At 39.9% G+C, this 204,490-nt stretch overlaps 14 protein-coding genes across 23 annotated transcripts; 6 read left to right on the plus strand and 8 right to left on the minus strand.

Moving 5' to 3' along the window:
* Positions 1-9,397: 9,397 nt before the first annotated feature.
* On the minus strand, positions 9,398-19,321 carry cyp4v2a (cytochrome P450, family 4, subfamily V, member 2a). Of its 4 annotated transcripts, XM_079653492.1 has the most exons (13): positions 19,106-19,132; positions 18,866-18,978; positions 18,330-18,415; positions 14,774-14,878; positions 13,706-13,790; positions 12,856-13,046; positions 12,711-12,780; positions 12,481-12,607; positions 12,208-12,381; positions 11,632-11,734; positions 10,879-11,013; positions 10,534-10,713; positions 9,398-10,414 (listed from the first exon to the last, which is right to left on the minus strand). In XM_079653492.1, exons 3-13 carry the CDS (start codon positions 18,400-18,402, stop codon positions 10,245-10,247), a joined length of 1,413 nt encoding a protein of 470 aa, XP_079509618.1. In that variant the 5' UTR covers positions 18,403-18,415; positions 18,866-18,978; positions 19,106-19,132; the 3' UTR covers positions 9,398-10,244. The 4 variants fall into 4 exon arrangements, with proteins under 4 accessions (XP_079509618.1, XP_079509619.1, XP_079509616.1 ...); XM_079653493.1 differs by lacking the exon at positions 14,774-14,878 and having other exon boundaries at positions 19,106-19,125; XM_079653490.1 differs by lacking the exons at positions 13,706-13,790; positions 14,774-14,878 and having other exon boundaries at positions 19,106-19,321.
* Positions 19,322-19,851: 530 nt separating this feature from the next.
* LOC307021604 (uncharacterized protein) lies at positions 19,852-24,623 on the minus strand. The gene is made up of 2 exons (XM_079653855.1): positions 21,573-24,623; positions 19,852-21,452 (listed from the first exon to the last, which is right to left on the minus strand). The coding sequence occupies exons 1-2, from the start codon at positions 21,789-21,791 to the stop codon at positions 21,219-21,221; spliced, it is 453 nt and encodes a 150-aa protein (XP_079509981.1). The 5' UTR covers positions 21,792-24,623; the 3' UTR covers positions 19,852-21,218.
* A 144-nt stretch (positions 24,624-24,767) lies between these two features.
* Positions 24,768-30,970, minus strand: LOC307021333 (cytochrome P450 4V2-like). The gene is made up of 11 exons (XM_079653355.1): positions 30,726-30,970; positions 30,486-30,598; positions 29,321-29,406; positions 27,767-27,957; positions 27,622-27,691; positions 27,392-27,518; positions 27,125-27,298; positions 26,755-26,857; positions 25,958-26,092; positions 25,496-25,675; positions 24,768-25,371 (listed from the first exon to the last, which is right to left on the minus strand). The coding sequence occupies exons 1-11, from the start codon at positions 30,916-30,918 to the stop codon at positions 25,202-25,204; spliced, it is 1,542 nt and encodes a 513-aa protein (XP_079509481.1). The 5' UTR covers positions 30,919-30,970; the 3' UTR covers positions 24,768-25,201.
* Positions 30,971-34,135: 3,165 nt separating this feature from the next.
* On the minus strand, positions 34,136-40,521 carry tlr3 (toll-like receptor 3). Of its 3 annotated transcripts, none has more exons than XM_079642733.1 (6): positions 40,366-40,521; positions 39,613-39,746; positions 37,908-38,372; positions 37,493-37,687; positions 35,491-37,337; positions 34,136-35,299 (listed from the first exon to the last, which is right to left on the minus strand). In XM_079642733.1, exons 2-6 carry the CDS (start codon positions 39,628-39,630, stop codon positions 35,068-35,070), a joined length of 2,757 nt encoding a protein of 918 aa, XP_079498859.1. In that variant the 5' UTR covers positions 39,631-39,746; positions 40,366-40,521; the 3' UTR covers positions 34,136-35,067. The 3 variants fall into 3 exon arrangements, with proteins under 3 accessions (XP_079498859.1, XP_079498860.1, XP_079498861.1); XM_079642734.1 differs by lacking the exon at positions 40,366-40,521 and adding an exon at positions 40,045-40,245; XM_079642735.1 differs by lacking the exon at positions 39,613-39,746 and having other exon boundaries at positions 40,366-40,509.
* Positions 40,522-54,050: 13,529 nt separating this feature from the next.
* On the plus strand, positions 54,051-102,416 carry sorbs2a (sorbin and SH3 domain containing 2a). Of its 5 annotated transcripts, XM_079675839.1 has the most exons (28): positions 54,051-54,590; positions 70,560-70,615; positions 71,734-71,814; positions 74,453-74,479; positions 74,584-74,708; positions 76,207-76,620; positions 78,002-78,122; positions 78,647-78,822; positions 80,894-80,960; positions 81,826-81,876; positions 82,017-82,230; positions 82,471-82,585; positions 85,344-85,415; positions 87,134-87,190; positions 87,926-87,975; positions 88,896-89,071; positions 89,435-91,216; positions 92,199-92,278; positions 92,514-92,560; positions 92,921-93,035; positions 93,162-93,290; positions 93,886-94,080; positions 94,432-95,442; positions 96,828-97,460; positions 98,076-98,156; positions 99,319-99,356; positions 99,628-99,734; positions 100,196-102,416. In XM_079675839.1, the coding sequence occupies exons 2-28, from the start codon at positions 70,606-70,608 to the stop codon at positions 100,255-100,257; spliced, it is 6,036 nt and encodes a 2,011-aa protein (XP_079531965.1). In that variant the 5' UTR covers positions 54,051-54,590; positions 70,560-70,605; the 3' UTR covers positions 100,258-102,416. The 5 variants fall into 5 exon arrangements, with proteins under 5 accessions (XP_079531965.1, XP_079531966.1, XP_079531967.1 ...); XM_079675842.1 differs by lacking the exon at positions 89,435-91,216 and having other exon boundaries at positions 54,055-54,590; positions 92,463-92,560; XM_079675843.1 differs by lacking the exon at positions 89,435-91,216 and having other exon boundaries at positions 54,056-54,590.
* On the plus strand, positions 74,735-76,153 carry LOC307035972 (uncharacterized protein). Its single transcript, XM_079675883.1, has one exon. The coding sequence runs from the start codon at positions 74,942-74,944 to the stop codon at positions 75,602-75,604; it is 663 nt and encodes a 220-aa protein (XP_079532009.1). The 5' UTR covers positions 74,735-74,941; the 3' UTR covers positions 75,605-76,153.
* Positions 102,417-104,960: 2,544 nt separating the features above from the next.
* LOC307030450 (PDZ and LIM domain protein 3-like) lies at positions 104,961-115,335 on the plus strand. Its single transcript, XM_079666899.1, has 7 exons — positions 104,961-105,127; positions 109,587-109,738; positions 110,502-110,586; positions 110,700-110,887; positions 113,064-113,191; positions 113,976-114,087; positions 114,859-115,335. Exons 1-7 carry the CDS (start codon positions 105,035-105,037, stop codon positions 115,046-115,048), a joined length of 948 nt encoding a protein of 315 aa, XP_079523025.1. The 5' UTR covers positions 104,961-105,034; the 3' UTR covers positions 115,049-115,335.
* Positions 115,336-118,974: 3,639 nt separating this feature from the next.
* Positions 118,975-123,356, minus strand: npy2r (neuropeptide Y receptor Y2). The gene is made up of 2 exons (XM_079643663.1): positions 123,127-123,356; positions 118,975-121,827 (listed from the first exon to the last, which is right to left on the minus strand). The coding sequence occupies exon 2, from the start codon at positions 121,801-121,803 to the stop codon at positions 120,709-120,711; it is 1,095 nt and encodes a 364-aa protein (XP_079499789.1). The 5' UTR covers positions 121,804-121,827; positions 123,127-123,356; the 3' UTR covers positions 118,975-120,708.
* Positions 123,357-128,269: 4,913 nt separating this feature from the next.
* On the minus strand, positions 128,270-129,805 carry LOC307028128 (lecithin retinol acyltransferase; the record flags this gene model as incomplete). The annotated part of the gene is made up of 2 exons (XM_079662921.1): positions 129,318-129,805; positions 128,270-128,425 (listed from the first exon to the last, which is right to left on the minus strand). Exons 1-2 carry the CDS (start codon positions 129,801-129,803, stop codon positions 128,270-128,272), a joined length of 642 nt encoding a protein of 213 aa, XP_079519047.1. The 5' UTR covers positions 129,804-129,805.
* Positions 129,806-131,551: 1,746 nt separating this feature from the next.
* lrata (lecithin retinol acyltransferase a) lies at positions 131,552-133,117 on the minus strand (the record flags this gene model as incomplete). Its single annotated transcript, XM_079643778.1, is given in 3 exon segments — positions 131,552-132,132; positions 132,583-132,894; positions 132,896-133,117. Coding segments are annotated over 3 exon segments (687 nt in total). The 3' UTR covers positions 131,552-131,979.
* A 4,515-nt stretch (positions 133,118-137,632) lies between these two features.
* Positions 137,633-142,109, plus strand: fgg (fibrinogen gamma chain). Its single transcript, XM_079654304.1, has 9 exons — positions 137,633-137,749; positions 137,830-137,877; positions 137,996-138,182; positions 138,301-138,385; positions 139,573-139,703; positions 140,033-140,166; positions 140,689-140,873; positions 141,030-141,307; positions 141,478-142,109. The coding sequence occupies exons 1-9, from the start codon at positions 137,687-137,689 to the stop codon at positions 141,660-141,662; spliced, it is 1,296 nt and encodes a 431-aa protein (XP_079510430.1). The 5' UTR covers positions 137,633-137,686; the 3' UTR covers positions 141,663-142,109.
* A 2,470-nt stretch (positions 142,110-144,579) lies between these two features.
* plrg1 (pleiotropic regulator 1) lies at positions 144,580-150,267 on the plus strand. Its single transcript, XM_079659617.1, has 14 exons — positions 144,580-144,737; positions 144,961-145,067; positions 145,947-146,083; positions 146,201-146,254; positions 146,364-146,457; positions 146,611-146,701; positions 146,812-146,907; positions 147,025-147,117; positions 147,752-148,003; positions 148,611-148,713; positions 148,811-148,919; positions 149,134-149,273; positions 149,403-149,596; positions 149,688-150,267. Exons 1-14 carry the CDS (start codon positions 144,729-144,731, stop codon positions 149,745-149,747), a joined length of 1,539 nt encoding a protein of 512 aa, XP_079515743.1. The 5' UTR covers positions 144,580-144,728; the 3' UTR covers positions 149,748-150,267.
* On the minus strand, positions 149,898-152,791 carry LOC307045630 (uncharacterized protein; the record flags this gene model as incomplete). The annotated part of the gene is made up of 5 exons (XM_079691411.1): positions 152,549-152,791; positions 152,261-152,461; positions 150,734-150,939; positions 150,296-150,433; positions 149,898-150,106 (listed from the first exon to the last, which is right to left on the minus strand). The coding sequence occupies exons 1-5, from the start codon at positions 152,683-152,685 to the stop codon at positions 149,898-149,900; spliced, it is 891 nt and encodes a 296-aa protein (XP_079547537.1). The 5' UTR covers positions 152,686-152,791.
* A 1,905-nt stretch (positions 152,792-154,696) lies between these two features.
* Positions 154,697-187,345, plus strand: dchs2 (dachsous cadherin-related 2). Its single transcript, XM_079681554.1, has 20 exons — positions 154,697-156,974; positions 159,905-160,096; positions 160,243-160,474; positions 161,736-161,972; positions 163,743-164,768; positions 165,609-165,796; positions 166,174-166,273; positions 166,360-166,529; positions 167,477-168,317; positions 169,148-169,387; positions 171,158-171,292; positions 175,923-176,132; positions 176,293-177,153; positions 177,242-177,355; positions 179,515-179,726; positions 179,840-179,991; positions 180,576-180,706; positions 180,805-181,091; positions 182,132-182,273; positions 183,805-187,345. Exons 1-20 carry the CDS (start codon positions 155,244-155,246, stop codon positions 186,405-186,407), a joined length of 9,804 nt encoding a protein of 3,267 aa, XP_079537680.1. The 5' UTR covers positions 154,697-155,243; the 3' UTR covers positions 186,408-187,345.
* Positions 187,346-204,490: the final 17,145 nt, after the last annotated feature.

Here is a 204,490-nt window from a genome sequence, read left to right on the forward strand (position 1 = left end):
TGTAACGTGTGCAGTTTTTACTTACCCAATTTATCCTTTCAAATTCAGGCAAGGAAAAACTGAGTGGATTAAACAACTTAAAATGAATATAATTTAAATATAGAGTTGTTTGTGATCATACAATGGCCAAGAACATTTTCAAGGTCCAGCACATACTGTGAATACTGTAAATAAGCTCAACAGCAAAAGAGCCAGAGGACAAGAAGTCTAATAAGGCAGCAGTCTTTCTAATTCAATCTTTTGATTAAAGACAAACAAATAGCTTGGCAGAGAAACCAAGTTGGTGGTTAGAAGGACCCTTTAGCTGGTGTTGTAATACCCATCTTTGGAGACAGTCTTGGACAAAAACGTGTTGGAGGATAGATGAGTGGAGTTTTGATTTTATTCATCCCTAAAGTCTTCTTATATGGAGTGGACAAGGATTCAATCCTTAATCCTGCGTGTCTGTCGGACACACTGCTCTCTACTTTTGAGAAATGTTGGATGCAATGCTAGCCATAATGTATGCAGTTCATGTCTTTCTTTCCCTCTTTTATTTGCCCCATGGGGTTTGTAGAGAAGCCTGTCATGGAGAGTCTGATATGGAGCAGATTTTGAGAAGCATGTACCCTTCTCTTTCTCTGCTTCTTCCACTACAGTAAGGAGAACCCAGAGGTAACTTCTCAGATTTCTCTTTGAACTGTATGTGTCCTGTTCTGTATTCATCTGCATGGTCAGTTTGTCTGATAGCTAAATTGACTGGCACCGGCTGAAATAAAGTCATCCACCAGAAAGAGCAGCCTACAGGGCCCTGCATCACCGTTCTCCATTGTAAGGAGGATCTTAAGGACACTGCAACATTTCCTCCATTGGAATGACAGACAAGAGGGAATTGCAATCAAATGTTCTCAGTTGGAAAGGCACCCTAGAGGGTCTTGTACCAGATCGTGTCCATTTAAAGGACACCCTTTAGTGCCTTAAACCAAACTGTCTCTAATGACAGAACACCATAGGGCCCTGCATTACATTTGCTCCATTGGATGAGCCCTGCACCAAATTGTATCCCCTGAAAGAGCACCCTGCATCCCATCTTCTCCATTGGACTGACACTGTCAATTGTATCCAATGACAGAACACCAGAGGGCTCTGCCCTAAATGTTGTCCATTCCCTTCAAGCAAATATTTCCTTTCACCCTGCATCAAATACAATTTTCACCCTGCATCATGTGTTCCACATTAAAAGAAGAACAAAGCAACCTAAATAACCACTGTGCGCTAGGCTGGTGGTTCATTCCTTGCTCCTCCTGTCTACATGTCAAAGCGTAAACAGTTAACTGAGAGCCTTAACTTTGCACCTAACCCTCAACAGTCTTATGTTGTGTTCAAGTCAAGGTAATGGACTTTCGATTTTCTTATAATTAAATCATGTAGTGTTAACTGAAACTTAATAAGAAGCATGTCCAAAAAACTCATGTTCTTCATGAGAGATGTTACCTGCCGTGGTTAGTTTGTGGGTTAGACTCCCCCCTCTCCACCTGATTGTCTCCCTCCAGATAGAATATAGAATCGGAGGGATGAAACCCTCTTTAATTGGTCACACATGCAGAGCACACAGCACACACAGTGAAATTTGTTCTCTGCATTTAACCCTAGTACCAGGAGTCTAGTAGGAGCAGTGGGCAGCTATTGCACAGCGCCCGGGGAGCAATGGGAGGGGGGGGGGGGGGGTTGTCCAGTGCCTTGCTCAAGGGCACCACGGCAGGGCCCAGGAGGTGAACTGGGACCTCTCCAAGTAGCAGTCCACACTCCATATTTAGGTCTGTTCAGGGACTTGAACCGGCGACCCTACGGCTCACAGTCCAAGCCCCTACTGACTGAGCCACTGCCAAACAGATGCAACCTGTCTCTCAGGTGCTCCCAATCCCCAATCAAACCCTGTATAAAGGATTGAGGAGCTGTTGCACCCCTCTCTTCCCTTCCCCTCTGGGCAGCATGTGAAGTGTGTTGTCTCTGTGTGAGACCTGTTAGTCTGTGTAGTGTTAGAAGATGTGCTACATTGTTTCTTTTTACATGGTTCTTGTTATCACTTTCTTTTGTAAGAAAGTTGTTTTCTTTTGTCTTCAGTTTGTTTTGTAACTTGGCTAATGAGCCAAGTTACCCCTTATTTTGGATTAATTAAACAATATATTTTAAGTTTGCAAATTGCCTGATTATTTTATATATTTTTTATTTCCCTTTCACCCTAGACTATTAGGGACCGTAACAGAAATTATTGTGGAAAGATTGTTATGGAGTCAAGGTAAAAGAGGGTCTAGCCGCTGATGCATTGAAGTGTGGGTGGTTTTTAATTCTTGCCCCACTGTAGTGAAATTGGAGCCATGACCTACATTTCAAACAATTTAGCTGTGAGATTAAGTATATGTGTACTTCAAAGGAGAGGAAAAATCTGTGGCCTTGAGCCATGCGCACATGTCCACCTCAAAGTTTGTGGCTAACTCTCAGATGTTTCTATTGGAACAGTAAAGATAGCCGATGTGGTTATTTTGACCCCAAAAAATCCTATAATTTCTCTGGCTGCTATATCTTCAGCAATAGTTCAGATTGTCTGGTTTGTGTGATCCTTGCCTCGCACTCATGTTCATTTTCAATTTGTCCTTCCTTCAGACTTCTGCTCCCCTGCTTACCTCATTTGTTTTCCCCTCCATCTAATCTCAGACACTTCCTGTTCGACTGTTTGTCTTCCTCTTTCCCCTTCGCTTTCTCCATCAACATCTACCTGCGTCCATCCATATTGGACAACACCATCCTGAATTGGGTTTGATCTCTAAGCAGCATTTATTTGATGTGAAACAGACTGAATTGAGGTTGGCAGATAGAGGAGAGCGAAAGAGATGGGTGGTGACACTGAGTGCTGTGTGTGTGTGTGTGTGTGTGTGTGTGTGTGTGTGTGTGTGTGTGTGTGTGTGTGTGTGTGTGTGTGTGTGTGTGTGTGTGTGTGTGTGTGTGTGTGTGTGTGTGTGTGTGTGTGTGTGTGTGTGTGTGTGTGTGTGTGTGTGTGTGTGTGTGTGTGTGTGTGTGTGTGTGTGTGTGTGTGTGGCTTGGGGAGTAATGTATTGAGGATACAAAAAAGATAACTATACTATACTTTCCTTACAGTTACATTCAAATCAAACGTAATCAGATTGCTGTTACATTTCTTTTTAAATTGGGAATAATAAGAAGGATTACATTGTTACTAAAAACAATGAATTAAAAGAGCTTATTTAGTTTCTTGTGTAATAAACTGATTGTATTTTTTCTTTCAAGCTGTACTGTTCTTTGGGTTGATACCATAAATTTGAATCTGTAAACGTACTTCCTGAATTTGCTTTCTAGTTTTACTTTCATTCGTTCATTTCTTCTTCTTTTTTTATTCAGTAGGTGAACCAATATTGTAAAAATGTAGTGCTTGTGAGCTGAACTGAATGTATAAAACTCAAATGCATAATTTTCTGTTATTTCAGTTTTTTAATCAAATATTATATAGATTATAGAGGACAAATTTTCCCAGAAGTAAACAGTTTCATTGAATTTCTTATTCATAATTGGTCACTTAAAATAAAATGTTCTCTTTTTTATTATTTTATACATATTTTTATGACCGAATAGTGCTGCTAGTAAAAACGTGGATTATGAAACTGGAGTTGTTTTTTCAACTAATCCCATTGAAATACCAAAGACGAGATTTACTACTTACTGTCTTTCTCAATTTATACCCAGGCTGTCACACTTAACAATAAGACAAATAGGTTCATTGATGGGCTTTTGATACACAGACACTATTAAAAGTGTAATTAGTAACGTTTAAATAATGTTGAACTTGCAGGTCATTCCTTTAGTTAGAATAGTGAAAGTGAGGATCTACATTATTGTAGGGCAAGGGCTACTTCTGTACAGCTTTATACTAAACTTGAGAAACATCCAGCGAGTCATTTAAGGTTTGCAATTTCAAGGCAACATGAGCTTGTAAAGATAGTGTGCAGCTATTTGCAAATGACAGCCAGTTGGTTTTGCTTTTGGATTACAGTTCCCTCGTGGTGAAATTGAACTTGTCATATTTAAATCAGAATCTAGAAGAGTTTATAATTGTACATGATAAGGGGATGAGAGGATTGAATTAAACGTATTGGACGCAAGCCAAAGTCCCAGCCAAATTCCCAGACTGGACATCTGGTAATTAACTTTTTTAAGGGACTTTGCACGTTATCGTGTCTCATTCAAGTGTCAGAACACAGATAATCTGAGACCCACAGGCTCTAAACTGTACACATGCTGAGTACAGCTGTCACTCATCATGAAACCACTGGGCATTAAGAAAAGAGATACATTTTGCTGTTTGTGCTGTTCTCACTCTCCCTTTACTCACTGACTGACACACACACACACGCACACACACACAGACACAATGTACAGAACACAGGAACTCATGGATGTCCTTCCACTGCACACGCTTATGTAAGCATACACTGCTGCCTCTCTCTGGACATCAATTTGAACTACACATTATTTAAAAGCAGGCCAGTTTAACTAAGGTCATTTTGTAAATTACTGATACTTGCTCTCTTGTATGTGAGGCTCTATTGTGTCCTTAAAGCAGGTTTATTCCTCTTTTCGTGGAGTCACAATAATTCAAACTCTAATTAACAAAGTCTCACGTGTGGAAGTGAAATAGGAAATGTATCATCATTTGCCGCCTTGAAGTGGTTTAATTCCATCACATCACAATGCCCAAGGACGTATGGGTCTCTGAGAGAAGTCAGATTGAAATCTTTCATGTTGTTTTAAGGATCACAACACAGAACATTTTCAACAAAAGAGCAACAGTATTGAATTTGTGGGACAAACTGTAAAGGCAGAAAGTCATCCTTGTCAAATCAAGCATTGTCTGCAGAACTTAAATACAGGACGCCATAGTATATTAATCCATACAAATATTGATTTTTAGATAGCAGATGTTTTACACTCATTGTTCTGAAATATGACAAAACAAATGAAAACCATGCACTGATACATATATTTTTCAACAAATAACAAAAGGATTATGGAAAAACAAAACTAATTTAACAAAGTTTTGTAAAAAATCGAGGTAGCTTAGACTAATGGAAGGCCCTCTTGGGGTGTTGTGTTGAAACTGCCCAGTACAAAAAGGCGGATCACTTATAAACTGTTTCACATACCATGGCTGAACTTGTGAAACACCTCTCTTACTGTAGATAGTTCTCTGCAATGTGAATTCACCCTTTGCCTCTATTTATTAATCATTCATTGACCCCATGGATAATCTTGTGTCCCCAAATGTGCTGACCAGGGCTTTATTGCTTCATAGATTACTTGTTTTGGAATCCAAAACTGCGCAAACGTCTGCAAACATTTATTTTATCTTCTCCCAGTGTCACATGTCCAGCTATCTAATACCTTGCATGTTAAACAACAATGTTCTGGAATTGGTATTCTCTCTTTCTTGTGTAAATTATACTGCTGTAAAAATGTAGCTTCCTTACTGTTGCTGCAAGTAACTGAAATGTTGAGAAATATGACTTTGCTGCAATGCAAAGTAAAATATAACTGCCAGGCAGGGGAGAGTTGAGGGACCTTTGGCAGACCAATAAGGTTAGTCTGTCGCAACCTCATCTTCATCCATTTTTTGTTTTGTTGCGCTCACAAAAAATGGCTTGGCCTGTGAACGGGAGTCATATTCACACAGTACTACAACAAAATATCTGCACTAAAGTTTGTGGATATCCACACACTTTAAAGGTCCCCTATTATACTGTTTTTCATCAATATATAATATTATAGGTCTCAGATATATACAAAATATGTCTCTGAAGTGTTTGGCTCGAAATACCAAACAGATACGATACAATATTACTTTATTTGTCCTATTCACTGTTCAGAACATGGTTTGGGTCACAGATGATGTTGTTGGACAGCCTCACTAGGTTGTTATGATAGGCTGAGTCATAGAGTCTCTGACAGGGTTGACCAACAATCTTTGAGCAGATTTTTAACAGGTGGAGCAGTTTTGATTTTAAAGCTGCTGACAAACATTTGTACCAGGTAATATTGCAGTAGGCTACTGCAGAATGGACATGATCACAGATGTAAAGAACAACAGAAGAATTTCTCTGCTCGCTCCAAAAGACCTAAGACGGCGGAGAAAATAAATTATTTGTTTTGTCCTTTTGCACAGATATTCAATGTGATCCTTCCATGACAGCAGATGGTCAATCATTACACCCAAGTATTTGTATGAAACTCCCTGCTTGATTTCATCTGTATGGATGACAATGGGGACTTTATGGGAGTCAGATTGTGAGCCAAAAATGATTTCCTCAGTTTTCTTGCTGTTGATCTCGAGAGCATTGCTATCAGTCCACTCGACCACCTGATTCACAGCCTGTTGGTGCAGCTCAGGGTCGTCTGTGATCATTGTAACATCCAATAATCTCCTCTGTTTAAGCCCTGTTTCAAAAGTGCTGATTCTGGGTCCGTTACTTTAGAACAGGGGTCGGCAACCTTTTCGATATGAAGTGCCATTTTAAAAAAAATTGTTATCAGCGTGCCAACAATCGAGAATCATCAACGGGGGGGGGGGCGGTTGAGGAGCTTGACGCTCGTCAACTATCAGCAGGAGGGCGGGGGAGCCTCGCTGCGGGGAGGCAGTGTGTGGACCTGTCAGCGCAACTTACATGATGCCGAATTTAACAAACACATTTAAATATTTTTGTTTAAACGGCATAATAATAAGGACGATCGTCCGTTCTGTGATTCTCCAGAGCACACATGTTATGATATTAGGAGTCAGAGTTAGATGAGATCGCTGTCCCTTTAAGAGAGAGAGAGGGGTGTGGCTTGTGCATGTGTGTTTGTGTGGATGGCAGAGCGACAGTGAGGGAACGTGTGTATGTTTCTGGAAGTGAAACGAGGAAGCAGAAAAACAGAGGTCTGTGATGTATTTTGTGAAACAGAAGAACAGCTAAATAAATGCAACGGCCTCCCAAGAAGAGCTCGCCTCTCTCCAGTCATTTAAGCTTAAGTGGGTTTTTGAACCTGAAGCTTGTTTCTTCTGCCCTCCTCTACTACGGTCTGGGAGCCGACTGGAAAGTTCAACACACAGATGGCCAGTCCGCCCCTTTGTAGCATATCATTTCGATAAGAGATGAGCAGATCGCCACTGGGCTTTCAACTAAAGACACAGCCACACAAAAACTGCGGCATTTGTACAGCTCCTTATGGGTACTGTACTGCTGCAATTTGTGAAGTGCTTTCCTCCCTGGTGAAACGATCAGCACTGCACCACAGAGGAAAGCGGCAGAAAGTCACCTGGAGTTAAAGAGAGCGGGCTGCGTTGCGTGCATGGCTTCCTTCTGCAGGTAACGGGGAGACGCGCTCTGGCGGCGGTCTCGTTCAGGATCCGAAAATACAATTTAAATATTTTTGCAAACTTATTCCACTTATTCCTATTGTGCCACTGGTTACGGTGCCGCGTGCCAATGCTGGCACCATACTTGCCAACGTTGAGACCACAGAAATCGGGAGCATTTCAAAATGTTAGATTAACATTAACATGCTTATTGTAGTTCTAAGTGCAATGCCTTGCGGCCTGTAGCACCATCCTTGATGGAGCATATGTGTGGCATCTAAAAACAGGGATGATAGCTCATATATGAGACTTCAAAGGTCTTTTATTTTGAAACTCTACATCAGAATGTCCTGATTTTTTCTGAGTGACTATATGGGATGTCCTGCTATCACCCTGAAGTGAAATGAGTCTTTGATACTGGACAGTTTTTGTTTTATTCTCATCTAAACACAGAGGGATAATTTGTTTTGACTCTACCGTAATGCATAGGATATTCACGCACCACAATATCACGTGCGGGCTGGCTTGACTAGGTTTTTTCCCGAGTGGAGGCTGGCTTGACCGCAGTCAGTCAGAGAGTAGAGTAGTTGTCGATTCTTGTTCTGTTTTCTGTGACTATCTGCCTCACCCTCTCAGACTTTCAGTTGCACGCTACTAAAGAGACGTGTTACCATGGAAACCAAAAGATGGTGTAGCTGTATTAAAGTCTGAGTGGAAACAGTCCTGAGTAAATCTGATTTTGTCAGAAATCGGAAGAAATGCGAAAGAAATATGACCCCGGGAGGAAACCGGGAGAGGGCAATGAAATCGGGAGTCTCCCGCGAAAATCGTGAGGGTTGACAAGTATGGCTGGCACGCGTGCCAGGGGTTGCCGACCCCTGCTTTAGAAACTAAAGTAATAGATCCAGAATCATTGGGAGTGGCACTTTTTCATCTAAAGTTTAGATGAAAATAAGGAGCCACTCCCCACGCCCCTCTGTGAGATATTTGATTAGAAAGAACACAATGGTGCTCTAGGAGGAGATTCAGGTGATAAGGTGGGGGGGGGGGGGGGGGGGTTACCTAGTGGTTATTGGCTAATGGTTACACAAGCCAAAAAATCGTTATGACATCATAAAGTGGCCAATATCTGATCAGCTCACAAACAGGTTTTTAAATAAATGGATCAGGTCAAAAAGCGAGCTAATCTTTTTTCCTCAAACTTTTAGAATCTCTTTACACCGAGGAGACACATGTTTATAAAAGACATGAACAAGTGGATTTTGCATCATAGGTCCCCTTTAATTTACATTCATTCTTTGAATATTTTCCACCAAGTAAATAAATGCTTTATAGTTTGAAACGTATCCACTTAGCACATTCATGATGTCCTAAAATCCTCATACTGTGGCCACTGAATCTGGTCTGAATTTCCTTTATTTTAGCCATTTATTAGATAATCTTAGCCTCATTTAGAGCGGAGGAGCCTCAGCTCCATCCAGCCATTGATTTGAGTGCTCAATAATTCAAATAATAGTAGGGTAGAGCCGGCAATGAATCACCAGTCATGTTGTTTTGGTGTTAGGCAATGATCCTTGCAGGCATGCCAGCTAAATCACCTTGTGACGTTATGGATGGGGTCATTTGCAATTGTGCCATGCTTTGATTACACGGTGTGACGATGGATCCTTCTGACCTCAATGTGATTTTGAAAAGTTTAGCTCACAAACTCTGAATGGATCCTCCAAGACTTCCACACACCAGGTTGATTGGACATAGGGAGTTTTACTTAAACAGTACTGAAAAGCTTTTTGACAATGTTCAGAGTTAAATGTGAGTATTTGTGTTCAGGGATGGTCTGATGGAAAATGTGCCTTCCAGTTACATCGTGGAATATGTTTACCAATTAGAAAATGGGTATAATGTCGTCATATGACATGTGCTGTAACCACGTGGCATCCAACACACTCCCCAAGTCACACAAACAGTCTTTCTCAGTCGGAATAACACAAGAAAACAAGACAGAGACCGATAAAGGGTCGAGGATTTATCAAACTTAAATAGGACATTTATTTCGGTGTTACACAATGAACATTATACAGCTAGGGGTTTGATAATCAACATTATGCAAAAGATCCTGCACGAATGAAAGGCTTGAATTTGTTATGATGTTTGTACATGAAATGAATATGTAAAGTGTTTCTTATTAAGCCCGGCCCTGCATCTCTCTGAGTTAGAAGCTTCAGGATTGTATTACCAGCTGTGCCGTATAATAAAGTCTCTTTCTACAGAGACTTTCTGCTTAAGATGTTTTATCACAAAATAAAAAATCATGAGCATTTCAATATTTGTACGTTCCCTAGATTTGCAGGTATTAACAGGAGGTATAGCAGAAACTAATGATACCAATATTCCTTTTCTTTTAAAGCAAACAACCTAGAAAAATGGATGGCAGTGACTAAAACCAGCGAGGAAGCACCGTTATCCCATCATAACATTTGCTTCGAAGCTACATTTGTTAAAGAAAGTTTTATTAACATAAGTTCCAAAATACTGGCATTGCTTAGCTCTTCATAGCAATATAATACTTACAATTAAATTACATATTTTTACCGGTTTTCTTTTACATTCTTGGTTGTGGTTGTTGTTGAGTTAGAGTTGTGCATTATGTAGCTTATTCAAGGAAAGAAAACAATCAACAGTCTTCATTTATCGTCAAGAAGCTTAGTTTTTTGTAATTATGAAGACTATAATGATGAGAAGGTTGTAAAATCCAAACACCAAGATCACAACTCCACCTGACCACTCTAAGAGCATTTAAATAAATAAATAAATAAAAATCCATAAAATTCTCAATAGCTTCTGTCAACCTGAGCAGGTGCTAGTTTGATAAAATTCTCTTTTCCAGTTGAATAATGATGCCCTTCTCTGGTCGCAGGATGAGCTCTCCTAATGGCCGTAGATCTTCACGTTTCTGACAAGCTTCAACACTAAAGTTACGCAGGATGGCTGCCAAGACCACCTTTTCCTCCATGAGAGCGAAACGCTGACCTGAGGGGGATTACAGACAAACACGTGGTTACTCTCCAGAGAATCTCTGAGGAAAATCTGGGAAATATGATTGACGGATCTGATCAACTATAGACAATCAAACCTTTCCCGTTTCTTACCGATACAGTTGCGGAGTCCAGCGGAGAAGGGGATGTACGCATACGGAGGCCGTCCCACTGCATTCTCAGGCAGGAAGCGCTCAGGCCTGAACTCCTCGGGCTCAGGGAAGTAGCGCCGGTCACGGTGGAGAGCGTAGGTCAAAACGATGGCATTTGCACCTTTGGGCACCTTGAAACCATCTACAGGTATAAATAAACTTAGTTACTGTTATAAAATGGTGGTTTTTATTTTTGTACAATAAATGTAATCTCACAAAGAATGATATGTTTCAGGTGAAAATGACAGAGGAATTATTATCTTATTAAAAAAAGAATGTGATGTTTTAATAGAGTGTGGTCACTCACTGATATGGCAGTCTTCACCAATGTTGCGGGCAAAGAAAGGCACAGAGGGAAACAGTCGCAGGGCCTCCTTGATCACACACTCCAGGTATTTGAGCTTCTTCAGGTCCTCCATGTTAGCAGGCCGGTTAGATGTACCTTTGTCCAATAAACAAAAACAGTGTTAAAGTCAGAACACCGTACAGATAATACGAAACAGAGTGTAAATGAGGTCAGACTGCTAACGTTTTGTACTTTCTACTTCTATATCCTTGACATATATTCTACTTCTATGGTAGATAAGAGTGTGATAGTACTACATTGTTTAAGTGACCCACGCCATTGATATGTTGCTTTTAATTAGGAGTTCAAAAGTCACTGCTTTACTGCCTACATTTCAATAGATAGACTATACATCTAATTCAAGAAATCTGCAGTTAGTTAATGTAAATAATCATTTAAATAGGCCTATTACAACAAAATACAGTAACAAAATAAAGAACATCAACCTGGTGTTAGCTTAGCATCTGTTACTTCAACAAAGCCATCCAGCTTGCGTCATGGAAAAATGCTTTGAGGCCATCGTAAATCCACAAAGGAGTGAAAATAATTCAATTCTTCTTTGTGTTTTTAGGCAAATATTTTCACAGCTAATATCTCTGTATAAGCCCCATTAGACTTGTAACAGATACATCTGAGTCAAAAGGCCTTTGGGAAGGAAAACAAATGATGTCATGAAAGAGGGAAGGTGTGGTATTTGGGGAGAGGGCATGTTACCGAACACCTCCTGGAGCTCTTGTTGAACTCGGCTGTGCGCCTCGGGGTGGGCACCCAGCAGATGCACGACCCAGTTCATGGAGGCTGCTGTAGTGTCATGGCCCTGCAGAAAAAGGGGAGTTGAATACACATTTAATAGAAAATACTTGGGTTAATAGATTTTGTTAGGACCACTTGGGGACAGAGAAAAAAGCTTGAAAATGAGCCATAAAATAATTAAGTTATTATAGTGAATGTGTTGTTGTACACATTCAACAGACACAGAGAAGCGTTAGCAGTGCTTTGCTGTTTTGGTTTTCGAACAATCCAGGCAAGTCTAATATAGTTTCATGACATTTTTTTTAACTAACCAAATACAAGTAACACAAAGTTCAAACATTAACACAATACATGATAAAGACAGTCAATCATGATTTGATATGATAAAGATTGATAGTTTCTTTTAGGGTATGACAGTGTGTTGTGGAAGTGTATCATATGCTCATGTATGCCAAACTGTGACCAGAGGAATGTGCATTTATGTCGGGGAGAAATACATAAATAAATAATCTTAGTTGTATATTTGTATCCACTAACCTCAAACATAAAGGTGTCCACTTCCTCCTGAATTTCCTGATTGTTCATCCTGTTGCCATCTTCATCGGTGGTCATCAAGAGCATGTCCAGAAATGCTCGTCTTCTCTTTGTTCCATTGTCAGAGTCGTTATCTGATTCAATATGGGACATTTTTTCAGATCTTTCATGTATCACCTGAGAGGAAATGAGGGTCAAGGTTAAGGCTGAATGCTTTATATTGATTCCACACATTCTCCACATTTAGATTTTCAAACCACAGGCTTCATTACTCACTTTGTTTGTAAAGGAGTGCAGGACTTTGAGTGTCCTGTCATGCTCCCGTCCGTCACCAAAGTAATTGTACACAAAGTTAGGCCAAAACCAAGGTGTCCTCTGTCTGCGGCTGATAATGTCACTCATCCTAAAGACAAAAAGTTAGGATGGAGGCAAAATATTCATAATAATCATACAATTTGACCCAATAACTCTATTATTGTCTGTGTTGTGATGACAAAATTACTCACTTGTACACACTCTTAACATATTCTGAGTCAGAATTACTCTGGGCGTGAATCTTCTTTCCCATTGCGGTTTCTGAAAAAGAAATGTTGGATATTTGTTGGACATCTTTCTTATTGTCCTAGTCACATTCACTTCAAATATACTCACCACATATAATGTCCAGGGCACACAGGGTAATGTGATTAAAGCAGTTAAATGGACCCTTCCCCGCCTGCTTCTCCAGCTTCTCCACCAGGATCTCCGCCTGCTCGTTCATCACTTCCAAGAACTCTATCAGGATGGAGAAGTGGAAGGTGGGGGTCAACATCTTCCGCCGCTGACGCCACTTAGGGCCAGTGCTGACCAAAAGAAGAAGACAACAAGGAGAGTTAAAGGGTTTGGAAGAACAAAATCTTATTTACATATCTTTATATGCATTTTATATTCTCCACACATTTGTTATTTATTTCAATATATATGCTATACATTTGTTGTACTTATCAATACATTTATTATGCCACTGACTCCTTCCATATCTCCACACCTATCTTATCTGCTCTAATTATAACATTTATTTGACTTTTGAGACCTTGTGTTACAAGCCTAAACCTGGACTTTAAAATACACTAACATAAAATTGGCTGTGGATATTCATAATAACAAAAGAATAAAGTATGTTTGGAGTGACCCTCTGGACTTTTCCTTGGTATTTCCGTTGGAACACATACTATTGTTCCCCAGGCGGTGATCCTTTTACTCCACCTTCAGGTTAAATTAATAATTTATTACAAATAATCCATTTCAATTAACCACATTAATAATGGTAATCCCTTGAACGTTATCAATCCTCACCCCAAAACCTAAATTTGGATGTTAAATATCCATAAATCAAGTGAACAAATGACTATCCAATTTACTTTTTAAAGATTTATAATTCTCTACCACCACCTTCTGGCTGAGAGTATATAAACAATGTTTTTCTTTTTAAAATGTAAACACCCTGCAACTAATAACCTACTTATGTCTAATGCAGGGATGGGCAACTTGGGTGGTGGTGGGGGCCACGTCATGTATGTACTGGCAACCAGAGGGCCGCAGATTCCCTTGGAACACACACAAATTCCATGTATTGTATGTAATTATTAACAAATATACTAAGTCTGACATCTTCATTGACATGTTTCAATCTTTTAGGGAACATCCTCTAATAAGCTCACTAAACAAATATCAGTTCACAGAAATGTTATTTAATTTTTACAAGTGGCATGTTTGTATTGAACAGGTTATTTAAGTGGAATAAAAACAATGTAAACTATTGGAAAGCACGGGAAATACGTGTGCATTAAGATTAAACATTAACATGACATAAACATGAAGTCATGAACACTAACCCAGACATTAGTTGTCTAACTTGAACCTAACACACTTGTAGCCTGTCTGCTGACGCACAATAAGGGGAGTGTCTCCCCCTCCCTCCCACTGAAATTATGAATGAAAGGCCTATAGTAATCACAGCAGCGACGTGCAGTCAGGGGAGGCAGAGCCTCACCTGTCATACTCCAATGTAACGACAAAAAAACTAAAGAAAAGTTTCCAGTTTAAGTGGGGTAAGGTGAGGCAGAGATGAGATCTGCCTCTCCTCAGATGCGTCACCCCACAGAAACTGGCTTGAGGCGAGCACTAAGTGCATGCCTGTTCCCATCTCACTCTAGGTCACAAAAGTAATGTTTGTAGATCCCCTTATTACATGTATCCTCGTCATCTATTGTCTCTAAATAATTTATTTCACGTATATAATATTTAGGCTCGCTGGTCTAATCATACAACAGCAATGAAAAAGCACCAGGGGAGGCAGCCATAACCTCTGCCGCACTGCAGGGGGCGCACGTGGGCCCAAAGGTTCTTGTTGCTACTGTTATTCTACGACACGGTAGAGACAAACAACAAACTAGACTTCTGAAACTAGAGGAAAATAAGGAGGACTTTTACAAAAAAGTAATAGAGATTTTTGTCCAGGAGGATAGGCAAATGGACTTCATCTTCAAGTCAAGGTAAGACCACAATTGTATTGAAAATGGGATCTTACTTACGGCCCTTACACGGCGGCTTGAGTTGCCGCTTGGCGGTGGGCGGGTCTTGAGCTTGGGGAGTTTACGTGAACGCGACCAACAACCAATCACATGAATCTTTCCTGTCAATTGCATAAAAGGTTTTACATGTCACACTTTATGATGAACATTTATGACATTAATGTCTATGGTGCTATTTTACGCAACATTCCATGCTGGATAAATACTGTCTATGTCTGCTAGCTGTCAATTCAAACGAAGTAAACTGGATATAAACTCCCCAAACAGGCAAAAACCTACCAGTTTCACCCACTGTCTCTGCCACCTCCCTCCATGCCTGGCTCCTCCGGTTTGCATCCCGGTAGGTGAACAGGGACTGATCATAAAGCACCGGTTGATTCCCTACCGCTACGATTATTTTCTCCTCCATTTTTTGGCATATGAGGAAATGAACTGTCTGGCTCTCCCAGCATACACACGGTTTGATTGGCTAGCGCTGGTACTGGCAGATTTGCATTGGCGGAATTTGATTGGCTGACGCCTCCCTCGAGGCTTCAAAAGTAGAACATTGAGATTCATGTGATTGGTTGTTGGTCGAGTTTCAGCCCACCCCCCCGCCGGCAAGCGACAACGCACGCCGCCGTGTGTAGGGGCCGTAAGAGAGAACAATCCAATATGAAACTACATTCTTGGGTATCCTTTTGTTGAACGGTCTGTTTAAAATTAATCGAAACATCAGACTAAAAAAGCTTTTGAAAATAACAGAATATTTTGATTAAGGTCAAAATATAATATTTACAAATCTAACTCTGAAAGAGTCAGTGCCTCACCAGCTATGAACCTCACCGCACATCACTGAATCATAAGGCACTTTCACACCGGAGTACTTTTCCCAGTATAGTTCCGATATAGTTCAGAAAATGTGCATTCACACCAAAAAAATCCGGAACTAGAACTTAGTTCATGAGAACCTTTCCACCCCCTTTTCATGGGGGAAAAAGGTTCCCATTTATTATTGGTTGGGCGGATTGCAAACCACCACCATTATTAGCATTAGCCCAGCGCAGCAACGGAGAGAGACTAACTTATGGCAACACAAAAAAAAACATGGGAGCGGTGGAGTGATGAGGAGGTGTCAGCGTTCAGATTAACTAAGTCCTCATGAACTAAGTACGGCGAAGTACTTGGTGTGAAAGCGCCTATTGGTCGCATTCACACCTAATAGACCGTTTTCAGTTGTGCACCAGACGACAGTTTGTTACATTAGGCGCTTTCACACCAAGTACTTTGCCGTACTTAGTTACCAGTACTTAGTTAATCAGAAGTTCTTATGAACTAAAGAGCAGATCGCGTTCACACCGGAATAAGTCCCTGAGGGAGGATTAGCCAAATGAAGACGTTGAAGTCACTTCTTCTTCTGCTTTGGGTTTACTGGCAGGCCGCAAACAACTTCACGGCGTATACTGCCACCTAAAGTCCCCGGCCGGAAGTCCCCGGAGTTGGGGACTGGCTTCAGTAGAAGCTGCTGGGACTCCCAGCAGCTTCTACTGACGCCTTCCAAGTAAATCGCCAGAACGTTGGTGCGCTGGGCTAATGCTAAAAATGCTAATGCGAGAAAATACAATGGCGGCTTCACAAAACTTTTCCGAGTTTCACAGGGCGTGGTTTGCAATCCGCCCAGCCAATCAGAAATGGGAACCTTTTTCTCCCATGAAAGTACCGGCTCTCAGGGACTGAAAAGGGAGTGAAAAGGTTCTCATGAACTAAGTTCTAATTCCGGATTTGTTTGGTGTGAACGCAACATTTCAAGAACTATCGGAACTATACTGGGAAAAGTACAGTGATATATCATATGGTCATTATATCACAGCTAAAGGGCGTTGTTCGGCCCGACGCGAAGCAATATGAAAGAAAAATACACACTCCAATTTAAATAGTTTTTATTAGAAAATAATGATGTTCAAAATAAAATTGTCCCTTCTTTGCCTTCTGCGCTAAACATAGTGCGAGGTGGTAGCTATGCAACAACACTAACAGCTAGCGAACATATTAAGGCCCTGACACACAAGGCCGAAATCGGCCGTTTTCGTTAGTCGGATGACGAAGCGTGCCCTGTCGCCCAAACTAAATTTGGTGTGTCCCGCACCGTCGGCCGTGACACGCCTTATTTAGCCTTTCATGGCCGACGCACGGCCAATTCAACATGTTGAATCGGCCGTGCGTCGGCCACAGGCAGTTGGACAAAGAAATCACTCTGATTGGCTGTTCAGCTAGCGAATCAGTGCATAAGAAGCGAAATGGTTGCTTGAGAATGTCTTCCACAAGCAACACTCCAATGGCTGATAGCTCCAGTACCGCACAAAATATGTTTTCGATGGACGAGAGTGAAAATGGAACGCACACGCTATTTGTTGTTTGTTTATATCACGTAGTCTGTTCCTCTTCTCTGTCTTCCGGTTGTTGCCTGTTTTTAATGACGAATACACACTACCGCCGCCTGCTGGTAAGGAGAGTTATTGCCACTCACGCATGCGCAGTTCGTACGTACTCGGCTGAAGTCTTTGCGGTGTGTTCCAGTGCGACACATGGCCAAGACGCAGGAGAACACGCCGACGCAACAGTCGGCGTTGGCATCGGCGAGTTCTCTGGTGACTGCTTGGTGTGTTAGGGCCTTTAGACAGACAGCGTTGATCGATTATTTGGCTATTTATTTACATTAATTTGTATGTTGCCGTTTATTGTGCACCCACTGAAAAACTGTCCAGCATCATTAGAATGGCTTACGAGGTTACTTGTACTAGGCTGAGGTTGTACTAGGCTGTTGCTTGGCGTGGCGAGAATATTGCTCCACTTTCTCCGGTGAGTTGCTCTACCTGCTCTTCACGTAGCTCTGCATGTCGTCGTTTAGATGCTTTTTTTTCTGAAGATAGGCACTGCTCAATCCCCTGACTCCTCCATAGGAAGGCCACCCCGGAGGTCGAAGTTAACATTAAATGTTTCCATCTTAAGCTTTGTTAGTTAGTTAGTTAGTTAGTTAGTTAGTTAGTTAGTTTCGTAATGTAACAGTTGTAACGGTTGTAGCTTTTTCTCAGACGCAGAGGGATACTGACTTGTGAAAAGTAACTACAATTCTACCCGTGATATATGCTCATTATATCAAGGCTAAGAACCAATCAGATTGCTTGATTTGACTTATCCGTTTTATAAAAAACATTATAACACATATAATGAGAGACGTTCTGCAGTAAGGAGGGGCGACAGGTGGCTATTACTTTTAATTACTAACTACTAATTACTTCATTCCATTTTTGTTGTTTTTACTCCACTACATTTTACACCCTTAGTTACTGGTTACTTTGAACATTTAGATTAATAATACAAAATATAAATCGACACATGTTATATATTACACCGTAATATTATAGGTTAAGCTATATAAAACAATAAAAAATAAACCCCCCTTTACCATGTTCAACAGTGAAGTGGTGAACACATTTATGCACAAACGATTTTAATAAAGTGATTGGTAAATATTTGTTGCTTAAAATGTGAATTAAGTAAATAATATGATACCTAGTAAGAAGTCCAGTTCCAAGCCAAGGGTGAAGGAAGGTGTATACATAGGATTTCTCCATATGAACCGCATTGGTCAGAACAGTCTACAAGCAACAAGTGCAAAAAAAACAAACGTAAGAAAGAATAACCAATTAAACAGAAATGTTGTTATTCAATAGCTGCAGATGTGAGCAGTTGCAGTCATGTAGCAGTAGCAGTGGCTGCAGTGTGTACAAGTGCAATGACATTCAAAAGACCATGTTGTCGGGAGTGCAAGGTTAAGGTCTACTCAGGTTGATTTGCTGAAATGAGTTTCAACACAGCATGCTTCTGCCTCCTTTAATGAGTGTCAAATTAATGAAAGTGCCTCAATATATTTTACAAACACTTTGACTATAATTGCTTTACACAGAATGTGCATAAAAAAAAGATATACATGTTTTACTCTTCAACTACTGAGACTACATATTCAGAAGAAAATACATGTGGACATTCACAGATACACCCACTGACTGCATATTTGGTATGCAATGTAGAGTTGTCAGTCACTGTACCTCAACATTCTCAGCATGAAACAAAATCACACATGGAAGTGTTCCAATCCAGATTTTAAATAGCGGTGCATCACTGAACTCACGGACAAAATCCTGAATTTGACCAAAGAAATCTGAAAAAAATCAATATAATTACACACTTACAGTAATTATACAGCATCAAGCAAACACAAACTTTTTCAGTCAAGTCTTTTGTATCACATGCAGCATCCTGTAGCAGAATGTTGATTTTTGTCTTACCTCCTGGATTGTTTTTGAACATTAGTGCATTTCCAATGATCGGATATGTTCCTTCCAACTCTGGAATAGGCTTCATTGTGAACCATTTGTGCAGGTAACCGCTGAGCAGCCTGTAGGTGATGTAAGTCAGACTCGCAATGACAAAGCTGGTTCCAAATAAAGCAATAGAGTAACTACCGAGTAACACTGCCATCGTGTCTGCTGTGTCTGTGTTTGTGTGTGTTCAAATAGCTGGAGGGCTGAACACCTGTGCCTTTGCTGCGGACATGTGACATGTGTTTGCTCCTCCTTTTCACTGCAGCCCGCCCACTGGCAAATAACTGGGTTAGGATGAGCCCAGTATGTATTCTCATTTATGGCTGTTATTATTTAATGCCCTAAAAGGAAAAAGGAGATGCATAACATGGGAGATAGTAGGGAGATACATTAGAGTATTAAATGTGGAGGGGAATACATGATGATGAGTTGAATATGTTGACACATAATATATGATCAAGATGTTAATTATTTACTTGTTGGTATCAGACTGGCCCCTGACCAAGGCCTTTGTCCTATTTATCTTTCTCCTTTTCATTGTGAATACCTTAATGTAACATCCAATCTCATTGGTTAATAAATGATATCCTTACCTTTGTGATATTTATAATTAAAACCCTTTTATAGAATTATTGTAAATAATAATGGGACAAAACAACACCTACAGTAATACCAACATAATTCACTAATACCAAAAATAGTTCACTGAACACAAGGCAAGGCAAGTTTATTAATATAGCACCTTTCAACACAAGGCAATTCAAAGTGCTTTACAAAAATGAAAGACATTAAGAAAATGGCATTTAAAAACAGTCATTAAAAAGCAAAGATAACAAATTAAACATTAAAAGACAAAATACATGAATAAAAGTTTACAGTGCAGTTTAAGATATAGTTCAATTAAAAGCAGCGGCAAAAAGAAAAGTCTTCAGTCTGGACTTAAAAGTATTCAGAGTTGCAGCGGACCTGCAGGTTTTTGGTAGTTTGTTCCAGATATTTGGAGCAACTACTAGAAACCTACACAGGTATACAACAATATTTAGACTAACACAGTGACTATGTTAAAAAAAACTATAACTACAAATAAATTAAATCAAAAATAAATAAATAAAAGGTATGTAATGAGCTGACAGACGCAGGCCATAATAATAATAATAACTTTTCTTTTCTTTTACTTTAAATTCCTTTAAAAGGCCAGTACTATAATACCTGGGGTTTCACCAGGGTTTATAGTTTGAAAGCAAATCTGTTCAATAGCGAGAACAGATTTTGTTTTGGTCCGACCAGTCATTCCGGTTTTGCAGCGTAATGTAGTCTGTTGTTGCTGCTGAATCAGCATCTCTGTGACACCGTGTCTCAACTGAGATTGCACATGAGGAAACTGAGGTCATGTCATTTGTATTTATCATGATTTAAAAGTTATGCAACCTTGCATGAGTTCACATTCTGGAATACAAACATACACATACAGTAGTGAATATCTTACAGCTGATCTCAGTATCTTTATAAAAATCAGCTTTAATGAGCTCTAATTGTGCCACAGAGTGAATAGAGCCTGACACGCCCCTGGAAGTTAGGCAGCTTTTAGGAAACAGAAAACAAATACGAGTGACTTAACTTTACAAGAAAAATAAGTTTCTAAACATTTTTACTAGATTAAACAGTAACAGACAGTACATGGTCAGATCATTAGTTGTGTTTTAACCCTGTAAAGCCCAAATATATTATTATATATACTCTGGAGTAGAAATGAAAGAGTTTTCAATTTCTTTACATTTTGGTAAGTTATAAGGGAAATGTTTTAATATTGCAACGTTGCCCTTAGGTGGGAGCATAATTTCTTTTTTCTACTCACATAGTCTGACTAAATATATTGAACAACTAAGGGTTGATTTGCAGGATTGATTGTTTACTTAGCGCTATATCATAACATGAATAATAATCACACATCAGTCATATTTGTTTATGAATAGTAATTTATTAAATATTAATACAATGGTCGTCCCAATAACAGTTTCTGTCGTCGGATAAGCACAGACGGACGTCACACTTGGTGCATTGTGTGTTTGTGTACCCTTTACTGCAGTGTCTGCAGCGTCCTCTTTGTGTTCACTGGAAAATGTGCCATTAGGTCCATGCGTACATCCAGTGGAGGTTTTGATCTCTTGGATAGGGTCCTGTGACTCCCATCACCTGAGGATGGTCTCTTCTGAGCGTTCAACGGGCTCCTTGATGTCACTGTCAGTGCTTGGCTCACGTTGCCTGACGATGGTCGTCCTCTCTTGGGTGTTTTCAGAGGAGTTGTGTTCACCTGATTAGAACAGAATCAATCAAGATACGTGTCAAAAATACATTAGGATACAAGACAAAAATATTACAGTGAAATATAAAAAGATATTACAAACGGCAAATAGCAGAAATGCATTCTTACCAGGATGAGAGACGATGCTAGATCTGCCTGAAACGGTCTCCAATTCAGGATCTCCTGCTTTGGCATCCTTAGAGCTTTGCACTCCCGCTTGTAGAGGAGCCAGGCATTGATCACAGCAAGGATGATGGTGTGCCAGAAGATGTTAACGTACCAGCGTCGGGACTTCATGGGGAACTTGTATTTGGCCGTAAACGAGTCCAACAAATCCACACCTCCCATGCACTTGTTGTAAGTACCCACAATGTAAGGCCTCTCAACTTCTACATAGATTTTGTTGGCTTTATCCCAGCGTTGAATTTTCTGCACAAGGTCTAGTCCAGCAAAGGATGACACAAGGCATATCAGTGTCACTGTCCTCTGATTCCATCTCAAACTAATTTTCTCCTTTTTGGATGGCAGCAATCACATCCTGCACACTGAATCGAGGACCTCTCTTTGCTGTTGGCATTCTGAAATGGAAAAAGTAATTAATAAATATGTATCAATAATACATATGCTTATTATATTGTAATAGATTACCTGAAGGAATAGATAGGGTGGTGGAACAAGTGTTCATTCGGTCTGGCTTAGCCTGTTATCATACTAAAAGGAATGCATGCACCACCCCCTTCCAGGTGTCCCAATGCAACAAGTATCTGAATCCTATTTACATTGTACACTTGAGTCACATGGCTTAGCCTATTGTCATAATAAAAGGAATACCTACACCCATACATGCAGGTTAACCAATGCAACAAGTCACACAATCCCGTCTATTATCATAATAAAAGGAATACCTACACCCACACATGCTGTCACAGTCTGCTCCCTCACTCACATATTTTCTGCATTTCTCAGTCACCTTAGTCACCTGGTAGTCACACCCTGTTTCTCTCACACTCTGTTACACCCATCAGCTCTAGTACTATATCACACCCTTCACTTTCACATCAGTGCCAGATCGTACTTTGCAGCATGCTAGTCTTTCCTGCATTACCTCCCAGATTGCTCTCCCGGTTTCGACCTTGCCTTATCCCTGACCAGCCTGCTTCGCCTGTTTCCCGATCCTGCCTGTACCTGGACTATTCTGTCTCGCCTGTTTCCCGACCCTGCCTGTACCTGGACTATTCTGCCTCGCCTGCTCCCTGACCCTGCCTGTACCTGCATCTCCCGTCTTGCCTACTCCTGGAACCCTCGCCTGTCATCGACCAGCCCTTTGCCTACTGTTTGCCGGTTTGTCTTATACCAGAACTGTTCAGTTGAAACAATTTGTAATAAAGCTGGTTACCGACTTTCCCTGGTCTCCCGTGTGTTGCATTTTGGTTCTCAGCTCGTTCGTGACACATGCAGATAAACCAGTTCAACAAGTCACACAATGCTGTCTGGCTAATGATAACAGGCTAATTATCATACTAAAAGGGATACATCCAAGTGTCCCAACACATTTCAGAAAGAAATGTTTCTGCCAGAACCAGAGAAGGGTTAAATGTATTTTTGTAACAAATTAACTGATAAGATACAAGTAGAGTTTAAAATATTGCTTTAGGGCTGAACGATATATCGTGTCATGGCGATAACCGCGATATGCGCATGCGCGATATTCTCATCGCAGGGATGTGCGATTTTATTAATTTTTTTTATTAATATATCTTTTTTTTTTTTCTTTTTTTTTAGGACGGGCGATATTAAGTAGGTAAATTTACTCAAAAACGTCATGTTATAATTATTTTGCTGCTTGCTACAAAAGGAAAAGTTGTTCGGCTCTCATGTCAGGGGTACTTGAGTGAGTGACATGCAGGCTTTGCATGCACAGCAAACCACCAATCACAATCATTCTTGATCAGATCACAGCAGGCCCCGCCCCGCTAGTTTGCAGACCATCAAAACACCGGTAAAAAATTAGCGAGGCAAAGGAGGACAATACCGGTGAGAATTAAGATTTACTTCCAAAAAGAAAAGCAACATCTGCCATCTGGAACTATTTTGGATACAAAAAGGTTCTTCTCTTCTTCATTCACAGATTAACCCCCTTAATTAAGGATAAGCAACATGCATTATCATGACATGTTAGATCATGACTTAAGGTATGATGAGTCAACCAGTTAAGATCCAGACGTCCATGACTAAAATCCTTCATCCCGTTAAATATAATTTAAAAAAAATGCAATATATATCGCAGGGGAAAAAAATATCGCAATGTCAGTTTTTTTCAATATCGTGCAGCCCTAGTAGAGATATAATTTCACATACTTTTATCAGAAATAATGTAATAATTTATTCAATTCTGGTGTTAATTCAACATCTTAACAGAGGACACATTAAGAACTTAAATATAGTGAATTATCAAAGACATTATATTTCTATTTGTGTTTTATTTCCATATGTGAACATATAAGAAGGGATGCACATGCTATTTTGACTCCCACACTGACCCAGGTATGTAATATTGCAACAAAGACATAAGCTGCTCAAAATCAAATTTGATGAACGCATTCCGCAATAACTGAATATGTACATGTTCTAGACATTGTAATAATCCCAACAAATTTTTTTTTAAGCATTTTACTTACTTGAATCTGACAAATCCAGTTCAATAAAACAAAGAGATGTTGCTCGTTTGAAGATTCGGAAGTTGTGTGAGTGTATGGCCAGAGGGCTGGACCTATAAACACATTTAATACCCAACAGCATTGTGAGGCTGAACAAAAGGACCTTTTGACTATGTAAATGTAATATTTAAAAAAACAAAAAACATTTACTGACTTTTTTAGGATAGCTTAAAGTAATGTTGTACAATTACAACTGGGTTAAGCAAAGAAAAATGTTTCGTTTCTTACTATAACCACTAGATAGCATGATGACACTATATTAAAGCTGACCACAAAGAGGCGATTTATTCCTTGCTTTTATGGAAAATTACGGGGATTTCCTATCAATGCAATAATGACTTATCAATATGATTACTTCATAAAAGTAGACATAAAATCGTTTTTCTACCTAATTGATGCTTTCAAAAGCCACTTCCTGCCATAAATAAATATCAAAACTGAAATAGTTCAAATAAAGTTTTTTTTTTTTTAAAGCATTTATTGGACTTGAGCCAACCTTTTAGCAAACATTTTCTTTAGATGACAAAAAGTAAATTTCTTAATAGAATGGGTACACAAATGTAACTGTTAAGCTGGTTGGCAGTGACAAAAACCAGGGACACCATCATCAAAATGTATTTCAAAAGCTACATTTATTAAAGAAAGTTTTATTAACCTTTAACAATAGTTCCAAAATACTGGCATTGCTTAGCTCTTCGTAGCAATATAATACTTACAATTAAATTACATCTTTTTAAAGGGATTTTTTTTCTACATTCTTGATTGTTGTTGTTGTTGTTGAGTTTGAGTTGTGCATTATGTAGCTAATTCAAGGAAAGAAAACAATATGTCTTAAATTATTGTCATAAAGATTAGTTTTTTGTAATTATGAAGACAATGGTGAGAATATTGTAAAATCCAAACTCCAAGATCACAACTCTACCTGATGCTCAAAGACCATTTAAAAAAAAAAGAAAGAATCCACCCCCTTGAGAGCGGTGTAAATAAAGATCACAAAGGTCAATGTATTTAGTGCATATCTTCTGTCAACCTGAGCAGGTGCTAGTTTGATAAAATTCTCTTTTCCAGTTTAATAATGATGCCCTTCTCTGGTCGCAGGATGAGCTCTCCTAATGGCCGTAGATCTTCACGTTTCTGACAAGCTTCAATACTAAAGTTACGCAGGATGGCTGCCAAGACCACCTTTTCCTCCATGAGAGCGAAACGCTGACCTGAGGGGGATTAAAGACAAACACAATCCGTGGTTACTCTCCAGAGAATCTCTGAGGAAAATCTGGAAAACATGCTTGACGGATCTGATCAACTATAGACAATCAAACCTTTCCCGTTTCTTACCGATACAGTTGCGGAGTCCAGCGGAGAAGGGGATGTACGCATACGGAGGCCGTCCCACTGCATTCTCAGGCAGGAAGCGCTCAGGCCTGAACTCCTCGGGCTCAGGGAAGTAGCGCGGGTCACGGTGGAGAGCGTAGGTCACAACGATGGCATTTGCGCCTTTGGGCACCTTGAAACCATCTACAGGTATAAATAAACTGAGTTACTGTTATACAACGGTGGGTCTTATTGTTCTACTTTGGCCATCATCCCTAAGGATTTAGATAACTTTGTAATCATATTTTGTATTGAGGAATAGGTAAAAGGTGAAATTGCTACAAATGAGTCCAAAGTTCAGTAACAAAGGTCAAACAACATCATATAATAAATGTAATCTCACAAATAAATAATGTTTCAGGTGAAAGACTGGCCTACCCTGGCTTCTTATCTAATACATAATTTGATTGAAGTGTGATCACTCACTGATATGGCAGTCTTCACCAATGTTGCGGGCAAAGAAAGGCACAGAGGGAAACAGTCGCAGGGCCTCCTTGATCACACACTCCAGGTATTTGAGCTTCTTCAGGTCCTCCATGTTAGCAGGCCGGTTAGATGTACCTTTGTCCAATAAACAAAAACAGTGTTCAAGTCAGAACGCAGTACATAAACCTCACAGGGTGTAAATGAGGTCAGACTGCTAACGTTTTGCACTTTCTCCTACTTCTATATCCTTGACATATATTCTACTTCTATGGTAGATAAGAGTGTGATAGTACCACATTGTTTAAGTGACACACACCATTGATATGTTGCTTTTAATTAGGAGTTCAAAAGTCACTGCTTTACTGCCTACATTTCTATAGATGACCTGACCTTTTATCTAATTTGACAATTATTAAGGGAACAAATTGATTATATAGAAATCTGCAGTTAGGTCATGTAAATAATAATTTAACATTGACATTTGTTTTTTTTAAATAGGCCTATAACAACAAAATACAGAACATCAACCTGGTGTTAGCTTAGCATCTGTTACTTCAACAGAGCCATCCAGCTTACGTCATGGAAAAATGCTTTGAGGCCATCGTAAATCCACAAAGGAGGGAAAATAATTCAATTCTTCTTTGTGTTTTTAGGCAAATATTTTCACAGCTAATATCTCTGTATAAGCCCCATTAGACTTGTAACAGATACATCTGAGTCAAAAGGCCTTTGGGAAGGAAAACAAATGATGTCATGATAGTGGGAAGGTTTTGGTATTTGGGGAGAGGGCATGTTACCGAACACCTCCTGGAGCTCTTGTTGAACTCGGCTGTGCGCCTCGGGGTGGGCACCCAGCAGATGCACGACCCAGTTCATGGAGGCTGCTGTAGTGTCATGGCCCTGCAGAAAAAGGGGAGTTGAATACACATTTAATAGAAAATACTTACGACTGTGAGGCTGGGTTAATAGATTTTGTTAGGACCACTTGGGGACACAGAAAAAAGCTTGAAAATGAGCCATAAAAGAATAAAGTTATTATAGTGAATGTGTTGTTGTACACATTCAACAGACACAGAGAAGCGTTAGGAATGTGCATGTATGTCGAGGAGAAATAAATACATACATACATACGTACATATTCTTAGTTGTATATTTTTAACCACCAACCTCAAACATAAAGGTGTCCACTTCCTCCTGAATTTCCTGATTGTTCATCCTGTTGCCATCTTCATCGGTGGTCATCAAGAGCATGTCCAGAAATGCTCGTCTTCTCTTTGTCTCATTGTCAGAGTCGTTATCTGATTCAATATGGGACATTTTTTCAGATCTTTCATGTATCACCTGAGAGGAAATGAGGGTTAAGGCTGAATGCTTTATATTGATTCCACACATTCTCCACATTTAGATTTTCAAACCACAGGCTTCATTACTCACTTTGTTTGTAAAGGAGTGCAGGACTTTGAGTGTCCTGTCATGCTCCCGTCCGTCACCAAAGTAATTGTACACAAAGTTAGGCCAAAACCAAGGTGTCCTCTGTCTGCGGCTGATAATGTCACTCATCCTAAAGACAAAAAGTTAGGATGGAGGCAAAATATTCATAATAATCATACAATTTGACCCAATAACTCTATTATTGTCTGTGTTGTGATGACAAAATTACTCACTTGTACACACTCTTAACATATTCTGAGTCAGAATTACTCTGGGCGTGAATCTTCTCTCCCATTGCGGTTTCTGAAAAAGAAATGTTGGACATTTGTTGGACATCTTTCTTATTGTCCTAGTCACATTCACTTCAAATATACTCACCACATATAATGTCCAGGGCACACAGGGTAATGTGATTAAAGCAGTTAAATGGACCCTTCCCCGCCTGCTTCTCCAGCTTCTCCACCAGGATCTCCGCCTGCTCGTTCATCACTTCCAAGAACTCTGTCAGGATGGAGAAGTGGAAGGTGGGGGTCAACATCTTCCGCCGCTGACGCCACTTAGGGCCAGTGCTGACCAAAAGAAGAAGACAACAAGGAGAGTTAAAGGGTTTGGAAGAACAACATCCTATTTAAATATCCTTATATAAATCTTACGTCAAGGTACAGGATGAAACCAAATGACAGAAGTGGCAATGATGAACTTTTGGTTAAGATTTTCCCTTTGACATTTTAGAACATTTAGGGAGTTAGTTATCGACGGCTCCTCTATTCTCAACACATTTGTTGTTGTTTGTTATTTTAGCATCTGCTACATACCATTCTTTTACTCATCAATACATTTATTGCACCGCTGACTCCTTCCATATCTCCAAACCTCATCTTATGTGCTCTACATATACCATTCATTAGACTTTAGAGACCTTGTGTTACAAGCCTTAGCCTAAATAGAATTGGTTGTGGACCTGATAACAACAGAATAAACTTGGAGTGAACCTCTGGCCTTTTTTCCTGGTATTTCCACTGGAACACACACTATTGTTCCCCGGGCGGTGATCCTTTTATTTCAAACACCACCTTCAGTTTAAATTAATAATTGATTACAAATAATCCATGTAAATGAACCACATTAATAGTGGTAATCCCTTAAACGTTATCAACCCTCACCCCAAACGTCCACAAATTACTATGCAATTCACTTTTTGAAACATTCATAATTCTCTACCACCACCTTCTGGCTGATATAAACAATGTTTTTTTTATTTCAATGTAAATACACTGCAACTAAGTACCTTCTTAGACTTAGTCAGTGGTGTAATGTAACAAAATACATTTACTGTACTTAAGTAATACATTTAGGTACTTGAAGTTTACTTAAGGATGTTTACATTATGCTAGTTTGAACTGTTACTTTATTACATTTGAGGGAAATGTTGAACTTTTTACTCCACTACATTTATTTTACATATTTAGTTACTAGTTGCTTTGCAAATGTAAGTTATTAATACAAGACATACATCCACACATATTATATTATACTATTATAGGTTAAACAGTAGTGTATAAAATAATTCCAACAAACCCAACATTTGCCATGTTCAACAGTGAAGTGGTGAACAAATGAATGCACCAATAATTGTAATAAAAAAAATAAAAAAAGATATCTGGTGCTTTAAATGTTACTTTAATAAAGAATCTGACTACTTCTTCTACCTCTGGACTCACTCTATAGTATGCATCTGGGACTCATGGTCCTATTATGTTATGGTTGAGATGATATTTTTGTTGTCTTTGTTGTTGTTTAAAGCCAGCCAGAGTTTTCTTTATGCTAGGACTTTGTTTTTCTTTTTACGTATTAAAGCCAGATGTGTGCTATTTTATGATCATCATCACAACAGTATTTTAATATCAAGCAGAAGGAGCCAGAGAATGATACCTAGTAAGAAGTCCAGTTCCAAGCCAAGGGTGAAGGAAGGTGTATGCATAGGATTTCTCCATATGAACCGCATTGGTCAGAACGGTCTACAAGCAACAAGTGCAAAACAAAATGTAAACGTAAGAAAGAATAACCAATGAAACAGCAATGTTGTTATTCAAAAGCTGCAGATGTAATAGATATAAGTCATGGTTGATGACCTTCCGGGTCTGTCCAGCAGAGGGCGCGTGTTGCTTGCCGCGGGTGCATAATACATAAGACTTGAAGCAAGCTAACATCGTCTCTGTTTCCTTTGTCTTATATTTTCCCCATATTAGGTGAGTTCATCCGTGAGAAACGTTATATATGTAGACTGACTGTGTATAATATTAATGTGAATAGTGATAGTTGTTAGAGGTATTTTTGGAGGGTTTCTCTAGGTTCTGTAATTGTTGTAGCTGTGTATGCTAGCTTTGCGAGCGCCGTTAGCTATGCTAGCGCAGCTAGCTATGATAGTGTAGTTTAGCTCCAAGAAGGGGAGTTTGGGTGTTAATTTGGATATGTATGTTTGTACTGTGCATTTAAAAAGTGACATCTTGTGTGTTAAATTGGATGTATGTTTGCAGTACGCGCATTGTTAGTGGTTGTTTTATATCAAGAATCCATGTTCTGTATTATACAGCGTGCTATGTGTACCATGTTGTTGGCGGGCATAATACATAAGACTTGAAGCAAGCTAACATCGTCTCTGTTTCCTTTGTCTTATATTTTCCCCATATTAGGGGCATAACACAGACGTGCACAGTTGCAATCATGTAGCAGTGGCTGCAGTGTGTGAAAGTGCAATGACATTCAAAAGATCATGTTATCATAGGGAGTGAGAGGTTAAGGTCTATTCAGGGTGATTTGCTGGATTGAGTTTCAACGTAGCATGCTTCTGCTTCATTTAATGAGTGTATAATGAACGAAAGTGCTTCAATATGTGGGTGTTTTGCTAATATATTTGTTGTGAACACTTTGAGTATAATTGATTTACAAAGAATGTGCATAAAAAAAAAGACACACAGTTTTACTCTTATTCAACTACTGAGACTACATATTCAGAAGAAATTACATGTGGACATTCACAGATACACCCACTGACTGCATACTTGGTGTTTAAATGTAGAGTTGTCAGTCACTGTACCTCAACATTCTCAGCATGAAACAAAATCACACATGGAAGTGTTCCAATCCAGATTTTAAATAGCGGTGCATCCCTGAACTCACGGATAAAATCCTGAATTTGACCAAAGAAATCTGAAAAAAATCAATATAATTACACACTTACAGTAATTATACAGCATCAAGCAAACACTAACTTTTTCAGTCAAGTCTTTTGTATCATATGCAGCCTCCTGTAGCAGAATATTGATTTTTGTCTTACCTCCTGGATTGTTTTTGAACATTAGTGCATTTCCAATGATCGGATATGTTCCTTCCAACTCTGGAATAGGCTTCATTGTGAACCATGTTTGCAGGTAACCACTGAGCAGCCTGTAGGTGATGTAAGTCAGAGTAGCAATGACAAAGCTGGTTCCAAATAAAGCAATAGTGTAAGTACCGAGTAACACTGCCATCGTGTCTGCTGTGTCTGTGTTTGTGTGTGTTCAAATAGCTGGAGGGCTGAACACTTGTGCCTTTGCTGCGGACATGTGACATGTGTTTGCCCCTCCTTTTCTCTGCAGCCCGTCCACTGGCAGATAATAACTTAGCTAAGCCCAGTATGTATTCTCATTTGGCTGTTATTATGTAATGCCCTAAAAGGAAAAAGGAGATGCATAACATGGGAGATAGTAGGGAGATACATTAGAGCAGGCCTATTCAACTGGCGGCCCAGAACCAACTCCCGAGTGGCCCAGCCTCCCGTAGCCAAATTCCTACAATAGTACAGACGATGAACGCAACACTCCGCGTTGCATATAAACCACCAAACCACAACGCAGCACGTTTTTTGAAAGTGCATCTAGTGGTGCTAGTAACGGTGGTCCTATGATAGCAACTCTAAAACATGTCCCTCTCAACTCTGAAGCGTAAACAGAGACAAAACGGTAATTGATCTTGTGGAGCAGATCGGATACTGCATTTTCCGACGCTCCCTAAACACATCACATCTCCGGCACAAATCAAGGATGTGATGACAGATTTCATTGCGAGGTTGAAAGAGAACTTTGCCGGTCGATTGGATGGACTTGCTCTGCCCACAGACGTGATGATGGGCTTTGCCAGAGACCCCTTCACTGTTGCAATAGAGGGGGGCGTATCAACCGGAGCAAAGGAAGTGGTCCCCTGCATCGACAAGGGGAAATATACACTGGAGCTTATTGACATGCAGCGCACTAACGGGCCAGCGAAGTTTTGGAGTGATGTCAAAAAACAGCAGTTCCCTAACGTTCAGAAAGTAGCGATCTGTGTGCTCAGTATGTTTGGATCAACATACACATGTGAATCAAGCTTTTCACACATGAACTCAATCAAAAGTAGCACTCGCTGCTCCCTGACTGACAGCACTATTCACCAATGTCTTAGGATTGCATTGACATCCTATGAGCCAAAAATCACTGCTCTTGTTCAAAACAAAAAATGTCCCTTCTCCCATTGAGAAAGTCAGCGATGACAAATCACAAATGAGGTGATAGTAAGCACCTAGTTTACTATAGTAGACGTGTAGTGTAGTATTCATTCATATAGTTACCCGTATCCCTTGTTATGGGTTTGTGCACTGAAGGGTTTGACAGTTCTTTCTGTATTCATTTTAGTGCACTTTGTAATGTGTCTGGGTCAAATGTGACCAAAACGTATGTTTTTTTTGGTTGTTACTTGAAAAGTGAAAAAATATTGCTACAGTACTACCTCTTTGTGTTGCATTGGAGCTCTTTAGCTGTTTTTTTTGTATGTGAGGACATTTATTAAGACTGCTATTATTGTATTCAGTAAATGCACTTTGTGATGTGCCTGGTTCAAAAAGAATAACCTGAATATTTGACTTCTAAAGCAAACAAATGTAATGCTACAACTGTGCACTTTTTTTTCAGATTCTGTTCAATTAATGCTAATTTGTTGTGTTTTTATGCACTTTTTGACCTACCTTTGTTAGATGAACAATGAATAAAAATTGCATGTTTTTCATCGCAGTAATATGTGTTGGTTTAAAATGTGTCACTACCCGCTTTTTACAGGCTGCTGAATGTCTGGCCCAGCTGAATTTTGTAGTTATAAAATCTGGCCCAACTGAATGTGTAGTTGAATAGCCCTGCATTAGAGTATTAAATGTGGAGGGGAATACATGATGATGAGTTGAATATGTTGACACATAATATATGATCAAGATGTTAATTATTTACTTGTTGGTATCAGACTGGCCCCTGACCAAGGCCTTTGTCCTATTTATTTTCTCGTTGTCATTGTGAATACTTTGATGTCACGTCCAACTTGATTGGTTCATAAATACCACTCTTATTTTTGTGATATTTATAATTAAAACCATTTGTATAGAATTATTGTGAATAATAAGGAGACAAAACAACACCTAATACCAACATAATTCACTAATACCAAAAATATTTACACTAACACAGTGAATACAACTTTAACTAAAAAATAAATTAAATACAAAATAGACAAATAAAAGGTGTGCAATGAGCTGACAGTCGCAGGCCATAATAATAATAACCTTTTTTTTTTTTTTACTTTAAAGGGGACCTATTGTTCCAAAACAAATCCAAGTTTTCAGGTCTTTTATATATAAACATGCGTCCCGTCTGTGTAAAGAGATTCTGAAAGTTTCAGGAAAAAACATATTCACTCACTTTTTGTCCTGATCCATTTATATAAAAACCTGTCTGAAAATGTCCTGATCAGATTTTGGCCACTTTATGATGTCACAAAGATTTTTTTGTCTTGTGTAACCATTAGCCAATCACCAACGAAGGTAACACCGACCTACCTTTTCACCTGAATCTCCTAGACCACCATTGTGTTCTTTTTAACCAAATATCTCTCAGAGGGGCGTGGGGAGGGGCTCCTTATTTTCATCTAAAGTAACAGACAGAGAATCAGCACTTTTGAAACAGGGCTGAAACAGAGGGGTTTATGGGATGCTACAATGGGTAATCTGTTTGGTGTTTCCAGCCAAACACTTCAGAGACAGGTTTTTTATATATCTGAGACCTATAATATATTGATGAAAAACAGTATAATAGGGGACCTTTAAATGTCTTTAAAAGGCCAGTACTACTGTATAATATCCGAGGGTTCACCAGGGTTTATAAGTTGAAAGCATATCTGTTCCATAGCGAGGACCAAGGCCACTGAGACCATCAAAACCAATTAATATATTTTTAAAAGATTCTGAAGCATTGTCAGCGTCGAGGTTTTAAAATTGGTCTAATGTGCTCTCTTTGTGGTCATGATGATACTGAGGTCATATCAAAAATACTAAATTACTGTAATTTGTTGTTAAGAAGAAGATTGACCTTTATTGATTCAGTTGAAATTCAGCTTCCACTCTGTTTTATACACAGAGGTATATACTGTGCACACACGCACATGGAGAGTCAGCCAGTCGGTCCGGGGCCAGTTGGGGGTTTGGCGCCTTGCTCAATGGCACCTCAGCAGGGCCCAGGAGGTGAACTGGCACCTCTCCAGCTACCAGTCATGTGGTTATATTTTTGGTCTGACCGATCATTTCCGGTTTTGCGGTGTAATGTAGGTTGTTGTTGCTGTTGAATCAGCATCTCTGTGACACTGTGTCTCAACAGAGATTGAACATTAGTGCTCTTGAAAGCATGAGGAAACTGAAGTCATGTGACATTTATTTATCAAGATTTAAAAGTTAAGCAACCTTGCATGAGTTCACATTCTGGAATACAAACATACACGTACAGAAGTGAATATCTTACAGCTGATGTCAGTATCTTTATAAAAAATCAGCTTTAATAATCTCAAATTGTGCTTCCGAATAAATTGAGTCCTGACACGCCCCTGAAAATGAGTCAGCTTTAAGCTTTTAGGAAACAGAAAACAAATACGAGTGACTTAACTTTACAAGAAAACCAGTTTCAAACCAAATTGTTACAAGATTAAACAGTAACAGACAGTACATGGTCAGATCTACTATAACCACTAGATAGCATGATGACACTATATTAAAGCTGACCACAAAGAGGCGATTTATTCCTTGCTTTTATGGAAAATTACGGGGATTTTCCATCAATGCAATAATGAATTATCAATATGATTACTTCATAAAGGTAGACATAAAATCGTTTTTCTACCTAATTGACGCTTTCAAAAGCTACTTCCTGCCATTAATATCAAAACTGAAATAATTCAAATAAAGGTTATTTTTTTAAGCATTTATTGGACTTGAGCCAACCTTTGAGCAAACACTTTATAAATGGAAAAGTTAATGAAAACAACATGGAATAGTATTGCCTTTTCTATTTTAGATGGCAAGCAGGACATTTCTTAAAAGAATGGGTAAACAAATGTAACTGTTAAGCTAAAGCTTTTTTAAAACAACATTATGGCGATCACACAGAACACCACTTTTCACTTAAACCATTTGAATAATTGTTGTTAATGTAAAGCTGCAGTGCAATGAAAATATATATACATTTAAGTGTATATACAAGGGGGCAAATTCAGATTGCAATTCATAATCACTGAACAAATACTAGGAACTAATATTCAAGATGGAATTTCCCATTCCTCCCAATGAAATATATTCAGTCCATCAATCGATTAGTCATGCCAAGTGCCATCAGGAGCTTCTGATGAAAGGCCGGCACTCTCTCCTTGTGGACAGGCCAATCCAAAATGCAGCATGGACGCAACATGCCCCTGCGGAGGTAGAGTGATCGGGATAACTTGTAGTCGTGAACATCCTGCAGGAAGACCAGAATCACAGAGTCCCTGTTGGCTTCAATGTCCCGGTGAATTGCATGTTGGGCGATAAATCTGGATAAGGAAAAGAAAATGGTAAAAGAGACACAAATCTGTGAGAACTAATTTTATCAATATGTAACATAAATACCTACAGTATGAAACCCATACCAAATAAACTACACATCACACATTTCCTAATGGCATATTTTAGATTTTGCTTGATTCTGTATAAGTCTAAATCCAGCAGTGTATGTTTGATTTACCTTGTACACCAGGGGTCTCTGAGAAGGGTTTCAGTGACGACAAACAAGATTTTTCTGGACTTTTTCATATTATCCAAGATTGAGGCAGGCTGTGACATACCAGGCAGTGAATCTCGGTCCTCCAAACAAAACTTGCACGTGTCATTTTCTAAAGGGGAAAGTCTCCTCTCCACCCAGCTGCTGTCTTGCTCTGCATGTATGACGTAAGCATCATACTTAAATTCCCGGCCCTCTGCAACGTGGGCATCGCTAAATCCTAATGTGCAATTGATCAATATGTTCCAATAAAACTGAATCCTCCAGCCTTGGTACCGCACCACAAATGCAGTAACCATCAGCATGACGACAGCAGTGCTGCTCAGTATGTATAGGGTCTGAAATGGAGTCATGTCTTTGCAAGAAAGGGGGTCAAACTCCATGATGGAGCGGTTAAAGTAAGCTAGTGGAGTGTTGCACAGATACTGGTCCCTGAGACCCGGCACATGGGTCCTATTTGTTCCATTTAACCATGTCACAAACCACAGCATGGTCTCACAGGTACAGTCAAACGGATTTTTGTCCATGACAAGCAGGCTGAGGTTGGCCAGAGGAGTTTTGAACACTTCTGGTCTCACAGCTGTGATCAGATTCTTCTGTAAATTTAAAACCCGCAGTGAGTCCAGATCATCAAAAATGGTGTCCTTAAGACGATTAAAAAGGTTGGAGGACAGGTTGAGGTTACGGAGGTTACCCAACCCTCTTAGAGCCTCTGCTGGTATCTCATCGAGCCCGTTACTATCCATCTGAAGAGTTACCAACCTGGGTGTGTGTTTAAGGAACAACACTGGCCCACCAAGGTTGGCACTCTTCCACAAACGGGCTATGTTATTGTGCTGGAGCTTCAGCACTTTCAGGTTTGCAAGCCCCTTCAACATATCTTCTCTGATATTAGCAATGTTGTTGTTGCTGAGGTCCAGGAAAGTGAGGTTGGTCAGGGGGCTGAATGGAGAGGGATCCAGGTTCACAGCTTCGGCCTTAAGACTTTTTCTCAAAGTCAGGACTCTAAGCTTGGGCACGTTAACAAAAGACGTGGACTTTAGATTGACTGTCTGCTGGTTATTCGACATGTAAATCTCTTCAACTTGATCCAAGCCTTCAAACTCCTTCCCAGTTAGAGTTTGCTTGATAAAGTTGTAATCTAGGAGAAGCATGGTGAGGTTTCTCAAGACAGAGAAGCTTTGAGGATCAATCTGTGCAATAGCTGTTCCGGTGAGATTTAGCCTTCTGAGAGGCGACCCCGCCAGTGAGACTAAGGTCTTGTTGTTGATGTTTCTGAGCGAGCTATAGCTACTCCAGCTCATATCGAGTTCTTTAAGACTTGTCAAGCCTGTAAATGTGTGCTCTGTGATTTCTTGAGCTGCTGTTCTCTGTAATATCAAACTCTCCAGGGCACTTAAGGGTTGGAAGGAGAAATTTCCAATAGTTGGGTTGTTTTTTTTCACTAAAGCTTTTGTCATTTGGAGTTTTTTCAAACTTTTGAGGCCCTGAAATGTGTTCTTGTTTAGTTGCTTAATCTTGTTGTCAGACAAAACAAGTGTCTGAAGCCTGGACAGCCATACAAATGAGCCGTTTTCAATGTTAACCATTTCATTATGGGACATATCCAAATAGGTTAGATTTGTTTTCTGTAGCGCTTTAAAGGTTGCGTTTGTGAGTTTTGCCATCTTCATCTTCCGGAGATACAGGGCCTTAATAGTGGTCGCTGACAACTCTGAGCAGAGTTCAGAAAAACCCAGTGTGTCCATATTGCTTCCATCCATGATTAAAGTATGTAGGCCTGAAATGGGTTTAAAGCTGCCAGGCTCCAACTGCAACACAACAAAACAAAGATATCTTGTAGTGAGACAAAAAAAGGGAAACAAAACAGACAACTGAAAGCATGGCTCTCCATTAACTACTTTCTAACGCTGGTTCCACTTTTCACAACAATATTTCCTTTCCTATTTCTAGGTAAGTTTCTTACCGTTTTTAGAGGCACACATGACATGTTGAGGACAAGTAGAGAGGATGAATTGTTAAGAAATAAAAAGTCGTCTTTCTTCAGAGTGGTCAAGTCATTTAAAGCCAGATTGAGGCTCACGAGGTTGGGCAGCTGAATCTGAGTGCCGAGCTTGGCTGTCTGCAGTTTGTTTAAGGACACATCAAGGACTTGAAGTCTCTATGAATGACGAAAGGAGAAAAAAAATTTTTTTTTGTTATTTAATTAAATATTTAAGAGGCATTTCAAAATATTGTAGTGAAATAATGAGGCAGAAAAATAACTATTCACTTATTTTACTCATTTTTGTCACCATTATCGCACCCATATAGCTCATGAACCTTACAATAAACGTATCTCCAGCTATTTTTGATCCAACTCATCCGTGTGGCATCTGTACCTGTAGTGCAGAGAAGGGCTCTCCTTGTAGCTTTAGCTTATTACCAGCCATAATCAACCATGTTAGATTGGCGCAATGATTCATGTCCTCCTTCTTCAGCACATGCACTTGATTGTGTCCCATGTTCAGTGTCTGCAGCAGAGGCAGTGTCTGGCACAGTCCCGGGTCCAGCTTGGTGAGACTGTTGTGACTGACACTGAGATGGCAGAGAGCCGGGTATGGGGATAGAGACTTAGGGGTGATGCTTTTTAATCTGTTGTGAGACAAATCTAGGCTGATGATGTTGCTGGGAAGGTTTTGAGGGACCTCACTGAGGCTGAGGTGGCTGCAGTCAGCTATACTGTCATGCACATGGCAGGAAGTCTTGCTCGGCAAAGCTACGCAATTGTGCGGTCCCGGCATCAAGCAGCATATGATGATCATCGTCGGGAGAAGGCAATTTAGGGCATTCATCGTGTCAAAAACCTTTAAAAAAAGAGAAAGAAAATCAATCTGTGTAATCCTAAATCTACGTACTTTTTGCTTGTTTGGCAAATTGTAGGAAGCACAAGCACAATAACACTAGTATTGTATTAACTAATATGTAAATATGGCAAGTATGTTAACAAACAGCTACCTGTGCACAGATCCGCAAGATAAAGAGAAACATTAGGAAATATTTGGAGTTGTGTTTCTGACAAAGTACAATATTTACTCCTCCTTTAGCTCTGTCTTGACTAACTCGTAAGACAAATATCAGCCTCAACCTGTTAAGATTGTTTTACCTTCCCTTCTCTAAATAGTATTTTAAGAAATATTTCTTGAGGGTTTTCACAATTAAATCAATGCAATTTAATTTGTAATCAAATTTCAAAGTTCAATTTATACAATTCATAAAAATCATAATACAAACTTTCCTTTTAAAATGCATAATACTGATCATATTGATTCCAGAGTTGATGATTGTTGAAATTGAACATACATTAAACCAATTGGTATCATATCATTTTAGTTGATAAGTCAATATACTTATTTTTTTACAAATCATCCAGTGTTTCGGTAGTGACCACAGTATTTTGCTCTCAATGTTGTATCATATTCCCTCAAATGTATAGCTTAATCTTAACTCATAACATGCCTTGTGTTGAAGTGTGAATGTTTTAAGCTACTGACCCAGAATCAGCACTTTAACAGGCTGAAATAGAGGGGAATGAGGCTAGAATGGGTGATCTGTTTGGTATTTTGAGCAAAACACTTCATAGACATGTTTTTTATATATCTGAGATCAGGGTTGGGGACAGCTACTTCCCAATAGAAAGTACCCCATAAATGATGTTTTTGTATATTAAGCTTATCACTAAATAATGTAATGCTTTATGTTTAAGTAGACCATAACATATTCTTAGTAAATATCTGTGTCTGAATACTTAATTGTTTTGTTAAATAGTTTTTTGTTGTGGGACCGCACTTTGTAGTAATTCGGTAGAATGCCCCATGTGTTTTAGTGAGGAAAATAGTTATATTTCTCACAAATATAATATCTAATACATTTCAAAAGCTGCCTACAGAAATCTCTTTTACACAGGCATAGGCTATAGTAAGTATAAGGCTACTTTTACGGTAGGCATATGGGTATTACTAGGAATCATAACATGATAGTGTCACATTGACACAATAAACACTATTGTGTAGCTAACGTTTTGCATATAAAAGTTGCAGTTCTTACCGGATTTTGCCTTGCCATTTTATATTTTGAATCTAGACTTCATGGATTTGAAACCGAAGGCATTCACTTCCAGAACAACATCTGCTCCTCAGCAGCACAGCAAAGAGTCTAAGTAGAGGTTTATGAAGCACACACTGCAAAGCAAGAACATACGGAAGTGAGACATTTGAAACTCGGGTTTCACTTCCCCAGCATTGTCTCCAGGTCCACGAGAGAATTGAACTGTTCCATGCAAGAGTATAAACAGACGTCTAGGGAACTTTGAGTTAAATTCTTACGAACTTCCTACAAACAGAGAGCAAACCTACAGTATGATCAAGTTCCTAAGATTGCGTGTCGCGCATGGAAGACGCATGTCTCGAGCCAGCTGTAATGTTTTTGAAAGGCGTGGTGAAGACAGTGTTTGAAAATACCTACATGTACAAAACATACCGTAATGTAGGCTATGAGGGATTTAAAGTTGACGCCAGCTATTTATGGAGTTTGGCATTGTATTGGTGAGTAGCCCAATAGAACAATATCAGCGTCAGCCGTGAAATTATCCGAAAATGATCTACTAAAAATGAGCTTCAGATGTGTTGTCACATAAATAGGTCAGCCGATTCGGTTAGTGCTCCACTAATTCGTGATGATGCACACCGTAAACAACGCATTTATACCGTTGATTTAATTGCGAGTGAAGTACAAGACATTTGGAGGAGCGAAACTTGCAGCAAGTTTGCCCTGTAAGTAAGAAATTGATAACATGCTTACCTATTGACTCCTCCCAGCTAACTCTGTGCTCTCTTATGAGTTATGTTCAGTTGTTTGAGTCATAGTTCAGGAGAAATATATTCTGGAAACTGATCATGACTGTACTCTTCTGACTTCTGGCTATTTGTGGGGGAAAAACAGGTTGGCCCAGTCTGAAATGCAAGGCACAACAGTTCTTGGCATAAGGCATAATGTGAAAGTTGACACCTTGATAAGCTATCCAAAACTTGATAATAAAAAACACAAACTCCAGTGGATCCATTTAAACATTATATATTTTTGAATTGAGTAGAATAAGTCAACACGAAATAGCTACCTTATTCAGGATCAGAAAGGATCAATTCTAGTATCACTTGATTTGTGTACTCCATAGTTCAACTATAATGCACACACCTTTTATAGTCTAGTAGGAAAGGTGATTCAAATAAAGTGCGACCAATAAATGTGTGTTTCTGTTTTAAGAACAGTTGCTGCCTAAAAAAATAAGGGTGGCATTGAGTGATTCTCTGTGGCATGTGGTTCCCTAAAATACACACTGCACCAGTCCAGATGCAGAACTAAGAAAACCCGAGAGAAGAAAGCCTCTGTCTCTGCCCTGGTCAGTAGATCTGCATAGGGGTACACACGTATATTAGTTTGCCTTACATGCATACAAGAAACAATATTTTACTGTATGTTTTCATTTAACTTTCACCGATTCATTGTTTCCCACAAATTGCAATAGTGCCTGCAGAAAGAATGCATCAAATCCATAACTTAAATTAAAATAGACTAAAATACAGGAGGGGGGGCTGAAAATATGCCTATAAAAAGTAAAGCATATTCAAAAATATGCTTTATATACAAAGGGTAGATTTGCTGAGCTTGAATATATACTTATTCATTTAAACACAACACACAACCATGCATTCATACACAAGCATGAGAGCTTCACAGCCTCAACACACCCCTTCATTGACCCATATGTGCCTCTACTAAGGACACTTTAAAGGTTATAGCGCAGTGATAAAATCCATTAACTCTCCTTTGGTCCAGATGTTAGGTCCAGAAAACAGGAATATGATAATAAATATAATAATGTAATTTTTTTTTTCATATTTGTATTATGTTGCATAACTTTAAATCCTACTTTAAATGTCCTCATTCAACCCACAAGAGAAGTGAAACTTAAGTGAGGTAAACTGGTCAAAAAAATAACTGGGTACGTTTTTTCAAGAACCACTAGAGGGCAGTACAAATACTGTTTTTGAGCCAGTTACCATCACAGCAACAGTCCATTTAGGCCCCAGTTTAGTTCTTTCATTTATTTGAGGTGTGGATTTTTGTATTACTAAAGCCTTTTCGTCTACTTTATTTATAATTGCTCAAAGAAGTATGAGCACTTAAGAACACAATGACTGAGACAATTGTGAGAGGATCAACACAGGATCTGTGGGTTAATAAAACAAAAAACTAAACATTTATATCATACTAGGACAGATGGTAACGATGTGACTGGAAACACAGGGAGAAACTGTTCTTTGTTTTCTTTCACCCTTCCTCTGGTGACATCAAGCTATTTTGGCAGAAGATGCCACCTGCAAAACTATGAAAAACATACATCCTGAGTCTACAATACATTTAGGCCATTTTGCTTTTTTGCTAAATAAACCCGAGCCATGAATGACAGTTCATCGCTTATCTGTAAGATTGTATTATTATTTGTTTGTTTAAAATGATAAGTTTATAAAATAATATAAATGCATTTCCCCCAGTAGGCTATATACAATGGAAGTTAATGATGTGAAAATAATATGTTGAACAGTATATATATATCACAACAGTTCGAGGCTACAAGTAAGTGCATTATTGAGACAGTCCAAACACCAATAAATCAGACGATAACCAAATGGCCAAACCCATTTTGAAAGGTCAGCAGACATTTAAAAGCAGAAGTGACCTGCATGTTAAATGAGTCATAAATTGGAAGCGGAGTTAATCAACCTACACACTCTGCAATATCAAATTCAAAAGCAATTAACTCCTTGTAATTGACGGGGACGTGATGTGCCATTTCATCCATTATAGTCAGTTATGTCTGTTCAAGTGTATTTCACTCCAACGGGAAAGACTTTAACATCCTGGTGACAGCTCAGTCACTGAACATATTTTCACTGGAATATCATGTCATTTTAAATCTTCAATCATATCATACAACCGAGACACTTGAACCAGATTGGTCAATTAGCTTTCACACAACAGATCGCTTGTCTCACCATTCCAAAGTATAGTATTAATTCCAAACCAACACTGACACGGGTCAAAGCCGTACTGTGTCAAAGTGCTGCTGAAATTAATGATTTATTTCACTTAAGTCCACAATGAATGGATACAAGCCTGTTTGTTTTTACACAGTACCATGTGAACACCCATTTTTAGCCTGCCAAATGTTACATTTGTCTCAGTGGACTTCACAGTTTGTACAGAATATCAGTATGACAATACGACACCCTCTGTCCTTAGACCCTCACATCGTACAAGGAAAAACTTCCGGAGAAAACCCACAGTTTAAAGGGGAACATGGGAGAAACCTCAGGGAGAGCAACAGAGGAGGGATCCCTCTCCCAGGACGGACAGACGTGTGTAAATTGAAAAGATAATACATTTACAACATAGGTAGTCCAAATGTTTGGAAATGCATGTGTGTATAATAGGAAGATGAATCCACGAGGATATCCATCCAGGACTTATGATCCAGGACCACAGCCATGACTCAAGATCCAGGGCTCGCGATCCAGGACACAGGACCGCAGGATCATCCATGACTCCGGAACCCGGCGTATATAGACACCGAAAAGAAAGACATTTGGGGAAGCTGGGTTAATCGGAACATGAGAGTACACAGGTATAGACAGAGAGAAGGAAGAAGTAAGATGTCCCCCGACAAACTAAGCCTATATCAGCAAAACTAGGAGCTGAATCTAATCAGCCCTAACTATAAGCTTTATCAAAAAGGAAGGTCTTAAGCGCACTCTTAAAAACGGATAGGGTGTCTGCCGCCCGAACACAAACTGGAAGCTGATTCCACAAATGTGGAGCTTGATAAGAAAAGGCTCTGGCTCCCATTGTACTTTTAGAGACTCTAGGAACAACCAACAACCCTGCATTCTTGGAACACAATGCCCTAGTAGGACAATAGGGTATAATGAGTTCTTTAAGGTAAGATGGCGCCTGCCCATTAAGGGCTTTGTAGGCGAGAAGAAGAATTTTAAATTCTATCCTGTGTTCTATAGGGAGCCAGTGTAAGGCAGCCAGAACAGGAGTAATGTGGTCCCTTTTCCTAACTCTGGTTAGTACACGAGCTGCAGCATTTTGAATCAGCTGAAGCGACTTGACTGACTTCTTGGTACACCCTGATAATAAAGTGTTACAATAATCCAGCCTTGAAGTCTTCTCTTGTCCTCCATAGTATTTTGCGCTTGATCCTTTCCTCAGATTAATAGAGTAGGTCCTTCCTGGGATAGACCTCAGGCCACCTGATTGGTTTAGCCCAGTGCTAAGCCGAGGCAGTTTACAGGGCTTTGTGCCAATGGCTGGATTAGAAGACCTGTTCAAAGTGGAGAGAGCTATCATGGTCAGCTCTGTGGTGGTGGTCAAGTTAGGGATATGATAAATAAACAAGAGACAGGGGTTTTCTGTGGCTATAAAACAAACAGATTGCACGAGGCTCATGGAGACAGAAAGGGCCGTGATGAGAGCCAGAGCAAATGTTGCAGCAGGGAGTTGTTTCAGCTCGATTGTGCTTTAATATCAATCATAAATTGCACCGTCAACCGCTCAGGCGAGGAAGGAGGAAAACCCTGTCATGAAACCTGATGGGAATTAGATGCACATCCGAGTCTCAAAGGAGAAACAACTCAGCACTGGAATGTGTGAGCAGAAACACCTTCACTGTACTGTGCTGTGGACTAAATGAAAGGCAATGCTGTACATGTGTCACTTAGCCTGAGAGTGGCTAGTGCATGTCATGCGTACGTGTGATTGAATCCACTCACGCAAGAGGGATAACTGGAGGGGGGCAGCAGCTCCATCAATGGAAGTGTGTGTGCCACATTCTTCATCTTACCGGCTCGGGTAAATCTCCTCTCCCTCATTTGCAGGCTGATTCTCTGGAGTGTTGGATTGCCTCTAAACCAAAGGTGAGTTTGCCCTCATAGCTTTACATGGTGGATTCAAACCTTTGTTATGCAATCCTGTACATTTCCTCACTCAGTAAAATCGTTATCGACATGTTCAAATCCTCACCACATACTACAAATAATCACTTTGTGCAATCCTATATCTGTGTGTTTACCCCATAAACCTAATGAAGTGGCTAATGCAGTTAATTGCAGTCTCACAGCAGTGCATTGCAATTGTCTGAGGAAATGGGAATCTACTGTATCTGTGCAGTTTATCAAGAGAAAGATTTCCGTAAAAAAGCCGTTGTCATTTAAGTCTGTTTTGCTTGACTTATTTTGCACTGATGTGAAAAGGGGGATACATGCGCTGACAGAGGGAGAGATTTTAGATGTGGAACAAGGAAAGGATAATGGACATACATGAACGCCGCGGGCAGAAGCAGCAGTAAGGTTGTAGCATGTTGTCTCTGCCCTCTGCAGAAAAAAAGACACTGCAGTATATCTCCCCCTCCCCATTTCGCTGACCAATGATGTTTGGAGGTCAGGGGCACAGCTCTTCTACTGGTGTCAGCCACTGACACACAGCTTGTTCAATAACACTGTGGTTATAACACCTCAGAGGAAGGGAGGGGTGTATAGTTAAAAAGCAATGCATGTGCATTTAAATTTCACTACCATGCTGGAGAGAATACAGAACACAACATGGATGATGGATGAATAATTCTGATGTTGTCCTTTATCACAAACATTACATAAATGGCTCCATTATGTTCCACACTGCATATGAGATTACAGTTGTGTTAGACACACATTAAATGTCATGTTACTCTGTACAGATGTAGCCTCTACAGATAGTGGGATTTTCTATTCCTGCTTGTGATCAATGAAACCCACATGACAGCATAAAGACAACTTACTACGCTGGTGTAAATGATAGGATTACTTCACTTCATTGAAAATATACTCCGTCAGCAGCAACTGTTGTGCAATTATTGACACAATCATTGTATTTTCTTCTTTTATTTGAGCATTAGCTGATGGTATGTGCTCCTCATCACTGGCTAGTGCTCACTAAGTGCTGACTCAGGTCTCTTCTCACTAAAAGTGGTCCCCAGGGGAGACAGGATATCAATACTGAACTGGAATCAGCAGCATGGATCTACTACTGTGCTGTTAACTCTCTGCAGTGCGGCTCTGTAAAATGCAAGGAAAGATAATTCAGTGTAGTGAAATATGACAGATTCATGAAAACCTTTTTAGGGCTTTTACTTTTTGAAACTGTCGAATTGTCAACACCGGTTTAGCCCAAAGAGAAGCAAAAACATTCCTTTTTTTATTAAACAATTATAATCTTCTTTTAGTCTACAGTATAATCTGTAGACTAGTCTAATAAGGCCTACTGTACATTACTTACAGGGACCATATCTTTTAAACTGCATGAACTGATTTTCTGACCACTTGGGAGCAGTAGAAACAAGCTGTTAACATTAACTTTGTATTATCCTGTACAGTTGACATGGCTGAATTGTTAGATAACAGAATATTCACACATCCACAAAAAACACAGAAACATTTCTTGGCTCTCAGCAAATGTAAGTCCAGTGTTAATAAATAAAAAAGCCCTCATTACATTTTTCTTCTCTGTTCACCCCCCTTTGGCTAAATACGCAAATATTTCTCTGGGTCATGTGGTCAAAACTGATTTAGCGATTTAGGTCTCGTTTGATGTTGCAGAGCAGCGCTGTTACCAAAGAAGGAAGAGGGAAATTCATGGGTCACATTCCTCATCCTAAAACAAATCTCAACCTTTAACAGATTACTTTGCCTCAAAGACAGCAGGACACATTTCTACTTTTACATTATTCTCATTTCCTGTTTGAGCTGAAGCTGTGAGCCAACATAGACTACTGGAACTGAGAAGTGAAAGGCCTGTGTTAACTTGAACTTTAACACTCTTGAAAATAAAACATTAAAGTGTTTATTTCACCATTTCTTACCTCAACTTTTTCTGTTTTCTAAATACAAATATCTTGTCGTCGTTGCTGTTTGTACCCTCTTAGAGAGACCGAGAGGATTGAGACAGGATGTGTGTTTACTTTGTGTGAACTGATTATGTGTGCATCACCCTTTGCACCATTTTGTATCAGTGCGATTGCGTGGTGGTTAGTCTGGATTAATCCTCCTGTTGCCTCATAATGGATGTCCCTGATCTGTCAATGTAGGTCTGGTAGGATTATTTGAACCATTACTTAATTACAAGCCAGAGAAGAAGCTAAAAATCCATCAAGAGGATTACCTGCTATAACGATAAAAAAAAGACATAATTCTGATGTTTTTCATTTTTTTTAAATAAATACTTTCCCCTAACAGGCTCATTCCTGTATCAAGGGGATGATGGAAAGAGCTGTGATGCTGTTAATTCTGCCAGCTCTGTATAAGCAACCCCAGCTGGTTTCTCTACCCCTGATAACATCCAATAATTACTCAGCAAGTGAATATGGGTGTGGGCAGAGAGCAAAAACACATCAATATATATCCAGTTGTTGATTACAAACCTTTTGTTGAAATTAAGATTATTGGTGATAAATTGTGTTTAATAGTGAATCGTGATTAAAGATCATGAGTTTTAGCTTTTACTGTATATTCAATATCATCATATTATTATGTAGCCTACCACAAACACCACATTTGTAAGAAATGTTTGAACAGATGAATTGGTATTGCTTCCATGATGCCCTCTACTGGCAGGCTTTAGAATATCTTGAAACTCCAATGGCGAAACGTGATATATCCCAAAAAGTTGCCAAATAAAGACGAGGGTGCTAACATCTGAGAATCTCAAGTGAGACGTGGAACAGGCTGTCCGAAACTGTCAGGACTTTATATACCGTCTGTGCACTCTCCAAGATAAAAAAAACAAACATCTTATTGTTGTGTTTTAAGTGTGTTTTTTCAATAATTTTTTTTTAAATGTATTTTTACCTGTAAAGTGTCTTCGAGTTTCTTGAAAAGCGTTTTATAAATTAGTTGTATATTATTATCTGGAACACAATGATCACCATGTTAAACGAGGGCCTGTTGAAGCTACCTAGAGTATGAAAAAACATCTCCCCCTACGGTTGGTCAAATCTGAACTATTGCAGCTGTTTAAAGGGGTGTCTATATTGCATAAGGTTCAGGTATTTTGTAAACTGGTGAAACATTATATAGTCCAAATTACATTTAGCTCCTGCTTAATGATGCCTTTTTACATTGATGTTGGTTATGGAATATAAAATCAGGTGAAGTTTGTGGGATATTTGATGCTTTTCATGAAGCAGATTCAATTAAGGAACTTCTGGTTTTGTTAAGTATAAAGTTTGTAGTACCGTTACACAGAAGTGCTCCTTTGCTATTCATGTATTCACACCGTTAACGTTTTCTAAACACACAGTGTGATTTTTATTTTAAATGAGCAGGATATTTTCTTAAACAAATAGTAAGACATATATATAGATAATAGGAGAGAGGTTGAGACTCTGCTTTGTTCATCGCGATTTTTTGAATATACTATCGAGACTCCAGGTTTACAAAATAAATGCCTCATATCCGACAATGTGTGTATTTTCTCGCAAAACACCTAATAGTGTGAAAAGTTCAAAGAGAGGTTCAAGTGACACATTCTGAGCCAGCTGGCAGATCGAGTGGACAGGCTCTCTTGAAGATGCTCTTACCCTCTGCCACGTCACTTTTCATTATTCTCGATATTTTTTTCTGTATGCACTCTTATTTCAATACCCCCATTGTTTTATTTTTTTAAACAATATATATTTTGTCGTTTCTATGTTGGTTGAGTCTCATCTTCATTCCTGATCTTCCAGTGAGCATTCTGGCAGAGTTCACATCAGCCTCCAGATATGAAACATTTCATCAGCCACAACACTGCTTATCAATCCACTCAGCAGCAGTGGCAGCACAGGAGAGGCCTGGCTTACCAACATCAGTGAAGGTTATTGAGGTGAATGAAGTGCCAGAGTAATATTAGAAATGTGTTCCAAAGAGAGTGTATATCAGTAATGTGTTTAGAAGACACACGTGGGAAACATGAAGAGGAATGTTGTATAACGTGCGTAAGCCGCTCTGCCTTCGCTCCATGCCCCGATAAGGAAACACGAGAGGTGCATGAGGTTATGAACTCCAAGAGTCAGATTAGATGTTTCAATATTAGGGGGGGTTAGTAACACATCATACCGTATGTAGTGGTATCACAATGATCCCCGTACAGCAATTATTATAATTTTTAGACATGAAGATGTGAGTACTCAAACGTAAAGCATAATGGAAACGAGTGTAGAGCCATGATAGAATCTCTGTGATGAAGGCCCATTGGTGCTATACATGACAATGCTAATTTGCTGATGATTAGCATGTATGGTATTTACCATGGTCATCAACTTAGTTTAGTCTATTAGCAAGCTAACAATTGTTTTCAGCACTGAACACAAAGAAGGACACAGGGTTTGGTCCTGATGATTGTTAGCTAGTCGAAGCAACTGAAGCTCTGTAGGTAAACTGGGTCATCCTCTAGTCACAAGGATGGCGGTTCGATTTAATAGGTACAGTACAGCTCTACCTGGGGGAAACCTTCATCTTCTGCGACCCACTAATGTCTCTGCCAAACGTAATGAGTTATCCTATAATTGTTTAGATATGTCAATATTCATCTATAATCTCCTGGGGATTTTTCAAAAGCACATGCAGATCGTTGTAGGGATTACATCTTTAATATGTTCAATTATACTCATCTAATCAAACAGACTATTTGAAGTTAGAAAAGGGGTCTATTTTATAATTGCCATTGGCATGTCAGAGTCATCGGGTCTAAACACATTTGCTGCTTGTGATTTAGAAATTAAGTTTTATCACCTAAACTTCGCACTTCAGGAAATTGCACGAGTGAGACATCGTCAGAGAAATTAGCACTCTGGTCGCCTAAAAGCATCCTGTCCTGCTGTTGTAATTACAGTGTTAGACTCATTATACAACTACAGCCTCTGTTGGTGTGAGCTGCCTCCGAATGTTCAACAGCTGCTGACTCCTCATCTGACGGTAGAGAAAACAGCAAGGCATGCCTTTTACGGTGCTATGCAGATGTGCAGAACATTAAATATTGTAACTCATTATGAAGTAACTGACATTGTCAGCTTGGAACAATGAAAGAGTGTCATTAAAATGAAGAAAATTAGTTTATCAGGTTTATAGTATGGTATGTTTCAGTTTAAAGTGGTATTAGGTTGGCAATGTTATTGAATAATGACTTCAGGAAAACATGTTGTTTGCAAATGTTTAGCTTCATTTATACATTTTTGGCATCTTGAGAGCATTCACTTATTTTCTATCAGCACATAAACAGGAATTTGTAAAACAGGGATATGAATCTCTGCATATATCTATCTTCATTTAAAAATATTCATTAAAGTAATTGTCACACAGTATGCCAATGAGGTAATCACATGTGAATAGGTAAACAGGAGGGTTTTCGCTTGTATAAATCTTACTTCTCTATATTGCATCTCTGCTTCTTCCTCCATTGTGTCTTTTTTAAATTCTTTTAGCCTTCATCTTATCTCTTCCATCCTTGCCTCTCCTCTGTCAGCTTCCCCCAACATACAGTATTTCATCACAATGGAGTGCTGTTTCTTGTGTTAAAAAGTGAGTGGCACAGGCATTTTCACCGGGTCTCTGTGTGATTGAGAGAGCATAGTATGAAGGCAGGAGCCGGGGTGCGTGTTATTCTTTTATTTTCGGCGGTTGAATTATGGTCTCATTTGTTCATTTTATTCTAGGTGGAAATGTACCTTTAGACCAGTCAAAGAAGATTTATTTTTGATAGACGTCTGACTACCAGTAATTTACGCACTACAAAAAAGGACATTTAATAATATATTAATATTCAATATTAATATATATTATTACAAAATGATCCTAAAACCATAAACAGAAGGTAAAGGGTCAACATGCACTTCAGTAACAACGTTAAACAGGGAGATGATGCAGGACTCTACATCAGCCGCCATTATATCTCTCACAGATTTGATAAGGCATTTCACCTGGTCAGCTCTTAGACATCAAGGCAAGTCTGGATTATAAGTGAAAGTGGCATGATGTCATTGCCAGACATTGTCCTCATGCACTCATAAGCCATCCACTCATTCAGCACCACTGTACCAATTTAACATTGGCCAGAAGAATGAACCTCAGTATCAGCTGTTCCAAATGTGGATCTCTTTGGAAAGCTTCAGTGGAAAGATGTGAGCGAGTGCCACTGCTCAGATAAAAGAGTTATTCTCTCACAAGATCCATGTGCGAGCCTGCTCTCCTCCTTTATTGCAGACTATTTTAAGAGAGGCAGTAGTTTATGTTAGAACTTGGATATTAGATGATTGAATAATTGTAGACAGGATTAGGATTGGTAGCTGAGGCTATAAAAGCATAACACATGCTGATGTCACACTCATTGAGACAAGGTTCATGTTGCCATCCTAAAAGAGAAATACTATTATGGGAAATAAATATTTGGATTTGGATGGCATTCTGGCTCTGGTCCAGATGCTTTGTGTTGATTGTAATGTAGTAGTTTTTCGACCTTGGCTGGCTTCAGCGTATTCTGTATCCAACGTCAGCTTTTGGATGGCACTCACGTCAACACTAACTTCACTTGATGGTTGTTGCACACTGGTGGCACCTCTTCTACCAATGCTTAAATGTTTGACTCTCAGAGGTGGCTGGTAAATAATTCCTTTGACTATTTTTAGTGACATGCCGAGCTATGACTTGGTGACTTTTATACTGTAGTGACACCATGAAGGAAACAATTCGTTTTTTGTGAAATGTCTCAAAGCAAGCTATTACGCAGATGACTTTGAGAGGTGTATTGATTGAAATATAAGCTCTGTTCCTCGTGTGAGATGGATGTCTGAGGAACGTTGCTGAAACACCTCCTATGTAGACATGCCATTAGCATGTTCTGTAATGTGTTGTAAAGTCCTATAACACCAATGGACTACTGCATACCTGACATAATGTAAAGTCATCATCATGCTTGGCCATGACAGAATGGATTGCAAAGAGTATGTTTGTGGATAACATACCACTTATAAAAAGGCACCAACTTTGCAACAGAGGATTCAGTAAGGGCTGTCTATACTGCAGATAAGAGCTGGTGATAAAGATCTAACAAATGCATGCCTGTCTTCACACACACACACACACACACACACACACACACACACACACACACACACACACACACACACACACACACACACACACACACACACACACACACACACACACACACACACACACGGCACACTCACAGATGTGTGGTCTAGTTGACACTTTAGAAAGGTCAGATATCAATAACAGTCTAAATGTGTAAACCTTTAATGTTGACAGAAGAAAGGGCTGCATGTGTGAACAACAAAATAACACTGCAGCTTTAAAAGGGGGGATTAGTTATTTGTTTTCTGTCCAACTTAAGACATCCTAATTAACCCCAGTTAGAAGTTCCCTCATGTAGAAGCATCAGTCAGTAAAACATGGCCGTAATATTCATGTTCTACTATAAACCACGGACCTAATAAGAGGGAAGACTTACATTTCATATAAACATAACATTTGGAAATCTATTGATTAAAACCTTGGTAAAATGTTTGTATCAAACAAATGTTTTCATCAATTTAATTACCTTCTTGGTTTCATCCTTACGTTTTACGTTGAGCTCTGCAAGTTGCTTCCGTTTAGCTGATGATATGAGCTAGCTTTGCAAAATATAGTGCTAAATGTGTATAGCCCATGTTTTTCTGCCATGGTCACAGGATACCCAGCATTGACTCTAAAGGGCTACCATCCAGTCTGTAAATAATTGAACAGCTTAGTGTGTGAGTGAGAGAGGCAGATAGACAGACATAGAGGGGGAGAATTCCTAGTTAAGCCATCAAAAATCGAGACACGGTCTAGTTGCTTTGCTTAATGAAGACAGTGTTAAAACATATACCATTTTGTTACAGGGATACACATTAGGTGTTTAAGACCGTACATTAACATTTCCGTTTTAATTTAAACGCTGTGTGTCGAAACCAACACCATGCCAGTGCTGATGTAAATCCACACCTATCAGAGTTAAGGACGTTACAGGCTTTCACTTTCACATAATGATGTTCCCTGTAACTGAAAATTCAACACTTGCAGTGTTACCAAGGAAGCATTTTCTGTGTAGATGCACCACAATGTTGGGTAGAAGCTACCTACAGACTACATTTTCCCAAATACCTGCCGTCACATAGTTGTAGGCTACCGATATTTGTAACCATTGTTATCATGTTCTGTTATGTAATACCAAAACCTCAACATATTTTAGAGATCCCTGCAAAAACCTACAAGGAAGTGAATAACAAAGAGTAGGCCTATCTACACAAAATATCTTCAATAGCCTATAGGCCTACATAATATTAAGTAGCTAGTTTACATATCCTTGGTTAACCTAAATCCTTTATGCTTCAGAAAATCCCAATACCTACTTAGTGTTAGCTTGCACATTTACAGTAGCCTATATTATGAAGATAAGGAAAATGTATGTGCTTAAATGGCCCATTAGGTTTTACTTTTCGGAATCAAGAATTAGTAACGCTATCTTAAACACAAGTTAGGCCTATCTCAAAATGTCCAGTATTTCTACAAGGTTATCAAGCTGTAATTTACTTGTCACTTATTTATAGCTCAACGTTTGCCTTCAAACAGTTTGATGACAACATGGTATGCTGCCAGTTTTTATTCCCCTCGTGGGTCTGTGTGGATCACTCTCTAATCCTCACTGTATTATTATCATGTTCTGGCCATTAACACACAGCATGTAGCCTACGACCATAAAGGCTGTGCAGCAGATAGAGGGTAGAGTGGCATTTTCCTGTCAGCAGTGCGCAGTGGTATAAAGTAATTACGTACATTTACTCAAGTTCTGTACTTGAGTACAATTTTGAGAGACGTGTACTTTACTTGAGTATTTGAATGTTTTGCTACGTTGTACTTCTACCCCATTACAATCCAGAGGTACTCGTAATACTACATTTATTTAATAGCTTTAGTTACTTTTCAAATGTTGATTAATGATTTGAATTATATTCAACACACAAAATAAGATAGTAGAGTAAATTCACCAGCTACCTGCAGTAGTAATTTAAAAAAATTGTCAAATTTGCATAATACTTTTAGTTCTGATACTTTAACTTTAAGTACACATTGATGCTAATACTTTTGTGTTTTTAATAACGTATACCTACACACAGTATAATATCTGAGTGCTTTTTCCACCACTGGCAGTGAGGGAGCTGCAAACACAAGCACGCACGCACGCACGCACACACACACACACACACACACACACACACACACACACACACACACACATACACACACACACACACACACACACACGGTAGGCCTGTGTCCTCTATGAGCACTGATTGAACTGCGGGCGTTTCTATGGCTACATGAAGACCCAATGAGAAGCTCGCGGTAGACTGTTGCTGAATGAAAATAACAGAGGCCATTTTGCGCACGAAGCCACGGCATCATTCAATAATAATACAAGCAGAAACAGAAGGCAGGTTCAGTCCATTTCTGGGGCAGGAGCGAGTGCTTTAAAGCAGTGCAGGACCGCGGTGCGCCTGGCGCTTGTAGTAAAAAAACAAGACATGCGGTAACTTCTGCCATCGCCGCTACGTTGCCTCTTCCTTGGAGGTTTGAGTCGTAAAACGTGGAGACAGAGCGACCTCTTCACCGCATTGCTATCCGAGCCCCGGTGACCCCCGAGAGGAGAGGGAGTTGCCTTCAGTGACCAACACCCGCAACATCCATGCGCGTCGAAAAACAGGTGTACGGTTTCATCACAAGGACACACCGCACTAGCTCCCGCTGTAGCTCGCTGTGTTTGAGTGTGTGTACTTGAGTCATTACTCATGGAAGAAACTGCTTATCTGACGATATGTTGCGGATTTAGTCGAGTGAAGCAGCTGTCGTTTTAAGGTAGGTCCACACCATATCAGCAGTGTTGTTATCGGGCTAATATATCTCCCTCCTCGCCGCTTTGAGCAGCTGCGGATACTACCAGAGTTTTGTATGATGTTTGAGGGGATATATGTACTATTATTTATTTATTTATTTATTTATTATATATTATTTTTGAGCGTTACAAGCTACAATGAAAATATAGATGTAATGGTTGAGACCCGGGTAAATGAATCAGCTCATCCGGGATGCGGTGTGGTCGCCTCTGTTTCCAGTATACTGCATACCAGTGGATTACTCTTTCCAGTGCATTAAATGTAAATGCGGTGAAGCATGGGAGGATGTTAAATACTCAAGCTTTAAGCTTTAATCTTTAGAAACATTGTTTAACTGTAGTAGCAACACAGCCAGCATGAGACTTGCATGCTGCTTTGTAGCCATAAGCATGAAGTGAGATGCCATGTTTAACCTACATCCCAAATGCTTAAGGATAATCCCTATTGTTTGCTTGCACTTGTAGGCTACAGTGCAGTCCAGTATTGTATGTGGTGTACCGAATACAATCATTATTCAGTAATCCTAACTCGGTTTATATGCAGGTTTATCTTTACAATTTTGTACTAATTGGAAAAAAAATGATTGAAATTATGCCCTGCAGAGTTATATACTTAAACTAACCCACCAATATGCTTGTTGCATTCACTTTTTTGAGAGGGCTTGGATGAAAACCAACTCTGACTCCAGACCTCCCGTGCATTTTCTATCATTTTAGATGACTTGCTGTGTTGTCATATCTTTTCCTAGATCTGACAGAAAGCAGTAAGGAATATTCCTCCCCTGTGTTTCTCTGCGGCCTATTAACTGATATAAAGGGATGATGTAATGAGGAAAGAAAAAATGGCCAGCAGCACTGGATGGTATCTGTGAGTCCCATTTGAATGCTGCGTGAACATGATGCACAAAGTGTAACACTATCATACCGGGAACCTCATACCACTCCCAGTGAGGCCCACCTTGTGTGCGTGTGTGTGTGTTTTACTGGATGATATATTTGATGTAGTATTTGATGTATTTCTATGACTGCATACTTGTGTCTGGGGCAAGGTGCAATATGATGAGCAACAGTTGGCTGTTATCTGTCTCATGAGGGACCAATAAAAAATAATAAACTGCCTCTCATGGAGGCTTAAATATACACACTTAAAGGCCGTCCAAAGTGTTGTGACTTGATTGATGGCCAATGATCCACAATAGCTCTGTTAGCGTTAACTCGGTTGCACCTGCCAGTTTAGTGTGTGTGTGTGTGTGTGTGTGTGTGTGTGTGTGTGTGTGTGTGTGTGTGTGTGTGTGTGTGTGTGTGTGTGTGTGTGTGTGTGTGTGTGTGTGTGTGTGTGTGTGTGTGTGTGTGTGTGTGTGTGTGTGTGTGTGTGTGTGTGTGTGTGTGTGTGTGTGTGTGTGTGTGTGTGTGTGTGTGTGTGTGTGTGTGTGTGTGTGTGTGTGTGTGTGTGTGTGTGTGTGTGTGTGTGTGTGTGTGTGTGTGTGTGTGTGTGTGTGTGTGTGTGTATCAGGGACTATGAGACTGATACATTTTCACTTGAAAGTACATGATGTAACAGGGGGTTACACTCATACTTCACTCTATTCCTCCCCTATCTCTCTAAATCTCACACAATCATTTTGATATTCCTTTGCCAGTGTATTTCCTTGTTCTGGTGCCCTCTCTTTTTGTGTCTTCCCTGCCCTTCTCTCTGCCCTTCTTCAGAGGCTGATGTCATGGCTCAAGTGGTGTGAGAAAAGCTTGCCTAATTATTAGTCTTACTGATAATAAGGGCTGCCTGCAGGACATGCTAGTTCCCTGAGCTGTCTCAATGACTTGAGTCATTGATTTGATAATGGTGAAGACTTCCACCTAAGCTGCTCTGCTAGTTTCTTTTTTTTTTAAATATATTAACTTGTTGAGATTGATGGATATGTTCAGCTTAAGCCAATGTATAAGGTATGTCCCACTATTAAAGAAGCTGATAACATCACATGGTGGAGAAGATAAGCACTTCCCAAATGTTCTTTTTTTAAATGTATATTTATCTATAATCAGGTGCTGCTTCTGTCGACATTTTATATTAGCAAGAAACATGAACACATGGGGAAACACATCATGTGCCATACAATGTGTCCTGATTGTCACTGTGAAACACTGTGATTATCTGATGTGGGGAAAACATATGTTTTAAGTGACAAAGACCGAAGAAGAGGGTACTGACGAAAGTGCATATTATCATAATCAAGTAAAGGGCTCATTCTGTTTTGTGCGCTGTTATTTAAAATGTGTCTTCATAAGAAAAATATTTCTACCAAGATCTCCTAACTTGGATCTAATGGAATATGCAATGAATATATCAAACAACCGTTTTTAACACTCATTTCTTACTATTGTGATATCTTACAACTTAAATGTATAATAATCCAAATTAACTAACTTTTAACATCCAGTGAATTTAATAGTAAGAACAAACACAAGTTTAAAAAAGTCTGTAAGCAGTCGAGGATTGAGCAATGCTTTAAAATAATTAGCAACTCAACACAGAGGTATTAGGGAGTCTATCCTGTTACCAGGAGGTGTTTGAAGACAACCTAGACCACACAGGTAGGTCAGATATAAACAAAAGCAGTCTGTTGATCTTTAAGTGATGTTTGCTGCCTGGAGCTTGTAGATAATGATTAATGGGGGAAAAAAAAACTGATTTTTAAAAAGTTAATCAGAGTTAATCATTTCTGTTCATTATAAACAAAACTACTGTTGTACCATTTTAAATATATAATGAGATAAAGTAACATGTGTCAATGAGTTTTGATAGTTTCCTTGAGAACTAATAACAGTATGAATTGTATAAAGTGCTCTGAAAAGATTGAGATTCTCGTCGTATGTAGCTTGTATTTCTCTGCATTTTGTGCTGTTCCAAATAAGCAAAATGCTGATATCGTCTCTGCTGAACAATATATTTGTCGAGATATTTTCCTTTTTTGATCTGCTCCCAGGTTTAAGTGTTTTCCAGTAAGTGAAACTTACCAATGTGTACAAGAACAGCTCTTCTGCTTTTTATATCCTGCCACTTACTTAACTGGGAATGGCAGGGCCTTGCTGAAGCTGATAATGAATTAGGTGTTGAAACTGTACGGGCGAAACCATGTCGACGCGGCCACTGTAGTCCGGAGTGGCTCATAGGTCAAAGTGTCAGTCAGTGTATTTGAGTGTGAGAGTGTGTCAGTCGCTATAAAAATAGTTTGCGCTGGTACTTTAATGAGATCATTCCTAAGCTGTTGCCGTGTCATGTTGGTTTTAATTGTTTTTATAGGCCTCAATTATTTCCTTTACATGTGAAACCTGATGGGAGATGTTAGTCAAAGTCGCATAGTTTTCATGCATGAGGGATGTGACTCAGAACTGTCAAATCAGATCCATCAAACGTCAGAAACCATTGGGGATGTACGGTCAGATGCTGCTCGAGTGCTTGTCTGTCATCTCTTGTATAGTCTCATGTGGCTTAAAGGATAACATCTGTAGTAAATAGATAATAGCTATAATAGCGACATAAACTCAGGGGCTTCAGCCTTTTCAAATTGTATTGGTCTCCTGATACTTCCCTGATTCTGGTTATGTCATTAGCACTTGTCAGTTGTCAGCTTTTTAACATACCTCTATAATCCTTGGCACATGATCAGAGAGTTCTGGGGGGGCAGCTGCTTTTTGATCATGTCTGCTGACACATCAATCACTGCAGTAGGCTGCAGATACACCAACATGTGTAGGGTGGGCGGTTGGTGGGGATTTGTAATTTGTCACTTTATCATTGGCACAAAGACAGCGGACACAGATTGTGTTCATCCTTGAAATATCAACCTAAGGCATCCATGTTTGATTAAAGAATGTGGCAATGTATTTTGACCCAGCGTGTTCATGAGTTTACGGTTATACCAATTATAAATGTATAGGCTAGAGTACCGGCTTAGTAAATGGCCCAGCTAATCTCATAGTTTTTTTATACTGTTGCAAATGTGGCTGCCTCTTTAAGATGCAGACTGAAACAAGGTATTGATTATGTCATTTTCACAGCTGTTGACTAAGGAGGATGTTGTCCTTACATTGAAATTAGAAAGGAGGAACTCATCATGTGGCAATATCAGCAAATCTTATAGTCAGACCTAGAATCACAGTTGTTTGTCTCGAAAAAATGTAGTTCCGACTCTAGTCTTATCAGCATAAGTGTTACTTATGAAGCCATGTTACCATACGTTAATGGGTTTCCTTTGTAGAGGATGCTGAACTCTACCTGAACCCTACTACAAAGTTGTTTATTAACGCTGATTTGTGTGCCTGTTATGTTGACTGTCAAGTATAGGTGTGAAGCGAAGAAGTGGAAGCAATCCAAATAGTGAGTTGCACAGTAGCTGCCTGCTTGGTTTTAGGTATCCAGGCTCTAAATGTGAGATGCTAATAGCAGTAGTTACATCACCATTCTGAGAATAGCAGGGAGTCTGGGGTCTAGAGGTGCCTCCGACTGACCTCTCTGCTGTGTATATTCAGCCTGTGTGTGTGTATGTGTGTGGTCATTCCCAAATATAAACTCCCATATGGATTGCACAGCAGTAAGATTATTAATGACACAGGTGAGTGGACACATAATTAGTCCGTTTATATTTACAGCCCGATGTGCCACCAACTGCTCATGGTTTATTAGGGATAAAAAGAGAAAGAGTCAGTGTGTCTGCTCCTGTGTGTGTGTGTGCATGTATATTTGCACATTCACGAGTGACAGTGAAAGAAAATCTCATGTGAGAACAATTTGACATTCCTGTCAGTTTCCGTGTGGAGTACACCACTTGACATAGCCCCACACTGACGACATTGGCTGCTGTGTGACATTAAAGCCCTGCAGGAGAGATGGGCGTGTGGAGGCTCTCTAATACCCCTCCCTGTCTTCTCACTCCCATCCTAACCCCAGCTCACTTCACCATCCATACCATCAAGGTGTATATACATGATGCATTTTCAACCATTGATGTACAACGTGTGTGTGATAGCATTGGTGTTTATACTGAATCTGTGTGTATGTACGGTTTGTCTTTGTGTTCTTATGTGCGTGCATACTGTGGTATGCAAACGTGTGCGTGTGGTAAAATAGAGATAGTCAACCCTGTCACTTAGCCCCCACCCATCTACACTGGGGGGGTAACTTTCCAGTCTCATAGACGAGCATGCCTGAGTCTGAAAATAGCCGTATCTGATCACTGCTTCACCCAAACAGGGAACTCTCTTCCCCGTCACTCCCACTCTTTGGCTCTCTAACTTTCTCCTCGTTCTGTTGTCTCTGTGCTTCCCAGGCATCAAACGGGGTAAGAGCTGGGAATACAGCTTGACCCGGGAGGAGAGACTTATCCTGAGTGGAGGGTAGAAGACGAAATAATATATCAGAGTACAAGAAGAGACAGAGGGAGGAAAAGCACTTTGGCTCACTTCTCACCTATACCTGACTCTTCTTAGCAAGTCTCCAGTCTTTTGGTTTTATGACGGTAAGAGTTACATTTCCTCTGCTTGATGGACTGTTGCACCTGTACTCTGCTGGTTGAGAGGTCACTTTTGTAGGGTTATGTCACAAAACATACTCTGACCAAAGGGTTTTTATTTCATTGTTAAACAATGTGACTGTGCATTTTTATGCCAAGACACAGCTTTTCTTAATTTCAAGTGTTTTAGCTAGATGTTTAGCTAATTAAATATGTTAGTTTAATTTATATACATTTGTGCTTGAAAACTATTTAATGTCATGTTTCTGTACGCAGAAACTGATAATTTAGTGCTGTATACTCCTTCGTTTCTATGGTTATGTTATGAACGCATTGACTCTTTAAAGGGAATGCAAATTAAAGAGATCTGAATAGATTTTATAACCCATATGCCAAAAGAGAATTGTATATCTGTTCTGCCAGAACCCCAAAATTATAGACCCAGAGAACAACTTTTGTCTTTTGTGACAGTGGACAGGGGAAATGGTGTCAAATAAAACCATGGTTGTGACCACGGTTACCTCAGAAATAGCAACAGCAAATTTAGATTAGAGGACGGTGGATTGCAAAGTTTTATAGCCTACATCAACCCGGGAAGATGTTTTAGGCTTCAGGACAAGAACAAATGTTTATGAGAGTACAAGGTAAAATTAAATTACCCTGTTAAATGTCATCCTATAATTTCATATTTCGATCTACTTAATTTGGAGAAAAGTTTCCGTTCACCTTTTTACCTTCCCAGAATTTGGCCCGGTATCTCATTTTCTTCCCTCTGTCCCTTGTACATACTTCCATCTCTTGTTACACTCGTTTTCATGGTCTCTTCTTTCCCTCTCAACAAAAGCCATGCTCCAATCCCTCCATTAGACCGGTCTCAGAGGTGTTGTGGAATGCCACCTTGACCCCTTGGGTACACAGTAAGGGGTGGTTCCCAGCCTTGGTTCCTAGCACGGGTTCTTTTGGTTCCCTTTTTACCCTACCTGACACACAGGGAGGCACTTAGTCGGTTCCCTGTAAACATCACAGAGAGCACAATTTTTATCATGTAAATGTGACATTATAAAATAAATGTGATAAGTTCTAGTGCCGCTGAAACTAAATGTATGCGAGAAAAACATTTTGATTTTACAGTGCCACAATATTATGTACATAAATAACTTTATTGCTTGACTCAACCTGGGTTGTAGGTCTTAGAAGTAGTTACTCTGTAGAGACCAAATGGAGACAGAATTTGACATTTATTTATTTATTGGACTATGGTCCATAATCTTTTGAAGTATTTGTTTTCTACAGATCAGGGAGCTTACACAGGCTGTACATAATAAGTACTATTGTTTCTCTTCAGTGTCCTGATATCTTAAATTCCCTTGGTACTGTCATTCTGTTTGGCCCTTCTTATCTTCATCCCTTCCTGATACTGGATATCTGTTTACAACCTGATGTATAAAATGACAAAGACATGCAAAGGTTTCCTTAACAGAAAAACTGCAAACACAAAGCTCTTGAATTTCAGTTCTGAATTGAATTTTTATTTCTTGTCTGAAATTTAAAATACTTTCATAGATGCTTTGGTATTTATACAAATATGTGAGAATATGTTGTTGCTTAAACGTACTGGCACTAGCATTGCTTCCTAAAACGTTGAAGCTCTTACAGAGGAATGTGGCATTTGCTCCTTATTGCAGTGTTCTTTAATGGCCATCCAGTGAAAGAGGCATTACAGAAGCCAATTCAATGATTGAAAAGTCTCATTGTTGGGACTTGATCTGTCATCTCTCTGACAAACTTCTTGTTGTCTATCCAGTTGAAGTGGCAAAATGTACCATCGCTCCTGAACCACCTGTTCAATTGTAGGAGTTGAACACGTAAAATGAGTATGTTTCCTCGTGCCATAAACCAGAATACATAAAGATTCCTCAGATGGTTATTCACGGTGATCTGGACCACCTTGGAGGGTAAAGGGTCCTGCCTAATGGCAGTAAATATAGCACTCCTGCTAATCAAGTTCCTCTTATCTTCATGCTCGACACTTAATACTGGTACCTGGGGAATCCAGACTATGTATGGGGAATGTAATCTTAGCCACGGCTGATTGCCATTCTCCTTTAGTGCACCCCTTGGGTCAAATAACAGACTATTTTCAAATGTTTGTTTATTATTTCCATCAGAATTTGTAAATTGTTATAAAATAATGCCATAAGTATATGGCCGCTGTTATTTTCTTGCTGAGGTGGAATGATCCTTAAGGTTTCTTTGCTGTTATGCTGTATTTTGCACAGAACTAATTTTCACACTATAATTATTAATATAAAGCCGCTTTTACCTCCCTCATTTTCTGGATAGCAATGTTTACTATCCCAGTGTCTGGAAAGGTTTATTTCTGCAACTCCAGAATGTCTCGTCTCCATTAGTCTTACAAAACATCAAGCAAGCATTTAAATGACCAGATAGTGGCACATTCAGTCAACATCTAAGGCCACGCATATGTAACAGATTGGATTAATTTCATATAATAATTATTCTGACTTATTGAAGTATCCAGTCATGCTAGAATTGCTTGGACTCTAGGGCAGTTACTGTAAATTGATATTTGTCGTAAAAATATGTTTAAAGGTATGAACCTGATTTGGAAAATGTAAAAGCCCACATGGTCAGTTTCATCTTCAGCGTTTATGCTCTGTTTTTATGACCTGTCAGTGGTACTCTTCAGTAGGTCCTCTACCCACTTGCACTAGGTGGTAGTTTCTGAATCAACCTATCATTGATTCCTGCTATTAAGAAGGGGAATTGCTTATAAAAATCATCGACACAAAGTATTTTAGGAAATTATGATTTGTGTTGCTTGCTTTTATATTACCTGAGTACTATTTTGTGAGCATGAGAAAGTCTAACATGCAGTGGTCTAGATGTCTGCAGTTGGGAACGTTACAGTTTAAATATCACGTCTTAAACCGAAAGTGTTTGAGATTCCGAGGTGACCCACAGCCGGTCTCCCTTCACTCAAACATTTGAAAAAGCTGAAGCCATAACTGAGGCCATAACTATAACGCTAAGTCAAAATGTCCAGTCAGGAAAAGATCAAGCTTCATCTTTGAGATTGCTTTGGCAGTTGGCACCATATACACCACAGTTGACGCTCCATTTGCTGATCCTATAATTTCATTGTAACCCTTCCTATATTAACTTGTTCATGTGATTGTCTCAGTGCTTAATTTAAGTTTCTGTAGTGTTCTTATCACTAGCCTTCTTTTGGTATAAAGCACGACATGTACAAGTCTTGCAGAGAAGGAGATAAAACATTGGCAGCTCTCGAGGTGTTATTTACTACGAAGCTGTGCCCGAAGACGGCTTCAGTCAGACAGCTTACATAAAACACATGCTAAAGTTGACTCCTTCCTGATTCAGCGCTGCGTTTGCTTCTTCAAACTAATTTATTTTGGTAATTTCTCATCCTCTGCAATCCATATCTGTTTTTTATTTGCCATGTTCTTGTCAATTGTATCTCTTTTTTGTATCCCTCTCTTCCTATCATGAACATCGGAGCAGTATAAAGTAAATGCATCTTTAGCTGTATAGAAATGGTAAGATAACAAACCCCCCAAATGGTCACATCCAGTTCTTTCTTCCTCCTCCACAGCCCGGCTCACAGTCCCGGGGCTTGTGTTGCATAATTGCATTAGTGCTCTCAGGCCGATGGCTCTGCTCGTTAGAGGGGTTGTGATGCAATGTGCTGAACACACGGGCCTCTGTTGTTGCAGTGAGTGGGCACGCAGGGTCAGCATATTGACCTCTCCTATCCATTCATACGGCCAGAGGGGGGGTGTGCTAATGAGAGGCAAGGTTGAACAAACAAGGCTGATAACAGAGACTTTGTTAGACGTGGTTGTTGTTCGACTAGTGGCAGTAATGTGGTGGTAAAACAGTTACATGGAGCAGATCAAATCTTTTTGAATACTATGACTCAGCTTTTTGATTTAACGATTAGTTCTTAGCTCAGCCCTATAATATGGATTTTTGGAGTACTTGTATTTCTAACTGGCTTGAAACTGTTTCCTAAACTGCTCAGTGCTCAGAGTAGTGGCTGATCTGAATAGAATACTGGCCATTATGTTAAAAACAACTATGTCACCTTGGAAGTTTGCTGAAACAATTTCAACTCAAGCATTAGAATGCTAACTTTAACTTCTTAACATTATGTAAAACATGTCCAAAACAATTATCAAAAGTCTTTCAATTTAGTGGACAGTTTTGGCAACCAGGGTATAAGCAGGATAATAATTCTGATGTGTGCAGTACAGCATTTTTACACTTCAGCTAAGAGGTTCCCTCAGCAAAGATTTGATGCAAATCTCTGTGTTCTTCTTTATTAGACCTTTATGTGGACAACAAAGTAATGTCCGATTTAAAGATGTTGACTTACCGACTTCTCTAGGGTATGATATGGTGTGACTTTTAGGATGAGTCTTAAACAAAGCATACAGAAGTATATTGTTCAATGATCCTCCAGTGCCTAGCTTGGACACAATATCAATCTTGACTCTATTGGAAGTTACTACAGCCTTGAAAAGAACAGCCTCATTATTTATTATCCTAATGTTTCCTCCAGATGAATAGGTCCACTGTACCACATAGCTACGCTCCAGTAGGTTGGTTGGCTGTTGAGCCAATATTGTTTTATATTCTTGTCCGAAAAGGCGGTTTGGGAATGGGACACAACCAGTGACACGTTGTGTTTGCAGTGGCTGATGTAACACTGTACTGCTACAGCAATTTTTTGAGCATTTAGTAGCTTCAATTTACACATTATTAGCATCAAGACTGTAAGTGATGGTTTGTAATCCATACTTAAAATGAAGAAGAGCGAGAATGTATTGTACCTTTTTAGTTCACTGTTGAAATTAGAACACCTAAACCCACAGTATTACAGTCATCCTTCTATTGTATTGTGATATTACACCATTTCATTTTTTTTTTACATTTTTCACTTGTTTGGCTGATGTGCATAATGAATACTCTAATACTAGAAGTACTTGTAAATGTCCACTTTGTGTATTCACTTATAGGTCTACTCGTTGTTTCCCAAGCCTTTTTCTTTTTTTTTTGTACCGCAACCCTTCATTTTCACCACAAAAATGCACCACTTAAACCACTTGGATCAAGTTCAGTAATTAAGGAATGAAGCATTCTAAAGACTTCCTCTTTCGGAGGGGTCACTCTCCCTGTCAGTCGGGTTTCTGGCTCACCATGTTTCCACTGAGATTTATGTCGGATCCCCAGGGACATGCTGTTGCCTAGTTTAAAAGGGATTTGTTCTCTCTGATCTCCCTGACTCACTTATTGAATATTTCTTGTTAATAACAGAGTAATGCAGTCCCTTTTAAGATTTCTGCCGTAATGTGGTATTTTTTTCTTATCAAGCTTTCAACGGCTGATAATCCTTGGTATAGAACAGCTAAACATAAAATAGCTATCTGATGACTTTTCTGTTGGGTCTTTAAATAGATTTGCTAAGGAGCTTAATCTGCTGACATCCTGTGAGTATGTCTCAGTCTGAGTGACCACTTCAGGGTCAGGACCCTTGAAGCCATAGTTGGCTTATCTCCAATGATTGTTCACTCTCTCCTGCCGCCCTCACGCGCGTGACACATGCGCACACACTGGAGAAGAAATGTAAATCTGAAAGTAAATTAAATGAAATCGACACATGGGATTTAAAAAAAACGAAATGGCTGCAAGCAAACTCATATTTTTTAGTTTTGAGTTCAATCCTTTTGGAGTTTATTTGATTATTTATACAATCATTGATATATGTTTCTATATATTCATTTGTAAGTAATTATTTCCTTCCTTATTTAGTGTTTGGAGTCCATTTTCCGAATAAATGCACCCTTTTAAAAGTAATAATCTCTGTATCGAGTAAGATGTGCAAGTGATCAAGTGAACAACAAATAGACTTGTAAGTCCTTGTTGTTTAACATCCCCCATGTCCAGTAAGCACAAGACTGAAAAAGATGTTATGTTTCCAATTTAAAAATGTTCTCATCGAAGGATGTTGACACATTTGTTTTTAGACACTTGTTTTGTCTCTGCCTCGGCAAACTGCCACTGACTAATGGCATCCCGGCCAGGGCTCTTTGTGGACAATGTTTTTATGTGCTTCCATTACCCTGTCTGGGTTAAATATTTCTTCATGTTATCATGTTTTTTCAGGACATTTCTTAAAATACAAGGGCCCAGCCAAATGACCTTCCTTTTGTTCATAGGGCATAATGGTTCGTGATATTTGAAGCTATGCTTTAACCTAGTTCTAGTGGCATTGATTAAGTGCTGCTTTGTCATGTAAGTGCTGTCAACACAAACATTTTATGAGCGACTAATTACTCGTGGAAATTCCCATATACTCACTGCAACTTTGTCAGTAACACGTGATTTCTGTCTACAAGAGTCCTTTAGAGGTCAACAATATTAACTTCTCCAGTTTGGAAAATGTTCATGTTGTCAAGGGGAGGATGCCAATATATAAAATGTCTGTAGCTGAGTTTAAAATCAATGGTAATGTTCCCCTAATAAAAAAGAACGAAGCACATGCTTACAACCTATTGTTGTTAAAACAGTGTCAGGCTCAAACCCTCTCAGATAAACTGAATAGGTCCCAGTAGGTCACTTAACAGACTAATGAGACTTGATGGGCTTGTGGTGTTGGACGTCACTGCCTTCTGTGGCTTAAAGCTCTGACTTGGGTAGTTGCAGTCCCACAGCTATTGCACTCAGTAATTATACACAGACAAGTCTTCAGAGTGGCCTACCAATGCCTAAATTACAGCTGGTGGATAAACCGCTGCAAAGTCAAAAAATTAAATTACTTGAAAGAATCATAAAACACCAAAAGCCTTCTGCCAGCAACACAAGAGCAAGAACTGAAAACAACTCTTTGGAAATGAAGGTTTGTTATTCAATAATTCAGCTCATTATCTTTCATGTGTTGAACATACAGTACAACTAAATGTAGAGGACAGTTCTGGGGATGGATTGATCATTATTAGAAATGGTAGAATAACAAGTGTTTGATGTATTTCCACTACTTGTAAGCACTACATTAAGCACTATATCTTAGAGAAGCACTCCCTAATGGAAACGTTTGGTGTATACTTACCAATACGCATGCCTATGATCTATCACCGGCTTTAAAGAGTGCTGCTCTTTTTATGATTAAAAGCTTAAACAGGCCTGAGCAGATAGTGAGAGTTTCTGGGAGGTGTAGAGCCTGGCGGGGTTTCTTCAAGTGTCCAGCCATAACATTACACCACGGCCACAGCTGCTGTGTCGCCGCCGATCTGTCCCCAAGAAACATGATCCTGTTTATAATCTGACCATCATTTGGACGGCGACTGCCGGTGACGCCAGACCCATGATTTACTCCAGTGCATCTGTGTGTATGTGTGTTTTTCAGAGATAGATTTACGAGGGTGTACTGTATGAGGGCGAGGGTTAGGTCTTCAGGGGGCTGAAAGTATCCCACGGTGCACGGCTTGTACCACAAGTCATACTATTTCCTCCTCACAGTCACCATTGTGAACTCTGTAGAAGTAAATAATATAGTTTACTTACAGTTGGATATGTTTATTATTGACATGTTCCTGTAAGAGGATGATGTACAATACTTACAAGTGACACCTGTTTTTGAAGAGCTCTTGCAAAGATGTAGTGTTATGTGTTTAAACTGCAGGAAATGATCCCACCTCAATATATCTAGGAAACACTTTCTAGAAGTAATACATTTGTAATGCTCATGTCACTGCTTTGGCAAAACAAAAAGCTGCAGATACAAATACAAAGTACACAACATGAACATACAACGTACAGAACAATCTTGAGACGGGTTACTTGGCATGTTTTGTTTTGTTTCGTCTTTAAAGTATCTTGAGATAAATAGAAGACGCTCAGGACATTTTATGCTTATCCATTCTAATGCTAATGAGTCATGATAAACTACAGCTCTAAACCGTTGCTATGTGTTGGTCATGTGGAAATGCAAAGCTGCAACATAAGCTTTTTGATACTGTTATGTCATTATAATGTATAAATGTGTTCTTAGCATCACAACGTTGTTAAAGTGAGAATATGTATTCTGAGTCATCATCAAAAACACCAACTGGATGCCTGTACATTTTTGTGTGTGGTCAAATACATGGTATGCCATTCATCCAGTGCCACTCACCACAAGAGCCAACTGCTCAGTTAGTTTACACATTCATGGCAGAATAAGACTGCATACCTTTTCCAAAATAAGCCCCTCTCAGTGATTGCCACAATTATCCGGACTTTACTTGTCAATGTGCAATGAGGCCAAGAGTTGCCTCGGTTGCATTTTCATAAGCAGATCTGTAAAAGGATTCAACGTGAATTCACGACCAAAATCTAACTTGAACTGAACTTTCATAATTTGACACTGCCTTTATGTCTATGGTAATGCCTACTCACTGACTTGTTATACTGCAGTGGGACATATTCTGTACAGATTTAGTCACTCGGCTGAAGAAGGCACCGCCAAACTATCTGTACATTTAACCCTCCTCTGCTAAACAAAGTTACTGAAAGACAAGGTATTGAAAAGAGCCTTCCCAATTGACATGGGTGTGCTGCCTGTACTTGCACGTAATTGGGTATTTGCTCTGATTTATGGTAACTGAACATATGGTTATACAGTGCTGTCAACTGAAAGATTAACAGAAGAAAATTCCATGGAAATATCGTATGACCAAATATGGCTCCCCTACCAGGATTAATATCACTTTAAATCACTGATAAGCACATTTTCAAACTGTATGTGTTAAAAACCGTATGTTTGAGAGTCGATAAAGAGTTCCAACAGCTAGTTCACATCACTTCCCAAAACTTCACAAAAATATCTGCGTGTGTGAAACAAGGTTAGCTGTGTGTATGTTATAGTTATTTTTATACCAGACTTGCATGATCCCTGCTGCAGCCACTGAAGGCTGTCTCTTGTAGTATCTCTCATACTTTTTAAATCCTGTGATGACACACGTTTGCATGCGTTTATGCTGCGATGCAACAGTCAGTGTTGCGCCTTTGGCTTCTGATGTGTGCCCTATTCACATCAATCATGATACCTATTGCAACAGTTCCTAGAAAAGGTCTTCATATAGCAAGAGGCATGCGTTACATATGGTCACAGTTAAGTAAACATTGTATTGTGTATCATTTGAGTTATTTTCATCTGGGTGCATTTGCTACAGTCATTATGTCCCTCAGCTGTAAGACGTTATGTTCCCACATCGAGATTCCATGGATTTAGGCGTTGGTATAAACATATTTTCAAAATGACATGCAGTATGTGTTGAATTGATTTGAAAATGTATTTAAAAGACTGTTTGACGGATCATTCAAAGCTGCACCTAAACGCAAATACTTGAATTGCATTTCTGTTCTGAAAAAAGACATCGGTTTATTAAAAAAACGAAATACTGGCACTGAGAGATAGTCTTTTCATTGTGGGCAAAATCTAATGTTTTCAGCTTCTTCTTTTTTGGCTGGAAATTCATTAAGGCAGTTAACGATTCAATTAATTCCCTTTTTGTCAATGTGCATGCCCAGGAAGTCCACAATTTAGCCTTCAGCCCAGGTTTTTTGCAGAATGGGAATTAAATGTGTGAAAGTAGGCCGAGCTGACTTGCAGTTAACAGCAGCTTGTCAGCACACAGCATTTCTGCCCTAAACATCATTTGTCTCCCCAGACTTCCCCTGCACAGAGATGTTGGCTCTTTAAGTACTGTGATTTGATCAAAGTCCTCCTAATGATCTAGTGGGCAGTAGGAAACTGCAAGAATTTAAAAATAAATGCTTATATTTCGAGATTGGAGACAAAGAGTTAAAGGTGGGGTTGGTAGGTAAGTTTGAGAAACCGGCTCGAGATACACTTTTTGTTATATTCCATGGAATGCTCTTAACATCCCGATAGCAATAAATATCTGAAGTGCTTTGACAAAAAATCCATAACAAAATTCATCTGTGGAAGCTGTAGTACTGTAAAAAGCTCGACCAATCATTTTAGCCGGCCCAGCTAAAATGATTGGATTGCCTACCTGCCTGTCAGCCTTCCATCTGTGCACAAACTTATCTCGTGCCCTCATTGGTCATGTGCGCGTTCGTGTGTGTTGGAGGAGGAATGAAAGTAAGGAAGGAAGTGGCAGATTTTTTCCGGCTGTGTATTTTCAAATTCTAGCGCACTCGAGCTGGTTTCTCCAAAATTACCTACCCCACCTTTAACACAGAGAATTACATAGATTTTTTTTATAATCCAAAACACCTACTTATTTCTTGTAGCAGTCACAAGATGATCGTTTTTTTAAAACAAATTACTGGACATTTATTGTTTGTCTGAAATACTTTGTTTTTGTTTTACAGGAAAGTGTGTCCCCCTGCAGTAGACCAGTAAGAAGTCCTCTTCAATATGAATACAGGTATTAATGTATACATGTACACAAATGCTCACACACTGGATGAGATTGTTGGGGAATCATCCAGTCCATGTCCATTATTACTGTTTTCCTAAGCTGAATATTTATGTTTTTTATTTTTGCAATGGATTTAGTTTTTTCCTGATTACAAATGAACTGAACATCAAACTATTGTTGACATTTCACACTCAACAATAGAGACCACATTGCTATTTTAAACGCTGCTATGTCTGTAGTGTTGCTCTACCCCAGGCATGCATCTATAAACCTAACCCTGACCCTGTTTCACCACATCACTGATTATCCATATATTTGGCTTGGTTTATTGTGACTGAAAGCATCAAGAAGAATAGTAACCCTGTTTGCTTTTAATAACCACAGTGACGTAATTCTCCCTCAATATGTTCCCAAAGCTTTGTCCTAAACTTGGCAGTCATCCCGAGCTAAAGTGTGAATTACAGCCGGAGAATCAATGTAGAGTAATCCGTCTTTGAGGCTTCTCCACACACACCACAGTGGATGCCTGACTCACCGTAGTGATATTTACAATATAGAGGACGGCCCATGAATAGCTTTGTTGAGGAAAGCATTAAAACTACCACAGTTAGACAGTTTGACACACATTTTTTAAACCAAGTGTATTGTCCGATATTTAAAATTGTACAGAACTGACCTAAACATTTGCTCCTGAAGTCAAGCTTTTAACAGACTTCAACATTTTCTGTGTTAGTATATAAAATGTATGGAAGCACCAACTGAATGTTTTTAAAAGAGTATCAAAGTTATTTTACCAACGTTGAGTTGATCGAGGTCTTTCCAAAGTGTGTCACCAGGGCAGCAAACAGAGATTTAAAAAATGTTTTAGCCAGATCGATACTTTCTCCTCGAAATGCAAATCACCCCCAATTAAAAAGTTTAAACTAATCCAATACAATCATATTTTGCTCTTGTGCTATACACCAGCTTCAACACATATCCTGAGCTCATTCAGTAAAAACCGGGCTCTTTAAGTGCATGTGCCTTGGCTCTGTTTTTATTTACGCATTTGTGTTTTTATCTGCATGTGCATGTGTGCTGCTGCTTCTGCCGCCATCATCACCTGCCTGGCTGTGATTTCTCAGATAGCGGAGGATGCTCTCGCAAAAACTCGCACATGCTCTCTCCCATGAAGAGGGTCCAGAGCTCTCCAAATCTAGGCTCAGGTACTAACACTCACAAACACATGACAGATTAACAGATGATGGAAAAAGTGATATAGATAGCTAAAATACAGGCCGATTCAGCTATTGACTGGCCTTATCCCTTGAAGCATGAGGTAAGTCTTTAAACAGTGGCTTGTTTTTCAATATCATGTTTGGGCTTCACCAAACTGACATGGCTTGAGCATATTTGAAATGTTTCCATGCTTCCTCATTATGCGTCAGCAATGTTTGGACTGTGTGACTCCCTTTTTGTTTCTTATCAGCTCTTTGTTGAAGTGTTTTGTTTAGTCTCCGGTCTTGGGCCTGTTTTTGCTTCCTTAATCAGTCATAATGTATTGTGATCTTGCTTTTGATAGCTCATATAAGTCATGATCTCCCGCTGCTCCATGCCAGTGTCATGTTCTTATATGTTGTATGTCAGGGACTACGGATGGAAATGAGCTCAAAGCTAAAATCCGGCATATTTACATTTGAAGCATTATTTGTCAAAAGTGTTCATTAATGTGCATTTTCCCTATTCGAATAAACGATTCAATAAAAATAAATAAATCTCCTCCTCTTTATGGGTAGATGACTTTAAACTCATGACTTATACGTCCTGAACAGGGTTTCACTTTCATGCAAGCAAACGTACATTGTATTTGGTGTATGTATACAATGTTTGCCTTTTAGTTTTTTACACATTATTCAAGGTTATACAGGCCAAGTTAAGATGTTTAACTGAAGAGCATTTCACATAGCCAGGGTAGGAGGAACTGATTCTAAAACATATTTTCAGCTTCCTTAAGACGTAGCTGGTCGTCCCAAGCTGCCTATTCCTTTCCTCTGCTGAAAGAGCAAAGTTAGTGCCTGGTGCTTGTCAGCATCAAAGTAAACGGCTGCACCCATGTCGGAAATATTGCACTGTCAGCTTCCTTTCAAGAATAATAGGGCACTGTCTGAAAACTGATGAGCTGTTGTGAGATACAGAAGCATGGAAGGACTGACCAAACTCCCACTCAGATGGCAATAGGATCCTGTGTGTAGCCACTACAGCATTAATGTGTAGGAGACATGCTTCTGATGGACACCATTGCTGTTTAGCATACTGTTAAACTTAGAGTCTTTAGTCCAAAAGTATTCCAGCTCTGGTCCTGAGAAAAACAGAGAGTATCCTCCTAGCCAAGTGGAATCAATTGACAGAGAAATATTTGCACAACTATAAAGTGGCGAGTGCAAACATTGTATCACCCAAAGACCCTCAATAGCCACTTATGGGAATATGCCAGGATGAAATTATCCTTAAAATTCTTCTGGCTCCATGCGTAGGGGTCATTCCGCTGTGTGGATTTTAATCTTTATGTTCAATAATGGGGCTCACATTAGTGTGCTCTGGAGGATTTGTCTTTTATTAGTCTGGGGAGCATATCAAGTCCTGATGTGCATGCAATGCCTTAAGCACTCTCCTCATCCTCTTTTTAATGTACACAGTCTATTTTTATTTCTGTATTGGGGCCAGATACTGATGGAACATGTGTAGACCCCTGCACATAAAGAGCAACCTTCTGAAAAAAGCCTACTCAAACAAATAGTGTATGTATTAGGGCTGCACGATATTGAAAAAAAATGACATTGCGATATTTTTTCTCCTGCGATATATATTGCGGTTTTTTTAACTATATTTAACCGGATGCAGGATTTTAGTCACGGACGTCTGGATCTTAACTGGTTGACTCATCATACCTTAAGTCATGATCTAACATGTCATGATAATGCATGTTGCTTACCCTCAAATAAGAGGGTTAATCTGTGAATGAAGAAGAGAAGAACCTTTTTGGATCCAAAATAGTTCCAGATGGCAGATGTTGCTTTTCTTTTTGGAAGTAAATCTTAATTCTCGCCGATATTGTCCTCCTATGCCTCGCTCATTTTTTACCGGTGTGTTGATGGTCTGCAAACTAGCGGGGCGGGGCCTGCTGTGATCTGATCAAGAATGATTGTGATTGGTGGTTTGCTGTGCATGAAGAGCCTGCATGTCACTCACTCAAGTACCCCTGACATGAGAGCCGCGCAAGTTTTCCTTTTGAAGCAAGCAGCAAAATAATTGTAACTTGACGTGTTTGAGTAAATGTACCTACTTAATATCGCACGTCCTAAAAAAAAAAAATGAAAGAATTTTTTTTTTTTTATAAAATCCCACGTCCCTGCAATGTGAATATCGCGCATTCGCATATCGCGGTTATCGCCATGACACAATATATCGTTCAGCCCTAGTATGTATTTAATGGATAGTTTTAACGCTGTGAGGGTTCTGATTTTACAAATCTGTAATGTCTGTGGCCTGTGAATTCCTTTATTGTCACTATCCGTCTTGAGATTATGATGGAAAAGCTGAAGATGAAATGGTGTATCTCATCAGAATGAGTCATGTAATCCTTCAAAAAGATGTGTACTCTTTTACCTCTTCTATTTGTTTACTTTCAGATCTCTGTTTTCTCACTTAGCCCTAACATAAAGTCTCTCTTTCTCATACTAAACATTCCCAACCATTGTGAGATCATGACTACTTTAGTAGAAGACCTATGCAGTATATTTTGACATTTGTTGACCGCACATCCAATCATGTCACTTATTGTTGCTGTGTCTTCTCTATCCCCAGAGAGTGAGTGTCACTTGTCAGACTTGGGTAAGTTGCTGTTCTTTTGTAGTGAATGTGATGCTTTTTTGAGAAATACCAGAATTGCTAATCAATGCAGTTTGTCATGGTAATATTATTAATGTTATCTCCAGATTCTTGGCGTTCCCGAAGTGTAACAGATGGCCTTAAGAATGGAGACACCAGCAACTCGTCTCTAGCTGCCAAAGGCTTCCGCAGTGTCAGACCCAACCTGCAGGACAAAAAGTCTCCAACACAGGTAAAAGGTCTCACACATCACACAGACAGATGTTAGCATTTCTGTTTGTAACATCTTTTAAAGCTTTTTAAATCAAAACCGTGGTCTGTGACCCCACAAACTAACGTAATTATGGATAATTTACACTGAGATTTATGTGGAATATGGAAAATCATTTGTATCAAGCTTTGCATTGATGATTTTTCTCTGTTGTTGTTTGAACTTACATTGGCTGCTGTTTGTAATAGGTCAATATGGATAATGATAATGATCACGTTCCATTGCCTCCCCCAAGAAAAGAGAGTTTACACTTCTCCCCCACTGGTACTAATCCGCCAGACTATCGCTCCGCTGTTGCCCTGCCTGATGACTTCAGCACTGGAATGCTTACATTTAAGCACAATGAGAAAGCAGCTTTAAAAGAGTCCTTCACTATTAATACCACATCCTCTTATTCTTACTCGGAGACCAATGCAAACTCAGTCCAAAAGTCAAAACAGTCCACTGTAGCACATGAGGTTACGAATGGTAGTGCATCTGTCACCACTAACACCCAGTCCCAGGAGCGTAAGGTGTCTTCCCTCAGAATAACCCCTATCACCTTCGCTGACCCCCCAGCTCACCTCAACTCTCACCTTGACCCCCAACCTAAAACCCAGCCCACAGGTTCCCCTCCACCTACTTCCCCACCACCTAAAACAGATCCTACCCTAACACCAGCAGCATCGCTCTCTCTCCACACCGACTCTGAGGATCTGAAGCATCCGGAGCCTCCAAACAGCACAGCAGAGCCCAGGGTCCCAGATCAAGCCCCAAATCAAACCCTGAGTCCATCTCCATCCCAGGTGGAGATAACGAAGAGTCCTCCTGCCGTTCCACCAAGACCTTCTCCGGCAGAACTGTTGGTACATAACTGACTATATAGTGTAACAACAAAACAAAAGAGTCTGCTTTAAGGCCAATATAATACAAAACCGCCAGTTTACTTTGGCCAGGAGGGGTTGAATTAAGAGGCTAAAAATTAAAATAAGTGTGGTTTTTCTTTTGTTCTGAAGCATACAAACACTAGGAAGTATGACAGTGTTGCTCATAGTGTTTGGCCTTACATAGACAACAAGAAATGCAGGAGTTTATATCCTCTTCATATAATGCTTATGTGTGATGCTGTTTATTTTGTTAGTATTGGTGCTGCCATCCAAACATCCAAAATAATTGTGGATCTACACATGTGTGATAACCAACTGTTTTAATTATGTTGTACCCCTGTTGCTTTCTGTTTACTGTATTTAATGCCCTTCACAGAGATTGAACTAACCGCCTATCACAGCATTAACCATGTTTCAGGAGATGCAGCTGCAGCTTCATGACAGTGTGGTTTCACTGCAGCATATCGCCTTCTGTTAGGCTCACGTGTTTCTTCCACACGTCCTCTGTGACAGCGTGGTTAATGAGTGATGTCACTAAGCCCTTCTCCTCCTTTCCTCTTTTTCCAAACAACTCCCTCTCCCTCCAACACCAGGGGCCTCCCTCCCCTGACCCCACAGCCCGGCACTCCCCCTTTCGCTGCCGCAGCTCAGAGTCACTGGACTACCTGCCAGGCCTAATGCCCAAGGCTCTGTCACCCAGCCCGTATGTTGCTAGTGGAGCGGGTGCAGCCAGCAGGCCGAGCCTCCCATTGGTCAGCGGTATGATCGGCGGGGGCTGCGCGTCGCCCTCGGCTTCCCCCTTGACAGTGTCAGCTCTCAGCCACTACTCGTCGTCCACGGCGGGCCTGCTGGACGAGCTGCAGATCTGTAGCCTGGACTCCCCCGGTGCCTCCCCCACGCCATCGCCCACGCTCAGCCTTGTCTCCACCTACACATCCACTGTTGGCCCTGATGATGTGCTAACAGCCTTTGTGGCCTCCACTGCTGCAACAGACGCTGTTACTAATGTAATTATTCTTACAAGTCACTGCTGTAACACACATTATTAACAGAAACAAAACGTTTCCTCCTCCCCTCACACAATTCGATGGCTGAACCAATCTTTCAGGAATTGTGCTTTTACTACCGGTTTTTGCCTTTCACTAACCTTCGTCTACAGCCTAATGCTCCCCTATAATGTTCATGTGTCTGCACTTAGGACAACTCTATATATGTGCTTGTCTATGTTTCTCTTCGTTGTGCCTTTTTGTTTTTAAATCTGATGCAATTATTCTGTCACTTAAGGCCAGTTCAAATCAAAAATTCAATATGAGATAAAAACATTTTTAATAGAGGTAATAGCTGGGTGAAGTTGGAAGATTTGGCTGTTGATTTAATTATGGAAGGTGCAAGATGACTGTAGTTAAATGTATTACATTTGAATTTCCATGTGAGTAGATGTAAAGGACCGTTCACAGAATGGTAAATCTTTGAAATACACTTCGTATTGACACTGAATAACCATGTAGACATACTGCTTGCATTATTTACTCCAAGCCTTGTGCATTAAAGGGAGACACATCTAGAAATATGTTTCTGTACACCAGATGCTGTTCCCAACCTTTACTCCACTCACAGATGGGCTAACTGGCTTGGTTGCTTCTACATCCAAGAAAACATAAATGTAGAACAACACCAACACTTAACAGAACTTGAGATTCAATCATTGATTCAGAAATACGTTACTAGTTATAATGGGAAAATTCATACTCTTGGTTTAAAATTGTTTTTTTGTCACCGTTTTTGAGAGTGATCATGATTCTTTGATTTTAGCACACTGGCCTTAAAATTAATAACGCTTTAATTGTTTCCTTTTCTCAGATGAAATCAAATGTTCCTGTGTTCAATGGGAGAGCATTTTTCAGAAAAGCTTCCCATTGTGTCCATTGTCTTTTACTAATTTAAAATGAAATGAATTTGAATCTGAAAGACTTGTCTGCTTATCGCCACCTTTTTAATCCCTTCTGTCTGTTTTGAAGTGAAGTGATTCAAAGGTGCCCCTTTCCCTCACTGTCACTAACTAACTGTTCCTTCATTGTACAGTCTCTTCAGATTCAGAAATTCCTGAATCCTACCAGTCCTAATATCTGTCTACATATACACTGATTTCCATAATAGGCTCCTCTACCCCTTTTTAATGTTAAGATTTATAACAATTTGATGAAATAATGGATTTATAAAACTAACATTCTATTGTTTTGCAATTTATTCTTCTATATTTTCACTCATTATCGAATCTTGGACGTCAGAACAGCAACATTTCACACTATGAACGGAAATGTGTACATTTTGCTGCCATGTGTGATTGATAGTGACTATCTCTGTTTCTGGCTTGTGGATCACTCCTAGGGCCAGGTCCTCTCTTATGCAATGAATGGAAGTGCTCCTCGGAGGCCCGTGTCTCCTCCCTCTTATCCCCCTCCCCCCACCTCCTTCCACACTGGGCTCCAGAGACAGAGCAGGAGTTCAGGTGAGTCACAGTTCGACAGTATGACATGCAAAAATCATCAACATGCATGAGAAGGGGAGTCATTATGCTTTTTAATTTGAAATGAGTACCTGCTGCTTTCCCTTAGAACAATTACATACACAGACACTCTTACATGCAGCATATAAAAGCCTTACACAAATATTAAACCTGCTCTGAATAGTTGAAGTGCTTAGAATTTCAAGAATGTGTAAATCTTTTAAGGACCTTATAATTAATCTTAAGGTTAATCTATCTGTTAAAAGCCTAATCTATCTGTTAAAAGCCTAAGATAAGACCCCTGTACACCTGTTAGGAGAAGACAGAACCATTCAGTTGTGGGGGACAGATCAAATTAAACAAAGAAATACATGTTTTTAGTACTATTTAATCTCGAGGCATACAAAAGAGCAGTTAATATCAGAATACTTCAGTGTTTGCTTGTGTTCGTGCCCTTTCTTGGCTAATTCACTTACTATGTAGCTACAACTTACACTGTGTCTTCTCTTTACTCTCCTCCTATCCAGAGGGCAGCGAGTCATTTCACTGGGAGTCTGTGGTGCTGGGCCACACCAGTGTCAGCAGCATGGTGCCCATCGCCCGCTTCACAGAAGAGGAGAAAAAGGTGTCCGTTATTAAAGCCCCTCATTATGAAGGCATCGGCCCTGTGGACGACTCTGGCATCCCTATCGCCATCCGCACGGTGAGGTCAAACACTTGCAGGGATAAGCACATTAGTGTGCAGTAGAATGACTCCGTTAGGTACTGTAGTATTTTTGAGCTATTTCCCCTGACTTGAATCTTGATATGCGATCAGGCTCACCAGAGTTCAATACCTTCAGCTGTCAGCATATTTTCCCCCAATATAAAAAGCCCTTTCTCTCTCCTCACCATCTCTGAGAGTCTCTCTTCTTCCCTCCGTGATATAATGTTGAGCTCAGACGAGGTCTTTGCTTAAGCACCGCAGGGTCCTTGCTGCTTACTTGTCAAAGTGTCTGTCTGTGTGTTATCTTTGTTCAGGCTTTTCCTGTATTAACACTTCACTTAGTTATCCATTTTTTGAAGAGCATGCATTTAAAGGCCGACATGTTCAACTACAGAATGAGTGAGCCAGAGAAAGTAACAGGAAGAATGAGAGAAAGCCAATAAAGTGAAGTGAAAAGGTGAAGAGAAAAAAAAAGCTGAAAAGAAGAAAAACAGATGCTTCTTGTTGTGAGCAGACCAACATTTTTGCAGGCACTTTATCCGGTAGCCATGGAGAGTGAAGTGGTAATTGGGCCGTCTGTTGGCCGTGCCAGTGCTACATGCTCAGTCACACACACTCCTTCACTGTGGAGCCAACCTGCCTCGTCTCTGACCAGAGTCCAGGCGCTGGGTTTAGTGCCACTGAATAAAGGGAGGATTAAGTCTCTCTGCCATTTGATAGCTCTTTTTTGAAGTTGCTTTTAGATCTATCCTGTATGCACAAAGACACACATACCACGGGTTCCCCCGGATTTTACAGCCCGGAGCTCCCACTTTGGTTTTGTAGCAACATGGCCTCTGTATCTTCTATTTGAAACCAAACCTGCTCACATTGATTTCTGAGAATAGGCACAATCGCCTTAACATTAACAAAAATGGAGTTTACCAAATTCCTGTTGGCACTGTCATATTGTTTTGGGTTTTATTGGCTGTGTTTAGATTTTCTGGTAATTGTCTGTGAGTAGGTTTAAAAGCTGAAGTACCCACTCAACACATTATGATGAAAAACCTTTCATTTAGTTGGAAAATGATAAAAATTACTCACGACAACTCACAGTGAGACAGAAGTTAGAGTCTTTATGTTCTCTAATGTGAGATATTTCTAAGCAAGGATTTGTAGACGAAGTTATATCTACAAGAGAGATTGAAAAAAAATCCCAAAGGTTTGATTTGATTGCTCCAAAATAGGCCTGGTCTACAAAATATGAAACGATATGGAGCTGCACAGAACTGTTTGCCTCTAGCTACTCCCACCACGTCTGCACCTTATCAGGAGAAGTTGGACGCCAACCACATTCTTTACAAATGTTATTTTCCAAACACACATCCTACTATTTAACATTCTGCTAGCTAACACAACTTACATGCTCATAGTCAAGTGTGGTTTTATATATTATGCTTAAACTCCCAGCTACAACTGTAATTGAAATTAGTTTTATGTCTAGAGTTCAAGCTGATTTATCACACGTTTTTTAAAATCTTTTACCGGAATAGAATAGGAAAGGATTTTGATTTAAAAAATACCTCAAATGGAAAATCCTTGTGATGAATATGCAATTAACCCAAGAACATAGAATTGCAACTAGGGAAAGCTATTTTTCATTCCACTGTCATTTATCTGTAATGGATTGGATGTGAGTGTGAGAATCATGCTGTTCATTGTTTCTTATTAGCTGTAAAATAATTCAATGAAATATCTTACTCAGACAAATTAAGAGCACATACCTTGTAATTAATTAAACAGCCAGATATAAATGAGTTTTTACAAGGTTATTTATTGTTCATAAGTACAAAGGAGATGTTATCATCCTGAAATCGTATGGAAAGTGTCTCGAAGGATAAATCTTAAGAAATGGATTCATGTCTCAGCATACGTTCAATTCTCTGGGAGTGAAATATGGTTCTCTAAAAAGGCTGAGTGTGATTTTCTATACTCGATAAGTTCTCCGTCCCATAAAACAGTTGCAACCTTTCTAACTTCAGCCATCGTCGCGTCTCATCAATCTTTATGATTATTTCTCTCTCCGCAGACGGTGGATAGGCCGAAGGATTGGTACAAAACTATGTTCAAACAGATCCACAAGGTTCACAAAGCAGGTAAGAAATGTCTCATTATTGATGTGATTCCAACATCAGCCAAGCATGCATGATGGGTATACGCGCGTGTGTGTATATTTGTGTGTCTGTCGATTCTTGTTAAGCCAAAAGACCCAGAGCAGCTCCGAGCCAGAACTCATTAGATGAGAGCAAGAATGTCTGGAGAGGAGGAGGAGGAGGAGGAGGAGGAGGAGGAGGAGGAGGAGGATTTGAGAGAAACCTCTAATAGACACAGAGCTATCCTGGGAAATCTGTTGTAATTTGATGGGCTCGACCGTATCACACAGTCAGTTCAAAGCTTGTTTGTTCTAATCTTCTCATGCTTCTTCTGCCGCAGCACACACACAATGTGTCATTATGGCCTACAAAAACATACACAGGCCTTTGATTATCTTGCAGTGTTACCATGACTTTGTTTATTCACATATTCTCAGTTCATGTATTTAGCAATATTACATTCCCAGCAATGTCTTATCTTTTCAGAAACCCCCTGTGGACTTAGAAGTCTGGGAAAAACAGCCACTAATACTCATAGTTATATAAAGATATGGTTCAAGCTACTGATTCTGTTGGGTGTAATGACCTTTCGCAAATCAAAAATAAAAAGCCATACTGGATTAAAATAAAATGGTGTTGGTGTCGTCCTAAGCTTGTGGATAAACAGAGGGAAAGTTTTTTTTGCTGCTTGGGGGATTTTGATAATGCTCTCCCCTGTGAGAAATGTTCACTATTGGAAATGACTTTGCAACTGACTGTATTCAAGCTGACTAAAAGTGGTGTTCTCCCAGGAGAGGAAGCAACACACTGGACTGTAAAGTGTGTTTGTGCTTGTATCCCAATAAATCATTCTTCTTTTGTTCTACAGATGATGACTATTCTGACACGTACAATGCAACATACGCTGTCATAAACAATGGTGAGAAAAGCCTTGCATATAATTTAAAGTAGTGTCTCATTCAATAAATCCTTCCTACTGTACCGAACACATCTCCTTTCTGGCTGGGTTTACCTCTTTGCTTCACCTTTTCATTATCTCCTCCGTCCTTTCTTTAACAGATGACTACAGCCTGTCGTCCGGCACCACCATGGCCCACCCCGCTCCCCGAACACACACGTACAGGCCCCTCGCCAAAAGCCCCTCGGACAATGGAGGGCATCTGGGTCCTCGGGAGCCCTCGCCATCCCCTGTACCCCCCCCACCTCCATCCATGCCATCCCTCCTCCAACTGAGGGCCAGAGACAGTGACCGTGAGAGAGACTCGCCCGACACGTAAGAGGAGCTTTTTCTCTACTACTTCATTTATTACATTTGTTATTATCTAAGCAATTTAAATCTCCTCTTTTCATGTACATGAATTAATAAATTAAATGGATTAACTATGTTTATGCAATAGTTATATTTATTTTAGACAGTTTAAACTAAAACATTTGTGATCAACTATATTGGTAAATGATTAAATAACTTTTTGTCTGTTTTCTAATAAACACTTTTCTGTTTTTCTTGCACCAGGAATCAGTGGGGTCCTCCCGACAGGAAAGTGGATACTCGAAAGTATCGTGCAGAGCCTAAGAGTATTTTTGAATACGAGCCTGGGAAGTCCTCCATTATGGATCATGAAAGACCAGTGAGTATATTTTATAATGTCATTTTCTGTGATTGGTAAAGAATATTACTTTTTGTCAAGTTTAATCCACCTAAAAGTTGGTTACTGCTTCCCTTCATGTGTGATTAACCTGTGAGGCCTTTAGGAGCCAATCTGCAAACAGCTCAGGCTTTAATATTTCAATGTTCAGTAGATGTGAATCTTGCTAACCCAGCTGGCTTCAAATTAGCGTTTGGGATTATATTCATATCATTTTTACATTGAAGTGATTTCTGTATTTTGTTATGCTTATACTTGTTCAGTAAAAGATTATTCATGTTGCTGATCTTCTTTACCTGGAGCTAATTAGAGGGTGAATTTATACTGATGTAAACAACTAAACATTAAGCAACATGATGTCAAAGAAACACTGCAGAGATGGTGCTACAGCCTTAAAAACTGGATAGTCAAATACCAAAAATAAGCACATGTACCTTTCTTCCTAATGTGTTTCTATATAATGGGCTTTTTCATGGACTTCTTTCAGTCAGACACAGTGTGGGCGGTAGAAAGCGAAGGTTTTCAGCGCTGCTGCCCCCCTAATGACTGTACTGGCTGTTCACTCTGTGTGGGGTGAATGACAAGGCAGACAGCAGAGATAATTACTGTGTAGAGGAAGGGCAAAAATAATTGGAAGCAGGTATCTGACATAAAGAACAGGCTAATGGAGAATGCATTATAGATGCGGGGTCTGTTATGTAGCAAAAGGAAAAGGTATTTGTGAAGGTTTTGTAGATGTTTAATGTAATGACGGCAGAGAGCTCTCTCAGGGCAATAATACACGAGTCAGTTCTGGATAAGGCAATCAAGGGTGAAGCTATAAAGAGTAGAAGAGAACCCACGCTGGCTTATATGTTGTCTGAGACTTCTTATATGTATGTGAAGAAGCTTTTTCTCAATTTTCCAGGTTAGAAAAAGGCTGCCGATAACATTATGTTTGGCTGTGAAGGGTCTATTTGGTTTCCAGTCATGAAACATAGCAAACAAAAATGTTTTTCCGACACTCTCTTTGTTTAGTTTCTCTGTGTGTCTTCACAATTGGCGGTCTCTGCTCGAGGCTCTCACTTTTTTACAGGGTGAATCATTCGTCTCAAAGCTGAATTCTCTTTTTAGAAACGGGATGTAACACAACAACACTTACGAAACGTCTCCTGGCAGTGTTTCATTTGGCCTGATATCTCCATTTCCACTTCCATGTGGGAATAGGGTTAGAAAAGAGCAGACGGAGTAGTAAACCAATACATCATCTCTACAGTTAGAATAACAGTAAACTAAATAAACCTCTTGAATGTAGTGCAAGCAGAAGTGTGTAACATAAAGAAAGCTGTTGGAGTTGAATGATTCAGGAAAGAGTAAATGATTACATGTCTACACAGCAGTCACATTATTTAAGCTTACCTGTCTAATTTAGTGGCATGTAAATACCTACATCACATGTGACGTCTTTTATTGCAGGCTGGTTTGATATGAAAATATATCTCTCTGTGGTACAAAGGAAGTGTTTGGCACTATAATCTATCATGTAACATCAGCAGAGATAAACATCTGCTTCCTAAAGTCCATTTGTCCATCATGCATGCAAAATAGTGGAGGATCAGTGCCGCCAACAACACTCACACGTTATCAGTATGAGATAAACCAGCGTTAGACGGCAGCTGTTGAGCCTCAATATGAAAGATGCCTTTCAATCCTTAACCCTAAATGACATCGTTTTAAATCTGCCATTCAAAGAGTCATTATTTAAACATGAAGGGGTCACATGGGTTCATTGGGCTGTTTCTTTGTATTATTACATATCAAAAACTAGCACTTTATATAAAACATTACAAGGAATTAAAAGAGGAATATAAAAGAAACAAAAGGTGTGAAAAAGGCATAAAGATAGGATTTAAAAAGAGTAATATAATAAATAGGGTAATCATTTACTTTTTTATAATTCATGGTGTGCATGTTTATCAATATTATTACACAACGATTAAAAACACATCGTCAGTATGTTAACTTTGATCAGGTATTTCAGGTGTTAAAGTGCCTAACACATGGATCAGTTTAATGGCTGACTGACACCATACTGTTCCCACCAATTTAGAGATGAAAGTTACTGTACCCTATGGGAATGACCCCTCGTGTCTTCTCCAAACACTTGCAATATGTTCCCCTTTCTCTTCTTCTAGAGTTCTTCTTCTAATCTATATAATTACTACCTCTGATGAGAATTTGGCCTTGCCTTGACATACGGTAGTGAGTATTCCATCCACTGCACGAAGGTGTGGATAAAGAGGCTGGATGTTAAATATGTAATGCTCAAAGTAACACGGTTTCCATTATCTGTCACCTGAGCAAAGGCTTGAAATGAAGCAGTGATAATGTGATTATGTCATGGGATTGACAGCCCTGATTGCTTGTATGCAAATGAAACGAATGTCTTTATTATATGACACTAGTCTAAACTGCCTAAGGAACCGTTTGGATTCCCTAGCATTTTGGAATTACTGTCAAGTAGTGAAGCGAAACCTTTTCTGCCGGATCTGTCAGGAGTGAATTGTGTTTTGCATCACTGCATTCTTCCCCATGAGCCAGTCTACATCTTCATCCTGTGCCCATCTCCCTGTGCCACCTACGCTAATTCCTAACCATGAGGTCCATGTCTTTCTCTCTCTCTCTCTATGTGACTTCTTTCCACACTATCCTTCCTGTCTTTCTTCTCCCTCCTCTCTCTGTCCCTGTCATGCTCTCCCAGAACTATGATGACATAGATTTAGAGAACGAGCCTTGGTATAAGTTCTTTTCCGAGCTGGAGTTTGGGCGGCCGGTAAGTCAGGGCCGTAGCTACTCCCGCAACCCTGCCATAGGCAAATACCCACTTTCTCCACTCCACCCATGTTTTTTGTTTTGTCTACAGGTAGAATGGGTGGAGCTAGTTGTTTGGGCATGTGGTACTTGTTGGGTGCTGTGACCCCCCTCCCCCCACCCTTGTGACAGGCTGTGTTATGTCTCTGCGTTGCTGGGTTTTTTGGTCTGGTGGCTAGCAGGCACTGAAGTGTTCACACACACACACACACACACACACACACATACACACACACACACACACACACAAACACACCTGGCAAATTATTTCCAGTCCTGTGTTGCTAGGAAGGAAAATAGGTCAAAAATGTGTGCTCCATATCCTTTAGATGACCTGACTTATTGCTGATTGAACTGCACAGAACAGTCAGTCAATCTGTCTATCATAGCATTGATATATGCAAAACATCATTTTTCTAATGATAAACATTAGGATTTTTCTACATATGTCAATCATCTTTTTCTATTCAGCCCATTTATTCATTTCTGCTAGTAGTTCTGTTTATCTTCACTTTTGCTGGAGCAACGCTCTGCATATCTACAAGCTAAATGCTGTAGTGCCCTCTTCTGGATGTAGCTAGCAATAACAACTAGTGGCTCAGGGCAGGCATTGCCTCTAACCACAGATCTGGGATCAAATCACCCCAACCTGACTGATTTACAAAGTGTCATGCCTCTATCCATGCCAGAGCATGACATCAGGTGATGGTTTTTTGGGCTTATTCGAAATGTTCAGCTAAAAATGTCACATCTGGAGCTAGCATGACTCTACAGTCATGTTGGAGCGTGTGTTGACATGTTTAACCTGCAATCATTTCACTGTTTCACACCACTGAATAAGCCCTTAGAGTTTAAATGGCTTCTCTACATGCACTTGCTGGTCCAGCTGGGACCGAATCTCACTGTATGTTTAGTGTTTGAGTTTTTATTTCGTTGACATGTCACAAGAAGTTTTGATGGACTGAGTTTATATGCGCTATTAAACCTGCACTAAATCACAGCATTAGAAATAAACACAACACTGCAGCTTGAGCTTCACTTGGCTTTCTGCTTTACAGCTTGCTCTCACACTGCATGTGTGTTTGGAACGTGGGCACATTTGTTTGCGTGTTTGTGTTATAGAAGTTGATGTAGTAGGCCTTATTTATTTTAGCATAAACATACTGTTGTCGTTATGTTGCTATTTTGAGATAAGCAAAGGAATAAAGCATCAATAGAGGATTTTATAATCTGTGTGTGTGTGTGTGTGTGTGTGTGTGTGTGTGTGTGTGTGTGTGTGTGTGTGTGTGTGTGTGTGTGTGTGTGTGTGTGTGTGTGTGTGTGTGTGTGTGTGTGTGTGTGTGTGTGTGTGTGTGTGTGTGTGTGTGTGTGTGTGTGTGTGTGTGTGTGTGTGTGTGTGTGTGTGTGTGTGTGTGTGTGTGTGTGTGTGTGTGTGTGTGTGTGTGTGTGTGTGTGTGTGTGTGTGTGTGTGTGTGTGTGTGTGTGTGTGTGTGTGTGTGTGTGTGTGTGTGTGTAGTCCTTATTACTCAGATTCTCTAACAGGTGTCACTCTCTCCACATGTTTCTCGTTAATTGGTTTCTCCCCATGATGCCACACCTGCTTCTCCTCCTTCACCTCATTTTCACCTTCTTCCTATTCATCCTCCTCCTCCTCCTCACTGCTGCTGCTTGTGGCTCAAGCCTCCTAAAAAAAGGCTGGATTATAATCCAGACATCTCCGCTCGCCAACGCATTGAGGTAATCTCACATTCATGAGTATTCTAGTAGTGTTGTAAATCTCACAATTTATAATAAATCAGAGAAATCTAAGTCATTATATTTTGTTGAAGACAATTAAGTATTGGTTAAACGTGTATAATTTAATTAATCAACAATTCAGTTTCAAGCAGAATATGAGTATATTGTTGCTTTGTAAAGAATGTTGAACATATAGCTTTGAAGCTACTTGTATGGAAATCTATCTGCTAACATCGTATTCCTTGGCAGCCTTAATGAAGCTCTAGATTCTTTTTTTTCTTTCTTTTTTTTTTACCTCAAAACATCATTCACTTGAAATCTTTTTTGATGTTTTTGTAATGGCATGTGATAGTCCTCAGAGAGACCATTGCCGTTTAAGAGAACCGACTATTCTTTACCACTAGACCCATTCCACCTGATCCATGCCAGATTTTGCAGGACATCATTTGCCCCCTGAGCTCAGCTCATAACATCCTTTGCTGTATTACCTATGCCATTCTCCTTCAGAGCAGCCCAAGAGGAGGCAGAATTGTATCTTCACCTCTTACACCGGTAGGCCTCTTTTTGCTCAGGTGTGCCATGTGGAACCAGCTTCCATCGCACCTTATGCTAGGGGAGAGTTTTAAGTGTGGCACAGCATCAACCGCATGCAGGCTGTGCATTGTGAGGTGTTCTGCCTCGAGTCTTTGTTCCTGCGGACCTCACTATTCTCTTTTGTTGTCTGCCCTATTTCAGACATCCCTGCATATTCCTCCTGCTGACAAGGCTCCAGAGAGACCTGCGAGGTAACCTCTGTTTCTTTTATTTTCCTCTGCATCACCCCTTCCCCCTCCCCCATCCTCTCTACAGGACCGGTCCTTGTTGTGATACAGCAAGGAATCAAAACTGCTCTTTCTTGCTATGACTCTGGTGCATGTAGCCTCTCCGTCTGCTATTTATGATGATTTTGCAAGGATTAGTGTTACTCTTTATTTGTGTTTGCCACTGAAGCAGGGCAATTAGCATATCCCTTTCACAATGTGAGCCAGATTAAATTAACCCAGCAAACCTATTGATTCCGTCCTTCACCTCTTATCCTTCCCTCAACCCCCCCTCGTCCCTCCCTTCGTCCTATTCCCTTTCACCAATGGCCTGCTTATTCAGTCGCATTTTCCTTGGTGAATAGGAAGGGCATAAATGGGATGAGATGAATAGACCATGTAATTCATGTCAGTGGCATTGGGTGTGTTTGTTCTGAACATAAAACCCATTGGGTTTTAAGACATTTTGAATAGCGGAAGTCATTCCTTAAGAAAATGTAGATTTTTTTTTTCCAGTGGTCTGTTTTCCTTTTATCTATCCTTGCAGAGGACAGCATAGAAGTGAGGTAGAGAGAGAAAGGAGGGGGTGGGGGGCTGACATGCAACAAAGGTCCCAAGGCAGGAATCAAAACCGGAACGCTGCAGTTAGATGGCATGTGCTTCTCAGCTTAATAGGCACACAATGTTAGTGAACCTTTTAAGTGGGATGACCTTCGCTATATATTTCGGTATAAATTCCTAAAATGTATCGGCTTAGAAGCTTGCTATTACTCATGTATTGTTATATGTTGGTCCATAAGTGGTTTGAGTATACTGACTATATATAAATTTTCCTCCTGCAAACGGCGTAAAGCACTGTAAAGAGATTTGAAAGTAGTTTTCATTGATGTCTGACTGTGTTGCAGTGCTGCCAGCGACTACAGGAAGAGAAGGAAGTCTGAGCCGTCCAGTTCCCAAGTGAATGCCCAGTCTCACGACAGAGCTGTGACTTCCCCTAAACCAGTGGATGCCTACAGACCGAGCAGCAGCCTAAAGAAGCCTGTGGTTCGTTCCTCACCAGCCTCACCTGCCAGAGCCAAAGGTACATACATTTAAACGCAAACATTTCAATTTCACTTGATTGTTTTTTCTTTATGAATCTGTATTTTCCCTTCTCTTCCCCGGACGAAAATATGTGTACTAACCATGTTGCCAATAAATCAAAGTACTTTTTGTCCTCGTGTTTTTTTGCTTTACAACGTCTGTCTGGTGTCCTCATAAGTTTCCTTGATAAGTATTGGTTGAAGTCAGAAGCAAACAACCTCAAATCATCTTTTCCTCATTTCTTTCCTAGTTCTTCTCCCTCTCCCCAGCTCTTCAATCTTTTTTTGCTGGGTATTATTGCTAAAAATACTTTCCTCCTTCTTCTCTTTCACAATGCTGCTCTCTGTTGGACATCTGAAAGGTGGGGACGCATGCAACATGTATCCCAAAAGTTTGACCTCCCCAGGTCCTTATCAACCAAACTTTCTTCCCCCTGTCCCCTCTGACCCTGACGCTGAGGATGCCAGCCAGGAAGGCAGCACCTCCTCTAAGCAGTCTGTCTTTTGTAAGAACAGTTGGGAGACAAAATGCGAGGATACTGAGACTTGCAGCAGTGCTGACGAGGTCCCGCCCATCCCTGGCAAGATTAAGTCACGTAGCTGTGACGACCTACTCAACGATGGGCATTCTGGCGGTGGGCGAGCCACCCGCTCAGAAAGTGCTGGGTCACTGGTTTGTGATGGGAATCCCTCAGGTTCCACTGGATCCATCTCCACTCACTCATTGCCTCGCCTCCATCGGCGCCGGGCACACGATTCACCGGGCTTTCTCAAGCTCTATCGTAAGATGCACCATATCGACCGCACTCAGCTCATCCCATCTGAAGTCATCCGCTCAGTCCGTGCTCGCATCCTGGAACTAGAGAGCCAACCTCACCTTCATCTCCATCGCCTCTCTCCGTTGACCCCCACCTGGGGCATGGAGGTGCAACCCGATACGGTGCCAAGTCACATTTCTACATTTGAGAGCCTTATTCAGAAGTCCAAATCCATGCCCAACTTGGACGGTGAGTTGCCTTCTGGCACTACCACGCCAGGTGGCTCGTCTTCTCGAGCCAGCAGTGGTGGCGGTGGTACACCTAGTTTTCCTAAACGCCGTTTTTCCATAGAATCTTTACTCGAGGAAGACAACAACGGCAATGGTGGAACAGTACCTCACAGCATGGACCACCTGCATCGACCCCGCAGCCCCCCTGAGGGCCAGCCTCGTATTGGGCCAGAGCCCGGCCGTGGGCGGTCCTTTCCTGCTCCTCCTGTTCCCAAAGGCCCACAAGCCAACCCAGACTACTCTGACAGTGAACAGGACGCTATTGCGTCAGACCTCAGTGACTTCATTCAAGTGGAGGGCTCCTCATTCTGCAGTGAAAGTGACTTTGACCACTGCTCACTAACCTCTTCTGAGAGCTTGTACGGCTCTTCTAACCTTCACCACCACCACCTCCGTCATCACCACCACCATCACCAGCCTGGACACCAGAGTCTAGGCCAGAGCCAGGGCTACCAACACCGCCACCTCATCAGCTCCTGCAAAGGCCGCTGTCCGGCCTCTTACACCCGTTTCACAACAATGCTGAAACATGAGAGAGAACGAGCGCGCCAGGAGCACCAGAGACCTTCACAGCCGAGCCGCAGCAGCCATTCCCAAATCCGGAGTGCACAGTCCCAGCAAGCGATGTCCAAGCTGGCCTTCCTGGTCAGCCCAGTGCCTTTCCGCAGGAAAAAGGGCTCACCACCTACCTCTAGAAGAAGCAGTGGTGGCGATCGAGGTAGCAGAACCAAGTCCAAACAGGACATTTATGAAGCACTGGATGCAGCCTTGAGAGACATATATGAGCACATCCAAGCAGAGAGAGGCCACAGAGGAAACAGAGCACCTGATGACAGCATCCTGAGGAGAATACTGTCAGAACTCCTGCCAAATGTGCCTGAACGAAGCTCTTCATTGCGGGGGAGGAGGGGCTGTTGGCAGGGGGGTCAGTCCTCTACATCTTTGTACCCAGATGGGAGCCCCACTGGGTCCTCCTCACAAAGAGGGGATCCCTCCACACCGCGGCTACAGTCACCAATCAATGCCTGTTACGACGCCTCAAACAATAATGAGTATGAAGAGGAGCAGGGCAATGGAAATGGTCTCAGTTATTCAGGTGCAGATTTTACACATTTAACAAATGTTTGCACGTGTACACTTTGTCATTTAGCCAGTTATCTCTGCATGTTTTTTATTTGCACAAACATATTTATATATGAATATATATACAGTATGTACCAAATATGCATCCCCATACATTTACCTCAATGTCACTGTAAGTATTGCATGGGCTTGTTGCCCTATTTCATTCATTGGTCAGTTTATAAATCCGGTACTTTTCTTTTCTTTTCTTTCTTTATGTCATTCAGTAAGACCTGAATGCTGTGAATTCTCAAAGTAAACCCAGTGTTCAAAAAATATTGTTTTCTGTTTTAAGGAAATGTCTGTGAAACCAAACACTTCCCCGCTGATGAAAGTTCTGCATCTCAAATGGAAGCATGAAGTATATAAATATTTGAATGACCGTAGCTAATGCAGAGAACAACATGTAATGTAGGAACAATTGGAATTAACTCTTGAAGGGTACTAACATGTCTGAAAGAAAGAGACATTTAGAGCATCAGATCTGTAAATAAAAGCAGTATAGCTTCTTAAATTTGATATACTTATTGTTTGAGAATTAACAGCATATTACTCTGGTTGGAATAAGTTATTATTTCTCTGTTTATAATGTTATTATTTTTTTCTTTTTACAATTTGTCTTTTTTGCAGTTTATTTATGGTTTGTCTGATTATCCAACAATCGTTCTTTCCTTTAAACCATTTGGTTATATGTTTATGTTTGTAAATGGTCTTTTTTGGCCTGTTTTCTCATGTGTTTCAGCTATTTTCGATGCATGAGTCATATTCCGGGTTGTTTCCAAATAACTGGAAATAAAACACCTTTTGACCCTAAACTTTCATCCCTCATTCACCTGTAGGAATGGCGTCGTCATCATCCTTTGCCACAGCACTTTTTTGTATTATGAAAATGTGACATAATTATCGTTAGTATGGTTACTCCCATGACCTTTCTCACATGTGTTTGCTAATCACAGACCAGGATGTATCCAGGTGTTATTCTACCATGGATGGACGCCACACACCCCAGAGTAGAAGACCTACTCCTGATAGAGAGGTACAACATTGTACTCATAACACTAACGTTCACTTCATTAAGAGAATCGATTAATACAAATAAGTATTGCATTTTTTGTCTTAAGGATCACAATGCCACACATTTTGATGATTCTCACAGAGATTGTAAAGCAGTTTTTTATGTTTTGCTTGCCTGCTTTCTTTCTCTCACTTTCATCTCCTAGGTCTCCCATAAACAGATGACACAACTTATTCTGTTCTCTCTCCTTCATCAGAAACAGCCTGCAAGAGCCATTTATGATTTTAAGGCACAAACAGCTAAGTGAGTACAGGAAATGCACAGTGCACGCGCAAAGGGAGCCAAGCTTTTAAGCATGAACGCCTAACTGCATACCAACACATCTCGAGACATTGCATTCAATGTTAGGATTTGAGATTGCTGTGTAAGATGTTTTGCTTTTTAAGAACACATCTTACCACCAGACTTGGATGGCTTTAACTAATTCATCTTATGCTTTAAATATATGCATGAATAAAACTAATTTGGGCTGCATTTGATTTTCTTCCATCGTGCTTCACTGGCTAACGTTTTGTGACGGGTGTTTCTTTGCTGGTTGAAGTTGTGAGTTTGTGTCTTCTCACACCTCTGTGTTGGCACTTTGATGACATGAATGTGTTGCAGGGAGCTGACATTTAAGAAGGGCGATGCAGTGAACATCATCCGACAGATTGACAACAACTGGTATGAAGGAGAGCACCGCGGTCGGGTTGGGATATTACCCATATCATATGTAGAAGTAAGTCTGCAACTATTAAACAGAACACCTGTATAACTGACTACAGGTGCATCATCTTGTGTCTTATATGTCATTTGTCTCGATGGTTTGTCTTTTCTTTTCACACTATTGTCCACGCATAAACAGAAGATGCCATCCTCAGAGAAGCAGCAGCCGATCCGTCCTCCTCCACCAGCACACGTCAGAGAGATCGGAGAGGCAATAGCTCGCTACAACTTTAATGCTGATACTAACGTGGAGATGTCTCTCAGAAAGGTGGCCTGTTTATTGTTTATTAGAAGCTGCACCAATGTAACAGGGCTTGTTATAATCAATAGTAATGATTGGAAACCTTGCATTTTTTTTTTTTAAACAATACTTTTTTGAGTTCATCATCCGGTGGTAGTGATTGTTTAAAATTTAAGAAAGATACACATTTTTCAAATAAAACAGCATGAAGTCAATAATCCAGATTAATTCACTCCGTTTCCGCTACTGTTTTAACTCAAATGCATTTTTATGCGATAGCAATATGCAATTTAAAATGGTTCCAACCAACACCAAGCATTATATTTGTGTACTGCACAGAAAACTAATAGCTATTGCTAATTGTCACTATTGCTCGTCCCTAGTTGTGATTTTTTTAATTTGCAGGGTAGTTAACATCTATTGCTTTTGAAAGAGGCTCTGGGGCTATAATGGAGATATGTTAAAGTGCACAATTTATATAAATTATGTCTGTTATATTGTTATAATAAATGATACATTGATAAATAGCAATACATGTGATTAACAGAAGTCCTACAAGGTGGCGCTAAACCTTTGAGTTGTGGTTAAACATCACATTTTTATTTTGTGTGTGTGTGTGTAGGGTGAGAGAGTAATTGTGATAAGGCAGGTGGACGGGAACTGGTACGAGGGGAGGATCCCAGACACAACCAAACAGGGCATCTTTCCTGTGTCGTATGTTAACATCATCAAGCGCTCCCCGTCCAAGAGCTCCGCCCACCACATAGACCCACATGGTTACCCTGGCAACAGGACACCCAGCTCTACACCTACCAAGGTAGGAGAAACACTACAACAAGGTGACAACAAGATGGTCAACACCTATACAATAGTTACAAAATTCAAAAACATCAATTTGTTCTTTATTTACTGGTTAGAATATAGCATTTACAGCTACTTTATACAGTAATGAGTTGGTTTATTTAAAATGTGCATATCTTTAACAGTGTTGGTTACTTTCCAACATAACAATTGTCGCCAAAAGAAATCCCAATATATTTAAAGAAATGGGTAAAAACATCCTCTGCATAGAGGAGTATGTAGAGCTCTAAACACACACCACACACTGCACTCTGTTACAGTGTTTGGAATTACATTGTTCCTTCTTTTTCACTTCACCTTCATGAAGCCTTTCTACCATCTACCTCCACCCCCCACTCCTCGTGACCTCCCCTCCCCTCACCCCCCGTTGAGAAGGCCTGACCTGCAAACTATCACCGAAGAGTGGCTGGCCCTCACACTGGAGCCTTCTGCCTCCTCTCCATCTCGCTCCGTCACTACCACCCCCACACCGCCCACACCCCCACCGCTCCCCTCTGACCTGACTCCTTTCCATAAGGCTCAGGATTTGATGGCACCATCACCTGCACAACCACAGAGAGGCTTCGCCCTGCCGCCCCCGAGGTCTTCCTTAAATTCTCCTTTCAGAGACGGGAGACTTAGTTTAGGTCACAGCTCACCAACCCTGCCTTTCTCCCCACCGCCTCCTCCTCTTCCTCCGCCTCCTCCTCCTCCTCCTCCTCCTCCCCTTCCTTGTTCCTCATTTTCACCTCCACTGCCTCAGCCTTCAGTGCGATACAACAGTGGCAAAGGAATAGCTCGACGATCACAAGTCTCTAAGCCAGAGGTGTTTTCCTGCACAGTGCCAGAACCAATAAAGTCACCAACTGTGGAAGTGAACAAAAGCAGCATAATGGCTGAACTGCAAGTGAAAGACCCTTACGACGACCTTTTGTCTATGATTATGGATGATTCTACCATTGCAGAAGTTCCTGACTTTTCAAGATTGTCTCCGATAGATTTCCCACTAACCTCGCTAACCAATGAAACCCAGGGCAGATGTAAATCTAAAGCAGAAGAATTCGATCAGCCAAAAGTAAAACCACGAGCACTATCTCCATCCAGCGACCTGATAGGCAGCGATAGGTTAGACGAGCAGCTTCACAAGCCTCTGACTATGGAATCACTTCCCATGGCTTGGGGGGAGCAGTCAGAAACTCTGATTGAACAACGATGCGAATCTGAAAGCCCACCATCGATGACAGGAATGGGATTTGAGTTGTTCATTGAGGAAGAGGATGAAGATATAGAGGATAAGGAGGAGGACATTAAAGGTTTTAATGAGAGACTTGGCCCACAGGTAGAGCATGGTGTGAGCTGCTTCTGTTGAGTTTGGAATTACTACAGGGCCCTGGAAGAGAGATGGAGGACATTTTTTAAATCTTAAAAGAAATAGATCTAGTTTTGCATTGTCTTGTAAATATCTATCGCAGGGGTAAATCTACTTGTGTCCTATAGCCATTTTGGTATCCTTAATGCAGTAACCGACCATCAATATGTTCAAGATCAACAAAAAAGCATCTAGCAATATCCATAGTGGCAGTTATTTTATGATTTATAATGGAAACTGAGGAAGTTTACCTGTTGTATTATATCTTCATCCAAAGAAGTTGATGTGACTTTGCACAATGTGAATTTATATAGTAAAAAAAAAACTAGTGAGAATTTATAGCATTATAATAGAAAGTGTACATCACTTAAAGTATCATGGACTTTCCTAGAAAACGTTTTGACATGACATTAAAATAATCCAATTATTAAAGTGGACCTATCATGCTATATTTGAATAATATAGTGTAGGACCATACCTATATAAGGCATATTTATACTTTTTATTTTTCAAAATACCAAACAGATCATGCATTTTAGCCATTCCTCATTTCGCTCAATTTAACACTGTCTTTGCATGGGCTGATTCTGTGAGAACAGCACCATCTACAGGCCTGGCATATGTACTACAGCGTCTCCAGCGCTTTCCAACGGCAATGTCCGTGGCTGTCTCCTCCTGATTGGTGGAGTTGGCCCAATAGCCTTAGGGCAACTTCTGTGACGTCATAGAAGTGTTCAAATCTGGATCAGTCTGTATCAGATCCGTTGCCGCCCCTTTTTTAGACATTTGGGTATGGAGGAAAATAGAGAGGGTTGTGTTTTCTGACACTTGGTGAGTTCCCTGGAACACCGGGGACACATATTCATGTATCAAAGACGTACAAAAGTGCATTTTGCATGATAGGTCACCTTTCAAATATCATGGACTTTCCTAGAAAACGTTTTGACATGACATTAAAATAATCAAATTATTAAATAAGCTGCTTCAGTTTCAGAATCAGAAACAGGTTTATTACCAAGTAGGTTTACACGTACGAGGAATCTGAAAAATAAGAATTAAAAACACAGGTAAGTAAAAATAGTAATAATTAAAAATATAGGAAAATATAACAGTACTTTGCAATGAAATGGAATAGAAGGAATAAAATATGGAATACAAATCAGCAGTCCCGGTTCAACGTCATATGTCCATGGTTTATTTGGAAAAATGTCTATTACTGGAGTTTTATTACAATTTTATATAATATCTATATATAATATTTTCCTCCATTTCTCTTCCGGGCTCAGTAGTAATTCTCAGGATTTATCTTCTGTGATTCAGCTTCAGTATTCATGTGTATGTCATTACCTCCATAGGCTGAAGTCTCTCCTTCCACTCCGACATGGCTTCCTCACCCCGGCCTCCCCTCACCCTTAATACAACCAGCTCCGACCTCCTTACCTCCCCCTCCCCCTTCTGCTTTGTCTTTTACTCCTTGTGCATCTCCTTCATTAACTCCTGCTTCTTCTTCTTCTTGTTCTTCTACCCCTTCATCTTCTACTTTTTCTACTTCTTCTTTTACTTCATTTACAACCTCGCCTTTCACTTTTTCTTTATCTTCTACTTTTATTCATTTATCGTCTTCTACTTCTTCGTGTACTCCTTCGTCCTCTGTGTCCCGGTCACAACAGCAGGATGGTAACACCGTCCCTCCATCTCCCCCTGTCTCCCCTCGGCCCCCATCCCTTCCTCGCCTTATGACATCGCCAGTACCCTCAGTATCTCCATCTCCGCCTGTCTCACCTCCTCCCTCCCGCTCCTCTCACCCCTCTCCAAACGTTTCCTCACAGCACCCCGTCCCTCACCCCTCAAGCTCTCCCTGTCCGTCCCATCCCGTCACATCCTGCCCCGACACAGAGTCACCTGTTCCCACTCCCTTTAAACCAGCCTCTCCCCCCCTCACCACTCCACGCTCTCCCCACCCAGGACGTATGTCTCCTATGGTAAAGGTAACGCTGGAATGTCAAGATGGTGGCCTTGATTTAGATCTCGTTTGTGGTGCAAAGGACTATGGGAAGAACTCTTCTGATAATACTATATCTAACATTTAAGTTGTTGATGTTAATGAAGATGGTTGTGGTTGAAGTGAGCAGTCAACTAATCAATGGACTGCAAATAATGGACATACTTAAAATCTGATTCATCGTTTATTGTGGGGAAAATGCTTTAACAATTTGCTGTTTTATATCATTTTAAATTGAACCACTCTAGGTTAGTGTTACAAAAATACAATCTGGTAAATTGTGATTGTGCATTTTCCTAACTAGACAATCAATCATGGAGAATATGTTGCAGCTGAAACTACTTTGCAGTTTGTACACTAACACTGTGTCATGTTAGTGCTATGGTGATGATTCATGGACAGCAGACTACGTGCTCGTGTTGGTTGTTCTGTTGTGTGCTCAGGAGGATTGTAGTTGGCTTCGGCATGTCGATGGATGATGTTTCACAGCATGGCGTTAGCCTCTGTGCGTGTGTGTTCAGCTCATAGTGAAGGCTGCTCAGTCCTTTTACTGTTGAAGGTTATCGGTGTGATGCCTCTGGTCTTTCTGCCTGTTAAGCAGGACGCAGTTCTTGGTGGTAAACCTCCTCGTAGCCCCATCTTGTCCCGGAGGTCCTATCTGTCCTCCATTAGAGGTCGAAGGGTAGGGGGGCATGTCTTCATTCAACCATGATCTTACTGTTCTCATTTGCAGGAAGGAAATCGTTGTATTTCTGACCGATCACCTCATGTATTAAAACGTACATTAAAGGTCCCATGTCATGCTTTTCCGGTTATTACCCGTCCCCTTCTGTGTTATGAAGGTTTTTATGCATGTAAACGGTGTGCAGAGTCAAAACCCTTAAAGTACACCCTGTAGCGAGTAAAACTCTAACACAGAAAATACCTCCCCAAAACGCCTCGTTGGAGATACGTCACTCTCCATTGATTCTTCCGGGTACCGCATGAAGTCATGCGTTACCCGGAACCAAATGGACAAATCCGTGGAGCTGTTACGTTACGTCCGCGGAGCCGTTACGTTAAGCCCCCGCTGATTGGTCCAAATTGACCAATCCACGGACTTCCTCACACACACACTCAGTGCAGGCAGCTCTGCTGATCTCTCCTCCCTGGCTGCAGGCTGATAACAGACAGTTGGGATCGCGGCGAAATTCTCTCTGCAGACCCATTCTCACAGCGTTTATCAACCTTTTTCTTACTCAATATCAAACCACAATTATTGTTTTTACTTCGGCTGTGACTTTGTGTGTGCTCAGGGTGAGTGTGGCTGTGTTTCGATGTGTATCCCTAAACAAGGAAACCACACCCCCACGGAGCTCAGGGCGATTCACAACGTCCCGACCAATCAGAGCACACTGTGCTCACAGGGAGGGTGGGGGCTGGAGCTATTGGAGCTACAACGAGCCGTTAAAGGCAGAGAGTGAAATTCAGTGAATACACGTAGTTTACAGAGATGCTGGATGAGAAACCAAAGTGATTTTGGAAAATTGCACAATATAAATCTATTCTAGTAGACCTCAACAATGGAATTATGATCAGTGGAAATGGCCATGATATGGGACCTTTAAAGTATGCTGTTTTTTACAGTCTAAATTGAGATATTGATTTATGTTTGATGTGAGTGCTCGATTGGTTTGTCTATTCAGGGGTTTTTTCAAAGGATTTGATAACACCTAAATGATATCTTATTTATTATAATCAACAGCATTACAGACCAGTATCTCAGTTTATCCTCTCAGCCGAACAAGAACTTTACCATTGCCAAATGTTGACTTCCTGTCTGTCTCTTTCTGTCTTTCTCACAGCGATTAGTACAGGATGCACTGCATGGTGGAGGAGACCCGTAAGTTATCATTCTTATTACACCACTTATTTGCTGTTACCCAAACTAAAATGATGTTTTAATCTTTACTGAAGGCTTAGCAAGTTATACAATATGTGCACAGTATAGTTGTAATTCAAAAAATGTGTTGAACCCTTTAATCAGGTCAAGGTTAGACAGTCAGATAGAGAAAACACTGGATAATATTACGCATAGCAGGGAAAATAACCTTACTGTTAAGTATCTGCAGCATATGGTGGGTGTCATTTCACTGTTCCTTTTTAAAACGCAGGTACCAGGCCGTGTACAACTACATGCCTCGCAACGAGGATGAGCTGGAGCTGAAGGAGGGGGACGTTGTAGACGTGATGGAGAAATGTGATGATGGCTGGTTTGTTGGTAAGAGGAGTGTTGTTGTTATTTTGATTGTAATTTACATATTTACTTATTATAGTTATACATGTTGTATGCGTGTTTCTTGCTGCCTATATTGCATGTTTTTTGTTGTTTTTCAGCTTGTGGTTCTTTACTGAATACTTAAGAAAATGCTAAATTATAAATGAAGGCTCTACCTCAATAGTTTTTGCATCAAAATCAAGTAGGCATGATACCAAATACACATTGTAAATATCAACCAAAGGAGGATAGCAATGTGATGCCACCACCTATTTATATATTTAACATGACTGTTGGGGAAAGTCAATCCTGCGCAGCTGAGCGAGCTGATTCGTTAAGGATATCCTTTGCTCACTAAAGAGGTTTTCATGTGATTCAGTTTCCCTCCAGACTGCAGAGAGCTGAATTGATGCTAGTGACAGCTACTGCCAGACTTCTCATTGTATTGCTCTTTGTTTGTAAAGGGACCTCGCGAAGGACCAAGTTGTTTGGAACCTTCCCAGGAAACTACGTGAAGCAGCTATAATGATGATTCCAGACTCCGCCCCTGGCTCCGCCCCTTCCTGTGACACTTCAGCGCCCTCAGCACAGCACCCGCAGGACACCACCTCCCAACACCGGCCCCTCCGAGGCCCGTTGCACATTTATGTGTTTGCGTGTACGCGTGGCTCGTCAGCTGCACACAGACAGAACATTTAGCTCTAACTAGCCATGTTTAATGGAAAACTTCTATAAAATAATTTTTTTTTTTTTTTATCTTATCTTTTTTTTATCCTTATTTTTCTATGATGGAGAACCCAAACTTTTTGCTCCAGTCAGTGACCTTTAACTTTTGATGGAAAGATATCGAAGGAACTTTGCAAACAGTCATTGAAAGAAAACGGCACCGCGTGATGCTTCTGTAAGATCACCACACACCACCTTTTTTAATTTTTCTGCAGTATGTCAAACCCAAAAACACTCGTTACATTTCACTTCAGTGTTAATTTACAAATACTCCCAAAGACATTCAGTGCATTGTGTTGTATAAACAGTATTCCGTCGACAGGTCTGTTGTATACGAACTGTGTTGAAGGGATTGCAGCCAGTGTTTCAGGTAAAAGGATGTTACTCTCCACACTGACATGTGGAAAAGTGTGCATGTTAGGCATCGCCCAATGTAATGATTGGTTGATAAGAATTTAGGAATATGAAAGACTATCAATTATCAATATTAAGCAATCATTTCAAAATCTGCAAAAATATCATTGGCTCTGTTGCACATGCTGTCTAAACCTAATACATTAGATTAAAAGTATAACATTAGGAAACACGAAAAATATTTTCAACATCTTCACACTAGGATTAATGCACTTTAAGGTCATTTTAACACCATGTTGCGTTTGTTTTATCTAAAGTTTCACTTCAGAATTCCCACACTACACTTTAATATGTGTATTGGGCCTCGGGCTGGATGGTTTTGAAAAGTGTATGCAAAAAGGTTACCAACGTTTTAGGTATTATATTTATTAGAGGGTAATTGTTGGTCAAAATGTGTATTAACACAATTTTAGAAAGGATGGGACAACATGATTTTCTAACAATTGTCAACAGCAGGAAAGCCTCATTTGAAGGCTTGGTATTTTCTTGTAAGGCATCTGCCAGGATAGGTGCTGAGTTACAAGTAACACAAAAGTTCATGGGCTATGATCATGCCAGGTGTAATGATGTTTTTATGTTGAATTATTTAAGTCAGATGAAGGATGAGATGGCATTTTATCAAAGACTTCAGTCATGTTACTGCAGTTTTGTTTTTTAACCCTGTTGTAAGAGTGAATGAGTCACTGTACTTATTTAATATATCGGAGGTTTCGATCTTAGCTGGTCATGCTCAGTGAATATGTTTATTCTCATGTTACGTTTCGCATATAGGATGGACACTGACAACAAAACAATTTGTTAAAGCACCTTAAAATATTATTTTATTTTATCATTCATTGTCCTTCACGTCACCCCCTGTCATCCACTGTTTCAGCTGGTGTGAGAACACTGTGTGTGTGTGTGTGTGTGTGTGTGTGTGTCTGTGGTATTTTTGTAAGCCTTTTGTATGAGAGCTGTAAAATGGCCAACATCCACTTGCTTTATAAAGTCAGCTTTTTTCTCACCCACCATCATATTTGGTTTCTTCTTCTTCTTCTTTCTTCACATTATTCATCAGTGGTGCTAATTTACGATTTGTATTATTGTAGCTTGGCATGTAGGCCTTTTTCTCTCCAGTTATTTGTTGCGGCAGTGATGTAAACTGAAGTTACTGTAGTTAGTGAGCAGAGTTGGGGATTGCTGCCTTACGTCCAACTCACTAATTTAATAGCCATGTATACGTAAACCTCTTCCCATGATGCAAAGAATTCATTTATGCATATGTAGTCTAGAAAACATCAGGAAGTGTGCACAGAATGAAACTACAGTGTTGAAACATACAGTAAACCTCTAGTCTGCTTCGATGCAACACAGGATCACATTTGGACTAAAGACATGAATTTGAAAATGTTTATACATGTAATGAAATTGTCAATCTGATATGTTGTTCATGTTAATATCAAATACAATGCACACTCTTGGACCTAAGTATTTCTACAATATCTTAGCATATGTTGGATCGTTTTTTGGGGCTGTATTGCTAATAAAATCCAGCTGGTAGATGAACACTTTCCAATGATCTTTTCCGTTCAGCTTGACAGTAAAGACAACTTTGTTTTTGTTGATGACTGAAAAGAAAATCTCATTACTGATGGTTAAAGGTATGTTGCAGAGTTTTTCACCACTTTTTTTTAATTCTAATCACAGAGGTGAGGGGGTGAATGTCTATATCCTCTTTCTTCACGCAATTCCAACTATGGACAATTGGTGGTGGTGATCAGTAGGTGGCAGCAATGTGCCAATTAAAGGAAAGAAACATTGAGAGAAAAGCTTTCAAACATACAATTTTGGTGGGAAATTTTGAGTATAAAACCATGAAAATACATTTAAAACTCTACAGGGTATACAGGTTATCTTTATACAAATAATGCTTGCAGAGCTCCCGTGCTGTAAAGGCTGGTGATGCATTTGTTTATTATTGTCAACAAATTGGATGAAAAGACCAAGCAGTAATTGGCCCATCAATATGAATTCAACACTCTGTCTTGTAGCTCAATCTTTCCTTATGAAACAGCTAAGTGAAAACATTTTTATTTTTTCAAGTGTTACAAATGTTCTAAACTGCTGACTTAGTAGTTTTTAGCAGGGGTAGTGGTCAATGTGTTGGGGGCTATTTTGAGCTATGAATTAATACACTAGGCATCCAGTAAGCACTTACTGTATGGCAGCAGGAGTGCAAGTGACAAAAAAGGAAAATAAAGTGCCCATATTTATATTAATGAAGGAACATGTTACCCAGTCAAACAGTGTGGCTAATTAATGTGTTTGTGGAAAAGAATGTATGTCCATGGTCATTGTTGGTTAGATTTTTTTGTTAAAGGTGGGGTAGGTCATTTTAGAGAAACCAAAGAAACCAGCTCGAGTGCGCTAGAATTTGAAAATACACAACCGGATGAAATCTGCCACTTCCTTACAGAGCCCCTCCTCCAACACACACGAACGCGCACATGACCAATGAGATCACAAGATAAGTTTGTGCACAGATGGAAGGCTGACAGGCAGGTAGGCCATCCAGTTATTTTAGCTGGGCCGGCTAAAATGATTGGTCGTGCTTTTTACAGCGCTAGAGCTTCCACAGATGATATTTTTTATGTATTTATTGTCAAAGCATTTAATATATTCATTTTTATCGGCATGTTAAGAGCATTCCATGGAATATAACAAAAATCACCAGACGTGTCCTTTAACTTTCAGTGATAGACGTATTCCAGGTTGTTTCAGTACACCGTGACATCATTGTTGGGTGTGGTTATAGGTGCAACACAATTAAAAACTTTAACCCAATGGGAAATTAAAGTATACACATAATCTTTAAGAAGCATTCTTTTTACGCACTATAATGTGTTCATTAAAGTAAAGTTTAAGGTACAGGTTTATGTATGTGTTTGAACCTAAATTAACCTTTACAACCTAAAATCTGAAAAATATTTTAAATTATTTTTACCAAAAAATAAAACAGTAGGCTACATAGGTGAATTTGTATCTCTTTAATGGTTTTTGCATTTAAAGCATACACAAAGGGACAGTACATATTGCTTATAGGCCCTGTAGGATATGATATAATGCTACATGTGTTCGCTGCAGTCATGAATTACAGTACTGGAAGAGAGATTGTATGAACAATCTACTACACCAAGATGAACGTTGTGCTTTGAATCTTCATCTTCCAAACTGTTACTGGCAAACATTTCCATGATGGAAAAAAATCTGAGCAAAAGTCTATCAGTGCTGACAGTTTAATAAGCTTCACTCACAGTTTGTTCTCTCTTAGCCAAAAACAGTCTTGGGTGTTTTTATAATTTTGGATGTAATGCAGATATTACAGGCATGCTGAGGAAAATGAAAAAATATCCTCAACTGGCTGGAATAAAACACTGTGATAATAAACAAAGAGCACAGTGAATAAAGAGTTTGAAGGCTAGAGGAAAGCTTTTGAGAGATGAAAAAATAATTAGCCGACAAAACATACTCAGTTTCTGGTAAAAACACAGAAAAGTAGAGACGATGTGTTGAAACTGGATTGTTGACAAGCTCAGGGGTGAGAGTCCTGGGTCCCATCCAGATCAATAGTGGCTGGAATGTGCCTGCGGGACCTCCAGGGCCTCAGAGAGGAGCTGCGCCTCCAGACCAAATAAGGACAGGAGCAGAAAGACCCGTCAACCAGAGCGAGAGGAGGCAAGCCAGGCTGAAAGCTGCCCAGGGATGAGAAGCCATGAAGGGGGGGGGGGGGCTGGTTAACATCCTCGCTCTGATTACAAGTGTCCATGTAGGTACTTGCACACTGTCAGACAAAACTGGATTTGTTCAGGACAATTGAAGCTGTGGTAATAAAAAGTCAAAAGATAGTTTTCTATTAAGAAAGAGAAGTTGTCTGAGAGAAACTAAGAAAAAGTGCTTAACAGATATTGGAAAACTGGCGAGCAAGTGCTGCTAGAACAGTCTGGGAGCCAGTTTACAAAATCTGACCAATGACTTCACTCCTGGGGTGGGGTCTGTCCATTCTCCTCCCCTTGCACCCACCCACATGGGTCAAAATCTCCATCACTTTGATATTCCTTCCCTCTTTAACTTTGTATCCTGCAGTGTGCTGTTGTTATCTAACAGCGGGGAGACATTAAAGGGTCATGCCACTCAATGTCGTGCTGAACGGTCCAGCCCCCTGGGGGTTTCGCCTGACCGGAGGAAAGGACTTCAACCAGCCCCTGACCATCTCCAGGGTGAGTGACGCATAGGATGTCTTTATTATAACAACAGAAGAAGAAGAAGAAAAATAAGGTTTTAAAAAGTTTGGTTGATCATTTGAAAAGTCTACTGTTAGGTTTTTCAACTAAATGTATAAATTAAATGTAAATGTATAAATGTATAAATTATCATATATATATTTCAATGTGCTTTAATCCATTGGTCCAGTCTAGAGCGGTCAGTGTTGTGTTTGAGTCAATGTTTTCAGGAGGGTTCGTTCGACAAAGGGTCTGGAATAGTTTGGGGCTTGCACCTGTGCCACAGTAAATGCAACAGGCTTAGATACAAATAGCAGCTTACATTATACTCTGACATATGCATGCACACACACACACACACACACACACACACACACACACACACACACACACACACACACCGCACACACACACACACACACACACACACTTTCAAGCTGGAGAATTTGGGAGAGTGTGTGTTAATACATTCTGACCAATACAAATTAATAATCCTGCAGATATAGAATCCACTTCATATGTTTTGAAAGAACTTGATTTCCTCCACAGTGGACACACACAGAATAACGCACTTATCAGTGATCGAAGAAGGGGAGCTCAGTCTCACTGTAAAGGCATCAATACTACAGTATAACACTGCAGCTGTTCAAATGCTAGTAAACAACGTCACCACGCAGCATCACACAGCTTGTCATTATTGTAGACTGACAGCGCAGGCAGGGTTTGGAGATGATGTGTTAAACTAAACATAACCATTATTCACTGGAACAAAACTCACTGTAACCAAATGACAAACCCAATGATTTATGAGAAATATGCTTGAATGAACACAAACTGTTTTGCAGTTCTTGGCTGCTATTTCAGAATGGGGAATTATAGAATTCATCTTCATCTTTTAATGAAAATTATGATTTCCTGAAGCTAGTATGGTATTTCCTGTTTATAAAAAGTTCTAACAAACAACTGAATCACATGAACAAACGAACGTCTACTGAGTTAAACACATTCATTCTCCATTTGTTTGTGAGAGTTGGACGACAAGATCATTATCACTCTCATGTACTTACTGTGAACACGTTGTTGGGGCTAGCAGATGGTTAGCCTAGTTTAGCAAGATGAGAAGACTAGCCTGGTTGTGCTAATGTAACAAAATCCCTTCTCTAGCACCTCTAGAGCTCACTTAATTACACTAACTAACTAAAGTGAAGACAATAGAGGGAGTTAATAAAGAATAAGGAAAAAGAGTCAGCACAAAGATATATATAATATACTGAGTATGAACAGTGTTGTCTTAATTAGCGGATTGTGTACTGTAGCCTATGTCCCACAGGATCAGATGTGAGGAGACCCTGTAATCCCCTCTCTCCGGATTATGTGTGTCTATATTTAGGGGAAGACCTCAGAACCACTGACTATAAGCAAAGTTAGGTCACTGGCTCTGTCCAATAACCCCACACACCTGTTGTGTTAGCGGACATTGTGGTGAGAGAAGGGATGGATGGGAAAAGAGAGGGGGAGGATTCTGGGAAGTTTAACACAAAGGTCAATGTGTTAAGATGTACTCGTTAGGGGGAAGTTTATAAAAGAAAGTGAATAGCTCTTATATACCCCTTGAAAACATCTTACCAACTATGTATGTTTACCATCTATAAGAACATTTTGACAATTGTGTTTTTTTTAATTGTGCTACAGTAAACTCTCAGCCTTTATTTAACACAAGTGTCTCACTTCACTGCCATTTTTGGTCAGGAACATCTTCCTCTTTCGTCTGTGTTGCCAGCTGGTCAGGGAAAGTAAACACGAGTGATGATAATCATGTTTTTTGTTCAGCAGACAGCGGCCTTAAAGGGGCATGATGCCAAATGTACACATCAAGATCAGTTTACTTGATCTTCATGTCCTGGGAAGTACTTCTGAGCCTGTGCAAACTTGTCTTCTGTGGCTCTTGAGGAACATTTTCATGTCGTCAGGGTTTTTAACTTGAGCTTAGAAACAGTAAGACTGCTTTTAAACATTTCCCAGTTAGGTAAAGAGTCTTTTCAAATTGAGTTGCATTATGGGAGGCATGATGAACATTGTTGGAGCTTGACATGGACTCAGTGTTATCAGTCTGTTGCAAGTTTCCTAACTTTAATCTCTTTACTAACTATTTTAGTTTGCCATTTAGGAGGAGCGCAACAAGCTGTTCTTAGCAAATTGTTGTCTATCAACAGACCCATTAAATATGGAGAACCATTAGCATTCATTGATGTCCCTCGTGGCAGTCAACAAATGTGAGTCCAATCTTCTTTTAGCTGTTTGTTTTGAGTCTCTTTAGCAGCTGAATGCTAACACATATTCACCAGCTAGTTGCTAAACTTCTCTGGCTGAGAGTCGGGTGATAATTCTTTGTTGGTTTTTCACTAAGAGCGTCCTCTTTTAAATTGACACTTAGTCATTTGATCTGTCGTTGGTAAGTGTAGCTTCAGGTATAATAGGATGAACTAACATTGGATTCTGCCGGATTGGATTCCCCAGTGCTGTACTTGTTGGAAAGCTTTATCTTTCCTTTTGATAGTATGTACATAAATACAGTGTATTACACAAAACTATTAATAAGATTAAGTATTCAACGAATGAAGTCCCGGGAGCAACATAGCAATTGAGTGTTTGGCTTTATGTTGTTCCCTTGTTCACTTTTGGGGATGTTCATACAAGAGGGAAGAATAGTAGATAAAAGGATGTCAGGAAAAAAGAGCCAGAATGGAAAAAGAAATCGGTGGCTATAACTTAAACAAAGACAAATGTTTGATATGAAAACTGAGCTGCACGGACACGAAAGAATCCAATAAAAAGCATAGTTGTGCACAGGTTCATGTATCAGACCTCAGAGCAGTAAAACATACAGTTGGACAGCAGCACTGCAACAAATGCTGCACTCTAAATTACTGCTCCCTCTTTGGCAGCATGAGACATCCCCTCAGCGCTTTCATCCACAGTTATTTATAGGCGGATGACCTAATTCAAGTTTCAATATAACGTCCCAGCGAGTTTCCTATGCCCAGTAATGCAATATGGATGAGCATAGGTCACGGCCCGTGTAGTGTACAAGTGGGAATGCTCGGCTGGGTTTGAAGCTGCCTCCTTAGATATTTTTTCCGTGACCCTGATGCCTCTCCGGGAGATCTTATTCATCTTGATCACTTCCTGGCCAGCAGAATACATATTCCATCTGGATGCTGTCACTTATTGGGAAGCAGCGCAGCGTTTACTTTATCTCCTTTACAAGGGACGGGCAGTTTACATGCATGCATACCAACCAGGGCAATCTGCAGCTCAGAGATTAGTTAGTGCATGTGGTGAAGAATATGGAGATTTAGGTCATGGAAGGTATGAATCGTCTCTGTTATGAGTTGAATAGTTTGGCTTCTTAGGGTCTGTGTGTTGTGTTTCACACAAGTATTTAGGCTAGGTGAAACTCTGAAAGAAGGAAAATAAAATAATTTAAAGCTGTGATCCCAGCAGGGGAACAAGAAGAAGGGGCCTTGCAGTTGAGTTGTTTATTGAGAGATGAAGTGCTAGTGATGGAGAACAGACCTAAACTTTTCACCAGGCTGCCTCACCTGGACTGCTGGAATAGGATTTAGAGTGAAATACCTTTTGGTTTTCTGGCTGACCGAGTAAAAACACATTGCTGTGGGATTTATTATCATTTTGACAAGTTATAAGAAATCTTTCTTTTATTCATTTGTATACCTGCAGTACAGAACCATTTATACTTTGACAAAGAAAAAACGGAAAGGGAGAGTAATTACATTTGTTTAAACCACAGCTAAACACATGTTCGGGTATTTTCTGGTAACCAACAGAAGTTTCACAATACCTAAATAAATGCTGCAAAGTTACAGCAATGTTTGTGTTTGGAGTAACCCAGCAACATCTCAGCCTCAATGGGAATACCAAGACACCTTATTGCTATTTGTAATTATTAAAATCGTAAGATATAAACCTTATGAGATGTTTTGTTAACTAAAAAAATGCATGCCAGTTTCAAACAAACAGGCAATCACCTATAATGTCTTTCGATAAGGTGGAGGCATGGGTCGTACATATAGCCTAAAAAAATACGAATTAAAACATATATATACATAAATATATAGTACAAAGCATACAGTTTGAAAAACTAAACTATTTATTTATTTTCCTTTACTAATATAATTAATAATATTTCTGACGTTTTATTTCTCACAACCCCATCAATTACAGATGTCAGGTGTATTTTAGCAAGGCTTTTATGTTTGTGGTTGAAACTCTAATTTCACTATTTCTAAAATGTTTGTGCATTAATGTTTGGGTTTATGAGTGGATTTACTTTTGAAGTTATTAAACTGATCAAGAGAACGGGATTTAGTTAGCAAAATAATCAAAACAAAGTGTCTTTCTTCCAGTTTTTATTCCTTCGTCTACTCACTTCTAGATCACTCCCGGCAGTAAGGCGGCCATAGCCAACTTGTGCGCCGGTGATGTCATCTCGTCCATCGAGGGAGTCCCGTCCGCAGACATGCTGCACTGTGAGGCGCAGAACAAGATCAAAGAGTCCTCCCATCAGCTCAGTCTCACTGTTGAAAGGTTACACGCAGAGACGAAATGCATGCTCATAAACAGATGGCAGACACATTACAGGCAACACCTGCCCAGTATAATGAAATGTAATACATTAGCCGTGCCATAATTTCTGCATTTGTGAAGCTGATATTATTACATTTTGCATCAGACAGCTGTTGATTGAACCCTAAATTAAGTTTTACGGCTGCTGTGGTAGTTTTGTATTGGATTACATATTATACTGCTGTTGTTTTTACTGTGGCCAGTTTGTACATATTCATAATATACCACTGATACTGTATAGCACTGGTTCCCAACCCTTTTGACATGTATCCCCTTAAAACTAAGTAGTTTCTATTTGCGCTAGTCTACTGTTCATTTTTTTACCTTGTTGTTACCTATTTTGATGTATATACGTTTTGGAGCTTTAAGAGGCAAACATAAGACTTAAAGAAATAAATAACAATGTGTGCTTGTTTTCAAATCACAACCCCTAGTTTTCTGTTTTGATCCCATCGTGTGCGTGCCTGATCTTTATATGTACAGTTAGTGAAAAAATGTGAATTCTCCACTGATTGGGACTAACAGGAAATGAACAAGATGTGTGCCGATGTCGGTCATACTGCTGTTATAGAAAACTTGTGTTTTGGTTTCTTGAGCTTTTCCTACACCATCTGAATTTAGTCTCCAGGTTTGATCGCACACACTCACAAAAGACTCTTTCAACAGTCAGTTCATCGGTCATGTGAGGGTCACTTTCTGACCAGGGTCTGTTTTAAACTTCCAGGAATGAATCAAGACTGTGGTCACCACGTGTTGTGGAGGACGGTCAAGCTCATCCATATAAAATGAACTTGGAAGCGGAGAAACAGGTTTGAAAGATAGTTTTAAAAGGATTTCACAAGATGATATTAGCCATTTCGCTTCACATCCTTAGCCTCCTTATTGACTTGAAAGTAACCTTGCACTCTATTCCTCCATACAGGAATTTAAACCTATTGGCGTTGCTCACAACCGGAAAGCTCAGCCGTTTGTGGCGGCAGCGAACATCGATGACACGCATCAGGTGGTCAGCTCGGCCTACAACACCCCCATCGGCCTCTACTCCTCAGGCAACATCGCGGATGCCATGGAGGGTCAGATCCGTGGACTGGCTATACCAAAGCCTACAAGGTGATCATTTTAGACTTGCCCTAACAAACCATCATTTGTCATCATCCTAGCTTCTTGCATTGCTCACATGTCAAATATTTTTAGTTTAGCATGACACAGTATTTGATATTTGGGCTTCAAGAAAATATTAATTTGTTATAATTGATTTGTTTTCCAGTCATCGATTTGGCATCTTTTATTAATAAAGGAGTAACTAATAATTTCACCTTATTTAAAATAATTTGGGACAAAATGGTGCTCCTCCTTCTTCTGCACCTAATGGCATTATGCAAGATTCAATTGCGCTCCAATCAATATGTCAAAGTAGACGGCAATGATCAAATATTAATTAAGATCACTGTAACAACAGCATAAAGGTTAGCTTTGATGACAAAATATGAGCCAAGTTAAAAATATTTTATCAACTAACTAATTGTTTTTCTAATCGTCAACAAAAAGGACTTGTTGGAATATGAGATCTTGTATTTTGATTGGACCTTCTTAAAAAAGGAAAACAGTAATAAATAAATAACTTATACTCTGGCAAAATGTTTATCCCAAACAACGTTGATGATCTAAACACAGCAGGGTCAATTTCCATCCATCTTGTTGTCTGGTATGTAATGATCATTACAGCCTCCCGGGGATACTGATAAAAATTCATTTAGCTCCTTTCATGAATCCCTTCTGCTTCTTCTCCACTGTAATTTGATTATTTTGCTGTTGTAACATTTACTAAAGTCTGCTTTCCCTTTACAATACTCTCCTGAATCACCCAGTCACTCCGTTTGTTTGACGATATCAGTGGAGAGGTTTAATTCAGCCACAGATGTGCTACAGTACGTTAGCGTTCAGCCTTCCCCTCATATGGATTTCATTAGGCTACCTGATGTATGGGGTGTCACACTGAGGATAAATGACCGCAGCCTACAGGAATGAATCCGTCCATGGAGTAACCACAAACTCTGAATAAGTCATTAATCACATCAAACCTAAGTCATGTCAGCGTATGGAACATAGACCGGCTCTTCATCACTTCTGGGCTACTTTACATGGAAAAGTAGAGATGTATTTCCATGTAATGTATTCATAACGACTACTACCAGCCGACTAGAGAGAATGATTATGGTAGAACATGATTATGGAGAGATTATATAACAGTATGAAAAAGAGCATGTTGTCCATTCAGCATGCTGAAGCTAAAATCTTCCTTTTTACTCAATGTGTTCCAGATCATGAGTTCTCTTTCTCGTCTCACATTTAGCACCTTACTCATTTTTCTCCTTTTAAGGTTGACTCATGTTGTAGCTCTGTAATCTACAGCTGGTTCCTCTCACCAGGTCTCCCTCTACACAAGGTTATGAAACCTCAGAGCAATGCGTTATTTCTGTATAAATCACATCAGCTTAGGGTGGTCCGGAGAAATAAGTATTGTACTTTACAAAAGTTGTTTGGCCTCCTATAGAAAAAAGCAGCGCTGTGTACTTAAATACATTTACTAAAGTACATGAGTATTTCAAATGTAATATTACTCTCAGAGGAGTAAAGCTTTCTGAGTAAAAAGTTGTACATTTACTCTAATTACTAGTTATTTTTATTATATTTAAGGTCAGTTTTTTTCTGAAATAATTACATTTATAGAGACAGTTCTTATAAGACAGCGATGCAAACATATGATTATCTTATACAAAAGGGTGCATTGCTGTAACTTAAATTAACCTACAGTGCATTGCTGTAACTTAAATTAACAAACAGTATATAAAAGATTTAGATACACATCAATGCTGCAGTATTATTGAGCCGGAAACAATACTTGGAAAGAAATACTTACTTTTACTCAACCAAGATTTAAATGCGGGGCTTTTATGCATTGTGGAGTATTTAGTGTGATATTAGTATATGTTCTTAATTAAAGGATTGTGTGTGTGTGTGTGTGTGTGTGTGTGTGTGTGTGTGTGTGTGTGTGTGTGTGTGTGTGTGTGTGTGTGTGTGTGTGTGTGTGTGTGTGTGTGTGTGTGTGTGTGTGTGTGTGTGTGTGTGTGTGTGTGTGTGTGTGTGTGTGTGTGTGTGTGTGTGTGTGTGTGTGTGTGTGTGTGTGTGTGTGTGTGTGTGTGTGTGTGTGTGTGTGTGTGTGTGTGTGTGTGTGTGTGTGTGTGTGTGTGTGTGTGTGTGTGTGTGTGTGTTGCTCCTCGCTCAGCCCCAGGACTTTAACCAGTATCGAGGATTCTGACGTGTACCAGATGTTGCAGAAAGACCAGGAGGAGCCCCAGGAGCCTCGGCAGTCCGGCTCCTTCAAAGCCCTGCAGGACTTTATAGACAGTGATGGTGAGCTCTGGTTCTTTACAACACCATTACCTCCATAACACACAGGAACTAAAAGATTACTGGTACAGAGAAATATTTGTTTGTTCAATAAAAGCCGAACAGATGCAACGCCAAACAGTACAAACACATAGATGTATTAAATTATTATTTTAAAATCAGAGTAATGGTGTTTTGTATAAACATTTGTCTTTCTGTGATCTTCTCTAACTGATTTGAAGTTAGTAATGTTTGATTAATGTATTTGTTGTTATTGTAATACTCATTTTGGTCACAAGAGGCTGAAGTGCTCCACTACCTTTGGTTCTGAATAGGACTAAGAGCATTCAAGTTATGTAACGTTACTTTCATTTAACACGACACATTTCTACACACACCAGATTTTTCAAATGTACCTTTCAGGGCTTACGTACTGTTGAATAATTGGCACTAATGCAATCATATATTCATTTGATATTTTTTGTTTGTTTTAGAAATACAATTGTTTCCATATTGAATAAATAACTCTTCAACCAACTCCTATGTTAAAGCTGAACAATTAATCCAGTCAATTCTAATCATTGGTCTACAATAAACGTAGATACATTAGTTTATTTTCTAACATATAGCCCCTTTATGAATCACTGGTCTCATAACATACACAATATGTATGTATAATGCCACCTATGTGTTCCCCTTATTCAAGTACATCATTAGCACTCTCTCTAGTGTTTTGTTTGTACAGTATTTATGTGCTACGGTATTGTATGTAAGTGCAGGGTTGTTTTTCTCTCTCTCTTGTGGACAGGCACTCGTCCCATTGTGACCAGGACAGTGAAAGCCCCCTCAACCAAACCCACTACACCCACAGGAAACCTGCAGAAACTGCCCGTCTGCGACAAGTGTGGGAATGGGATTGTGTGAGTAAAAATAGAAAAAACTCATCTGTGATTCACATTCAGACGCGCCATGAATCATTACAAAGGGTGGAGAACAGTACAGAAAACAATGCAGTCCACAACAACAACACCATTAACTGTAGCTTCTATAGAAAAGTATTTCGCATTTGTCTGAACATAATAAGCTAAGCATTGCTGTATGAGCACTATGAAATGAATGCACAAAAAACAAACCTATATCTGAGACAGAAAAATCTACATCACATGTCATTATACAATATACCGTATTTATGTTTTACTGTGCTATTACGTTTTTATTTAAATAGTTTGAAGGGTTTAGTATGTTTGACTAATACATGGTAAGTTACCATATGTTTATTTTCTTGAGACTTGAGGTGTTTTAAACCAGTTTATTTTAATGCTAAATAAAACGGTTGAAATTAAGAGCTTCAGAAAACTGTATTTTAATAGACGGTTTAGTCTCTCTTCGTCGGTGTGTTTTTCTTTACCCCTTTAACACCACTATGTGTTGAATTTCTTCTTTTTTTTACCAAGGCATTGTTTAAATTGTTGTGTTATTTAGGTTTATTATTAGATTTAGGTTTATTTCAGTTAAAAAACAATGAGACTATTGCTTTTTAAATTGGTGTATTTGTTGCTTTCATGTCATTGACCCCCAGTTGGGATCCATTAGGGAGGGTTTCTTTTTATAGCATGCCATATATTTACTTCACGTTTACTACTACACTATTCCTTGCTTTTGACATATCCATTTCTGTCTTTTATGCGAAGCGGGACGGTGGTGAAGGCACGGGACAAATATCGTCACCCTGGTTGCTTTGTGTGCTCCGACTGTGACGTCAACCTCAAACAGAAGGGCTATTTCTTCGTGGAGGGGGAGCTGTACTGTGAGACTCACGCTCGCTCCAGGATGAGACCACCAGAGGGACACGACCTCATCACAACCTTCCCCTCTGCATAGATCCACAACAAACCCCTGTAAAGACAGACACTCCTGTGTCCTGCATCTGTCCGTTGTGTTTATCTGCACTTGTTATCTGATATTGTCTGTGTGCAATAATATTTCACATATACAATATACTGTATACATTACGTTCACTTTACTTTCTGACGTAATAGTATTATGTTTTTTTCTGTGTAGGAATGTTTCACTGGGGATGGTTGAACAGCCTGGTTGTTTAATGCTCAGTAGCAGTGACTACAGACACACATTGATTTCTTTCTAATAAAGATTTCTACTCATACTGAGTCATAGATCTGTATGCAAAGTCTTTGGATGAAAAGCACCACCTGTAGGAATTATAGCATTTCTGAAAAGTTAAGCCAAAGCCATTGTTTCTAATGGCCGACAGGGGCGAGTCACTGGTTGCAAAAAGAAGTCAGATCCATTAGATCCTATAGAAGTCTATGAATAAAATGCAACAACTAATCTTAACAATATAAAGCATAGTTACTGTTGGTTTAGCTTGTTAACATGCTTGCTTATCAGCACTAAAATCAATCTAAAGGTCATGGGATGACCAATGCACCTAAGTACACTGTGTCCTCTCACAGTGTAGACTTTACACTGAATAAGAAGTGGATGTAGTCCCGGTGACGTCACCAATTGGTTTGTAGACTATGGGTCTGAAGGTTATCGGTTTTGAGTGTTGTTGTTTTAAAGAGAACAGAATACAAACTGTGTTAGAGTTACAGGGACACTTGAGTACACGGAGCCAATGTTGATGTCAGCTGTTAACATTTTTCTTTTAGAATCACTTGAAATTAAAAATTAACTTAAGGCGACCACAGCTGCTGTCTATGTAACTATTCATGTTTTTTAAAACGTTTGAGGTCTGCGGGGGAAGAGTTAAATCATATATTTTGGATAAAAGATTATGTTTTTGATAGTGCTTTCAAACACAAAAAGACACAGTCTAATCAACCCAAAAAGCTAAGTCAGTTACCTTCGGCAGATATGATTTAAAACCACACAGGGGGGATGCCTTTATGTGGTTGGTTTAGAGTTGAACTGTTTTTGAGGACGCTGTGGGAGTGTACCATTTTTGATTGACCCTAAATTGTGTGGTGACCTCACGTTGATCCAAGCAGAGCTGTGTGCATTCTCAGGTATAATTTGCCATAACAACTGAAAACACCTTTGTGGGTGTGCAGTACTTTAATGACTCAACTCCAACCGATTAGTGCTATATCGTATACCTCCTGGGTTTCAGGCGGCGGAAGTGAGGTAATCGTGGATGAGAAGCGAAAAGTCGGAAACTTTTGCAGCAACTGACAGCACATCTGGAAATAAAATTAGACACATTTCATTTAATTTTGCATGGGCTCTTCGCGACTCTGGACTCCTGCAGGAATCCGGAGGACAGTGAACCGGAGTGAGAGGGAGCACACTCGTAAAAAATCTCCACCCTTTTTTTAAATAAACCTCGTACTGTGTGTGTCACTGTAATCCGAAATCAAACTCACTCAGTGACTTTCTGAGTGTTAAATCCCATCTGTGCTTTTCTTCTTGTGAGATGTCATTTTTTTGTATTATTAAATACTAGTAATAGCCTGCTGTCCTCCAAAGTTATGAATTCTCAAAATATTATATTTATGGTATTTTTGTGTTGGCAGGTTACGTCTGCCTAAAACCCAGGAGGTATACGATCTAGCAGTAACCAACTCCAACCTGGCATGTCAACGTATTATTAATTAATGTATTCAGATATTTTTAGAACTAAGTAATGAACTGACTCATGACTGTCTGAAGGACACTAAACCACTGAACTAAAAAAGTGCCATCATTAGAGTTGATCCCCACCAGGTGTGTCTGTCTTGCTCCCAGACTCCCCTACAGTCAAAATGGAGTTGAAGATAATGAAAACTGGGATTTAAACTAAATTAGATCATGACATTTCTGGAATGGAATTGTTTTGCAGATGCTCCATTTCAAAATGAGACCAACGTTTTTACGCCACGACAAAGACAGAAGGTGGCCTTCAACAGAATACAAAACGTAAGGCTTGCTTTTACTCGGGTCGATTGAATGGAAATTTCCATTAAAGCAGTTGTTGATACATTTTGGCCCCTATCAATGATGGTATAAAATAGTCACGGAAATGTTCCTTAATTGTGATTCATTACAAAATAGTGTATGCTAGAGTATGCAAGACACACACACAGGAATCATTCCCTGTGACAGGCTTTCTCCAGGATGTGCTTCAGGATGGGAACCGTTGCATTTGTTACCTTACAGTTTGTTAAAAAAAACTGCATTCAGTGGCACAACAAACCAGACATAGAGTAATTTAACCTGGCTTATTGGTATCAGTCCAGAAGGAAAACCTATTAAAAATACATTTGTAGTTTCCTTTAATAAAATCCAGCCCTTTATTACTACTACTACTTCGGAAATGCGGGAACACATCTGGAAACATCTGGTATTTGTGATTAATCTGTGAACCCTGTTCTTCATCATTGTCATTTTTTTTTTTTTTTAAGGAAATATTAGTTCTGGCCAGCAGCCACCCTGTGACATGCAGCTTCCTGATTACTTTGAGCATTGCTGTAAGGCAGATTGGCAGATGATGATGTCCCAAAGGTCCTTAAGAAATGTCAGGGAACTTGTTAGGAACAAGAAACAGACAAAAAGGGAATATAAGGTTGATGTTATACAGCTCCACATTAGCAACAACAGTGGAGATATAGATTCCTACATTTCTTCTGTTTGACTTGCTTCAACAGCGTAAACTCAAACGTGAATTTTGCAGTGAAGTGTTTTGTTCATTCTTGAATTACATTTTGGCTTGATTACCTTTTTAAGAGAAGATATTTCATTGAAGTGAGGAAGGAAGTTGAGATTCATATGTCACTTGTGAGAATATTCCTGCCTCTGCTACAGACAGTTACACTAGGGTTTTTATGCCGAAGCACACCAAGCCGATGATCTCTCCAATTACAGTGGTGGACTGTAGTAGGATGTATACACAAATACAAGTTTATCGTTTAATAATATTGTTAAGGCTAAACAGCATATTCATTTGGCTTATTCAGTTTCCTGCTCAGACTGTGTGTTGAGAGATGTGGCTCCTGCTGGGGTAAGACCATGTTGAGACAGCGGGGGGAGCTCAAGTATCATTATTATTTAGCAGTCAACAAAGTACCAAGGATATAGACATGTCTAACTGTTTCTGCTCCTGAGCACAGTATAGGGCTGCACATAATTATTGTTTTAGTTATAGATTAAGTCATTTCAGTGAGTTTTTTATTTTATAAAATATATCACAAATTACTAGGGCCCAAAGTTATGTCTTAAAATCCTTTTTTGAAAGGTCTCTCTTGTGCGCCTCACACAAAGAGGATTATCCTCTTTTCTTTTTCTCTATCTTTAGTTTCCTGCTTCATGCAATGTATCTTCGATTCTCAACAGCTAAATTATATGACACAGATGGCTTTTTCCATTAAGTAAGTGGTGACAAACCCACTGTAGTGTGTACTACCTGCTTCACCAGTCTGATGTAGTGGTAAAGAGTTTAAGTTAAAGACAGAGGTATTTGGTTTGTTGCTGGACCCAAACCACAGCTGCAACACAACCAAAAAATAGTCCTAACATTATTCAGGTTTTAAAAAATCTACTTGAAATAATTTGTAATACTCTATGTCTGCTGTGTGTGTAGGTAGGTAACTGTTGCTTGTTATCTTTTATCATTCTTATTTTCAAAACTACAGCTTTATAGTGACTTATTTCATCCGTCCAGCAATCCAAAAACATACATGTTACAATGACAGTCACAAAGTTAAAATGATTCAATACATAAACTTTAAACATGTGCATCTTCTAACTACCTACATTTTCCAGACGTATGTACCCTTATAGATATTATGCATTACCAACATTCCTAACAATAACTGTAGCAGCCATTAACCAATGTGCTTTAAGTGAATATGCTGTCACACTAGCTCTCTTCTTCACCAGCTCCACTTCATTATTTAACAATAGAAATCCACTTCATGTACAAAATCAATACTCTGACCATTAATCAAATACAAATACATATGGATGGAAAACCAAGGCATGACAGACATGAATAGTTGCTTAAGTGCTTTCTCTTTTGAAAGCCACAAGACAAGATCCTCAGCTAACGAGGATAAATTGAATTTGTTTTAAAGCTATTGTTCATTTAACTTGATTAATTGTCTTCCTCCTGAGCGCCAATGTTGTGACAGCAGCAGCTGCTCAATAACAGCAGACGGTCAAATAAACAATTATTGATTACATGCTGAATACACCATGAATAGCTGACTAAAAATTGACATGCAGAGCTAATACCTCGGTCCCTGGGCTCCTCACGTACGCACAAAGTAAATCAGTAAAGACCTGGTCAACAGGAAGGGCTCTTCAAAAGCTGAGCACCGGTGTAATTACTACCTAAGCAAATAGTGGTAATTACGATGCTTGCTGCAAACAATGACAAGTTGGGGATGGAGAAGGAACTCCCCTCTTCTCTCTAATTAGAAAACCTATTTCAGTTTCCTGCACAACCCATAATGCAAACCTCTGGATTCCTTTGCGACTGTAGCTCAGACCCCATAACAAAGACCCCGATAAACAGCGAGGCTGAAACGAAGTCAAACGTAGATTATTAGCGATACAGAATGAGCTTCACATGCTCCTTTCTCCATTTCACATGTGCCCACAAATTCACATGTATTAGATATGTATTTGTCCATTTATTTGTCAGTAAATCAATTGCAGTATACTGTAATTTATCACATTGCTTGACTGCTGACAGCTGACAATATATTATCATAATTTTGTCAAACTAGGCTGACACAATGGGACATAATGGCATTTCCATATAGCTCTATGTATGACTGAATACAATATGTTGATCTTCTTACTCCTTGGCTTAATCATTGAAATTAGGGATTTGATGTATCTTTTTTAGATAGATGCAGTTTTTTCAGATTGTGAACAGTTGAACATTTTAGTTACATGGCGTTCCATTAGGCAATCAGGTTTCTTCAGCATTTTATACACGTAAATATTTCAATGTATCTACAACAGCTCCATTCATACTCAGTTTTCCAGCAAGTTGTTTTTTAAAGCAGCAACAAAGTGAGTATGAAAACATAGAACTGCATTCTTGTTGTTATGTATACATCCCAACAACTAAAATCTAGATATGTTTTCTAATAAAATGTATACTACTTGTTGTCAGGAAGTTAAATGATACCACTGGTGGCAACAATATCATAATGACATATTCAAGTACTTTAGGGCAGCTGAACTACTTATCACATTTTCTACTGAGCAAGACCTTATGTAGAGATGTACGCTGATGATGACATAAGAAGGAAATATACTGAGGTTTTATAATTTTTGTGAAAGTTAATATCGTAGGTTGCAGTTGATAGGTCCTGGTTCAAGCTTCAAGGGTCCCAATATAAATGGACTCTCTTAATCATTTAACAAAACTGGATATTTTTTACAATTCAAGCAATATTCTTAAATTTCATTTAATATATTTAACCTTTCAATACAAATTCTCAAGCTTCATTCTAAATTCTCAAGTTTAATTTTCACATTTCCAGCAATGATTGTCAATGAAGACCCTTAGGCGGGTTATACTGTGTTACTTAGAGATTTGTGGATTTGCAATCTGTATAGACCCTGTCTTCATTTTTGTTTGTCTGTTTGCCTTCGGAGCGTCTCGACCTTGAATTGAAGGGATGGAAACACTTGCACACTGAGAAAAAGGCCGCCCTGTAGTTGTTGTTCATCCAACCGTACAGGATGGGATTGACACACGTTGAGCACATTGCCATGATATGGAAAACAGTGAAAAGGAGCTTAAAGTCCTTCATATACAACACAGTGCTGTCGATGTCGACCGCCAACTGGAAGGCATGGAAAGGCAACCAGCTGACGGCGAAGACCACCACCATGGTCAGCAGCATCTTCGTAGTCTTCTTCGTGCGCTGATGACGAATATTTCTACCAACATAAGTCAGCTTATTCCAGATGCGGATGTAGGCAACACAGTTGATGGCCAGAGGTAAACCGTATTGAATCAGAAGTTCAGCTATGGTGTAGATGCTCCCGTTCATGCTGCTTCCTGGCCACTTCTCTGTGCACACCTGAATAGACTCGTCCGGCGAAAGGTCGAACGTCCCGTACTCCCTGAAGATGGCGAGCGGGCTGGCCAACAGGGCGCTGACGGCCCACGAGATGGCAATGACCAGAGCGCACATGTCTTTGGACATCTTGGTCTCCGTGTGGTGGACGATGCTCCTGTGGCGGTCCAGGGCAATGACGTTCATAGTGATGGTGGACACGTGCACAGCCAGGCCTTGAGCACACGGCAGCATGAAGCACAACACCTGACCAAACTTCCACTCGCCATACAGAGTATTGACGAGGGTGAAGGGCAAACACAGCGTGTTCACCAGCAAGTCTGCCACAGCTAAGTTCACAATAAAGAAATTGGTAACAGTCTGTAGATTTTTAAACATATAGACAACATATATCACTAAAGAGTTTCCAATTACTCCAAATACTATGATTATGCTGTATGCCAGGATGAGAACAACTTGAACCCCAACCAGCTGTGTGCTGTCGTCCAGCTGTAAAATGTTCTCATCATTTATTGCGCTGGTATTTGAGCAGCAGTTGTAAGATGTAAGTTGTGATTCATCCACTTGAGTTGTGTTGAACTGATACGCTGTATCCATGGCAACCAGTCCCCATAAGTCACTCTGTGAAAATAGAGATCACTTTAAGCGATGGGCGTACATGTTGTGACAAAGAACATTTGTTTACAGGCAACAATCTGGCTAAATATCTTCAAGATTTCTTCAAAAACAATAAGAACATGAAGAAAAAAAGAGATGGTTCTTTTCTTTTGGCATACATTTATAAATAATAAATGTAATAATGATGTATTCTTCCAACAAACCACAACGGCACTGTGACTGTATTATTTGCATTATTTCTAGATTTTAAAATTAGTTCTAATTAAGAGGGCACAGATGCCAAGTAAATATATCCAACCTGCATTACAGAGGAAGATCAACTATGATTTATGATGGTAAAATCCCATGTGAATACATCTTGTAAGACGAACAGAAGAATAGGAAAGAATAAATGAAAATAAAGTGTTATTGTCGTTGTACAGCTAAAACTAGGAGGTCTACTCCTGAGCAGTGCAAAATAAATTAGAAAAAATTATAGGAAATCTTGATGACTGTAAATGTAATTAGCTTGATAAGTCTTGATGAACAAAAATACAAAAAACCACGAGCCACTGTGCATTCCACCATGCTATCAGAGATGAGATGAAATGGGTGTAATACAATATTATTTATGTTTTTAGCACTATTTAACACATTCCACATCCCTAATGTAGGACAGCACATTTTTTATTTGTTAATTTAACAAGTCTCATTAAGTGCATCCTGGAGCTGTTTTACAGACAGAGGAAAATACAACACATGTCACACGAATCGCTGTAATAAGGGCACATTGATCCATAATACAAATAACAATTTAACATTCATAAGCTTATTCTGTCAGTCACACCTAACACTACAAAGTGATATCTGATGAGTTCATATATGTGTGTTTGCAGGCTTTGCATCGATTGACTTCTAATATCATAGGGCTGACACCCATTGTTGTAATAAGAGATTTCCAATAAAAAGATGAACCATATAGTATACATAACAGTATTCTCCTTGAATACACAATTATGCTGTGAATATTTTTTAAATATATCTATTTTATGTATCGTATACAAGTGAAGATAGGTGAAAACCAGCTGCTGGACTGGAAATCTAAAATTAGTATCTATTAACCAAATTAACCTACTCGTGCTATGGACTGTAGCCTTGTTATTCCACTGGTGTGTTATGTATCCATTACGCAAATAAAGTGGCTTGTTAGGTCAAAATTCCCTTGGCACTGAGTTTCATGACAGTTTGTGATTATTTATAAAGAAATTACAAAATTGTCCAGATCGAAAGATCAAATGCAATATCACCAAGAGTTTAACTCACCTTTATCTCTCTGATTAAAATCTTCAGATTACTCTCATTGTTTCTGCATCCAGTTAAGTTGAGTGAAAGCTTTTGGCATGCTTCTTCTCGGTCTTGTGGAATCCAAAAAAAAGAAAGAAATGAAGCACTCAAACAACGAAGGATTGTTATTCTTCTTCAAGGAGGAACAACGCGCTGAACAGCAAAGTGCGCAAAATGTGCCAGTGCGCACTGCAGCCCTCGGGCATTGTGTGCGCATTACATGCAATGCAAGACTGAGAGACAGACAGATGAGGCGGATCGAGTCACAGAGAGGAAACTCGTCCTGCCCTGACCAACATCCTCAACCCGAGAGATGATGTCTCTTTGCCGCACAATATGTCGTTTAAATGCACTTTATTCGGGAAACGGTTTAATAGCGTGTGTCCGCCTGTCAGTGCCAAATGAAGACGGATAAAGCTATTTTACATAGTTCATCTGTGTTCATCTCTCAGTTATTAACCTGGGTGTGCCTCTAGAGAGCAATCCTTCACGCAAAAGTAACACGAATTTGACCATCATTTCCATTCATAAGGAAGAAAAAACACGATAAAAACTGTTGAAAATATATCTTAGCTTAAGTGCCAGCAACCAATGGAAACGAGAGTCTGGCCTGACTTAATATGATTGCAGACCAAGGTCATACCAAGTGACCAATAACAAGTCAAAAGATCAGAAGATGACACAACAGAACTTCAGAAGTAAAATCCTCTATATTAGTAAATTGAGACTGGAAGCAGCACACTAAATAATCAACCTCATCTCACCAGAATGCGTGACTCCACCTCGACTCCTGAACACCGCATCGCATTTTTTTAAACATCTGGCGTCACAGAAATCTTCTGTTACTGTCCTTTCTTCTTAGAGGAAGAACAGAAACACGTAACTCTGGATGTTTTTTAATGTTAGAGGTGCAATAAACGACACAGCTGCTTTTTGGCATGTTAAAACTATTATTTTCTGCATCGCTCATGAGAGTAACAGCTGGTGAACTTACAGCCTCATAACGAACGTAACGTGGGAGAAAATACGTTTCTAGCTAAACGTAATTGAGAATGCAGTTTAGTTCTGTGGGAACGTAATTTTTAGGAGACAGTGTTGCCATAATACATTCTGACGAAAGACATTTTTTTTATTATGAATACAAATAAAATAAAAGAAGCCTCCCGTGAGTTACTACAAGCTATAAAGTAGATTTTAAAAACGTTTTATAGAATAAAAGCTCACTGCTGGACGTTGTAGAAATGCGTGTGTGCACCACGACAAAGGAGCCTAATTTACTTTACATTGGGGTTGTTTGCGTGGTGCAGACACGTAAATGTAGCAAAGTTCGTGACTCCACCACGCAATGCGGTGTTAAGGAGTCGTGGTGGAGTCACGCATTTCTCGAACAGGGCTGGAATAGAGGGATATTATATAAGTCTAAAAATCTAAAATGCATGATCTGTTTGTATTTTGAGAAAAACACATCATAGACATGTTTGACATCTGAGACCCATAGGCCTAAAAATAGCAATGATAGGTGCACTTTAATATTATTGCTATTCTTTTTCAGTGTACACTGAACAAACTGAAACATTGGCTTTAATTCAATGTATTATGTCAACAAATTTCACGCAACTTTATTAGTTAAGTTGAAAGCAGTAATGTTAAGTTGAACCTAATATTCTGTATTTAAACTTAATATTATTGCTTTTAACTAATCTAATACAGTTATGTGAAATCTTTTGACATAACGTCAACGTTTGAGTTTTTTCAGTGTAGGCTTTCAGTGGTGTGGAAACCATTTCACAGTTTAAATGTTTGGTCTGTAATATCCCGCAAGGCTGTGTCATGGGTGAAAAAACTGTTGAAAATAATGAATTCAAAATGTACTTCAGCTTAACTAGCAAACCCAAAGCAATATATTTTAATAACAACAATAATTATCATGGTTAAGAGTGCATTAGTGGCTTCAGTGCCCTGTAATGGCTCCTTGCTGTATGAATGGATGGACCGTAGCCATGTTTATGCTTCGAGCAAGTCTTACTTCTCCTCCTAGAGGCAGACTGCATTTGTGCTCTCAATATAGATGCATCCTTCTCTATTTTTACAGAAAGTTGATCTCTAAAGAAGCCATGTGATCCATGTTTGATGTAATTATTGGAAGCTAAATTAAGGAGGCCCTTGACACCATGTCGGAATAAAGATATGAAAATCAAATTTCCCTCAGTGAATCCAGGCTAAAAGCTGAAAGCCGTCAATGTTAGAGGAGACAAAACTCGGTTACTCTTCAATCTCAGCGGGGACTCTGCACCTGCACACCGCTTAATAGAACTCGGGGGCTTGAGCCCATTACATCGGCCTCTCTTGAATCAATACATAGTGCTTCTCAGCAGGATATGTGCCTAAGTGTAATGGAAAATCAATTATCCATCATTAGCACTGGTCTTTTACCTGTGCTGTTTGACATCAGCGACTTTATACAACTTACTATCCTGAAGTTCCAGCAGCTGTGTGTACATACAAAGTTTGACAGAAAAAGTCCTGATGTTCATTTGATTAATCTGAGTTTAGGTTGAGAACTTGTTAAAAACCAAATGCATGTGAATAGGTAAGAATAGTAGCACACAATAATAATCTCACCTATATTTTAGGTTGACATGGATACGGCTTAGTTACTGAAGTGTGAAACTTCAATCAAACTTAATTCGGGTAATTACAGGTGATCGTGTATGGGGGAGAATGATGTACGTCCTGATCACAGGACGTACATCATTGATTTTTGCCTTTGGCCGCATTTCCTTTATCTTGAAACATTAGCAAAGTTTTGCACCATCTATCACAGCTAGGATGATATAAAAATAGGCTACAGTTTGCACCCTACAGTGCCTTTAGAGATGCATCTGGTGGAGCAGCATGACTTCCCGCAAAGCCTCGTTAGTCAGCAGAGAGAAGAGTGATTTTGAAATCCTTCATTAGAAACCAGTTTGCAGTAGCCTATCTCCTCCGTGGATCTGACACCCCACGTCTCTGTTCTCCATATGCCTGCTCACAAAACGTTGGTGTGCGCTCGCTCAGAGTCGTTAAAGATGTTGGAATGATTTGGCTTGTGATCTTGGAGACAGGGCTATATCGTATGCCATCTATTTTTATTTAGGTTTTCAAATTAAGCTATGAATTTCTGTCATTATATCCCTATGGTTCATGGACTGTTCTTATATAGCGCTTCATCCAGTCTTTATTTTTTATTATTAAGTAATTCATAGTGTTGTTAAATTGCTGGTTGAGAAGCCAACTAGTACATTAGTTTGCCTTTTTTTCTGTGCGGAAAGACAGAGAACAAACTTTTTTGACCTTCAAGGTTCAAGCTTTTTATTTTGTCATACAAACATAGCTACAGTGTAGTTATGACGATGAAAATCTTAGGTCACAGGCTCCTTATAGTCTTATTGCAGTATTTCACTACCTCACTTTCAAATGTTGTTTAGTAGGCCTAAGTGTAAACACCAACAAATATGCATGAGTATGAATCTGAGTATTTTGTTGGATTACAACATGTTGTAACTTTGGGAAACAATCATATCAATCTTTTTCCATTAAGTTCATTTGGAGATAATTACATAGATGTTTGTATATTGAGCGAGATAAGAAGGTGTAAGGTGGACTGTTGCACAAAGTTTTTCTGTACGTTTTAAATATTTGATCACCCAAATGTAAAATATAGAAATAAAGCTTTTATATAAATGACATTGGACTTGGTTTCCCATACCAATTTCAGTTTTTTAAATAATTAAACTATCATAAAGGATCTAGCCAAGCGTACATTTTTCAACCGTTCAGTTTGATGTCTGTTTTATCGACTTACATTAACTTAATAGCTTTGAAGGCACACACAGATCCCAAACCATTAAACTCTTATAAATATTCATTTATTTTTTATAAATATAAACTCCTTGATTGCCACTTAGTGTGTCCTGTTGGCAGTCACTTGAAATGTAATCCCTTTATCAGCAGCAAGATTATTGATTTACAACACTAATCCTCTTATTCTTGAAATAATTTATCTTCTAGAAATGATAAAACATTTGTGCTGACCGTTAAGTATCTCCTGTTATCTGTAAACAGGGCTATTTGGCTTGCTGGCTTTGAAATCTCAGTGGAAATACTAAAAGAAAGTTTCCCAATGTTGCCATGACGAAAGAAAGTTATTCTCCGCAGTAATTAACTAAATATTTACCTGTAATTTAACTGTTTATGGCGTTTTTTTTCCCAGCCCTGTATCCAGTTGTATAGTCTGTTCTCTTGTGCTTTCATTTTTTTTAAACTGCTGTGTGTAAATGGGCACAATCCAGGAACTTTAGTAGCAATAATAGTAAAGATAAACTTTATTTATCCAGTACTTCTTTTTAAAGCATGCAGTTACAAAGTGCTTAACATCTTAGAGCTGTGACTAATACATTTCAACACTGCAGTAAGACACATAAAACCAGAGAAATACAAAAATATAATGGAATAAAATGTACACTGATGGCAGCAGAGAAGATAATATAAAAACATTTGTACAATCATGAAAAGCAGAGAAAGTAGAAATACATGCTAAAGACCAACACATATGACATTTATCATTGCAATATATTGAAAATACATTAAGAAGAAACATATTGCACTTTGTCCAAGTAAACCTTTTAGCGAGAGCATGAAATATGTTTAGTATCACAATTTAAAAAAATTAATTACAACATTCCTAGCAACTCTTCCATCTGCAGACACCATCATGTTCCCATAGGTCACTCTTTCCTTTCCAGATTACTGTTGATTTTTATCTTAGTCTTCCGGAATTATGAGTCAACGTCAAACTATAATCTACGAGCTGCTACTGTCGATTAAGATAAATGCTGAACACCGGAGCCTGGTGAACATTAGTGATGAATAATGTACACATTTAGACATCTAACACAAAAGGTTCGGTCAACTATCAAAGACAAATACAACAAATAAGGTAAAAAGTAGAATTCTGACATTTCTATTAAAGTTACAACTTTTTTTTCCCAAAGTCTTTTCAGCTCAACAGCAGGACTTCATTTCAGCTCCCACCAGTGCGCTGCATTAGTCTTTCTCATGAGGGCCGTCTCACCAGATAACGTCAGGCTGCCATCCAAATGGTGAAGGAGACGAGCAGCGTGGGTAAAACCGTGAGCAGCGTCACACAGCCCAGATACAGCGGGACTGCTACACCACACAATGCAGTCAGATAGGAGCTCTTCCTGCTGCAAACAATCTTCCGTACTGCTGTGCAGAACTACAAGAAACAGTGTGAGAATTAGTGATCTGAAGCTAAGTACATCTCAAATTAGCTTGGCAGTACATGTCATTTAGGCACAAAGTAACACTAGATGGAGCTACTCTCCTCGTGAATAAGTCAAGTATATTTTTACTTCAGTGGACAGAGGGAAACAACTTTGCTGTTGAAATATCCTCATGTTAGTAAGTGTGTTTCAGCTTATATTGTTTTTCACAGGAAAACAACTGACATGCACATGCAGTTAACTTTAAACCTTTAGCTTTTGCATGTGACCTTTCTCATACAACAATCTCAGGGTGCAAACACAGTAATACTTTTAAAGAAGTCAGATTACTGGATGGTAGGTTAAGAAGCGAAATCATTTCTTAAAAGAATAATGGAAAGAAGTTGTTCAACAATGACAAATAGTCAGAATGTTTTCTCATCTATTTAGTAGAAGACAGTTTGTAAACCATACTTCATAGAATATTCCAATAATATCAGGTGGAAGGAGATTCCTCACTAATGCTGATCCAATTTAAAAGAGGGGAACACACTTTACAGTCCTATTCAAAAATCGATTTTTGAATACAATACATTCAGCAGTCTGACTTGGAGGGAAAACAATGGCTGTCTTACAAAGTTACTAACTAGCTTCATGTCCTTCCACTGTAGCTCAGGGGAGAAGGTTTGTCAAAGGAAAACAACTTGGAAACTGGAAAATATCTACTTATGAGAAACAGTTTTCCTGTTAAAGCCTCTTATTGGCTTTGGTTCAAATGAAGCATTTTTCCTAGCCTGTGGAATGTGGGTTTCGTTAGAAAGGCATATAGTTTTTACAGCTAATATGGAAATAATCGTTAAATCTGATCTTTTAATCGTTCTACTGACAGGTGCCCAGAGACTGTACCTGGTATGTCTGGTAGCTGATGGACATGCCGTATCTGCAGTACATGACGTAGTGTTCACAGTTGTACCACAGTAGGCTGTAGTTGACCTTGCCCAGGAGTTTCTCTGCCCTTCTCACTATCTCGTCCCCGTCCAAAGGAGGCTGGCTGCACACCTTGTCCATGTGGTTGACCAGGATCTCCGAACCGTACGCAAAGTCAGCCAAGGAGTCCACTCTGACGCTGGCAACCTTAGCGATGACTCCCAACACCAAGCGGTTATTTGATACAATCGTTGAAATTGCAGATGTATTCTTGGTAAACACAGGAAGGATGTCCGGGATGAGATGAGCCACACGATTGTCACCCAAGTAGATACCAAAATGTGTAAATAATGTCCTGGGGACTTCCAGTAAATCACCACGCTTGTAACGGGACGAATCATTTTTAGATTCCTCCTCCTTTTGGGAGGCTACGTAGAAAATGTTGAGTAGTTGGTAAAGAAACATGATGGCAGTGTGTGGTAAAGAGCTCGAACCCCGTTTTTATTTTAGAGGGAATTGGGAGGGGCTAGAGCGGTTAATAGGATTTAGATATTGGTCAATGTCTCAGTAAGATGTGGACAGAAATAAAGGAGCTTTCTCTAATCACTTCGCTGTGTGGTTGGATTTTGAAACTCAGGCCTTGTTGTATTAAGGTCAGGGGTCCTCATTAAGGAGGCTGAATAGGCAACAAGTTAGATCTTTATTTTGAAGGTTACTGAGATTGAGAAATCCAACCAAAAAATAGCAACCATTGTTTCGTCGACTAGACATCCCTTATCATTTGTTTCATCGTTATTCAGCACTTTTTAGACATTTAGAAAACATATATAATAATATAGTTATAGAAATAGTAGTGATATATAGGATTTAAATTAAAAAATAAACTTAATATAAAACAAAATATTTAGTAAAATACAAAGGTATAGGTGCTGTATTAGCATTACTTTTGATGTGTTTATTGTAACTTTTTGCAGCACATCTACACTCTACATTTACACATAAACTATGTTATTGTTTCAGCAATCTTTGAACCCATTGACCATAATTGCAACTTGAGGTGTGAGACTGGAGATGGAGTTAAAGATGACTAGTACGACTGGATTGTTTTCCACACAAAATTGTTAACAATATTTAACCAAAGACTTCTCAACTGTGATTGATCAATACTATTGTTAGGTCAGACATTCAGCAAATAAACGCAGAATCTATTTATATGGACTTCTGTTTTAACTTTTAAAAAAAAGTACACTGAACCAAAATATAAATGCAACACTTTTGTTTTTGCTCCCATTTTTCATGAGATGAACTCAAAGATCTAAAACATTTTCTATATAAACAAAATAACCATTTCTCTGAAATATTGTTCACAAATCTGAAAAAATCTGTGATAGTGAGCACTTCTCCTTTGCCGAGATAATCCATCCCACCTCACAGGTGTGGCATATCAAGATACTGATTAGACAGCATGATTATTGCACAGGTGTGCCTTAGGCTGGCCGCAATAAAAGGCCACTCTGAAACGTGCATTTTTGCTTTATTGGGGGGGTCTGGGGGGGTCCGAAAACCAATCAGTATCTGGTGTGAGGATTAGGGTTAGGGTTAGGGTAATATTGTGAATCGAGTGGCCTGTGTTCGTCATCCATAACATACGCCTGCCAATACCATAACCCCACCACCACCATGGGCCACTCGATTCACAACATTACCCTAACCCTAACCCTAACCCTAATCCTAACCCTCACACCAGATACTGACTGGTTTTCGGACCCCACCAGACCCCCCCAATAAAGCAAAAATGCACGTTTCAGAGTGGCCTTTTGTTGTGGCCAGCCTAAGGCACACCTGTGCAATAATCATGCTGTCTAATCAGCATCTTGATATGCCACACCTGTGAGGTGGGATGGATTATCTCGGCAAAGGAGAAGTGCTCACTATCACAGATCTTTTCAGATTTGTGAACAACATTTGAGAGAAATGGTTATTTTGTGTATGTAGAAAATGTTTTAGATCTTTGAGTTCATCTCATGAAAAATGGGAGCAAAAACAAAAGTGTTGCATTTATATTTTTGTTCAGTGTATGATGGCTTTGCTCTCACTGGCATTGTGTTCTGAGATAGGCTGCGTCCACTCACTCAAGTAGAACAAATAAATAGTTTATTAAAATGTTTTCATATTTACAACATTTAATTATATTACGTTCATTGCAAGAGAATTCCAACCACATACAATACATTTAGATATTGTTGTAGTCAATGTACCACTGTATATTATTTGTGTGCACTCTAATACAGTTATGTGTAAGCTGTTGACAAAATACACTTAAAGTCAACGTGTGTGTTGACTGCAATGTTAGCAAAAGTGAATCACTATCTGTATTCTTTTATAAATATATTTTTCCCAACACTTTTATGAGAGGACCAATGTAAGTCACATAGGAGACTATTGTTTGCATGTAGGTACAAAAACAAAACATTAAACATTGTCTACTCAAAGGTCATGACGTGTATAGTTTTAACTCCATAACACAGGAGGGCACGGTCCTGAGGAGGTTTCAGGTCACTCCTTGCCAAGTAGAAGCTAGAAGTAGATGTAAAAGCAATTAGAAGTTTGATTGTTTGCAGGTTCCTTCTGCTGCACTTCTTCAACCAGCCATCCACAGAGTTAAGGAAATGAGGATTGTGGGTAATGTTGTTGATGGTGCCATGCCATAGCAGATAATGGACACAATTCCCAGAAGGCCTGTGACAGCCACGCTGCGCTGGTCTCTGATGATTGATTTCAAGCATTCGCTGAACTATAACAAAATAAATACAGTTAATTATTTAATGTTGTTTATAAACGATTTTGAATTGCATTGTATGCCCTACAGAACCTTTCTGATAGCCTGATACCTGGAAAAAAAACATAGTTACTGTGAACAGTTGTGAAGGTTAATTCGGAAAGGATGCCAACTTCTCAAATCTGGGCAGCCACGTGGCATTGAAGTGCAAGAGGCTCGATCTATCATTCCAAGTATACTCAGTGTTGGTTTGTTTGAATAATCTGATTTGGCTATTTGGGAACGTGCGCAAGTACAAGATGAACTGTGAATAGAGACAGCTTCTCCTAACACCAGAAAAAAATACGTTTTTAAAGTATAATATACATGGCATAATTTGAATGACCAATAACCAAAAGAACACTTAACATAGACATTTAATTCTGCACCCATTGTCAGAAAAGCGTTGAGGACTATTATACCAACCTTATCTGTTTGCAGGCTGACTGCACATCCATATCTGCAATCGGTCACAAAGTGTTCACAGTTATAACACAGCAGACTGTAGGGAGTGGTTCCGATGTGTTTTTCAGCTCTCTTAGCGACATCTTCATTGGCCAATGCTTGTTCCTTCATGAATTTATCCATGGGGTTAACCAGTATGTTGGAGCCATATGCAAAGTCCTCCAAAGTGTCAACGCGCACCGTGGCGCATCTGTAGATGACGCCAAAGGTCAGTCTCGTGTTTGTAATGACAGAACCAATGAACTTCCGGTCGAGTGTGAGCACAGGTAGGATAATCGGGGATCAGGTGAGCCACTTTATTGTCCCCTAAATAAATGCCAAAGTGGGTGAAAAGTGTTCTGGGGATCTCCAGCAGGTCTCCCCTCCGGAGGGGTTGCGGGGGAGTGCGCTGCGTGTGACCTTTCCGGTCCTCACCGTCCGACCAGCTGGACCCAAACAGTTTGAAGTTAAAGAGAAGATAGAACTTCTCCAACAGAAAGGTAAACAGCTGCAGCATTGCGACGGTTTTGGGGGATAGTACCCTCAAGTGCTTTAGGGAAACGAGCTTTTAATCCTTTCTGTCGCGAGGAGGAGAGAAAGTTCAGAGGATATCCCGAGGGACACGATTGGTCCTTCTGCACGTGCAACCAAAGGGCAAATAATAATAATAATATTGTGTGAAAATAACATTTATTAAGTATTCAAATGGGCAATTGCATCAATAAGATTCATTGATAAATGTAAGTTATTCAAACTGAAATCACCTGTGTTCTAATACTCTAATTAAAAGATAAGTCATGCATACCACTAGTGTAGTTATGCATAATGTTCCCCTAGCAGTAGGCTACACTATATCCCTCTACAAATTTAATGGAGTAATTTAGTGCAAACACTGAAGTGCAAATACATCATAAGTATAAGTACAGTGAGCATTCATGGTTGTCAATTTAATAACGGCCTCCTTTTGAATTGTGCACCTTCTTAGTTCCTTTTGGTGATTAGACCACAGCTATGAGAAACTAATTGGGCTATAAAGCTGATTGACCTCCAGACAATGAAGTGCGGAGGACTTAGTTGACTCACAATGGCGAGTCTGTTCTGTCCCATCCATAATCGGGATCAGTGTTGGAAAAAATCAGGCTCTTCTCAAAGGAACGGTACGACAAGATAAAACATTCTTTGACCAGATAACCTTAATCCTGTATAGGCTTCAGTTACACATCCATCAGAAAATATAACTGCAAGACCAAATTAACCCACTCCAAACTAGTTGTAAGGAAATCAAACATGGAATGCAAAGCAGAGAAAAATAAATCTTAGCTTACATTAAGAGTAACATCAGTTTCTTCATTTGAAAACTTGAGAAATACATTAGTGGTGGAAAACAAAGTGTCAACTTGGCTGCATGTTTTTCCTGCTGATCTACGTTCAGCTCAGTCGACTTACCGCCTCTAACCACAGGTTCGACCCTGGTGGCATTACAACAAAACTTTGCCCTCTGAGGGAGATTTACGGTCAAATTACTCCAGACTCTTGATACATGGGGGACCCTAACAAGGCTCTTTAAGTTTAATTCCTCGTCAGACCTCTTGTGAAATACGCTAACATTGTTCTTCAGGCCTTAAACTTAAGTTGATTACTGGAGTATATCCTCCGGTTTCTTCAAAAACAATGATTCAGCAATAAACGAATAACTCTGAATTGCATCTCTGTTGCTTTGCATTCTGATTCAGTACGCCCAAAGTGACAATGTGACCTGGCATCATTGTCTGATTGCATCGATGTTAAACAGCTGAAGCCACGTCTCAACATCCTGGACACGATATTCGGAGAGAGTGTCCATGTCTTCATGGCACTTTGAGAAGAAAGAAACTCTTTCCTTCTGTTTTTTTCTTCACAAAGAGGCCAGTTCAGCAACAGTTCAGCCTGTTTGGGTTCATGGGCCTGCCAGTTCATTCTCAGGTCAGCAACGCTTTATATCCATCCTGGGACTGTTTTTTTTCCCCCCCATAAAAACCAGGTCACACAGAGGTAGTTAAGGCACGATTTATCATCTAATGCCAACATGTGGCCCACAGATGAAGTCTTATTAAGTTTTATTTTAGCGTTTTTTTTCATGTAATAAAGAGTAGTTTGCCTAGAGTCCTTAAGAATATCCTCTAATTTATAAAAATTATCCATTTGTGTTTGTTGTTACTTTGCAGCATACAAAATATTGAAGTGACACAATCAGTGTAAAATGGCTTTGAACAATATGAACTTTAAACATTCCTCGGTCTAAAATGTCAAAATATCATACTTTACTCATTCATATCACTCACTTTATAATAGCAGAAGTGAAGAAAGCATATCATTCCTAATGTGATCCAAAACCCCACTGAACCCAGACCCACCTAAACCCCATCAGCTACATAAGTTGGACAATACCACGAATATCAAGAAAATGATCTGGCAATTGAGATGTACTATGTGTACGTTTGATTTCTCAATATCAAAGAATAGATTGTGTTCTACTGTGGGAATTATATCACGAACAGTTTATTTATTTATGTCGCCAAACAACAATTCCAAAAAAAACCTTGTGACTTTCTTAAAACCCTCAAATTCCCCCAACACAGAGAACATTACCTCAAAGTCATGAATACTTATTCTTGTTTTTGATTATTCAAGTTTTTAAAGAGATGTTAATTAAAGTACTCACCCCCTTACATTTGGAATTACTTGTCCTATTGAAGCTGTTCTTCAACAACAACCTACGACAACGCATCACTTCCTACGTTGCCTCCACTTTTATTTAATCAGATGAATATTCTGAAGCCAATCTCCCTCTAACTTTCTGTTAAAATATTATACATTTACTAAATCCGTTTTGTAATATATTTAAGGTCACGTGTCATGCTTTTCCGGTTATTAACCGTCCCCTTGTGCTTTTTATGCATGTAAACGGTCTGCAGTCACAAACCCTCAAAGTACACTCTGTAGCGAGTAAGACTCTAACACAGAAAATACCTGTCTATGCTGCCCCAGAACGCCTCGTTGGAGATTTTTCTTTTTCAATTGTTTTCTTCTTATAGTGTAGTAAGTACAGTGACGTATTGGGTATAGTGACATAACGGACCAATCCGCGGACTTCCTCACACAACAGAACACACAGAACACACACAGACTCACAGCCAGGCTGCAGGTGGGTGTGTGTGTGCTCGGGCTGGGTTCAGGCTGGGTATTGATGTGTCTCGCTGTCTCGCAGATCCCCCGCAGCAACCAGGAAACAACACCAGTAAGCCACCTCACACTGTCCGCTCCAGCAGCGAGCCCCGCAACGTCCCGCCAACACGGCACCCGGACCCCACGCAGAATTCTCATCTGTTTGTCATTACTGGTATCATTTTCTGGTTGCTAACGCCATTGTAACACATAATCACTGATGTTCCGCTGTAACGGTGGTGGACTCATCAGAACAGAGTGGGCGAGCTGACCAATCAGAGCAGAGTGGGCTCACAGGGAGGGGGGGGCAGGAGCTCCAACAAGGCGTTCAGGACAGAGAGTGATTACACATACTTGTGCTGTATGAGAGACCAATGTGAGTTTGGAAAATTGCACAATATAAATCTATTCTAGTAGACCTCAACAATGGAATTATGATCAGTAGAAATGGCCATGACATGGGACCTTTAATATGACTACAAATATTCCTCATTCTTTCTTTTGTGACACAAATCAACACACATCTCCATGCAGCATTTCAAGGGGGATACATGTATTTTATCATGAAAAGAGTGTACCAATTATGTTTAAATTATAACTAAGATGTTTCTATTCAGGGACAAAAGAGGCGTATGCTTTGAATATACTTTGAATGTGTGCTCACTGATAAGCTTGTTTGGTTTATTGTGGTTCCACTCCCACTGGTGGTCTTACCCACCAGTGCAGCCCCGTTTCAAACAAGAAGTCAAAATCAATAACTTAATGTTTTGCAAAGAAAAACATTTAATTTGTGGCTAAACTCCCAGAAAGTGTCCCCATGAAACCTGAGCGCTCATTGTCATATTTTGTCATTTAATATAAACCATGTTGATTAAACACCTGGAAAAAAGAGATCAGTGTCATTGTAAATTTGCAGTTGCAGCCAAAAACTGTATCAAGTATCTGCAGTTTAACATTGCACCCTGGTGAATTTCTGAAGAGTAACGAAAAAAGGAAGAAAAAAACGTTGCAAGTAGGAATTTTAGCCGTTAAAGTTAAATTGTAGAAAATTAATCAAATACATTTGGACTGTTAGTATGAAGCCTCAAGAAATCTGCTGTGTTATCTTTGACATTTGTCCTAGGGAATTTTAAACACACAATTTTCCAATTTGCCGTAGTAAGTAAAAAGATAATTTCTTTAAATCTCCAAATCACTATGAAAACATTTTTTTTAAACTCAACTTTGACTTAATTTGAGCTTAAATGGGAACTTTTTAAAGATTCTTAAACATTTATTTTAACTGACATTTGTTAGCCAATTCAAAATGAGTATTTCCAGTAGTCATGTTGTGGTCTTGTGTCAATCCAGTACTCTTGGCACGTCTTTATTGACAGTAAGCTAATGTTAATGTTTTACAGGGACATGTTGTTATATTGACATTATGTCTGGAATGACTCATGTTGTCATTTGCCTTCATCATATGATAAATAAGATTGTAAATAAAATGTGATCATGTCCTAGTTCCTAACGGGGAAACAAGCAATTTAAGTGACAGTCCAATTGAAAAAAGGGCAACAAGTGCTTGGTAAAAAAAAATTCACAATGTACAAAGCTGAGTCATCAGTCTTTTCACTTCTCTTTGTCATCATTACTGTCACTGGGTTCACACAAGTGTGCATTTTATTTTCAGATAGCCCACGTACATCTGTCCGTAAAAAAACTTCATATCTGGGAAATGTTTGAGTCAGAGCTTTGTCCCAACACAGTGAGTTGGTTGTTTGCAGATGAACCTCTTATCTAACACTGACCTGAGGACCTTGTTCAGATAAATATCCCACCGAGTCAAGCTGCTCTTCATTATTCCAAAAAGACCAGACCACAACTGGTGGCAAAAGGCAACATGGCTCCATCACTTGTTTTTACAGCAGGAGGTCTCCTGTTACTTTTCTCCTTCTCATCAGCAGTAAGTCACTGAATTTCAATGTTTTCATCCGTGTACTTGAACACAGACATCAAATTCTTTTTTGTCTTTTTGCTGTGTAGCAAATCAGAGGAGACAACCTTGCATCATGCAACATGGATGATGGCTTTGTAAGTATGATGTGACAAATAATAATGATGTATTCTTTGCCATGTAGATTGTAAGTCTTTGTATATATGGGCAAACTATTATAAAAGTTGTATTTGAACTTCTTTTGTCTGTATTTAGGGAAGATACTGTCCTACAACATGTGGAGTGGCGGATTACATGCTGAGGTATATGCCGGATGTGGACAGGGATTTGGACGATTTGCAACACACACTTGAAACAATTGCCAATTTGACCCAAGAGTCCAAAAACACTGTTGTTTACATGAAAGATTCTACTACGTCAGCTCAGAAGTCCGCCCTGCCAGGTAACACGCTTCATCTGGTGTCATCTTCTTTAAGTAACTGATCGTTAATGTATTAAAAGTATTAAAGGACTGTGGGGAATGTTTCAAGATCAGCGCTGACACTGGCTTTTTATTTCAGATCCATACTACAGAAAATCATCGAATATGCTGGATGATGTTGTTCGGTTTGAAAAGACCATCGTCGCACAGGAACAGCAAATATAGTAAGTCCCCTTAGTATTACTCAAGTTATACAATCTAACATCAAACCTTAGTGCCAAGCTACTTTAATGTAGAATCAGTAATTCAGAGATTGTTAATATTTGAACTCAACCAAAACAAATACCCCCCTAAACATTTACCGTCCCTTTCGCTTCCACTGCCTTTCTCTTTATATATCTGTGGCCTTCCCCCTGTCATAGGCATAAGCACCGAGGCCTCCTCTTGCTGATTTGCTGGAATATTTTCTGGTGGCTCTGTCCAAGTCAATAAGTTTGTTGCACATTGACAAAGCCAGGGCTGGGCATGAACCCTTGTTTTTTTTGCGCACACACAGAACAGATAGCTAGTGGACCATTTTTGCCTAATGTGCCAAAAATATATTGGTTCAAAACAGCTGACTGCACCTTTTAGTATTCATACACTTTTTAAATCAAATAAATTGATGAGACAGCTATCGTTAAAAGTTACTTTGTAGATAAAAAATGTCTTCCACAACATATGCATAGTTTGTGAATCAAAATACATTGTTATAGATTTAAATCACAGAAGCAAAACTCAAACTAGTCAGAAATGGTAAACAAAGGTCATGTGATGGAAATCTGGTTCAATTATTTGTCCTACAGTAACATAGAGTAGTAGAGTTATCTTGATGTGTGAAGTGTACTTGCCTACTCTTTCGTAAAAGTTTGTTCAAGTAGCACTAACTGTTTCTATTCCACTAATTAGCAGCTTGCTTGTTTCTTCTATTGTGTTTTCACCTCATACTAGTTCAAGAAAATTTTACAAACCAACAACCCCTCCGCCTCATCCCTCAGCCCTAAGAGACCACTCCATACTTTTTCTTTTGACGCTTTTACCTACTTTTACTTCTCCAAGCCACCCACGCTTTCAGGTCAATGCACGCCAACCCTTATCGCCCACACAGTTTGCACTGTGCACGGTGCGATTGGCCGCCCCCTCTTCTTTCGCCTATAGACACAGGAACTCAAACTCACTTCTAAAGAGAAAAAAAACACTTATTTTCCAAGTTTCTTTTTCAAATGTGTTTCATTTGCTTCTAGTTTGTTCCTATTTTCTTATTCTTGTCGTATGTATTTTGTAAAAGACTGTACATTTGAGCTTCACTGTTCTTACTACATGAGTTTCTCAGGATAAAGCTCCTACAACTCATTTTCTCCCCTTTTTCTAGTGAACTTCAGAATTTAATTTCATCAAACGAGAAGAGAATGTCAGACTTGAAACAGCTCTCCGTGCAGCTGCAGCAGAAATGTGCTGAGCCCTGCAAAGACTCAGTTGAAATCCAGCCCCACACAGGAACAGGTAAAAAATGAATCCATTGACCTTCAGACCTTCCCAGAAATGTCTCAATCATGCCTCATCTGAACGGCATTTGTCCTTGTTCAGTGTTTAGTCAGAGTGTAAAATCAATAAGGCAAATCAATGTAAAGTAAACAGATTTATTTTAGATTGACTTTATTTCAAAGCGGTTATTTCTAAACCTTAAAATAAGCGTGGCCATAATGCATAAGCAACAGGAAATAATATGTGTTCATTTTATCCTGTGTTATAGTCAATACAACCACTACTCTAGACAGTCTTTTATGTCTTGCTGTTAAACCTTATTTTTTCTTCTTCGCTTCGTTCATCAGACTGCCAGGATATTGCTAACAAAGGTGCCATCACCAGTGGGCTTTATTATGTGAAGCCAGCTAAAGCCACTGAGCAGTTCCTGGTCTATTGTGAGATTGACAGCTTTGGACGTGGCTTCACAGTCATACAGAGGGTATGTTTCACTTGAACAAATGTTGAGAAAAAACACTCTGTACTGCCTTCATCTGGCCCTGCATGATTCCCAGAGTCTTCTCTTAGAGAACTACAACGACTTAATACTCAGTAAAACAACCTTCCAGTCCTGATAGCAAACAACTGAAGAGACCGTATGAAAATGATTAGGGTTGGATGGGGGCGCTAAACCGTTATGTTTTCATCTTTGAAAGCGTCAGTCCTTTGCCCAATGTAATTAAAACATTGTTTGACTTGTTTTAAATGATACCCTCCCCCCAATATCTAAAAATTATATGAAAGAAATGAGTTGCTACAATTCATCTTGACTCAAAAAGCCAAAGCATTCAATTGCACGGCAGGGATAGACTGAAGACGGTTGCAACACTTTTTGCATTTCTCTCAGTAACTCTGAGTCAGGACACCTACATTTGTATATATTAAACGTACATCTACAATCAAAGATGATTACATATGACCTATCGTATCGTCATATGACACTGAGGACTTTTTTTGTCCACAGAGACGCGATGGCAGTGTGGACTTCAACAAGGACTGGGTCCAACACAAGGAGGGCTTCGGATATCTCTCACCAGACGACACCACAGAGTTCTGGCTCGGTCTCGAGAAGATGCATCTCCTGACGGTCTCTACGAGCATGCCGACTGTGCTGAGGATAGAGCTTGTTGACTGGGAAGGCAACAAAAAGTACGTACACACACGATAACAAATTACATAAGAGGAGAGCAAAGGGACTCACTGAAAAGCAAACATGACCCTCATAGTTAGTTTTTCCTTTAAAGAACGAAAACAAATTACTCAGCGGAAGTTAACAAAAACTAACAATAATCAATCTTTCTCCAGGTATGCCGATTACACCATGTTCAGAGTTGGATCCGAGTCCGACATGTACCGTCTTACATACGGTTACTACTTAGCCGGTGATGCTGGAGATGCTTTCGATGGCTTTGACTTTGGTGACGATCCCAGTGACAAGATCTACACCTCTCATAATGGCATGCAGTTCAGTGCCTTCGACAAGGACAATGACAGGTACGACGGCAACTGTGCTCAGCAGGACGGCTCCGGCTGGTGGATGAACAGATGTCATGCTGCACATTTGAACGGCAAATACTACCAGGGTAAGACAACAGGGCCAGAATCTTTAATTGGTGTTCATTTAAATGATCTGTTAAGATGTTAAAGGTTTTAATAATATATTTTATTAACAACTATCCTCCACATAACGATATCCAAGCACATGTATTCATATTAAAGGTCCACACTAAGCTGTCTGTGTTTTCTTCTATAGGTGGAACGTATACAGAAAAGGATGCAGGTGAATTTGGCTACGACAACGGCATTATCTGGGTCACATGGCACAACCGCTGGTACTCCCTGAAAGAGACCACCATGAAGATCATTCCCCTCAGTCGCATCACAGCAGGAGGTGGACAGCAGGCTGGGGTGAAACAGTTTGGCGGGCTTGGAGTTTAAAAAGAAGACTAACATGGTTGTGGTCTGTTTTTTGCTTTAGTTAAGGTGTTCAGCACCAAATCACTAAATTAAATGTAATGCCTCCGCGATAAAAATTCTGACTTTATGATGTGTAATTCTTGCATGTTTGGCAGAATTGTGACGTTCACATTTTCCTTTCAGTCTCTGTTTTGTTTTGAAACCTAAATATTGTTTTCACCAATTACAGTCAATACTTCTTTGGAGATTTTTTGTTTGGACTAAGTTGCTGTAGTGGAAACACTAATAAATATGGCATGCAGATCTTTTGTTAAGAATTTGCAGATGGGTAAAAACAGACTTTGGTAAAAACAAACACTAAAATAAGATGTATCTGAATTGACTCTGCAAAAGTTTAAATATGTTGTCATAGTACAGCAAATATACACCTGTATGTATATAAATAAAACCTTCCTTAAATGTAAAGAATGTGTCCACTTGTTTTTCATATGCTGTGTAATATATTATACACCCATGCATCAGTGTTTATTAATCATTCATTTATAATTATAATTATGAAACCTTTGCAAGTAAGAAGCACAGTCACAGTCTTCAAGACAACACACACACACACACACACACACACACACACACACACACACACACACACACACACACACACACACACACACACACACACACACACACACACACACATACACACACACACACACACACACACACACATACACATACACATACACATATACATATACATACACACACACACACACACACATAGAATTATAAGAAGATACAGCAGTGTATTTGCTGTTTTCAAAATAACAGGTTTTTGATTAATGAGTGATCTGGCTATAGAGGACCTTTTAGGCAAATAAAATTCCAGGTTTTAAAAAAATCATGGCTAAAATCGATCAACAACAAAACACAATCCATCTGTTGCCCATTGTCTCCAGTAAATGAATAATTGAAAAATATTGACCAAAGCAGCGACTCTATGGGCATTTCTAACAGGCACTTGGAAACATTCCAACATACATTTCAGAAGTAATTCAATCATTTAAACTAAAGTGCTCTTTATAAGGTCACTTCCCGATAGTGAACTTTACTAACATTTTGAGGTGCTTGTTATCTACTGAAATATACCTGCCTTACTACTGTTTGAAATAGACAGCTTGTTACCACAAGCCTTTTAAAGGGAGGGTTTTTTAGTTGGCTGGTGGTTGCTGCCAAATCACATTGTCCCAAATTGTTATTTGTTTCCACGTTTGGACAGTTTACTTTGTATTGTGCAATGTTACTTGTCCCGATGAATCACAACCCTCACCTCAACAACGTCATGTGGAGTCCAAACTCCATTTGGCTCGTTGTAGATGATCTTGCCAAATACCAAATGCCCATGTATGGCCTAATGTAGGTAACAGTCTTTTGTACCCCTCAGTATTTAAAGTCCCAAAGTCAATAAGTGTTTTTGTGATATGTCTCACAATAACACAGTAAATCTTGGAATTTAAATTCCCAATAATGGCCACCTACACCATTTGCAACAACTAGGTAAACTGTTTCGGCATGAACTTATTAGATAGCAATTACTTCATGTGCTTCAGGTAACTAAACTGGCTTGTGAACACTCAGAGTAACCTTCATAGTATCAATATATACACCATAATTATGAGTAAAAACACAAAATATTGTACATCAGTGGTGTAAAGTAATAGATTTACTCAAGTACTGTACTGGGATTTGTATTTTACTTGAGTATTTCAATTTGTTTCTACTTTGTACTTCTACAATTCAGAGGTAAATGTAGTACTTTTACTCCAGTACAATGATTTCATAACTTTAGTTACTTTATTTTGATTAATGATGTGAAATATAATCAAGTCACTTAAATGCATACATAATTATAATCAATATATATAATATATATTATTCTAAAATGGACCAATCTGCACAATGATTACTTTGCGTTTTGGTACTTTAACCCATTAGAACCCACCGTGACACAGATGTTACATGAAAGTTCCTGCAGCTTTAGCCTTTATTTTATCTCATGAAGTCCTTAATTGACCCACACTGAACAGTCTGGTGGGTCGTGGGCCAGGTCATGTGATTTTGTGTCCCCATAACAACATGTCCAAAATGTCCATGCGCCAAGCTAACAACTGAACTAGCTACATTTCAAGCTTGTTTTGTGTTGCTAAAGTTAAGATTCAAGCCATTTAAGAATTATAATGCTTACTTAACATATCCTTTATTACATTTAACATGTTTTGAAAAAAAATCTTGATCATATTGATATGAAACAAACAAGATAAACATCGCTGTGACATTAATGTCACATAGGGACATAAACTTTAAAATTTCTCATAAAATCTTGAGTTACACTTATGCACAATTAGAAATATTATTATGATCTGCTCAGTTCATTTAGCTGATTCAATTATATATAGTAAATATATTCTATACTTTTCAGTTCAGAGAATGTTGAAAAAAATGTAAATCATCCTCATGAATTAAGTTATGAATAAGCTTTACTTTAACGCTCAATGTGACATATATGTCACTTTTCAGATCTTTGACACTATAGGGGGGTTAATTGTCAGAAATGTGTGATAAATGATGTTCTCCATAATTTCCCCAAAAGTAGAAATGGTTCCAGGTTCTTATTTAAGTATACTTTGATGCCAACACTTTTCTACTTTTACTTGAGTAACATTTTGATTGCAGGACTTTTTCTTTTAACACAGTATTCCTACACTCAGGTACTTTTACTTTTACTTAAGTACACAATATGAGTACTCCTTCCACCTCTGGAATACATTAACCTGTGCAAAATGGAGGTAGGAGTTGTTTATTTAGTTGTTTTACAGAATTGCTTTGACCTGCACCTCCTGGCCGCTAGGTGGCGATGATGAACCCCCCAACTCTGTTGTTGTTGTTTACTTCCGGGTTATACGATCGTCGGCTTGTAGCGGTGCTCATGTTTTCATGATTGTAATATATTTTTTGAGTGCGACCAAACAAAACTCCATTCAAAAGTAACTTTATCGTCTGTGGTGTTTTCTCCGTGTTGATATCTCAACCATGGCCGAGGTAAGAAGAGCGTTGAAGTCTTTTCGAGGCTTTTTCTTTATGTCCCGCTCAGAAGCTACAGAACATTACATTGTTGGAACAGGCTAATTGCTGGATAGCATTACGTTTACTATACGATGTCATATCTATATAACCTATATTCAGGGGTGGAGTGATTTATAAATGTGGCTTGTTTGTATTGGTTGAATATTATTGTATTAAATATAACTATTGTATTATACAGGATGTCCAGAAGCACTCAGTCCACACGCTGGTCTTCAGATCTCTCAAAAGGACTCATGATATGTTTGTGTCCGACCATGCGAAATCCATCGCACAGGATGAAGAAAGGTTTGTATTTTCTTTGTTTGCACAATTACATTTGAGCATGTATGACTCCTTTAAAATTCCACTTGTTCCCGAGTTTAACTTGAGTCCAGCTTTAGACTATTGGTTTACGTTTTACGTTTTGAGATGACGTTTTGTTTGCTTGATCTTTATGGTACAAACCTGATTAAATAGTTCAAGTGACCTGTAATGTTAAATTGGACATCATTACAGAGAAAATGATCGGATAAATTGCACTTATTACTGCTTTAATGATTATAATAAATGATATATACATCTTTAGCCTAGTACTTTTATAATGTATATTTTCATGGCAGAGAAATGTTTCCATTCTCCCTTTAAAAAAAAAAAAAATGCTATCTGTAGGATATATGTACTAAATTCAGCCCTGGGCAATATCCATAAGATGTGTTGTTGTTATAAATAAGGATATTTCTCCAATATTAATATATTTGATCGCTATTATAATTAATTGCTTGTAAAATATAGTGTCGGGGGTCAGTATGAATATATAGTGAGACAGCTGTATCATAATAAATATTTTTTTGTGTGATGATGGAATTCACCTGTATTTCATTCACTGGATTAACCAACAGCAATCACTTGATTTGTTTTATATATATATATATATATATATCATCATTATAATATTAAGTTGAATACCATACCATGAGAGAAGATGTGATATATATTGCTCTCTCCTGGGAAAATAAAGAAAATCGTTCAAAGCAACAAACTGCATATTGTTTGTTGTATGTATGTATGTGTGTATGTGTATGTATGTAAACATCAGAACAAAATGATGCTTATTTGCCAAGTATAGTTAGCAAGTGAATGATTTTGAAGCAGTAAATGATGCATCCCTGTCTACTGTGTTTGCAGCCAGAAGATGAAGATGTCTGTGAAACTGAAAGCAGACTACAATGCAGTCTTACACATGCCTGTCCTGAAGGAGGGCAAAGACAGAGTGTCCCTTCTTGCTGGCAGTATGCTGGGCAACCAGAGCTACACACAGCCAGGTGAGGAAGAAGCAAGCACTGCATATTACCCTCAGTGGATTATGGAGAAATCCATGCATACATTTATTTTCTTGACTCCTGAATTCCCAGTATTTAAAATCCCCTAATTTTTTTCAGGGGATGATCCAGAATACCTGATCGCCGGGACACATGCCTATCCCTCTGGACCTGGTAAATACGATGGTTTTAATTTAACCAAGTTGTAATGGTGATACATCCTAACCATGAACATCATCAGCAATATTTGTGTATCTTATACAAGTGTTTTATTATTCAACAGGAGTGGCCTTGACTGCCGACACAAAGGTCCACAGGAATCCAAGTGAGGGAGGAATCAACTCCTTGGCACTCGTTTTACCACCCTCACAAGCCAGGTACACCTTTTATTTTATTTATCCAATAATCTGGATTGGTAGCATTTTGCATAAACACTCAAGATCCTGAACACGTGGAGAAGTTTTTCAGGATTTTTAAACAACTTCTTGATATAAACTAACAATATTTTTGTGTCGTTATTGAATTTCTAGGCAGGACGTCAGCCGCACCGCTTCCAGTGTTGGTGACATCCATCGACACGCAGGAGGAGGAGAGAGATCTCACCCTCAGTCTTCTTCTGTGGTAGGGAGGTCACACTGTTTCCTCTTGATCAGATATCTTGATTGTTTACCGTGCTGTAAAATCACTGAGAAAAAAGCTGATCTGATAACAAATTTGTGTATTTATTTCAGTCTCTCTTGGACGGAGGTGGCACCAGAAATGCGATGGCGAGGAAGGCGCCCACCATGCCCAAACCACAGTGGCATCCCCCATGGAAACTGTTTCGGGTACATACAAATAATCAAAGCTTTAATTTCCCTCTTTATTTGTGTAATGCCAAAGCGGGGCACCTGGGATGTTTCTCTTTTGTGTGATTTTTAAATGTCGTATGTTTGATCTGGTAGGTCATCAGTGGTCACCTCGGCTGGGTGAGATCCATCGCCGTGGAGCCGGGGAATGAGTGGTTTGTCACCGGCTCTGCTGATAGAACCATAAAGGTGAGTAAAGTTGAAAATTCCCGTACTTTCATTTCCCATGCCATGAAAAAAATTCCTAAATATGGTTTAACAAGAAGTTGTTGTTTGATTTCAAAGTTTTTATTGTCATATCCTCAAAGCTACAGTGTAGAAATGGCAATGACATTCTTCTGACCTTGAGCTCCTCCAACATGCTTTTGATGTATACTAACTAACAATACATTAAATTATAACATGAACGATGCTCTGTGACCTTGGTTACAGCAGTTTAACATAGAAGCGTAACAGTTACAGTCTCCAGAGCCTTGAACCACATGTTATGGTCTTTATCAGCAGATTGATATTGGCTCAGTTGACATGAAGTTCTCTCAGTTGGGTCACAGGTTGGTAACTGAGATACCCTAATCATGCTGATAACTCAAGAGTAATGTGGCTAAATGAAAATAGGATGTCTGTGAACCTTTAATCAAATCTCTATAAATCTATCTTAGTGACCCTGAATAGTTAATTGCGACCATATTATATTCTTTGTTGTTTACAGCCAGATGCCATCGGTTTTCCATTGGAACCGCTCGCAATATCAAAAGCGCTTTTTTCAGTATCTTCTTAAACATAATACCCTTAGATTGACTTAAATGCTGTTCGTTCTTGACAGATCTGGGACCTGGCCAGTGGCAAACTGAAGCTCTCCCTGACGGGACACATCAGCACGGTGCGCGGCGTGGCGGTCAGCAACCGCAGCCCCTACCTGTTCTCCTGTGGAGAAGACAAGCAGGTCAAGTGTTGGGATCTGGAGTACAACAAGGTCATCAGGCACTACCACGGCCACCTCAGTGCTGTCTATGATATCGACCTTCATCCAACTATTGATGTGCTGGTGACGTGCAGCAGAGACGCCACAGCAAGAGTAAGCTACTACTTTGCATTCTCACTGTTAAATGGATGATTGATCACAAAATCATATGATTGGTAGTCAACTCTTGAGTTTGACCTAGTCGAGTCCAGCCCAGAGAGTTCACTGCAACTTTAAAAATACACATATCATTCATAGGCTCTCCTGAACACAGATGAAAAAGTTTAACTTTACAGCTCAGTTGCCACCGGTTCATGATTTCTAACTTTTCACTAGTCACATATTTGAATTCATTTATATTCCCTCTGCCCTGTTACTGTGTTATAAAGTGAACTGAATTCCAGTTTCTCCATGTTTATGCTAAGCATCCTTTATGTTCTGTTTCATGTGTTGATTAACCCTCTGTGGTTTGTGTTCAGGTCTTTATATGTTGTGCTTTCAAGCATGAAAACTTCTAGCTATCAGATATCTGTATCTTCATCGACACCTTATACACCTTATATACAGCATATATCAGACAATAGTTAAACGGTGAACACAATACTCCTTCTGCACTTTCACTTGGTGTTGGTGTACTTTTAACTGGTGTGCAGTGCACCCTTCCTCTCACTCCAAGTAATACGATTATTAAAGAGATTTGATTTATTCCCTGTCCATGCAGGTTTGGGACATCAGGAGTAAAGCCAATGTGCACACCCTGACCGGACACACCAACACTGTGGCCACAGTGAAGTGTCAGGCTGCAGAGCCACAAATCATCACTGGTAAATACATTTGTTTAAACCCAAAATGACCAAACAAGTTATCAAAGTCGTAGCTGATTGTTTGGCCCTCCGCTAACCACTGATTATCATCTTGCAGGCAGTCACGATTCAACCATCCGGCTGTGGGACTTGATCGCTGGGAAAACCAGAGCGACTCTGACAAACCACAAGAAGTCTGTCCGAACTCTGGCAATGCACCCCAGACAGTAAGTTACCTTACCAATAACATCTTCTGTTTAAGTAGTAAGTGTTAAGCATCACTGTTGATAAACGTTAGCTGGTTTCCGCTTTTTAGGATTAGTTGCCTGCTTTTTGTATCATTACATTTAAATTGCTCAAACAAAAACAATTATAGTTTAAAAAGAATAAGAATTTGTAATATCCTCAACATATGGTCGTCTTACTTCCTGTGTCCTACAGATACACGTTTGCCTCTGGTTCTGCTGACAACATCAAGCAGTGGATGTTCCCCGATGGAAGCTTCATCCAGAACCTGTCGGGCCACAACGCCATCATCAACACTATGGCTGTCAACTCCGATGGCGTGTTGGTGTCCGGAGGTATTCAATTCAAGCTAATCTATCACTTGTTTTGTCTGCAGTAATGTTTAACTCGTGTAATAGATTATTATTTCTTAGTTGTGTTGATACTGTCTCAGAATCCTGATGCATGTTTCTTGTTCTCTGTAGCCGACAATGGAACCATCCACATGTGGGATTGGAGGACAGGCTATAACTTCCAGAGGATTCACGCCGCTGTGCAGCCCGGCTCTCTGGACAGCGAGTCTGGCATCTTCGCTTGCATGTTCGATAACTCAGAGAGCCGGCTGATCACTGCCGAGGCTGACAAGACCATTAAAGTATACAAGGAAGACGACACCGCTGTAAGTTATACCATCATATTTAAAATGTGTATTTGAATTGGCTCTGAAGCAGTAGATAGAAAATATGACCGCTCCTTTTTCTATTTTACAGACAGAGGAAACCCATCCCATCAACTGGAAACCAGAAATCCTCAAGAGGAAGAGATTCTAATCATTTTTTATTTGTTTCTTTTGTCACAGTGATGTCTAATTGTATTTCTACCAATCCTCCAGTTGTAGATACACACATCAAGTTTGTCTCTCAACTTGTATTCCTTAACAACTTATGTCTCGTTGACAGAAGTGCCCACATTGTCCTGTTTTATTCTAAAAACCATTTGCAGTCTTCATTGTAAGATGTGAGTCCGGTAAAGTGGCCATTTTGGACTGCCAGGAACATCCCAGAGTGTTTGTTTTTGACGATGACGGCTCTCTGATGGCTCTGGTCCGTCTGGTCCACCAACATCAGCCACTCTTCTGTCTCAGAGGGGCTGACCTCAGAGTGGACCTGGTTCCTGCTGGGGTCGAATCCTGCAGAGCGACAAACCAAAACGCGTTGAATAATGGTTTGGAGAAAAAATAAAATTGTATTGAATTTTCCAGTTGTACAGACTTGGAAATAAGCCTTTTTTTCAGTTCGCAATGTGAAGTTTTTTTTCTTCCTTTTAATAAAAAGTGCATTTTTCACATAATTGCTTTTTGTTTGATTTGTGTACTTACCCAGGTATCTGTTGGTGACAAAGTTCCTGTAGTATTTACAGCCGTTGCCTTTAATCTCCAGCCAGTAACAATGCTCTCCAGCTTTCTCACTGAGCTCCACTGTGTTCCTGCTGCTGACAGTTGGTTCCATTATCTCACCTGTGAAATCATGTCGCAGCAAAAGAGGTGGCCAAAAATTAGTAGGATTTTACACAGTTTGGTTTAAATGTGCAGGGCTCGGATTGCTATTCAGATAACCCTAACCCTAATACAAGTAATACATTTCCTGTCCAACAGTTAGAACTTTAAAAACGTGTTAACAATGTCCCAGTTAATCCTAGACATGTCATGCACTTGTTGGAACTCCTGTCATGTGTCTCAATGGGATGGCAACTTTGGAAGGATTTTCCAGAAACATTTACCCCAAAGAAACCATTTTTCTTTTAAACCCATATCTACCTGAATCATGGATGTAGAGCTTTGAGAGAGCATGGCGAAACCCTCTCCCAGGTTTCTTTTTCAGGCGGGGTTTTGATGGTTCAGGCTGATCCACCACCTCTCCCTGAGGTTCTTCAACTGTCAGGAGGTGACCCACGTTAAACATGATCTCCTCCTCCAGAGAGCTGAGACACATCTCAAAGTGCTCCTCACCCTTCTCTGCATTTCTAGAACGACAACACAGATGTAGGTAACAAAAATATCTAAGAGCTCAGACGTTCATGTTGAATCATACGATCCAATCTTTATAATAGACTTTATTTGACCAAGAATGTTCCTAAATACATTTCCTTTAACCTGTTGAGCCCTGAGCCTGTTGTTCAGGTTTCAGGCTCGAAAATGACATTCCCAGAACAAATTACCATATCTTCCCTTCTAAAAGGGTTAAATGAATAATATTTTTTCTCAAAGTAATGATAAACCTGTGAGTTGGATGTAGAAAAGTCAGAATCAATATAGATGTCTTTTATTTTAAAGAAAATTTAGATTGAACATGGTAAAAAACTGTAAATGATAGTGTCCGTCCAAAATATATTTTGTACTTACAGTGAAAACTAACCTTGGATGATGGGTTAGTAGACTAAAAGCTTTAGGAATCCAAAGTACAACATATAATAAGTACCCTGTATCAAGATTGATGCAAAACAAGTGATATTTGACCTTTTTAGACAGATTTAGCAAAACAAAACCTCTTCTGGGGCCATTTGGGTGGATTTTCCATATCTCTGGCCCTCCTTGCTGGATTTTGACATGTGACATCTCTTTCGAGGGGAACTCCCACATAGTCCTTATTTGGTAATGTGTTTGTGTTAGAATATAGCCTAGACCGGAAGCTGCGATAACTCTGGTGGCTACCATTAGCAGCTAACTTTTGCACTCCGATGTTTACATAAAAATTGAATTATGGATTATAAATGAAAAATATTATTACACAGACACATTATCAACCTGTGGATTAACAGATTCAGCCGCGTTTTTTCTCGTTTTAATGCCATTGAACACATCTTTTGATCAGATTAACAGCTACGGTGAGACGATCTCCCTAAAAGCTCCGTAAAGGTACGTGTTGTGATGTCTGTGTTTGCTTCCCCTGTCGCGAGTTCGGATCACTCAGTGATGATACTATATACCTAAATAATCTGTGGAACCTCAGCTTTAATCGGAGATCTTGTATGTGCAGCTACGATAAGTAATAAGGGTACTTTTATCTTGAGTTCTGTGCCAATGTCCGTTAGCATTTTTTGCTCAGGGGTCATTTAGATGCTTCTTATGAGACTTGTGTTTTGTTTTGGTAAAAATGGTTTGTATCGTCAGTTAGCTGAGATATTTCCGTTAATCTGCTATAACACATTAATAGGTTCTTAAATATTAAGATGCCCTGAGACACAGTGTCGTGAAAAAAAAAAGTAAAGTACCCGCCGGCGGGGACCTTGGGGCTTAGCAGGTTAATCATTTGAGTGTCTGAAGTTGTCTGAAAGGCCTCCTCACCTGAAGTCCACCCACAGCAGGCCTGCAGTGATCAACCCTAGCCACTCGCTCGCCTCCCAGTTGTTGGTCAACATGACGGGCACGATGCTGACCTCCCTGCTGTCTGCGTAGTTGAGCTCTTTCTTACAGCTGCGGGACGCCTGGTAAGCTGGAGACATGAATGGACAAATCACCACAGCCTCCTCCACACCTGCAGCCATCCTGAAAGCACACAAGACAACATGTATTCTGATTGATCTAAGTCATTAATTTAATTAATCCACTTAATCCAGATTTCTCTGTACTCACGAATCGTTTATATTTCCTGTCACCCCTCCTTCGATATCCAACCACACTGGCAGACCATCATCTTTGAGGCGGTCATAAATCTTTTTCACCAGAGCCTGGTCATCCCACTGGTAGGAGAGCATGATATGAGAAGGCATTTTTCCTAAAAATCTGAGAACACTATATCGAAAGCTTCTGTGTTGGAGTTTGTGGAGTTGCTGAACAAACTGACCCAGACAAAGGGATCCTCAGTAGCTATGCTGCTTGTTTACTCGGGTATACAGCTCAGGTTACATCTGTTGCTTGGTAACTTCGCTTGCAAGCACCATGGGAGGCTGTGTGATGGATACTCTGCCCTGCAGGACCAATGGGAGCTGCAACATCATTATCAAGGTGCTGATAGAGCTATGTGTCTAAATAATTAACATTAAATGCCTCATCAAATGTATTTTTTTTTTTAATAATATTGAATACAATGTGTCTTTTTTTCTCTCAAAAGAGTATTTTCTCAGGGTATTTTGAAATACTTTAGAAAACATTTTGACTCAGATAATGTTATAGGGACAGAGCTTTTCCACATTTAAGGTTAATGAAGGTTTTAATATAATTATAAATGTACTTTTAATGTCTATCTAGGAAGCAAATAGCCACATTCAGTTTATGAGTTCTTGGTTTCAGATACAAATAAAAACAATTTATGACAATTTATTTTATATAATTTTTGAGTGACTTTATTCTGGGGGGCGCAGAGGCATGACAGGGGGGGCGCGAGAGACCATGAGGAAATGGTCAATGGTTATTAAAAAGAAAAGATAAAAAAAAAAAAATCATAATTTGAAAATATTATTGATTCGAAAATAATATGATACAGTACAGTACTATTACGTCTGGATCTCTGTGTTTCATTAAAGCTCGGCTCTGTGTGTGTGTGAAACGAGCCATTTAGTGTGCGTGCGCAAGCGAGAGAGAGCGCACCGGTACGGTACCGGAGATCGTTGTTGTTAGCTTCTGGTCCTAGCGAGCTACGCTAACGGATATAAGGAGTTTTTTCAACGACAAAGTGGAGGAGAGTCCTCTCCTGTTAGACTGAGAGACTCAGTGAACTAAAGGACTCTCTCAGTGTTATCTCAGTGGGTCTCAAACGTTTTGGTCACCATTCATGTAAACAATTATTTCCGAGGCACACGTTTATATGATCATTATAGTTATACAAAAATAAGAGAATAAATGAAAAACAGGTATGAAATACTATATGACGGTAAAAAAAGAATAAAGTTTAAAAGGATGATTTGTAAAATATCCATAAAGAAAAAGTTAATCCGTTTACAGTTCTGTTTCAAATGGGTGTTGATATGTATCCATAGATCTCTTCATTTTGCTCTCAAAGTGCACCAGATTGATTTAACTTCAATATTTAAAAATAAATCTTCCCGGGGGAGCTTGCCCCCGGGCCCCTCTATGTAAGGTCCACACACCACCTATAGAAATAGCACTTTACCCCTGCTTACACCTATATGCCATGAGCTGATTATCGAGCCTTCATTGTAACAGTTGCGGGTACACTGTGTATGTGTGTGGGGATTGTTGCAGTAGAGAATTCCACTGTAGCGACCGGTACATTAATGGGAAACCCTAAATGTTTGAGCACCCTCTATGAAACGTCAAGCTACCCCACAGCACCCCCAAAATAAATCTCTGGCGCCGCCACTGAGCCTGCCTTGTGTTGGGGGGGCCCGACTTTTTTTTTTTCTCCAAAGGGGGAGCCTGACAGAATAGTTTGGGAACCACTGTTATATGCAAACCTGTCAAATATATTGTGCAAACTGTTATCAATCTTTTTGCAATTTTTTTATTTAGGGCATCAATTTCTTTTTAAAGATACAAATGTTTGGACACATGCAAAACGTTATTTTAAAGTATTGCAAAGGATCATAGACAGCTAGACACTTTTTCATGTGCATCTTTTCAGACGCTTAACATGTTACTAAATTATTCGAGCCCATAATTGGCAAAATAACTTTATCAAGCTCAGGGTTGTTTGTTTGACTGTATTTTAAAGGGTGTTGCAGTTAAACATTTCAGTGCTCTGCCTGCGGTTCTTGTTTTTGCCGTTGGAGGGAGCCATCCTAAAACTAAATGGACATCAGCCAAACAAGGAACCTCGTCGAACTCAATTTATATTTGATTTATTCTAAACACTTCTCCAAAAGCATGTGGGCCGAATCACAGATTGTATTATTAACTTTCTGACAACAATTCTCTCCATGAGTTGTTTCCCATACTTTGCACACCTTGATCTTCGACTGGTCAACTATTGACTATAGTACCTTTCAGCACGCGGCACTAATCTCCCGGTCTAATTAAATCTTAAGCAATCCGCGCACAGATGGAGGCGATCAGCGCGAGACGTGGGCAGGAGGTGTGTTCAGTGCGCACAGTGGGTACTCTGTGGCCTCTCGGTGCCATGATGTGTGAGAAGCCCTGGGGGATTTGCGCTCCTAGATGTGTGGATATCTCTTCTTCAAATTCAAGCAAAAAAGCTGCTCGAATATTGTGATGGAGAATGACTGCTGGCTGTTTTCCTGTGCTCAAAAATGCAAGGTGCGTTTACCTGATTTATTTTTGGAGAGGTGCTCTGAAATGTGATGGAAGAGTTTGACTTGGACACTGAAATATGTAACGTTGCTTAAAGTTCAAAACCGTGTGGAAAGGAGCAATGTGTCGCAAAAAAGCCTCACCGTCGCTTCTCTGGGCCCTCGTGCTGTCGCTGCTTTGCGTGCGGTCGCTCGGGCAGGTGTTCAACCTGACGCTCTCTGTTAAAGAGGGCTTGCCTGCTAAAACCATCGTTGGAGATCTGGGAGCAGGATTAAGCAGGCCAAGCACCGGATTCTTCATCTCAGAGAGCAGAGACTCTTATGTGTTCAGAGACTTGGAAATAGACGCAGACACGGGGATCATCTCCACAGCTGTGATCCTGGACAGAGAGAGCAGAGATAAGTATGAGTTTGTGGCAGCCACCCTGACAGGAGAGATGATCAAAGTGATACTAGAGGTTACAGATGTGAACGACCATTCCCCTGTGTTTCCCTCCGAGGAGGTCAACTTAGAAATATCAGAACTGAGCCCCCCTGGGAGTCAATTTCAGCTTGAAGTAGCTAAAGATGGGGATGAGGGCGAGTTTGGTACCCAGGGATACAGGATCACAGAGACTGAGATGGGGGAGTTATTCCACCTGGAGTATCGCAGTGGATCTGAGAGCCACCCGAGCCTGGATCTCATCCTCATCAGCAAACTAGACAGGGAAACTCAAGAGCTTTACTCCCTCACCATCGAGGCCTTTGATGGTGGCATCCCAACCAGGACGGGGAATCTTCATGTGAACATCCACGTCCTGGATGAGAACGACAACCCTCCCGTGTTCAACCAGACTGAATACCACGCCTCGCTGCCAGAGGATGCCCCACTGAGGTCCTCTGTGTGTCAGGTCCACGCCACTGACCTCGACATGGGCAACAACGGCGTAATCATTTATGAGATCAACAGGCGGCAGAGTGACCCAAATGAGGTTTTCTCTATCAACCAAATCACCGGGGTGGTGTATCTCAACAAGCCGCTTGATTATGAGACTCAGGCTTTCCATGAGTTGATCATCAGCGCGCGAGATAACGGGGCTCAGCCTGAGTACAGCAGCACTTTTGTGGGTGTGAAGGTGCTTAATGTCAACGATAACAGTCCCACCATCAACGTGCTGTTCCTCAGCGAGACAGGAGATGCTTTGGTTTCAGAGGCAGCAGCGATTGGGGACTACATTGCCAGGATTTCGGTATCAGACTCCGACTTTAAGGAGGAGAGGGTCACCGTCACGCTCGAGGAGGATGATGGGAAGTTCACCCTGAAGCAGACAGATGACTTCCTGTATGCTTTGTGTGTCAACTCAGAGCTTGACAGGGAACAAAAGGATCTGTATGAGTTGAAAGTGGTAGCATCAGATTTTGGGAGCCCACCTCTGAGCAGTGAGATTGTCCTCCTCCTGAGGGTCATCGACACCAATGATTGCCCCCCGGTTTTTGAGAAAGATGTGTACATGATTGATATTTCTGAGGACGCACCACAGGGGAGTTCCCTCATCCAGATGCGAGCACAAGACGCAGATGAGGGGGTCAACTCAGTTGTTAGATACTCCGTCCTTAAGTCCAACCAGGACAGCCTGTTCAGCATCCACCCAGACTCGGGCCTGGTCACAACAGCTGCAGCTCTGGACAGAGAGACACAGATGGAGGTTTGGTTCCTGGTGGTGGCGACTGATGGAGGAGACCCGGCTCTGTCATCCACAGCTACAGTCACTGTGCTGGTGGAGGACGTCAACGACAACGAGCCTGTGTTCCTGCAGCAGCTGTACAACGTGTCCATACCCGAGCACAGTGACGTCGGGAGTTGCTTCTTACAAGTATGTTGCAAAATATTTAGCACAAAGCACACAAAATCTTCCCACTTCCCAGTTAGGGGTAACTTACCATGCAAATAGTTTTGTTTAATAGTCCAGCTTTTGAGATATCTGACCCTAAAATGCCTTCCACACCAGTAGAGGTTTAATCGGGTTAATGTGTAGGTCTCTATTAGTTTTTAGAACTTTATGTAATACAAAGCTGACAGAAAATTAAGATGGAGAGAGAGGAAATTACATTCAACAAAAGTTTGACTGGGGACACAAAATGACATGGTGAGTGTCTTAAACACCATCACAGTGCCCTTTACCCAATAACATTAAATTGATCAAAATTTAGTTTTTGTTGGTCAGATCAATGCAACATAAATGTATATTTATTAACACTGTGTGTTTCCAGGAAGCATTATCCAAGTATCCAGAATATTCCTGTGAAAATATGATGCTGTTGAGTGTTCAAAATGTAATGTTTCTATGTTGTGAGCTCCCCAAAATCCCATTCACTTGTTACTATTTTTTGTTAAAGGTCACCTATTATGCAAAATCCATAAAAACCTGTCTGAAAATGAGCTGATCAGACTTTGGCCACTTTATGACTCACTTTTTGGCTTGTGTAACCATTAGCCAATAACCAACCAAGGTAACACCCCCACACCCTATCACCTGAATATCCTCCTAGAGCACCATTCTGTTTTTTTTAACCAAATATCTCTCAGAGGGGAGTGGGGAGTGTCTCCTTATTTTCATCTGAAGTAAAAGACAGAAAATCAGCACTTCTGAAACAGGGCTGAAACAGAGGGGATTATGGGATGCTGCAATGATCTGTTTGGTGTTTGGAGCCAAACACTTCAGAGACATGTTTTGTATATATCTGAGGCCTATAATATATTGATGAAAAACAGTATAATAGGTGACCTTTAAGTGAAAGTTAACACCAGTTATTCACAACCTGAGGCTCGGGACCCCCTTATTACAATGATTGGAAACCAGAAAAAAACAGAGCTTCAGGCTTATAAGCCATATAAAATAAAGAATGCATTTCAGAAGAGGCAGGGAGTATTCAGACAAACATGATTCATTAGACAGAAAAGCAAATGATAAGTCTTAAAAGTTATAGCTCTAAATACTCATGTATTTTTCTTATGTTTTTCTTGATAAGGACACAAGTGGAGCCACAAGATAACTTGAGCCTTTCTTATATATCGTATAACAACTAGATTTTGAGATTATGGTGAAATCCAGAGTAGTTCAACATTTATTGTCTCTGTCTCAGAAGACAGATGCAGCCTTCACTGTATGCACAAAGACATCAGTGTTGCACACACACACACACACACACACACACACACACACACACACACACACACACACACACACACACACACACACACACACACACACACACACACACACACACACACACACCCACCCACGCAGACACACACACACACACACACACACACACACATGCACCCACGCACACACCCACGCACACACCCACGCACACACACAACCCTTTTTCCAGATGACCACTGTGACTTTGATGTGATGATGACAGATGTGATGCCTGGTACCACACTCTTGCAGCCTGGCACACGCTGAAGCCCATAACAAAAGAAGCCTTATTAACCAATGAGTTTCTATAAACACGACAGATATTTTGCACTCAATCCGATTAAATAGGAACTATAGGAATAGGAAAATCATTAAGGATATTTCACTGTTACAGTGGATCTTTAATGAAAGAGTTAAGACTAAAAAACAAGTCAAAGAAGTGAGAAAAGAGAGATAAACAGTGAAGATCATGATTTAATTTCAGTTTCACTATTTCGTTTTTTTAAATCTCAAAACATAGTGAAAAATTACCCAGCAGTCTGAAACACAACAATAACTTTTTTATAATAAAACAAAACAGGGCAAAAGCTGTATCTTCAACTTTGAGGAGTCAATTGGCTTTCTTTACTTTATCATTTTTATTACCAAAGAAGCCCTGTAAACGTATCCATTACAAAGGCCCATGTGAGATTTTTCTAATTGAACCATACAGTAGTTGTTAGTGGTTTGGTTCTGTATGTGTTGGAGTTCAAATACTCACTGCTTGTACTACTGTGTAGCCAACAGAACTACAAACAGAAATCCAAGATTTTAAAATGGTTTTATCTTGGCAGACATAAAGAGATGTAAAGGCAGTTCAAAATCTTTCAGGGAGTGTATCTAATCAGACCTTGATCCATGGGCCATGACTGTAAAACTTCCTCTGATCAGAGTTCATAAACTCTGCGATGATATCATCTTTATGGCAGGAAAGCGAGCGCTGTAACTGTGAAATGTGTCTCTTGTCACGGCACAGTGAGACATGAAAGGCTCTCTGTTGGATCGGAGGCGTGTCTTTTACTCTGCAGTTTGGCCGGCTCTTCTTATTCCCGTCAGTTACAATCTTCACCCTTTGATTGTGGGGATTTCTTTATGCTTTTATTATGTTGACCTTCTTTGGCAGAACATGACAATAATATGATGCACGGATACTACAGAGGTTAAAGCTAAACATTGACTAATAACTGACAGTGTGGCACTACCATTCATAACAGATGTGTAGCAACAAATTACAACTTATTTGAAAAAACTGCAATCTTTATACTGGGAATAGCATAGGCTAATGTATATAAATATATTTTAATGGAAGAATTGTTCTGTGAGACTGCGTCTTTGTACGTAGTAGATATAGCTGCTTCAAGAATTTGCCTACAAATGTTCATAAAGTTACAAAACTTGTATCTATTCACTGAATAAGGCCCTGAAATACAGACAAACGCTCACAAATTCCATATTCCTTCCCTTTTAATACACATACTACATGCTATATTTTTCTTCAAATGTTATTTACATTGTTTTCGTGGCATTAACATAACTGTATGTTTCTTTACTTCTTCAAGGTTGTCGCCACAGATGCAGACAGCCTTGAGTTTGGCTCGCTGCTCTACTCTCTGTCTGACGGGTTTGACATGCAGGACAAACATCCTCTCTTCAAAATCCACCCACAGACCGGAGAGCTGTGCGTCTCTCAGGATATTGATCGAGACTCGGGGCATACGGTCCATGACATTCTGATTAAAGCTGAAGATCCAGTGAGTGTATAAATAATTATATTTGACATACTGTGTTAAAGCCTCATCTCATAATTTATAACCTGCACTGTAATCATAACAAGATTGTGTCCTTTTACTCACAAACTAAACAACACTTCTGTTCTCTCTACTTTTTCAAATGTCAGGGAGGCCTGAGCGCCCAAACCTACGTGCACGTCGAGGTGGAAGACCTGAATGATAACGCTCCGGTGTTTAACCCTGACGAGTACACCATGAGCATCAGCAGCCATGCTCAGCCCGGCACAGAAATCCTCAACTTGGTCGCTACTGACCGAGATTCTGGAAGTTTTGGACAGGTCATCTACGATATCCTACCTGGGGACATGTCCAGTTTGTTCGCACTGGACAAACAATCAGGTAGGCAGGCATTCGAATACTCAGACTTGTTAGTGTGTTAATTGTTTTGTACAAAAAAGGAGAGATGTCGGGTTGCAGTTAGAGAGTAAAAAGAAAAGGTGAAAACAGAGCAGAAACGTGTTTACCCTGCTAGTGATTCATAAATGTGTAGTGCCTTCCAGATAATTGTGTGGGCCAAGTCATTTTCTTTCTTCAGTGTTTTTATTTTATCTTTTACTTTGTTTAATTTGTTAGTTTTCTCTAAATTGTGGTTTGTTTTCAGAAGTGTTTTACTTCAGTGCTGCCATACAAATGGCCCTTCACCAGTCAACGAGCCTGTCATGATGCAAATCAAAACCCTGCTCACAGTATTATCAGAAGCTCACTCAACAATTACACATCATTATGGTTTTGAATGGGCTAGTCACGCTTCAATTACGTTTTTTAATTGGTTTTGATTAAGACTTCTCACTTACTAATGAAGTTGTGTGGCTGGCAGTCCCAGGGTTTGGGGATAAACAACAACCTTCTTTGTGTAAATCCCGTTGAGATGATTGCGCTCAGCAGGGGTTGCTAAAGCTTTAGATCCCCATGTGGCAGAATGTAACGCTGAATTTGTACTCAATTTAGTACTGAATTAAATATTTTAAATAAACGTTTTTGTTTCAAAATCAAAGGATTTCTACATGAGTGCTAAATACAATATGAGCTGTTTATTGTCTGAGATCATATTATGTAATGGGTTGTAAGGTAAATTCAGTTGACAACAATTAATAAAAATACCCGAATGTGCGTCGTAAATATATGTTTTTTGTGCTCTATTTGTGCAGCATAGATTTTCTTGAGCTTTTTCTAATCTAAATTGTGGTCACAGCTGTCGAAAATGTAATTTATTTTAGTGAACAGGCAGGAGGATTTTCTTTTCAATTAATTAATTAACCATGTGCTCTATAATTCCAAGAGCCCGATGTGATGCATTCAAATTGTTATTTTTGAAAAACCAAAAGTCCAAAATCACTACATTGGCATGAAAGCATTTGAAATAGCGGATTGAACCAAAGAAAAAGTGGCATTCGTATTTGAAAAACATTTGACATGATCAAAGGCTAAAAGTATTCAATCATCTAATTTTGGAAATAATCTTAATTCAAATGTAACCTATTTAAATTCAGAAAAATAAATAAAGAGACAATTCAATTGAGTGCTGTTTTTTAAACAAAGCAAAAAGCCATACTTGTGAATGACTGTTTGATCTGACTGTAATCCTTTTCTGTGCCTGCAGGGATGCTCCTCCTGACCTCCACCCTGACCCACCTGGGTGCAGCCAGTGTGAAGCTCTCAATATCAGCGCGGGATGGGGGGGGCTTGACCTCTGTCCGGCCTGCAGAGGTCACCATCAACGTTTTACGCAGCGCTCAGGCTCCAGCCGTGTTCCAGAGGTCGCACTACACCTTCTCAGTGCCTGAGGACGCTCCACCCGAGACTCCTGTGGGGACGGTGGAGGCCGTAAACCCAGCAGGTGAGGGCATATCTAAAAAGAAGGATTACCTGATTTTACTATTATTGGTGAAGAAAAAACAAAAACAAATGATGAATCCCAGGAAAGTTCTGGTGATAGAAGAGTCTTTTCCTATGTATTTCGAGGAATAATTAATGTTTATTTGTAATGGACATTAGAGATTATTATAATGTCTAAAACTGTGAGTTATTTTGAATTTAGAAATATGGCGATACTGTCATGATTGTGGTCAATTTGGGCAACAGGTGCTTAAGGTAAAAAGCCTTACTAACGGTGTCTGACAGGGGAAACGAGCTATAACAGACCTAAACACATTAGGAAAAACACAAATGTTCCAAAACACATGCAAATGGAGACATTTCTTCCCCAACACATGCTGCAAATAAAAAAAAACTGCAGTTAAGAAAACTCTGCAACAAAAAAAAACGAAATGTACTTATTAGAAAATGTCTGCAACATTGGACATGGCAGAAACAGTATTTCACAGGATTTGTTAGACAGAGGATTTTGACAAAGACAATTGAGCGATCAATGTCATTGCTCAAATCTCCTTCCAGACATTAGAAGGCACGCTGTGAAGATTAATCTTTAATCCTCATTAGCCACATGTTCACATGATAAGGGTCAAAGACAAAGGTACAATACATGTATTATTATTCTTAAAGGTCAAAGATAATCCTCAAATAACTATAGGAAATGAGTGTAGGATTAATGGTAACTATAGATATGTATATTAAAATAAATACATTATTTGTTTTGTGAGAGTTTATTTGATGTGTTTGAAGGTTTAAGAGAGTAATGTTTTATATATTATGAATTAAAGTAGGACCTTGATTAAAGGAGTTGCAGCAGTTAGTATTTTGTATTTTTCTACAGTAACATAAACTAGAGTCTCCTCTCTCTGGAGCGTTTCCCGACACCCCAGTTTACAGGATTATCTCCTTATAGTCCTCGTGTTAGGCACATCCACACCTCTTAGCCTTCAGCAGCTAAACCTCTCCACCTCTCAGACAGTCATTTAAGGTTGTCCATTAACAGATTAGCGCTGCAACTTAGTGGAAACAGCAGAATGTGTTTGACAGAAGTCGAGAAGCGCTAAGCTCTCAGCTTGTTTCAGTGGTTTGATAGTTACTGACAAACAAACACTTGGAGGGGGTTAATGCGATCTTCTGAGCTGTACTGTAATTAATGTTTGTTGCTTACTGTGTATGTGTTGTGATAATCCTTTACTATATTGGACATAAAAATGAATATACTCATTTAAAGTTGCAGTTAGCTTAATTTTCAAATATATATATATATCATTCTTTATTTTCTTAATGAACTATGTTGATTCATAATTTAAAAATGTCCTTCTACCCTTTTTTTGTATCTCACTTTTTCCTTTACCTTAAAAATAACCCTCCCTCCCCCCATAACTGTTTTCATTGCGCCATCCTTTAACCATTAAGTGACTTAAAATGTTGCTTTTTTTGTCTCTTAGCTTTTACGATTGTAAAATCTAAATGTAGAACTACTTTAGTATAGTGTGTTCACCCACATAAAAAAACATATAAAATAACATATTTTTGCAGCTTTTTCCTCAATTTATGATCAGCAATCAGCAATACAGATAAGTATTAGATATTGTATACAGATGTTGTATTGCTGGGATCAATCAAAGATGAAAAATCAATTTACGTCCATTGGTTTGAGGGGGATTCAGAACTGCTTAAAGTAATGGTGGGCATTTTAATGTCAGTTTATAATAATAACTCTTTGTCTTCACAGGCTCCGAATCCGTCTCCTACCGGATCTCCTCTGGAGACCCTCAGGGTTTGTTCTCCGTTCACCCGAAGTCAGGCCTGATCAGCAACATCAGACCTCTGGACCACGAGGTTCAGCCGTACGCTCTGCTGGTCCTTCAGTCCTTCACCGACACCTCTCCAGTCTACAGCACCACTCAGGTCAACATCACCATAGCTGACATCAACGATAACGCTCCTGTTTTCCCCAAACTGGGCGACAGCATCACAGTTTCTCAGAACACACGCCCAGGGACAGTGCTGTTCATCGCTCATGCACACGACTACGACAGCGGGGCCAATGGGAGGGTGCAGTATCACCTGAAGAGTTCCAGAAACAGCACATTTGTTGTTGACCGAAACCTGGGGACAGTTACATTAAATCAGAGTTTAAAGGTGGATTATGAGCAGAAGTACAGTCTGGAAATCATGGCTAAAGATCAAGGAGAACCATATCTGAGCTCTTCTCTGACCCTCACGGTAAATGTGGACCGCACCGCTGCTGAAGACAGCCTCGCCTTCGAGACACTAGTCTACCAGGTGGAGATAGGTGAGGGCTACAGGAAAGACTCGAGGGTCATCCAGGTGAGAGCGCACCGCAGCCGGGGGGCTCACATGTCCACCTCAGGCCTCACATACTCCTTGGAGGGAGAAGCCGGATTTCCCCCTGCTCCGTTTCGAGTTCACCCAAACACCGGATGGCTGTATCTCTCCCAGAGTCTGGACTATGAGACAGAATCCATGTTTCGTTTCCGAGTGCTGGCCAGCGGCCCGGAGGCCTCGCTGGGGAACATGATGGCAACAGCCACAGTGACCGTGCTGGTGCTGGACATCAACGACAACCCCCCGGTGTTCAGCAGCGAGGTCTACTACTTCACTGTGTCCGAGGGGCCATCGCCTCAAGGCCTGGTGGGAACCGTCAAGGCCCTGGATAAGGATTCTGGGAAAAATGCCCAGCTGTCCTACATCCTGCTCACAGATGGGAAGTTCTTCCGCATCAATGCTAAAACAGGTAAAAAGATTCAGAATAATACCATCATTTTGAGGGGAAGCTTAGACGTACTTTATGGCTCCCAAATTGTGATTTTTTTTCCATACATCTGCATGTTAAACCTAAGCTCCAAGGTCCCCGCCGGCGGGTACTTTTTTTTTTTTTCATGACACTGTGTCTCAGGGGTTCTTAATATTTAAGAACCTATTAATGTGTAATACCAGATTAACGGAAAGAATCTCAGCTAACTAACGGTAGCTACACATACAAGATATCTGATTAAAGCTGAGGTTCCACAGATTATATAGGTATAGTATCCTCACTGAGTGATCCGAACTCTTGACAGGGGAAGCAAACACAGACATCACAACACATACCTTTACGAAGCTTTTACGGGAGATCTGTCTCACCGTAGCTGTCAATCTGATCAAAAGACGTGTTCAATGGCATTAAAACGAGAAAAAATGCGGCTGAATCGGTTGATCCATAGGTTGATAATGTTTCTGGGTAATTTTTTTCTTTTTATTTATAATCCATAATTCCATTTTTATGTAAAAATCGGAGAGTAAAAGTAAAGAATATACACAGTACACGTGTGCAAAATAGTTTCAGTCGTTTTTTTCAATGACAAATGTTAATTCAAATCCAATGTGTGAGTACATTTTATACATATTGTCCAGGGTTATTGAAAAGGAAAACAAAGGAAAATCTTGTTAAAAATCAAGAAGCTAAATGAATGATGATGCTGGAAGTTTTCTGCTAGCCAGAGGTGAGATTTCCTGTATCCGAAATCCTTCCTGCCAACCGTAACAGCCCTCTGCTTACCTGTGCAGCCATCCTCACCTTCATGTTCCCTTCCAGGTGAGATTATCAACTGGGTGGCGTTGGACCGGGAGCAGCACAGCCAGCACAGTCTGAAGGTGATGGTGACCGATCAGGGCCACCCTCGCTTCAACGCCACCGCCACCGCTCACATCCTGGTCACTGACACCAACGACAACACGCCACAGTTCACACACCTGCCCGCCAACAAGGAGCTCAATGTTCAGGTAAACCTGTTATAATCTTACCTGTATGTTGTCCTATTCCTATCCTATAAGAAGCATTCCAAGTTGATGTACTAAAGGAAAGACTAGTTCAATAAATCATATTATTCACATTATTCAAATTTAAGATTGAGAATGACATTTATTCGTATTTTGTTATGGTGTTGATGTGATCAATTATGAGGACAGAGAAACAGCCCTAATTTTCAGATGATATAACATGCGTCTATAACCATAGTGATATAAAAGATCTGAATATGCATAAGCATTACTTGCAACAAAGCAGGAAAGAAGTCCTAACCAGAGATATGTGTACATCTTTTAAATGTGCAGTGTTATTGATATGTTTTTTAATAATACATGCACCTCTCTTTATGCAGATATGGGCTGGGCTACCTGCAGGATCCTTGGTGACGAACATGTTTGCCAAAGATTTAGATGCAGGAGAAAATGGAACAGTCACCTTCTCAATGGTCTCAGGTAAGACATGTACATACATCATTGTTATGCACTTCTACAGTATTATTGATGAGTTCCTGAGTATCATCGTCCTGTGTTTCTCTCAGCTGATTCAGAGGATGAGGGTTTCGAACACTTTGAGATCGACAATGAAAGTGGAGACATCCGAACAACAGAGTTTTTTACCGATAACACCAAACCGTACTACACTCTGAGGGTCAGTGCCAAGGACAGCGGAGCCTCATCTCTGGAGGACACTGCAGTTGTTCATGTACAGGTACGATCATCCCTCCACTTTATGCTGTCAGTGAATATATATTCTATACCTGTATGACAATTATATGGCTTGCAATTTTATAAATGGCCGTAGTATCGATGCTCTGTTAACAGTCTGCCTTTCTCTGTTTTCAAAAACAACATATTGAAGTTTGTTCAGTTCCAGTAAAGGAAACGGTCATTTTTTATGTTTGTCTCTTCTCAAGCATGTTCATAAAGTAATTCCTCTCTGTTTGTATCCTGTGTATGTGACTTTAAAATGATAACAATCCCATTGTAGTTTGCGCAGGGACATTAAATACCCAAAGGTCCTAAACGCGTTAATTTAGGAAATAATTTGATTTAAAAAATATATTTCATCCAAAATGATCTATTTACATTACATTACATTTCATTCAGCTGATGCTTTTATCCAAAGCAACTTACAATTACCAATTACAGGGACATTCTCCCTGGAGTAACTAAGGGCACACTAGTGGTGGTGTTCCAGGCGGGATTTGAACTCACAACCTTCCGATCTTCAGCCCACCTCACTATCCTATTTAAATCAAACCAAAAGTAATTACACTAAACTGGACTCCATCCTTTGCATGATATATGCTCTACACACTTTTACAAATGTACAGACCCAAAATGTACAATTTTATGATTTTTCATTAGAAAAAAACAAATGTCTAAGCTGCCCATGTTTGGCACCAGGGGGAGACATTTATTATCATTTTAAAGAGGCTTTATATCAAAGTCTTAATTTAAAGCACAGGCTGTTTAGTTTTATATTCTGAAAGTTTGAAATGTTTGTCCCTAAAGGGTAGCCACCTGACTCACTTCATTGCTTGTTTTGTCTCTATCGCCCCATATTTTGTATTTTTTCTAGTGTTTTCTCTTATTATAATATTACTGTGACTCCTCTGACATTATTGTCTGACAGTGTATGTGTTTGACCTGCAGCTTCACGGATTAGAGACTCTCTACGGACAAACTAACCAGCAAACCATGAGGCGTTTCACGGTGAAGGAAGACACGGAGCCAGCGACTGTCATCGGCTCTGCTGGGGTTTCATACAAAGGGAGATTCCAGTACTCCATCTCCGAGGGCGACGGCAGCGTTCACTTCGGCATCGACAGCTCTTCTGGGGACATTTACATCAACCAGCCGCTGGACTACGAGTCGGCCATGCAGTACTTCCTCATGGTGCGAGCTGAGGACGTGGGTCTCGGCCCCGGAGTGAACATGTCCGTGCTGGTGTGTGTGATGGTGGAGGATGTGAACGACCAAACACCCTGGTTCCCTGACAAACTGGTGATGTTGGGCCTGCCGGAGGACGCTGCGTCGGGATCGCTGGCGTTTGCTTTTCATGCCAGGGATGCTGACGGGACTTTTCCTAACAGTGCCCTCCGCTACTCCCTGACCTTTGACCCTCAACTCAGCAGATCATCCCGCTTCCCCTTTCATATCGACCCTCTCACGGGGAGCCTGACTGTAACAGCACCTTTAGACCGAGAGACCGACCCCAGCTACGCCTTCACTGTGACCGCCACCGACCAGGCGAAGAGGAAGGAGGAGAGGAAGCAGACGTCAGTGACGGCTCAGGTGTTCCTGCTCGATGTGAACGATAACCGGCCGGTGTTTGTATCAGCGGACACAGTTCAGGTGATGGAGGACGCAGAAGTGGGGACTCTGCTGCATCATTTCATAGCCATAGACGGAGATCAGGGTGAAAACGGGGTCGTCTCCTTCATCATCATCGCTGGAAACAAGGAAGGACTGTTCACACTGGAGGAGAAAACAGGTAGGATTCTCACAGGGTATGGATTAATGATAGATAGATAGATAGATAGATAGATAGATAGATAGATAGATAGATAGATAGATAGATAGATAGATAGATAGATAGATAGATAGATGGATGGATGGATGGATGGATGGATGGATGGATGGATGGATGGATGGATGGATGGATGGATGGATGGATGGATGGATGGATGGATGGATGGATGGATGGATGGATGGATGGATGGATGGATGGATGGATGGATGGATGGATGGATGGATGGATGGATGGATGGATGGATGGATGGATGGATGGATGGATGGATGGATGGATGGATGGATGGATGGATGGATGGATGGATGGATGGATGGATGGATGGATGGATGGATGGATGGATGGATGGATGGATGGATGGATGGATGGATGGATGGATGGATGGATGGATGGATGGATGGATGGATGGATGGATGGATGGATGGATGGATGGATGGATGGATGGATAGATGGATAGATGGATAGATGGATAGATGGATAGATGGATAGATGGATAGATGGATAGATGGATAGATAGATAGATAGATAGATAGATAGATAGATATACTATTGGTATTGGCTTTAGACATCCAATATTGGTCAGGCTTTCATTTTTATTTAAATAATTGTCTTATTATGTGTGACGACATACCGTAAGCAACAGTCAATGTTAAAATGTGTTACAAAACATCCTGATGAATCAGTGGGTTTTGTGATTTGTTATGTTCCAAATAAAGTTCAGAAAGTTTTAGCCACTTTTACTTGCAAGTGTTAGAGACCAACAGACTTGTTTGATCCTCTTCCATCTTCTCCAGGCCTCCTCTTCCTCTCCGTCCCTCTGGACTATGAGACTCAGCGTTTCCACCGCCTGACGGTGCGTGCGGTGGACCGCGGGCTGCCCTCGCTCTCCTCCACCCAGACTCTGACAGTGGAGGTGGGGGATGTGAACGACCAGGCACCCGTCTTCAGTCAGAGCATCTACAACGCCAGTGTGGCGGAGAACAGAGACCCTGAAGAGCCAGTGGTCAGGGTCTCTGCCACTGATACAGACTCAGGTAATACTTGTAAGCTTTTGCATGTTATTAAAGACATGGTAAAGTAGGATTAAGATTCTCAGGTAAATGTTAAACACCATTTTATATAATCAATGGCTGCAACAAAATATTATTTTTTAACATTTAACTATTATTTATGTTCTGGTTCTTAGAAACTCAGATGAGCTGCAGTTTTCATTCAGTGGCATACAAATTCAAATAATCCCTCTGTGAGCTGAAGATAGCAGTACGCCTTTAAAGGGCCTAGATGGCAGCACTAGCATGTGTCCTTGAGGCCTCAAAACCACTGACTCAATATGCATCAAACTAAATACTTACACTTCATAATTAAATTAAACTCTTGCTAAAGCGTCTAACCTCCAACATAATGGGGTGTTTTGTAAATGATGAAGACATGAACAGTTGTCTTGTTTCCTTTTTTGTTGCATTAAACCCTTTTGTATTCAAAATATACGATATATTGAATCTATTAAAACATTATTCTGTTTTAGCTTTAGTGTAATACTGTAGTTTGTTTGTATTATCTTTAAGCAAAGTACCACATGACAGAGCACAGTCTAGCAGCAGCTCACGCTGCCATGTTTGGGTTAAACTTCAGCGCTGCAGTGAATCAAGGTTATCGTCTGTTTTGTTTCAGTCCATTAGCACTTTAATTCAGACCAACCCCTGCCCCTTTTCCCCCTCATGTTGTACCATTTGTGTCTTTTTCATGACCACTGTATAGCCCAGCAAATCTCATTTATCTGAACCCTAATATTAGTCACAAATCCACACATCAGTCCTGTTTATTTTAACACGTTGTGCACGGGGCCTCCTATATCCCACTTCATCCCATCATGTTGACAGTAGGAATCCTTTTAAACAGTGGAGGTGGAGGGGCATGTGGCAGGACGATCTGTACAGGAGGGGTTTCAATGTGAACTTTGAATTCTTGGGGGTGAGAATTGTCCAAGAACAGCAAGCACACAGATCCTCAGGGAGATTTGAAAGGTCCTCTCTCATGATGATTTCCATAATCCAAGCCATCTGTGCCAATAGGCGCCGTGTTTTCATCCGTCTCCTCGAATCCCCTCGTCTGGCAGCGCAGCCCGCTCTCCCACCAGTCTGATTTGATTATCATTTGTGCTGCTTCCCCCCCCCCCCCCAATGCTCCCCAAAGTTGATCATTGTTTTGTGCCTGTGTTGGTCTGTGTATCCAGTTTCCATGTGTTGGAGTCAGTCAGAGATGTGCAATATCAGCGAGTGTGACAGCTAACCTTTGTAGTACTCCGCGTGGCCTGGACTTCACTTTGTTCAGCAAATGTTATGAGGGTTTTTTCTTTTAAAGAATAACTTTTCTGTCCTCTGTGGCAAAATGAAATCATAAATGCAATAACATAGGAATGAGCATGTGTCATTCAAAGGTTTTACAGTTCTGTCTGCGCACAAAAGACCTTCTAAATTGATCAGCGGGGCTTTTTTGAGTTCTTGACATGGTCTCTCAACGCCCTTTTCAGATGGATGAAAACACTTTTTCTAATAACATTTGAGTTATAGAACCATTGGCAGGGAAATTGTTATCCTGGCATACAACAGAATACATGTTGTTTTAGTGAAATGACAAAGAAGAAACATATTTTCTCATTTAGGTCCAGAAAATAATTGTATACATCCACAAAATAAGCTTTCAACACTTTGTTTAGAGATTTCTATTGCAATATATTTCTGTTTATATTAGTGCTTCTAGTTTTAATGTAATGTAAAACATACATTTTTTCTCTTGTGTTCCAGAGGAGAATGCCGTGGTGTGGTACAGCCTGTTGCCTGGACCCGGCTACGAGCTCTTTAACATCAACCCGTACACCGGTCTGATCGCCACCGCCTCCCACCTGGACCGAGAGCAGCAGCAGCATTTCACTCTCAGAGGTAAAACACAAGCACATAAACACACACTGTTCAAACCTGTTGTCAGGCAAGGCAAGTTTCAAATTCAAAGTGCTTTACGAAAATTAAACCTTAAGAGCATTTGATATAGTGCAATGGAATCACATCACAAAAAACATTTCAAAACAGTCATTAAGAGAATATAAAAAAAATAGAATAAAACAGATATGTACAGTGTAAGACAGTTATGTTATCTTATCAAAAGCAGCAGCAAAAAAAGCCTGGATTTAAAATAATAATAATACATTTCATGTATATAGCACACTTTAAAAACAACGTCATATGACAATGCTATAAGCAGAAAATAATAAAACAAATAAAATAAAAAGTTATCTAAGGAGAATATTGAATAAGATATGGTAATATAAAAAAAGGTTAAGAGCTTAAAAGGTTAGGATTAAAAATAGGATTAGAAGCGGTTATAATTGCAGCCGACAGACACAGCAGTGTACATAACTTCTCTGAAACACACTTTTGTTGCTAAGCTGTTTGGATAATCATCTTTGTGTGTAACATGTGATTTAATAAAATCCTGCCCTTTCAAAAACCCTGTGTAAGTCAAAAACACATGCACTTACTTTAAATAAAAGGTGCTTCTCTTCACGCCAGAGGAAGCTTTATTCACATTATTTTAAACTTAATTTAACTGCCACTTAATTTAACTGCCAAAGGAATATGAGGAGTGGCTCTACATCACACAGCCAAGGCCACTTATTTAATGATCAAGAACATTGTTAAAACAGTCATTTTGGAGCTACATGGATAACACTTTGATTGGTTCAGCTCAGCAGGTGAGTACATGATTTATCACATTGAATGTTTTCTAAGCTGAAATTAATCAAAGTGCCCATGATGCAATGTCAACGGGGAACAAAGAGTTTTTACAAGTTGGGAAAGTGCTATCAATCCAGACCCAAATGGGAGGGCCAGGCCAGGCCCCCAATAAACACGTTTTTTATTATTTATAAAAAAAAATTAAATTATAAATAAACTGTGAACTTTATTTCTACGATGTATGTGATGTCAGATAGTAATATAAGAGTAATAAATGAAAAGCAGGTATGAAATACTATATGACAGTAAAACAAGAATACAGTTTAAAAGGGGAGTGATTTGTAAAATATCCATAAAGAAAAAGAAAATCTGTTTAAAGTTCTGTTTCAAATGGGTGTTGAGAGATGTATCCATAGATCTCTTCATTTTGCTCTCAAATTGCACCAGATTGATGCTTTTAACTTCAATATTTAAAAAAAATCTTCCCGGCAGAGCATGCCCCCCGACCCCCCTAGAGGAGGTGAGGTCCGCCCCCCACTTAAAAAAAATATCACTTTACCCCTGCTTACACCTATATGCCGTGAGCTGATTATCGAGCCTTCTTTGTAACAGTCGCGGGTACACTGTGCGTGTGGGGAGTGTTGCAGTAGTAAATTCAACTGTAGCCCGGTACATTAATGGGAAACCCTACATGTTTGAACACCCTCTATGAAACGTCAAGCTACCCCACAGCACCCCCAAAAGAAAATCTCTGGCGTCGACACTGGCCGCGGCACATGACGGTTTTATGTGCCCTCCCATGAAAATCATATGCCGGGTCTGTATCAATCGCAATGCATTGTTGATGGTTTTAAAAAAACTGTTAATGTTGATTTCACAATTACCAGATGGACATATGTTAAACATGTTGTCTTTAAGTTGTATTGACCAGAAAGACGTGTATCATCTATGGCTGGGATCTGGATTTACTGCATGAAGTGAGAATATAGGCACATCCAAATATTTAAAAGTCTGTGATCCTATTCTTTGTATTCAATGTTCCAGCTTTGCTGCACAGTTAAGTCAATGTTTGGCTCACATCTTCTCACTAAAAGGGTTATAAAAAATATCATGGCCTAAAGCGGCTAAAACAAAACATATAAAGTCTCTATCAAACACAGATATTTCTTTCTCTGTTTCTCATTCTCTACCTTTTCCCTTGACATGCTTCACAGCCAGAGTCATAAAGAATTCAAGGTCGTTGTTTCAGGGCAACGTAATTCAGCAGATTGATTTATGTTAAGGAAACAGTAGACTTTTAAAGGGCTGAGGTACAGTCTATCTAACCTCTACTGACGGCACACTATGCTTTTTGAAGTGTTTGCTTTCACTCTGTCGTGGGAATACACTGCAATTACATTCAAGCTATTCATTGGTGTTTGGTGATTGCTTTCAGATGTTTTATCGTGATATTTGTACAGTCAGCAGTTTAATTAACAATTAAACATAGTACAACAACATATAATAACAGGAAAGAATAAATGTCTTCAAGCTTTGCCAAAATCATGCAAGGCTTATTGGGAAATACAAAAATATGTGGGGATAATTTTCTCTGGCTGAGGATAAGTTTGGAAAGAAAGAAAATACAAAGTTATTTTCAGCTTGTATTAAAAACTGTTGCAGTATAAGTTATCTTGACAGGACTTTTATTGTATATATTTATTTCCCTTTCAAGGTCTGTACTGCCATTAAAATCTAATCTGGCATCAGTCTTTGGTCAGCAGAGATGGAGAGTTTTGACCTCTTAGAAAAACTGTACTTTTCCATACTGTGTAGATTGTCACATGTAAAACATATGTTTCACATATAAAGCTACAGTAAATGACTGCGTCTTTGACCTCTCTGAGCTCTTAACCAATCGCTGCATTTCATATTAAAGTACTTTCGGGACAGCTCTATGGACGGCATTATCGTCGTTTGGTCTGTCAGTCAGTCTTCTACTTTAGTCAAGACAACTCGACACCTTTTGGATGTTTCTGCATATACAGGACTGTCTCAGAAAATTAGAATATTGTGATAAAGTTCTTTATTTTCTGTAATGCAATTAAAAAAACAAAAATGTCATACATTCTGGATTCATTACAAATCAACTGAAATATTGCAAGCCTTTTATTATTTTAATATTGCTGATTATGGCATACAGCTTAAGAAAACTCAAATATCCTATCTCTAAATATTAGAATATCATGAAAAAGTATACTAGTAGGGTGTTCAACGAATCACTTGAATCGTCTAATTAACTCGAAACACCTGCAAGGGTTTCCTGAGCCTTGAAAAACACTCAGCTTGGTTCAGTAAACTAAATCACAAGTATGGGGAAGACTGCTGATCTGACTGCTGTCCAGAGGACCGTCATTGACACCCTCCATCAGGAGGGTAAGACACAAAAAGAAATTTCTCAAAGAGCAAGCTGTTCACAGAGTGCAGTTTCAAAGCACATCCACAAAAAGTCTGTTGGAAGGGGGAAATGTGGCAGGAAACGCTGCACAACCAAGAGAGATGACCGCAGCCTTAACAGCATTGTGAAGAAGAGTCGCTTCCAGAATTTGGGGGAGCTTCAAAGACAGTGGACTGAAGCTGGAGTCCAGGTATCAAAAGCCACTGTTCACGGACGTGTCCGGGAAATGGGCTACAATAGCCGTATTCCCATGGTCAAGCCACTTCTGAACTCAAGACAACGGAAGAGGCGTCTGACTTGGGCTAAGGAAAAGAAGCACTGGACAGTTGCACAGTGGTCCAAAGTCCTCTTTTCAGACGAAAGCAAGTTTTGTATTTCATTTGGAAGTCAAGGCGCCAGAGTCTGGAGAAAGGCTGGAGAGGAGCAAAATCCAAGTTGCTTGAAATCCAGTGTGAAGTTCCCACAGTCAGCGATGGTTTGGGGAGCCATGTCAGCTGCTGGTGTTGGTCCACTGTGTTTCATCAAGCCCAGAGTAAATGCAGCTGTGTACCAAGAGATTTTAGAGCACTACATGCTTCCGTCTGCTGAAAAGCTCTATGGAGATGAGGAATTCATTTTCCAGCATGATCTGGCACCTGCCCACAGTGCCAAAACCACCAGTAACTGGTGTACTGACCATGGCATTACTGTCCTCGATTGGCCTGCAAATTCCCCTGACCTGAACCCCATAGAGAATATGTGGGGTATTGTGAAGAAGAAGCTGAAAGACACCAGACCCAACAATGCTAATGAGCTAAAGGCCGCTATTGAAGCATCCTGGGCATCCATAACACCTCAGCAATGCCACAGGCTGATTGCCTCCATGCCACGCCGCATTGATGCAGTAATCCGTGCAAAAGGATTCCCAACCAAGTACTGAGTGCATTAATGGACATTTTCAAATGTTTGATTGTGTTTTGCTGTTATAAATCTTTTTTTTTTACTTGGTCTGAGGAACTATTCTAATTTTTTGAGATAGGATTTTTGAGTTTTCTTAAGCTGTATGCCATAATCAGCAATATTAAAATAATAAAAGGCTTACAATATTTCAGTTGATTTGTAATGAATCCAGAATGTATGACATTTTTGTTTTTTTAATTGCATTACAGAAAATAAAGAACTTTATCACAATATTCTAATTTTCTGAGACAGTCCTGTAATGTGGCACAGATAGTGGATGAATCCAAAATACTTTGTTATTCACTGGACTTTACCTGTAGCTCAACCCTCGGCTGAAATTAGTATGTGTCCCACACGTTCAGTCCAAAAACATGCAAGCGTAATGGCATTACTTGTTATTTTGTGTGTTACAAATTAGCACATTTTAGCATGCTTTTGATTCCTTTTGATTCCTGTGTGCAGTCCAGGCTCGTGACAGCAGCACGCGGCCTCTGTCGGGGACGGCCACAGTGCTGTGCTCGGTGCTGGACGACAATGACAACCCTCCGGAGTTCATGCAGTCATCGTTCCAGATCAGCCTGCCAGAAAACCTCCCTCCTGGAGTGGTGCACACTGCTCAGGCCTCGGATCCAGATCATGGAGAAAATGGAACTATACACTACTCCATTTTCGGTAAGGAACCCAGAATAATGCTCTGTATGTCAAACTAATTACAATTTGATCGTTTTTGCAAAAATGTTATTGGAACTAACATTATACTCACCAAGTCAATAGATACTCCGAAGCTGTGATTTAACAGATGTATTCTATAATCTCTTTCCACTGTCTTTAGGTGAGGACTACAGAGGTCGTTTCACCATCAACAGCCACACAGGGGCTGTCAGCACCACTCAGGTCCTTGACCGCGAGGAAAGGCAGAATTACACTCTCACCATACAGGCCCGGGACTATGGCCCCACCCCGCTCAGCTCCACCACCCAGCTCCAGCTGCTGCTGCTGGACCAGAACGATAACATCCCCTCCTTCACCCGTAAGAGCTACCACGCCTCCGTCAGCGAGGGCCTACCTGCGGGAGAGGAGATGCTGCGGGTCAGCGCCTTTGATCCTGACGAGGGGTCTAACGGGGAGCTGACCTACTCTCTGACCGAGGACAGCAGCCAGGGGGCCTTCTCAGTGGACGCCTTCACAGGAGTGATCCGCTCCACCAGGGCTCTGGACAGAGAGAGCAGAGCCCAGTACACCTTCAGAGCTGTGGCCACTGACGGCTGCTCTCAGGGGCCGCTGAGCTCTGTGGCATCGGTGACCATTCAGGTGGAGGATGTGAACGACAACGTGCCAATCTGTGAGCAGAATCCCATCAACGCATGGGTTTCTATGAGGACTCTACCAAACCAGATAGTAGCCACGCTGTCGGCAACAGATGGAGACCAGGGTGACAACGGGACTATTCAGTTTACGTTGTCTGATAAGGAAAACCTGTTCGACATCAACAGCGAGTCTGGAGATATTTCACTGAGAAGGCGAGTGAGAGCAGGTTTCTCTGAGAGGAAGCTGCAGGTTCTGGTTTCAGACAAAGGACAACCTGCTCTGACCTCCACCTGCCTGGTTTTCATTTATCTCAAGGGAGAACACGAAGGACTGCAGTTCACCAATAAAGTATACAATGCTACTGTCAACGAGAACAGCAGAGCTGGTACGTTTTAACCCTCTTTATTCTTCCTTTTTTCACTGATCTCACTGATTTAAAACCTCATCAACCTTTTTACCCTCTTTTTCTCAAGGCGCTTGGATTGCAAAAGTGGAGGCCAGTGACCAAACCAACAGCAGACAAAGGATCACATACAACATATTTAGTGGCAATGAGCATGATGTTTTCTCCATCAACCGTCACACGGGTAAGAAACGTGAAATCTTGTAACGGAAAACTTTGCTTTTGTTCCTTTTTTCTCGCCGTCTATCCAAAGTTGTTGCTGGAGTTCACTGTTTATGATTAGCAGATGGTATTTTTGTTATATATGCAGGAACATTATCCATGCTTCCATCATTTGAGTTAGGCTAAAAGCTCAAATTATCATTCACTCATCCATTTTATTTTCCACAAAACCATCCAGAAAATGACTTTTGATTTCCAGCCTTAAATTGTTTATGTACAACTAATAAGAAAACCCTTGTTGTTTTCCGTTTCTCTTTTTAAAATGCTCTTTGAACTAATCTGGTTCATCTGGTTGTTTAAGTACCCGTATTTCCCAAATAATTATTATTGTTGCCTGCCTGATTGTATTACAGTCTAAGCAAACTCTTTTTTGGAGTCATATTAGCATAACGTAGTATGTAAGATACAGTTAAACACATTATTATACTGACATAGGAAGAAATACTTTCTTAAGGTCACCACAAAAACTTGAACCTAAATATGCTTCTGTCAGCACCTTTCTTAATCAATGAAGATTCTTGTTTTTGATTCAATTGCTTTCCTCCAATTTGATTTAAAGGTCCCATGTCATGGCCATTTCTACTGATCATAATTCCATTGTTGAAGTCTACTAGAATAGATTTATATTGTGCAATTTTCCAAACTCACATTGGTTTCTCATACAGTATCTCTGTATAGCATGTGTATTCACTCTGTCCTAAACGGCTTGTTGCCGCTCACACACACACACCTGCAGCCTGGCTGTGGGTCTGTCTGTGTGTGTACTCGGGGCCGGGCCGGGAGTCGCCGTGTCCCGCTGTCTCAGGTGTGTGAGGAGCTCCGCGGATTGGTCCATTTGGATCGTCGTTACGTGCAGGGGCGGACTGGCCATTAGGAATACCGGGAGTTTTCCCGGTGGGCCGGTGCTGTGTGTGGGCCGGAGGGCCAAAAAAATAATAATTACATTTTTTTCTTTGCCTAAATCCTACCAGCCCACATTTGTAAGTGTTCCGGCCACTCCCTGGGCTGGGCTGGGCCGTTCTGATAGGTGATCTATGTTCTATCTATCAGATAGTCTCACTTTCACACATCAGGCCCGTAGCAGCTGTCACTGCGCAGTGAACGATCAGGAGTGAGTGACTGAGAGACCTAGCTGGCAGTTGCTTACAGATGGATAAACAAGCTCCAAAGCGTAAAGGCGCTTTTGTATAGTTTGTATATACAGTATTGTAGCGAGCCCTGGGTTCAGAGGGAGGGGCTTGCATAGGGGGGGGGGGTCACTTTTGCCTCCACTTGCTGTTCAAATAAATGTTGAAAGAAAAATTAAATCTGTTAACAGTTCTGTTTCATATGGGTGTTGAGAGATGTATCCATAGATTTAGTCCCTAATTTTGCCCTCAAAGTGCACCAGATTGATGCATTTAACTTCAACATTTAAAAATCTCTTCACGGGGGAGCATGCCCCCGGACCCCCCTCAAGGAGGTGAGGTCCATCACCTGCCCACATCCCCTGTTAAATTGTTTCACCCACATTGAGGATGCTTCCTACGCCCATGTTGTCAGGCAAATTGGGTCAAAATGTTATTGCATCAATGATCTGTTAACATTTAAATCACTAAATATATGCTGTAACTATTTTGCTCTAGGCAACTCAAGGGCTCAGGTAATGTGATTACTATATGAATAATGGTCCAAAATAACATAAAATGCATAGGGTTTTTTGTTAAGTAACATACTTTCGTCGCCGGCCAGCCGATACATGCCGCGCATTAAGTGGGCCTGTCTGTCAATTAATCCCTGGGCCACTTTTTCCTCCCAGTCCGCCCCTGGTTACGTCACTTGGTTCCCGAAAGAAAAAAGTGGGAAAATAAAATCTCCAACGAGGTGTTCTGGGGCAGCATAGACAGGTCTTTCCTGTGTTCTGTGTACTTTGAGGGTTTGTGACTTTGCAGACCGTTTACATGCATACAAAGCTACATAACACACAAGGGGATGGGTAATAACCGTAAAAGCATAACATGGGACCTTTAAAAAATATATATATATATCGACATGAAATAGAAAGAGCTTTACCGGTGTCTGATGTTGGGTGGTCACAGTCTTTGGGATATGTCTTACTAATGGCTTATTCCTCTCCTCCAGGTGAGATCCGGGTGCAGAAAGATAAGTCCCTGGACTTTGAGGCGAGCGCTGAGATCCATCTGGTGGTGCTGGCTGACAGCGGGCTGCAGACGGCCCACTGCAGGGTCTCCATCAGCCTGCTGGATGTCAATGACAATGCACCGGTGTTTGAACACAGCAGCTACAGAACAGCTGTCTGGGAGGGGCAGGTGCACAACACCTACATCATGCAGGTAGATGTTATGAATATTAAACCCTTTGACATTAGAAATACCAAGCATGTATATCATATATTTAGTTGTAATGATTGGTGTTAAGAGGTCATTAAACACCCACATTTTTTCAGATGTTTGCGTCTGATGCTGACAGCGGGGTGAACGGACAGATTGATTACTCCATTGTGTCCGGTAACTCTAACGAAGCGTTCGTCTTGGACTCTGTTAGTGGGATTCTTGCTACCAATGTCTTGCTGGACCGCGAGATCACCCCTTCATACAAGTACGATGACATTGATTTAAAAAATAAATAAGTTACTATTTCTAGAAAGTGTGATGGTTGAGACAGAATAAATGTATATGTTTTTACTTGAACTAAATTGTACCATCCTCTCATAGCTAGTCTCTGTATAAGCAGTCTAAGTGAGTTTACTTCAAATATCCATGGCATATTTTGTCAATGTTTAAAGTTATCTGTATTACATGTTTACATTTTTAGCAACAAACCATTTAATTATAATAAGAGTTTCTGCCTTTGACACATTGTCAAACCCTTGCCGAAGCTGTAGTTGTTCCATGTTGACCAAATAATCTATGTTTTATCTTTATTAGGATTTGTATGCAAGACTCTATATTTATTTTATATTTGGCACTGTGCAGTTTTACTGCTTGCTTCTTTAAATATTGTAGCTCAAAGTAGTTCAGCTCAAAAGTCTGCTCGAGTGAAAGTCGTGTTTCTTTTAATGTCCTCGCTTGTTATTGAGAGTACAATATCCCATACAATTCCAGCCCAGCATAAAACATAAACTACCTAGCCATAATATCCAAAGTGCAATCATTAATCTTTCACTACATTTTATATTACAGACTGGTCCTGCAGGCCGCAGACAGGGGGAACCCTCCGCTCAGCAGCACCACCACCATCAGGGTCCAGGTGGTGGACGTCAATGACAACAGCCCCGCCATCCCCCCCATGGAGCCTGTAGTTATAGCAGAGAGTAAGCACTACTGCTGTCCAAGATAAACACTATATAAACACTGCGTTTGTTCTTTGTCTGTTTGTGGACTTATTTGGACCTCTTCTTTGGTATTGTAGATCTGCCAGCAGGTTACATGGTCACCCAGGTCACTGCCAATGATGTGGACTTGAGCTCGACCATCACCTTCAGCTTTTCAGGCAACAATAGCCTCAATGACCCCTTTGCCATTGATCAATATACTGGTGTAGTCACCCTGACTCAGGCCCTGGACTATGAGGAGCAGACAGAGTACACCGTGGTAGTCTGGGCCTCTGATTCCATCCACCAGACCACTGGAGAGGTCAAGGTTCAAGTGCTTGACGTCAATGACAACGCTCCAGTCTTCACCAAAGTTTCCTACCAGGTACAAATTATTATATGTGTTGAAGAAGATTAAAGGTACACATACATACTGGTGTGTGTCACAATGCCGTGAATAGCACAGTACATGCATTGTATTACTGTGAAATGACAGAAGGTATAACCTTCCATTACATTTTGAAGTTTACCTTATTTGTTTATGTTTTATTAAAGTGATTAAGAAGAACTACCTTTTGGTTACAGGGTTATAAAAAACCATGTGTCTGGTGCACATTATACTTCAGTATAACTTGTTCTGTTTTGGTGCATACTCCTTATGTCATCAAAGAGGCACTCCTGTGGTTTGGTCTGTCACTTTCATAAAGTCGGAGAATTCACGAGGCAGATTTAAAAAAAAAAAAACTGGTCCAAAAGCAGGGTTAGGGTTCTTTCTTTAGTATAGGTCAATCTCAAGAAATAATGTATCCTGCATTTCACATAGTGGAAATGTGTCGGGTAAACAACACTTCTTAGTTCTATAGCACTTATTGTATATACATATTTTATATATATATATTGTTATCCTTTATTTTTATTTTATACCTCGGGACTTTGGGAAACAGTATTTCGATCTTTCTGTGTGCACAAACATATTTTGAGATTGACAATAAAGTTGACTTTGACTTTGACTTCTTAACCTGGTGGAGCACACTTTAAATAAATGGTCACAAGGCTGGCACTTTATACAAAGCCACCAGTTGCGTTTTGACAAATATTAGTTAATTGAACGATTCTTCCACTTCAAAAACTCCATAAAAGTCAGAACTAAAAAATCAAGTCAGAACTTTAAAAAAATTCAAGATGTTGACTGAATTATTTGAATGTTTCTGTTTTTCTAAATCGAAGTGGAACTATCCATTTGAAGGATCCTCTGAATTAAAGAGTTATTACACCTTACAACTCAAAAGTCCTTCTTACAAATGTTGAGTTCTGGAGCAGTAAAACAAATGTATTAACCTTATGAGAAAGTGGCAATTGACTGGATATAGACTTTACATCTTAATCTTTCTTCAGATGTGACTTACTATTTGTTCTCTGTTCAAGGTGGAGTTGTCAGAGTTGGTTACGGCAGACACGTTCATTTTGTCAGTGTCTGCTACCGACAGAGACGCTGGACTCAATGGAAAGATCACCTACAGGCTTCTTTCATCTCCTTTACAAGGCTTTTACATCGAGCCAGACAATGGTGAGATAGTTTTACTGCTTTACTGATGGAAAAAACATCCTCCAAACAAGCTTTCATTGACAGTAAACCCTCAGTAGCCGTTTACACATATATAGAAAAGGGACAGGTTAAGAAGTCACCAAAAGGATAAAACAATGATCCAAAATATATTGCAGTTTTTCTGTAAAGACATTACCTACATGTAGGCTTTACACGTTTTATGACTGTCTTGTGGTCTGATTTTATACTCTACCCTCTTCTTCCCTCTTTTAAAATTTCAAATCAGTTTTTCTGGCATCGAAAAAGGGGAACAGGCCAAAAAAAGGGCGCAGATAAAGTCTTTGCGTGGTTCTGAGCAGCTCAGCAAACAATATCAGAGTTGTCATTCTGCCAATCACAGCATATTTCTCTAGTGTATATATTTTTCATATTCTTGGATGTGCAAGTGAGTTTCTGGGGCAGTGGGAAGAGAAGCAGCAGAGAAGGCAATTAGATAAAGTGCTTCAGAGGAGCCATGCCTATCCTAGTATCTCCCTTTTTAAAATGTCTAAACATTAGCGGGAAGATAAATCCTATACAGAACTGAAAAGAAACCACTGCTCCTCATTTTTGGCTAGTCTTTTCCACTCAAGAATGATTCATGGACATCTATCATTGAACTCCAGAGTTTGATATTTAAAGAAATATATTTCCTCCATTTTGCGGTGACGAGCACCAATGAAAATTGAAAATTGCAATGTTGACAAAAGTCCTCTAAAACCGAAATGTTAATGTGATGGTTTTTGTGGTGAAGTGCCTCTCAATGCATATTTGTTTACTAACAATGAACAGTGCTGCTTTGGAGTATAGTGAATGAAGTCATCATGTACAAAAACTGAAGTGGCAGTGAAGTGGAACAATACATCGAAAAGACAAACACCTTATTGTTATCCAAGAGGGACATTTGCTCTCTCATTCTGCACATGGAATTCATTAAATAATAATCACACAGAAAATTATGGTGCATTGCGGTGTCTAATAACAGGGACAATTTTGATTTAACTCTTAATATATTGCCTTACAAACAGACATGTTTGGAACAATCCGTGAAAGTGTATTTGTAAAGTCATCCATCATTTTTGTTACTTCAGAAAGACTGCTTAATGACTGGCTGCAATATATTGTTTGAATAAAACTGAAACACACTTTAGTAGAAGATTTACTTGGACAGTGAAATCTCCTTTTAAGTACAGTTGCCTATTCAAACTTTGAGTCGACACAAAGCAACATTGTCATTCATCTGGGGTCATGTTTAAATCAGACCTTTAACTTGAATTTACTTTCTACCAACAGAAATATCTGGGTCTTTTGAGCGTGTTATATTTTCCGCTATGATTACAAATCTACCAAAAATAGGGTATTGTACAGTTAGGTTGAAAACAACAAGAATAATCTAAAGTATCCTAAAATCTCCATTTAACTTTCCCATTGGATACATTATAAAAAGTATTGGTTAGTGCATCTTATAATAATAACAATTTATTCACTCCTGAAAACATGTTTTTTCTTGCAGGGTCTATTTTCAGCAAAAAGCCCCTGAAGGCCATCACAAACAGCAACCTGGTCCATCTGCTGGTGGAGGCCAGAGACGAAGGCGATCCTGCGCAGTCCACTGTCACCTCCGTAGATATGCTGATTCTGGATACCAACGACCATGCACCTTTGTTCCTCCAGGACATCTTTACACTCACCGTCCCAGAGGACATGCCCACAGGCACCACGCTACTGACACTTTCTGCAGAGGACCAAGACTGGAGCCCCGAAAACACCCATTTGGACTACACCATCGTCAGGGGAAATGAGGAGAGGCGATTCTGTCTGGAAGTAAAAATGGTTCAGGTTGAGAATCAGATGAGAAACGTAGGAAAACTGGTTCTGTGTAACCCTTTGGATCATGAGACCAAGGAGAGCTACACACTAACAGTCAGTGTGTCTGATCGAGGAACTCCTCCACTGAACAGCTCTGCTGTCGTTATGGTTACTGTGACAGACTGCAATGACAATACCCCTGTCTTTTCCAGCACAGGATACCATGCACAGGTTAGTGAAAATAGTCCTGTAGGTACCAGGCTGGTCCAGGTCAGTGCTCAGGATCCTGACCTGGGAACCAACGGCCTGTTGCGGTATGACATTATCTCAGGGAACAGCAAAGGTCACCTCAAGTTAGACCCTCAGTCTGGCCTTTTGGTGGTCAACAACTCACTTGACTATGAGGAAGACTCAAAATATACCCTCACCATCCAAGCATCTGATGGTGGTGATTCATCTGAAGAACGTAAAGTGGCTTTTACTGTGGTCTTCATCACAGTGTTGGATGTCAATGACAACACTCCATACTTCATGTTCCCTACCATTAACTGTTCTGTACTGGAGAACCTCCCAGTGTTTACCCACACCTGTTCTGTCCATGCTGTGGACAATGACTTAGGCCCCTATGGCCAGCTCACCTACTCTATTGTGTCCTCTTGCTTCATGGACTATGGCAGTGGCAGCCCCGAGAAGAAGGAGGCCTTTGCCATCGACCCTCTAACAGGAGACATTCACACCAGACAGACCTTTGATTACGAACGAGAGAGTGAATACTGCTTCGTCGTGGAGGCCAGAGACAAAGGGGACAAAGCAGCTACGGTGAGAGTTCAGGTGACCATCAAAGGAGTGGATGAGTTCAGTCCCGTCTTCACCCAAAAGCGATACCAATTCCTCCTGCCAGAAAACGCCCAGCTTGGAGAGACAGTCGGTTATGTTATGGCGATGGACCATGATGGAGGGGTGGACGGGATGGTGGAGTACTCCCTTGTGAAGTCATCACAGTTTTTCTCAATAAACAAAACAATTGGGGCCATTTTTGTGTCGGGTCCTGTGTATCGCAGAAGAGGCCCCTATGCTAAAGAAGATATAGTGGAGCTGGTCGTGTCTGCAGGTAGTCCCAGATTGGCCTCCAGGACCACCGCCTGCCTAGTTTTGGTCAACATCTCCAGCTCAGCAGAGGCCCTCACGGGGGTTCCTCTTGATGCACATATGCTTAGTTTGAGTATCTCGCTAATCATGTTCCTCCTTGTGCTCCTCAGTTTTGTGGGCTTGGTTCTCAGGTACAAGATCAAGGAAGCATCAATCAAAAAGGCTGCTGCCATTGCCGCCAACTTGAACAACGGCACAGGCTCGTTTGGTAGAACCATTGGCCCAAGGGCCATCCCTCTGCAGGAGATAGAACAGCCCAGCGTACCGGATACCACGAGGGAGATTCCCAATCCATACAATCCATCAGACTCGAGCGGACGTGGATCAGCAGAAGGTGAGACAGCCGAAGACCAGGAGATCAAGTGGATTAATCAGTACACATGCCATAGAGATGAATCTGTGCAGGGCAACCGTGACACAGAGATCCCAGACTCTGCTTTACCAGGGGACACCGTCTCCTGTCACTCTATCGATGTAGGACCAGAGCATATTACATCTGTCAATAAACGTTTTATCTCAGGAATGGCCAGCACAGAAAGTCTCTACCACTTCAAAGAGGAGGGCGGAGGTGAGGGACTACTCCCTGCAATACTTAGGGTGAGGGATTTGGAGGAGAGCATGAGGACAAATGGGTATGCTCCGCTCTCAGAAGCCCACGCCTCTGCAGATTCTCTCTCTTCACTGGTTTGTCTAGAAGAGGAACTGCAGGGACAGTACAGCTGGGAACAAATGTTGGACTGGGAGCCACGCTTCCAGACTCTGGCCTCCGTTTTCACCGATATCGGGATGCTCCCCGATGAGGAGCTTCAAGGTGGACGTGAGGACTTCGCAGCAGAGGCTAGCTTTCTCATGTACCCACCACCCCTTTTAACAGGAGTGGCTCAGCCTGGCATTAGGACTGTACCTCCACGAAAACCAGGGCGTATACCAAGCATGAGAAGAAAGTCCTCTTACCGCAAATATGCGTATTCCCCCTTAGAAAGGAACACAGGACTCACCCCTTCAGCCATGACGCCAAATTTCTCCCCATCGCTGTCTTCCCTCACCATAAGGACGCCCAGTGCTTCACCAGTTGTCTCTGACACTGGGGTTGGGGGTATCAGACTCGACTCAGGGCCCCACACTGCAAGTCTATTGGAGGCAGAAATCCAGGTGTAGACACAAACTTTGATCAAGTGTTTCTGTGACATTCAAATCTGTCTTTCTTTCCAGCATCTGAAGTTATTTCTCCTACAATTTAAGTGAACGTTAAGGGACACATTTAGTTTTCATTTTGGTTTCTTGACATTAATCACGTTTTTTTTAACTAGGCAATATCATGGATTTAGTCTCAAAGGGGTGATTTCAGGCTATTTCATTTGATGTGATTTGAACATAATGGAGTCATTTCATTACTTAGATAGAACTTCATTTCATTACTCTCCTCTGTAATAAACAGAATATCTGGAAAAGCCCGCATACACTCAATATATTCTTATATTGCAGCAGATGTTTGAGTCGGCAAGTAATTACTGAATGTTTTACTGTAAACATATTTCTATGAGCAAAAAATGAAACACTTTGTTATTACTGTTGGTTTGCGGCTTCTAAATGAAAACCTTATAATGGTTGGTTTAACTTCAATACGCTAAGAAAAGCTTAATTGTTCTATGGTTAATTCCATCCTCCTGGAACCGTACAAAAATACTCTCTAATATATTCTGCCAATTAAATGCCAATAAATCCAATGACGAACATCATTTATTTTTTTCCTTTAATCTACAACTGCTCTTAATTTCTATGTTTTATTGTTAAGTCTTAGGAGTCGAGGCTTATGAAGACAAGGAAAGTTCAAATGTGATATGCTTCCCTTTTTAATGGGATGATATTGTCACTTGTTAGTATGATTTCAGATTTTTATAAACCAATTCCAGATTCTGCTTTTTTCTCAGAACAATAACAGAAATGATCTGTTCCTTTCACGATTGTTTTTGTGTTGGCTGATAACGAGCAAAATGTTATTAAACGGCACTTTATGTGCAGTTACCAGAGAAATGTATGATTTTTAAATATTAATACATTTGCAATATAATTTGCAATAAAGAAACTTTCTCCTGCACATGTCTTGGATTCAGCATTTAAAACAAGTGATGTTTGGTACTGATGGTCTTTTTGGGATGATTTAGCTTTTGTATGTACTCTGTGTATACTGTTATATTCAAGGACAGGATTTCTTACTGTTGATGAGAAATGAAATGCTCCATAATAATGACTCTTAAATACGCTAAATATGCATTAATCGCTAGAGGTAGTAAAAATAAAACATCAAGGACAAGGACAATTATTTTATGATGTACTCTACCAAGCAAAACTAGAGAATTCAATGCTTCATAAAAATGTGTAATTGAAGTACTTCTCTTAAAAATGTAAGATAGATTTGTTTTTTTATCAATCAATCAATCAATCAATGTTTATTTATATAGCCCAATATCACAAATGTTACATTTGTCTCAGTGGACTTCACAGTTTGTACAGAATATCAGTTTGACAATACGACACCCTCTGTCCTTAGACCCTCACATCGTACAAGGAAAAACTTCCAGAGAAAACCCACAGTTTAAAGGGAAAAATGGGAGAAACCTCAGGGAGAGCAACAGAGGAGGGATCTCTCTCCCAGGACGGACAGACGTGCAATAGATGCCGTGTGTAAATTGAAAAGATAATACATTTGCAACATAGGTAGTCCACATTTTTGGAAATGCATGTGTGTATAATAGGAAGATGAATCCATGAGTATATCCATCCAGGACTTATGATCCAGGACCACAGCCACGACTCAAGATCCAGGACTCGCAATCCATGACACAGGACCGCAGGATCATCCATGACTCCGGATCCCGGCGTATATAGACACCAAAAAGAAAGACATTTGGGGAAGCTGGGTTAATCGGAACATGAGAGTACACAGGTATAGACAGAGAGAAGGAAGAAGTAAGATGTCCCCCGACAAACTAAGCCTATATCAGCAAAACTAGGGGCTGAATCTAATCAGCCCTAACTATAAGCTTTATCAAAAAGGAAGGTCTTAAGCGCACTCTTAAAAACGGATAGGGTGTCTGCCGTCCGAACACAAACTGGAAGCTGATTCCACAAAAGTGGAGCTTGATAAGAAAAGGCTCTGGCTCCCATTGTACTTTTAGAGACTCTAGGAACAACCAACAACCCTGCATTCTTGGAACGCAATGCCCTAGTAGGACAATAGGGTATAATGAGTTCTTTAAGGTAAGATGGCGCCTGCCCATTAAGGGCTTTGTAGGCGAGAAGAAGAATTTTAAATTCTATCCTGTGTTCTATAGGGAGCCAGTGTAAGGCAGCCAGAACAGGAGTAATGTGGTCCCTTTTCCTAACTCTGGTTGGTACACGAGCTGCAGCATTTTGAATCAGCTGAAGCGACTTGACTGACTTCTTGGTACACCCTGATAATAAGGAGTTACAATAATCCAGCCTTGAAGTAACAAATGCATGGACTAGTTTCTCTGCATCGTTTTGAGGCAAGATATGCCTGATTTTTGCAATGTTACGTAGATGGAAGTAGGCGGTCCTTGAAATTGATTTTATGTGGGCGTTAAAGGATAAATCCTGATCAAATATAACACCAAGATTCCTTACAGTCTCACTGGAGGCCAAATTAATGCCATCCATAGTTAATATATCTTTAGATAATTTGTTTCGTAGATTCTTCGGGCCAAGTACAATAACTTCAGTTTTGGTCGTGTTTAACATCAAAAAATGTAAGGTCATCCACGTTTTTAAGTCCTTGAGGCAGTCTTGAATTTTATTTAGATGATTAATTTCATCAGGCTTGATTGATAAATATAGTTGAGTATCATCCGCATAACAATGAAAGTTTACAGAATGATTCCTTATAATATTGCCTAACGGAAGCATATATAGGGTGAACAAAATAGGTCCAAGCACTGAGCCCTGTGGCACTCCATGGCTAACTTTGGTTTGCATGGAAGATTCATCGTTGACACGTACAAACTGAGAGCGTTCAGATAGATAGGACCTAAACCAGCCTAATGCAGTTCCCTGTATGCCAACTAAGTGCTCTACTCTTTGCAATAGGATATCATGGTCGATAGTATCAAATGCAGCACTAAGATCGAGCAAGACAAGAATAGAGACAAGTCCCTTGTCAGAGGCTATTAGAATGTCATTTGTGACTTTAACCAGAGCTGTCTCTGTGCTATGTTGTGTTCTAAAGCCAGACTGAAAATCTTCAAATAAATCATAGTTTTTTAAGTAATCACACAGCTGTTTTGCGACTGCTTTCTCAAGAATCTTTGAGAGGAACGGAAGATTAGAAATAGGTCTATGGTTGGCTAAAACCTCTGGATCGAGGTTGTGCTTTTTGAGAAGCGGTTTTATCACTGCTACTTTGAAAGATTGTGGAACATAGCCTGATAATAAAGACATATTCATTATATATTTCAATAATTATCGAAAGTGAAACATGCTATAATGTATTCCCACATTTAAGGAACAAGATGGGAATGGAAGGTCTTCGACTTTGCTTTTCAAAGAAATACAAAGTTACTCAACATGGCTCCCCTTGGTATGCCGTTAATCCAAATGTGCCGCCCTGTGTGAACGTATGAGCTGAGGAAGCTGAGGAGCTAAAGTCTTTATCAGATAGTTTCATGAAAGATAATAAACAATCAGACCCAGAACCATACCAGCCAAGAGTGACCTGCTTATAGTCAATGATCGGTGCGTAATTATTTATTGACTCAGCTGAATCTCTCCTCTGCACCTCAGTAGGTTTTGACCAGCTCTGCGCTCCTCTGTATTTGTGATTTCAGCGGGTCCTTGGCCTCGGGATCATGGTGATGGAAGAGCTCTCTCACCATATCAGGTGATCTCTCCAAACAAGCTTCTGTGTCTCAGCACACAGCTCAACCCAACTGTTCAGTCTGTGGTTCTTTCTCAAACACTGCCTGTCAGTCAGGGAAGTGCCTTTCCTGAAAGAGGTCAGGAGGTCTCAAGTACAAAAATATTGTTTGGCAGTTCTGTTCAAACTTTTGGATTTGCAGAAACCATTTTGTATGTTCAATAGATACTTGACATTACTCACAAGTTAAGTGGAAACTATCTGTAATCCCCAGCATGGCCCGATTAACCTGCCAGGAGACCCTCAAGTTAAAATTAGCAACTGGGACCCCTTTAACCCCTGGCCCCTCTAAATATTTCTGCAAGTATAGCATGCTGGGATCCTGCCTGGCAACCAGTTTGGTGTTTGATAATTTGATAAATGAAACAAAAATGTCTTCTTACTATAAAAATGTCATCAGAGTAACTTAAAGGTGGGGTAGGTCATTTTGGAGAAACCAGCTCGAGTGCGCTAGAATTTGAAAATACACAGCCGGAAAAAATCTGCCACTTCTTCACAGAGCACCTCCTCCAACACACATGAACCCGCACATGACCAATGAGGGCACGAGATTTGTGCACAGATGGAAGGCTGACAGGCAGGTAAGGCCATCCAGTTATTTTAGCCGGGCCGGCTAAAATGATTGGTCGTGCTTTTTACAGTACTACGGCTTCCACAGATGACATGTTTTTATGGATTTTTTGTCAAAGCACTTAAGATATTCATTGCTATCGGGATGTTAAGAGCATTCCATGGAATATAACAAAAAGTGTATCTCGAGCCGGTTTCTCAAACTTACCTACCCCACCTTTAGGTGGACCTACAAATACTGACACATGTGTCAAGTCAACCTCCTTTTCAATGTACAGCAATATTAGCGATTGAATGGAGAAGACAATATTTGTCTTGACGACCCAATACAAATGAAATTATATCAGATTTATTATTTCTATAGGTTGACTTACAGCATGTGTCAACCTACATATCATGTTTGAATTACTTAGCTAATCAAAGGAATGGAACAAAATTCAGAGCTTCCAAACCAGGCTAATGCAGGGTCCTTCTTAACAGGGCTTCAAGATCAGCTAATAAAGCAGGGCCTTCTGTAGTTCATATGATGCCAGCTGTGCTTTAGTGGCACATATTGCCAAACACAATTTAAATTAATCAAATCACCACAAACCAGTTGACACATGATGAACATGGGGCTTTTCGAGCCCATTGAGGCTTTGGGCCTCAAGACCGCTACCCACTCTGTGCAGTTGGTAATCAAACACATCAACGTAACCGGAGCAAATTATGCTGGAGGAGGCGAATATAGAGCTCTATCATCTGCATTAGATCACCACTTGTCAATTCTGGTCCTGGTTGAGCTCAAGGCATTCCCCCTGAGCCGTCTCTTCCTGCAGTACGGAGAAGAAAAGATTATAATCTGTTGGTCCAATCAGATAATGAGTATGAAGAGGAGACATTGTGACAAATAACAGCTGTTTTCTCATCTTGGCTTGTATTTCATATTTATCTCTGTTTAGATTCTGTTGAGTTGCCTCTAAACAAGTTCTGCGTTGTGGTTTCTGGCTTGTTCTGGTTTTGTTTCTCAGTGGGTTTGAGGATGGATGATGCGCCAAAAGAATTTCTGTTACATTTACTTGGTGGAGCAAATGGTTGTGAAGCAGGAAAACAGTCGGGTGGACAGTCGGTTTTATTGGTTAGTTTGAAAGGTTTTCTTAAAGGTTTTCATGGATTGTTAATGTTTCCTCTTGGCTAAAGTCTAATTTGAAGGAACTGGAGATGATATACAGAACAGTGGTAGACATTTTGATTGTGTTTAGTGCGTGTTATTTGTTTTTAGCTAAAGTGGAGGTTTTAACCTTGACAAATGAAGATTGTAATTAAGTGTAATTGCAGTAGTCTGATCCGGGTTAGCTATGTTTGTTGCCAGGGGTTGTCAGTGGGTTGTTAGAGTTTTACCTAACGGTTATAAAAGTAAAAGTTTATGTGATGCAGATTTGTAGCATGCAATTTTCATTACATATTCCACCTGTTTCAAGTAAAGCTTTAACAACAGCGTCTGGGAACTCCTCTGAAGTTCTCTTAGGCCAACATGAAAGATGGCAGAGATTATAGACTGAAGACTGGACAATGAAAACAGCACAAGCAGCTCATTCCAGTGTGAGCCACCAGGTTTCATTCCTCAAAAGCTCGCACACATATGCATTGTTCTAAATATCTTCAACTAATAAAAAAAACGAATTCAGCAAAAAATGAGATAAATTACAATCTTTATTATTCAACAAATTCATCATCCTCGTCAGAATATGGCACGTACATTAGCCACAATGCAACATGATAGCTAACATTTTGGTTGGATATGTGGGTGTGTATGCAGATGTTAGCCTCAAGCAAAAATAAAATGCTTATAGAGAGGTCTAGTAAACTCACTTGTCGATTCTCTCAAATGTATAGTATATTATATATATATAAATATATATTGTGGTATTATCTCTAATTTGTGACTATAAAAGGGCTTTTTAAGTGAAAAATTGATCTAATTTTGAAACAAATTGTGAGAATAAGTCGCTGGTCCTGCAGTTGAACACACACACAGCCAACCACAATTCTGACAAGATGTTCTACTTTATTCATTTAATCATTTTATAACAATAAACACAGGTGTAGTTATGTTTCTTATCTGAATAATTGGTTGCAGGGGAATTATGTTTGCACTGAATTCAGATACGTTTGGCGTTTGGAGGAGAGCCAGAATCTGTTTACAGTCTGTCAGCAGGTTTTCTGGCAAAAACATAAATCATCATCTTCAGCATCATAAGTTACCTCTGGGCCCTTTGACTCCAGAGAATCAACATTATGTAAAGAGTCTTTATATGTTTCCATAAATCCCTAAGTTCATCTGAGCTGTGTTGTTGACAGATTGTGTAAACATTGTCACAAAAGGAGCACGCTTTATGCTTCATTTGCAGGCTGGAAAGCATCCAAATGTTTCCTGTTTTTTGTAACTTTTCTTCCCAAAGCATAAGGAGACACAGCAGAAGAAAGACATGTTGAACATGTTGGCCATTTAAGGCTTTATTTATTTTTGAAGCCATTTTTGGGCAATCTTCCCAAAAGAATCACTACGCACTTTACATAAATAATTAAACCAAAGAACGGGAATGAATAAACTGCCCTGTCCACAGCTTACCTCTGTCTTTATCAGAACCATGTGGAGGGTCCTTTCTCTCTACTGTTCAGATGTTTGACAAGTCTGTGGGATGATATATTCCAGGGTGTGTGGCTCTGTCTCGTTCTAACTGGAATTAACACAGACATGATGTGGAACAGCTGAGAAGAAATGGGAACTTGTAGGGAATGCTTGGTTGATTTTCTATCACTTTTAGAGCCTCATTAATCCTATTTTCTCTGTCTGTGGCAAATGCTTGCCATTTTGATTGCAAAACATGAATGTGTGAATACTGTACCTCTTTAACCCACTTCACACTGTGCTATTTGTTATAATACATCATTCAGATGTTATTTTGCACTTTTTATTTTGAGCCCACTAAAGAGTTGGTTCAACAAAAATCCAGTTTTACGGCTATTAAGTGAAGACATTTCCCAGAAACAAAAGAAACCACTCCAAATACCTTTTTTTCGTTCTAGTTTTATGACAGTGTGGATGACAATTTCAGTCCGTTAATCGGTCTCAAACATGGTTCAGACTGAATATATAATATACTGAAATATCTATCTAATAGACAGTGGATGGATTGATAATTAATCTGGTGCAGATAGGTCTGACTTTCCTTCTTGTGCATTCATGAGTTGGAATTTGTGGTTTTGATTAAACCGTTGCAACAATTGAAAGTTAACTTTGCCCAATACTCGGGCACAGCTTCCATTTGACACCATTGGTGAGTTTTGTATTTATATCACTACAACACAATCAAAGGTAGTTGGCTGCGACAAACCAACAGCAAGCCACTGTTACGTAAATCTTTTCAGAGTCACCTTTTAAGCCTAAAGGTAATTTGATACTAGGCAGCCCAATACGCAGGAAAAATACACACACACACACAGTCACACACACACACACACAAACACACACACATACATAACATGCACATATACATAGTCAAACCTAAAGCCCCTTAAACAAGACCAGTGGGGAGAGGGGAAGGGAGCTTTGTTGGTGGAGGGCAGGAGAAGGGAGGGTCAAACAGGCTTTGGATGTATGAAGGAGCCTCAAGCATCACATTTGGGTCCAATCAAATCAGTGATGTTTTTTTTGGCCACAATATATAAAACAGATGGACCAAAAATGGGAGGAGTGCAATTATTTTGTATAAAAGCTGTTTGGAGTTTTCTAAGGCGATTGATCTTTGCTGTACAGCTTTCATTTTTAGTTTTCTGAAATGCTGTCCATTACTCCGTGTGTCATATGGCGTTTTCGTTTCTTCGTGTTTTTTGTAGTTTTTACTCTTAGCAAAAGTACGGAGTATTTTCATGTTTTGTCTGTAGCTTGTGTGGCCTTCTGTTCACATATCTCAACCTTTGACCTGTGTGTAATGTGAGGCCTAATAGATTTTAAAGTGTGAATGTCACCTTAAAAGAGTGTTTTTGGACATGCAAAGTTGTCTCACACCCTCAAGTGGCCTGTAAATCCTCAGGGAAGCAGTGGGGGATGAAGTCTACACTGAAGGGTGGGGGTTGTTTTAGCAACAAGGGGGAAAACAGGGCAGGTGCTCCCCACTGGGGCCTCTGCTCCCAGTATAAGGGCCTGGTGCTCCTGTGATGGATGGGTCTTGCTGAGATGCCATGAGAGCCCACAGCAGGGGGGGCACAATCCTGGAACAGAATGTCAAGGCTGGCCTGAGGTGAAGATTTATGCCCCAACCTCAGGTTCAAACGGCTGCGTCTGACTCTGCGTAGATGAGGTGGCATTGACAGCTTTCCTCCCATTTAGTCCAAATGGAGTCCATCCAAATGTGTCATGGGGGTCATCAGGAGGATGGAGGGGATGAAACAACTTTGGGGTCAAGTTTTTCCGTCTTCCTTCTTTTTCATTGGGTGTCCCTAAGTGTGTGTGGATCCATTTTAAACAGTACAGGTAGCAACAAGACACAGACATGAGTGTCAATCACTCTGGTGATGCCAGCTTTGAGTCTTTGTTGGTGCGCTGTTTAACGAAAGAGAACTGACTTGATGTACAGTGCAAAACGTGCAACAATAAACAGACTTTTTTTATGTCCAACTTCCACAGCATGCATGAATTAAGGACAGACAGGCTGATACAAACAGAGCAGGAACTTTTTTCTTCTTCCGCCCCCTGAAGAAGCATCAACCAAAGACTTTTCCGAACCACTCTAACATCCTCCACACACACTCATATACACAATCCAGACGCAACGACCATGTGGAATAAACACAGGTGTTGAATAGCATGAGTTCATCCACTGACCAGTGAAATCTCCATCATTTATCCCAGGCTAACAACTGGGCGCCCCGGCAGCTTTTTGATGGGCCTATTAGTGCCTTGGCTGCACAGGGAGGTTGGAAGGGGAGCGGTATTAAACAATTAGGGCCATAGACACAGATGTGGGAAGTACAATAGGAAAAGCTCAGTGTGTGTGTGTGTGTGTGTGTGTGTGTGTGTGTGTGTGTGTGTGTGTGTGTGTGTGTGTGTGTGTGTGTGTGTGTGTGTGTGTGTGTGTGTGTGTGTGTGTGTGTGTGTGCACGTGTGTGTGTGCACGTGTGTGTGTGCACGTGTGTGTGTGCACGTGTGCACGTCTGTGCACGTGTGTGTGTGCACGTGTGCACGTCTGCGCACGTGTTGGCGGCCCCCAGGCCCGGGAAAGTGCAGGACTATACACAATGTCCCATGTTGAGCTCATTTTATCCCTTCATGTTGAACATAATCTGCTGGAGCACAAAGCATGTGTGTGTTTAAATACTTGTACTGCTGTTTAAAAGGATTGAGACATTAAATGAAAAATTACTTTATTATACATTATGCATTATGTATGCATTACATCAGCCCTAAAATAATTTTGAATACTAGTGCCTGTGGAAAAACATTGAATACCAGCTTTATTTGATCAGAATACAATGAAGCCTTTAGTTTTAATATTTACTTTTTGGAAACAATGTGATATTTGTTGCTTCTTTGGCATATGAACAGTACATTTTACTTGTAAAATAAGGCAAACTAAGCAGTCTCATTGTTTTGACACTCCATAGTGAGTTTGTCGCTTCTTGCTAAACATTAGAGTTGTAAAGCAGCCTTAAACCCCAGACATCATGTGCATGGAATGGATTAAAATAGATGTTTTATTTAAGCTTGTTTACACTGGATGTGTCATCGGATAGGGCATACGTAACTTCTGGCTGTAGGAAGCTTGGTTGGATGTTATGGTTGGATTACTATAGCTTTAAATTGTGCCATCACCATAATTTAACCAGGACTGTGAAGCAAAGATTTGCAGAATATTTAATTGAGCACTACGATGAAAGCTGAGCAGGGCTATGTTTACTTTCTGGTCGTGTGCCTTGTGATGCAATGATGATGCTCTAAAACACTTTCTCTGGGCTTCTGTTTCATCCTGCTCTGACAAATGCAAGCAGAATGTCGAAAGATTACAGCAGAAGCACTTTGGAGGTCGTTTTGTTGGATGTTTGAGGTTGGAAAAGCCCTCGGCGTTAAAGGGGAGCCATCATTTAGTTAATTTGAGGCCAATTTGAAGCATGTGCAGTGAAGTGTCTCCCCAAAGAGTTCAGGATAACTCAGGGTCTTTTCCTCCTCTTAGCAGGACTCTGCAAGTTTAATGCTCTCTGCCTCGGGCTCGTTCCACCTCCCATTAGGCTGAAACACTCACAAAAGGTGGCGCTACTGTAAGTCATGCTAACACACTCTCTTCTGCAGGAGCACTGAGGAATAATAAAGGGCCGGGTGATTCCCTCTGACTGCATTCAGGGTGTTTTCCTCTGTTACCACAGTGGGAGAGTTCACCACGCGGGGTTTAACTGTTGCCCTCTTCATATGAAAACATCAGGGAGGCAGTGATGACATGTCTGTGGGTCCATTAGACGACTTAATGTGCAGTTGGCAATCTTACAAAAGCACTTACCTCTTCGGAGGAGAAACTTTATTTTTGGAAATAAGCCATACCATGAGCTCTGCAGAGTAGTGAAATAAGAAGGCCAGACATTATATGCTTGAAAAGATGAAGAATAATAAGCCAAAGTAAAGAGCACAGTTTGAAATAAGAAAGAAATAATAAATACATGTTTTTTGTTTGACATTGATGAGGTTCATATAGTACAGCTTTTCTTTTTGTCTTACTACCAAATGACTGTGTTGAGAGTCAAAAATAATGATGTAGTTTTGGTCTGCTTTTTGATTTTTAGAGGAAAATTGAGTGAAAACACATGTTTGAGCTCAGAAAGTCGACATCTTTAGCAAAATGCAACAAAATACACAACTTCCATTTGTCACTTGGTAAGCTGTTTACTTTTGGCCAGATGTAATAGTCATGAATAACAACATTAACAGCTGACTGTGTTGGGACAAATGAAAGCATCCTTTAGGCTGAAGTGACATAAGTAATGAAGGGTATTTGGAACAAATTAGGCAAACAGACGCGCAGCAGAAAAGCAGATTATGCTGGAGAAAATCATTTAAGTAGTTACAGTGTGGACATTGGAATCAAAGCAGCTGCTCTGCTCTGTGAAGGAGAAACTTTCAAAGAATTTCCATAATTGAAAAACAGCCAATTGGTGCAGAGCATTTTTCATTTGATATTTGCTTTTCTAGTAAAATCAGTAAGACCCAGTTGAAATATGAACAGATACAACACATTTAATTTCATGTCTTTTACTTTGCATCTTATCTATCTCACTTGCATTCCAGATACGTTTCCTAGCAACCGATGAAGAGCATACCCCTATTCCCTGATGCATGTGTGTAGCTTGTGTCCGGGGTATCTGGATAACACAACTCTTAATTACCGGCTGCAACTGTTCCGTACTCTGCAGGTTTTCGTAGCAGATGGATACATTTAAATAGCTTTGTCCCATTCCTGAATCTGTAGAAAGCATCTACAAGTCAAATCTTGTTTCGAAGTGAAAAGTTTGAATCGCAGAGCAGAGGTTGTTCAGAGTTTGGGCTGAACTCGATATAATATCTGTTTCTGTTCAGGTTGACACACACTCTTCACAGTTGTAACTCTGAACAAAATGTGTCCTTGTTGTGGTGTCACAACTGTGAATGAATACCAAACCTTTATTTACACTTGAGCCCGTGTTTGGTATTCCAGGGGTCACTGTGGGTCCCTTGCTAACCCGCTTCCACCATCGCTAAAATTAAAAGGGGTGGTTTTTCTTTTTAGTTTTTTTCCAACCCCCAAATTCCTGTGATGAAGGACTGTGAGATTATATTTCACAACATAAACTGTCAAAAGGCAAATGATCCCTGACTTCTGCCTGAGTGGTAATTTGTTTCCTGACACGGACAACTTGTCTTTGTAGGAAGTAAAATCATTTGAAGATTTGACTTGGTAGAAAAAGTATGTTACATATCAAATCATTTGTCAATTTCCATATTAATCTATACAAATATACGACAAACAATATTTAATTTAAAGGTATTTGCAAGTAAGGTTTTTTTGCCAGTAAAAATAAACACATAACTATTTCTTTAACGGTCAGAAAAAAGAAAACCAAATTTGAGGAATACATGGTCAATGAAATGCCAACAGACATGTCGTTTCTGACCCTGAATAATGCAAATAAAAATAGATCAAAGCGGTGTAACCTTACAATAAATATGATTAAAACTGCTAACTGATTGACTAACGCAAGTCAATTGTGAAATATACAGATTGCTTCAGCTTACATATAATGAATCCCCATTGATATGATTTATAATGACTCCAGTAAACGTCTCAGGGTGTGCCATCTCCTCTGGTTCTGTGCTGCAGTCATGAAAGATCTGCTCTAAAGTAAATAGGTCTTATTATAAGATTGTTAGTAGGGAGTAAAAGTGAAGCATTTTGTCTTAAAATCCTCCTTTAAAAAATGGAAATGCCCCAAACTCAAGATAAAGGAAGGTTTTATGTAAAGAACAACAACTTCCCTTTTGTGAGGAATGTGTGAAGGTGGAGAGGAGCTGAGGTTCCCAGCTCTGTATGGGGTGATCAGGTATGGGTCATTCACAAAACACTTCTCTCATGGCAGGGCTCCTTGTACTTTAGTCTAAGTTGTAAAATATCCCCCGAGAGCCCTTCACAGTGTGAGTCTTCCAGCTTCAGTATCCGTCAGGGGTCAAAGAGCAGCGCCCTACAGAAGATGTCACTCTGCTCCTTAGACATCCTGCAAGCATAAAGCTGCCGGCCTAACTGCTGCTTTATGATACTATGACACCGTTTTTGGATGCTGTGGCACAAATCTTGAGTGATATAAAGTGGCGAGGCTGAATGGTGGTCATCACAAGCTGTTGGAGCAGTAGCTCAACAATCTAAGAAATGCATTTATTCACTTTGCTGAGAGATGGATGAGAAGGACAATACTTCTCTCTTGTCTCTAAAGCCAGAGCTCTACTTTTAACTATGTGTTTGCATGAGGCTGCCTCCTCACCTATCCTGCTTCTGTTTGGTTGTGTACGTTGTTTAATGTGCATCAAGAGGGTCATAAGTAAAAATGTCTGTCTTACGTTATTGCTCTTGTCCTTAGGTAACACAATCCTCCCACCTCTAAAGCTCAATAATTACCACATTATATCTTGTTCCATACAAAACCCAGAAGTGTGAAAAGGTTAAACTATTTCCCTAAGTCTTGTGTTTTCTGGAAGTTACTGCTCACAGGCCAAGAAATTGTTTGGCACTTGAACGCCCATAAAACTGCAACTTGTAGTATGCAGACATTTATGAACAAATAAAACAAATAAATGATGATGTATACATTTAGCTACCAGCCAGGAGAGTAACATGTAGCCCTATCTTTACCAGCAGCAGCATAAGAGACATTTTGCACAATTTTACATTCAATGTACTTTTATGTAACTTAAACATTGTATGACGGGCTTTGCAATAGCATATGATATTAACATCAGAGCATTTATAAGTAGGGAGTCCAAAATTAACCATCCAAGACAAAGCAACAACTGAGGTATTGCTAAACTGAAGTAACTTTCTGAGTGCAGCACTCTTTGTTCACTTATTATGTTTTAATATAACACACAGAGGCACTTTTTGTCCACTGCCTTGCCTACTTTTCTAAAGGCCTGTGGTTGGCTCAAAGTCTGTTGGAGTCTCCTACGTCCCACAGCTGCTCAGAAACCCCATGCTGAGTCAATTAGACCTGTACAATAGGAACATCAATTACGCCAAGCAGGCAAAATCTATATGACTCTGGAGCTCTAATGAGATTAATTCCTCTTGGATGGGATCAATTCTTTCCCAAATGTCTATGTAGAAGGAGTGATTGAAGTTAACAAGCTCATTAGTGCACTTCCTGACAATGTTCCGAGCTGTATGGTTGATTCTCAGTTGGCCGTCAAGGGGTCGTGGAAGAGAAATACCAGTGAAGGCTTGTGGATCTGTTCTGGTCTAGGCTACTAATTGATCCTTATTTTATCAGGAAGACAACACCATTTTTGAAAATGTATAGACCATCTCTAGGAAGTCTACACAAAGAATTTTGTAGCCAACCGATGAAGTACATTTCTGTTCTTTCACTGTGTTTTTGAGTCAACTCTAAAACAGGAGTTAATGGTGCATTTTCTAGAGACTATTTTCATCTGCGGATTAATATGTATTTGGTGCAATAGTGACTTTTTACAACAGCAGATCAGTGTATTTTGGATTGATTCAAAATATCCTACAGTGTCCATATATATGGCAATACTATCAAATGTCACCCAGTGCAACATGGCAGTTACTGATAATTATTGGTCATCAATTGAAGTCTCCAATATGACACAGATGAATTACTTGGAAGAAAAATCTCGGTTTAGGGTTTCTAGTGTGTGTAGTGGCAATTTCTTATGTTACCTTATATGCTAAAACCAAATGCTTCTAAGAGCATTGTCTAACACTACTGTACCATTTCTTCATATGTGCTGTTTCCTCTGCATACTCTAATGAGGGTTATTATTCTCAAGCGCTTCAAGGCTGATTTGGCAGACTATATGTTGAAACTACTCCTCTTCACACAAAGTTTGAACTTCCATATGCTGATAACCATTATACTTTCTATAGCTCAATGACACAGGCAGATTTCTGAGGCGTTCCGCCATGCTACACAAAACTCTGTCTGCCCGCTCTATCTTGTATATAAGCTTTGCCATTCTGTGACTATTGCGCACACTCCTGCAGACTATCCTATACTCTGTGAGACCTGTACCTTTGAAGCTTCAAATAAATAACCAACAAGACAACGCTGTTTGCTTTCACCAGTTTATTATTGATTACTCTCATTGTACATCTTTACAGTATTGACGAGTTTAAAATATCCACGACATGTGTTTCGTTTAAAGTAAGGCAAAAAAGAATGTCACCAAATCACGCAAATTCCAGGATGCTTCTGAGCTATGCAGCTTTTCTGCATAAAAATATGACTATGTGGGATCTGCTGAGAAACAGTTTATAAAAACAGGGTTGGTTTGGTTTACATTAGACCAGTCCCGATGGCTTTGATGCTCCTCACACTGAGGAGTCTTCATGAACACCGGATAAATCCTCAAACATTCCCACTGGGTTTTGACTTTCTTTTGAACCTGCACATCCTGTAATTGTTTGTGACAGTAGTTTAGCCCTTGATTTTTATGAAAAATGAAGGGAAATGGTAAAGGGCTGGATAGCAGTGGATGGGGAAAGAAAAAATGAAGGGTTACCGGGCTACAGATGAACCATTGGGTCCGACAAGCTGCGTCTCATTTTCACACAGAGCCGTAATAAAAGCCTGCTGGGGGGACTTTAAGCGCAGGCCTCGGATCAGCTTACATCTATCCCAAACCTCTGACCCTAACTGTCTGTGATACCGTATTGTTAATGGAGACGGCATGCTATGTGTTTGGAGAAATAAAACCTTATGCTTGGAGAGTCTTTATCCAATCTTAGTCGCAGTCCATTCATCTCCTTTTGGACCATTTCCAACATTTGAAGCCTTTGTTTCTTGTCATTTTAGACAAGCTGGATTATGTCGGATGTGTCACTCAGACTACTTTACCACATGTTTTGGATATATATCGAACGCATCAATGCATGTCCTATAAGAGATTGCATATACAGTCCAAAAGTGCATCATGTGTGCGTTCACAGCTGATCACATTTAGTGGCTCAAGAGAGGTTAGCATGTGACCTGCCACACCACTGCTGCTCGGCTAAAGGGAGTCCAGTTGCAGGTTATTGGGGGTTTCAGCCCTTAAATGGCCGTGTAAGTGTTTCTACAGAGACCTGAATAGAAGTAACACACTTTGAAGGAAAGGGGACAAGAGGGGGAGCGTTGCCCTATAAAAACAAGTAGAATCTTTGACACAGACTGAAGACCCAGTAAGGTCTCTGCTCTAAGGCCACATTCAGATCAACATTGGCTCTACATGAAAAAAATCAACCTTTTCATTCAGTTATATGTTGTCGGTCTGGTGGGTGCCAACGCAGAGGACTATAGAAAAAAAGAAAGTGCAGGGTCGTCCGGCACTGACATCATTCAGCAGGGCCATGTGGTGGCTAATCTAATACACATGAATGCCCATTCCTGGTAGATTACTTTTTAACAATGAGTTTACGTTGAAATCATCGCAACTATTGATTATTTTCGCCATGATAACTTTTCAGAATTGGACAATGTTTTCTCAGAGTATTTTAAACTGGTGTGCAGTGTTTTGATATTTGATTATCTTTCAAACTCATGGCTCTGTTACTCAAACTTCCTGGATCGTATTTCATGTCTCACTGGTACCTGAAGCAACACACCCCCACAAATACAGACCCTTGTTTTTGCTCTGAATGCAACCTCATACCATATAGGCTTTGAAAACATTTTGTTCTTTAAAAGCTATAGCATGGATTTTTTATGATAATACAAAATCAAATACCCTATGAAAAGGTGTCACACAGAGAGATGTCTACAGGGAACAATCAGCCGACTCTTCACTTATCGTAACTCTGTTGTTTTGGTTAACTTTTAACACTTTTACAGTCTTGCTTTTCAGCCGAGAGGCAGCTGTTTTCAGTAAAAACAAACTAAAAACCCTATTTACATCACCTTTGTGGCCCATAAATGTAGACAGACATAGTTAGCAACAATCTTATGGACATAGTCAAGTCAGCTGCTAAAGAATCAGATATTTTCATCAATGTCATACTAAGACGTAGACCATCAGACACCAGTTAGAACATGTACTGCTATAGCTTTGCTCGAATTTATCAGTTTCTGGATGCAATGTATTTATTATAGATTTCAATTAGGTGAATTAACGGGTCAGTATGATGCATCTGATTTAATTAAGACTCTTTTGTTAAGGAGTTGCGAGACACTGTATCTCGAGTAGCAAAACGGTCAAACACCAGATGTATGGGGGCAGCACTTTAGGCATAAAACACTATTTATGCATGCCAGGTTCACAAAATCGTTTTTATACGTTCTGGCTTGTTTTTGTACGGAAAGAAAAAAAGTGGGACCTCTTTCCAAAAGATCGTCTTTGTTGAGTTCTTCTAAAAAAAAAAGATATTGCCACACCTATAGCTATACACTTTAATGACAGGTTTAATTCAGATAAAATAAAATAAAACGTTGTTTTCTATTCAAATACTTCTTCCCAATTTTAGAGTAGATGCTCAACATTTCATTGCTTTAGGAAAAAAAAAAAAAGATGTTGCAGCTGATTATTCAGCACCACAAATTAAATCAAATGTACCTACTTTGTATTGTGGGCTGCAACAGGAGACATACGAGACATATCTCTAAATCTGGTAAGTAAAACAAAAATATATCTGAATATCTAGAAGCCACAATGCATAAGTGAGAAAATATGTTTCTGTAATTTGGGTGAATTGACCCTTTTAGCTAGAAAATTCCACAAACATCACATGTGAGATTTAAGTGTTCACTCATTTCAGAGGTCAATCCTGAGAAGAACCACACTGCTGTCTGCAGACCAGACTGTAGCTCAGGGGGTCTGAGAGCGGAGAGGAGCCAGAGCTGCAGTACAAGGAGGAGATTTGGTTTCACCCCAGGGTGTACTGAGTGGAGGTCTGCTTCTCACACCAGGGCAAACAATATATCACCATGTGGTATAACCTGCAGACCTGCCCGGAGGATTTCCCCGCTGAAC

Source organism: Notothenia rossii (genome assembly GCF_949606895.1).
Source record: "Notothenia rossii genome assembly, chromosome: 1".
In the NCBI taxonomy this organism is placed as follows: domain Eukaryota; kingdom Metazoa; phylum Chordata; class Actinopteri; order Perciformes; family Nototheniidae; genus Notothenia; species Notothenia rossii.

What these genes read in the sequence shown, in the direction of transcription:
- cyp4v2a (XM_079653490.1), bottom strand. Translation starts at nt 19,298, where the DNA reads ATGGCAGTGTTACTCGGTAGTTACTCTATTGCTTTATTTGGAACCAGC. An exon ending in GGAACTGGACTTCTTACTAG is followed by an intron (nt 13,047 to 18,329) that starts GTATCATATTAT and finishes TCTTTTGGTCAG; the next exon opens with CACTGGCCCTAAGTGGCGTC. An exon ending in TGGACACCTTTATGTTTGAG is followed by an intron (nt 11,735 to 12,207) that starts GTTAGTGGATAC and finishes CTTTTTCTGCAG; the next exon opens with GGCCATGACACTACAGCAGC.
- tlr3 (XM_079642733.1), bottom strand. An exon ending in AGCCCTTCTCTGCACTACAG is followed by an intron (nt 37,688 to 37,907) that starts GTACAGATGCCA and finishes CGTCATTCATAG; the next exon opens with AGACTTCAAGTCCTTGATGT. An exon ending in AGAGACCCCTGGTGTACAAG is followed by an intron (nt 35,300 to 35,490) that starts GTAAATCAAACA and finishes TTCCTTATCCAG; the next exon opens with ATTTATCGCCCAACATGCAA.
- sorbs2a (XM_079675839.1), top strand. An exon ending in CCGCTCGCCAACGCATTGAG is followed by an intron (nt 87,191 to 87,925) that starts GTAATCTCACAT and finishes GCCCTATTTCAG; the next exon opens with ACATCCCTGCATATTCCTCC. An exon ending in GCTCCAGAGAGACCTGCGAG is followed by an intron (nt 87,976 to 88,895) that starts GTAACCTCTGTT and finishes ACTGTGTTGCAG; the next exon opens with TGCTGCCAGCGACTACAGGA.
- plrg1 (XM_079659617.1), top strand. An exon ending in ACCCTCAGTCTTCTTCTGTG is followed by an intron (nt 146,702 to 146,811) that starts GTAGGGAGGTCA and finishes TATTTATTTCAG; the next exon opens with TCTCTCTTGGACGGAGGTGG. An exon ending in GCAGAGACGCCACAGCAAGA is followed by an intron (nt 148,004 to 148,610) that starts GTAAGCTACTAC and finishes CTGTCCATGCAG; the next exon opens with GTTTGGGACATCAGGAGTAA.
- LOC307021333 (XM_079653355.1), bottom strand. Translation starts at nt 30,918, where the DNA reads ATGGCAGTGTTACTCGGTACTTACACTATTGCTTTATTTGGAACCAGC. An exon ending in TGCACTCCTTTACAAACAAA is followed by an intron (nt 27,299 to 27,391) that starts GTGAGTAATGAA and finishes ATTTCCTCTCAG; the next exon opens with GTGATACATGAAAGATCTGA. An exon ending in TGGACTCCGCAACTGTATCG is followed by an intron (nt 25,372 to 25,495) that starts GTAAGAAACGGG and finishes AATCCCCCTCAG; the next exon opens with GTCAGCGTTTCGCTCTCATG.
- LOC307035972 (XM_079675883.1), top strand. Translation starts at nt 74,942, where the DNA reads ATGGATAATGATAATGATCACGTTCCATTGCCTCCCCCAAGAAAAGAG.
- LOC307021604 (XM_079653855.1), bottom strand. Translation starts at nt 21,791, where the DNA reads ATGGGAGGTGTGGATTTGTTGGACTCGTTTACGGCCAAATACAAGTTC. An exon ending in TAGCATCGTCTCTCATCCTG is followed by an intron (nt 21,453 to 21,572) that starts GTAAGAATGCAT and finishes TGTTCTAATCAG; the next exon opens with GTGAACACAACTCCTCTGAA.
- fgg (XM_079654304.1), top strand. Translation starts at nt 137,687, where the DNA reads ATGGCTCCATCACTTGTTTTTACAGCAGGAGGTCTCCTGTTACTTTTC. An exon ending in CCAGCCCCACACAGGAACAG is followed by an intron (nt 139,704 to 140,032) that starts GTAAAAAATGAA and finishes TTCGTTCATCAG; the next exon opens with ACTGCCAGGATATTGCTAAC. An exon ending in GAACGGCAAATACTACCAGG is followed by an intron (nt 141,308 to 141,477) that starts GTAAGACAACAG and finishes TTTCTTCTATAG; the next exon opens with GTGGAACGTATACAGAAAAG.
- LOC307030450 (XM_079666899.1), top strand. Translation starts at nt 105,035, where the DNA reads ATGCCACTCAATGTCGTGCTGAACGGTCCAGCCCCCTGGGGGTTTCGC. An exon ending in CTCAGTCTCACTGTTGAAAG is followed by an intron (nt 109,739 to 110,501) that starts GTTACACGCAGA and finishes TTAAACTTCCAG; the next exon opens with GAATGAATCAAGACTGTGGT. An exon ending in ACTTGGAAGCGGAGAAACAG is followed by an intron (nt 110,587 to 110,699) that starts GTTTGAAAGATA and finishes TCCTCCATACAG; the next exon opens with GAATTTAAACCTATTGGCGT.
- dchs2 (XM_079681554.1), top strand. Translation starts at nt 155,244, where the DNA reads ATGTGTCGCAAAAAAGCCTCACCGTCGCTTCTCTGGGCCCTCGTGCTG. An exon ending in CGCACTGGACAAACAATCAG is followed by an intron (nt 160,475 to 161,735) that starts GTAGGCAGGCAT and finishes CTGTGCCTGCAG; the next exon opens with GGATGCTCCTCCTGACCTCC. An exon ending in CCGCATCAATGCTAAAACAG is followed by an intron (nt 164,769 to 165,608) that starts GTAAAAAGATTC and finishes GTTCCCTTCCAG; the next exon opens with GTGAGATTATCAACTGGGTG.
- npy2r (XM_079643663.1), bottom strand. Translation starts at nt 121,803, where the DNA reads ATGGATACAGCGTATCAGTTCAACACAACTCAAGTGGATGAATCACAA.